At 47.0% G+C, this 285,505-nt stretch overlaps 9 protein-coding genes, 1 long non-coding RNA gene, 1 other non-coding gene and 2 pseudogenes across 24 annotated transcripts; 8 read left to right on the top strand and 5 right to left on the bottom strand.

Moving 5' to 3' along the window:
* The first annotated feature begins 19,825 nt into the window (after positions 1-19,825).
* Positions 19,826-66,121, top strand: LOC103301043 (adhesion G protein-coupled receptor E2). The gene is made up of 20 exons (XM_054718329.1): positions 19,826-19,833; positions 24,521-24,594; positions 27,672-27,725; positions 28,049-28,179; positions 31,857-31,998; positions 33,946-34,002; positions 34,365-34,499; positions 36,624-36,673; positions 36,799-36,876; positions 37,281-37,458; positions 53,918-54,025; positions 54,213-54,433; positions 54,617-54,796; positions 57,302-57,499; positions 57,773-58,008; positions 60,710-60,776; positions 61,182-61,273; positions 62,037-62,205; positions 62,291-62,401; positions 66,082-66,121. Exons 1-20 carry the CDS (start codon positions 19,826-19,828, stop codon positions 66,100-66,102), a joined length of 2,310 nt encoding a protein of 769 aa, XP_054574304.1. The 3' UTR covers positions 66,103-66,121.
* A 9,439-nt stretch (positions 66,122-75,560) lies between these two features.
* On the bottom strand, positions 75,561-94,195 carry ZNF333 (zinc finger protein 333). The gene is made up of 10 exons (XM_054717386.1): positions 94,184-94,195; positions 92,754-92,815; positions 88,145-88,227; positions 85,624-85,740; positions 82,759-82,846; positions 79,425-79,513; positions 78,669-78,795; positions 77,944-78,042; positions 77,321-77,397; positions 75,561-76,810 (listed from the first exon to the last, which is right to left on the bottom strand). The coding sequence occupies exons 2-10, from the start codon at positions 92,761-92,763 to the stop codon at positions 75,710-75,712; spliced, it is 1,791 nt and encodes a 596-aa protein (XP_054573361.1). The 5' UTR covers positions 92,764-92,815; positions 94,184-94,195; the 3' UTR covers positions 75,561-75,709.
* A 444-nt stretch (positions 94,196-94,639) lies between these two features.
* On the top strand, positions 94,640-154,607 carry ADGRE3 (adhesion G protein-coupled receptor E3). 5 transcript variants are annotated; one of them, XM_054717383.1, is made up of 16 exons: positions 94,640-94,662; positions 103,014-103,064; positions 108,386-108,508; positions 113,996-114,151; positions 118,456-118,493; positions 127,653-127,836; positions 130,664-130,783; positions 136,993-137,177; positions 140,942-141,109; positions 145,652-145,849; positions 146,111-146,346; positions 146,828-146,894; positions 147,264-147,355; positions 150,230-150,398; positions 153,664-153,759; positions 154,401-154,607. In XM_054717383.1, exons 2-16 carry the CDS (start codon positions 103,046-103,048, stop codon positions 154,407-154,409), a joined length of 1,860 nt encoding a protein of 619 aa, XP_054573358.1. In that variant the 5' UTR covers positions 94,640-94,662; positions 103,014-103,045; the 3' UTR covers positions 154,410-154,607. The 5 variants fall into 5 exon arrangements, with proteins under 5 accessions (XP_054573358.1, XP_027990416.2, XP_054573357.1 ...); XM_028134615.2 differs by lacking the exon at positions 94,640-94,662 and adding an exon at positions 99,795-99,918; XM_054717382.1 differs by lacking the exons at positions 94,640-94,662; positions 103,014-103,064 and adding an exon at positions 99,795-99,918.
* An 8,629-nt stretch (positions 154,608-163,236) lies between these two features.
* Positions 163,237-174,367, bottom strand: CLEC17A (C-type lectin domain containing 17A). The gene is made up of 12 exons (XM_008157895.3): positions 174,325-174,367; positions 174,102-174,182; positions 171,914-171,946; positions 171,782-171,832; positions 171,661-171,699; positions 171,451-171,492; positions 170,674-170,883; positions 170,526-170,588; positions 168,708-168,803; positions 168,452-168,603; positions 166,204-166,313; positions 163,237-163,629 (listed from the first exon to the last, which is right to left on the bottom strand). The coding sequence occupies exons 1-12, from the start codon at positions 174,365-174,367 to the stop codon at positions 163,497-163,499; spliced, it is 1,053 nt and encodes a 350-aa protein (XP_008156117.1). The 3' UTR covers positions 163,237-163,496.
* Positions 174,368-187,661: 13,294 nt separating this feature from the next.
* Positions 187,662-187,840, top strand: LOC129149606 (U1 spliceosomal RNA; annotated as a pseudogene).
* A 248-nt stretch (positions 187,841-188,088) lies between these two features.
* On the top strand, positions 188,089-193,090 carry NDUFB7 (NADH:ubiquinone oxidoreductase subunit B7). The gene is made up of 3 exons (XM_008157967.3): positions 188,089-188,286; positions 192,345-192,513; positions 192,921-193,090. Exons 1-3 carry the CDS (start codon positions 188,175-188,177, stop codon positions 193,027-193,029), a joined length of 390 nt encoding a protein of 129 aa, XP_008156189.1. The 5' UTR covers positions 188,089-188,174; the 3' UTR covers positions 193,030-193,090.
* Positions 193,091-193,153: 63 nt separating this feature from the next.
* On the bottom strand, positions 193,154-217,335 carry TECR (trans-2,3-enoyl-CoA reductase). The gene is made up of 13 exons (XM_028134601.2): positions 217,192-217,335; positions 196,171-196,221; positions 195,498-195,549; positions 195,116-195,160; positions 194,918-195,021; positions 194,725-194,840; positions 194,537-194,642; positions 194,308-194,380; positions 194,175-194,218; positions 194,038-194,095; positions 193,872-193,960; positions 193,507-193,552; positions 193,154-193,424 (listed from the first exon to the last, which is right to left on the bottom strand). The coding sequence occupies exons 1-13, from the start codon at positions 217,204-217,206 to the stop codon at positions 193,297-193,299; spliced, it is 927 nt and encodes a 308-aa protein (XP_027990402.1). The 5' UTR covers positions 217,207-217,335; the 3' UTR covers positions 193,154-193,296.
* On the top strand, positions 200,572-201,117 carry LOC114228472 (U1 small nuclear ribonucleoprotein C-like; annotated as a pseudogene).
* Positions 217,336-218,691: 1,356 nt separating the features above from the next.
* DNAJB1 (DnaJ heat shock protein family (Hsp40) member B1) lies at positions 218,692-227,878 on the top strand. Of its 3 annotated transcripts, none has more exons than XM_054717380.1 (3): positions 218,692-218,761; positions 226,591-227,171; positions 227,485-227,878. In XM_054717380.1, exons 2-3 carry the CDS (start codon positions 226,680-226,682, stop codon positions 227,713-227,715), a joined length of 723 nt encoding a protein of 240 aa, XP_054573355.1. In that variant the 5' UTR covers positions 218,692-218,761; positions 226,591-226,679; the 3' UTR covers positions 227,716-227,878. The 3 variants fall into 3 exon arrangements, with proteins under 3 accessions (XP_054573355.1, XP_054573356.1, XP_008156119.1); XM_054717381.1 differs by having other exon boundaries at positions 218,692-218,778; XM_008157897.3 differs by lacking the exon at positions 218,692-218,761 and adding an exon at positions 224,750-225,029.
* A 6,648-nt stretch (positions 227,879-234,526) lies between these two features.
* LOC129149403 (uncharacterized) lies at positions 234,527-242,008 on the bottom strand. Its single transcript, XR_008556303.1, has 3 exons — positions 241,945-242,008; positions 240,264-240,438; positions 234,527-234,766 (listed from the first exon to the last, which is right to left on the bottom strand). It is a non-coding gene; the product is annotated as an uncharacterized LOC129149403 (long non-coding RNA).
* On the top strand, positions 240,867-257,577 carry LOC103300984 (PDZ domain-containing protein GIPC1). Of its 6 annotated transcripts, none has more exons than XM_054717375.1 (10): positions 240,867-241,002; positions 243,758-243,894; positions 246,076-246,163; positions 248,927-249,247; positions 249,919-250,104; positions 250,189-250,369; positions 251,142-251,254; positions 251,589-251,670; positions 251,783-251,919; positions 257,228-257,568. In XM_054717375.1, the coding sequence occupies exons 4-10, from the start codon at positions 248,960-248,962 to the stop codon at positions 257,489-257,491; spliced, it is 1,251 nt and encodes a 416-aa protein (XP_054573350.1). In that variant the 5' UTR covers positions 240,867-241,002; positions 243,758-243,894; positions 246,076-246,163; positions 248,927-248,959; the 3' UTR covers positions 257,492-257,568. The 6 variants fall into 6 exon arrangements, with proteins under 6 accessions (XP_054573350.1, XP_054573348.1, XP_054573349.1 ...); XM_054717373.1 differs by lacking the exon at positions 240,867-241,002 and adding an exon at positions 241,436-241,507 and having other exon boundaries at positions 243,758-243,809; XM_054717374.1 differs by lacking the exon at positions 240,867-241,002 and adding an exon at positions 241,436-241,507.
* A 519-nt stretch (positions 257,578-258,096) lies between these two features.
* Positions 258,097-283,828, bottom strand: PKN1 (protein kinase N1). Of its 3 annotated transcripts, XM_054717371.1 has the most exons (23): positions 283,617-283,828; positions 282,532-282,711; positions 278,925-279,228; positions 277,206-277,357; positions 275,247-275,382; positions 272,126-272,271; positions 271,628-271,841; positions 270,713-270,907; positions 268,187-268,296; positions 267,955-268,098; positions 266,105-266,180; positions 265,884-266,025; positions 265,700-265,793; positions 262,283-262,362; positions 262,131-262,206; positions 261,945-262,036; positions 260,016-260,192; positions 259,761-259,823; positions 259,569-259,645; positions 259,261-259,403; positions 258,877-258,984; positions 258,714-258,794; positions 258,097-258,377 (listed from the first exon to the last, which is right to left on the bottom strand). In XM_054717371.1, exons 1-23 carry the CDS (start codon positions 283,635-283,637, stop codon positions 258,174-258,176), a joined length of 3,015 nt encoding a protein of 1,004 aa, XP_054573346.1. In that variant the 5' UTR covers positions 283,638-283,828; the 3' UTR covers positions 258,097-258,173. The 3 variants fall into 3 exon arrangements, with proteins under 3 accessions (XP_054573346.1, XP_054573347.1, XP_008156122.2); XM_054717372.1 differs by lacking the exon at positions 282,532-282,711; XM_008157900.3 differs by lacking the exons at positions 282,532-282,711; positions 283,617-283,828 and adding an exon at positions 280,084-280,141.
* On the top strand, positions 275,928-276,031 carry LOC114228477 (U6 spliceosomal RNA). Its single transcript, XR_003614618.1, has one exon. It is a non-coding gene; the product is annotated as a U6 spliceosomal RNA (small nuclear RNA).
* Positions 283,829-285,505: the final 1,677 nt, after the last annotated feature.

Genomic DNA, 285,505 nt, shown 5'->3' with positions numbered 1-285,505 from the left:
AACATCTGTAATCATCTGAACAATAAAGATTTAAAAAATAAAGAAAAAATAAAATATTAATAGATTTAGATTATTTAATGACCTTTTAATGCATTAATCATTTCATACTATCCATTTTTATCATTTATATAGTTGTTTGAATAATGTTTTAAAGTATTTGAAATAACTTAGAGACAAGGGTATTTAGTATTTACAAAGAGAAAAATAAAATATTAAATATTTCAACATTAAGAAGTGTGTTAACAATATATTTTCTTTGAAATGCAGGTTCACTTTTTTAAGATTTATCTATTTATTTAAATTTATTGGGGTGACATTGGTTAATAAGATATAGGTTTCAAGTGTACAATTCTATGCTGCTTCCTCTGTATATACGCATCAATCTTATTGAGAGCATTACGCTGTTGATAAGCTATTCACCATCCCTAGAGGAGAGAAACCTCTGGTCTTCAATTAAGGGAGACTCCTCTCACTTCCCTGTCTAAGTTACAGACAGAAGAAGCTACAGTAAATATGGTCCAAGCTCCACTCTGCTGGTCTCTACCTTACCAAAGAGGATCACATTTCTCTACTAATTGGAAAAAGAGAGGAATATAAGTTTGTAGCTAAATACATTTGAATACACCCACACTTACTCAACATTGTAACCACAATGACATAGTTTCCTCATTTCTCTGAGAAGAATAAACTTCCCCTAAGTCAGTGATGGGCAACCTTTTGAGCTTGGTGTGTCAAACTTCGCCAAAAAACTGAGCATAGCTTGGGTAGTGTGTCACTTTGAGGAAAAAACATTATTTTGCGATATTTATAGTTTAAATAACATAAATGTGTAATTGTTAATATATAACTAGTAGCCCGTTTGCACGAAGATTCGTGCAATAGACCTTCATTCACCTGGCTGCCTGCACCAGTTTTCTGTTGGCACCGGGGACCCAGGCCTTGGCTGTGGCCACCACCTTCTGTCTTCTCTCAGGGTCCGGGCTTGGCCCAGGGCGGTGGCCTTGGGCTTGGCCGCACCCAACATCCCTGCTAAGCATCGCAGGAGCCGACCCCCAGTGGTTTCCTGCGATCCGTGCAGGCTCCCTGCTGGGGCCCAAGGCCGGGAAAGCCTCCGCCCCGCCCGAGGCTTTCCCGGCCTTGGGCTCTGCCACACCCCAATGTCCCTGCAACGGTTTCCTGATGGGCGTGGTTGGTGGGCGTGGCTTGGTTGGTGGGCGTGGCTTGGGTGTGGCAAAGGTGCGGTCAATTTGCATATTTGTCTATTATAAGGTAAGATTGTATTTAATAAACCAAAAACTAAATATTTAACTTACCTGCTTAGTGACTTCTTTGTTCATCCGTCAGTCGGTTTCTTTTGTTGGTCTTGATGTTATTTAGCTTGTGTGGGGTGCCATGAACTAAGATAAGTGAGCGGGAGGGGGAATTCTTTAACTAACCTGCCTATTAGTGACTTTTTTTGTTGCTGAATTTCATTGGCTAAATCTTCAATTGAAGGTTGGTATTTTGTACACTTCAGGCCCAAGCAAGCGCTACTAACTTCATCTGTCAATCTGTTTCTTTTGATATTATTTAATGCTGAGAATAAGGCCTCACAAAAGTATGTAGAGGGAAAAATTGTGAGTAAAGCCATTGCTATATTTTTCAGGGTGCTAAAAGTGTCTGGTAGTCGGTTCCAGGCACTCCAAATTTCCTGTTCGTAATGGCACTCCTCTTGATTCTCCAAGCGGCACCTTTCCAGATTCTCAAGCTTTGACCTCAAGTCGACAAACACCTGAGCCCAGATACTGTCTTGAAATTCTGCAAGTTGCATCTCCAAATCATCAATTTGCATCCATTGGAAACCATTTAATTCCAAACTACTGTAGACTACTACATCAGGATACTTAATTATTTTCGTGGTCTGTTCTAGACTTCTAAATTGACTAAATCTATCACTAAACTGGTCAAGTAATGAGTCTAAAACATGCTAGTACTTCATATGCAAGAGTTCCATTTCATTTTGTACAGCTGCACTGGCCTTCTCAAAATACTTTGTTACTCGAGGAAAATACTTATAAGTTTTAGTTTCTACATCTCGCTTGAAAATTTTAACTTTACTTTCAAAAGCTTTTATGTATCCAAACATAACGTCAATACTTTTGCCAAAACCTTGTAACTTTAAGTTCAGTTCATTAATATGAACAGAGAGATCTGTAAAAATCATCAGGGTGTTGACCCACTTATCATCATTAAGCTGAGGAAAGTTTCCCAGATCCTTATCGTCAAGAAATACCTTAATTTCTTCAAAGCACTCCACAAAGCGCTCACGAACTTTGCCTCGGCTCAGCCATCTTACATTATTGTACATCAGCAGTCCACTGTAGGTAGAATCAACCTCCAGTAAAAGTGCTGAAAATTCTCACTTGTGAAGGGGGCGAGCAGCTATTAAATTAACTATTTTTGTAACAACTGACATTAAGTCGTTTAAGTCAGTGAATCCTGCCTTGGCACACAAAGCCTCCTGATGGATAATACAATGAAAAGGCACAATCAGATGTCCAATAGCTTCTGTAAACAATTTGACAAATACGACTTTTTTCCCCACCATATTTGGTGCCCCATCTGTCGTCACTGACACAACTTTAGAGATATCAATGCTTAAGTCACAAAATGTTTGTATAACAACCTTACATATTTCACTTCCTGATTTACTTGTTGACACTGATACTAACTTTATCAACTCTTCTCTCATTGTGAGACCATCAGAATATCGACCAATAATGGCCAACTGAGCATGTGATGTGACATCAGTAGTTTCATCAAGAGAGATCAAAAAATATTTACACTTCCTTATGTCTCTCTTTAATTGATGTTGTACGTTGGTGTTCAGTCTCATTATTCGGTCTTTTATGATATTTCTACTGAGTGGTAACTCAGATATTCTCTTAATAATTGCATCTTTATTCTGCATATCGTGAAATAGAACTGGTGCACATCTTAGGAGAGTTTCTTTAATAAATTCTCCCTCACTGAGCACTTTTCCATGCTGAGCTATAGAGTGAGCAATGATAAAACTTGCAGATGTTAGATTTGTAGAGCCTTTCATAAATTTAAGTATGGAATTAGATTGGCTCTTATAAAGGTATAGCTGCCTGGAAATGTATTCCTTCCTTTCATCCTCACTTTTTTCCAAGAGCTGGGAATGATTAGTTTCAAAATGTCTATTTATATTCCACGTTCTGCTTACTACCATTTCAGTACATAGAATGCAAAACGATCTGCCATTTTTTTCTATAAAGCCATACATCTCGGTCCATGTCTCTTGAAAGGGTCGGCCACTGCTACTACCACTTCCTTTACTTAATCTTAGTTTTTTTATTTTTTGGGTTCTCCATCAGGGGGACAGTGACAGAAGATAGAATTATAGATAGCTTGTTAGGCCTGTAGGCAATTAGGGGTTAACTAGCCTAACTAACCACAAAATGGTGCATATAACTGTCTTTTAGGAAAGGGCAGGGTTAATAAGCAGAAATAGGGGTTAATAAGGATACACAACAGTAATAGTGGTGAAATGGAATCTGCACTATGGAACAAGATGGTGTTCCTTATGTGAATTAAAATGGCTGCCGCTATTTCTAATGGTGGGAAACAGCACCCATAGCACGCCACAAACCCTCGCCTCTCCCAGCCTCCCCCTCACTTATCTCAGTAATGATGGATTAGAAATCCATGACACCCCAGAACAGTAGATAATGGTTGTTGTGGTTAACTGTTATTTGGTTACTGGTAATGGCAGGGCCCCCAGAGATGTGTCCCCGGCTGCGTTCTGCTGCTCCCTGCTCTGCCAGCGAAAGTGAGGGCAAAGATCCCGGCTTAACCAGAAGTCCCAGAACTAGACGCTCTGTGCTGGAGTTCTGTTGTTTTGGCCTACAGACCTCCAGCACAGAGTGTCTAATAGGGGAGGATGAAACATTTGCAACCAGAGTCTTGCTAACTCCAAGACTCTAGTAGCAAATGTTTCATCCTCAGGAGCAGCAAATGTTTCATCCTTGGCATGCGGCCGCCTCAGCGGCCGCATGTCATCAGAAATGGCTACGCATGTCAGTGCTGACACGCGTGTCATAGGTTCGCCATCACTGGCCTAGCAGAAGAGTAGGTGGCAGTTATAAATAATATATACCTCAGTGTCTACTGTTCTACACACATTGTCCAGCATTCAACCAAAAATTATAAAAGCAAAAGCAATCCATGAAGAAATCAACAGAACCAGCTTAAAAATAAACTAACAGACACTGAATCTTAAATAACTATAATTAATATGTAAAAAACTCTAGAGCAGTTCTCACGTAGGGGACAATATTGTCCCAAGGAACACTTGGCAATTTATGGAGACATCTTTGGTTATACAGATGGATGGGTTCCAACTGGCATGTAGTGAATGAAGGCAAGGAATTCTGCTCAATATTCCACAGTGCACAGAATAGCCCAGCCAAAGAATTTATACAGCCTACAAATGTTAATAATGCTGAGCTTAAAAAAATAAAAGATAAAAAATAAAAAAATAATAATGCTGAGCTTGAGAAACTCTATGCTAAATTCCCTTACATTATGCAGGTGCTAAAAATAGGTGTCTTCCTTTTTACTATTCGAAACAGGAAAGTTTCTATAGCAACATATAAGACATAAATAAAAAATAAATTTTAACTGGAAATTCATGTTCTCTTCTGTTACCCTCAAGGTTAAGAAAACCCTGTTTTACTGGGAAAAATGGACAATATTATGAACATATGGGAAATTTCAAAACAAATAGAAGCCACAGTTTAAAATTTCACTAACAACATTCTTTTAATCAAAATCCAAAGACACAAGGAAAAAAACTTACAAGATTAACTACTTAAATAAAAGTATCTAGATGATAAGACACCATTTTTAAAAGTCGGAAGTGATAGAAGATTATTTGACTTTGACTTTGGGAGGTAAGCACACAATGCAAAATACAGATCACATATCATTGAAATTTAGCTCCAAACCTATATAATCTTATTCAACAATGTCACCTCAATACATTTAATTTTTAAAAATTTTGTCTGAAAACAAGATAAAATATTTGCTTGTTAATAAGAGATTCATATCTGCATCACACAAAGAAATTGTAAAATTCAATGATAAGGCTAACAAAATATTAGAATACTTAAAATAGTCTTCCCATTCTTCAACTCTCCAATTCCTTTCCAAGCTCTACATTCTTCCAACTTCTTACGAGTACATCTACCACTCATGGAACTTCTATTTTCCAAGTTCTCATTATCCCAAATGACTAAGTCTTGAATTTACTAATCCTGTTCCTTGATTCCTGGACACCAGATACCACAATTTCAATTTCTCTGAGTATAGATCCTCTATTTGGGATTTCAAGATACAGGAAGCCTATGACTGGTTCCCATACTTCTCAGTCATAAACTTCTGGTTTCCAGATTCAGAGGACACCAGCATCCAAGAATCAGTAGCAAGGGGGTGAATTCCATATAAGGTCTCTTTTATCTACTAGACCACAAAAAATTGTCTCTGCTCTTAAAAGCCTCTAAAGTAGGATGCTCAAATTGAAGACTGACCTCAGTATGTTCACTGCAACATTGAAACAGGGAAAAACACAAACCACTCAAATGAACTATTAGTAACACATGGCAAAATAAATAGTTATTTCAAATTTAAGGAATGCTGGCTCACAGACACAAAGACTGAATGAATTCTATGTTGACACAAAAAAATCTCCATGTACAATATAAAGTGAGGTAAACTTGGGTGCTTTTAGTGCAATACTATTTAACTCTAAAAGTATAAATTTTTTAACATTTGAATGTTTCCTAGGATATATTCTTATTTAACTTGTATAATGAAAACATAGATTCTATGTCTATCAGAGAAAATGATAATTTGTGATGGTAGAAAATACCTATTTAAGGGAGATTGTATTAACATAATAAGGTATCTCTTGTGTTTGCAGTATTTTTTACAAGAATGTATTCATGTTTTACTTCTTATATAAAACAAATTTTTAAAAATTATTTTAATAATGTGCCCTATTCATACGAAGGCAAGAAGATAGTTGCTGAAAAGAAGTCTAAGGCATAGTGTATTCCAATGCTAATTCTTAACTTGTGCTGTCATGCCCACAATGCTTCTTGAAATTTCTTCTGCATACAAAACATCTGGTGTTTTTGTTAAGTTACAGATTCTCATTCAGTAGCCATTGGGCCTTTACCTTTGGCTATGAAGCAGGACTTAACTTTGGGGCAACCTTATGGTTCACATGTTCAATATTCATTTCAGCCCAGACAATGTGGCTCAGTGGTTGAGCGTCGACCCAGGAACCAGGAGATCACAGTTTGATTCCCAGTCAGGGTACATGCCTGGGTTGCAGCCTAAGTCCCCAATATGGGGCATGTAGGAGGCAGCTAATCAATGATTCTCTCTCATCATTGATGTTTCTATCTCTTTCTCCCTCTCCTTTCCTCTCTGAACTCAATAAAACTGTATTTTTTTAAATATACGTTTATTTCAAAAAACTCTCAAATTGATACCTGAATTCACTCACAATTCATTATTCCACCTCCCATAACAACCCAATGCAATGAAAAGAAAGAAAAAGAGGTACAAGTACTTGAAAGAAAGGCACAAAGCAGTTATTATTTGTAAAAGGCATCATTGTCTACCAAGAGAACTTAAGAGTTCTCCAAAAAATATTGAGAGGTCTGTAACATGCCTATATAAAGATCAACATCCAAATGCAAAAGTTTTTAAACAAAAACAAATGCATGGTTTCAGACAACAGATTGGTGGTTACCAGAGATGAAGGGAGGGGGAAGGACAAAATGTGTAAGGGGAGTCAACTGTATGGTGATGAATGAAAACTAGAATTTTGGTGGTGAGCACGCTATAGTGTGTACAGATATTAAATTTTGATGTTGTATACCAAAAATTATATAATGTTATTAATCAGTGTTGTACTCAATAAAAATTTTTACTTAAAAAAATTATAAAACAATGCACTGGTTTTTTATCAATAGAAATCATGTTAAAATACAAGGGGACCAACTATAACTTATTTTCATTTTGTTGCGTATGGCTTTCTAATTCTCCCAGCACCATTTATTGAAGAAGCTTTCTTTTCTTTATTGTGTGTTTTTGACTCCGTCAAAAACTATTTGCCCATATACCTGTGGTTTTATTTCTGGGCTCTCAATTCTGTTCCATTGGTCTGTGTGTCTGTTCTTGTGCCAATGCCCATGCTGTTTTGATTATAGTAGCTCTGGAATATATTTTGAAATCAGGTAGTTTGAAACCTCCTACTTCATTCTTTTTTCTCAGGATTACTTTGGCTGTTTGGGGTCTTTGTTATTATATAAAAATCTGATTTTTTTTAGTTTTTTTTTTTTTTAATTACATTGGGATTTTGATGGAGATTGCATTAACAATTCCTTTCCGGATGTCCACCTGAAAAACTCAAAAATATTTATTCACAAAGATATCTGCACCTCTATGTCCATTGCAACTTTATTCACAGTGGTCAAGACATGGAGACAACCAAGTGTCCTTCAATAGAGGATTAGATAAAGAATATATGGTACATATATACTATGGAATACTACACAGCCATAAGAAAAGATTAAATACTGCCATTTTTGACAACATGAGAACATTATGCTAAGTGAAATAATTCAGTCAGGAAGCTAAGAACCCTATGCTTTTACTCATATGTAGGATATAAAACTGTGACTCAGAGACATAGACAGACAACAGTATGGTGGTTACCAGAGGGAAGGGTGTCAGGGGATAGTAAAAGTTTTAAAGGGAACTAAATATACGGTGACAGAAGATGATTTAACTTTGGGTGGTGGGCACACAATGCAATATACAGATCATGTATCATAAAAAATAAACACTTGAAATCTATTAACCAATATCACCCCCAATAAATTTAATTTAAAAAATACAATAGGAAACCCATTTAAATTTTTAAAACAAAACTTCAACAATAACTGGAAACATTCATACAAGAAATACAAAAAGTTCTCAGGGATAGTACTATAAAGTATAACTAAAAAATCATGACCTACATAAAGGTAGAATTACTAGTATACTGACGAGGTGAGAAAATGTTAATGTTATAAGAAAGCTATTTAATCCAAATTAATCTACACAGTAAATGCAATCACAATGAAAGTCCCAAGACATTTTTTACAGAACTTAATAAAATTGTAAGTTTACACAGAAGAAAAATGTGAAAGAAGAGACAGGCAGCTTGTAAACAATAATAAGTAACCAACTGTTCACATTGCCCATTTTTTACCCTCTGTTGTGTCTTGACCATATTTAAATCAGGTTTCTCCTCAGCTTCACATGCCCAACTCAAATTGGGACCCAGGTAACAGAGACTTGGCCGACAGCAGACGCCCTCTCACCGCAACAAGACTTGATGGAGATGTCTTGCACCCATGATCCGGGGAACTGGGGTCTAGGATATCTAAATCCAGCCTAGCACCAGGAATGCTCAGGGCCTACGCAAGAAGGCAAATAATCCTCTCCACTAATAATTACAGGGTAAAACAAGATGGTTGTTAGAATATTAAATTTGACAGTAAAATAGTAGTCAAGTTTTCAGATTAATTTAAATTGGCCAATCAAAATAAGCAAATACTCTAGAAAAATCAATTGTACTGGACAAAAAAGCTGTTACTAAAGTGTTAACTAAAATTTTTATTGGTAGTTCATCTCATGGTAAAATTGCATAACATATAATGAACCTAAAGCAGTCACATTTTAGTGCAAAAAAGTAAAATTTAAATGCTATCAAGATTACAGCATAAAATTTCCAAAAGCCTCCCAATATTTAAACCAAAAAAAGGGGGATAGTAGAAGAATATCATGTAAGGAAAAATATCCTGCAAATAAATTACATCTAGAAAATTTTTACTTTAGAAAATTAACTTTCATTTGTAATGCTAACAGCAAGTCACCCAGGTGAAACATACATGGTGTCAAAACAAGCCAAAGGAAAATCATTTGGGCAAAAAAATGAAAAAGGATCACAAATCAAATCTATAGAAAATATTCCTTTATTAACTTTTGGTCGAGAATATGTTTGTATATTTTCAGAAAACAACTCCGAGACATGTGGATTACTGCAACAGAGAAGAATTGACAGGACTGCTCCAGCCATGAAGACAGAAGAGAAACAGTCCAGAGATGGAAGACGCTGACGATGCCTTGCCATACTAGCAGTCAGCAGATATGCGTCACTGCAGATTGCCCAGGACCAAACAAGAGAGGGTCAGACCTGCAATACCACCATTTGTCCACCATCCAGAACTGAAATATCATTGCTGTTATGAACACATTAACAACTGTTGGACATAGAAACCGGGACTCAAAAGAACTGTTGGCCCAGAAAGAAACTCACTACAGACTGATTCATTTGCCTCTCAGCATAACCATTATTGCTTGTCTCATTTTCAGTTCCTATAAGTGTATTCCTAGTATCACATGAGCTCACTCATCTAGGAGAAAAGATGAACAACATAGACTGAAGAACAAGAACAGCATCCATCAGACTGTCAGACCTCAGAGGGAAAGTAGGGGAGGGTGGGGACAAGGAAGATAGATCAACCAAAGGACTTGTGTGCTTGCATATGAGCCTAACCAATGATCACGGACAACAGGGGGAGGGGGGCTTGTGTGTGGGGGGGATTGGGAAGGGAATGGGGGGAGGGGGTTGATGACAAATATGTGATACCGTAATCAATAAAGTAATTAAAAAAAAATAAATCAGGTTTCTCTTTTCATACAGGCCAGGCCCCTGAATTCTGCTTGCCCACAAGCCTGAACAACCACACACAACGAAAGTACAATATTCTGCTCTCAGCAGTTTCGCTTGGGAACTAGCTGACTCATAGAAAACCCATTTCCTGTCCAAATCTTTGATGATTTCCCCTTATTGTTCAAGCTTCCCCTCCAAAAATTCTGCTAATTTTTTGCCGATTTTCTTCTTTACCCTATAAAAGACAAATCTTCTTCTACATGATTTTGAAACACAGATTTCTGAGGACCAGAGAATTCTCTCTATTAGAATAGTATTTCTAATTAAAGTCTCCCCTTATCCAAGTTCACATTTGGATTTATTTTATATAAAACAGAGATTTGCCTCAAAACAAAACAAAACAAAAAAAACAACAACACAGAACTATGGCATTTTTTAAAGTGTGGTATTATTCCAGGAATATAGAAATGAACCAATGAAACAAAATAAAAAATACATCCTATGTAGCAATATAATAATTGAAATGGCATTTCAAGCCAATGTGTGAAAATGACATGTAAAGTAAGGGAAATAACAATATTCTCTCCAATAAATGGAATCGGGACAATAGTCTGTTCATTTAGGAAATATTATTTACTGAACAATTTTCTGTTATATTAAAATCTACCAAAATTATTTTTTTCCTGTTTGTAATTTATTATTGTTGCCAATGGGAATGGGATACTTTCATAAAGTCATCAGAAAAGCATGTTGGGGGACTTAAGCACTGGAGAATGAGGTTTAGTGGTAAGATTTATTGGGGTTGTGAGAAACCAAGATGGCAGCATAGGAAAACACCTAAACTGCTGACTCACACAACAATTTCAAAACTACAACTAAAAGACAAAACGTCTATCACCCAGAACCACGGGAAAGCTGGCTGAGTGGAAGTTCTACAACTAGAAGGAAAGAGAAAAGAGCATTGAGACGTGCACAAGTGCTGAAAAGCTGAGGTATGGAGGCAAGCAAATCGGGCTGGTGGCAGGCGATTGGATATACTGCTTTTTTTCAACCTGAAGGGAGACAAGCTCCTGATTACTCTGAAATCCAGCTTCTGGGGAGACGTGGGGGACCCAAACTCCTATAGGGAGAAGCTGGACTGTTGGCCATCGGGTCAGAAAGTGAGGGTGACTTTCTTGCAGAGGTGTGCCCAGCAATCATTGTTTACTGCACTGGAGCACAGGATGCGGAGACTTGGAAATGCAGAAACACAGAGAAGGCTGACTGGCAGCCATCGCTGTTTACCATGCCATAGCCTAGTGACTCCCTGAGGCCCCGCCCCACACAATCTACAAACATACCCAAGCTCCATGCAGCAGCTTTTGCATATAAATGGCCTGCCCTATTGCAGCTTAACCAAACAAACTATAGCTCTAGTCAGACAGCTCCAAAACCTCCAAACCCCAAGCAAAGAGAAGAAAACTGTAGTTCTTGCTGTAGCTCCCTTGAGGACATAAAAAAGGACCAACTAGAAATTAAACATACACTGACTGAAATAAAAAATATTATACAGAGACCCAACAGCAGACTAGAGGAACGCAGGAATCAAGTCAAAGATTTGAAATACAAAGAAGCAAAAAACACTCAACTGGAAAAGCAAAAAGAATAAAGAATCCAAAAAGTTGAAGATAGTGTAAGAAGCCTCTGGGACAACTTCAAGTGCACCAACATCAGAATTATGGGGGTGCCAGAAGAAGAGAGAGAGCAAGATACTGAAAACCTATTTGAAGAAATAATGACTGAAAACTTCCCCCACCTGGTGAAAGAAATAGACTTACAAGTCCAGGAAGCGCACAGAACCCAAATCAAAAGGAATCCAAAGAGGACCACACCAAGACACATCATAATTAAAATGCCAAGAGCAAAAGACAAAGAGAGAGTATTAAAAGCAGCAAGAGAAAAACAGTTAGTTACCTGCAAGGGAGTACCCATACGATTGTCAGCTGATTTCTCAACAGAAACTATGTAGGCCAGACAGGAGTGGCAAGAAATATACAAAGTGATGAATAGCAAGAACCTAAAAACCAAGATTACTCTACCCAGCAAAGTTATCATTCAGAATTGAAGGGCAGATAAAGAGCTTCACAGATAAGAAAAAGCTGAAGGAGTTCATCACCACCAAACCAGTATTATATGAAATGCTGAAAGGTATTCTTTAAGAAGAGGAAGAAGAAGAAAAAAGTAAAGATAAAAATTATGAACAACAAATACATATCTATCAATAAGTGAATCTAAAAATCAAGTGAATTAAAAATCTGAGGAACAGAATAAACTGGTGAATATAATAGAATCAGGGGCATAGAATGGGAGTGGATTGATAATTCTCAGGGGGAAAAGGGTGTGGGGGATACAGGAAGAGACTGGACAAAAATTGTATACCTATGGATGAGGACAGTTGCGGGGGAGGTAAGGGCAGAGGGTGGAGTGGCAACTGGGTGGAGGGGAGCTATGGGGGGAAAAAAGGAGAAACAATTGTAATAATCTGAACAATAAAGATTTATTAAATTTTTAAAAAAAGATTTATTGGGGTTGAAATAAATGGGTGTGGCCAAGTTCCCAATGTCTCATTTCTGTCTGTCCCACTGTAGAAAAAGTCCAGCCTTGTCTTCATCAAGCCCAGAGAAAGGCCAGAGTCCAAAAATTCTGCATGAAAAAAAAAAAAGAAATTCTGCATGATTGGTTCAGTCCAGTTCTGGTCCCTATCCCCATCTGGCTAGTTTAGTTTCTGTTCCCAGTTGCATTCTGGCTGACACTGTGTTGTATCCAGGCCTGCACTTGGAGCCCACACAGACTACCACATGTCCCAGGTGGCTGCTGGGACTTTGTGGCTGCTAGGGGAAGACAACGCACAAATTAACGGGGAAAGCACATGTTACCAAGGGAGAGGGAGAGCTTTGTTAAGTTTGGGTTATATTATCTCAGGCTTGGGAAGGACTGGGCACCCTTTCAAAATCAACTTCCCAATCTTTTGTGGGTTGGCTTTGGATCCTCCCCTAGTCAATCCATTTCCTAGATCCTCCAGGGTTCTGTTTCCCTTATCCAATCCCATCCTTTTCCCAGGCTCTGCCCCTAATGTTTGCCATCTTAGTTCCTACTGTGCGTGCCTCAAAGAGGAAGGGCCTCCCCTTGTGCCATCTTCACTTTTACACAAGTATTTACCTACCCCTGTGACATTTTGACTTCTACTGGGCATGCACCCAGCAGAGAAATTTTCCCTTTTTTGTTTATCCATCTCCCCTTTCCCCCAGTCATCTGAGCAAATGGACTGGTTGTATCCTGGGGAGATTGGAAAGCCTCTCTTTCCTCCCTACTTGGAGGAGAGAGGGGTGTTCATTCCCTTGGTGGTGAAATGCTGCGATTCCCCTGGTATGCCTATGAATGCTGCAACTTCCTAGCGAAGCAGACTTATTATCTGTTCAGCTCCCTAATTTATTATGCTCAGTGATGTCTGAGTCCCACCCAGCTAGAGTGGTTCAATGGCTGAGTATTGTCCTGTGCACCAAAAGGTTGCCAGTTCAATTCCTGGTCAGAGGACATACCTGGGTAGTGGGTTTGGTCCCCAGTTGTGGCACAAATGGAAGGCAACTGATCTCTCTCTCTCTCTCTCTCTCTCTCTCTCTCTCTCTCTCTCCCCCTTTACTCTCTCTAAGCACGTCTTCAGGTGAGGATTAAAAACATTAATAATAATAATAATAATGTCTGATTCTCTTTGCTCCTTTCCTTTATTAATATCTAGCTACCTATGGTAACACTATTGCTTCTCATCTCTTTTTTCTCTTATTTTATTTGTCATTTACAGTTTACATTCAATGATAGTCTATATTTGTTAAAACTTTAGGAAAATGAAGGATAATATCCTAGGCGAGACTAAAGCAAAACTCATACAATAAATAATTGAAAAACTGGACCAAAATAAAAATTTATGGTGACAGTATTCTCAATTTTTTTTTATTACAGTTGTAATGGGGAGGATATTTGCTCGGTTTACTATTAATGTTAGCACATACATAAGACATCATCGGAACCAAGATGGCGCCATAGGTTAAACACCTAACCTGCAGCCGGGCACAACAATTTCAAAAATACAACTAGAGGTCAGAACGGACATCGTCCAGAACCACAGGAAAGTTGGTGGACTGAAATGCCCACAGCTGGGGGGAAGGAGAAGGCCACGGGGACAGTCGGGGAAGCCGTAAAAGCCTAAGGTATGGAGAAACAGGCGGAGACACGAGCACACGCGCCTGCGGGGAGGATGGAACCGGAGAGGAAGGGGCGGCTGATGACCTGGCCGGCGTTCACTGGCAGGAAGGAGATAAAGGCTCCGGAGTGCGCTGAGCGCCGGCTCCGATTGCACTGAACCCCATTCCGGGCGAAACCCTGGGAAACTCACTCACTTTCGCAACTCCGCCGCCCCCGCAGGCTGCCCGGCCCGGGACGCTGGGGACGCCGCCGCAGCGGCGGCGCCCAGAGCCCGGCGGCCTCCCAGCACCCGTCCCCGCCGCGCAGCCCCCGCGCGCCTGGTGCCGCAGGCCGCGCGCCCCGCACACCGGACGGAGGCCCGGGCGCCCTCTCCGTGCACCTCCCGGCGGCGCTAGACTTCAGTAGAGTTGACTGAAATGAAGGGATTAAGAAGTACAAATTGGGAAGTTTGAAAAAGATGGCGGCGGAGGTTAAAGGCTGTTCTGTTGCCTCGCACCCAGCGAAATCGGAGGGGATGAGGTGTGGAGGCGCGTGGGTCTAGCTGGTGGCGGGGGGAAAAGGGCTTTTGTTCCAAACCTAGGGGAGATTAGCTCTCCATCACCCTGAAATCCATCTTCTGGCGAACCGAGGGAGACCCAGATGCCTGCGGGGAGAGGCGGGACTCTTACGGAGGTGCGCCCAGCAATCAGTGTTTGCTGCGCTGGAGTGCGGAACGAGGGGACTTAGATACGTGGAAGGCAGAAGGACCAGACTCACAGCCATCGCGGCTCGCCGCACCATGGCCTGTTGGCGCCCTGAGACCCCGCCCTGCCCTGGGACCCACCCCGCACGTTTTGAAGACCTGCCCCGCAAGTCTTGCAGGCACACCTGCGCCCCAAGCAACGGCTTATGCATGTGGGTGGCCTGCTCTCTGGCAGCGGACCAGATGAACTGCTGTTCTAGTCGGACTGCTCCAGGGCCACTCAGACAGGAGGAAGAAACTACAGTTTTTGCTGTAATCCTTGCTGAGTGCCTAAGGCAGTAGCTGATCTACACCCCATTGGAGACCTAGAAACGAGGGCATCTAGTGGTCTGTGGGAGATGACACCAGATTTCAACCACGTGCATAAGGGACACATTCAACAGGAATATTCAGTGAGCGCCAAAGCTTTGCTGCACCAAGACCCGGCCCATAAACGTGTCTCCTGCACAGCAACTCTTCCTTTATAGACAAAGAGAGCCCCCCCAGTGACACCAACAACAATCAAGACTTAACTATACAAAGGAGGACCAAGATGGAGGCATAGGGCGGAAGCCTGATTGTTGCCTACCATAACAACTTTGAGACTACGACAAGAGAGCAGAGCAGACACCATCCAAGACCACCATAGGGCTGGCTGAATAGATGCTCTACAACTAGAATAAAAGAGGGGTATGTGGGATGATGCTGATGCCGGTGACCCAAAGACCACACTTTAAGAACTACGGCTCAGGCGACACAAAAGAACTATGGCTCAGGCGATACAACAGCGGCCTGGAACGTGCTCGGCGCAGTTCCCCCAGCGGTCTCCGGCTGAGGGGACGGCTCCACTGGCAGCCAAGCACGGACAGACGAGCCCCTATGAGACATGGGGTGGGAGACTCCGCGCTTGCTGACCTCCGAGTCCGTCAAGAATCTCAATGCCCCGGAAGCGGCCAGGTGCGCATGCTCGGTGACCGGCCACCGATGCAGACCCAAGGGCCGACGCAGCGATGCCAGACCGGCCCACCGCCATGCACCGGGTGCACCGGAGCTTCGCCGAGCCGCCGCCCGACGAGTTCTGCAGAAGCCATACTGGAGCTCTGGAAGGATGGCCAGGGGAATTGCTGAGGGGGGATTGACCGGCAGGAATTGGGATCGGGAAGACGGGGCCCCGCTGAGACCCGGGTGCGGGCGGGGTTGCGCGCCTATGGGCTAGGGTGTGGTCACACGCCTCTGGGTATAAGTGAGGCCTCACGTCCCTGGGTCTAGGTGAGGCCACATGCCCCTGGGTCCAGGTGAGGCCGGACTCCAGGTCCGGGTGAGGCCATGTGCCCCTGGACCCGGAAGACGCTGGATCCCGTGCCCGGGCGAGGCCAAGCGCCCCTGGGTCTGGGAGAGCCCACACACCCCTGGGTCCAGCGAGACCATGAGTCCCTGGATCCGGGTGAGACCTCGTGCACCTAGGCCTGGGTGAGGTCACGTGCCCCGGGGTCTGAGAGGCCAAGCGTCCCTGGGTCCGGGTGAGACCATGTGTCCCTGGATCCGGGTGAGGCTGCGTGCACCTAGGCCCGGGTGAGCCCAAGTGGCCCTGGGTCTGGGAGAGGCCAAGCGTCCCTGGGTCCAGGTGCGACCATGTGTCCCTGGAGCCGGATGAGGCCTCGTGCACCTAGGCCCGGGTGAGGCCACGTGCCCCTGGGTCTGGGAGAGGCCAAGCGTCCCTGGGTCCGGGTGAGACCATGTGTCCCTGGATCCGGGTGAGGCCTCGTGCACCTAGGCCCGGGTGAGGCCACGTGCCCCTGGGTCTGGGAGAGGCCAAGCGTCCCTGGGTCCGGGTGAGACCATGTGTCCCTGGATCTGGGTGAGGCCTCGTGCACCTAGGCCCGGGTGAGGCCACGTGCCCCTGGGTCTGGGAGAGGCCAAGCGTCCCTGGGTCCGGGTGAGACCATGTGTCCCTGGATCCGGGTGAGGCCTCGTGCACCTAGGCCCGGGTAAGCCCAAGTGGCCCTGGGTCTGGGAGAGGCCAAGCGTCCCTGGGTCCGGGTGAGACCATGTGTCCCAGGATCCGGGTGAGGCCTCGTGCACCTAGGCCCGGTGAGCCCAAGTGTCCCTGGGTCTGGGAGAGGCCAAGCATCCCTGGGTCCGGGTGAGACCATGTGTCCCTGGATCCGTGTGAGGCCTCGTGCACCTAGGCCCGGGTGAGCCCAAGTGGCCCTGGGTCTGGGAGAGGCCAAGCGTCCCTGGGTCCGGGTGAGACCATGTGTCCCTGGATCCGGGTGAGGCCTCGTGCACCTAGGCCCGGGTGAGCCCAAGTGGCCCTGGGTCTGGGAGAGGCCAAGCGTCCCTGGGTCCGGGTGAGACCATGTGTCCCTGGATCCGGGTGAGGCCTCGTGCACCTAGGCCCGGTTGAGCCCAAGTGGCCCTGGGTCTGGGAGAGGCCAAGCGTCCCTGGGTCCGGGTGAGACCATGTGTCCCTGGATCCGGGTGAGGCCTCGTGCACCTAGGCCCGGGTGAGGCCACGTGCCCCTGGGTCTGGGAGAGGCCAAGCGTCCCTGGGTCCGGGTGAGACCATGTGTCCCTGGATCCGGGTGAGGCCTCGTGCACCTAGGCCCGGGTGAGGCCACGTGCCCCTGGGTCTGGGAGAGGCCAAGCGTCCCTGGGTCTGGGTGAGACCATGTGTCCCTGGATCCGGGTGAGGCCTCGTGCACCTAGGCCCGGGTGAGGCCAAGTGGCCCTGGGTCTGGGAGAGGCCAAGCGTCCCTGGGTCCGGGTGCGACCATGTGTCCCTGGATCCGGATGAGGCCTCGTGCACCTAGGCCCGGGTGAGGCCACGTGACCCTGGGTCTGGAAGAGGCCAAGCGTCCCTGGGTCCGGGTGAGACCATGTGTCCCTGGATACGGGTGAGGCCTCGTGCACCTAGGCCCGGGTGAGCCCAAGTGGCCCTGGGTCTGGGAGAGGCCAAACGTTCCTGGGTCTGGGTGAGACCATGTGTCCCTGGACCCGGGTGAGGCCTCGTGCACCTAGGCCCGGGTGAGGCCACGTGCCCCTGGGTCTGGGAGAGGCCAAGCGTCCCTGGGTCCGGGTGAGACCATGCGTCCCTGGATCCGGATGAGGCCTCGTGCACCTAGGCCCGGGTGAGCCCAAGTGGCCCTGGGTCTGGGAGAGGCCAAGCGTCCCTGGGTCCGGGAGAGACCATGTGTCCCTGGATCCAGGTGAGGCCTTGTGCAACTAAGCTCGGGTGAGGCCACGTGCCCCTGGGTCTGGGAGAGGCCAAGCGTCCCTGGGTACGGGTGAAGCCAGATCCTGGGTCCGGGTGAGGCCATGCGCCCCTGGATCTATCCGGGTGAGGCTGGGTCCCAGGCCCGGGTGAGACCACGCGCCCCTTGGGTATGGGTGAGGCCACGTGCCCCTTAATCCGGGTGACGCCGTGCCCCTGGGTTCGGCCGAGACCAAACCAGAGGGAGTCGGACCTCCATTACCACCATTTGTCCACCATCCAGAGCTGAGGGGTTAGTGCTGACATGTACACATAAGGAACTACTGGACATTGAAATTGGGTCTCAAAAGAACTGTTGGTCCAGGGGGAAGCTCGCTACAGATTGATTCATTTGCCTGTCAGCATAACTATTATTGCTCGTCTCACATTCAGTTCTTATTAGTATATATCTAGTGACATATGATCTCGCTCATCTAGGGGAAATGATGAACAACATAGACTGAGGAACAAGAACAGAACCAGAAGCAAGGAGGCATCGATCGGACTATCGGGCCTCAGAGGGAGGATAGGGGAGGGTAGGGGGAGGGTGGGGGGAGGGGGAGAGTTCAACCAAAGGACCTGTATGCATGCATATAAGCCTATCCAACGGTTAAGTTCAACAGGGGATTGGGGTATGCGTGGGGAGAGGGGTGGGATGGGAATGGGGGGATGAGGACAAATATGTGACACCTTAATCAATAAAGAAATTTAAAAAAAAAAAAAAAGAAGACATCATCAAGTGAGACTGGTATCCAAAGATACTCCTGTCCATGGTGACCTAAAGCTCTGCCGTGAACAGGTTGTACCAGTTATCCTGGACCTAGTGCACAGTATTCAACTCTTTGACTGCTGGCATCTTCAGTGTCTGTCCTCCCTGGCAACATAGTTATGGGTTCTTTTCCATGGGACAGCTCTGAGCTAGGCCAGTCCATTAGTAATCAGATTTCAGTTTGGAAGGGGCAGCTAGATTTTATCTTCTTTCCTAGCCAAAAAAGAAAGTAGAAGCTTAGCAAAATATAAAATAGTATTTCAACAGCAACTGCCCTACTGCAACCAAACACCACAGAGAAAAACTGGCCAAACCCTTACCCTCATCAGCAAAGGTCAAGTGGGAAGTCCAGAGCTCTACCCTAACCCACTTGTAATGAAACACCCCTTCTCACCCCAATGGGCTTGTAGCAGAGAAGCAGCTGGGACTTTCAGCACACCCAGTAATAAGGAGTTCCTCTCAGTCATGTCAGTAGAAGCCATGTGAGGAACATTTTACAAGGCCTCGTATAACCCCAAGAAATGGTAGTGTCAGCAAGATTGTGAGGGAGGGCTTCCAACTCCACCCAGCAGTAACAAGGTATCCCTCCCCCACTGGAGTGTCAGTGGACCCAGGTGGGGAATCTGGATTTTCACCCTTAGTTCCAGCAACAAGAAGACAGCCCTTTTCCCCCTTGGCATGATGTCAGAGTAGCCTTCCAGAACAAGATTTTATTAAAATCCAAGGATTTAAAACATAATACCCTAAATATCCAGTATACAAAAAAAAAATCATTATAATATCAAGAACCAGGGACAGCTCAACTTTAAAAGAGCTCAAATTAGAATTATTTGACAAGTATTTTAAAGCAGCCATCATAAAAAAAATGTTTCAATGAGAAAGAGCAAGCAAACTTTTTGAAACAAATGAAAAAATAGAAAATCTCAGCAAAAAAAAAATAGAAAACCTTGACAAAGAAACAGGTGATATAATGAAGACCAAAATGGAAATTTTAGACCTGAAAAACACAATTACTTAAGTGAAAGCTCTACTGGGCTTCCAGTCAAGATGGCAGTGTAAGTAAATGTGGTACTTGAATTCCTCCCACAACTACATCAAAAGTACAATTAAACTACCAAACAATCATAATTCAGAACTTTCTGAACTTGGGCTGAATGGAAGTCCTGCATCTAAGGATTTAAAGAAGCCACACTGAGACTGGTAGGAGTGGCAGAGACATAGAATGGGCTGGTCCCACACCCACACGTGGTGGTTTAAAAATGGGAGGTATATCTTGGCTGTAGAGGCCGTGGCTGAAGACCAAGGGGTCTCAGCCCCACACCAGATCCTCCCAGACCAGGGTTCCAGAGCCATGAATAGAAGTCCTCATAACTTCTGGCTATAAAAACTAGTAGGGATTTGGGCTGAATGAGGCAAAAGTTCCAGGAGTTTCAGGCATTCTTCCCAAAGAGCCCATGCACAGCCTTACTTGGATTCACTCCCTCTGAGCTACAGTTCTGGGACAGCAGCTTGAAAGAAACCAGGGAGATACAGGGAGGAACTGAATTTCCTGGCATCAGGGTAAGAGCTGCAGGGACAGCTTTGTCCCAAAGAGAAGTGCTGGCATTAGCCATTGTTCCTTTTCTGAGACACCCACACAGAGCAGGCCGGCCAGCACCATATCTGAGTCTCAATCAATCTGGTTCACACTTTTCGCCTGCCCTGGTGATTCCCTGAGACCCTGCCCCATCCTGTTTCCCAGCCAATCCAAGCCATTTCCAGTAGCTTTTCCATACAACTGGCCTTTCTTGCCTCATGCTTCAACTTTCCTAAAATCTCTCAAACCAAAATAAAAAATTACTCAGCAAAGCTATCATTTAGAATTGAAGGAGAGATAAAGAGCTTCCCAGACAAGAAAAAACTAAAGGAGTTTATCACCACCAAACCAGTATTACACGAAATGTTAAATGGTTCACTTTAAGAAGGGGAGGATCTAAAATATAAAAAATAAAATGGTAATAAATAGATATCTATCAACAACTGAATCTAAAAATTAAAATAAAAAACAACAAGTGGAACAGAAACCAACTCATAGATACAGAGAACATTTTAATGGTCTCCAGATGGGAAAGGAGTTAGGGGATTGGTGAAAAAGGTGAAGGGGTTTAGAAGTGCAAATTGGTAGTTACAGAATATCCATAGGGATGCAAAAAACAGCATATGGAATATAGTCAAAAATATATTGATAACTATGTATGGTGTCATATGGGTGTGAGATTTATTGAGATGATTATTTAGTAAGTTACATAATGTGTAATCACTGGGGTGTACACCTGAAAATAATGTAATATTGTATGTCAACTGTAATTGAACAATCAAAAAATATTTTAAAAAGGAAATTCTAATGGATGAGCTTACTAGCAAAATGAAGATAAAAGGGGGTTAATCAATGAACTTAAAGACAGAACCATATAATTTATCCAATATGAACAAGAGACAAAAAATATACTACAAAAAAAAGGAAGAGAGATTTTGGGACCTGTGGTACTATAACAAAATTTAATATTTCTGTTACTGAATTCTACAGGGAGATAGAGAACATAGAACTGAAAAATCATTCAGAGAAAAAATGGATAAAAATTTCTCAATTTTGACAAAAACATATACATTCAAAAAGCTGAGGAAACTCCACACAGCATAAACTCGAAGAAATCTAGGCCAAGGTACAACAAAATCAAACTTCTGAAAACTAAAAACAAAACAAAAAACTCAAAAGCAGCAAGGGATTAAATAAATAATGATATTCATCCATAAGGAGAAAACAATTCAAATATCAGCTAATTTCTCATCATAAATTATGGCTACCAGTAGCACAACATGATTCAAGTTTTGAAAGAAAAGTGTTAACAACCCAGGATTCTATATCCAGAAAAAAATATTCTCTGGAATTAAGTGGAAATCAACAATTTTTTATTAAAATTTACCCTTTCCTTAATTTTTGTCAATGTTAAATAGCATATGGCATTTTAGAATGAACTGTGCCACATAAAATTTATATGTTGAAACCCTAACTCTCTGTAACCATATATGGAGATATGGTCTTTTAGGAGTAAAGGTAAATGAGGTCCTAATCCCATAGAATTGATGTTCTTAAAGGAGAAAAAAGAGACACCAGAGATCCTGCCATCACCTACATCTTGTACATTTAGCCTCCAGAGCTGTGAGAAAATAAATATCTGTTGTTTACACTATCTAGTCTGTTTTATTTTGTTATAGCAGCTCTGGACAACTAATAGACATAGAAAAAAGAAAGTGTAAAAAGTATAAACAGGGAAAATTAATATAATACCATCACACAGACTACAGGAAATGTGTGCAGGGTATGTTTTTCTTATTTATAAAACATATCAGAAATATTTTCTTATATCAGTAAGTATGAATCTAAGACTGTTTTGAGTATTGTTGAAGAATGAAAAAACACCTTAGTTTTAGACCAACTAGGGTTTAGGCATGTTGGGGTAACATGGAGGAGATCTTTGTAGTGATTGAATATGTATCTTGATTGTAGTGGCAGTTACAGGAATCTACACATGTGATAAAATGTTACAGAACTATACACACACATTTTACCAATCCCAGTTTCTTGGTTTAAGTATATGGCTATCATTACATAAAAATGTCATCTTTCCAAGAACCTGGGTGAAGGGTACACAGGACCTCTTAGCATTGTTTCTGCAACTTCCTGTGAACATATATGTATTTTAAAATAGCAATAAGACATTAACTTTTGAAAGTCCCTGAAAAAGTTACAATAAAATTATTATATGATCCAACAATTTAATTTCTGGGTATCTTTCTGAAGAAAATACTAACTCAAAAACAGATATATATCCTAATGTTAATTGCAACATTATTTACAACAGCCAAGATATGGAAACAATCTAAGTGCCTATTCATGAATGAGAATATTATTTAGCCATTAAAAAATATAATGAAGTGTTGCTATTGATGACAACATGGATGGAGCTGGGGGTCATTATGCCTAGAAAAGTAAATCAGACAGAGAAAGTCAAATATCATATGATTTCACTTATATGTGAAATAAAAATTTTTTAAAAATTGTTCATAGATACAGAGCACATATTGGTTACTGCCAGAGTTGGGGGGTGAAGAGGGGGAATGGTTAAATGGGGTGAAAAGATACAAACTTCCAGTCATAAAATAAATAAGCCATGGCATGTAATGTACAGCATGGTGACTATAGTCAATAATAAAGTATTGCATACTTAAAAGTTGCTAACAAAGTAGAACTTAAAAGTTCTCATCACAAAAAAATTATAATTATATATGGTGATGATTGTTAACTAGACATTATGGTGATCATTTTCCAGTGTATACAGTTATTGAATTATGATGGTGTACATCTGGAAGTATATAATGTAGGGCAATTATACCTCAATAAAATATCTATTAATAGATAATAAAAAAGGGGGGATAGTAGAACAATATCATGTAAGGAAAAATATCCTGTAAGTAAATTACATCTAGAAAATTTGTACTTTAGAAAATTAATTGTAATGCTAAAAGCAAGACACCCATGAAAAACACACATGGTGTCAAAACAAGCCAGAGGAAAATCATTTGGGCAAAAAATGAAAAAGGATCCCAAGTCAAATTTATAGAAAATATTCCTTTATTAACTTTTGGTCGAGAATATGTTTGTATATTTTCAGAAAACAACTCTGAGACCATATGGATTCCGGCAACAGAGAGGAATCGACAGGACTACTCCGGCCATGAAGACAGAAGAGAAGCAGTCCAGAGATGGAAGATGCTGACGTCGCCTTGCCGTACTAGCAGTCAGCAGCTGTGCACCACTGCCAGTTGCCCAGGACCAAACCAGAGAGGGTCGGACCTGCATTACCACCATTTGTCCACCATCCAGAACTGAAATGTCAGTGCTGACATGTGCACATAAGGAACTGTTTGACATTGAAATTGGGTCTCAAAAGAACTGTTGGCCCAGAAAGAAACTCACTATAGACTGATTCATTTGCCTTTCAGCATAACCATTATTGCTTGTCTCATTTTCGGCTCTTATAAGTGTATTTCTAGTAGCACATGATCTCACTCATCTAGGGGAAATGATGAACAGCATAGACTGATGAACAAGAACAGACCCAGAAACAAGGAGGCATGGATCAGACTGTCAGGCCTCAGAGGGAGGGTAGGGGAGGGTGGGGATACAGGGGAGAGATCAACCAAAGGACTTGTGTGCATGCATATGAGCCTAACCAGTGGTTAAGGACAACAGGGGGGTAGGGTCATGCGTGGGAAGGGGTGTGGGATGGGAATGGGGGGATGAGGACAAATATGTGATACCTTAATCAATGAAGATATTTAAAAAAAATAAATAAATAAATAAAACTAAAAAAAAAAGATAATAAATAGATAATTCTGTTCACTCTGACCTAAGGTCCTATAGGGGCAAAAAGACCAGTAGAGTGATTCTTCATTTGGGGAGGTCTTTGAATGCACAGTATCACATTTTCCTATGTAAAAACATAAAAATCACCCTCAAAGAGGCTTCCTGTACAGACTTAAAATACTATGTAAATCCTTAAAAAGAAGAACTGGGGTCCCTGAGAAGTTAATTATTGGGCAGATTGTGGGAAAGAAAGAATCCAGATCAACAATTTCTTAAGTTACTTCCTCTAGAACACAATATATACTCCAAACAGAAAGTGTTTTTAACACACACAGACTGAGATCAGACATCCTCAGTGGCTGGACTTGCATCTGCACCATGAGAGACAGATGTCTAAGAGTGCTGCCAGGTAGGTAAAATTATAACAATGGTCACAGACAATTAAAGCTATCTGGGAACTCTCTACCCAGTTTGAAAATATTATCTGTTTTTGCTTGATACCTGACTTGTTTTTCCCAGTATCTCTATAAGGTACAAATGGAAGAAAATTTAAGGATATTAGCTCATTTATAATAAATCTCAAAGGAGAAAATTAGTGAAATTTATTCCTAGGGCATACTCAAGGACTTAACAGACACTTCCCATTTAACCACTAGTTTTAGTCCAGTTTCTTCAGAGAAGCAGAATCAATAGGAGGGAGGGAGGGAAGCAGAGAGGGGGAAAAGGAGGGAGAGAGGGGAAGAGAGGAGGAGAGAAGGCGGGAGGGAGAGAACGAGGGAGAGGGAAAGAGAAAGGCAGAAGCAGGGGGGGGGGGAGAGAAATGCATTATTATAAGGAATGAGCTCATGAGATTGGTGGAGGCTAAAAAGTTCAAATCCACAGGGCAGTCCAGTAGGCTGAAAACCCAGGGAAGAACTGATGTTGCATCTGAAGTCCAAGTCTAAAGGCAGCTAGGACATTAGCCAGTTTGGCTCAGTGGATAGAGCGTCAGCCTTCAGACCAAAGGGTCTCCCGGTTTGATTTCGGTCAAGGGCACGCACCTTGGTTGCAGGCTCCTCCTTGGCCTGGGCCCTGGTCAGGGAGCATACAGGAGGCAACCAATCAATGTGTTTCTCTCTGTCTTTCCCTCTCTCTTCCACTCTCTCTAAAAATAAAACTTTAAAAAGGCAGTTTGGAAGCAGAATTCCCTCTTCCACAGAAGAGGAAGTCAGTCTTTTTTCTCTTACGGTCTTTAACTGAATGGATGTGGCCCACCCAGATTATGGAGGACAATCTGATTTAGTCAAAGTCTACTGATTTAAATGTTAATCTAATCTAAAATAGACCCAAAGTCATAGAAGCACAGAACAGACTGTCAAACCTAAGAGGGAAGGCAAGGGAGTGCGGGTGAGTGAGAAGAGATCAACTAATGATCTTATATGCATATATGCATAACCCAGGAACACAGACAATAGGGTGGTAAAGGCTTGGGGTGGGGGTAGGGGTAGGCTGGGAGAGGTCAATGGGGGGAAAGAGGGACATATGTAATACTTTCAACAATAAAGATTTTTTTTAAAACATGCATTCACAGCAATATATATATATGCATATATAGTATCTATATATATATAGATGTTGCTGTGAATGCATATATAGATGTTGCTGTGAATGCATGTTTTTATATCTATATATAAGAGCCTTAGCGACCGGAATGACCAGTCACTATGATGCGCACTGGCCACGAGGGGGCAGATGCTCAATGCAGGAACTGCCCCATGGTGGTCAGTGTGCTCCCACAGCCAACCTCCCATGGCAGGCCAACCTCCTGCAGTCCCTACCCCCCGGCCGGCAGGCCCCGATCACCTGATTGGGGCCGGCCCCCAGGCTGGGACAGGGAACCGGGAGTGGGTGGTGGCAGACATAGCCCCTTTCTTAGGGAGGCCGAGGGCCGGCTCCCTCCTTGGGGCTGGTGGCCAACCTCCCGTGCCCTGTCCCTCCCCCAAGCTAGCAGGCCCCGATCAGCCCACCACCCACTCGCTGCAGTGGCAGGGCGCCGACGATGGCCGCATTGGCATCCGGTGTCTTTCCTTCCTTGCCCAATCTGGTAACCGTTGCCTCCTCTCTGGCCCAGCCCTGATCAGTCTGGCCCAATCCGCCCTGATTGCTGGCCAGGCCTAGGGACCCCACCTGTGCACAAATTTTATGCCCCGGGCCTCTAGTAAACTAATGTTTGACTAGATGTCTGGGTACTGTAGTCTAGCCAAATTGATACATAAGATTAACTATCATATATCTTTTTTTTTTAAGGGTAGATAATCAAGCTATCTGAAAACTCTATTATGCTAAGAAATACATCATCATTGTGTGTGTATCATGGCATGATTTAAAGGATAGGGAATTAGTAAAAATCAATATTAACGAGGTCAGCCAAAGGCTGGTTAGTCTTTATTTCCTTCAATGCTTAAGATAATAACTGTTACCTAGCAAATTCGGTGTTTCTATTAGGTTGTCCCCATGGGTTATAATTTGCTTCCTGGTTTTTATGAAACATAGCCACATTTATCATTATCTGATTTGTAGTACATGATGTTTTTTAAAAATGGACATATTTTAGAAACTTCTTGTAAAGGCACACAGAGATGGATTTTCATAGGGTTCGCTGGCTCGTATGGATGAAAGGATGGACTCTAAATATGTGATCCAATTATTGCCTGTAGGGTAGGTTTCATTCCTCCGCACCTGTAGTGGTTTTCAACCACAAAGCCTGTTCAGTGACTCATTCCTTAGGGCTGAACTCGAAGAAAAAGGGCAAAGGCTGTGCCCTCAGTGCTCTGTGTGAGGGCCAGGAGCTCATGTGGAAGGAACCAAAGAAGCCATGGGTGCTATACCTGGAGAGGCCACTTAACCAGGAGATAGTGACTCTACCTGCAGCTGCCTTCATTCTCACGCCTCACCTCTCATTAGCCCCCATCTCTCCATTCCACTCCATTCCAGGGTTCTTATCCCTGCTGGCACAGTGAGCTAGGGCTCACACTTTGGGAGTCTAATTCTAATACCCAGCTCCTTTTATATACCCAGAAAATGTACATTTAACAGGGGAAATGATCCTGGAAGAGAAATCCTCCGATTTCTACCATTGCCAGAGAACATGAAACGGGATCTGGGCAAAGGGATCTTTAAGATCTACCCCCTCCATTGGCACAGGTTGGGGTTTCTAAGATTTGTCCCTATCAGCACCCGTCATGTATGTTCTGTCCCCTGACCTGTGTCACCTGAGGATCCATGAGGACTGTACCTGTTGGTGACTGGTTTCTCAGGTCGATCTGGGAGGTGGAGGGGGAAGATTGAGTCCTCAATTCCCAGTAAAACACATGAAGAACCTGCTGGAAGGCCATGGGCTGCAGGGCAAGAACCACCTCCAAACGAAGCAATGGCCATGCAGCCAGGTTTTGAAATTGGAGATTGACTCTCTTTTCTTTGTCTTCTCTTTGTGTTTTTCTGTCCCAGATCTGTCAGTGCTGCTGTTGTTGCCATTGGTTGCTGCAGCACAGAAGGATGGGGGTAAGTCTGCCCAAACAGATGCCCATTAGTGATACTAATCTGGGGGGGAAGGGGAGGTGCAGGCTGCGGTCTGGGTCCTCTCACCAGTTGGGAGGGAAGGAGGCTAATTCTGCAAGTGAGGCTTGGAGATGATCTTCTGGAAATAAGAAAAGCTGTTTTACCTCCCTAAATGCCCAGATTTTTTTTTTCTCTATTCCTCTTCCAATAGCAGCCACCCCTCCCTTCTCTCCCCTCCTCTAGTCTTGAACCCACAGTTGTCCATGGCTTTATCCATTCCTTGAGCCTTCTGACCATGGTCTCCACCTCACTGTTCCACCCCACAGCCTGTATTCGATGGTGCCCTCCGAACCCTCCATGTGTCAATGCCCACGCCTGTCACTGCGCACCAGGATTCAGTGCTGCATCGAGCAGCGTCTTCACCAGCGGCCACTTGAAGAGTTGCAATGGTACAGAGGTTTCAGGGAGAGAGGTGGAGGGACATAAAAAGATTATGGGGTATATTGTGGAGCGTCCAGAGCAGCACAAGCATTTTGTCAAGGATTAGAGAGAGGAGACAGGGCAGGGTAGTATGAGGAAGTGGGCAGTTAGGTTTTTGTGAATAGTAAGAAGGGTGGTTAGAGCTTCCACAATGGATCTGGGCTGTGTGGGTTCAAACTCTAGCTTTGCCACTACTGTTAAGTGGCTCTCTGACCTTTAGGAAATTATTTATCCTCTCCCTCAGTTTCCTTGTCTGTATATTGGGGATAATTATTGTACCTACCCCACATGGATGGTGTAAGACTTCATAGTTACCTGCATGAAAAAAAAATTTAAGATGAGTGCAGAGAAATTGTCAACAAATATGAGCTATTACCATTGTTACTGCTGTTACTGCCAATTATTATTTTCATAGCACAAAGAAAGAAAAGAAATAGTGGAAGCAACAGGAGGAAAGAAATACCCAGAGCCTGGAGTCTCAGGCTCTCCTATTAGCTCGAGCTCACCAGGAATCCTGCCCTGGTTTTCCACCTCATCCTCACAGCAGAGCCAGGATGCAGGCAGAGCTAGGGTTTTTCCCCCACCTTCACCCATTTGCCCCACTTCTGGCAATCACCAATCTGTTTCTGTATCTATGTGCTTGTGTGGGGGGTTTTAATTTCACATTTAAGTCAGATTATTATATTTGTATTTTTCTGTCTGACATTTCACTTAGCTATAATGTCACATAGGACATGATTTCCTTCTTTTTATGGCTGAATAATATTCCACTGTAAACATATACAACTTTTTAAGTATCCATTTATCCACCAGTGGTCTCAGGTTGTTTTTGTATCTTGGCTATTGTAAATAATGCTGTAAGGAACATGGAGGTGCAGACATCTTTTCAAGATTTAATATTATTTCTTTCTGAGAAATACCCAAAAGTTCAGGTGAATCATGAATCTTTAAATATTTGAGGATTTTTTTTATAGGGGCTGCCCCAATTTAAATTCCCACCAATAGTACCCAACGTCCCTTTTCTCCACATCTTCTCCAACATTTGTTATATCTTGTGTGTTTTTTTAATAATAGCCATTCTAACAGGTGTGAAGTAGTATCTCATTGTGATTTTTATTTGCATTTCTCTGATGACTAGTGATGTTGAACACCTTTTCATGTACTAGTATCTATTGGCTATTTGGATTTCTTCTGTTTGGGGGGGGGATTTTGGGGGTTATGTCTTTTTTGAAAAACACTTATTCAAATCTTCTACCCAGTTTTTAATCGGATTGTTTGGGTTTCCTGCTATTAAGTTGTATGAGTTTTTATACATTTTAGATGTTAACCCTTATCAGAAACAGGATTTGCAAATATTTTCTCACAATTGCAGGTTGCTTTTTCATTGCAGTGATGGTTGTCTTTGCTGTACAAGAGCTTTTTAGTTTGATGTAGCCCCCCTTGTCTATTGTTGCTTTGTTGCCTTGTTTATGTCAAATACAAAAATTCATTGCCAAGACAGATGTCAAGGAGCTAACCTCCTATGTTTTCTTCTATGAATTTTATGGTTTCCAGGCAGCATCATTTTTTGAATTACCAAATTTGGGCTCAAAAAGATTTAGTGAGTTGCCAAAGTTTGGCAACTAATAAGGTGGCAATACTAAGGTCTAAAGCTAAGGGGGTTTTATTCTTCAAGAAAATTGGATCATAAAATAAAATCACAATACTAAAAATGGTTTAAGTGGAAATTTTATTTATGCACATTTAACCACCATAAATATGAGGGGAGGAGATAAAATTTTATACCAAGAAATACTCTTCATCTACTCAAAATACTCTTAATGCATATTAATTTGTTGTAAATGGAAATATTCTTAATATATTTGAAGAGATGAGAAAAATATACCCCTAAATTTTTTCAGTAGTCTGTATAGAGGACTTATGGGTGATTATTTTACTTGATCATTATTTGATTTTCTTTGTTTTCTCAGTACCCAATGTTATTTAATATTTTTGGAAAAGTAACTTTTATCAGGAAAAGAAAAAGATGTTGTTGTCACTAGTACCCAGCCCATCCATGACACTAGTGGTATTCCTAAAGGTTTCTTTGTGCATTTACATGTGTGTGTCTCATGGGAAATTGTAGACTGGGTAGACATGGAGAGAAGATGCTACTAAGGTACCTGGATCCCAGCTCCCTTCTTGAGGGCACTTGTCAGATTGAGGAATTTCCCGCTGTTGCGTCCTTCCATTCCACACCTTATTTCCACTTTTCCTCAACTCTACTACACCCCATGACATTAAACTTAATGGCAGGTCTCCAGCCATCACTATCATCTGAAAAGAAGAGAAAAGACCTATTGCTCAGGTGGGGGCTAAACATGAATGCCACAGATGTGAATCACTCCCAGTTCCTCTCATGTCCTGGTCTGACTGCATAGCCTCAGCCTTAAAAGGGAAATTCATGAATTTAGAAAAGAAACTCTGACCTGGGGGAGACTAATTGACTCCTTACAGAGAGGACGGGAGAGGGATAGAGCGTTAGAAACATCGATGAGAGAGAAATATTGATTAGTTGCCTCCTGCACATACTGGGGATGTGCCCGAAACCAAGGTACATGCCCTTGACCAGAATCAAACCTTGGACCCTTTAGTCCGTAGGCCTACGCTCTATCCACTGAGCCAAACCAGTAAGGCAGGCCCTAAAGTCTTTGGTCCCCTGTTTGTAATGTACAGGGTCAAACTTTCTGTCCCTACATTTTTTATTCATTTGGTTCTTATTAAGTTGCTGTTGTTACCCAGTGGTGTTTAGCCACTGCTCGATGGACCCCTGAACTACTCAAATGAAACCTGGCTCATGGGCACCTTTCTCTCAGGTTTAGAGAACATGGAGAGATAAGATGCCAGAAAACACCCCCATGAAAAAAAAAAAGAAAGGAAGAAAAAAGAAAACACCCCCATGACTTAGCTGTGAGGACCTTCATGCTGGTTCTTCATTTCACATCCCCTACTGCCTCTGATGACAGGGGATCTTACCCAGGGTGGAGATAGGAAGACTCTCCCAGAGATATCTTGGGCATCTGTAAAAGGCGGCCATTAGGAGCTGGGGAACTGCTAGATGGGGAATTGACAAGGAGGGTGGGGTGTACTTGGGCCACTGTGATTAATGTGAAGTGGAAGCTGTCAATGGGCAGGGGCTGACACCTGGCTCTATCTCCAGGTGTGTGATGAGTGCCACGTCACCCGGTACAGCCCCCACCCATGACTCCCTCCACAACCTCAGCATTGAGGGTGGACATCAAATCCACTGTCACCCTAACTGGAGGCCACCTCCAAGTTGCCAATGATGCAAATAGCATCACAAATGAGGATTTGGAGTCCTAATCAGTGTCTCCATCTACCCCTCAAAGCCTGAAGTGAGGGATTGCAGACCTCCTTTCAACCCCATCATGACACAGCAGAGTGTCTGAATGTAGGTGCCTCAGAAAGTAAAGATGGGACAAGGGGTCAGTAGGAGCAGCTGATTCTGCCCAGCCCCATCCTAGGAGTGCAACCCTGGACCTGTGTTCTGTCCAGCCCCCATGACAGGGTCATGCTGGAGGGCAGGGTCTCTGTCCAGTAGGAACTTTTGCCTTTGAGAGGTGACATTTTGCCTATTGTGTTCCAGACATCAAGGACTGTGGACCAAACTCAAACTGGTCCTGTAGATTATATTTAGACTGCCAAGACTTCATGGAGTCCTTCTGCAGATGCAACCGAGGCAACGTGCCTGTTTCTGAGGAAATGTTCCACATTGATCCTGACGACCCGTGTGATGGTGAGAAGGATCCCATGTCTTTCACCTTCTCATTCATTAGGTTTGGGATTCTCAACCCTTTCTCCAGGTCATCAAAGAGGTAGCCTGGGCACTTACGAGGTCACCCACCCTCTCTAAACCCCAAGGCTCTGAATGCCCCCACCAAGTGCCACTTATACAATTTTAGGACATCCTCTTGCTACTTGGCATCTTAATTTCATAAAACAAAGAAAGGGGTATCATTCAAGATACTTCAAGAGCTCACAGAGTACTGCATTCCAGCGCAATATCCATCCTTTTCTTCTTCATCAGAAATTTCCAGGATGAGACCTTCCCCCACTAGAGTCCACATGGGCTTGGCCACCCCAGGACCACTCTGAGACCCCTCAGGCCTTGATGAACCCTGTTCAGAAATGTGGGAGTGGGAAGAGTCAAGCGTCAGCCCATGTGGCCCAGCTGGCCCTTCCCTGGCCAACAACTACACCTGATGAAACCCCTACTTGCACCCTGACCCCACTTCTCAGCCACTCAGCCACATCTATTTTCCCAAGCAAGGCTCCACGCTGATCCAATCCAATAAGCTCAGTTCATGGGCCTGTAGGCAACTCAGATAAATAGGACCCAGGAGGATATTGTGTTAGAGGTGGGCAGGGTGAAATAAACCACCCCACACATACTCAGAAAGTTAGGTAAATGAAAGAGGCTCCTATCTGAATGAGATTGAAAACAAGAATGTAATTGGACATCATTGCCTCAGGCCACAGGGGGACCAAAACTGAGCCCCTGTCAGCAGGACCTACAAGTTAGTATCCCTGATGGAGATAAAAAATCCAGATGACAGAAACAGCTGCCACCCCTCGCCCATCAGCATCTGCTCCCCTCTTCAGCCACCCAGCCCTTACCTACTGCTGGCCTTGCTCAGAAGTGGATTCTCACCACTTCCTGCCAGTCCAGGGAATGCCTTTGTGGGAATCATAAGAGGCACCTTCACCACCCCAAGCCTGCATGGCTGGACATCAACCCTCATTGTCTACCATGGCCTGGCATCCACTGTCTGGGTGGCTCTTGCTTATCTGGCATCATCTTCATTCTCCTCACCCCTTCCTCCAAGCCCCTTGAGGAGTCAGGTTCATGGGTGGGTCAGCTTGAGTCTCAGAGTTAGCATGGAAGGGAGAACTCTGTCCTGCCAGCATCACCCGGTTCCAAGGAGAATTAAGGCAGAGAGCAGTTGTCCTGAAGGAGGCAGGACAAAGGCCATCACTGGGTATTGCTCAGGGAGCCAAGCTGGGTATTGCTCAGGGAACACATTTCTACTGCATTTGGCTCCTAGGAAAGCCCACCCTGGCCTCTGTCCAAATCCTCAGGCTGAGACACAGGTAAACATGATGTCCCCACCCCACCTGGGAGCTGCCAGGTAAGCGAGTGCACAGGGTAAAACATAGGGAGAACTCAGGACACTTCCATCCACATCTAGACAACAGAGCCTTGAACCACAACATTCATCCATAGGATGCCTCCATGTGAATAAGAACTGGCACCTACTCACTAGGAAGAGAGAGTGGGGCCTTTTCAAAGCAGATTTATGCCATTGCCAAAGAACAAAGAATGTGGACATGAGAAAAGGCAAACCAACCTAAGGACTTTCTCCTTCAAGATATATCCTCTCCATTGGAAAAGGTTGGAGTTTCTAAGATGTGTCCCTGTCATCAACTGTGTGTATGTTCTGTCCCCTTACCTGTAGCACCTGAGGTTCCCTGACTATCAGTGACTGACTCTTTGGGGAGTCCCAAGAAATGGAAGGAAAAGACAGAGTCCTTGATTCCAAGCATAGAAACCTCAGAGAAGTTGCCAGAAAGCTGTGGGCTGCAGGGCCAGAGCCACCTCCCAGGTGGAGTGGCCAGGTGAACAGTGGTTGAAATTGGAGCTCCACTTTCCTATCTTGATTATCTCTCTGTATTTCTGCCCCAGGACTCATTTTGCATCATCTCTTTTTGACATTGGATGCTGCAGAGGAAACCGTTAAAGGTGAGTCTCCCAGCCAGGGCAATTAGTGACATAAGCTGGGTAGTGCTTGTTGGGATCTAGGTCCTCTCACTAACAAGGGGAGAAGGAGGCTTACTCTGAAAATGAGGCCAGCCAGGGTCTTCTGAAAATAAGAGAAGCTATTTCTTCCTCCCTAAATGTCCAGAATTTTCTGAGCTCTTCTAAGTCCAGTGGCAGCCATAACTCCCTCTCTCCCCACACTGGCATCCACTGTCTGCGTGGCTCTTGCTTGTCTGGCATCATCTTCATTCTCCTCACCCCTTCCTACAAGCCCTTGGATCCCCAGCTGGTAGCTGACTTCTTCCATTTCATGGGCCTTCTAACCATGGTCTTCATACCCACAGCCTCTACCCCAGAAGACTGTGCTTGGTGGTGTCCTCTGAACTCCAAATGTGTCAATGCCACTGCTTGTCGCTGTGCTCAGGGATTCAATTCTTCATCTGGAGAGATCCTCACTAGACTCGTCGAGAGATGTAATGGTAAGGGGCTTGGAGTGGGCATGCAGAGATTGTTGGGGGAGGTTATAGGACATCCAGAACCCTCACCACTGAGAGCAGCACAGAAGCACTTTGTCAAGGATTAGAGAGAGGAGACAGGGCAGGGTGCTATGAGGGAGGTGGGCAATCACGTTTTTGTGATTAGTCTATCAGATCCACTACCCATTTTTAAATTGGATGGTGTAGTTTTGTGTGTTTTGTCTGTTGAGTTAAAAGAGTTCTTTATATAGTATTTTGGATGTTAACTATTTGTAAGATATATGATTTGCAAACATTGTCTCCCAAATTGTAGTTTGCCTTTTACTTTTTTTATAATTATAAAGACAGTGTTTATTAAAACACATTTCATTTTTAAAATGTAATTGAGTCTACAGACATTGTATATGTATACATATACAGATATTTATATTTATATTTATTATATCTCTTCTTGTCCATGATATTTGAGGTCATTTGGCTCACTTTCTCAGGCATAAAAAACAACCACAAAAACATTAAAAAGCTGTCCTGGACACCCACCCTCTCCAAACCTCAAGGCTGAGAACCCTCCTCAGAATGTCACTTCTGGATGTTTGGAACCCTCACCCCCCACCCACCTGATATCTTATTTTCGAGAGAGTGATGACAATTAAGTTACTTCAGGAGCTCACAGTGTTTTGTGTTCCAATGCAATATCTGTCTTCTTTGTCATCACCAGTGACTTCCAGTACGAGAACTTCTCCCACCAGAGCCCCTGTGATCTCAAGCATTCCAGGTAGACTCCCAGTCAATGATGGATTCAGGGATCCTGTCCAGAAACATGGGGGTGAGGAGATTCAAGGGTGGGTCCACCTCCCCTAGCCAGCCCTGTCCCTGGCCAACAACCCTGGCACCCTGGCCCCAATTCTCATCTACTCAGTTTTCATCAATGTTCCTACACAAGGGACCTCCCTAATCCTCCCCAAAAATGTCAGTTCATGATCTGAGGACAACACAGAATATCAGGACCCAGAAGAATGTTGTTTCAGGTCTTAGCAGCATGACAAGGACCCCACCACACAAACACACTCTTGAAAATTCAACTAAAAGGCTCCCATCTGAACCAGGCAACAAAGAAAAGCATCATCAGGGACCACAGAGTCCCTCAGGGAAGAACAAAGGTCTGTGTCCCAGGTGGGATGTTAAGGGGTCAGAGGATAGAAACATCTGCTGCCCCTCGTCCATCAGACCCTGCTCCCTCTCCAGCCAGCCAGCCCTCACCTTCACTGGTCTTCCTCAGATAAGGATTCTCAACACTTCCTGCCAGTCCAGGGAATGCCTTTTGGGAGTCAAGAAAAGTACCCAGGGATGAGTGACTGCAGGTCAGCTCCCAGTGTCCAACCTGGACTTGGTGTCACTGTCTGGATGACCCCATCCTGTCCAGCATCTTCTTCATTCTCCCTGCCCCTTGCCCTATAGCCTCATCCTTGAGAGCGGGAGTGGGGAGTGAGGGAGGTTGGGGGGAGGGATGTCTGTCACGAGGGCAGTCCATCTCTATCAAGATGTCTTAGTGTTAGTGTGGAGGGGACAGCACTGCTTTGACAGCGTTGATGGGATTCCAAGGAGAACTCAGTCAGTGAGGAGCTGCTCTGGGGAAATGAGAACTAAGGCTATCACTGGGAGGCAAGTCAGGTCGTGACCAGGAAATGCCGCATTTCCCGTGTCCTGGATTCTCAAGAAGGCATACTCTGTCCTCTGTCTAAATGTTCAGGCTGGGACACAGGCAGCTGTGATGTTCCCCTACGGTAGCTGGGAACTTCCCAGGAAATTTAGGGAACTGGGGGTAGCAGATACGTAGGACTCAGGCTGATTCCATCCACATTTGGACAAAAGAGCATCGAAGCCACCACATTATTATGCTACGAGGCTTCCATGTGACTAGGAAAAAGTGCCCACTAAGGGAAGGGGGGACAGTGGAACCTCCCAGGTGCTTCTATTCCCAAACCAGGGTCCGTAAATTACCAAATGACCATCTGGGAAGGAACCTGGCCTGGGCCCCAAGCCCTAGCCCCAACACACACACACACACACACACACACACACACACACTCACATACACCTAATGAATTGCCCTTCTGTCTGCACCAGGGACCTCCTCCCGCCCCAGGATTCCACACCCTAGAATCAACAACAACAAGGTGAGTGACTCCCGCAGGGACAAAGAGGCAGGAAATACCTCCGTGCCACCTGCAGCACCCACCTATTTTCCCCAACTTTCCCCATCTACCTGTGTGGCTCTCTATCACATCTCCCTTCTCCCCAGAGGTTCTCCGGCTTATTACAAAAATTTGATGATTTGGACAGAGACATCACGTCAGCCTCGGATCCGGACAACATCCAGGTAAGGACAGGACCTGGGGGAGGCACGTGGAACTTCCCCAGAAGAGTTCCATAGAGAACTGGGAAAACCTTGGTTTGGGAAGAGACACAATGGTGCCCTGCTCTGAGTCCCCACTTCTCCTAGGGCGGATGGGGAAAGCAGACATGCAGGTACTTGTAACTCACTGTTAGATCCTCATACACCGACTAATACCTTTCTTGCTGTTCCTGCCCATTCAGTTTACATCACCCTTGGCATTCATGAACAGAACTGACCTCTAAACGGCTGGATTGCAGGGGCAATCCGTTACCACCTTTATCCCCAAATACACAGTATCTAGAATCTGTTTGCTGGAGCTGAGTGGGCAAAGTCTTCCTGTAGCCCCTCCAGTGCATGGGCCAATGGCTCTGTGTCCATACCCTCAGAACCTCATACAGGAGGTGGATGACCTGCTGGAGAGCCCCGGGGACCTGGAGAACTTGACCCACTCAGAACAGAACTATGTGGCCACTAACCTGCTTCTCAACTTGGAACATGTCGTCAGAAAGCTGAGCAAGGCCCCACCCAATGAATCGCTGACCTTTAAAGCAACTGGAGGCACAGGTAAGTGCCTGGGTCTGCCCCCAGGCTCAGCTCTGTCCATCCTGCACTTCATTCTTCTTCCAACCTCACTGGGGCTGAGTGACCACTCATAAACAAATTAAAGTAAAAGCTTAAAAAGAAATGAATAAATTTTGCTAATGAAATAAGTCAGACAGACAAACAAATACTGAATGCTATCACTTATATGTGGAATCTAAAAAACAAACTCATAGATACAAAGAATAAATTGGTAGTTTCCAGAGGCAGGAGGTGAAGGGCTGTTGAAATGGGTGAATGAAGTCAAAAGGTAAAAACTTCTACTTATAATATAAACTAGAGGCCCAGTGTATGAAATTTGTGCATGGGGGAGGGGTGTCCCTCAGCCCAGCCTGCACCCTCTCCAATCTGGAACCCCCTGAGGGATGTCCGACCGGTTGGACATCCCTCTCACAATCCAGGACTGCTGGCTCCCAACTGCCCTCCCCTGCAGGACTGGTCCCTCCAACTTCCCTCCCATGCTGGCCTGGTCCCCCCCCAACTGCCCTCCCCTGCAGGCCTGGTCCTTCCCAACTGCCCTCCCCTGCAGGCCTGGTCCCCCACAACTGCCCTCCACTGCAGGCCTGGGTTCCTCCCAACTGCCCTCCTGTGATGGCCTGGTCACCCCTAACTTCCTAAAACTGCCCTCCCCTGCAGGCCATCTTGTGGTGGCCATCTTGTGGTGGCCATCTTGTGTCCACATGGGGGCAGCCATCTTTGACCACATGGGGGCAGCCATCTTGTGTCTTGGTGTGATGGTCAATTTGCATATTACTCTTTATTAGATAGGATAAGTCATGGGGATATATATGTACAGCATGACAACTATAGTTGGTAATACTGTATTATATATTTGAAAGTGTCTGTGCAAGTAAACCTTAAAGGTCCTTATCAAGAATTTAAAAATTTAGTAACTATGTATAATGACAGATGTTAAATAAATTTATTGTGGTGATCATTTTGCAATATATATAAATATTGAGCCATCTGTTGTACATTTGAAACTAATGTTATGTCAATTATACTGCAATAAAAAAGAATGAATAAAATGACAATTAATATACATTTTCATTATAAAATTAATTATGAGCAGTGAAATAAAGGTAACAAAAATTTTAAGACAAAATACAAAAGGCTTTAAAAGAGAACAATTTACTTAATTTTAAAGAATATAGATTTAGCCCCGGCCAGTTTGGTTCAGTGGTTGGAGCATTGGCCCACGCACCAAAGGGTGTGGGTTTGATTCCTTGTAAAGGGCTCATACCTGAGTTGCAGATTCAATCACAGGCCCTAGTCAGGAAGGTTGCGGGAAGCAATCAATCAATGTGTCTCTCTCACATCAATGTTTTTCTCTCTCCCCCTCCCACTCCTTCCATCCTTCCACTCTCTCTAAAAATCAATGGAAAAAATATCCTCAGGTGAGAATTAACAGCCAAAAAATAATATCCTATCTAATGAAAAGGGAATATGCTAATTGGCCATCACACCCTCACAAAGATGGCAGTGCCCACAGCCAATAAGGAGGGAATATGCTAATTGACTACCAAGCCCTCAAAGATGGCAGTGCCCACAGCCACAAGATGGCATTTCCCAGTCCCCTCAGCCCCCCAGTCAACAAGGGCCAGCCCAAGGCACAGGCAAGCCTCAGATGGCAGCTGCCCAGCCACCAAGGGCCACCCGAAGCCTGTCAGCAGTGGCAGCAGCAGAGGTGTGATGGGGGCATCGTCTTCCCCTGATCGCTGGTTGCCTCACACCCCTGAGGGCTCCCAGACTGTCAGAGGGGGAAGGTCGGGCTGAGGGACCGCTCCCCTCCAGTGCATGAATTTTCATGAACCAGGCCTCTAATATATTTAATATTACTTGAGCCCTAGCTGGTTTGGCTCAGTGGATAGATCATCAGCCTGTGAACTGAAGGGTCCTGGGTTTGATTCTGGTCAAGGGCACATGCCCAGGTTTCGGGCTCAATCCCCAGTAGGGGGCGTGCAGGAGGCAGCTGATCAATGATTCTCTCTCATCATTGGTGTTTCTCTCTCTCCCTCTCCCTTCCTCTCTGAAATCAATATATATATATTTTTTTAAATACTACTTGAGATTTAAAATAATTTGTCTTATTGAGGTAAAATTCACATAACATAGAGTTGACCATTTTAACCAAAGTGTACAATTCAATGACATTCAGTACATTCAGAGTTGTGATCATCACTTCTAAAATATTTCTAAAATATTTCATCACCCCAAAAGTAAACACTGTGCCAACTAAACAGTTGCTCCTCATCCCTCCCACCTCCAGGCCTTGGCAACCATTTATCTGTTTTCTGTCTCTATAGATTTGCTTATTCTGAATATTCCATAGAATTGGATCATTAAATTTGTTACCCTATAATTTAGCTTCTTTCACCTAATGATATTTTCAAGATTCATCCATGTTGTAGCATGCATTGTCAACTGGTGGTCCTTGGGGCCAACAGGAATCCCCAGTTTGGGGTGTGGTGAAGAAGGAAACTTTATTCACTACAAAATATTTCAATTGTGATACAGCACAGCTGTGAAAGTAGCAAGGCTGTGGAAGAGCCCAATTTTGATATAGCATAACTGTGAAAGCACAGCCATAGAACAGACCTGGGGCCAGGCCCCTCTTGGCTAGACAGCTCTGTTTTGCTCCTCAATGGTCTGCTCTGCTTGGTGAGACAGCAAGACATCTTTCCTGCTTCAGCTCAGCCAGGGAGACACAGTCTTCATTCTAGAAAGGAAAGTAGCTGGCTTGTATGGACAGAAGTCCCCATCCTGGTTTCTGATTGGTCCATTCTTATGCAAATGAGGATGCCAAATCCTCCCGATTTGATTGCTCCAAAAGGCACTGTCCTGACTGGTCAAAATATAGCTGCTCTGGTTGGTCGACACTGTGCAGCTCTGATTGGATGGGGAAGCCTTAGTCCTATTGGTTGAAGTAGGAGTCCATGATACCTTCATAGGGGTTGGCTGAGATGGCAGGCAATTTAGGACAGAGGCAAGCAGTTCAGCGCAGAGATTTCTCAGTGAAGTGCAGTTTGTATGAGTCGTGGCTATGAAGAAACAGCTGCTGGGCCTCTGCTTTATTTTTTTATTTGAGCCCAGTAAGCCACCAGGAACCCTTCTTAGTAGGTGTGTCTTGTTCTCAGGGTTCACAGTATCACACTTCTTTCCTTTTTATGCTTGACTAATATTCCATTGGATATGGATATATCTCCTTTTGTTTACACATTCATTCATTGATGGACATGTGGGTTGTTGCCTCCTTTTGACTATTGTGAATAATGCTACTATGCATATTGATGTACTTGTTTTGTATGAATAACTTTTTCAGCTCTTTGGGGTATATAACTTAGGGTGAAATTTCTGACATGGTAATTCTATATTCAACTTTTGTGGGAGCCACAAAACTATTTTTCCAAAATGGCTACTTTTCCATTTACAGTCCCAGCAGCTATATAATAGAGTTCCATTTTCCACATCCTCAGAAACACTTTTTACTTCCATTTTGTTTTGGTTTTATTATAGCCTTTCTAGTATATGTCAGGTGACATCTCATTATGGTTTGAATTTGCATTTCCCTAATGACTAATGGTGTTTAATATTTTTACCTGTCACTTTTGAATATTTGTGCATGTTTTTTGGGTAAATGTCTATTCGAGTTGTTTGCTTATTTTTAAATTTAAGTGTTAGGCTTTTGGTTGTTGGGCTATAAGTGTTCTTGATATATTCTAATGGAATGCCCTATCCTATATAATAAAAGGGTAATATGCAAATCAACCGAACAGTGGAACTTCCAGTCGCTATGACACTCACTGACCACCAGGGGGGCAGTCACTCAACACAGGAGCTGCCCCCTGGTGGTCAATGAGCTCCCACAGGGGGAGCGCCACTCAGCCGCAAGCAGGGCTGATGGCTGGCAAAGGACAGCAGCGGTGGCAGGAACCTCTCTGCCTCCGTGGCAGCGCTAAGGATGTCCACTGCAGCTTCAGTTGGACATCCCCTGAGGGTTCCCAGACTGTGAAAGGGCGCAGGCCGGGCTGAGGGACCCCACCACCCCTCAGTGCATGAATGTCGGGTCCTGGGTTTCTAGTGATATACATAATTTGCAACTATGTTGTCCCATTGCATAAATGGTCTTTTCACTTTCTTTGTAGACTTTTTACCTAATGAATAGATACTTTGGGTATGATGAAGTCCATTTTATCTATTTTTTTTCTTTTGTTCCTTGTGCATGTGGTGTCATATCTAAGAATCCATTTCCAAATTCAACATTATGAAGATTTGCCCTTATGTGTCCTTCTAATTGTTCTAGTTTTAGCTCTTAAATATAGGTCTTCAACTCATTCGAGTTAATTTTTGTTTATTGTATGAGGTAGAGTACCAACTTCTGTGTGTGTGTGTGTGTGTGTGTGTGTGTGTGTGTGTGTAGCCAGATGTCCAAGCACTATTTGTAGAAGAGACCACTCATTCTACCTTGAAGGATTTGGGCACCTCCTGGTGAAAATCAACTGACTATAGATGAATGGATTTATTTCTAAACTCTCATTTCCATTTTAATGGTCTAAATGTCTATCTTTATGCCAGTAGCATACTGGTTCTTTCTTTTAAGTGTAGACATAAATTTTATTCATTTTTTTACTACTTTTTTAACTTTTCAATTACAGTTGACATTTAATATTTTTTATTAGTTTCATAGTGGTTAGATACATATAATTTATGAAGTGATCCCCTGATAAGTCTAGTACACACCTGGAACCATATATAATTATTAAAATATTATTGACTATATTTTCTATGCTGTACTTTACATTCCCATGGCTATTTTGTATCTATAAATTTATACTTCTGTATATATATAAAGTATATTGATTGATTTCAGAAGGAAAGGAGAGGAAGAGAGAGATAGAAACATCAATGGTGAGAGAGAATCATTGCTCAGCTGCCTCCTGCACACCCCACACTGCCGCAACCCAGGTATATGCCCTGACCAGAAATCGAACCGTGAACTCCTGGTTCATAGGTCTATGTTCAACCACGGAGCCACCGCAGCTGGACCCTTATTCCTTTTTTATCCTGGAATCTATTTTGTTGGATATAAGCTCTGGCTACACCTGCTTTTCTATGGATGCCATTTGCTTAGAGAATCATTTTCCATCCTTTCACTTTGAGTTTATATTTGTCTTTGCAAATTAGATGTGTCTCCTGAAGGCAGCATATGATTGGATTTTTTTAAATATACTTTTATTGATTTCAGAGAGGAAAGGAGGGGGAGAGAGAGATAGAAACATCAATGATGAGAGAGAATCATTGATTGGCTGCCTCCTGCACACCCCCTACTGGGGATCGAGCGGGCAACACAGGCATGTGCCCTTGACCAGAATTGAATCTGAGACCTTTCAGTCCTCAGGCTGATGCTCTATCCACTGAGCCAAACCAGCTGGGGCTATGGTTGGATTTTTTAAAATATTATTTTATTTTTTCCATCATCATTTATCCCCTCTATGCTCTCTTCCACTTCTACCCACCCCACCCCCACAGTCATCACACTGTCAGCCAGGTTCATGAGTTCTCTCTTTTTTTTTCTTTTTTTGCTCAATCTCTCCAACCCTCCTAACACCTCCACCCTCAGAGCTATCTGCCTGCCCTCTCTCTATTAGTCTCTGTTTTGCTTAATAGTTCAGTTTATTAAATTCTACATATGAGTGAAATCATATGGTAATGTTTTTCCTCTGACTGGTTTATTTCACTTAGCATAATGTTCTCCAGGTCTATTCATGCTGTAGCGAAGGGTACATTTTTCTTCCTTTTTATGACAGACTAGTATTTCGTTCTGTAAATGTACCACAACTTTTTCCCCCAGTCATCTACTGATGGAACTGCTTCCAAATCTTGGCTATTGTAAATAATGCTGCAATGAATATAGGGGTGCATATATGCTTTCAAATTATCATTTCAGTTTCTTCAGATAAATTTCCAGAAGTGGAATCACTGGGCCATAAAGCAGTTCCACTTTTAATTTTTTGAGGTAACTCGGGTTTTGTTTTTGATCCAATCTGCTACTCTGTGCCTTTTTATTGGTGAATTCACTTCATGTACATTTAGGGTGATTCTTGGTGTATGAGGATTTCCTATAGCCATTTTATCTTTTGTTTTCTGGTATCTCTGTGCCTCCACTGTTTGCTTGTTTTTCCTTGTGTTCCTGTCTGTTGTTTTTGTTTGGTGGTATTTCATAATTTTTCCCTCTGTTTCCTCTTTCTTCTAAGTTATGTGTCTCAGTTTTGGGTTTTTATGTGTAGTTGCCATTAAGTTTACATAAAAGAATTTTCATATATACAGCAGTCTTTTCTCTTTTTTTAATGCATCTAATCTCCATGTCATTAATTTTTGACAGTTTTAATACAATGTGCTTTGGAAAAGGCCTTTTTGAATTGAGATCAGTAGGTGTTCTGTTTACTTAATTCTTTCCATCGTTTTCCAGTAGGTGGTGCTGAATCACAAGTTTTTTCGTTCTCCTGAATTGCTCTGGTTTTTTTTTCAGATCTCTGAGGGGTGTCGGGAAATGGCCTGTGCTCCCTGGGAGGGTTGGAGAAGCCTTCCTAGTTTAGATACCTCAGTCTTAGGGGAACAACCCCACCCGGGGGAAGGTGGTAAACGATGGGATGAAATCCCAGTGCTGCCCCCTGTACCCAGACACTGCCAGCAGTGCACTGTGATGTGTGGGGGTGGGATGAGCTGGGGGAAGTTGGTCGCTTCCTTTGTTGCTTTGATCTCCCAGTCATGCTGACTGGCAGACCTCTGCGGCATCCACTCTGTGTCTCCACTCGACCCTGGGATTAGTTGAAGAGGGTGCGTGACGCTCAGGTAGAAAGTGTTTCTGTAGTACCGATTCTTGGGTTTGCAAATAATGTGCTTTGCAACCCAACACCCATTGCTACAGCTTTTTCTGGGGCCTGCTGGGAGAATGAAAGGAGAGCTCTGGTGAGTGGAGGCAGCCAGGCCCTGTGGCTTCGCTGTCTAGAATGCCATTTGCCAGACAACCGTGGCCGTGCCTCTGTGCTTCTTCCCTGCCCTGGTCACTGAGATCAGCTGCAGCTCATCCTGCCCACTCCTGCAGGATTCTCACGGAACCTGCCTGCTCCTCCCAGCTGAAGGGAGTGCCCGCAGCCACCTGATTCCTCCCCTCTCTGAGCTGAGCTTCGCAGAGAGCTCCAGGCAGCAAGTTCCAGGCTTCTTCTCTGGCCCATCTCAGCTCTTCTCCTTTCCACCTTCCCACTTTCCTCCCACTCGCCCATCTTCAGATGTTTCAATGTACAGATCTCTCAGACAGGTTTGTGCGTTGGGCTGGGAATCCTTTGTTGAAATATAGCTATTCAAATATTTGAAACTTCAAGGAGAGAGACCAAGGAAATCTCTCATGCTGCCATTCCTCTGATGTCACGTCCAACATTGGTATTTTGATATGGAATACATTAAATCTATACATTGCTTTGGGTAGTATGGAACTTTAATGATGTTAGTTTTTTCCATCCATACGCATGGTATATGTTTTTATATATTTCTATCTTCCTCCATTTCTTTCTACAATGTCTCATAATTTTCTGAATACAAGTGTTTTACCTCCTTAGTTAAATTTATTCCTAGGCATATTTTTATGCAATTTAAATGGGATTGTTTTCTTAGTTTCCCTTCCTGGCAGTTCATTACTGGTGTGTAAAAAATGTAACTGACTTCTGAATATTAATTTTGTATCCTGCCATTTTACTGAATTTATTTATCAGTTCTAGTAGGGTTTTGGTGGAATTTTTAGGGTTCTTTCTACATAGTATAATGCCATCTGCAAAAAATAACAGTTTTACTTTTTTGCAGTTTGAATGCTTTTTATTTTTTATTCTCTGATTGCTGTGGCTAAGACTTCTAATATCATGTTAGGTAAAATGTGGTGAAAGTGTACTAGTATATCCTTGTCCTATTCCTGATCCTAAGGAAAGTGCTTTTAGCCTTTTCCCATTGAGTATAATGATAACTGTGAGTTTGTCATATATGGCCTTTATTAAGTAAAGTTATGTTCCCTCTATTCCCACTTGGCTGAGAATTTTAATCACATATGGATGCTGGATTTTGTCAAATGCTTTTTTCTAAATCTATGGATATGACCATATGATTTTTATCCTTCATTTTGTTTGTGGTGTGTCACATTAATTGATTTGCAGATATTGAACCAACCTTGCATACCAGGATTAAACCCCAGTTGATCATGGTGTATAATCTTTTTAATGCATTGCTGAATTCAGTTTGCTCATATTTTGTTGAAGATGTTTGCATCTATGTTCATCAGGAATATTAGCCTGTAATTATTTTTGTAGTGTCTTTGTAATCAGGGTAATGGTGACCTCATAAAATAAGTCTGAGAGATTTCCCTCCTATTGAATTTTCTAGAATAGTTTGACAATGATAGGTTTTAATTCTTATTTGACTGTAACAAAATTAACTTGTAAAGCCATCCAGTCCAGGACTTTTGTTTGTTGTAAGTTTTTTTTATTACTGCTTCAATTTCATTAGTAGTAATCAGTTTGTTCAGATTTTCTGTTTATTTTTTTTAATAAATCTTTATTGTTCAGATTATTACAGTTATTCCTCTTTTTTCCACCCATATCTCCCCTCCACCCAGTTCCCACCCCAACCCCTGTCGTTACCCCCCTCCCACTGTCCTCATCCATAGGTGTATAATTTTTGTCCAGTCTCTTCCCACATCCCCCACACCTTCTTCCCCCTGAGAATTGTCAGTCCACTCCCTTTCTATGCCCCTGATTCTATTATATTCACCAGTTTATTCTGTTTGTCATATTTTTTATTCATTTGATTTTTAGTTTCACTTGTTGATAGATATATATTTGTTGTCACTTTGTTGATCATAATTTTTATCTTTACCTTTTTCTTCTTCCTCTTCTTAAAGAATATCCTTCAGCATTTCATATAATACTGATGAACTCCTTTAGCTTTTTCTTATCTGTGAAGCTCTTTATCTGACCTTCAATTCTAAATGATAGCTTTGCTGGGTAGAGTAATCTTGGTAGTAGGTTCTTGCTATTCATCACTTTGAATATTTCTTGCCCCTCCATCTGGCCTGCATAGTTTCTGTTGAGAAATCAGCTGACAGTCATATGGGTGCTCCCTGGTAGGTAACTAACTGTCTTTCTCTTGCTGCTTTTAATATGCTCTCTTTGTCTTTTGCCCTTGGCATTTTAATTATGATGTGTCTTGGTGTGGTCCTCTTTGGATTCCTTTTTTGGGGGTTCTCTGTGCTTCCTGGACTTGTAAGTCTATTTCTTTCACCAGGTGGGGAAAGTTTTCTGTCATTATTTCTTCGAATAAGTTTTCACTATCTTGCTCTCTCTCTTCTTCTGGCACCCCTATAATTCTGATGTTGGTACGCTTGAAGTTGTCCCAGAGGCTCCTTGCACTATCTTCATATTTTTTTTATTCTTTTTTCTTTTCTGGTTTTTTTTTTTTTTTTTTTTTTTTTTTTTTTTTTTGCTTCTTCATATTTCAAATTTTTTACTTGATTCTTGGGATCCTCTAGTCTGCTGTTGGATCTCTGTATTATTCTTTATTTCAGTCAGTGTATGCTTAATTTCTAATTGGTCCTTTTTCATATCCTTGAGGGTCTCACCATATTTCTCATTCTAGAAGATTCTTGAGTAACCTTATAACTGTGGTTTTGAACTCTATATCCAGTAGTTTGCTTTCCTCCATTTTTTTTATTTGTGACATATTTCTTTGTCTCTGCATTTTGGTTGCTTCCCTGTGTTGATAGAGTGGCTTTGTGTGCTAGGTGTTCTATAGGATCCAGTGGCTCAGCCTCCCTAATTACCTGAGGTGGACACTCTTGGTGTACCCCTTTGTAGGCTATGTGCAGTCTTTTTTTAAAAAAAAAAACTTCTTTTTTTTTCTTTAATTTCTTTATTGATTAAGGTGTCACATATTTGTCCTCATCCCCCCCATTCCCATCCCCCCCCCACGCATGCCCCAACCCCCTGTTGAACTTAACCGTTGGATAGGCTCATATGCATGCACACAAGTCCTTTGGTTGAACTCTCCCCCTCCCCCCACCCTCCCCTATCCTCCCTCTGAGGCCCGATAGTCCGATCGATGCCTCCTTGCTTCTGGTTCTGTTCTTGTTCCTCAGTCTATGTTGTTCATCATTTCCCCTAGATGAGCAAGATCATATGTCACTAGATATATACTTATGAGAACTGAATGTGAGACGAGCAATAATAGTTATGCTGACAGGCAGATGGATCAGTCTGTAGTGAGTTTCTTTCTGGACCAACAGTTCTTTTGAGACCCAATTTCAATGTCCACCAGTTCCTTATGTGTACATGTCAGCACTGACCCCTCAGCTCTGGATGGTGGACAAATGGTGGTAACAGAGATCCGACTCCCTCTGGTTTGGTCTCGGCGAACCCAGGGGCATGGCTTCACCCGGGTTAAGGGGCACGTGGCCTCACCCGGATCTAGGGACACATGGTCTCACCCGGACCCAGGGACGCTTGGGCTCTCCCAGACCCAGGGGCACGTGGCCTCACCCGGGCCTAGGTGCACGAGGCCTCACCCGGATCCAGGGACAGATGGTCTCACCCGGACCCAGGGACGCTTGGCCTCTCCCAGACCCAGGGGCACGTGGCCTCACCCGGACCTAGGTGCACGAGGCCTAACCCGGATCCAGGGACACATGGTCTCACCCGGAACCAGGGGCACTTGGCCTCTCCCAGACCCAGGGGCACGTGGCCTCACCCGGGCCTAGGTGCACGAGGCCTAACCCGGATCCAGGGACATATGGTCTCACCCGGACCCAGGGGCGCTTGGCCTCTCCCAGACCAGGGGCACGTGGTCTCACCCGGGCCTAGGTGTATGAGGCCTCACCCGGATCCAGGGACACATGGTCTCGCCCGGACCCAGGGGTGCGTGGCCTCTCTCAGACCCAGGGGCACGTGGCCTCACCTGGACCTAGGTGCACGAGGCCTCACCCGGATCCAGGGACACATGGTCTCACCCGGACCCAGGCGCGCTTGGCCTCCCCCAGTCCCAGGGGCACGTGTCCTCACCCGGGCCTAGGTGCATGAGGCCTCACCCGGATCCAGGGACATATGGTCTCACCCGGACCCAGGGACGCTTGGCCTCCCCCAGCCCCAGGGGCACGTGGCCTCACCCGGGCCTAGGTGCACGAGGCCTCACCCGGATCCAGGGACACATGGTCTCACCCGGACCCAATGTGCAGTCTTATAGTTAAGCCTTGATTGCTGTTGGTATCACTGGAAGGATTGACCTCCAGGCCAATTGGCTGTGAGGACCAGTTGTGTCTACAATGGGAGAACTTCTGTTCTGGAGACACCCTTATGGGGCAGGACTTGCTTCAGTGGGGCTTTGGCGCTCACTGAGTCTGCCCCCTGAGTGTGTCTCTTATGGATGTGAAGAGTTGTAATCTGGATGGTCTCACTTTGACCACTGGATACACTAGCTCTTGGATCTCCAAGGAGAAGCAAATTCAGCCACTTCCTGAAGCTACCTAGCAGGAGCTACAGAGAGATATGCAGATTCTTCCTCTTTCTTTGGGGTTTGGATGTGCCCAGCTGAGACCCAGCTGTGAAACAATGCAAGCTGCTATGGAGCCTTGGGCCTTCTTTTGGCAGCTCTGGGGTTCTCTGACCCAGCTGCAGTTTTTTAGGTTTAGATTGAAAGGGCCAGTCCATTCATATGCAAAAGCCTCTGTGCACAGCTTGGGTGGGGTTGTAAATTGGGTGGGGCATGGTCTCAGGGAATCACCAGGACGGAGCAAACAGCAATGGCTGCCCATCAGCCCTGCCCCAAAGAGACCCCCAGGTCTCTGTGTCCCAGGGCACTGTGCAGGAACAATGATCGCTGCAAGCACCTCTGAGAGAAAGCCGCCCTCGTGTTCCAGCCCAATGCCAGACAATCCAGTTTCTCCCTATATGAGTCTGGGTCCCAAGAGTCATCCCAGAACTGGAGTTCAGAGCAATCAGGAGCTTGTGCCTCCCTCCCGATTGAAAAAGACAACAGGGTATTCAGTTGCCAGCCCCTTTCGCACACGCCTCCATACCTCCGCACTTCACTTCCACACCTCCTACTGGACTCAATGCGCTTTTCTCTTTCCTTCTAGTTGTAGAATTTCCACTCAGCCAGCCTTCCTGTGGTTCTGGATGATATTCGGTTTGTCTTTTAGTTGTAGTTTTGATATGGTTGTGCTCAGCAGCAAGTTTAGGTGTTTACCTATGCTGCCACCTTGGTTGTTCTCTCCAGATTTTCTGTTTATTCTTGATTCAGTATTGGAAAATTGTATGTTTCTAGGAATTTGTCCATTCTTCCAGATTGTCCAATTTGTTGGCATGTAATTCTTTATACTATTTTCTTATAATGTTTTCTATTTCTGTGGTGTCAGTTATTACTTCTCCCCTTTTGTTTCTGATTTTATTTATTTGGGTTCTCTCTCTTTTTTTCTTGATGAGTCTGGTTAAAGTTTTTCAATTTTGTTTCTCTTTGTAAAAAAAAACAGCTCTTGGCTTCATTGACCTTTGTATTAGGTTTTTTTGGGTGGTTTGTGTGTTTTTTAGACTCTATTGCATTTTTTTTTCTACTCTAATTTTTATTATTTTCTTCCTTCTATTTACTTTGGGCTTTGTTCAATTTTTTTACTAGTTCCTTTAGGTGTAAGATTAGATTGTATATTTTAGATTTTTCTTGTTTCTTAGCATAGACTTCCCTTGCTATGAATTTTTTCTTTTAGGCCTGCTTTCACTGGGTACCATAAATTTTGTGTCATTATGTATTGTTGTTGTTTGGAGGGAGGGGTTGTTGTTGTTTTTGTTAATCCTCACCCAAGGATATTTTTCCCATTGCTTTTTAGAGAGAGTGGAAGAGGAGGAAGGGAGGGAGGGAGAGGAAGAAAGAGAGAAAGAAACATACATGTGAGAGAGACACATCGATTGGTTGCCTCCCAAACATACCCTGACCAGAGCGGGAATGAACCTGCAACCCAGGTACATTCCCTTAACCAAGAATCAAACCCACCCACCCTTCAGTGCACAGGCCAACACTAACCACTGAGCCACCAGCCAGGGCATCATTGTGTTTTTTGTGTGTGTTTTATTAAAAATTTTTAATGTTTCAAGGTATCTCTTTACTTCTTCCTTGATCTCATTGTTAAGCCATTTATTGTTCAGTAGCATATTTTTTAGCTTCCATGTGCTTGTGTGGTTTTCAGTTTTTTTCTTTTAATTGCTTTCTAGTTTTATACCATCTAGTATAAAACTAGATGCTTGATATTATTTCAATCTTTTTAAATTTACTGAAACACACTTTGAAACCTAATATATGGTCTATCCTGGAAAATGTTCCATTTATGCTTTAAAAATGTATATTTTGCTGCTTTGTGGTGAAATGCTCTAAAAATATCAATTAAATCCATCTGGTCTAATGTGCCATTTAAAGTAGCTGTTTTCTTATTGAATTTTTCTCTGGAAAATTTATTCATTGATGTCAATGCAGTGTTGTTGTTTTTTAATTTCTTTATTGATTAAGGTGTCACATATTTCTCCTCATCCCCCCATTCCCATCCCACACCCCTCCCCATGGATACCCCCACCCCCCTGTTGTTCTTAACCATTGGTTAGGCTTGTATGCATGCACACAAGTCCTTTGGTTGATCTCTCCCCCCTCCCCCCACCCTCCCCTATCCTCTCTCTGAGGCCCGATAATCCGATCGATGCCTCCTTGTTTCTGGTTCTGTTCTTGTTCATCAGTCTATGTTGTTCATCATTTCCCCTAGATGAGCGAGATCATGTGTCACTAGAGATATACTTATAAGAACTGAATGTGAGACGAGCAATAATAGTAATGCTGACAGGCAAATGAATCAGTCTGTAGTGAGTTTCTTTCTGGACCAACAGTTCTTTTGAGACCCAATATCAATGTCCACCAGTTCCTTATGTGTACATGTCGGCACTGACCCCTCAGCTCTGGATGGTGGACAAATGGTAGTAATGCAGGTCCAACTCCCTCTGGTTTGGTCTCGGCCAGACCCAGGGGCACGGCTTCACCCAGACTCAGGGGCACGTGGCCTCACCCGGACCCAGGGGGCGCGTGGCCTCACCTGGACCCAGGTGCGCGCGGACCCACCCGGACCCGGGACCCAGCCTCACCCAGATCCAGGTGCACGCGGCCTCACCCGGACCTAGGACCCAGCCTCACCCAGATCCAGGGGCACACGGCCTCACCTGGACCTGGGATCCAGCTTCACCCGGACCCAGGGGCGCGAGGCCTCACCCGGACCCAGGGGCGTGTGGCCTCACCCGGACCCAGGGGCGCGTGGCCTCTCCCAGACCCAGGGTGGCGTGGCCTCACCTGGGTCCAGGGGCGCACGGCCCCACCGGGACCCAGGATCCAGCCTCACCCGGACCTAGGGGCGCATAGCCTCACCCGGACCCAGGGGCGTGCGGCCTTACCCAGATCCAGGGGCATGTGGCCTCGCCTGGACCCGGGACCCAGCCTCACCCTGACCCAGTTCCCAGCCTCACCCGGACCCAGGGGCACACGGCCTCACCCGGACCTGGGACCCAGCGGGGTTTCGTCTTCTTGATCCCAATTCCTGTTGGTCAATTCCCTCTCAGCAATTCCTTCGGCCATTTTCTCAGAGCTCCAGGGCGACTGTCGCAGAACTCGTTGGGCGGTGGGCTCAGCAAAGCTCCAGTGTGCCCGGTGCGCAGTGGCAGGCTGGTCCGGGGTCGCTGCGTCAGCCCTTGGGTCTGCAGTGGTGGCCGGTCGCCAAGCGTGTGCACCTGGCCGCTTCCGGGGCATTGAGATTCTTGAAGGACTCGGAGGTCAGCAAGCATGGAGTCTCCCACATCCATGTCTCCCAAGGGCTTGTCTGTCCGTGCTCGGCAGCGAGTGGAGCCGTCTCCTTAGCCGGAGATTGCCGGGAGAACTGCGCCGAGCACGTTCCAGGCCGCCATTGTGTCGCCTGAGCCGTAGTTCTTAAAGTGTGATCTTTGGGTCACTGGCATCAGCATCATCCCGCGTACCCCTCTCTTTTATCCTAGTTGTAGAGTATCTGCTCAGCCAGCCCTCCGGTGGTTCTAGATGGTGTCTGCTCTGCTCTCCCATCGTAGTCTCAAAATTGTTGTGGTAGGCAACAATCAGGCTTCCGCCCTATGCCTCCATCTTGGTCCTCCTTTGTGTAGTTAAGTCTTGATTGTTGTTGGAGTCACTGGGAGGAATTGTCCTCCAGGCCAATCGGCCGTGAGGACCCTCTGTGTCTATAAAGGAAGAGTTGCTGTGCAGGAGACACGTTTATGGGCCGGGTCTTGCAGCAAGGCTTTGGCACTCACTGAGTCTGCCTCTTGAATGTGTCCCTTATGCAAGGGGTTGAAATCTGGTGTCATCTCACACCGACCACTAGATGCCCTTGTTTCTGGGTCTCCAATGGAGTGTAGGTCAGCTACTGTCTGAGGCCACTCAGCAGGAATTATAGCAAAAACTGCAGTTTCCTCCTCCTGTCTGAGCGGCCCTGGAGCAGTCCCACTAGAACCGCAGTTCATCTGGTCAAGCTGCCACAGGGCAGTCCACCCACATGCAAAAGCCGCTGCTTGGAGCCCAGGTGGGCCTGCAAAACGTGCGTGGTGGGTCTGCAAAATGTGCGGGGCGGGTCCCAGGGTCTAGAGACATACAAACTACTCTATTTGAGTAGTTTGTATGTCTCTAGGAATTTCTTTATTTCATCCAGGTTATCTAACTTGTTGAATAATTGTTCATGATATTCTCTTATAATCCTTTGTAAATCCACATGATATATATGCCATTATTATATACACCAAATATTATATGTTTTACTATTATCATGTTTACTAAATATATATATATAGTCTGGTGCATGGATTCGTGCACCGGTGCGGTCCCTCAGCCTGGCCTGCAGTGATTGGTCCGAAACCAGCAGTCAAAGGCCGCCTGCTGCTCCTGCCTGCGGCTCCCACTCATCCCAGCCCCACTGCACCTGCTGCGGGCTCGCGCCCAGTCAGTCGCAATCAGGAGAGGCTCATGCTGCCACAGTGGTGAACCCTGCATCTGGTGCCTGTAGGTCAGCTGAGCTGCCACTCCCATTGTGGGAGCGCACTGACCTGCATTGAGCGTCTGTACCCTGATGGTCAGTGTGCGTCATAGTGACCGGTCAACCAGTCATTCAGTCATCTGGTTGTCCAGTAGCTTAGGCTCTTATATATATAGATAATATATATTACGTAATATATAAATATATAATACATTTATATAATATATTGATTATATATAACATGGTATTATAGCAACCATTGCAGGTTCAATTACTAATCTAACAACCTCACAATGTAACTCCCACAATTCATAGAACTGTCTCTGAAGATAAAGAAGCAAGGAGACAGGCAGGTCACCTTGAGTGCTAATCAGGCAAAGATGGTGCTGGACTGGGATGCAGTACAGGAATCTGGTGATTCAGGTAAGGCTGAGATGGGGAGAAGTTCACTGAGGTTTCACAGTGGGACAAGATACCCAAGGGTGGAATAAATGGAGAATTAAAGTTTAAAGGAGAGTGTGGGCTATGGTGGGGTCCACAAGAAAAGAGTCTACCTGAAGAAGGGGTCCTGTGAGCCCCTCAAGATGTCAACCATGGTCTTTTCCTATAGGTCCGTCTATGGTGGGCCTTTTGTCCACACCAGGAATGGGCAAGTTGATGGCTGAAGCCCCCCTGGTTCTAGAAGCTGAGGAGCAGTCAGTTCTGCATGAGACACACACGGGCCTGTTGGAGGAAGTTTCCCCCGTCCTGCTCTCAGATGTCATCTCCGTCGTTGTGAGCAATAATAACACCCAGAACCTAAGCTCCCCAGTCACCTTCATCTTCAAGCATGTGAGTCTTGGTGGGATGGGGCTATAGCTATAAAATGAGCCTGATTGCTGGGAATAGACTTGAGGTTCTGGGGGCTCCCCCATGGGTGCATCTTCTCCCCAGGAAAGCCCATCACCAGCAGGATTTGGGTCAGCATTTCTGAGCACCAGAACCACCAGCTCACACCTTGCCCTGTTCCTACAGGCAGTGACCCCAAGGCCATGGCAAAAGGTGTTCTGCGTCTTCTGGGAGCCTAGCCAGAATGGAAGTGGTCATTGGTCCACCAAAGGCTGCTGGAGGGTGGGCACCGGAGACTCCAGCACCACCTGCCAATGCAGCCACCTCAGCAGCTTTACCGTCCTCATGGCCCACTATGATGTGCAGGTGAGAGCCCTAAAAGGGGTTGAATTCAATGTCTATTGCTGTGTAGTAAATTCCCACAAATGTAGTGTCTTTAAAAAGACACACACAGGGATTCGTTAACCTGCAGAATCCTGAGGTCAGCAATCTGGCACGGCAGACCTGGGCTGTCTGCTCAGGGTCTCACAAGACTAGAATGATTGTGTGAGCCAAGCCTGTAATCTCATCTGAGTTGTGCAGTTCTCCAAGCTCCCTGGTTGCTGGCAGAATTCAGTTCCTTGCAGTTGTAGGACTGATTTCTCACTTGCTTGCCAGCTGGCAGTAGAGGAGCACACTCAGCTCCTAGGTGCTCCCTGCATTCTTTCTCATGTACCCCTCCCAAGGCTGCTCACAGGGTATCAGTATTGCTGACTGGGAGCCAGCAGGAGAATTGCCCTCACATTAAAACACCCTCAAACTTTGAATCAGTTAAGGGCTCATTTGATTAGGTCTGACCCACACAAGATAAATCCCTCTCTTCAAGTTAGTTGACTGTGAACCTGCAAAATGCCTTCCCAGGAGCACCTAGATGGCATTTGGCTGAAATCCTGGAGGCATTTATATGTACACATGCCGGTGTGGTTATGATTGCCAAACTGGAATTCTGCCTACCATGGGGGGGGGGGGTTCAGGACAGGGGCTATCAGGGACTTCAGAAAGGAAGATTTGGTGATGACAAAGCTCAGAGGTACCAGGGGATCCAGTGAGTACAGCTGAGTCAGTAGCTGTGTGTGCCTCCTCTCCTGTCCAGTTGATCTGGTTACTTCTCTGGTCCCCCAAAACCAGAAACTGGCTCAGGTAACTTCAGGCAATGGGGCATTTACTGAAATAAATGTGGCACCCACATGAAAATGATAATAGCCAAGTGGCCAGAACTCATAGAAGCCTCCAGAAGTGTGAACAACACTCCAAGACCATGTTTCCTCCGGCCCCGTCGCTAGGTAACACATATTCATGCTTTTATTTACATACTGTTTTACATTTATTGAAGACTTAAAATATTTACATTTCAAATTCAAACAGAATGAGAGAGAAACCAGACACTTAGTTCCTCTGGCCTCAACCGGTCAAAGCTGTTAGTTTCTCCTGCATTTTTCTTTGGATATTTTATACATATAGGGTTGGGCAAAAGTAGGCCTACAGTTGTTTGTATGGAAAATAATACAATAATTAACAAATAATAAACTCTGTTTTTCACATACTCACAACTGTAAACCTATTTTTGCCTCACCCTGTATAAAAATAATGCATGTGTTGGTTCCTTGGTTTTTCTGTTCTCAAAGACTTGGTGGAGTGTGTGTGTGTTTTTTCACTGTTGTGCAAATTGTGTTTTATTTATTGCACCTAGGAGAATTTTCTATTCCAGCCTACAAAGAGACACTTCATTATTTTTATTACCGCACAGCATTTCATTTTGTGAATGCTCCATAAATTACACATCAAGACCTCTTATAGTGGGGTTTTGTTTTGATCATTTGCTAATACATAATGTTGCAATTGTTTACACACACTTCTTTCTTCTCACGTGACAACCTGTAAGCTTAGCCATGCTCAAAAGCCTAAAGAAAAATAAACCCTATGCCTGGCCCATGTGGCTCAGTTGGTTGGATGTTGTCTAGTGCACCAAAAGGTTGCTGGTTCGATTCCCAATCAGGGCACATGCCTGGGATGCAGGCTCTATCCCATAGGGGTTGTGCAGGAGGCAACTGATCAATGTTTCTCTCTTTATCACCCTCTCCCTTCATCTCTCTCTAAAATTCAATAAAAATATTTTGTTTTTATTGATTTCAGAGAGGAAAGGAAAGGAAGATAGAAACATCAGTGATGAGAGAGAATCATCAATCACCTGCCTCCTGTACACCTCCCTATAGTGGGGATCGAGCCCACAACCCGGACATGTGCCCTGACCAGGAATCAAACCGTGATCTCCTCGTTCATGAGTCAACACTCAACCACTGAGCCATACCAGCTAGGAAATTTTTCTTTCTTTTTTGTTGTTGTTAATTCTCACCTGAAGCTATTTTTCCATTTTTAGAGAGAGTGGAAGGGAGAGAGTGAGAGAGAGATAAAGAAACATTGATGTGAGAGAGACACATTGACTGGCTGCCTTTGCACACCCAACCAGGGGTAGGGATCAAGCCTGCAACTGAGGTACGTGCCCTTGACTAGAATCGAACCTGGAACCCTTCAATCCACAGGCCAACGCTCTTTCCACTGAGCCAAACTGACTAGGGCAAAAATATTTTAAAATAAACCCTTAGAGTTCCAGGACTTGATCTTAAGGTCTCTTCTACCCCTCAATTCTTCCAGGATCTGAATTAATCCATTTAGGACCCATAAAACTCTAAGATTACCCACAAACATCACAAATTTAGGTGGCTCCTGCATTCCTGATTTTGTTACATCGAAAAATAAAATTAAATATGGTGGGAGAGTCATTAACCCAGCCCAGAAAAGTATAAGTGATATCTCCTCTCTGTTGGATTCCAGGAGGAGGATCCCGCCCTGGCTGTGATCACCTACCTGGGGCTGAGCCTCTCTCTGCTGTGCCTCCTCCTGGCGGCCCTCACCTTCCTGCTGTGCAAAGCCATCCAGAACACCAGCACCTCACTCCACCTGCATCTCTCACTCTGCCTCTTCCTGGCCCACCTGCTCTTCCTCACAGCCATCGACAGAACTGAGAACAAGGTACTGACATTGTCCCAAAGGACATCTGTCCTCCCTGTGGGATGTGTTCATGGCGCCATGCTGCACTGAACATCTTAAAATAATGACCTTGTGTTTTAGGAATGTTAAAGGGGTGAGTAGCCAATTTCACAATGACTGACACAACTAGAAGACACCCCCTTTTTTGAAATTTCATTCATATACATCAGAGTTCCCCCAAAAAAAGTATAGGAGAGGTCTTGGGTCCACACTTCACCTGACAATCCCACCTGGTGACTCTCACTCCTCCCCCAGGTGCTGTGCGCCATCATCGCGGGTGCCTTACACTATCTCTACCTGGCCTCCTTCACCTGGATGCTGCTGGAGGGCCTGCACCTCTTCCTCACTGCTCGCAACCTGACGGTGGTCAACTACTCCAACGTGAGCAGGTTCATAAAGAAGTTCATGCTCCCTGTGGGCTACGGAGTCCCAGCTGTTATTGTGGTCATTTCCACAGCTTCCAGGCCTCACCTTTATGGAACACCTGCCCGGTAAATTAAAGTTCCCACTGTCCTCATCTTCTCCACATGACCATGGTCAGCAGAGAACCAATGTAGCACTTTAATTTCACTAGAATATGATAGGTATAAAAAAACAGTAATAACCACCCAAAGACATCTTCCTGGTTTCATGATTGTATTCCTTGAAGTGATTGTTTTTAAGAATTTAAAATTTCATCGTTTCAAATGTTAATTATATAGTATGTTAACAATTATATGTTTATATAATATTAATTGTGCATTACATTCATTACCTATACTTTTATAATAATGAAACATTAACAATCATAAATTAATACATGGTTAAAATAAATAAGCTGATTTTTCTCTTTTAGATTTAATTATTTTAAATATTAATTATAATTATACTAGAGGCATGGTGCACAAAATTCGTGCATGGTGCGGGGGGGTCCCTCAGCCCTGCCTGCACCCTCTTCAATCTGGGATCCCTCTCACAATCCAGAACCACTGGATCCTAACTACTCACCTGCCTGCCTGCCTAATGCCCTAACTGCTCCCCTGCCTGTCTGATCATCCCTAACCACCTCTGCCTGCCGACCTGGTCGCCCCCAACATACATATGGCTAGGATCCCTCAGCCTGGCCTGTGCCCTCTCGCAGTCTGGGAGCCCTTGGAGGATGTCCTCGGGAGAAGGGGGGCGTGAGCCTAAGCCAGCAGTCAGACATCCTTAGCTCTGCCACCGCTGCTGCACTTACCAGCTGTGAGCCGAGCTCAGGGCTTCTGGCTGAGAGGCACTCCCCCTGTGGGAGCGCACTGACCACTAGGGAGAAGCTCCTGCATTGAGTGTCTGCCCCTGGTGACCAGTGTGCGTCATAGCACTGGTTGCTCCACCTTTTGGTTGATTTGCATATTAGCCTTTTATTATATAGGATTAAAGACTATGTTACATTAAAAAGTATTGTACATAATTTTAATCCTATCTTTTTAATCCTATCTTATATATCAGTAAATGTATATTAATATAATACTCATTGCACTAATTGAGGGGACTGCTTTAAATATTCTAGGAAGCAAAATGGGAATGAAGGGATGGTATTGGTTGGTGTAACCTACTTCTCTCAATTAAAAAAAGGGGGGAGTGTTATTTAGATGATTAAATTGTGATGACCAGAGCTAAGATTTAGAAATCACTTTGGACATGCAATTTATATTCCCAGTATTTTTCATGTATCAGCTCAAGTCATTCTCCCAACAACCCACTTAGGTAGAACTTGTATTATATGAGTTTTACAGGTGAGGAAATTGAGGTACAGAGATTACTGACATGGTCCAAATCACACAGATGGTTGCTGGCAGAACTGGGATCAAATACAGACAATCCGGCATTTACAACATACTCCTGTGTTGATATAATTAATGTTCACCACCATCGGAGTAGCCCTGGTCAGATGGCCTTCCTATATAGCTTGCATAAAAGTCAGCAAACTGTTAAGGGCTGCAACTTTGCAGACCATGTACTCTCTGTTGCAACTACTCACCTCTGTCTTTGTAGCACAAGAGCTGCCATAAGCGATATGCAAGAAAATGAGTATAATTGTGTACCTGTAAAGCACATTTACAAAATCAGGGAGCGACCCCATTTGACCCACAGGGTGCGGTTTACCAGCATTGTCTTAGTAGGGTTGGCTTTGAGTCTTCTGGGGGGGGGGTCTAGCTAATTTCATGGTACTCACACCTCCCAATTCATACACAAGTATCTCACATGGGATCATTTGCAGTTCTATCATTTCTATCAGTGTGGCCTTGATTTACTATGTTTCCTTAAGCATTAGATACCAACCTGTGATCACTTGAGTCTCAATGTTGTCATGAGGAATAAATTATGTAATACACGTGAGCCCTACCTTAGTACTGTTATCAGGTTACTGTCATCATCTTTTTTTACTATCATCTTGCATGTTCCCAATTTTTTCACCTTCTATATAACTGCCCATCCTTTCATATCTCAGAATAAATACAATCAGTTCTCTCAGGGAACCCTTCCCAACTACCTGAACCTCCTATACCACAGACGAGGCAAGCTGTCTAGCTATGTGTTCTCGCAGCTCCTCACACTTGACCATAAAACTCATCATCTTGATTGTTTCTATTGTCTAATTAGTGACTTCCCTGAGGACTGAGACCAGACTATCTCAATTGCAATTGGGTCTTCAGGTCAAGCAGAGGTCCTGATACAGAGGAGACGCGATATTTTTCCAATAAACCGTAACTTAATTTACTTATTGATATTTATCTTTTCATGTAAAAATGTATATTTCCTTCTGCCAGCATGCCTGACAGACATTTTTAAAATAAATTTATCTTTTTAAAAACCACATTATTATGGCATGATTGGTTTATACAATGCTATACCTAGTTAAGGTCTGTCACCTGATGAGTTTGAACTTAACTATACAACCAGGACCAGCATCACCATCAAGGGCATACACAAAGTTTCAGTTATGAAAGAGTAATAAGAAGATCTATTAGAGTATGTGGCCTAATTAACAATATTGTATTGTATACTTAAAACTTAGTAAGAGGATAGATCTTACCTTAAAGGTTCTTATCAAGAAGAAACAATATTAGCAATAAGAGGAAGAAGAAACTATGGGTGGTGAAGGATATGTCCACCAAGTCTTTATCCACAAAGGCAAATAGATTCTTCAGTCTCTTTCCATATCTCTTTTAGATGCTGGCTCAGCACACAAAAGGGATTTATATGGACCTTCCTTGGCCCCGTCTGCACCATCTTCTCTGTGAGTAAAGGATGACATGAGAGCATGCTTCCTGCCCAGCTGAGGGTCCATCAAAGAGCAGGTGTATAAGGAGGGTTACAGGCAGGATGAGAAATCCTTAAAGTTTGCCCAGGACTGAGGAGGCATACAGGAGGAAAATTTCTGTTTTAAAACCAGGATAAAGGGATTTCCTGAGATATATCACTTTCAGTGCTAAAATGTGGAGATTGCCATAAAAACTGGGACAAGTTAATCACCCCAGTTACAGGACAAGCATAAGCCTGAGTTACTGGATGTTTGGTCCCTTTTTCTATGACTGCTACGGAATATGAAAGCGTCTTACTTGCTGAGTTAGGTATTGGATGAGCCAGGAGGAAGGAATACAGATGTGGAATATATTCAATATGCCTTGTGGGGTTTCTGCAGATTAACTTGGCTTTCTTTCTGATGACCATCTGGATTCTGAAAACCAAGCTCTCCTCACTCAACAGGGATGTGTCCACCCTCCAGAACACGAGGTGAGAGGGATCAGAGGGGCACACCACCCCGTACAAAGCATGGTCCAGGAGCAATACCCTATGGTTCCAAGCTCCTGGTGTCCTTTCATGGGGATTCTGAGAGGTCAGGAGAGAGGTGCAGCCACCCTCTCTGGAAACCAGCTCAGGTACTGTGGTTTGCTGCTGAAACCCAAGTCAAAAGCATTGTTTCTCCATAACTCTGGCATGAAATTACGTCAGCCACCGAGAAAATTGACTTTGTTCTGTTAAACATGAATTACTTCTATGGTCCTATGAAGAAGGTGTCAGAACACTTTTATCTTTATAGAACACTTAGGAAATTACATAACTGTTTCCAAAACCCAGCATGCACATTCATGCCCATACCTTCATAGATGCTCTTCCCTCTGCCGTCTCCACTCCTACACCTGAGAAAATCAGGTTCTTTATCCACCTATCACATCTTGTGAAAGGCTAGTACAGAATGAATGGCCTCTATTCTAGGAAAACCATGCTCACACTCAGTTCATGGACCAAGTTAACCAAGACATTTTTTTTTTTTTCATTAACAACCTGGTTGAGAACCAAATTGTTCGAGATGGGAGATGTTCAGTCGAAGTCAAAATGACATGATAAACTCTGATAGCATTTCTGTTCAGAGGATCATTGAGAGTAGTTATCAAAATTGATCACAACTCAGTCATGCATCCTTGGGGTAGAGATGAGGATAACCTTAATTCTGTTGTTCTGGGTGCATCACGGACCTCTCTTTTCCTCCCACCAGGATGTTGACATTTAAAGCGATGGCTCAGCTCTTTATCTTGGGCTGCACATGGTGTCTGGGAATCTTGCAGGTGGGTCCAGCTGCTCATGCCATGGCCTATCTCTTCACCATCATCAACAGCCTGCAGGGCGTCTTCATCTTCCTGGTGTACTGTCTCCTCAGCCAGCAGGTACCATTGTCCACCTCCTGCTCAAGATTCTTTCCACTCTCACTCCTCTCAGTGAGCTAACTCAGAGCATGCTTTGCTTCTGTAGGTCCAGGAGCAATACAGGATATGGTTGAAAGCGGTCAAGGAAACTAAAGTCGACTCTGAGAAGTACACACTCTCCAGCAGGGCTATGTCTGAAGTCTCCAAACACAATGTGGTAAGATCACATATTGCTCCCAGAGTACTTCACTAGAGGATCCACTTGAATAGCTCATGCCCATCACACTGGACAACCTGAAATATAACTGGTGATGCCATAGGATGGCTCCCACTGAGTTTCCTTGTGGACCCACCCCAAGGCATTTCCATGTGAACAATGGAGGTCTTCCTATACTTCCACTCACTGTGTTGATGTACTCACCTTGACCCTTGCCCATGATTCTCTTCTCCTGTCTGTAGAGCACTCACTTTGTGAGACATGGTGCATGTGGTTTTTTATTTTACTTAGTGAAAAGATACAAAACATTTCCTAATAAGCATAGAGAGAAGCTATGGTTGATCAGCTCAACAAGCAGGAACTAATTATCTGAAGCTGTGATGCTCAAACTGCACAGTCCCAGCACCATCCTTTATCCCAATTCATTCCATGCTATCCTCTATATAAAGAATAAATACATGGCATATACAGTTATAAAAGCTGGTAAAAATAAGTGTAAGGTTTGATTTGAGATTTTCCTTAAGAATCTACAATTGGTCCTGGAATTTTCAACACATACAAATAATGCAAAGCCAGGAAGGAGATTCACAAAAAGCTGAGGAGGGATCCCAGCAATAGCAATGAACATATGTATATTCTGGTTTATAAAACCTTGTCTTATGATTTTTGTTCACATGTTCTTCACATCAGCTCTTGAAGATAAGTATTATTATGTTCCCATTGGTAGGTAAAGAAAATGACACTCATAAGTTCTATATGGATTGTGCAAGGTTTTCAGACAATTCACTTTTTCTCCCAACTTCCATGGACCCACCATGCTGCCTGCCAAGCCTTATGCATATTTATCATCCACTTGTTTGTCCAATCCTCTACAACTAATGCTTCCAAATTCTCCATTCATCAAGAATCTCATTATTCTAATTCTTTCCTTTCCTGCAGATGTTTCTACCAGTTTCTTCCATAGCAAATCAAGTAAGCAGGATGAAACAAAGTCAACTTTGTGCTCTCAAAAACACAAGGCATTGGACATCTGGTTCATTCTCTCTTCATTCCATCTTATTGCCACAGACAAAAATGTGCTTCTGACTTTTTTAAGGCTAGTCCTTCTCTTGCATTTTGGTTCTCAACACTCCTGACTGTTCCATAACTTTACATAACTCTGAACCTTGCACAGTCTCACCTCCTCAACAGTATCATTGCATCCACCTTCATTGCAACATGCTAAATCTCTGTCTTTTAAAAATTATTAAAGTTATACATTTGATCCCTCCCTCTTCTTCCTCAAACACTCAAAACTGGCATGTGCCTCCATCATTGCACCAAACAGCTCTCTCTTAAGCCTCCAATGACCTTCATATCACTGGATGAAATAAATATTTTTTGGTCCTCTTAGTACTATTGGGTGTTGTGGTTACTGCCTCCATCATGAAACTTCTCTTTTGTTCCTGATTCCTAGATCTCAACATCCCTGGAATTCTTCCTAACTTTCTGGCTGAACTGTCTTCATCTTCTTTAGACGTCATTTACTCTATCCAGCTTTGTCCTAGAAACACTCCCATTATCTATATATATAAAAGGCTAATATGCAAAGTGTCCCCTCGGGAGTTCGACCAGGAGACCGGGAGTTTGATCACTCGCTATGACGTATGCTGACCACCAAGGGGTGGCACAAAACAAAGGAAAGCCCTGGCCGGCAGCCAGAAGGCCCCAAATGGCCCTGATCGCCACCCAGGCCTAGGGACCCTACCTGTGCACAAATTCCATGCACCGGGCCTCTAGTCATACTATACTCTCCTTATAGACAATCCTGTCTACAGGGACTCAATGAATTATGCAGAAGGAAATAATAGCCAAACAGTTTCTCTAGTCCTGAATTACCTTTGAGCCCCAGATGATAATTTTCAATTACTTACTTAGTACCTCTACTTAAATATGTCAGAAACAATCCAACATGGCCATAAAAGAATTTATCATTTTTTCAATAGCTTAATCCTCCTCAGGGTTTCTCATCTCTTTCAATGGCATCTCCATTCATCTCATTGCACTAGTCAGGACCTGAATATTCATTAATATTATCCTCTTTCCTTCCCTGTTCCACCCCAAAACAGTCCATTGCTAAATCATATTAATATTTCCTCCTCAGTACTCATAGATCTGTTCTGTTAACACTGTCTCCAACACCTCCTCCCTAAATCCAGCTGTCATCTTTCCTTAGCTGTATTGCAGAATCATCCTAACCGGTTTTCCTCATCTATTCTCTCCTGCAACAATTGTTCACATAAAACTCGGAATTATCTTCTCAAAACAAAAATTTTATATTCCACCACCTTGCATAAAAATCCCCAAAATGGTTCCCCAATTCCACGAGGAACAAGACCAAAATATATAAGGGTTCCAATTTCCTCCACATCCTCACAAAAACTTGTGGTTTAGTTTTTTGCTTTTGCTTTTTTTAATCCTCATCCTGGAATAAATTTTAGAGAGAGGGAAAGAGAGAAAAACATCAATGTGAGAGAAAAACACCGAGCTATTGTCCACCATATGTGCCCTGACTAGGGATGAAACCTGCAACCTGGGTATGAACCCTGACTGGGAATCAAACTCAAGACGCTTCAGTGCACAGGACGATGATCCAACCAACTGAACCACACTGGCCAGGGCTAGTTTTTTATACCTTACTTTGTATACAGTGCATTAGGCTTTTGGTTTGTATTTCCCTAATGTCTAATGATGTTGAACATCTTTTCACATGGTTATTAGCCTTTTGCATATCTTCTTTGAAGAAATAGCTATTCAAATCCTCTTGCCATTTTTAATTCAATCATTTATCTTTTATTGATAAATTGTAAAAATTCCACGTATGTTCTGGACACAAGTCTCTTGGGAGACATATGATTTTCAATTTTTTTATCCCATTTTTTGATTGGTTTTTCACACTCTTGATCCAATTGATGCATAATTTTTTTTTTACCTTGTGGGAGTGAAATTTATCTATTTTTTTGTTTACTTGTGCTTTAGGTATCATATTTAAAAAAGAATTGACTAACGCCCATAAGATTTATAGATGTATTCTTTCAAAACATTTATAGTTTTAGTTATTACACTTAGGTATATGATTTATTTAGAATTAATTTTTAATGGTTTGAGGTTTTTACAGTGTGATGTACACATTCTTTTACATGTGGCTATCCAGTTTTCCCAACATCATTTATTGAAAAGACTGTTCTTTCCATCGGTGAATCGTCCTGACATCCTTGTCAAAAGCAATTCACAATAAATATAAGGTTTTATTTTTGTACACTTAGCTCTCTTCCATCATCTATCTTGATTACTATAGTTTGTAGCAAGTTTGAAATTTGGGGAATTGACTCCACAAATTTGTTCTTTTTTATCAAGATTGTTTCAGCTGTTCTGGACCCTTTTAAGTCCCATATAAATTTTAAGATGTGCTTGTCAATTTCTGAGAAAAATTTAACTGAGATATTGATAAGCATTGTGTTGAATCTATAGATCAATGCAGAGGTTCTACAATCTTAACTAGTAAGTCTTCTGATCCATGAATATGCAATATTTTTCCATTTCTTTAGGTTGTTTGGCTTCTTTTGACAATCTTTTATAGTTTTCAGAATATACGTCCTACACTTTTTAATACAGTATCATTTTTATCCCTTCCATCTTAGGAGAACGAAATTAACAACTAAACCAGATGATCCTGTTTCCTGGAAAACACTGAACTGTCATCCTTTGGGCAAAGAATATAGAAAATACTTTTTGTGTCTGTTACAAGTAACTCTTCATGGCACCATTGTGGGAGAAAAGTATACAGGAAATGTTTGACATTCAGTTGCTAGAGAATTGGGGCCTTCTGGCCCACACAGCATGCTCAGCTCAATCCCAGCACAGTCAAGGAGCTATGACCCAATTCCTCAGTTGTCTTGGGTTAAACCCTCCACTTCAACCTGTTTTTCTACAAAAATGTTCCTTAAGTTAAATATATATAACAAGGAAAACCATCATCAAAGGTCTATCTTATAATGACATAAAAGAGTAAAGTAATGTTCAGTCAAATACCTATATTTGGCCTCACAACCTACATGCCTTGACTTCTTCACTCTTCATTTCTAAAGACTTACTAATTTTTCATTTAAAAATATTTCCCTTACTCACCATGTGCTGTACACAGATCAAGACAGATTCAGTTCCTGATTTCACAAAGCTCATATGTAAAGAAAATGTTAGAGTAAAATCAATAGAGTTTCTACATCCTTGCATTTTATAAATTTGAGTTGTGTGCAAGGTGTATATTGCTACAGTATATTATGTACTTGTATTTATATATATTATTTCATCTGGGCAAAACCCAATCCAGAGCAATTTCACCTGGAAGAAATTCCCTATGGGTTTTCACGGACCACATTTGTATAATTTGAACTTATGGGAAATGCCTATAAATGGGCATAACATTAAAAACATCCATGAGTCCATAGTGATACCTAAAAATATCAGCTAATAATTGTAAAAGATGAGATAAAATTAGAAAATCATGATTTTGCAATACCAAGTAAATGGCCACTAAAACAAAATGTAAAAGGCTGTTGGAGGTCAGGCTAGTCCCACACTGCCAAAAATACCACCTCATATATTATTGATTAATTACAAGGGCCAAAGTGCACATTTACAATAGGGAGATCTGACAGTCACCATAAAACCTTAATGATCAGCTTAACTTTATCGATAGTGGGCAACCTAACATTATCTCCTGATAAGACGTGACTTTATAACATCCTGTGTGTGTAAATAAAGAATTATTGACAAATCAGTCTAACCAAAATCTAATCCAGGGTTTCAATCAAGTGTTGGGAAACTATAACATGCAGGTTAAATCCAGGCATCTGCCTGCTTTTATAAATAAACTTTTACCGGAACACATCCACAGTCATGTGTTGATGGATTTTGTCTATGCCTCCTTTCATACTACAATGTCAGAGTTAAGTTGTTGTGAAAGACACTGCAAAATCCCAAAGCCAAAATATTTACTCACTGGTCCATGAGAGAAAAAGCTTGCTGAGACCTGTTCTTTCAGACTTGAGTATTAGTATTCATAAAATACATGGAACAGAATAACAAGTTAAATAATATCTGAGGAAACAATCAGGCAAATCAAGAACATAGTGCATTCAACAAGCCATGTGATCTGGACTCTTCTAAAGTCAGTATCCTTTAAAAAGAAAGTCAATTATCAGTTTAAGACTAAGGCTATTCTAGAAAACAGATAAAAGCAACATAACAATCAAATCCAATGTCAATCTAAGTGGTATTCTGATTCAAATACACAGCTATAAAAATATTTTGGAAGCAATTGAAATAATTTGAATATGTATCCATTATTAAAGTTATTAATAAATATCTAATCACTACATTGCAATATTTTATGTCAACTATAATTTAAAATAAAAATTTTAAAACTTAGTAAATTACTAATATTCTTTGGTGTTTGTAATAATAGTATTCTAGTTATGTGGAGAATATTCTTTAGATTCTTCAATATTTGATAAATATCAAGGTTTTAGCAAGAAAATGTATGTGCATGTAATGTGACACTATATAATTGTTGACTCTAAAGGGTATATGAGTGTTTCTTATACCATTCCAAATTCAATTTAAGAATTGTAAAGGTATCATAAAAGTAAATATATTAGTTATTAATGTATTAATATAAATTCTTAGGTGTGCAGAAAATGTCTTTTCCTCTGCACAAAAGTAATTTTGTAAATAAGTATCTTATAAAACTATAAATTTGCATGGTTATATGATAATGGATTTAAAATCCAAAAATGATAAAACAATATTATTAAAATATTAGGAGAAATTTGAGAGAATCTGAACTTCTCTGCCTAGCAAACAAAAAATGGAAATGAGTATTGCTCCCAACCTAACAATAAAAAATCCATGTAAACTACAAAATCATTCATTTTCTTGAACCCATAAGACAATTGATGTAAAGTGCAACAAAATAACCTAAAATCTAAAGAAAGACAGGGTCGTCCAAGGAGAGACCACCAGGAGAACTGGTTCATTTATGGCAGAGCACAAAGGAAGTTATTTGGATGCAAAATGAATAGTTAAAAATAATTCATCTAAATATATAATGAATTGCTAAGGGCCAAGTGTGAGTAATCATGATAGTATAGAATCTCTGAGGAAGTGGCAGGAATGTGGAGACCCTCTGAGATGCAGCTTCACAGGGAACGTCTACAGCTGACAATGAAGCAAATGATGAAAACCCTCTGTCAAAACAGCCCCACCATAAGCACAAGATAACAAGGTAGCACTAGAATATAATGAAACCTGGATGCAATGACTACCACTAGATAGCTCTCTCAAAAATATTCTAGTAAAAATATAGGTGTGCCTACTGCCAATAATTAATAATATAAACCTTAGTGTCCACTGTTCTACACACATTTTCCAGCATTCAACCAAAAATTATGAAATACATCAGCAAAAACAGTCCATGAAAAGCTCAACACAATCACACTGAGGGCTAAACTAACAGACACAGAACTTTAATAATTATGAATAATATGTTAAAGGCTCTAAAGTAGTAGTTATCACCTGGGGGATATTTTGTCCTAGGGAACATTTGGCAATTTCTGGAGACATCTTTAGTTTCACAGCTGGAGGGGTATCTACTGTAGTAAGTTCAGGCAAGAGATTCTGCTCAGCATTCTATAATGTACAGGACAGCCCAGCCACAAAAAGTATCCAGCCCCCCAAATGTCAATCAATAATGCTGAGGTTGAGAAACTCTGTTCTAAACTCCCTTATATTATACAGACGCTAAAAACAGATGTCTACCTTTTCACTATTAAAAACTAGAAAATGTCTACAAAAACATACAAGGTGTAAAGAGAATAACTTTTAATAGGAAAGTTCATGTTCTCTTCTGTTACCCCAAAGTTGAGAAACCCCATTCTCCTGGAAAAAGGGCAATATGTATGAACATATGGGAAATTTCAAAAGAAAACAGAGGCTACAATTTAAAATTTCATTAACAACATACCTTTAATCAAAATCCAAAGGCATAGAAAAAACTAACAAGCTTTACTACTTAGTTTCTGGATGATAAAGAACACCATTAATGAAGCCTGAAGACTACATAAAATATTTTAATGTTAATAAGAGATTAATCGATAATTTTTAAATTTCGATGATAAGAATATATTAGAAAGAGAAAATTATAGGTCATTAACAGAAAAAGAAAAATGCTAAGACATAGTAATCAAGAATACGGAAATTAATACAAGAAGCTAATATTGCAGGAATTAGAAAAATATAGAGTTGGATAATATTCAACATTCATTAGACCAGAGTGAAATGGATATTCTCATTAAGTACTAGGATAAATTAATATACACACTTACTTTAATCAGCAATTTGTTACTAGCTAGGAAAGTTTAAGATGCACATATCCTAGGGCCCACAAATCCCACTTCTTTGAGTCTACCTTAGAGAAATACTCTCGTATTCATAGGAAGATATTTATTAGAAGGTGTTTCATGTAAATTTTACAAGAATGATCAATTGAAAAGTATGCAAGCAATAGAATGTACAACACCAAGAGTGAACCCTAATGCAAACTATGGACTTTTGGTGATTATGAAGCATTGATGTAGGCTCATCAATTTTAACAAATGCACCATACCAGTGAGTGATGTTGATAATGAGGGAGGCTATACATGTGTGGGGGCAAGGGTAGACAGGAAAATTGGTAAAACTTCCTCTTAACAATTGCTGTAAACCTAAAACTTCTCTTAAAAAATTAGTTATTAAAAAAGAGGGGTTAATTTCCAAAATATATAAAGTACTCATGCAACTCAACAAAAGGATAATAAGTAATCTAATTAAAAAATGGGCAGAGGACCTGAATAGATACTTCTTCAAAGAGGACATACAAATGGCCAAGTGACATATAAAAAAATGTTCAATGTCACTAATCATCAGAGAGATGCAGATTAAAATGATAATGAGATACCACCTCACACCTTCCAGAATGGCTACCATCAATAAATCAGCAAACAGCCGAAACCGGTTTGGCTCAGTGGATAGAGCGTCAGCCTGCGGACTGAAGGGTCCCAGGTTCGATTCCGGTCAAGGGCATGTACCTTGGTTGCGGGCACATCCCCAGTAGGGGCTGTGCAAGAGGCAGCTGATCGATGTTTCTCTCTCATCGATGTTTCTAGCTCTCTATCCCTCTCTCTTCCTCTCTGTAAAAAAAAAAAAACAAAAAAAAAAACAATAAATCAACAAACAATTGCTGGAGAGGGTGTGGAGAAAAGGGAACGCTAGTACACTGCTGGTGGCTATGCAGACTGGTACAACCACTATGGAAAATAGTGTGGCGTTTCCTCAAAATGGAACTGCCATATGGCCTAGTGATCCCACTTCTAGGAACACAGTTAAACCTCGTTTCTTGAAAATCTCCCATCTCAAACAATTCAGTTCTTGACCAAGTTGTTCACAGAAAAAATGTCTCAGTCATCACCCTAACCAGTTTGGCTCAGTGGATAGAGTGTTGGCCTGCAGACTAAAAGGTCCCAGGTTTGGTTCTGGTCAAGGCAGCTGATCGATGTTTCGAACTCTTTCCCTCTCCCTTCCTCTCTGTAAAAAATCAATAAAATATATATATTTTTAAAAAGTCTCAGTCATCCACCAAAACTTCAGTTTTCCACCTGACAACTCTTTCATGCTAATACCTCAGCATAACAAAAGTGTCTCTCAGGCAACAAACAAAGAAGAGAATGTATTTGTTGCTGGCGAAATGAAGGATTGGCACTTTAAAAATCTAAAGAGGCCATCAAGAGTGCTGTTAAAAAAAGAGAGAGAGTGTTAATGTTGCTAAGGGTGTGAAAGTACTGACAAAACAACAATCACAGGCCATTGAATAGGTAGAAAAACTGTTGTTTACTGGATATAGGAAAAGTAACTAGCCAGAGATAGATTTCGGAAGCAGTGATAGATGAAAAATTCCTTTGAGGCTAGTAGGGTGTGGTTTGATAAATTTAAGAAAAGAAGTGTTTATTTATAGATTAAACAGTACATTAGACATGTACTATATATAAGAAAGTTTAAAACAGGGAATCATTTGGGAGTCTGGAACATATTAATTCAATTTACATTATTTTTTTTTAATTTCTTTATTGATTAAGATATCACATATTTGTCCTCAATTTACATTGTTTCTAATGGGAAAAAATGATTCAGTTTTCAAACAAATCACTTCTCAAACCGCCTTAGGTTTGAGAACCAAGTTTCCACTGGATATCCTAAGAAACACGAAACACTAATCAGAAAGAATGTATGCACCCCTATGTTCATAGCAGCACAATTTATAATAGCTAAAATCTGGAAACAGCCCAAGTGCCCATCAGTAGACGAGTGGACTAAAAAGCTGTAGTACCTTTACAACATGGAATACTATGCAGCATGGAGTAACCTGGAGAGTATTATGCTAAGTGAAATAAGCCAGTCAGAGAAAGACAAGTATCTCATGATCTCACTCATATGTGTAATCTAATTAACAAAATAAACTGACAAATAAAATAGATCCAGAGACATAGAAGCATGGAACAGACTGTTGAATCTCAGAGGGAAGGCAGGGATGGGTAGGTGGAAAGAGATCAACCAAAGAACTTGTATGCATATATGCATAACCCATGGATGCAGACAATAGGATGGTGAAGGCCTGGGGGGGGGGGGGGGAAGGGCTAGAAGGGGTCAATGGGGGGAAAGAGAGGACATACCATATTTCCCCGTGTATAAGACGCTGTTTTTCCAAAATCATTAGACTGAAAATAAGGGGTGTCTTATATACAGAAGTCAGCCGAGGAGGGAGCCGTGCAGTGTGTAGTTGCCTATACCTTGTTAAACAGGCTTCCTCCAATCACAAGCTTTATTGTTACTGACGTCAACTGATGCTGTAATTAGAGGAGGTGGAGAGTGCGCAGATGCAATGGGGACCAGAGTGTTCTGAGCCCATAAAAATGTCAAAAAATAAAAAGATAAATACCAGTAAGCGATTGTCTTACTTTGCAAAATTCAAACTGAATGTAATCAGCTATGCAAAAGAGCCTGGAAACAGAGCTGCAGAGAGACAATTTGGACCTCCTCCCACTGAGTGTATGATCAGACAATGGAGAAAACAGGAAGAACAACTCCTTAAGATGCCAAAAAAGAAGGCCTTAATAGGAAAACCAGCAAAATGTTTAAAATATTGATTTCTTAATTTGGGGTTGGAAAAGTGGGGGGCGTCTTATACATGGGGGCATCTCATACATGGAAAAATACAGTATGTAATATTTCCAATAACAATTTTTTTAAATTAAAAAAATGAAACACTTTGCAGATACCAGAAAAAAAATCATCAAAAAAGTTTATTTAATTGCTTCAAAATGTATAAATTAAAAAATGATAGAATTATAAGATTTATTCAGCAATCCACAATCATGGCGGGAGGGTTAAATGTATCTCTTTTAGTAAATGATAGATCAGAAACTGCTATGGACCAAATGTTTGTGTCTACCAACACTCATATGTTAATGCCTTCCCCAGTGCGACGGTAGCTGGAGATGGGGCCTTTGGAGGGTGATTAGATTATGGGAGTAGACCCCTCTTGGATGGGATTAGTGCCCTTATAAAAGGGACACCAGAAGCTCCCTCAATCCTTCTGTCATGTGAATACAGAGAGAGAAGCTGGCCATCAGTGAACAAGGAAGCAGACGTTGAATTTGCCAGTGCCTTGATCTTAGACTTCCAGGCTCCAGAACTGTGAGAAATAAATTTATGTTGTTTATACTAGTAAGCCACCCAGCCTATAGTATTTTTGTTATAGCTGCCTGAACTGATTAAGACAGAGACCAATCCTATATAATCCTATATAATAAAGAGTTAACCATCATTCCAACACACAAGATGGCTGCCCCCATGTGGACACAAGATGGCCAGCAGGGGAGGGCAGTTGTGGGTGATCAAGCCAGCAGGGGAGGGCAGTTGGGAGGGAACAGGCCTGAAAGGGAGGACAGTTGGGGGCAATCAGGCCTGCAGGGGAGGGCAGGTAGGGGTGTCTGGGCTGGCAAAGGAGGGCAGTTGGGGGCAACCAGGCCTGCAGGGGAGGACAGTTGGGGGGGGAGGGAGTGGACTCAGGCCTGCAGGGGAGGGTAGGTGGGAAGAACCAGCCCTGCAGAGGAGGGCAGTTGGGGGGAACCAGGCCTGCAGGGGAGGGCAGTTGGAGGCAACCAGGCCTGCAGGGGAAGGCAGTTGGGAGCGATCAGGCCTGCAGGGGAGAGCATTTAGGGGTGACCAGGCTGGCAGGGGAGGGCAGTTAGGGGTGACTGGGCTGGCAGGGGAGGGCAGTTAGGGGTGACCAAGCCTGCAGGGGAAGGCAGTTGGGAGGGACAAGGCCTGCAGGGGAGGGCAGTTGGGGGGACCAGGCCTGCAGGGGAGGGCAATTAGGGGGAATCAGGCTGGCAGTTAGGGGCAACCAGGCTGGCAAGGGAGGGCAGTTAGGGGTGACTGGACCAGCAAGGGAGGGCAGTTAGGGGCAATTGGGCCAGCAAGGGAGCAATTAGGCATCAATCAGGCTGGCAGGGGAGTGGTTATGGGGTGATTAGGCTGGCAGGCAGAATCGGTTATGGGAAATCAGGCAGGCAGGCAGGTGAGCAGTTGGGAGCCAGCAGTTCTGGATTATGAGTCAGGATGCCAGGATCGGGCCTAAACGGGCAGTTGGACATCCCTCGAGGGGTCCCAAATTGGAGAGGGTGCAGGCTGGGCTAAGGGACACACACCCCCTGTGCACAAATTTCATGCACCAGGCCTCTAGTATCTACACTAATAAAAGAGAAATATGCAAATTGACTGTACCTTCACGACACCCACCAGCCAATCAGGAGTATGCAAATTAACCCAACAAAGATGGCTGGTTAATTTGCATACACAGGCACCAAGCAGTGGGGGGCGGGACTCTTGCGTCTTCACCATGGTGACGACGCAGGCGTTCCACACCACCCCAGCCACTCAGGGCCTCTGGGCAGCGTGGGAAGGTGGAAAGGTGGCTCCGGGCTGGAGCAAAGGCAGAAAAGGCGGCTCCGGGCCGGAGCAAAGGCAATGCCAGCAGCCAGGGGAAGGAAGGCCCATTCTTGCATGAATCTTCGTGCATCAGGCCTCTAGTTTATTATAAATGTGCAGATTTTGAAACACAAATAATAGGCTTGATTTAGTAGACTTATGTAGAATACATTGATTTCAACCACCCATGAAAGCACTTATAAAAACTGACCATATATTAAGTGCATCTGTTAGAAATTGTATTCAACTGTAATAAGCCCATCTCTGCCTTCCCCTCTCCACCTCCCTCCTCAAAAAGCCAATGCCACATACTAGCAAGAAATGCATCTAACAAGATATTCAGAAATAAATAGTTCAGGGCTGGTGCAGACACATAAAGATACCAACTGCAGAACCAGAATGTTTGTAACTTCTGGCCACACTCTCTTTAGCCTGTAGCTTTTATCCTCATGGTCACAGATGGCTCCTCTAGCACTGGACACCACGTTCACTTGTGCAAAAGGCAAGTAGAGGGACCTGGCTAAATGAAACCACTCCTTTCCAACCTCTTTCCCAGGAGTCACACCCAGTGACTTCTCTAACTGACCAGAACTGGGCGATGTGGGCTTCTCTAACTGCTAGAAGGACTGGGGGATGGAGGTTTTATAATAGTGCACATTACCAATGTGAACAAAAAACTTAGGTTCTGTTGTAAAGAAGAAAGGGCAGTTTTGGGAGACAACTAGTAGGATGTGCCATACTAGACCAAAAAGAAATCTCAACAAATACCTAAGATTCAGTAACCCAAAGACCACACAGTCTGCTCAATGTAATTAAATTAGAAACCAACAACAAAAAGACAAGTAAGAAACACCCAGATATATGCAGGAACTTTCCAGAATGATAGACATGCTCTGTATCTTGAATAGGGTGTTGGTTACATGTATATATACACCTGTCCAACTCATCTAACTCGTAAGATTTATGCATTCCACTATAAATAATTATACAAAAACATAACCATGCATAGTTATTTAAAAATCTAATTACAAGTAAGTAATGTGTCAAAGATTTAATAATGGAAACTAATACAACATTTAGAATTAAACAAAAATTAAATTAGACATCAAAACATGTTATGCAGCTAAACAAGTACTGTAAGAGATTATTATAGGCCCAAATGTTTATATTTTTACAAATTGGAAGTTAATTAGCAAGGGGCCTACCAAATGAATGAGACACTGATAAAGGCAGGCTGCCATTCCTAACGTTGTCTCTCCTGGTATGAATCCTTTTATGCACAGTAAGTGAAGAGCTATGCCGAAACGCTTTCTCACACTGATTACATTCATAGGGTTTTCCTGTAGTGTGTGTTCTCACGTGTACAATAAGGTGTGAAGACTGACCAAAGGCTCGCCCACATTCCTGACAGACATAGGGCTTCTTGCCGGTATGGGTCCTTGCATGTTTCCTGAGGGATGAGGGCTCACTAAAGGCTCGCCCACACTCCTGGCATGCGTAGGGCTTCTCTCCAGTGTGGGTTCGCATGTGACTCTTGAGGGTTGAGAGACGACTCAACACCTGACCACAAGTAGTACACTCATAAAGTTTCTCCCCCGTGTGGATCCTCTTGTGAACATTCAGATGGGTACTTGTCCGGAAGGGCTTTCCACACTGGTTACACTCATATGGTTTCTCTCTGGTGTGAGTACGCAAATGAGTCTTCAGTGACGAATGTTCTCTGAAAGCTTTCCCACACTGACTGCATTCAAAGGGCTTCTCTCCAGTGTGAGTTCTCATATGGCTCCTCAGAGAAGATGGCTGATTAAAAGCTTTCCCACAATCCTTACATTCATAGGGCTTTTCACCCGTGTGGTTTCTCTGGTGCAAAATCAGGTTAAAGTTCCTTGTGAAGGTTTTTCCACACTGACTACATTCAAAAGGTTTCTCTCCTGTGTGTGTCCTCATGTGGCGTCGCAGGTTCGAGGAGTACTTGAAGGCATGCCTACATTCTTGACATTCAAAGTACTTCTCTGAGGTATGAGTCTTCTCGTGCCTGATAAGGTCAGAGCTGTATCTGAAGGATTTTTCACATTTGTTACATGCATAGGTTTTATCTCCACTATGTCCACTCTGGGTCTTCTCATGCACTATTAGGTGAGTGGTCTGGAAGAAGGATTTCCCACTCTCTGGGCATTCATAGGGGTGGCCTCCAGCATAAATTCTCTCACACTGAAAAAGTTGTTTGATACTGTTAAAGGGTTCCCCAAGTTCATTATAGAGTTTTTCTCCATGCAGAGGTTGCTCCTGTCAATTGAGGAAAATGTGAAGACTAAATATTTCATTATAATCATCGACATTCTCCCTCAAGTAAATTGTGTGTAGAGTCAAGACATTTCTATAGCTGAAGCTTTTACGATTTTCGTGTGTCTGTACTATTTCTTACCCTAAGTTCTATCAAGTGGATGCAATGCCACAAAGAGCTATCATTTTCATTACTTTCATGGGGCTTCTTAGATGTAGACTTTTTCTGAATTGTTTAAGACTACACTAAGTTTTAAATGCACCATGTCTGTGTCCCATTTAGGAACATGGTTAGTTGTGGGTATTCTATGAAGATGCATCTTAATTTACATTTCAAGTTTTCCCCCACTTCATCATGACATTCACAGACTCTCTATCAAGAAACTGCTTTCTCCTGGGTGAGCACCCCTTGCCTTCAATCTCTCTCTAGCCTCATGTGCTGTTTTTCTAACCAGCAGCAACTCCAGACTTCTTATTATAGAAGACCAAGAGTAACTTGTGTACCTTACTTACCCTTTCTATACCAATGGATGCAATCTTCGCAAAAGTATCTTGGTTAAGAATTGACTCTTGGGGTTGAGGTTGAGGTTCTGAAATGAATTAAAGGGAAGAGGGAGGAATTAAATGTTCAGAGAAGGAAACTAGGATCAAGATGACCAAAAAAGTAAGCTAAGACAAGCAGATTATTTTTTAAATACTGATCTTAAATATGGGAAGGAAGGGTGAAAAGGAGAAATGTACCAGAGAGCAAAGGAAAATTTTAAGGCATTTGGCTATGTGAGGAGTCATGAAATCACAGAGAAAAAGGATAGAAATGGTAGATAATTTACTAAGGAAGTATTCTGTGATGTTGAGAGTAAGTATTAACAATCTACAGTAGGGAGGAACTGGATGAAATACACACGTGGAAATGCTAACTGTGAAGGGATGGAGGGATAAATCATTCTATGAAACCAGAGTAATGTATTTGAGATAAAAAGAGAAAGGAAAAAAGGTGAAAACTCACTAAGAGAGCTCAACCAATAGCCTTCTCTGTCAAAGGCGTTGAAAGTATGGACCCTATGACACTTTCCAAATTGAGCATTCATCTTACCAATCAGAGCTAGTGCTCCCCTGAGAGCTAGCCTGGCACTCACCTGTTCGGACTCCTGGGAACATCCCTCTATCAGTGATCCACAGCTCTTCTCTTTGCTCCAAATAGGAAAAGGTACTGAGTTTGCATAGTTGATCTCCTGCTTGTGGGGAAAGACACATAGTGTGGGCAGACTACGCCTGCCATGAAACCGGGGCTGATAATCTGAAGTCATTAGGGACGCTGGAGACAGAAGCAGTGAAATGAGCATGCCTAAATGTTGATGGGCACAGCAGAGCTCTTTCACAAGCTCCTTCACTAGGTTCCCAAGGACACTGGGACATTCCAGTCCCCAAAACCTAGGGCCTAGCTCAGGGATGTACGTATTTGAAAAGCCCAGAAACAGAAGATAGATCTACATTTCCATGGGGATGCCCCTAGACTATCTATATATATAAAAGCCTAAGCAACCGTCTGACTGCCCAGTAGCTATGACGCGCACTGACCACCAGAAGGCAGATGCTCAACACAGGAGTGGAAACTACATGCATGAAAACATGGAACAGACTGATAAGTCTCAGCGGGAAGGAGGGAGAGGGGAGGGCGGGAAGAGATTAACCAATGGTCTTAAATGCATATTAGAAGCCCAAAGCAAGGATTCCTGCACCGGTGGGGTCCCTCAGCCTGGCCTTGTCTGTCTTTTCATCTCTCAGTTTCCTAGCCAGCATAGTTCCAGGAACCCATTCTTGCTGCATGAGTGTATGGATGAAGTAATACGACCAGCCTTACCCACAGAGGTCAGGTTCTTGTAGTTCTCTAGCATCACGTCTCTATACAGGCTTCTCTGGGCAGAGTCTAGAAACATCCATTCTTCTGGGGTGAAGAGCACAGTCACATCTGCAAAGGTGACTGGTTCCTAAAATGCACACCCATTCAGGCTCAGTCAGGGGCCACTTCTGCCAACACTTAAGAGGATGGTGGGGAGTTGGCAAGCCTGGGAACAGAGACACTGTGTGGAGGATTTTCAGATGGGGCTCTGAGGTACCTCAGAATCTGCCCTTTGGTTTAGGCCTCAAAATTAGAATTCTCTCTCTACTCTTCCCCCCTGAGGGATAGCACCCAGAGGCACAGTGCCGAAGGACCTCAACTTCATGACAGGACTTAGCTATTGACAATTAGCTAGGAAGCCCTTGCAGTTTTATTTCCCTTCAGTACCAGGGTCCAGCAGACCTAAGCATGTGGCAGGCAAGAAAAAGGCAAGAGAGAAATATTTGCTCCAGGAGACCATGATGGTTAGGAGACAAGGACAGCTCACATCCTTGCTTTATTTTCCCTCCTGATGCTCAGCAGAACATGGCACTTACAACCTGGGGAAGGTCTGACTGAGGGGGTGTGTTCGTTGCCAGGGCCATCCTCCACCCACTGAGAGAAGCCCCATGCCTAGATGCCTGGAAGTCAGCCCTGTGGGGTCAAAAAGCTCCAGGTAATGAAAAGGAAACAAGGGGGCAAAGCAAGAAAGAAGAGCAAGGTGCACTTCTTACTTACCTGTACACAGGTAGACAGCACGCCAGGAACCACAGCTTCTTCCTCTATGCTTTTCTCCTGCAGCCACACAGGGTCCTGAGCAAGCAGAGCTAGAGGAGAAGGGGAGGGCTGTGAGGCCCAGTGAGCATACTCACAGAAGCAGGGGCTGCCCACCCTGATTGTTAGTGACCACATGTGTACACACACCCATGCACACACTCATAAGGACATGCACAGTGCCCACACTCCCAGCCTCCTTCCCAGTTTTTTGTATAAGTTCCTCCTCCATCTTGCCTCTGGCTAGCATCCCCATGTTGCAGACCTTCCTCTTCTCATCTCCCTCAGTACTCTCTGCCTCAGCTGGCACCCTGTCCCTCTACTTGGCCAACTCTACTTGACAATGCTGACTCAGATCTGAATTCCAGACCAGACACCCAACCATCGGCTCCAATCTCTCCACTTACCTATCTGGGGGAACAAGAATGGAATATCCAGAATAAGCTAGAAAGCAGGGCTGTTGCCCCAGCAGGCAGCTCTAAGAAACAAGGATTATTCTCAGGCCTTGATCTTCCCCTGCTGGGTTGTGAACTTGCCTGGGACACGTGACCCCTTTTTTCTCTCCCGTTGGGAATGGAAATGACTGTCCTAAGCAGGCCTCACCATTGTATTCTGGAAGCAGGTGTCTCCTTTCTGGTTTCACAGGTTCACAGATGGAGAGAAGTTTGCCCCAGCTGGATCACACCCTAAATCTCACCCATATCTGATTTGGATGATTTACATGATAAAATTTGGGCCTTTTTTCAGTTGATGAGATTTAGATGAAATTTTAGACTGCTGGAATGGGTAAAAATTGGAGACATCAATTTGTGGGAGCCAGAGGGCAGACGGTTATGGGTTGGATTGTGTTCCCAAATAAAAGAGGAAGTTCTAACTCCCAGTAGCTCAGAATGTGACCTTATTTGAAAATAGAGTTTTTGCAGATGTAATTAGTTAAATGAAGTTACAGTGGAGCAGAGTGGGCCGTTAATCCAATGACTGGTGTCCTACTGAGAGGAAAAGAGACACAGAAACAGGGACACATGAGGGGAGAAGACCATGTGACAATGCAGGCAGAGATTGGATTGATGCATCTACAAGCCAGGGAACACCAAGGATGCCAACAACCAGCAGAAGCTAGGAGAGAGGCAAAGAAGAACCCTCCCCTCCAAATTTCATAGGAAGTATCACCCTGTGGACATCTTGATTTCTGTGCCTTTAGACCTATGAGATATAAATTTCTGTTGTTTCATCTCCCCCCCGCCACACACACACACACACACACACACACACACACACACACACACAAAAAAAAAAATGCACTCACCACCTTCTTCTCAAAGGCTATTCCTCTTCCAGTGTTCCCAATCTCAGGAAGTGACATCCCTGACTCAGATGTGAAATCTCTCCCCTGTCTGACACTCTACAGACCCCAAAAATTAATCCCCCCCAAAATAAATCAGTAGTGACATCTCTACTTGAAGCACCCACCTCTCCCCAACTCCACCCACCCACTTCCTTTCCTCCTAACCCTGTCCTCACTGTGGCTAATGCCACATCATACCTTTCTCCCTCCTGGGTCCACTTAAATGTCACTCCCTCATGACTTAGATGCCACAACCCTGTCCCCCGCACAGCATTTGGCACATAAATGCTCTGGATCATCTGGTAAATGAATGTACATACTACTCATCAAATTGTCTCAACTTGACCTCCTATGTGTCTTAGAATGAATGTTCCATGCTTACCTACTGTGCAGATAAAAGTTAACACAGCAGGCTTGACGGTGCTTCTTAGCAAGGCCTGATGGCAAGGTTGGACCTTGGCTGTGGTCTGGGAACTTGGATTTTAAGAGGGTTCCCACCACACTAACTGGTAAGAGGAGTTAACTCTGCTTAAACAGTTTGTACAGTATAGTTTGTGCTGAATGCCTGCTTCCCTTCTAGGAGTCTGGAATGTAGGTATGTTCTGGGCAGAGGGTGCCTACATGCCCAGCCACTAGTGAAAACTCTGGGTGCTGAGTCTCTAATGAGCCTCCCTGGCAGACAACACTTCGCACGTGTTGTCCCAGCTCATTGTGGGGAATTAAGTGCTTCCCATATAATTCTGCTGGGAGAGGGGTCTGGAAGCTTGTGCCTGGTTCCCTCCAGACTTCACCCCATGCACCTTATCCCTGGGCTGATTTTGCTTTGTATCCTTTCCCTGTGATAAACCATAGCCACGCATACAACTATATGCTGTGCTCTATGAGACCTTCTAGTAAGTCACCAAACCTGGGAGTGGTCTTAGGGACACTCGCCCTAACTCTACGTCGCCACCATTCCATTCCTAACTGCCTGCATACACCACTCACATCTTCCCTGAAGCTCATCATCCTCCCAGGTGCTGTGAGTTCTGTTAGAGCCACAGGTGCACAGTACCACTCACCTAAATGTCCCCCTACTCTCAGTATAGAACATGAGCCAGGGTTCTGTTCCCACGCTTCCAGGCCCTGAATGATCTGGAGACCATTCACTCTCGTCAGCTCATACCACTCTCTCCACTTCCCTCTGCCCCTTCCACAGCCTTCCATGGGTCCCTGGGCATACCAGGCTCTGAGGGGTTTTATAGAAACTGTTCCTAGGTCTGAAATCCTCTCTCCAAACTCTCTCCAAACAGCAAAATATCTGGCCAAACTACTTGATACAGTAATTATGATGTAATCCAGTGTTTGCAATTAAAGTTAAGATGCTTTCTGTCCTCCAGAATTTTTTCCCCTACTTCTCAGGAAATGTGCCTTTTACATAATTGTGTAGTAAAGAATGTAATCTCTCCTAAAGAGACATCTGGCCTTTTGCCACAGGTGAGTGGGGCCTGCTCTTTTTTTAATATATCAATTTTTTAATATCAATTATCTTAATCCTCACCTGAGGATATATTTGAGAGGGGGGCTGAGGGGGCAGAAACATCAATTGGTTGCCTCCCATAGATAACCACACTGGGGATTGAACCTGCAACCTTTTGACATACAGGACAATGCTCCAACCAACTGAGCCACCTGGCCAGGGCTTTATCAATTGTTTTATTTCAATAGCTCCTTTGGTTAAAGAGCATTTTTGTTGTTGTTGACACTAGGGCCTGCTCTTTCAAAACAGAAAATATCTGAAACCCAAAAAACAAAAACCTGGGAACTGTGAAATGTCTTTCCCCTTGAACACACAGATAATGAGAGAGGCCCTTAAGTATTCTGCCTGCCATCAGAGGAAATGAAGGCTGGAGATGCAAGCTCCCACAGGACAGCCAGGCCCTCTTGACTGTGATTCCACCAGGACTCACTCACCAGAACCCTTGGCCGCCCAGGGGTCAGGAACATCCAGTTCAGGCTCCAGCGTGGCCACCCCCTGAACCTGCACAGCCGCTTTCAGTCCCTGGACAGAGTGACAGGCACAGATTAGAACCACATGGTGATGGAAGGGATCCACTCACACCTGTTCACTGACTGAATTCTCATGACTGGTCCTGATTTGGAGAATGCTATGATGCTAGAGGCCTGGTGCACAAAATTCGTGCGAGGTGGGGGGGGGGGGTCCCTCAGCCTGACCTGCACCCTCTCCAATCCGGGGGCCCTCTGGCAATCCGGGACTTCTGGCTCCTAACCGCTCACCTGCCTGCCTGCCCTAACCACTCTACCTGCCTGCCTGATCCCCCTAACTGCCCTCCCCTGCCAGCCTGGTCGCCCCTAGTAACTTTTTTTTTAATCTTATCCCCTTACACACAATTGTATTTGACTTCCTTATTGGCTTCTCCTTCTCATACAATTTTTCCCTCTCTTTATATAACACTTTTTCCTACTTACTCATCATTTACAAACTTTCTTTCCTCATTTCCTACTTCTCTTCCATCATCCTTCTTCCCATCTTTCTCCTACCCTCCCTCCCTCCCTCCCCACATTCCTTCTTTCCTTTACCTTTACCCCGTCCTCCCTCTCCTTTTCCTTCCTTCCCACCTTAATTTTTTTCTTCGCTTCCTCCCTCGAACCTGCTTTGCTCCCTCCCCCATTTCTTCCTTCTTCCCATTCCCCTTTTAAACTCTACTGCCTCCCCTTTAAAACTTTTCTTCCCTCCCTCTTTTTCTCTCATCCTACCTTTCCCATACATTCTCCTCTACTTACTTCCACTGTTTTAATATCTATCTACCTGCCTAATTATTCACTATCATTTATCTTTTTTCTTTTCTCACTCCTACTTTTAAAATCTGTCCCCAGTACACAACTATACTTGATTTTCATTATAACTCCTACAGTTCACTCATACATCCTCTTTCCTTCTTTAACTTTGCTCTCAACTGACCCCTTTATAAAGTTATTCTCTCCCTCCCTCCCTTCTTAAAGCTTCCGTTCGGGGGGGGGGGGGGTAGGAGGGGCGTTAACCCCCAGCCCAGGGCTCAGCCCCAGCCAGGTGTTCACCGCCCCCCGCTTCCCCGGCCTCCCCGCCGCTGTCCTGCTCCCATCCCCTGCCCAGGACGCCCAGCCCAGTGAGGGAGGCTGAGGCCCGTGCAGCCCAGGTACTGCTGCTGCTGCCACGAAGCAGGAGCACCTCCGTCCAGAAGGCCTCGAACTGTCCACCACTCCGTCCCGGACCCGTGGGTGCCTCCCCACCAATGGCCTGTGCCAGGGGCCACCGCCCTCCTCCCACATCTGGCACACCTGCTCCAGGGGCCACCGCCCTCCTCCCTTGCCGGGCGCACCTGCTCCCCCACCCCCACGGTCGCCACCCCCTCCCGCGTGCAGCCCCGCATTTCCTTCCCTTTTCCATTCCTGTGTCTTTTTCTTGTTCCCTTTCTGTATTTGTTTCTCCTCTCCGTGTGTCTGCATACAGGCCTGACTTCATCTCTCACTCCTTTCTTATCCCCTTCCTATCATATCCTAACCTACCCCAGGCCTTGCAGCTGCCTGAGCAGAGGGCGGAGACGCAGCCTGCTGATCTGGTCATGATGTGACGCTATAATGGATAATTTGCATATTTCTCTATTATTAGTATAGATGAGGACATGCCCTGATTACCTGCCCAGATTTACCCAATTCTTCAAGACAAGGCTAATCACTGTGTTAGAACTACAACTCCAAGAAAGATAAAGAGAAGGGGCCCCAGTGGAGGAGGCCTCCTCTGAGCAGCCTCCAGCTGTGGGGGAAACGCTGGAGCAAAGCTAGCAGTGGGTGCCTGCAGGTTGAGGGGTAGAGGGAAGGTGTGGCATGAACCCATGAAAATGAGGGGAGTTAGGAATGAAGCCCTGTTGGGAGAAAGGATTTGAATGGTCCTCTACTGGTGGCTGCTCACTCTGGAAAGGTATCTAACCTGACCTGCACTTCTAAGGGATGCTGCTGGCCTCTATGCCCAGAGTGGGATCAGTGGAAGCAGGAGTCTGTTAGAAGCAGTTTCTAGTGACTCCAGAAAGGGTGGTAGCAGGGGGGACAGGAGGAGCAGTCAAAAGTAGGTTATAGCGCTGAAACCGGTTTGGCTCAGTGGATAGAGCGTCGGCCTGTGGACTCAAGGGTCCCAGGTTTGATTCCGGTCAAGGGCATGTACCTTGGTTGCGGGCACATCCCCAGTAGGGGGTGTGCAAGAGGCAGCTGATCGATGTTTCTCTCTCATCGATGTTTCTAATTCTCTATCCCTCTCTCTTCCTCTCTGTAAAAAATCAATAAAATATATTTGAAAAAAAAAAAGTAGGTTATAGCTTGGCGGAAAAGCTCGCAGGACTTGGTGGTGGATGGGAAGCAAATGCACAGATCTCTGAGGGCAGGTGATGGGCAGGGCAGGGGGGAGGCCCCTTCTCCTCAGGGAAATGTCCCTTTCTGATACTCTCAGTCATCAGCCTGGACACTCCTAATCCACCCCTTAGATCACAGGACCCGCTCATTCCTATAGGTTTCCTGGTGTTTGTGAGGGTGGAAAGATTGGGAGGAAAAAAGGCTGGACCAAAAAAGGCAAGGTAAGAGCGTTAATCCCTGCCACCTGCCACCTTCGAGGTCTGCTTTCCATGCAGAAATGCTGGGGCCTGTTCAGTTCTTACTAGGAGCTAAGCCAGGGCCTCCAGTTTGTGTTTCCAACAGCGGGCCCCAGGTGCCTTCTTCCCCTCTGGCCTCCTCACTGAACCCTGGCCTTACTGGCTGAGGCCCCCACAGCAAACCCCCTCCCAAGCTTACCGTGTATCCAGAAGGCCAAGGCGACTCCCAGAGAGCTGGCCGGTCCTCTGGAGGTGAAAGTATCCCCCTCTCTCCCATCATGGGCCGGATCTGCATCCTCAAATCAAGCCCTGGCCCCTCAGAAAAGAAGCGGAGAATGCTGATCAGGACAGAGGTAGCTGAGGCTTTCCTTGGCCTCAGAGACCCTTGGTTGAGGAATAGTGAAGTCAGAAATTGGGGCACGTGGGTCTGGCAGTTTCGGACCTGATGACTCTTTTACTCCACTGAAGGCACAGCCACCACCAAGGGTCTCCAAGGGCAGATCACGACAGACCTGACCCCTTCTGGTTTTGGGGGAGGGGGCCTGTCTGGAGGTGAGGCCACAAGCCCTCAGAGGCACTACAGGAGGTTTGACCACAGAAAGGTTGAAAGCCCTTGGTTCTGAGTATGAACCATGGTCTGTGTTTCCTTAGATTCTGTGTTTGTATATTTGGCATCCACCAATCATAGGGCCAAATTACCAGCCCGTTGTTATGCCACCCAGAACCACCTACCTAGCCACTTCTTATAAAACCAATACTCCCCGTCCTAAATCACCCAGACCAGGTACCAGACAACCAGGTCCCCCAGAATTATTCAAACTCACCAATCCTGTTATCCTGCCCTGTGGAAGCCCCAATAAAGGCTCTGACCTACACTCTTCCCTCTCTCCCTTCTGCCTCTTGAGATGGTGGTCTAAGGAGTTAGGCCCGGATTCAACTCCCAGCTCCAAATCCAACTCGACCACTTGTGGCTGATGTGTTTTAGAGATGAACTGCTCAACTTCTCTACATGTGTCTGGAAGTGGATCTCCTCTGCCCACTCAGAACATTCTGTGACTGCCTATTTCCTGGGGCTCAGATGCAGCAGGAGACCCCTCCTCACCCACACTCGGTGCTCACTACTGAGCCAGACTGGAGTTCTGCGGAAGGTACTGGAGCCCCATGCTGAGAGGAAAGAGCCACAGAAACCAGAGAGGACCTGTCCATCGTGGCATCCTTCCTTCTCCCACAGTCCATCTGCCAGTCAAAGCATGGAGATGGTGAGGGCCTGGAGATGCCTTCAGCAGCACCTCTCTGTTCATTCCTACATTCAGCACACATCGAGAGCTCTGTGACACACAGAATGCTCTGTAAGGGGTTACTGCACCGATCACGGCAGATGAGGCCCCTGCAATCCAGCAGTTCCAGTAACACATTTGCAGATCTTAAGTTCTCAAAAAGCACATGCCCTTGTCCAAGCAGCTACTGGAAGACTATCCAGCTATCCTCTACCTAAACAAGAATGTCAGACAAGGGCATCGCGGACCTGAGGAGGAGGGCGTCTCAGCTGCCCTGGGGTCTGTTGCAAGCTGTGCAGGGTAAGGGTTTTGGCTGCCCCGCAGCCCATACCAGGCTATGCAGAGTGAGGCTCCCCATGCTTCAGGCACAGGAACAGGACAGAGGTCTCTACAACCCAGACCACGCCACCCTATCCCTGGGCCAGCATCTATGATGCACAGAGGTCAACACCATCCATGACAGAGGGAAAGGTGTGCAGACTGAGGGAACCCAGAGGTCTCATTGACTCTGGGACAAGTAGGCCCAGTGCAGGGTTGAAGCTGGGCTTTGTGTGTCCCTCTGCCTACACCCTAACCTTCAAAATTCCCAACAATGGGAACCCAAATTTCGGAAGCTCCTGCAGTTTGAGAAAGCAGGAACTCAGAGCCAAAGTGGGGATGGAGGGGCTCCATGTGTATCTTCTCATACACTGTAATGTACACGCTGGTTCTGAAGGTTCTTCTCCACTTTGAAAAGGGCTCCTTTGCAGTCTGGGGTCTCAACTTGTCTCCTAAGCAGGGAGGGATCCCTGACAACTTTCCCACGCTCCTTATAATCAGTGTGGCCCTCTCTCCTGGGGGGTCTCTTGTTCATGTCCAGGTATGGTTCCTCCAGAAGCCTTTCCCACCACAGTTAAATCCTCAGGTGTCTTCTCTCCAGGCAAAGTTTGCTCCTGACAAGGGGTGAATGACAATGAAAAGCTCCCCGGCATCTGAGCCGCACCCAGGGATGCTCCCAACAGAAACGCGTTTTCAGCATTTGAAGAGGTGCACCTTGTTTACACGGGTTGAGTTCTCGAAGACCCTGCAGGCTCCACCACCAGGCTCTCCCACATTCAAAACTGTCCTGGGGCCGCCCTAACAGACAGCCTGTCTCTCAGGACTGTTGCAGATAAATCACATTTCACACAATCGCTGTCTGACTCACACTGATGGGAATGTTTACTTGGAGGAACTGTCTATGAAGAAAGAGTCTTGAGCAACAGGTAGAGTTCACCCACGTTCAAGAGTCACTGACTGTGTGAACAGTCATAGCCACAGTGTCCTCTCCAGCGCTGCGGGGGATGCTCCTGAGGAAGTGCCCTGGCTCAAATGTCTCCCTGGCCCTGGGGTGCATTTCCAACCCACATATCCATCAACTTCTCCAATGAGAGGGAATAAAGGATCACCTGCCATGAATCTTACCATTTGCAAATCATGAGATGAATTTTCCTCCAAAATATCCTGCATAGGAATAGACTCTTTGGCTTTAGGTTGAGATTCCCAATCTAAAATGAATTGTAACAAAACAAAACAAAAAAAGACACTTTGTTCAGAAAGAAATAGTGGTACGAAATTTACACAGAAAAAAATATGTGTTGCTGTTGTTTTTTAATATTTACCCTAAACTTGGGGAGGTACTAAAAGGAAAGAAGGCATCAGTGAGCAAAGTGAGTAGAGCTTTGTATGGAATTTGGAAGCTACAGGAACAAGGAGGAAATGAGAGGCTATTTTTCCGAGCAAAAGAGTCCACGGAGAATGAGACTGACGTTGCCAGAAAGAATGTTATCGGACAAACAAGAAGCAATTAGACAACACACATAGAAATGTTTAACTTAAAGAGGAACTGGATAATCAATGTGGGTAAAGATGTAGAGAAATCAAAACCTTCATCCACCGCTAGTGGGAACGTAGAGTGGTGCACCTGTTCTTAGACAACAGTTTGATGGCTCCTCAAAAAGTTAAACACAGGGTTACCATGTGACCCAGCAACTTCATTCCCAAGTATATACTCAAGAAAACTGAAAACATGTCCACATGAAATCTTGTACATGAATGTTCACAACAACATATTCACATTGCCAAAAAGTATAAACAACCCATCAATACCTGATGTTTGTTACCCATAAACAAAATGGGGACCATCCATACAATGTAAAGAATGATACATGCTACAACATGGATGAATCTCAAAAATGTTATACTGAGTGAAAGATGACATACCAAAGGTCACATGTTATATGATTATTTATATGAAATGTCCAGAATAGGCAAGTCCATATAATTAGAAAGCAGATCAATGGTTGCCAAGGGCTGGAGGGAGGGGACATGGGGAGTGACTGATAACAGGCATAGGGTTTCATTTCGAGATGATGGGAATGTTCTGGAGTACAGTAGTGGTGATAACACAATTTTGTAAATACACTAAAAAAAAACACTGAATTGCGCAGTTTAAAAGGTTGCATCTTGTGGTTTGTGAATATCCCAAATTTTCTCCAAAAAAAAAAAAAATGGAACATATCTTTTTCTGAAACCAAAGAGCTAAAATGTGAAAACAGAAAAAACCTCAAGCAACTCACCTGAGAAACCTCATACCAAATAGCCTATTTCCCCTAAAAATAGAGGGCCTTTAAAATGCCATAAGACTGATACTTTCCAGGCACCAACCCCATAATAGGGTTGGTCACAAGATCTCCGCGTCCCCTGGTACTGACCCACACCCACAGCACAAAGAATGCCTCGGTCTGCTGCCCTCAGCTCTTCCCTTGGCCCCACCTGGGAGGCAAGCCTGGGTTTGCATGGTGGAGCCCCTGCTCCTGCAGAAAGACACACATGCTGACGGAGGGCTTGCAGAGGAAAACAAATGCTTCCCAACCAGCCTCCCAGCTTCCACGTGGACTTCAGCTCAAGACAATGAATGAGTACAAAGGTAGCAAAATGATCACTGAACCCAGGGCCCAAACCACAAACACACTCCTCTCTGGGGCTGAGGTTCTCTAAGCCCTGAAGCCCTAGGCCAAAGTCAATGAGACCCGCACAAGTCCTAACCACGGAAAAATTAAGTCAATGCAACAGATGCAGCTGTTATCCTGTGGAACCTAGTGAACAGTAAAGACCACGAAGTCCATACCACATCTTTGTGGTCATGTGGCAGGCACTTATGCATTTGGTGCCAGCCTTACCCCTAGGGGCCAGTGTCCTACAGTTGTCCAGTATTCCAAATCTGCACAGGTTCCTCCGTGCAGCGCCCAGCAACGCCCACTCCCAGATGACACCCACTGCCACATCCTGGAAGATGACTGATTCGTAAGACAGCACATATATTCTGGCTCAGCAAGGACCACCCTCACCATTCTGCAGGACAACTGATTATCACTGGGGAAGGGAACATTCGGACAGGGAGCTCTCTCCATTCCAGCGTTCAGCAAAGCCCACCTGCAACTTGTTTTTGTAAGTAAAGTTTTATTGGCACACAGCCATGCCATGCATCTACCTATCTCCATGGCTATTTTTTGCTACAAAGGCAGAATTGAGCAATTGCTGCAACAGAGATCACATGGCCCACCAAGCTAAAAATATTTACTTTCTTTTAACATTTTGACAAATCCAAAAGTATACATTTTGGCTCTCTTTGTCACTTCACTGACCAGTGATGGCAGAGCCTGTACTTCTGAGCTTAGAGAGTTTTTCCTAAACTCCTTATTTAGGGCATCAGAAGTTTGGGTTTGACTGCTTCAGTCCCTAGGTCCCCTCCCAAGACTTACATACCCATTTAGTAATCTTTTATGCCCATTAAAATAGGACTTCCGTTGCAGCTGAAAAGTTTTATAGCCTGTAAGTTCAGCATTCTCTGGGGCAGCACTGTCTAGTAGAGCTCTCCGGGATGATGGGAATGTCCAATGTCTGCACCTGCCAAAAGGGCAGCTACAGGCCCAAGTGGCTACCGAGTGCTTGTGAAATGTGGCTCCGGCGACTAAGAAACTGACTTTTTAAATTTTATTGGATTTTCATTCATTTAAACTTAAATTACTTACAGCCATGTGTTTATGGTAGGTCTCACAAGAGAGAGCAAGGATGGCCCTAGAGGAGCTCAGCGGCCAGCTCTAAATGAGCCCCACTCTGCAGTCAGACTCCAGAATTAGGCAGAGCCCCTCCTCCAAAGCCACTTCCCACCAGAGGTCATGAACTGAAAGAGGTCACTAGGTCTCCTGGAGCAGGGCAGAAGATGCTCCACACTTCCCCTGCCTTTTCTTCCTTAGCTGGTGGTGAGAAGAGAGGGGACAGAGCTCAGGCTACCTAATTATCTACCCCCACCAACCCGAATCCCAACCCCTCACCGTGACACCAGCGCCAGGGTTTAATGTCTCAGTGGGCATCCTCCCTGCAATTCAAGGAGACCGAGCATAAGAAGAGGTGAGGGTGGAAGTAGAACACCAAACAGGGGTTTGACTCAGGTAACCCCATTTTTGTGGGCCACCATCGGGGTGACCAAGTGAAAAACCCAATAAGCAACATATTGAGCCCCCATGCCACCTTTCAGACCATGGCAGATGACCATTTCTACTATTGCCTCTCCCCTACAAAAAGGATAATTCTTTCTCTTATATTCCCTCACAATACCTCTAACAACCTCCACTTTTCCTCCATTGCCCTTATCCAGTTGTGATTTTATATTTATTTGTTTAGGTGATATTGACTCCCTCTCCCCAACTATGACATAAACTAAATAGAGGGCTCTGTCCACTCTTTCAGGACCCCAAATCCCACCACCAGCACAGCACTTGATGCATACTGAGTACTTTATATACTAGGGGTTGGCAAACTTTTTCTTTGCTGTAAAAGGCCAGACAGTAAATACCTTAGGACTTTTGGGCAATATGGTCTCTATAGCAACTATTTAACTGCAGTTGCAGCACAAAAAGAGCCATAAAAAACACATTTTTAAAAATGCATTCCTATAAAACTATTTATAGGAACCAGCATTGGGTCAGATTTGGCCCACAGGCCAAAGTTTGCCAACACCTGCTTTATATCAGCAAACTCAATTCTACCTCTCACATGTGTTTCAAACACGGCATCTTCCCCAATTCCACAAGCATCCTCAAGACCCAACTACCATCATCGAAGTCCTGAACTTATCCAAGTTCCTATATACTGACTCCACCTAAACCAAACTCCATGCTCAATCCAGCAACTGCTGTTTTGTCTAAACCACAAATAAAATCATGTCACTCCCCTGCTTAAAATTCTGATTCAGGGGCTTCCCAATCAGTGGCCTTAGAACAAGATCCAAAGTTTATAATGGCCTTCAGGGCCATGCCTTCCCCTCCAACCTGGCTCATCCATTCCACGTTTTGTTTTCTCTACTTTGGCTTTCCCATTCTTTTCTGGATCCTGGAAACCCACTAGGCTTTGTACTGCCTGAGGGACTGTGCATCTGGAAATGCTCTCTCAAATCTCCTCCCCATTCCTACTTCACAGTCCGATCCCTTGTCTAACTACATACAACTCATCTTTGAGGTTCAAACATTTGTCCCTTTTAAAATGCTTTTCCTGACCTCCTCCCCAAGTTCTCCTGTTACATGTTTCCATACTGCCCTAGTCATGATTAATTTAAAATCTGTCTTCCCAACTAGAATAAAACCTCCACAGAGACAAACACTATATCTATTTTGGTGGCATTGTTTTCCCCTGTTCAGAGCCCAGTCCATCCAGGGCACTCCCAACAAAATGTGCCAAACCATCATCACTCCCCAAGGACAATTCAGCATAGCTGGCCTAAGGCGGCACATGCCTGCACACACAGGCACACACAAAAATATACCACCACAAAAATGGCTTATAATGCCTGTTCAGGCAACAAATATATATCAACAATTGAACCTAAATATAAAATAAATAAATAAACGAACAAGACATCTAATGAACAAAATAAACTGGAGAATAAAATAGAATCAGAGGCATGGAAGCATGGAACAGACTAACGAACCTCAGTGGGAGGGGGGTGCTGGAAGAGATTAACCAAAGATCTTACCTATGGACATAGACAGCACAGTGGTGAAGGCCTGGGGTGGGGTGGAAACCAGGTGGAGGGGACTGTAGGGGAAGAAAGGGAGACATCTGTAATATTCTCAACAAGATTTTTTTTTAATGCCTGCTCATATAATACAATCCACAAGAGACTTCAGATGTCTTTAAGGAATGTTGATTCTTTCTAAAAAGGCAAGGTGAGACATGCATTCTTTCTGAAAACAAACACCTCACTCATAAAATTGAAATCTGATGTTTAGTTTTCCTCCAGAATTACTTTTTTCCTCATTTCTCAGTAGAGTGAACTTTAACCCTATTATTTAAAATAAAAATTTAAAAGAAGACATCCCCTTTTATGGCCAACTCAATTTTAATTCCCATTACTAACAAAACTATGTCATCTTTTTCCTGGAGTCCCATGTGTTTTGAAGCTTTGTGGTACTTACAGGTTTGGGGTAACTGAGCTGAAGTAAAGAGAAATGAATCGTTTACTTTTCCTTGATAAGATTTGTGACATAACTGAGAAATAGCTTTTCTTAAGACACCCTCACCTCACAGAAAAAAAAAAAAAAAAACACAAAAAAAAACTGATACAGTATTCACAAAGTCACAAATTAAAAGCCCAGCCCGGGTGGCTCATTGGTTGAGCATCGACCCATGAACCAGGAGGTAAGGGTTCGATTCCCAGTCAGGGCACATGCCCAGGTTTCAGGCTCCATCCCAAGTGTGGGATATGCAGGAGTCAGCCGATAGATGACTCTCTCATCATTGATGTTTCTATCTCTCTCTCCCCCTCTCCCTTCCTCTGAAATCAATAAAAATATATTTAAAAATTAAAAAAGGAAAGGAAGAGATATGAAAGGGGAAGGCAACAAAAGCTAAGTTAACAGGTCCTAAATTTAGGAACTGTAAATCGTCACACACACACAAAAAAAATCGTCATCTAGCTCATCCCGTGATAAAGGATGCATTCCATTTTTAAAAATTTACTCGACAAGTCATTCAAACCAATTTGCACATGTAGACTTAGACCGAACTTTCCCATTGCCGAGCTAGGTAATATGAAATGTCACATTAAATAAAATGGGAATTGCTTATGCACAGTGATCGCATAAGGGCGGTAGGGTAAGGCCCTATAAACCCGGGAGCCCGGTGAACTGGGGCTGGCCGGTGTCACCATTCCTGGGCTGCAGGACCTGGGCTGCTTCGTGATTTTCCTTTTGGTAGATGAGTGAGTCCCGGCTGCCGGAAGGGGGTTACCTGAGGACGAGGTACCCGGACGGAGAAGTTGGGGACGCGGCTGCGAGTCCGAACGGTACTCAAACCATCCCGGCCCCGAGGCAACCACGGGAGGAAGCACCTCAGCCAGGGCAGCTGCCCCAGGCCGCCCGGCCCCTCGGGGCCCTCCCCGCCCTTCAGAGGGCCTGACCGCACCAGCAAAAACCGGAAGAGACGCTCCAACCACAGCACGCGCTGGGGCCCTGGAGAGCAGCTAGACGCCGCCGCCGCCGCCGCTGCCCCAGCGCACTTCCGCTTCCGGTCTTGGGGCCCCGGGAGCGGAAGTAGCCGGGATTTTAGTTCTCAGGGCCAGGGGAGATTCAAACAGTGGCTGGGAGGTTGGCTCCTTATGTGTCCAACCTCGGAGGGAAGGACAAATTCTAGTTTAATTGCCTGAGGGAGTGAGGTGAGGCTATGGGGTTCGGTCAGAGGGAACGGAGAGTGGAGTTGGGGGAAGGGACAGGGCTGGGGGCAGGGTTTACGTCCAATGGGCGGGGGGTTGGGCGGGACCTGGGCTTGGTGGGCGGGGCCTCGCTGGCATGGTGAATGCTCAATGTTTAACTTTCCTCTCACCTTCTCTGGCCTCTACCTTACTCCTTTGGCTTAATCCAACTCCCTACAAAAATATATCCTAGGTAAGATTTACTTTTCAGTCTTAATAATTTATCTTAAAAAAAGCATCAAATATAGTCATGAGCTGCATAAAGATATTTCAGTCAACTAATGACTTAATATACCATGGTGGTTCCTTAAGATTTTAATGGAGCTGAAAAATTCCTATCCCTTGTGACTTACTAGCTGGCTTCATGTTTTAACGCAATGCATTACTCAAATACTTAACTATTTGTGCAAGAGTAGGCCTTCCTTCCCCCTGCTGCCAGCACCGGCTTTCTTCTGGCACCCAGGAGCCAGGCTTTGCTCCAACTCTGGCTTCATCCAGAAGGACATCCGGAATGATGCTTGCAGGATGACTGGTCTAATTAGCATATTACCCTTTTATTATTATAGACTACCTACAATATTCAGTACGGTAACATGCTGTGCAGTTTTGTAGCTGTAGGGGAACAGAATTTGTAATACAAAAATAATGTCTTTGAAAACCAAGTAGAAGTTACTCATTGTAAGAGACATTTACACTAGTAAGGGAAACCTTCATTTGTAAGGGTGTCTCCCTCCTTATCTCAAGAAACTCTTATCAATGCAGAAGACAAAGATTTTTTTTAATTTCTTTATTGATTAAGGTATCACATATTTGTCCTCATCCCCCCATCCCCATCCCACACCCCTCCCCACACATGCCCCCACCCCCCTGTTGTCCTTAACCGCTGGTTAGGCTCATATGTTTGCACACAAGTCCTTTGGTTGATCTCTCCCCTTTACCCCCACCGTCCCCTACCCTCCCTCTGAGGCCCGACAGTCTGATCCATGCCTCCTTGTTTCTGGGTCTATTCTTGTTCATCAGTCTATGTTGTTCATCATTTCCCCTAGATGAGTGAAATCATGTGCTATTAGAAATACACTTATAAGAACCGAAAATGAGACAAGCAATAATGGTTATGGTGACAGGCAAATGAATCAGTCTGTAGTGAGTTTCTTTCTGGGCCAACAGTTCTTTTGAGATCCAATTTCAATGAGAAGACAAAGATTTAAAATCTGCATAACAACCTTACTTTTCTCTATTATGTTTTTCCTGGTAACCTCCCATAACTGACTCCTCCCACCCCCAATATCTTGTTTTGTCTTTAGTTAAGGGTGGTATTTAAGGTGGTGGCTTTAGCCCTTTTGGTGAGTTATTCAGTTTTACAGTCTCTCCCATGTATATAGGAGGTATACATGTTATTAAACTTTTGTTTCTTTTTCTCCTGTTAATCTTCTAATACAGAGATGTCTTGTCAAGAACCCAGCAGGGTAGAGAGGAAATTATGTTTTATCCTTTACAGAGCAATAGGCTACATCATATAGCCTAGGTGTGCAGTAGGCTATACCATGTAGGTTGTTAAAGTGCACTCTATGATGCCACCTCTGATGTATTTCTCAGAATGCATCCCCATTATTAAGAGGCTCATCACTGTATCTTATTTCTTCTACAACTTGCCTTTCTCTCTAAAATAAGATATGAAAATCTGTTCAAGACAATAGATAGGAAATCTGACTCTTCTTTCTTAAAATTATGTATTCGTTAAGGAGAAGGAATTATAAGAAGTGCAAATTGGTAATTACAAAATAGTCATGGGGATGTGAAGTATGGCAATATTGTCAATAATATTGTAATAACTATGTAGTCAGATGGGTATTTTTTGGGGTGATCACTTCATAAGTTATATAAATGTCTAATCACTATGTTGTACATCTGAAACTAATATAATGTATGTCAACTAATTGAAAAAATATATTTTATAAAAATACGTATTTACAAAATTGTTATTCTCCAGAGCATTTGAGATCTTGCTCCCTGGCATATTTTGTTAGTTTGGCTCAAATAAACTCATTAAATTTTAGAAAAAATGAATAAATATATTGCATTTGTTATGTAGTTTAGATAATGATATAGTAGGCAGCTAGGAAAATTCCAGGAGAAGTGGAATAGGGACACTAAGACAGACAGTTAAACAGCAGTTTGCAGCCACCTAGTAAATCCTATCTTCCCTAAACTAAGGATACTTAAGAGTAAATGGTTTCGACTTCTCCCCAACCAGAGCATTGGTAGATTAAATCACCCTATTCGTGGAAACAAATAATAGAAATCCAGTTAAGTGCCATTTGCCAACCACACCCAATGACAGACAAGTTAAGAAAATAAAGCTCATTTTGGTATATCAGCATAAAACTGATGAATATTCTATTGATCCACCCCTAAGAACTCCCTTAAACACCCATCCTTTGAAACCCCTGAAAATGAAAGTCCCAGTGCATTCTCCCTCCAGGGAGCAAGACTGTGCCATTCCCTTCCCCCTGCTCCTCTTCTTCCCCCACAGGCATGTATCCCCTAACCTCTGAAGGACCTCATGAGTCTTACAACCAAGGGAGCAATGGGCGACAGCATCTTGTCCCAGGCTAACCTCCTTGACTTGTCTCCAAGGCCCCTTTTCTTTGACTTCCCAGTGAGCCAAAGCAGCCCAGCCTCAATTCTCCTGTTGCTTCTTCTATGGCCTTCCTTATTTCACGGTCCTAAGAATGTTTTTGCTGCAGTCAATAAATCCTTGCTTGATTTTCTACACTTCATCTCTTGATTGAAATATTTCCCTCAAGAACACAAGAACCGAGGTCCATTTGACCCAGCAATCCCACTTCTGGGAATATATCCTAAGAAACCCAAAACACTAATTCAACAGAATATATGCACTCTTATGTTCATTGCAGCATTATTTACAGTAACCAAGATCTAGAAACACCCCAAGTACCCATCAGTAGATGAGTGGATAAAAAAGCAGTGGTACATTTACACAATGGAATACTACTTGGCCATAAAAAAAGATGGAAATCTTACTTTTTGCCACAGCATGGATGGGCCTGGAGAACATTAAGCTAAGTGAAGTAAGTCAGCCAGAGAAAGACAAATACCATAATCTCACTTATATGTGGAATCTAATAAACAAAATAAATTAATGAACAAAATAGAAACAGAGGCATGAATACATGGAACAGACTGACAGCTGTTAGATGGCAGGGTGGGCGTACTGGATGAAAGAATGTGAAGGAATTAAGCAAGAAAAACATATATACATAACACAAAGACACAAACAACAATATGGTGATAGCCAGAAGAAAATGGGGATGGAGGTGAGAGATGGGTGGAAGTGGACAAAAGGGAGAAAATTAGTATAGAGAGCAGCTTTGCTTGGAGCAATGGGTGCAAGAGACACTGTGCAGATGATGTTTTATTGAATTGTACACTTGAAATCTATGGTTTTGTGAACCAATGTCACTCAATAAATACAATTTTTAAAAAAGAAAACAAGTGCAGAAAGACATAGAAAATAAACAAATGAAAAGCAGAGCCATGTGCCCTGGCTGGGTGGCTCGGTTGGTTGGAGCATTGTCCCATACATCAAAAGGCTACGGGTTAGATTCCCAGACAGGGCACATACCTAGGTTGTGTGTTTGATCCCTGGTCGGGGTGTGTATGGGAAGCAACCAATCAATGTTTCTCACATCAATGTTTCTCCCTTTCTCCCTCCCCCTTGATCTCTCTCTAGAATCAATAAAAACATATCCTTGGATGGGAATCCTATCTAATAAAAAGGGAATATGCTAATTGACCACCACACCCTCACAAAGATGGTGGTGCCCACAGCCCATAAAGAGGGAATATGCTAATTGACTGTCACACCCTCAAATATGGCGGCATCCACAGTCACAAGATAGCGGTGCCCAGTCCCCTCAGCCCCACTGTTGCAGCACGCACGTGGCACCGCCAGGCCCCTTCTTCCCCCCACCCCCCGCGGGTCTGGCCACTCTGCATGCCTGCCTCTGGAGTCCCCCAGTCCCCTCAGCCCCCAGCAGCCCAGGGCCAGCCCGAGACACAGGCAAGCCTCAGATGGCAGCTTCCCAGCCACCCAGGGCTGGCCCGGGGTGCAGGCAAGCCTTGGATGTCAGCTGCCCAGCCTCCCAGGGCCAGCCCAAGGGACGACCAAACGACTGAACAAGCAGGCTGCATGTGGCAACCAGGCCAGCAGGGGGCCATGAGGGGCAGCCAGGCTGGCAGGGGGGGGCAGTTGTGGGTATCAGGGGTCATGAGGGGCAGCCAGGTCAGCAGGGGAGGGGGGCTTTAGGGGCAACCAGACCAGCAGGAGGGTTAGTGAGAGACGACCAAATGACTGAACAGCAGGCTGCATGTGGCAACCAGGCAAGCAGGGGGCCATGAGGGGCAGCCAGGCGAGGGGAAGCCAGGCCAGCAGGGGGAGCAGTTGGGGACAACCAGGCTGGCAGGGGGGGCAGTAAGAGGCAACCAGGCCGGCGGGGGGTGGGGGGTAGTTGGGGGTGATAAGGCTGGAAGGGGGCAATGAGGGGTGACTAGGCTGGCAGGGGGCAGTTGGAGGCGATAAGGCTGGAAGGGTGGCAATGAGGGGTGACTAGGTTGGCAGGGGGGGCAGTTGGAGGCAACCTGGCTGGCGGGGGGGGGCAGTTAGGGGTGACCAGTCCGGCAGAGGGGGGTAGTTGGGGGTGACCAGGCTGGCGGGGGGAGGGTGCAGTTGGGGGCAACAAGGCTGGTAGGGGAGGCAGTTGGGGGCAATTAGGCTGGCAGGGGGGGCAGTGAGGGGTGACTAGGCTGGCAGGGGTGCAGTTATGGGCAACCAGGCCAGCAGGGGGGGGGCAGGTAGGGGCAATCAGGCTGGCACGTAGAGGCAGTGAGGAGTGATCAGGCCGGCAAGGGGGTGGGCAGTTCGGGACAACCAGGCAGGCAGGCAAGTGAGCAATTAGGAGCCAGGGGTCCAGGATTGTGAGAGGGATGTCTGACTGCTGGTCTAGACTGGCAGTCAGACATCTCCCGAGGGGTTCCAGGTTGGAGAGGGTGCAGGCTGGGCTGAGGGGATCCTCCACCCACGAGCACGAATTTTGTGCACTGGGCCTCTAGTTTAAAAAATAAAAACAGAACTGTGGGGCTGATGGTGAAAAAAGAGAAGTTCACTTTTCTGAGAACAATTTCCTAAGTCAGTGCATAGAAAATAAACAAATAAAAAACAGAACCATGTTCTGATGGCGAAAAATGAGAAGTTCATTTTTCTGAGAACAATTTCCTAAGTCAGTTGACCTAAGGTACTTAAGTCAATTCTCGAGAGATCACTTTAACACAGAAAAAGTGGTTGGCTTAAAGCACAGTACAGAGCTTTCAGAGTTGGCTGCTAAGGATTACCTGCATGCAGGAATGAGAGGGCCATCACTTCTTCAAGGTATGTGTAACCTTGACCATGACTGTATCTTAACCTATCCCCTTTCAGGAGCTACTCAGTTTAACAATTAACTGTCTTTTCCTTCTTCTCTTTTCTCTGTTTTTCTTTGAACACTCTCCTTTTCTCTTAAATTATGGTTTCCTACTTCACCACCCTATTTAAACAATCCTCCCAATTATCCCTAAATTTTTTCTTATGGTCTAATCCAGTGAGTTGTTCATCTTATTCTATACAGGTTTTGGTTTTTAATTGATATCCTGTCTTTCCTGACAACTTCTTTGACCTAGCACTGCCCTAACTCATTCTTTGCCTCTCTTGCTATTCTTTCTCCCCTAACCCTTTTCCTTTTCCTGTACCAAGAATGTTATTAATAACAACCAATATTTTTTAACACTAACCTGCACCTTATATGTATGAACCCATTTAATCCTCTCAATAGGCCCAAAAATTGAGAAGTGAGGCAGATACTATTATTATCCCCATCATACAGATGAGAAAATGGGTACAAAAGGGTTATGTTGCTTGTCAAAAGTCACACACTTTATAAATGGCAGAGACAGGATTCTACCGAAGCCACCTGGTTCCAGATATTTGCTATAATAGTCTTTCCACAGGATTCTTCTTGGGGTCTTCATCTCTTTGGCTATTCCCTCTCCCTGAAGGAATCCCATAATCCTGTGGCTTCAACCACAACTTCTTTGTAAATAGTTCCCCAACTCTGAAATCCAGTCCATCCTTCTGGCTCCAGGTCAAAGAACTGTCAACAGCCACAAAATCAATAATAGTTTACATTTATCAAGCACCTGCTTTAGCCTGGCATCAAGATAAAATTATTTTCCACTCATTATGACACAGCATCTTCACGTTACAGATGTGAAGTGGCATTATGGAAAGATTATAGACTTAAAGCCTCACGGTTATTTATTTGCAGAAGGAGAGACACATCATAAATTCTATCAAAATAATATAGACTACTTGAAAGCAAATGCCATGTTCCCTCTCATGACATCTATAATAATAAAAGCATAACATGCTAATTAGACTGGGCGTCCTTCTGGAAGACCTTCTGTACAAAGTTGGGGCTGTGAGGGAAGCCCGGGTCCCAGGTGCCAGAGGGAAGCTGGTGCTGGCATCCAGGGAAAGGAAGGCCCAGTATATATATACTCTTGCACAAATTTCATGCATTGGCCCTCCTTCACTGTTGGCAGGAATTCAGACTGGTGCAGCCATTGTGGAAAACAGTATGGCGTTTCCTCAAAAATTTAAAAATGTAACTGACATTTGACCCAGTAATACCACTTCTAGGAATATATCCTAAGAAAACAGAAACACCAATCAGAAAGGATATATGCACCCCTATGTTCATAGCAGCACAATTCACCATAGCTAAGATTTGGAAACAGCCTAAATGCCCATCAGCAGATGAGTGGGTTAGAAAACTATGGTACATCTACACAATGGAATACTATGCTGCTATAAAAAAGAAGGAATTCTTACCATTTGCAACAGCATGGATGGTCCTGGAGAGCATTATGCTAAGTGAAATAGGCCAGTCAGTGAAAGAAAAATATTACATGATCTCACTCATTTATGGATAATAAAGAACATTATAACCTGATGAATAAAAAGATATATACAGAGGCAGTGAAGCATCAAACAGATGTCAAATTACAGTGGGAAGGCTGGGGAGGGTTGGGGGAAGGAGGTAAGAGATCAACCGAAAGACTTATATGCATGCATATAAGCATAACCAATGGACACAAGACACTGGGTGGTTGGGGTGAGGGCATGTGCTGGGGGGTAGGGGAGGCCAGGGGGAAGGTCAATGGGGCAGGGGAAAGGAGACATATGTACTATTTGTAATACTTTAAACAAAAAGAAAAAGAAAACTTAGTATATTCATACAATTAAATAACATTCAACCTTTTTTTAAAAAAAAAAAAAAGGAAGTCCTGCCATTTGTGAAAATATGAATGAATCTCGAGGACATTACGCTAAGTGAAATAAGCCAGACACAGAAGAAAAAATACTGCATGCTCCTACTTATAGGAAGTATCTAAAGTAGTCAAAATCATAGAAGCAGAAAATAAAATGGTTGTTTCCAGATGCTAGAGGGAGGGCTTAAATTATGAGTTGTTTTTCCATGGTTATAAAGTTTTTGTTATATAAGATTAATAAGGTATAAAAATCCACTGTAAAACATAGTACCTAGAGTTAATGATGCAGTATTGTGCACTTCAGAATATGTTAAAAGGGTAGATTTCATGGTGAGTGTTCTTACCAAAGAAAGAAGAAAAACACGAAAGAACACAAGGAAGTTTTTGGAGATGATGGATATGTTTTAGTACCTTGACTGTAGTGATGGTATCATGGATATATGGTGATGAAGACATTAAATGTGTGTGATTTTTGTATACTAATTATACCTTGATAAAGGTTTTAAAAAGTGGTTCCCAGTAATTGAAGGGTTTGGGGGTGATGGATGTAGATGAGGGTGGACTAGTTTGGTGGACATGAGATAAACTTTGATTCCTATGCAGCCTGACCAAGGTTGTCATGTTAGGATTAAGCCTAAACTACCTCAGGCCCTGAGACCACAAGAAGGGACAGTAATGCCCAAATAGTTTCCAGCCACTGTGTAACTGCAACAATATAAGAAACCCTGCCCTAACCAGTTTGGCTCAGTGGATAGAGTGTTGGCCTGTGAACTCAAGGGTCCCAGGTTCGATTCTGGTCAAGGGCATGTACCTTGGTTGTGGGCACATACCCAGTGGGGAGTGTGCAGGAGGCAGCTGATCGATGTTTCTCTCTCATTGATGTTTCTAACTCTCTATCCCTCTCCCTTCCTCTCTGTAAAAAAAGTCAATAAAATATTTTTAAAAAAAGAAAGAAACCCTGAGTCAGAATCATCCAGTTAGGCTCTTCCCAAATCTCTGGCCCACAGGAATCATAATAAAATGAAGGTTGCTATTTTTAAGCTGCTACATTTTGTGACGGTTTATTTTACAGTAGTAGATAACTGATACATAGTCCTTGGAGAGCTTCCTGAAATCTTTTCTCAATAGTTTCATGTCTCTCCCTTTTGCCTGTTCCAGGACTCTTCATTCTGCTGAGTTTGTCAGGAGTCATGATTCAGAAGGCCAACTGTGAGTGCAAAAAGCCCGCCTCTTCCATCATCAGAGACCAGGGAGGGGGTAGACTAAGGATGAACCTGGGGACACCCACATCCTCCAACAATCTAGAAAAAAGAGGCTTATTTGGGGAACAGAGTTTGAGCAGGCTTGATCCTGTTCTGTTTCTTTCTTAATTGATCATTTAATCAAATTTGTATATATTTTAATTTATCTTTTTATGTTACTTTTATTAGTCTATTTGTTTGCTTCTAGTACCCACAATGTATCCAATGTGGAGATAGAACAATGAATAAAACAAAGTCTCTTGAAGTAAACACTCAAGTGGGGAGAAACAGCATGATGGTCAGCATTTCATTCTGATTATAAGCACATCAACACAAAATGAACAAGATCATTCCAGGTTAGTTTTAAATCCTTGGAGAACTCACTAGATTGTGGTTCAGAAGGTATAGGGTGGGGCCTGAGATTCTGCATTTTTATCCAAAGGATGCATTCTGAGTAGCCAAGCTCTACATAGTGGGACCCCATCGTGTTCCCAGGACGATGTATTAATTTACTCCTCACAATAACCCATTTTACAGATGAGGAAATTGAGGCACAGAGAGTTTAAGATACTTGTGCAAAAACACACAGGTATTAAGTAGTGAAACCAGAATTGAACCCAGGGTCCCAAGTCTTAATTAACTCATTCTCCTTTTATAAATCCTGCAATGATTTTGAGAATGACACAGTTATTATTAATTGAAATTTTTCTGTTAGCATTAATTTGTTTAATGCCAACCCCAGTCCTCCATCATACACAGTCTCTACAACTTGGGTTCGGTGTTTCTAATATTTTTTAGATTTTTTTAAATTTATTTTTTAGGTATAGTTGACATACACTATATTAGTTCCAGGTGTACAACTTAATGATTAGACATTTATGAAATCTTGCCATTTGCGATAACCTGGATAGATCTAGAGGGTATTATGCTAAGTGAAATAATTCAGATGGAGAAAGGCAAATGTCATATGATCTCACTTATATGTGGAATCTATAAAACAAAATAAATGAACAAACAAAACAGAAACAAATTCTTAAAGACAAAGAACAAACTGATGGTTGCCTCATAGAAGAGGGCTGGGGAGTGGAGAGGAATAGGTGAAAAAGGAAAAGAGATTAAGAAGTACAAATTGCCAGTTATAAAAAGTCACAGGGAGTGCGACTCTGGAGCCAGGGTGGCTACTTGATATTCCACTGCCTCTGCTCATACTGAAAACATGGAAATGTGGAAGCCCCAAACTCAGCCATGGCTCCAAAGGCAAAGGTCAGTACCGACAGCACTCAGGACCCAACGATGTGACTGACCCAAGGGCATTTCTCTTGGGTTTGGCCACAAACTTATAGATCTTCTGCTCTGTATACAGGAATAGCCCCCAAACTCCATGAAGACAAACACTGCTCTGTTCAGGATGTTGCCCTATGTCTCTTCATCTGGCAGTCACACTGTACAACAGCTCACTTGACATGTTCAGGGTTAAGCCTCACGGTCAGCCAGCCTGAGAGAAAATCCCATCCATGAACAGAACAAAAGCAATCAAGACCCAATCACAACAGGAGAGCCCAAATAACCCACAAAAAGGACACTCCTAGAGCATCCAGCTCAGGAGTTCAAGGTGACCACACCACTGGGTCCCACAGGACATTTACAACCAAAGGTCACTTCGTGAAAGCTGAGAGTCATAGCAGTTCTATCTAATACCTAGAAACAAACACAATGAGACAACTAAAATGGGGAGACAAAGAAATAAACCCCAATGAAAAAAGGGGATGAATCTTCAGAGCAAGAGATAAATGAAATGGAGGTAAGCAAATTATCAGACACAGAGTTCAGAGTAGTGCTTATAAGGATGCTCAAGGAACTTCAAAGAACTTAATGGGAATTACAATGAACTTAGTGGAAACTACATTAGCATGTAAAGGGCATGGAAACCATGAATAAGAACCAGTCTGAAATGAAGAATACTATATCTGACATCAAAAATACACTGGAAAGAATTAAAAGTAGGCTGGATGAAGCAGAGGATCGAATCAGTGATTTGTAAAACAACGTAGAAAAAAACACTCAATTAGAGCAACTAAAGGCAAAAACACTTAAAAAGAATGAGGATAGTTTAAGGGGACTTTGAGACAACATGAATCAGAACAACATCTGAATTATAGGGGTATCAAAGGGAGAAGAAAGTGAGCAAGGGATAGAGAACCCATTTAAAGAAATAATGACAGAAAACTTCCCTAACCTGGTGAAGAAAAAAGTCACACAAGTTCAGGAAGTACAGAGAGTCACAATCAAGATGAACCCAAAGAGCCCTGGACAGTTTCGTTAAGTGATTAGAAAGTTGTAGGCTCGAACCTGGGCCCACATTGGGGTACGTGCAGGAGGAAACCAATCAATGTGTCTCTTACATCAATGTCCCTCTCTCTGTCTCTCCCCCTCTCTTCCACTCTTTCTAAAAATTAGTGGAAAAATATTCTTGGGTGAGGATTAACAACAACAAAAAAAGAGACCCAAGACACATTATAATTAAAATGGCAAATGTTCCTAGAAGAAACCATAGGCAACAAAATCTCAGACATCTCTTGTAGTAATATGTTTGCAGATACATCTCCTAGGGCAAAGGAAACTAAGGAGAAAATAAACAAATGGGACAATATCAAAATAAAAAGCTTCTTCACAGCAAAAGAAACCATCAACAAAATGAAAAGGGAGCCCAGTGTATGGGAGAACATATTTGGTAATGATACATCTAATAAAGGGTTAATATCCAAAATATATAAGGAACTCATACAACCTAACAAAAGGAAAACAAATAATCCAATATAAAAAATTGGCACAGGACCTAAATAGACAATTCTCCAAAGTAGACATACAGATAGCCAAAAGACATATGAAAAAATGCTCAAAGTCACCAATCATCAGAGAGATACAAATTAATACAACAATGAGGTATCACCTCACACCTATCAGAATGACTACCATCAACAAATTACAAGTGCTGGTGAGGATGTGGAGAAAAAGGAACCCTAGTACACTGCTGGTAGGAATGCTGACTGATGCAGCCACTATGGAAAACAGTGAGGAGTTTCCTCAAAAAATTAAAAATGAAACTGCCATTTGACCCAGTAATTCCACTTCTAAGAACACTAAAGGCCTGGTGCACAAAATTTGTGCATGGGGGGGGGGTCCCTCAGCCCGGCCTGTGCCCTCTCACAATCCAGGACCCCTCGGGTAGGGTTCCTAGGCCTGGCCAGCGATTAGGGGGGCCTATCGGGGCTTTCCTTCCCCTGGCTGCTGGCAGCTGACCCTGCCTTCACCATTGCCACTGCTTGACATCTGTGTGGCGCTGGTCCTCTCTCCCCCACCACACCACCAGTTGCCTCCCTCTGCAGGCAACAGGCAACAGCCATGGGGTGCAGTCGCTTGGCTGGCCTGGGCCTCCCTCTGCAGGGCAATCGCTGGCTGGCCCTGCACACCCGCCCCAGTGTCACTAGCCGGTGGCCTGGGCCTCCCTCTGTGGGGCAATCAGTTGCAGGGCCCCCAGAGAGGGAGGTACCACCTACCCACCACAGTGCTGCCATCCGGTGGCCTGAGCCTCCCTCTGCTGGGTGATTGATTGATCATGGAGCCCTGCAATCAATTGCCCAGCAGAGGGAGGCCCCGCCCACCCGGCCAGGGCTCCGAGATCAATCACTGCACAGAGGGAGGCCCTGCCCACCCACCACAGCACCCCTGATCAGGTAGCCTGGGCCTCCCTCTTTGGGGCAATCGACCATGGGGCTCCACAATCAATCACTGTACAGAGGGTGGCCTGGGCTTCCCTCTGTGGGGCGATCGTGGGGTAATGGTGGGGCCCTCCCTGACCAATTGCATCACACCCGCCTTGGCTGGTCTGGTGCCAGTGCGTGTCATAGCATGGTCATCCAGACAGTCATTCTGCTGTTCAGTCGATTTCGATATTACACTTTTATTATTATAGATATCCTAAGAATCCAGAAACACCAACCATGTTCATAGCAGCATTATTTACAATAGCTAAGATCTGGAAACAGCCTAAGTGCCCATCAATAGATGGATGGATAAAAAAAGCTGTGGCACATTTACATAACAGAATACTATGCAGCTGTAAAAAAGAAGGATCTCTTACCCTTTGCAATAGCATTGATAGACCTGGATATGATTATACTAAGTGAAATAAATTAGTCAGAGAAAGAAAAATATCACATGGTCTCACTTATATGTGGAATGTAATGAAAAAAAATAAACCAACAAACATGAACTGACATGGATGCATGGAACACACTGACAGATCTCAGAGGGAAGCGGGGAGGGAATGGGAAGAGATTCATCAAAGAACTTAAGAATTTATATGCATACTAGAGGCTTGGTGCATGAAATTCATGCATGGGGGGGTCCCCTCAGCCCAGCCTGCACCCTCTCCAATCCGGGACCCCTCAGGGTATGTCTGACTGCCAGTTTAGGATTGGGCCTAAACTGGCAGTCAGACATCCCTCTCACAATCTGGGACTGCTGGCTCCTAACTGCTCACCTGCCTGCCTTCCTGATCACCCTAACTGCCCCCCCCCGCCATCCTGATCACCCCTAACCACCTCTGCCTGCCTGCCTGATTGACCCCAACTACCCCCATGCCAGCCTGGTCCTCCAACTGCCCCTCCTGCTAGCCTGGTAGCCCCTAACTAACCCCCTGCTGGCCTGGTCACCCCACGCAACCTGCTGTTCAGTCGTTTGGTCATCCCTCACTAACCCCCCTGCTGGCCTTGTCACCCCATGCAGCCTGCTGTTCGATCATCCATCTGGTTGTTTCAGTTGTGACAGCCCCTGACTTTTTATATATTAGGGTATGCATAGCCCATGGACACAGACAATAGTTCAGTGAAGGCCTGGCATGGGGTGGGGGCTGGGTGGAAGTGTGGGGGTTGGAAATGGGGGACATCTGTAATACTATCAACAATACAAAATAAATTTAAAAACAATAATTTTTTAAATAAAAAATAGTCTCAGGGATGTAAAGTACAGCATAGGGAATATAGTCAACAATATTTTAGGAACTATGTATGGTGTCAGGTGGGTACTAGACTTATCAGAGTGATCACGTTGTAAGGTATATAAATAGTATCTCTAAGTTTGTTTGTTTTTTACTGTACTGAGATGAAACAAAAGGGAAAATGTACAAATTCCCTCAGTCTTGAGAGGCCCTGTTCAGAGGCAAAGCCAAATCATAACTCAAGAGTTTTTGACCCAGGTGAATCTGACCTGCCTCTCTTCTCCCTGCAGGTACCTGTCCTCGGTGCCCCCTAAATGCTATTTGTGTCAATGACACAGACTGTACCTGCAACCCTGGATACACCTCCCAATCTGGGGAGGAATTCTTCACATTCCCCTTGGAGATATGTCAAGGTAAAGGGGTAATTTTCAAATTACCCAGAGTTGGAACTGGAAGGTAGGCAGCATAAGGGCTGTGGGGAGGTAACAGTAATGTACAATGCTGAAAACTACCACTCAACCTTCACCAAGAAACACTTCCACGAAGTCCGCAAAGGGGGAGCTCTTCCAGAACCTAGCTAGGCCTCAGTATTCTCCTCTATAACATGGGAGTGATAATGCTGACTTTATGAGGATGGGAGGGGATTGAATAATGAACCTGACAGTACTTCGTGGATTATAAAACATCATATAAATGGTGTTTTTTAAGTTCAAAAAAGAGAATATGCATGGAAGTGTATCCATAGCCTGGAAAGCAATAGGGACATTGAGTTGGAGACATAGTTGGGGACCAGTCTTATAAAGCCACCATCATCTTTTCATTGGAATTTAATTCATATGCCATAAAATCCATACTTTCAAAATATATAATTTAGTTGGTTTTAATATATTCCAAAATCGTGTACCATTACTACTAATTCCAGAACATTTCACCACCTAAAAAAAAACAAAAACAAAAAATACCTTATTAGCAGTGACTCTTCATTTACCCCTCCACCCAGCCCTTGGAAAACACTAATCTGCTTTTGTGTCCATGGATTTGCCTATTCTGGGCATTTTATATAAATGGAACCACATAATATGTGGTCATTTGTGTCTGGCTTCTTTCACTCAGCATAATGTTTTCCAAATTCACCCTTGTTGCAGTATATATCAGTAATTCATTCCTTTTTATGTCTGAATAATAGCCATTATATAAGTATATCACATTTTATTTATCTGTTATCAATTGATAGACATTGTGTTGTTTCCAGTTTGGGACTCTTATAAATAGAGTGAACATCATGTACAAGTATTTGAACATCTGTTTTCCATTCTTTAGGGGTATATACTTAGGAGTGGAATCAGTGAGTCATATGATAACTGTGCTTCACTTTTTGAGAACTTGTGAACTGTTTTCCAAAGTGGTTGTGCCATTTTACATTTCCACCAGCAACGTCTGAGAGTTCCAATTTCCCCACATCCTTCCCAACACTTATGGTCTGTCTTTTTTATTATAGTCAACATCGTGGGTATGAAGTGATATCACATTGTAGTTTTGATTTGCATTTACCTAGTGACTAATGATGTACAGCATCTTTTCATATGCTTTCTATCTTCTTTGAAGAAATGTCTATCATCCCTGACCAATGTGGCTCAGTTGGTTGAGTGTCTTCCCATATACCAAATGGTTCGATCCCCAGTTGGGGACATGCAGGAGGCAGCCAATCAGATAAATGTTTTGCTCTTACGTTGATTTTTCTCTCTCTCCCTCTCCCTTTTCTCTCTCTCTCTCTCTAAAAATCAATTAAAAAAAAAAAACTTCCATCTTTAAAAAAAGAAATGTCTATCAAGTTATTTACCCATTTTGAATTGGGTTGTTTGTATTCTTTTCTTGTTGCTGAGTTGTGGTTCTTTATATATTCCAAATGCTAGTCCCTTACCAGATATCTGATTGGCAAATTTCCTCCCATCTATGGGTTTTCTTTTCACTTTCTTGATAGGGCCCTTTGAAGCACAAAAGTTTTTTTATGAAGCCCAACGTATCCATTTTCTCTTTTGTAGCTTGCGCTTTTGATGTCATATCTAAGAAACAATTGTTTCTCACAATCATTCATTTTTGTAGAATATGTTCCTCATTGTATTATAAAATGAAGGAATCACTTTTAATTTTTAAAAATTTATTAGGGAAGGTGGGGGAGTTATGAAATCAAACGAAGGACTTGTATGCATGCATATAAGCATAAACAATGGACGCAAAACTCTGGGGGGGGAGGGCATGTGTGGGTGTGGGGTGGGGGGTAATAGTAAGATATGTACACATATAATACCTCAATAAAAATAAAAAAATAAAAAAAAAATTTATTAGGGATTTTAAACTAATGGCTAAGATTTTCTACTTTTTAATTTTTTATTAGAAGTTTCTTTGCTTGAGCATATGATTGAGTTTATTAAAATGTATATTTTCTGTTCAAGGAATGTGAGATTCTCCCAGTGCATAGGTCTCTGTCTCTTTCAGTTTTTCTCTATTTCTGTCTCTTTCTACCTGTGTGTGTGTGTGTGTATGTGTGTGTGTGTGTGTCTTTGTCTCTCTGACTGTGTGTGTGTTTATTAATTTTATTTATTCATCAGTTTCTCCATATCCTTATTTATTTTTTATCTACTAGTTCTGAGAGAACTGAATTGAATATACCAGTGCAATTGTATTTTGATTTGTTCTTGCTTCTTGCATTTCCACTTTGTTTTTGCTTTTTGTATTGATCTGCTATGTGGTTTAGTGGGTACATAATTATGACTGAAATAAAATTTTCTGATAAGCATCAATACACAGTGTCCCACTTTACCTTATTTAGAGCTTCAAACCTTAAATTCCACTGAATCTGGTATTAATATTACATGTTCTGTTTTAATTTTCCTAGCATCTCTTTGTATACCTCTTTATTATTTTTTTTTAGTATATATTTTATTGATCTTTTACAGAGAGGAAGGGAGAGGGATAGAGAGTTAGAAACACCGATGAGAGAAACATCGATTCAGCTGCCTCCTGCACACCCCCTACTGGGGATGTGCCCACAACCAAGGTACATGCCCTTGGCCGGAATTGAACCCGGGGCCCTTGAGTCTGCAGGCCGACGCTCTATCTACTGAGCCAAACTGGTTAGGGCTATACGTCTTTATTATTAACATTCTTTTTAAAATATATTTTTATTGATTTCAGAGAGGAAGGAAAAGAGAGAGCAAGATAGAAACATCAATGATGAGAGAGAATCATTGGTTGGCTGCCTCCTGCACGCCCCCTATTGGGGATTGAGCCCACAACCTGGGCATGTGCCTTTGACTGGAATCAAACCCAGGACCCTTCAGTCCACAGGCCAATGCTCTAGCCACTGAGCCAAACCAGCTAGGATTTAACATTCTTTATCAGTCTTCTGAAAACAGCAAGGTTCATTGCTCACCCTTGCTTCCTCTTCCCTTCATCTTCCCCCAGGTGAAGGTTTCTGAACTTACTAATTTCACACTTGTTAATTTGTTATTTGCTTAGAGCACATTCTTGAATTTTTTCTTCAAATTGGGTACGTGGGTAATAACTCTCTCAAGTATTGCATAATCTCATTTTCTTTCACTCTAATAAGTAGATTCTATCTGTTCTTGGTAGAGAATTTTTTAGTCAGTCCTCTTATCCCAGTTATTCATTGGTGCATATCCCAGTAATCACAGAAACTGTCTTCAAGCTTTTAGGGTTGCAGATAGGAATTCTAATACCAACTTGAGTCTCATTCCTTTGTAGTAACTTGTAACTTGTCTCACACTTTGTAAGGTTTTTCCCAGAAGTCCCCAGAAGACCATTCTTACTTTTCATTGGATAGAAGTGTGTCACATGACCACCCTTGGTGAAAGGGATGCTGAGAAAGAGAGTACCTAAGAAATGGGAACAAGACTGCCATGTCTGGCCTGAGAAATGATATTTTGTGCTGGTCTCAGTCTATGGATAGTAATGCTGTATGCTGAAAATGCCTGTGGAGGGTGGGGGAGGGGGTTCTCACCTGGACCCAGATGAGACATTTCCCCTTTCTAAATTAATGTTACAACTGGACTGACCTTTTGGTTCTTATTATGATTGCAAGATGTCCTTTAGCAATAACCATTAGAAAGTTGTGAAAAGATACAGGTTTATACAGTCCTGTGACTGGTGGTATGCTTATTGGAAATCCACTTTGGAGTGGAAGCCTCTTTGAAATGGATGCCTCGGCAATCAAAGCTTAAGTTAGGTTTTTGCATTACAAAAAAAAAAAAAAGTCAGGGTTTACACCACAAATAGCAACAATATTGCCATGTCTGGGCTCCCGAGCAAAGAATTACTATTGAGTGGGCACTATGTCACACTCTGAAACCCCAAATTTCAAGTTTTCTGAACCAGACAGGAAAATTACATTCTCTACATTTTTCACTACCCACTTGACAATTTTAAAAAGCTGCACTAACAAAATACCACAGGCTGGGTGGCTTAAATAACAGAAATTTATTTTCTCACAGTTTTGGAGGTTGAGAAGTCCATGATGAAGGTTCTGGCAGATTCAATTCCTGGTTAGGCTTATCTTCCTGACTTATAAATGTCTGCCTTCTTTATTTTTTTTTTAATATATTTTACTGATTTTTTACAGAGAGGAAGGGAGGAGAATAGAGAGTTAGAAACATCGATGAGAGAGACATCGATCAGCTGCCTCCTACTGGGGATGTGCCCACAACCAAGGTACATGCCCGTGACCAGAATCGAACCTGGGACCTTTCAGTCTGCAGGCAGATGCTCTATCCATTGAGCCAAACCGGTTAGGGCAAATGTCTGCCTTCTTGTTATAGCTTCATAAGAAATTTCCTTGATTATTGCAAGTGGTAGAATGGGGGAAGGCAGCTTTCGTCTCTTATTATAAGGACACTAATCCTATCACATCAGGAACCCATTCTTTTTTTTTTTCTGTCGCCTTTTATCCCTTCTATGCCCTCTTCCACCTCCACGCATCCCCTTTCACCCCTGCAATCACCACACTGCTGTCCATGTCCATGAGTTCTCTCTTTTTTTGTTGTTGATGTTCAATCCCTTCACCTTCCCACCCTGACTCCAGGTGTCTGCCTGCTCTTTATCTGAGTCTGTCTGTATTTTGCTCCGTAGTTATTTGTTCATTAAATTCCACATAGGAGTGAAATCAGGCCCCCATTCTTATGACCACATTTAATTTCAGTTACCTCCTTGGAAACCCCATCTACAGCCACACTGGGGATTAGAGCTTCAACATATGAACAGAGGGCATACAAACACTCAGTCCATGACAGCAGACATAGTCAATGTCCCATTAGATGCCCTGGGCATTTGCCATTCCTTTGCACACCAAGTCTGAGACTTTCTCTAGCTACTGAAGACTACTCAGCCCATGTTCGGGACAGGTGGAAAGGGGGCTTAACACTCCCTGGGAACATTCCCCCATGGATAAATGATGAGATTTGTTAGATAAATAGCCTATCGCTCTCACTCTTTGCCTGGGGTTACTATGAAGTGTGTGCTCTACACTGCCTCCCAGAGGTACCTAGAGGAATTGGGACCCTGCTATCCACAGTGGAAACTTGCTTGGTATTCTTCTTTTTATTTTCTGCCATCCCTGTCTCATTTCACCACTTCCCCTCCAGTATTTTCTGGGATCACCTCCCAAATAAAGTACTTGCACTTGGGTCTGTGTCTCAATGTCTGCTTCTTGGAGAACTCAACCAAAGTCAATGAGGAAAGGCAAGAGCCAGGGCAGCCATTACCTTAACTGATTGTCTTGGAAAGTCAGGACAGACTCTGGTGGAGAGAGCATAGCCTCTGGCACATGTTAGATGCACAATAAATCTTTGTCGAATGAATGACCAAATTTCTCCTTTGTGTTCCAGATACTGATGAATGTAAGCCACCCATTAGTATATATTGTGGACTAAATGCTGAATGCCAGAATGTTCCAGGAAGTTTCTACTGTCACTGTAACCCTGGATATAAACTCCTCTCTGGGAATACACAGTTCAAGAATTCCAATGAGAACACTTGTCAGAGTAAGAAAATTTTTATCTTCTTGTCCTCCTTCCACATTTTTCATTGAGTCTAACACCAGAAAATATATTTTTTGTGGTGAGGACAGGGCATGTTTCTATTTCCTGGGAGAAAATGGATAATGAAAAGAAGAGAAAAAAAGGAAAGAAGGAAGTTAGAGGAATAATGCGGTTCAGAAGGCAAGTAGACTTTGGAGATGTAGATGAAAAGGTGGTAGATGTAGATGAAAGGTGGTAGATGTAGATGAAAAGATGTAGATGAAATGAGGCAAGATTCCTTGAATTGCAAAGAAGAGAAACTCACTCGGGTTAACTTAAACAGAAAAGATGAGTTTATGATAAGGATGGATATATCTTGGAACTCAAGAACAGGAAAAAAGCTGGGCTTCTGAAATGAAATGAAACTGGAGGCTCAACACTCTCAGGGTACCCCGGTCTCTGATTCTCTTTGGGACAGGTCCTGTCCTCTCTTTCCTTGCCAATTGGATTTCTCTGCTTCCTTGTCCACAGGACAGGAACTACAGCCAACAGCTGCAAATCTTACAAGTGTATTGCTCTAACCACCCAAAGAGAGATCAATTAACTCTTTCTCTTGGACCTAATTGCAAAGTCTTTGGAGATACACAAATTGGCCCAGTTTGAGTGATATTCCCACCCTCAGATCTGTGTCCAGGAGGAGGTATCATGTTGTATTGTTATATTGTAAGTCAGCGATATAAGCACGATCATCCTCATGGAAACTATATAGATGGGGAAAGTCTATATCCAAGAAATATGGGACTTGGCAGACTATGAGGTTTGGCAACAGTTGCAATGATCAGAGGAAGAATCTTTAAAGATAAATTCTAAGAGGCTGATTAGTAGAGAAATAATAATATTAATACCTAAATATATATTTCATTTATACTATGTACCAGGTATTACATTCAGTGTTTTCCATACATTATTTCATTTAAAATAATCATAATAGGCACCGTTATTACACATAAAGAAACTGAGGCATCCAAAAGTTAAGTTACTTGTCCGAGGTCAGGCAGCAAAGAAATGGGTTTTCAGCTTGGATTTGCACCACAACATGGGCCTCAGAGAAACCATAAAAGCGACAAATGCACTCTTTTTCTGGTGCAAAATAATAATAATAATAATAATAATAATAATAATAATAATAATGTTATCTCTCTTTATCAGTTAAGATCCAGCCTGGAAAACAGAAACCTCACTAGGTCTTTCAAACATAAAGAATTTTACAGAGAGAATTGATACTGGTGAAGGACGAGATAAGAGAAGTCAAAGGGAGGTTGAGGAGGCAACCCAGAGATTAACAATAGCAGAAATATGCATCCATCCTAGACCTAGAGGGACAGAGGAGGAAGTGGTATTACCAGGGCTCAAGAGTTGAGTCCATCTAATGAGAGGTGGAAACTTGGGAGAGATGATGTAACCAATGTTGGAGCTACCACAAGAAGCAGCGAGAAAGGGGGAAAAATACCCCTGCTTCTCCCTTTCTCTCCTCTCCAATATTCTACCAGTATTTCCCATTGGCTGAACCCATCAGGAAGCCACAGGGCAAGAAATCCTGGCAAATGGAGCTCTTTATGAAACAGAACAGAGAAGGGAATAGTGGGATCTGAGGGAAAATTGGCATGACTGCAGACAATTCCTTAACCATGCCACCCTGTGCCTCTGTTTTATCTGCTTACATGATATAACAACAGAACCTGACTCATAGGGTTGTTACAATGATTAATGAGATAACCCATGTGAGGTGGCATTCAACAAGTGGTAACTGATGATTTTTGTGCATGGAGCATTCTTCTGTCGGCTGCATCCACATCTTCAAGAGACAACAGAGAAGAGTGGTTAAGAACACTTTGTAAGGTGTCTAGAGCCAATTTCCAACAGAATTCCCTTGGGTACATACTAACTTTTCTCCACCCTATGTGTAAAATGGGGCCAACGATCTGCATCCTCACAGGGGCTATGCCTCACCAAATGAGATAGTACCAAAGAAATCACTTAGAAGTGTTTGCTAATATTGCTAGCATTTCGTCTGATTCTTTAAAAAAAAAAAAAAGGTTTAAACACCTGCTCTGGCTAGAAAGGTCATGGAAAAGTTCAAGTAGCTCTTTAATATCACGGGTATCTTTTCTACCAATGAGAGGCACTCCTACAAGATTCAAGCCCAGATTCCCATATTTCCCCAGGACCCAAGCTGGAGTCCACACCAGGGTCTTGGAGCTGCATGAGCTCCAAAAGTGAGACTGGGGTCCAAGTCGGGAAGGTGAGAGGAAAGAACACGGGATGGATAGGAAAGAAATGCTGTGCCCTAAATCCACTGCTAGCTCAGACGATCAATAAATATTTGTTGAATGAATGAATGAATGAATGAATGAGCAGGACTGCACCAAAAGTGAATGAATCCAAGCAGACTGAGATTCTCCCTGGGTTCTGATGTTAATCTGTTAAACTTGCCTTATTTTACAAGGAAGAGAAATGCCTCCGGTTATTTTCATAATTCTAAGAGCTCTTCACAGTTCTTTTATAATTACTTATTTATTTATTTATTTAGCCTGTTGGGGAAGAAGAGGGGGAGGGAAAGATGAGGGCATGCTCCTGGGAGGGACAGTGCCTTCACAGTCCTTTTATATGGACCGAGTCCACCTGGGGTTAGTTATCATGAAGGTTGGTAGGTCCAAGAAGGCACCCATGAAAAAGTATGCAAGTTTCAGAAAAAAGCACTTTTTTACAATGAATATAGTTTCCAATAATAGACACATTCTGAACTCAGGGTTGTAAGAGTTCTTGTACTCTTTTTTAAATTTATTTTTTAATTACAGTTGACATACCATATTATATTAGTTTCAGGTGTACAACATAGTGGTTAGACGTCTATATAACTTATGAAGTGGTTTCCCCAGTAAGTTTAGTATCCATCTGACACCATACATAGTTATTACATTATTGACGATATTCCCTATGCTGTACATCCCCGTGACTATTTTGGAACTGCCAATTTGTATTTCTTAATGCCTTCACCTTTTTCACCCTACCCTCCAACCTCCCATTTGGCAAGCATCAGTTTGTTCTCCATATCTATGAATTTGTTTGTTTTGTCTGTTCATTTATTTTGTTGATTTATTTTTTTAGATTCCACATATAAGTGAAATCATATGGTATTTGTCTTTTTGTTTGACTTATTTCATCAGTATAATATCTTCTAGGTCCATCCATGTTATTGCAAATGGCAAGATTTTATTCTTTTATATGACTGAGTGATATTCCAAGGTCTTGCACTCCTAAGTCAAAACCTTCAATGTTACAAGAAAGCTCTTTGCCCTTTTTAACAAATAGACTCAGCTGAAAACCAAGATATAGACTAGGTATAGATTTAACCTCAGTTTGATGGTAACAGGTATGTAAACATTTGCTAGCCTTTCCTCGTCTTTCTAAACAGATATGGTGTCTTCCCAATGCACAATTAACCACACAAAAGGTCCCATTAACAGCTGATAACCAAAAATGGACACTCCTGTTTTATTCTAATTCCCAGCCATGCTGAATTTTAACCTTTTGCACTCGGATGTCGAGTGTGACTCGACGTGGTTAGCATTAGAATAAAGGAATCAAGAAAAAAGCAAGTGAGTGCAAAGGGTTAAAACCATCCATATAAGCAGAACCCATGGACACAGAGAGTAGGGGGGTGAGGGCATGTGCTGGGGTTGGGGTGTGAACAGCCAGGGAGAAGTCAATGGGGAGGAAAGGAGACACGTGTAATACTTTAAATAATACTAGTAAAGAATTTTTTTTAAAACCTGAGGTATTTAATTTTCTGTTTCCTCAGCCATTTCAGTTATAATGTCCAGCCAAGACTGACTTACAGAGTTTGGAGTTTACTTTTTCTGCTTCCTCTATGCCAGTGTATCTCTATTACAGCAACTTTGGCATTTAAGATCCAATACTTTTTTTGTGGTCTGGAGCTGTCCTGTGCATTGTAGGGTGTTGAGCAGCATCCCAGGCCTCCAATCATCAGATTCTAGTAGCAGCCCTGTTCCAAACTGTACCCACCAAAAATGTCTCCAGCCATTGTCAGTGTCCCCTGAGGGCAAAATCACCCCAGTGGAAAAACACTGCTCTACACTGTAACAAGAAACTTGGACTCTGATCCCCCAAACAGCAAAGAAGCTTGTCAATGAACATCGTTAGTTTGACTTCAGACATTCTACATTCAAGTTACTCACCTTATCTGCCCACCTCTCCATCCTTTCACTCTCAGTTCCCACAGTAACTGCCCATGATGTCTTTTGCAGATATCACCTCCTCAAGCACAACCAAAGGCAATAAAGAGGTGAGTGGAAGCTGAGTCCTGGAACCTAGCCTGGTAACAAATATTTACAAAGCCAAAAATCAGCAAATGGCGATGGGTACTAGATATTATATGTGTACTACATATTATAGATCATATATTGATGCATCATATGCAATATATAATACCAGAAGCCCATTGCACGAAGTTTCGTGCAATAGACTTTCCTTCACCTGGCTGCCAGCACCAGTTTTCCGCCAAAACCAGTTTTCGTCTGGCCACCCACCGATCAGAGCGCCTCTCGCCAGCACCAGTTTTCCTCTGGCCACCCACCCACTTCTTTTTTTTTTTTTTTTTTTACTTTTATTGAGGTATTATATGTGTACATATCTTACTATTACCCCCCCCACCCCACACCCACACATGCCCTCCCCCCCCCAGAGTTTTGCGTCCATTGTTTATGCTTATATGCATGCATACAAGTCCTTCATTTGATTTCATAACTCCCCCACCTTTCCCAAACTTTCCCCCTGTACTTTGAAAGTCTGTTTGATGCTTTACTGTCTCTGTATCTATCTTTTTGTTCACCACTTTATAATGTTCTTTACTATCCCTAAATGAGTGAGATCATGTGGTATTTTTCTTTCATTGACTGGCTTATTTCACTTAGCATAATGTTCTCCAATTCCATCCAGGTTGCTGCAAATGATGAGAATTCCTTCTTTTTTATGGCAGCATAGTATTCCATTGTGTAGATGTACCACAGTTTTCCGATCCAGTCATCTGCTGACGGGCACCTAGGCTGTTTCCAAATCTTAGCTATTGTAAATTGTGCTGCTATGAACATGGTGGTGCATATATCCTTTCTGATTGGTGTACCCACTTCCGAAGGCTGAGGGCAGGACTCGGGAAGCACTCCGATCTGGGGGGTGGCCAGAGGAAAACTGGTGCCGGCAGCCACGCAATCGGCCACCCCAAATTCCACCACCGGCTTCTTCCGCCGGCCCCATGGGTCCTCCAGCAGCGCCGGCCATTTAGGCCGGCGGGAGGAGGGGGATGGGGGCAGGGACTCGCAAGTCCCCGCCCCCCAGCTCCTACTGCCAGCCAATCGGCCACCCTGAGTCCCGCCCCCCGCGCCTCCAGCTGGCCCAATTGTGGGTGTAGCGGAGTGATGCAATTTGCATATTACCTTTTTATTATGTAGGATATTTTAATATATAATGTATGTTAATTGTAATATAATGTAAGTTCATTATAATACAGTATTGCTAGACAATTTCTATTATGTATAACTATGATATATACATATATTATAGTTGACCATTGAATATGGATACTGACCGCCCCCACGCAGTCAAAAATTCCCAAAAACTTAGCTACTAATAGCCTACTGTTGACCAGAAGTCTTACTGATAACATAAATAGTTGATTAACACATATTTTGTTTGTTACATGTATCGTACACTATATTCTTATAATAAAGTAAACTAGAAAAAAGAAAATGTTATTAAGAAAATCGTAAGAAAGAGAAAATACATTTAAGGTATTTATTGAAAAAAAATTCACATATAAGTAGGCCCATTCAGTTCAAACCATGTTGTTTGAGGGTCAACTATATACCACCATGTTTATCACTATACGTATGTCACTATGTATCTCACTATAGCGATAGATAGATTGTGTGTGTGTGTGTGTGTACTGCCCCCTAAAGATAGGACCTATCCCAGATCAAGAAAAACAGACTAAATAAGACTGTATTAGGGTATGGTGAGCTGCGGCAACAGAGGCCCGATTATTCAATGGCTTTTAAAAGATAGATTTTTATTACTTTCTGAGTTAACAATCCAGAGGTGAACAGTCTAGGCTGGTGAAGGGATTCTGCTCTGTGAGGCCATTAAGGGTGCCCACATTCTTTCCATCCCCTGGCATCTTGTCCTCAACCGCATGGTCAAAGATGAGTTGCTGCAGTGTTGCATTCATAGGGAGAGGAGAGAGGGAGTCTAGGGCACATTGTCTGGAGGGCAGAGTGAAGGGAGAGAGTAGAAGGAGGGATGCATCTATAAGATCACCCTATGATATGCTAATAAGGGTGTGATCGTATCTTAGAGACATGTCTTTCTCTAATGTTTCAATAACTGTTGACATACAATATTATATAAGTTTCAGGTATACAACATAGTGATTAGACATTTATGTAACTTATGAAGTAATCATCCTGATAAGTCTAGTACCTATCCGACATCATACACAGTTATCACAACATTATTGACCATATTCTCTCTGCTGTACATTACATCCTTGTGACTATTTCTATAACTGGCAATTTGCACATCTTTTTTTAATTTAATAAATCTTTATTGTTCAGATTATTACAATAGTTTCTCCTTTTTCCCCCCACAGCTCCCCTCCACCTGGTTGCCACCCCACCCTCTGCCCTTACCTCCCCCGCACTGTCCTCATCCATAGGTGTACAATTTTGTCCAGTCTCTTCCTGCACCCCCCATATCCCTTTCCCCCTGAGAATTGTCAGTCCACTCCCTTTCTATGCCCCTGATTCTATTATATTCACCAGTTTATTCTGTTCCTCAGATTTTTAATTCACTTGATTTTTGGGTTCACTTGTTGATAGATATATATTTGTTGTTCATAATTTTTATCTTTACTTTTTTCTTTTTCTTCCTCTTCTTAAAGAATACCTTTCAGCATTTCATATAATACTGGTTTGGTGGTGATGAACTCCTTTAGCTTTTTCTTATCTGTGAAGCTCTTTATCTGACCTTCAATTCTGAATGATAACTTTGCTGGGTAGAGTAATCTTGGTTGTAGGTTCTTGCTATTCATCACTTTGAATATTTCTTGCCACTCCCATCTGGCCTGCATAGTTTCTGTTGAGAAATCAGCTGACAATTGTATGGGTGCTCCCTTGCAGGTAACTAACTGTTTTTCTCTTGCTGCTTTTAATACTCTCTCTTTGTCTTTTGCTCTTGGCATTTTAATTATGATGTGTCTTGGTGTGGTCCTCTTTAGATTCCTTTTGTTTGGGGTTCTGTGAGCTTCCTGGACTTGTAAGTCTATTTCTTTCACCAGGTGGGGGAAGTTTTCAGTCATTATTTCTTTAAATAGGTTTTCAATATCTTGCTCTCTCTCTTCTTCTGGCACCCCCATAATTCTGATGTTGGTATGCTTGAAGTTGTCCCAGAGGCTTCTTACACTATCTTCAACTTTTTGGATTCTTTTTTCTTTTTGCTTTTCCGGAGGAGTGTTTTTTGCTTCATTGTATTTCAAATCTTTGACTTGATTCTTGCATTCCTCTAGTCTGCTGTTGGGTCTCTGTATAATATTTTTTATTTCAGTCAGTGTATGTTTAATTTCTAGTTGGTCCTTTTTCATATCCTCGAGGGTCTGGCTAAATGTATTGGCCTTTTCTAGGAAATTCTTGATAAACCTTATAACAGTGGTTTTGAATTCTATATCCAGTCATTTATTTTCCTCCATTTCTTTCGTTTGTGATCTGTTACTTTGTCTCCACATTTTCGCTGCTTCCCTGAGTTGGTAGGGTAGCTTTGTGTGCTAGGTTTCCTATATGATCCAGTGGGTAGGCTTCCCCAGTTACCTGAGGTGGACACTCTTGGTGCACCCCTTTGTGGTCTGTGTGTACAGCCTTGTTGTAGTTAAGTCTTGATTGTCGTTGGTATCACTGGGAGGAATTGACCTCCAGGCCAATTGGCTATGTGTATCAGCTGTGTCTACGCCGGGAGACATGTGCTGAAGACAGCCTTATAGGACCAGACTTGCAAAATTGAAAAGCCTCTGTGCTCAGCTTGGATGGGGTGGAGTCTCAGGGCGGAGCAAACAGTCTTGGCTTCCCGTCAGCCCTGCCCTTGCATGTGCACCTCCAGACCTCTACATTCCATGGCTCCCCTGAGTTTCCACCTGACAGTCCAGATTCCCCCAGGCTCGCCTGGAACTGGGGTTCAGTGCAGTCAGGAGCTTCTGACTCCCTTCCGCTAGGAAGAGCTAGCGGCAACCTCAGCAGTCAGTCTTCCCTGCACATGCGCGCGTGTGCGCGCACACGTCACCAGACCCCTGCCCGCCGCGGCTTCCCCGAGTCTCCGTGTGCCTTTCTCTCTACCTGACAGTCCAGACTCCCTCGTATGAGCCTGGGTCCATGGCATTTCGCCTGGAACTGGGGTTCAGTGCAGTCGGAACTGGGGTTCAGTGCAGTAGGGGCTTCCTTCCCTCTCCCCCAGAGAATGCCAGAAGGCACTCAGCCGCCCTTCCTCTCTGTGTGCGTGTCTCCATACCTCAGTCCTTTGCAGCTCCTCTGATTCTCCGTGTGCTTTCCTCTTTCCTTCTAGTTGTAGAATTTCCACTCAGCCAGCTTTCCTATGGTTCTGGGTGATGTCCGTTCTGTCTTTTAGTTGTAGTTTTGAAATTGTTGTGCAAGGCAGCAGTTTAGGTGTTTACCTATGCCGCCATCTTGGTTTCTCCCAATTTGCACATCTTAATCCCTTCCCCTTTTTCGCCCATTCCCCAATCTCCCTCCCATCTGTCAACCATCAAAATGTTCTCTATATCTATGAGTTTATTTCTGTTTTGTTTGTTTATTTATTTTATTTTTTATTAAACTTTTAAATGATTTGAGAGAGAGAGAGAGATTTGTTGTTCCACTTATTTATGCATTCATTGGTTGATTCTTGTATGTGCCCTGACCAGGGATCAAACCTGCAACCTTAGCGTACTGGGACAACGCTCTAACCAACTGAGCTACCTGGCCAGGGCTATTTTGTTCCTTACATTCCACGTATAAGTGAAATAATATGGTGTTTGTCTTTCTCTGCCTAGCTTATTTCACTTATAGTAATACCTTGTAGGTTCATCCATGCTGTCACAAATCAGAAGATTCCGTTCTTTACATGGCTGAGTTATATTCCATTGTATATAAGTACTACATCTCCTTTACCTAATCATCTATTGATGGGCATTTGTGTTGCTTTCACATCTTGGCTATTGAAAATAATGCTGTAATGTGCTGTAATGAATATAAGGGTACATATGTCTTTTAAAATTAGTGTTTGGGATTTTATCAGATAAATACCCAAAAGTAGAATTGCTGGGTCATATGGTAGTTCTATTTTTAGTTTTTTTATAAATCTCCATACTATAGTCCATAGTGGCTGCACCAATTTACAATCCTACCAACAGTGCATTAGGGTTCCCTTTTTTAGAGACATGTCTTTTTTTTCCTTCATTGATTTTAGGGAGAGAGAGAGAAACATCAATGTGCAAGAGAAACATCCATTGGCTGCCTCCCATATGCAACCCAGTCAGGAATCAAACCCACAATTTGGGCATATGCCCTGACCGGGAAACAAACCCACTACCTTTCGGTGTATGAGACGACACTCCAACTGAGTTACACCGGCCAGGGCTTAGAGACATGTCTTAAAGTGACAACCCAGAAATTGCACATATGCCCAAACCTAACTGCAAGGGAAGTTGGAACAATATGGCCTGTAGTCGGGCAGCATGACCCAGGTGAAATTTGAGGGATTCATTCAGTTAACAAAAAGAAGAAGGGGAAATGGATATTGTAAGACAGCTAAAAGAGAGAGAAACCAAGAAAGTACCTATTAGATAGTAATCATTTAGTGTCTGTAAATCAACTCTAAATTTTAATATTTTGGTTAAATGATTCATGTCTCTGAGAAGGTCTAGTTGAGTAGAATGGACTCATTCCTTCTTCTGCTCTCACCCTGCCCTACTGCAGAAGGAGTGTTCATGCCTTGCCCTCCCAATCTCCAGGCCTCCAGGTACATGCTATCCTCTCTACCTGAAATTCCTTTCCCCAGTTCATAACCTGGCTGGCTTCCTGTCACTCTTCTTTGCCCGAAACTCCACTCAGGTATCACATACTTCTGGAGGGCCTCCTTAAACAGTCTCCATCTGAGTTAATATCCCCTTCCCCATGTGCTTATGGTGGGAGGCTGTGGAGCTAGAAGTGTAGACAGGGGTTCAAATCCTAGCACCACAGTGGCAAAAGACACAACTTCTCTGTGTTAGGGACACAGAAGCAATAGGAGACATAGATATAGATAAAGAGATTTATTACAAGGAGTTGGCTCATGTGATTATGGGAGCTGACAGGTCCCAAGATCTGCAGTTGGCAAACTGGAGACCCAGAAGAGCTGGTGGGAGAGTTCCAGGGACTTGAGAACCAGGAGAGCAGAGGCCTGAAGGCTTGAAACATAGGAAGAGCTGATGTTTCAGTTCAAGTCTGAAGATGAAAACTAATGTCCTAGCTCAAGGCCATTGTGTAGTCAGGCAGAAGGAAATCCCCCGTTACCTAAAATATTTTTTCTATGCAGGCCCCCAACTGACTGGATGAGGCCCACCCACATGAGGGAGGGTAATCCACTTTGCTCTGTCTACCCATTCAAATGTTAACTTCATCCAGAAACACCTAGAATGATGCTTGACCAAATATCTGTGTTCCCCATGACCTCATCAAATTGACACATAAAACTAATCATCACACTCTCCAAGAATTGATTTACGCATCTATAAAATGAGGGTAATAATGGCACCCACCTCCTTGGATAGATGGGAAGTTTAGATGAAATTATATACGTCAAGTATTTAGCACAGTGACTCATCCAGAGTACATGTTCCATCCATGTTATCCATGTGATCTCCAGATGACTGCCATTTACATGATATGCTGTCACCCCATAGACCGTGAGCTTCTTGAGGACAGGAATACCACCAAGCACTCATTGAGAGTTCAACAAATGTTCATTGAAGTAATAAATAAGCATGTAATTAAAAGGAGCATTTCATTATAAATTTTATTGCCAGGTTCCTCAAAAAGTTAAATCAAATTACCACATGCCCCAGTAGTTCCATTTCTATGATACACCCAATAGAATTGAAAGCAGGAACTCAAATAGGTATTTGCACATCCATGTTCACAGCAGCACTGTTTTTTGGTGTTTGTGTTTGTTTTTGTGTTTGTTTGTTTTGTTGTTGTTTTTGCTACTGCCCCTGTCATATATTCATGATCTATAGCAATAATTGATCAAAGCATTCTTTTCTGCTGAATCTGAATATGGCCTCAGAATCTTTCTCAACAGTGTTCCAGGTGGCCACTACTAATTGATTGGTGTTGGCATTAAAGATGACACCTACTTTCAACCCCTATTTAAAGCTCTCTTGCTGATGACTCACAGCAGCACTATTCACAATGGCCAAAAGGTGGAAACAATCCAAATGTTCATCAACAAATGAATGGATAAGCAAAATATCATCCATCCATACAGTGGAATGTTATTCAGCCATAAAAAGGAATGAAGTTCTAATACATGTTACAATGTGGATGAGCCTTGAAAACATGCTGAGTGAAAGAAACCAAACACAAAAGGTTATACAATGTATGATTCCATTTTTTAAAAATATTTGTATTGATTCCTTTTAGAGAGGAAGGGAGAGGGAGAGAGAGGAACATTGATGTGAGAGTGTAACTTTGATTGGTTGCCTCCTGCACGCCTTCTACAAGAAGAGGGAGATCCAGCCCCAACCAGAAATTGAACTGCAACCCTTTGGTGCATAGGACAACGCCCAACCAACTGAGCCACACCAGCCAGGGCTGATTCTGTTTATATAAAATGTCCAGAATAGGAAAATTCATAGAATTAGAATGTTTCCATTTTTAAACCTTCACCTTAGCCCCATTCTTCTCCATCCATTGGTGCATCTCTTTGCTATCCTTCATAGACAAATGTCTTGATTTTAAAAGGCAAATTAGGGGGATGAAGGAGGTAGTCAAGGGTAGAGGAGGTCGAGTATATCATGACGGAGGAGACTTGACTTTGGGTGGTGGGAACACAATGCAATATACAGATGATGTATCATAGAATTGTACACTTGAAACACATAATTATTAATCAATGTCACCCCCAATAAACTTAATTTTAAAAAATAAAAATTAAAAGGCCAATTAGAGTGCCTTCTGAGCTATGTCTGAGAAACTCGGAGTTTCTCTTTGTATAACATTATAATGTTATAATATTCGAGACTGGGTCATTCTTTGTTGTTGGGGTTGTCCTATGCATTAAAGGATGTGGAGCAGTATCTCTGGCCTCCACCCGCTGGATATCAGGAGCATGCCTCAGTGGTGACATTCATAAATATCTCCAGATTTTACCATCCCCAGGGCAAGCATGTCAAACTCAAAGGCTAACATGAGCCAAATGAACAAGGTTTAAGTTTATGTGGGCTGCAGAAAAACAAAAGCTTCAATTTTCATAGAAATGTAGGTTTCTTTCGATAGAGACATGCTGAATACAAAGGGCTGAAATAAATGAGTCATTGCTAACATAAAATAATAGAACATTTTAATGAAAATTAATATTTCTTCTTGAACATTAACTTATCAGACACTGAATAACTGCACAAATTAATAAGCGGAACGCAAATAAACCTATTTTTCTTGTTCTCCAAAAGCGAAACATTTCCTGTTGTGCACATCAAACAAGTCAGTATAAGACTAATGACGTGGCAATCGGATGCTAAAATATTCGCTGCTGGTATTAGTGGAAAGAAAGGGTGCGCCTGTGTGTAGGTGCATAAGGAAAATGAATGCAACAGGATTGTAGTAATTGGTCATTAGCATTGTAGTTCGTTATTAATAATTATGTATAATAGGATATTGTAAAAATTAAGTTATGAAATTTTTATTAAACCATTTCTTACAAACCGTTATATTGGCTGGGCCACAAAAATATTCATTGTGGGTCACAAGTTTGACGTGCTAGCCCCAGGGGGTTAAAATTGCCCAGGTTGAGAACCTGGTCTATTTTGAGCAAACACACCACTTCCTTATTGGTAAAAGAGGTTGGTAATAATTAACCCTTGTCCTGTATTTACCAGGCACAGACATGTAGCATCTTCTAACTCATTTAATTTTTCCAAAAACTCTATAGGGTCCTATTACTGTCTCCATCCTAAACTGGGGAAACGAAGGCACAGAGCAATCCAGTGTCTTTCCCAAGGTCACAAAGCCAGTGAATGGTGGAGTCAGGATTTGAACTGGGTCCTCTGGCTCCAAAACTTGCTTTCTTATGCTTTCTACTGTGCCTTGGGGTTGTGGGGAACTATCAGAGTGGACTATTATTATTGTTGTTGTTATTTATATATTTAAAGCTACAACGAGTTGTTGAGAATTTTGAGTCACTTCTCACCAACAAGACTCTGTGGGGAACAGGAGAGCAGACAAAAGTTGCATCCAAGGCCACATCTATTCTCCAGACTATGGAATCCAATGTTCTAGAAACTGCCTTGAACGCCCCAGACCAAGAAATCCAGAAACTTCAAAACAGTACTGTGGGTAAGGAGACATTAAGACCTGATGCTCATGGAGTGAGGTGGGGGGTTTCTGGTTACCAACTGAGGTCTGTATTAAGCAGTTAGAAAATAAATAAATACATTGCATGAGCCAATTTATATAAAATGCTGGAAATTTGCAAACTAATCTATAGTGATGTTACAGAAAACGGGAGAAACATGGGTCCAGAGGAAAATGTCTCTCAAATTCTGAGCCCCAACATGGAGGAACTTTCCCTATTTATATGTTTTTACCTTCTTTGTCTCCCAAATATGGGATATTTCCAGCCCTCTTTGCAAGTTCTTAAAGAGCCCCTATGTGCTGGGGCCTTGAGACCTCAACCAAAGGCCTGGCCTGGTGCCAGCGCTGATAATTTCATCCGGAGAAGGTTTAATGGCCTCTCTGAAGTGGGAGTAGTCTTATTTTCCTTATTATTTAAGCAAGCAAGCATTTACAGAAGCCAAATAGCAGGGTTAAAATTTCAAACAGTGGTTTTTATATAAGATGGATGCTTCAGTGACAGGGAGGGGAGAGTGGAGGGATGGAAAGGAGGCATGAGAAAATTTGGGGAAACTTGGGGGTCATGGAAATGATCACTACCTTGATTGTGGTGGTGGTTTAACAGGTGTATATACCAATAAAACTAATCAAATTGTACACTCTAATGTACAACCAATTACACCTCCATAGAACTGCTAAAAAAAAAAAAAAGATTCTCAGTGGTTTCCCATCCTGGTTCTGGGATTTGGGCTTAAAAAGTAATTTTTAAATCTTGTGCCTACATAATCTAATAACACATGTAGAAGGAACATCTTATGATATATTTTTAAATGAAAATCCTTTTATTGCACTTGTCATACATATTACACAACCACGTGACATGTCGTATTAATTAGCCTGACTATGGTTGTCATTTCACTAGGGATATATGTGTAAAATCATCATATTGTAAACCTAAATATATACATTTTTTTCTTTTTAAAAATAAAATACCACAGCAAAACCAAGTATTAGTTTTTTAATTAGGAAAATACATAAACAAAACTAATTTAGACAAACTAAATCTGCCCATATCCCAATCTTCCAATCCTATACCTAGTTAGGTACATGTGTGATGAGGAGAACACATATTTGTTGTGTATGTTATCTTTTACATACAGTTCCACAAAGCCTGTTTTTTTCAGTCATTGTCTCACTAACATCTTTCCATGAAAACTGCAGACAGCATCATTACCTACGTTATTGCCTTCAATGACTTATAGAGTTGCATTGTATGAGTGTGCCATAATTTATTTTCCTATTCTGGAAATAAGGGTTTTTTTCTAAACAATCCTGTGATAAAGACTGCTAAAAATTTATCTGTTTGTATTTGTTTGATATTTTCTTAGAATGAATTCATAAAGGAGGAGTTGTTAGGTCAAGGGGAAAAAACATTTTTAGACTTTTGATATAAATCACTATATTGGCCTCCAGAAATATTTGTTTTGTTTTATTCAGCTCAGGGGTATCAGAGAATTGGTGTATGCCTAACGAACCTTTTTTTTTTTTTTTTACCAACTTAGCTGATAAAATACTTGATGCTCTATAAAACTAATAATAATGAAAATAAATGTAAATGGTAAAAGAAAATCTAGTACCTAACCATCTTGGGAAACTGGAATCTGGACACTTTCATTATAAATTGAACCATTTTCCAAATCACAAATAATTCTCATCTTTCCAGGTTCTAATTGTTTAATCAGGTAACCAGTGCCCTCACCTCAGTAAGCTTCAGTTGCTTCATCTATAAAATGGGATTATAATAGTGCATATAATGCTGAAACCAGATGCTGCTTATTTGAGAGATTTTAGGAAACTCTAAAGCATAAACCAAAACAGGCCATTTGTATGGAAAAGCCACTGGAAACAGCTTGGGTGTGCCCACAAATGGTGAGGCAGGGTCTCAGGGAATCACCAGGGCAGGGTGAACAGTGATAGCCAGGTTTATGAAGACTCAGATATGGTGCCTGCCTGCTGGCTCTGTGAGGAAAGGGCTCAGAAAAGGAACCATGGCCTCTGCCAACACTTCTCTCTGGGAGAAATCTGCCCCTCCAGCTCTCACCTGGATACCAGACACTTCAGTTCCTCTCTGTATGTCCCTGGTGTCTTTCAAGCTGCTGTCCCAGTTCTGGAGCTGAGAACGAGTGAGTCTGAGTAAGTCCATGCACAGGTCCTTTAAGAGGAACTGCCTGGGACTCCAGAAGCCCTCTGTCTCAGCCACAATCCCTGCTGGGTTTTACAACCAAAAGTTATGGAAACTTCTCTTCACAGCACTGAATCCCTGAAATGAGGAGCCTGTTTTGGGGTCCTCAGGGGTAACCTCTGCAACCGAGATACCCCTCCTGATTTTTATCCACCACACGTGGGTGTGGGACCAGCCCATTCCACATCTCTACCCCTCCTACCAGTCTCAATGTGGCTTATTCCTTAAATCCTTAGTTGTAGGAGTTCTGTTTGGCTACATTTCAGGTGATTCTGAATGATGATTGTTAGTAGTTTAGTAGTACTTTTGATGTGATCGTGGGAGGATTCGAGTACCTCATTTACCTACACCCCCATCATAACCTTAAGCCTTGGAGAGGACCCCTAATTTCTGAACCTCAGTTTCCTCATTTGAATAATGGTCCTTCATGGGGATATATGATGCTGTCATAAGATGAAAATGTATACGGCTCTTAGCTCAGCGCCTGGCATCTCCTACACATTCCGTAAATGTGGCCTGTTTTTGTTGCTGTACACGTTTTTTAAAACTTATAATAACAGTAAGCTTGCTTGGCCCTTTTCTTACCAGCTGTTGAAACTCGAGTTGTTACAAACAATTGCTCCAAGGAAAGAAAGATCTTCACCTTGAACGTCCAAATGAACTCACTGGACATCCATTGCAATGACATCATCCAGGAAAACCTACAAGGTACATTGTGGTGGCTGCATTCAGAAACCCTAAGACACACACAGCAGTATCACTGTGTCAGTCATAAGGAAACATCCCCCAATAAGTTCCTACTTGATGGGTTTGTTACCCTAAGATTGTGTCAGTTGAGTCTTATCCTTAAAAAAAAAAAAAAATCTTCCCAAAGTGGAAGGTTTTTTTCTTCAGCATGGAAGAGACTTGTTTGTAATTTGGGGGCTGCTCCATCCACGTCTCAGTTTGGGTTCACCCAGAAGCAGTCTCTAGAAGAACTGTAAGGGGTTTCAGTGTAGTTTATTTAGGAGGTGATTCAAGGAAGCAGCAGTAAGTGTGTTAGTCAGAGTTCTCCAGAGAAACCAATAGAATGTGTGTGAAGAGAGACAAAGACAGATTCCAAGGAATTGGCTCCTATTATTGTGAAGGCTGGCAAGTCTAAAATATAGCCAGGGAAGAGCTGATGTTGTATCCCAAGTCCAAAGACAGTCTGGAGACAGAATTCCCTCTTCCTCAGGGGAGGCCAGTCTTTTCCTTAAGACCTTCAACTGATTGGATGAGGCCCACCCATGTGATGGAGGATAATCTGCTTTACTCAAGCCTAACTATTTAAGCATTAATCTCAAGATCCATTCATGCTGTCACAAATAGCAGTATTTCAACTCTTCTTATGGCTGAGTAGTATTCCATTGTACACATGTATCACATCTTCTTTATCCATGGATTGACCTTAAGAATATTATGCTAAGCAAAACAAGTCAGTCAGAAAAAGGAAAGAGCCATATGATTTCACTCATATGTGGGATATAAAACTGAAACTCATAGACACAGACAACAGTACCGTGGTTACCAGAGGAAAAGGGAGTGAGGGGACAGTAAAAGGTAAAGGGGGCCAAATATATGGTGACAGAAGGTGATTTGACTTTGGGTGGTGGACACACAATGCAATATACCATACAGATCATGTATCATAGAAATGTACACTTGAAACCTATATAATCTTATTAACCAATGTCACTCCAATAAATATAATTTTAAAGATAAAATAAATAACTATTACTATAAGAATTCAAACAAAAATAAAAAATTTTAAAGGAGATAGATAGATAGATAGATAGATAGATAGATAGATAGATAGATGATAGATAGGTAGATATTAATCTCATCTAAAAAAATACCTTCACAGCAACATCCAGACTGGTGTTTGACCAAATATCTGTGTACTATGGACTTACCATGTTAACATAAAATTAACTACCCAAGTTGTGGAGAGAGGAAGTGAGGGGAGAAAAGGCAGCCAATACAGGGATTGTTATGTTAGTGAACAGGTTACTGCTGGTGGTAACTGGGGCTCAATCCCACTGAGTTATCCCGCTAAAGGAGAAGGAGCTGAGCCATTTATCCACCTGTGCTGATTCATCACTGGTTGAGGACTCACCTGGGGAGTTCATTTCCAGACCCTTCACTCTGCCTGAGTGCAAACCAAACATTCTCTCACGGAAAGCTCCCAGGCAGAGTCTCAGCTGCTTGGGTAAAATCCATCAGCATATAAAGAAATCAAGAGTGCCAAGGGAATAAAATCAAGGTGCCTACAGCATCTGCTTCAGCCTGCATACAAAGGAGTAAATTGTTACTATTAATTGTCCCAGTGTTACCACACTCTGACTTTTTTTTTGGGGGGGTGGGGGCAGTTAGAAATGAATTCACATTATCTAGTCACTTTTTTTTCAATTACAGTTAACATTCAGGATTATATTAGTTTCAGGTATACAGCATAGTGGTTAGACATTTATATAACTTACAAAGTGATCCCCCTGACAAGTCTAATATTCCCCTGACCATACTAGTTATTATAATATTATTGACTACATTCCCTATGCTGGACTTTACATCCCTGTGACTATTTTTTAACTGTCAAGACTCTGATTTTTTTTTTTTTCAAAAGAAACCAAAAACTGAGTTGTTTGCAATTGAGTTGTATACATTATAATAAGAACCCATTGATGAATGTGTGACAAATTCATAGAGGGACATTTCTCTGTCCTCAGGTTCCATCCGGATCCCCAGCCTCTGCAGTATTGACATATGGGGCCAGGTTATTCTCTGGGATGGGACCCTATAGTGTTCTGAGCCCTATATCCTTGGCCTTGGCCCACTAGATGCCAATAGCAACCCCCCAGTTGTGACAACCAAACATGCCTCCAAACATTGCCCTGTGTTCCCTGGGGGGGGGGCAGAATCACCCTCAATTGAGAACTGCTGGTCTACAGTAATCTTGTAATTTATCTTCAAACAGAGACAATTTTAAAATTGGAAGGGGGTACTATTAATTACACCAGGACACCAGGAGTGAACTGGGACTTTGTAAGTAATTGTAGATGTAACACACCCTTCCTCCCGTAAAACATATCACTGAATAAACCCACAAGGCCATGGAGACCGACTTTGGAAACCTCTACAGCCACTCTTCTCTTTCCTGCTTGTGATTTGCTCTTATGCCAGAATATTTCAGCAATTTCTAAGCATAAAAACAGGCGAGTATATCACCTGCCTGTTTCCAACCACCTACCAGTGTTTCATTCTGACAACAGAAAGTGACTTTAACTTAGAGAAACAAGTGGCTCTCCTACTCTGATCCCTGGAGTGAGGCCAGAGAAATCTGGTTAGAGACACTGCACAGCTAGTAACTGGCAAAACTTGGATTTGATTGCAGAAACCCAGTTCTTGCCCCTAAACTCTTAAATACTCGCTATATGCGGACTCTTTGCCACACGGACTTCTCAGCAGCACAGAGAATGAGTACTTATTGACATAAAAATATGTTTATAACATATTATCAACTACATATACATGCAGATGGATAAATGATGGATATAGATGATGATAGACAGATGGGTGGATGGATAGATAGGTAGGTAGATAGATAGATAGATAGATAGATAGATAGATAGATAGGAGATAATCTGTGTTAGTTTGCTGGGGCTGCCTTAACAAAATACCAGACTGAGTGACCTAAACAAGAGAAATTTATTGTCTCACAGTTCTAGAGGCAGGAAGTTCAAGATCAAGGTGTCAGCAGAGTTGGTTCTGAGGCCTCTCTCCTTGGCTTGCAAATGGCTGCCTTCTCGCTGAGTCTTCATGTGGTCTTTTCCCTATGCACACACATCCCTGGTGTTTCTGTGTGTCCTGATTTCCTCCTCTTATAAGAACACCAGTCAGATTGGGTGATGACCCACCCTAACAGCCTCATTTTAAAGGCACTATCTTAAATACAGTCACATTCAGAAGTACTGGGATTTAGGACTTCAACATATGATTTTAGGAGGGTGAGAGGGGGACAAAATTCACCCCTTAACAATATTCTATAGATAGATATGTGCCTCTCCTTATAATATATAATAAAATTATTAATATGTTATATATTGCATACTATATGTAAACATATAATATCTATGTAATAAAAGCCTAAGTGACCATTATGGCAGAACAACCAGAATGACCGGTAGCTATGATGCACACTGAGCAGGTAGGCAAGTGAGTGGTTAGGGGCAGTCGGGCAGGCAGGCAGGCACAGCAGTTAGGGGTGATCAGGCAGGCAGGCAGGCGAGTGGTTAGGAGCCAGCAGTCCCAGTTTGTGAGAGGGCACAGGCCAGGCTGAGCCTTCCCTCCCCCACCACCAGTGCACGAATTTTGTGCACCGGGCCTCTAGTAAATATATATTAGCCTATTAAAGAATGCCAAATTATGGCAATCCCTTACTTAAACCCTTCAATGGCTTTCCACTGACTTAAAATAAAAACAGAAGTCCACCCCACCAAAGTCCATAGGCCCTGCAGGATCTACCTGTCACCTCTTTTCCCTCTTCAGATTCCTGAATAAGCCAAGCACATTCGTGGCTCCAAGATTTTCCCCTGTTATTTCCTCTGCTTGAAGCAACTTCCCTCACATATCCACATGGCCCTCCCATCCTTCACTCTGTTGTCCAAAAACTGTCTAAATGCCATCACCTATCTCTCTGGCCACTTACCCCACTTAATTTTCTTCATAGAACTGATGATTCTGATATATACCTTTATTTATTTGTTTGTGGTTTTTGTCTGTCTCCTGCACCAGAATTTAAGAGTCATAAGAGCAGAAACTCAGTTTACTTTGCTCCCCACTGTCCCTGGAATAGTGTCTGGAATGTAGGAGGCATTCCATTAAAAGAAAAGGTCAAGCCCTAGTTTGGCTCAGTGGATAGAGCGTCAACCTGCAGACCAAAGAGTCCCAGGTTCGATTCTGGTCAAGGGCATGTGGTCAAGAGCCTCAGTTGCAGGCTCCTCCCCTGACCCCTGGTCAGTGTGAGTGCAGGAGGCAACCAATCGATGTGTTTCTCTCACATTAATATTCCTCTCTGTCTTTCCCTCTCTCTTCCACTCTCTCTAAAAATCAATGGAAAAATACCCTTGAGTGAGAATTTTTTTTAAAAAAAGGTCAAATAAATAGGTGGCTAGATAGATGATAGATAGATAGATAGATAGATAGATAGATAGATAGATAGATAGACACATACATACATACATACATAGATACATAGATAGATAGATACATACATACATACATAGATACATAGATAATTATAATTTCCATATATGTTATTTATTTCTAGCTCTGTTTTACATATATATAATATGTAGAAAGGAAATGACTGATACATACGTGCATAGAGATAGAGATACATGTAACCCAACTATAAATGGATTTCCTTGAGTCCACTGTCAACATTATATTTCATCCAAATCTAAAAGCCTTTAAAAATAAGTCCATCTTTGCTGAAGTCTCTTCAAGAGGCTGCAGAGGAAGTGGAATGACATCACACAGACTTAGTCAACTTCCAAAAAGTCCTCTTACATGCCCCCTACCGGGGATTGAACCCAAAACCAAGGCATGTGCCCTGACCCAGAATTAAACTGGCAATCATTCGGTACACATGCCCAACCAATGGAGTCACACTGGCCAGGGTGAGGTTATATTTTCCATAGGGCAGAAAGCAACTGCATACCTACCAGACAAAATGCACACGTGTCTATGGAAAAAACTACTTGTGCTACTATCGATTTTTCTACCTATTATCTTCTATGCCTTTAGAGCTGTGAAATTATTTGGCAATAGAAAATCAATATAAAGGTGCAACACTCCCATAGAATCAGATAATTCCCAATACTCAGCTCTCTACTGGCTATCTTGGACATGCACATATATTTATATATATATATATATATATATATATATATATAGATATATAGAGATATATATATATAGAAAAAATCCAGAACTCCAACAGTGATTATCTCAAAGTGATGGAATATTATATGGATATTATTTCTTTTTTTCTCTCTTTTTTCATCAAAGTTTTATCACTTATTCTTACAACAAATAAATTGTAGTGTATCGAATAACATGACACTATACAGTAACTGAAATAAATAAACCAACTGTGCATGTATTGGTATGACTAAATCTTGAAACTGTTAACTGGTGTGACAAAAGAAAGTTGCAAAAGGATATCACCATTTATGTGAGTTTTTAAACTCAGAAAACAAGATTATATATTGTTATGGAAACATACATATGTAGTAAAATGACAAAAGTATTTATGGAAAGACTACACGTCCACTTCAAGTCCATAGTTATTTCTGGAGAAGGAAAAGAAATAGTGGGGGCTTTACCCATATCTAAAACATTTTACCTCCTTAAAAACACTTCTGAAGCCAATATGGCAAAATATTAATACATGTTAAATCTGGGAGTAGATGTCACATACTTTCTGAATGTTTGAAATACAAGTTTAACTTTTTGGGGGAAATAAAGGTGTTTGGCACTGTGCTGGGAGTCCTGTGGTTTCCAAATGAAGTCACTCAAGAGATGCAGTGCCTGTTGGAAAAAGAGTTCATTCCATATGAAATAATTAGTGGACAATTGAATTCTCATTGGCATGGCAGGGACTGCATCTGAAATACAAGTTCAGAGAAAGAAGCATCATGACCCTTCCTGAGCCGGAGGCTTGGATTGAGCTGACTTTTGAGAATGGCTTGCATTTGGGGAGGAGGAGCGTGGGAGGAAGAGTGAACTTACCAGGCACACCCAAGCACAGGTGTGACCATCGTGGGAGCATACGTGTGGGGCAGGAAAGGGGGCAGAAGGATTGACGGTGGCACTTTATTTTTCTGTTTCCTCAGGTCCCAGTGCAGTTATCTTTATTTCATACTCTTCTCTTGGAAATATCATAAATGCAACTTTTTTTGACGAGGTAAATGTGGAAGATCGCGTTTACCTGAACTCCCAGGTAGTCAGCGCTGCTATTGGACCCAAAAGGAACACATCTCTCTCCAGGCCTGTGATTCTGAGTTTTCAGCACGTGAAGGTGGGTCAAACCTGCTACTTGGGCTTGCTTGGGTTTCACGAACATAGATGGAACAAATGCATAGCCTCCCGGTCAGTGATTCTGGACCTGCGCTGCCCCGTATCGTAGCCAGGAGCTACCTGTAGCTATTAAGCATTTAAAATGTGGTGGGTTTCACTATATTGGGTGATCCTTGAAGACGGAAATTTTGTTGTTGGAATTTATCATCTAGACCAGTGGTTCTCAACCTTTCTAATGCCGCGACCCTTTAATACAGTTCCTCATGTTGTGGTGACCCCCCAACCATAAAATTATTTTCGTTGCTACTTCATAACTGTTATTTTGCTACTGTTAATGAATCATAATGTAAATATCTGTGTTTTCCGATGGTCTTAGGCGACCCTGCTAGCGGTTCTCAACCTGTGGATTGGGACCCACAGGTTGAGAGCCGCTGCTGTAGAGCCTAAGACCATTGGAAAACACAGATATTTACATTACGATTCATTAACAGTAGCAAAATTACAATTATGAAGTAGCAACGAAAATAATTGTATGGCCCTAGCCGATTTGGCTCAGTGGATAGAGTGTCGGCCTGCGGACTGAAGGGTCCCAGGTTCAATTCCAGTCAGGGGCATGTACCTTGGTTGCGGGTACATTCCCAGTAGGGGGTGTGCAGGAGGCAGCTGATCGATGTTTCTCTCTCATGTTTCCAACTCTCTATCCCTCTCCCTTCCTCTCTATAAAAAAGTCAATAAAATATATTTTAAAAAATAAAATAATTTTATGGTTGGGGGTCACCACATGAGGAACTGTATAAAAGGGTCACAGCATTAGGAAGGTTGAGAACCACTGATCTAGACTATCCTAAACTTTGGTTCCCCAGTCTCTCACCACACCTCACTAATGAATAATTAGTTTATAGAAGAAACTGCCTCTATTTATCAGAGTCTAGATGGAGGAAAGAGTGATAAAGGAGTAGCAGGTGAAAGGGGAAGGAATGGTGAGAATTCAGTCACCTTCTTTCACTTTCCATTCATTTGCCTCTACGACTTGTCAATAATCTAGTCCCAAGTGGTACAGATTATCCTATGAAAGGAAGATAAAAGAAATGGATCATGCCGAAACCGGTTTGGCTCAGTGGATAGAGCGTCGGCCTTCGGACTCAAGGGTCCCAGGTTCGATTCCGGTCAAGGGCATGTACCTTGGTTGCGGGCACATCCCCAGTAGCGGGTGTGCAGGAGGCAGCTGATCGATGTTTCTCTCTCATCGATGTTTCTAACTCTCTATACCTCTCCCTTCCTCTCTGTAAGAAATGGATCATGATGGTTGAATACAAAAACAAAAAAGTAAGGAGAAAGGATAAGAGAGGGATGGTGAGTGCCACGTGGTCATAAGGTATCATAGCTTGCTAACTCCTGATCAGTATATACAGTAGAGTTGTCAAGAGCAAGAAAAATTGTTCTATAAAAAAAAAGAAATGGTGGATGGGCGATGGAGAAGTAGAGTTGAGAGAGCGTAGTAGAGAAGAGATTAGGATAGAGTGGAAAATTAAGAGGAATTTTAGGGAAATAATAGAGACCTTAGAAGAGATTTTTTTTTCCACCAAAGGAAACCCAGCTGGCGTGGCTCAGTGGTTGAGCATCAACCTATGAACCAGGAGGTCACAGTTCGATTCCTGGTCAGGGCACATGGTTTGTGGGCTCAATCCTCAGTGGTGAGCATGCAGGAGGCAGCTGATCAGTGATTCCCTCTCATCATTGATGTTTCTATAACTCTTTCCCTCACCCTTCCTCTCTGAAATCAATAAAAATATTTTTTTAAAACATAAAATAAATAAAAGCCAAAGGAAAATAATAGTTTGCAATTTTCTTTGCAATGTTAACCATTTGCCCCACAGTCCACAAAAATATTTAATTAGTTAATTAATTAAAATAAAATGTGGTGGGTCTGGATTGAGATTTCAAAGACTTAGTATTCTGAAAACTTAATATCTCTAGATTTCAAACACTTAGAAAGAAAAAAACATGCAAACTATCTTCTTAATAATTTTGATGTTGATTACACATGTTGACTTATATTGACACTAGAGGCCAGATGCACAAAATTATTAGACTCAGTGGGGGGAGGGGAAGAGTCCATCAGCCTGGATTGCGAAAGGGTGCAGGCTAGGCCAAGGGACCCCACCAGTGCATGATCGGGGCTGGGGTGGGACTCAAGAGGTTAGCCAGCTGGGGAGGGACCATGGGAAGGCTCCAGAGTATGTCCAGCCTGTCTCGCTCAGTCCTGATCAGCGGGACCCCAGCAGCAAGCTAACTTACCAGTTAGAGCATCTGCCCCCTGATGGTCAGTATACATCATAGTGAGTGGTTGAGCAGCCTTAGCATATCATTAGCATATTATGCTTTGGTTGGTTGAACAGATGACCAGACAACCGGACATTTAGCATATTAGGCTTTTATTATATAGGATACTAAGAGGAAGGGACCTGGAACAGCATCCTACAGAATCATGTCTTAACCAGAGGCTCTGTAGGGATACAACACATTAAATAAGCACCCCAATAAATATTTACAATATTTTACCCTATATTTTAATTAAAATGTAAGTCTATTATGTAATAGATTAAATCTATAAAATAAAAAATGACTATTTTGAATATAGTGAGTTAAATGAAATATATTATTAAAATTAATTTGACTTGGTTTTTTTTCACCTTGCTCTGGGCCTTTGGGCAGTGTGGGAAGGCAGAAAGGCGGCTCCAGCACGAGCAAAGGCGGTGCTGGCAGCCAGGGGAAGAAAGGCCCATTCTTGCATGAATCTTCGTGCATTGGGCCTCTAGTATTGTATATTTGAAAGTTACTAAGAGAGTCGGGTATTAAAGTTCTCACCAAAAAATAAAAGTTGTAACTGTGAGAGGTGATGGGTGTTAATTAAACTTGTTGTGGTAATCATTACATTTTACACCTTAAACTTATACAATGTCATATGTCAATTGTCTCTCCATAAAGCTGGAAAATTAATCTAATTTTAAAATAAAAATTTAAGAAAGTAAGAGTTGAAGGAGAAAGATGGGGAAATGTATGTTTTCTCTATCTGATGCATTAAATCCAGGCATAAAATTTTTTATGAACGGCATGGGGAAGAGGAAGTGGAGCAAGAAATCTGGGAATGGGCCAGTGGATTACCAAATGAGATAAAGGCCCCAAAGAGAAGAGCATCTGGCTCGTCTCCTTGCCCCCATGAACTGTTGCTCTAGAAGCCCTTGAGACAGAGAGAAGAGGCTGCTGGCTAACTTTATCCTCTATCTCCTGGTGATGTTCTTTTCCTATGCTACCCCTCTCATTGCATAAGCAGGCTTTGTGTTGTCAGGAAAGGAACTGGTGTCAAGGGACCAGAGAAATGTTTTTGTTATTGTTTTGGGGGAGTTGGAGGGGTTGGGGGAGACCAGGAAAATTTGACTTGGAGAGTATTTGGGAGAAAACTTTGGGTGAGCCTTACACTCTCTTTTTATCTGATTCCCCTGGTAGGGGACAAAGTCATAAAACCAATGACATCTTGTAAAATTCAGGCTGCCACAGAGAGAGATGACCTTGTTTTATGTTTTGTGAAATCCCAATAGAGGTGGGACTATGGGGGCTGTTGTCCTGGTGGCCATTCTCTTCGATTAAAATAGAAATCACCTGAGTCACTCTCAGCCACGTTCTCATTCTCCACCCCAGCGCCGACCGACACTCTAAGAGTTCCTCCTCCTGAGCAAGAACACAGTGAGCCCATTCTATTTTCAGATGAAGCCCCTGAGCAAGAAGGTCTTCTGTGTGTTCTGGAAGAGCACCGGGGAGGATGGCCACTGGTCCAGGGCCGGCTGCTTCCTGGTACAGGTGAACAAAAGTCATACCACATGCAGATGCACTCACTTGTCCAGTTTCGCTGTCCTCATGGCCTTCACCAACCAGGTATGATGTAAGCGTTTAATTCCTCTACCTAATCCCTGTTGAGTCCCTACTAGGTAGCAATGAGTGCAATAAAGAAAATGAAAATGAGCGAGGGACCGGAGTGACTGGAGTAGCGTGCCATTTTAGATAGAATGGTCAGAGGATTAAATATGAGAGCTGAAATCTGATTATTAAGAGTCAGTAGTACTGTGATGTGGATAAATCTTGAAAACATGATGCCGAGTGAGAGAAGCCAGACACAAAGGACCACATACTGTAGGATTCCACATATATGAAATGTCCAGAATAGGCAAATCCATAGTGACAGAAAACAGATTTGTAGTTGCCCGGGGCTGTGGGGAGGAATGAATGAGAGTAACTGTTTATGGACATGGGGTTTTATTTGGGAGGTGATGAAAATATTTTGGAACTACATAGAGGTAGTGGTTGCACAACACGGAACGTGCTAAATGGTACTGAACTGCACCCTGTAAAATGGTGATTTTTTTTTCAATTTTCATGGGTTCTTTTTCTTTATTTTTTATTGATTTTTTTTTTACAGAGAGGGAGAGTCAGAAACATCAATGAGAGAGAAACATCAATCAGCTGCCTCCTGCACACCCCCTACTGGGGATGTGCCCGCAACCAAGGTACATGCCCTTGACCAGAACCAAACCTGGGACCCTTGAATCCGCAGGCCGACGCTCTATCCACTGAGCCAAACTGGTTTGGCTAAAATGGTGATTTTTATATTATTTGGATTTTATCTAAATTTTTTAAAAAGCCTATAGGAAAGGGTCTCAGGAAGAGCATCTAAAGAAGAGATACAAGTATGGTCAAGACTCTGAAGAGAGAACAAATTTGGTGTGTTCCAGAGAGAAGTGTGGCTGGAGCAGAGTGAATGAGAGGAGTTGGAAAGGGGCAAAGTTGGAGAGATGGAAGCAGGAGAAATGTACCATATCTTGAATGCCAAATTTAGTTTTTTTCCAAATTGCAATGGGAAGTCAATGGAGGTTTTCCATCATGGATGTTACATATTTATGTCATTAGAAGATCCCTCTGACTTTCAGGTCAAGAATGAGCAGTGGTCAAGAGCAGACTCGAAAAGAGATGATGGTGGCTGGGGTTCAGGTGGTAGAGGTGGTGAGAGAAGGTCAGACTGGACACATATCCTAGAGGTGGTGTTGGAGAACTTACTGATAACATAGGATAGGTGATAGCATACAGGAAGTCCTGCATCTCTCTCTTCTTCTCAGGCTTGGAGGTGATACCCCAGAACAACACTTAGTGGAAATCTCTGACCTCCCCTATTACACAGGGCATTGGGGAAGCTAACATCTTATCCTATATAATAAAGAGGTAATATGCAAATTGACTGTCACTCCAACACAAGATTGCTGCCCCCATGTGGTCAAAGATGGTTGCTCCCATGAGGACACAAGATGGCTGCCACAAGATGGCCAGCAGGGAAAGGCAGTTGAGGGGAACCAAGCCGGCAAGGGAGGGCAGTTGGGGGCAACCAGGTCTGCAGGGAAGGACAATTGAAGGGGGGGAACCCAGGCCTGCAGAGGAGGGCAGTTGGTGGGGGGACCAGGCCTGCAGGGGAGGGCAGTTGGGGGTGACCAGGCCTGCAGGGAAGGGCAGTTAGGGATGACCGGGCCAGCAGGGGAGGGCAGTTAGGGGCAATCAGGTCGGCAGGGGAGTAGTTAGGCATCAATCAGCCTGGCAGGGGAGTGGTTATGGGGTGATCAGGCTGGCAGGCAGAAGCGGTTAGGGGCAATCAGGCAGGGAGGCAAGCAAGCGTTTGGGAGCCAGCAGTCATATATTGTGAGAGGGCAGTTGGACATCCCTTGACCCTTGAGGGGTCCCAGATTGGAGAGGGTGCAGGCTGCACTGTGGGACACCCTCCCGCCCCCCGCCGTGCACGAATTGCATGCACCGGGTCTCTAGTCCTATAAAATAAAAAGAAACGACTGGTCCCTATGATGTGCACTGACCACCAGGGGGCAGACACTCAATACAGGAGCTGCCCCCTCGTTGTCAATGCGCTCCCACAGAAGGAGCTCTGCTCAGCCACAAGCCAGGCTGATGGCTGGAGAGCATAGCAACCTGCCTCCACCACAGTGCTAAGGATGTCCAACATCCATTAGCCGGACATCACCCAAGGGATGGCTCCTGGACTGTGAGGAAAGGGCGCAGGCCGGGCTGAGGGACTACACCGCCCCCTGCCCCCGAGTGCATGAATGTCATGCTCAGGGCCTCTAGTATGTTTATAAACATGAAAATACTTCTTTCATTCATTGTTACATTTATGAAGTTTATCTATGAGTTGAGCATAGCCTTATTTTATTCATTTTCATTGCATGACTATACTACAATGTACTTATTCATTCTACAGTTAATGAGTATCGAGGTTGTTTCCTGTCAGGAGCTTTTAAAAGCAGTGCTACCTTTCTAGGATGAAGCACAGACAGTTCAATGTGGGACCCTCCAGGGTGATGAGGGTGCAACACACTCCAGATGATGGAGCCTCTGTTATCATGAGTTTCTGAGTGACTCTGTGGAGCAGAGTATTGTTCCATCTATATAAAGTTGAAAAACAGATACAACTAAATTATATTCTCAGGAGTTGGATACTTAGGTGGTAAAATTTACCATAAAAGGATCATGGCTACCTCTAGGGGGCAAGGTGGTTTGCAATTAGGAAGAGCTTCTCGGGTAATGTCAACAGGCTAGTTCATGATCAGTATTTATTTAATAATTATTCATCATATGATAGATTGACTTTTGTGCTTTTTGCTTTTTAAAAAATGTGTCTTTATTATTGAAAGTATTATAGATGTCCCCTTTTTTTCCCCATTGACTTTTTAAAAAACAAAGGATTGAAACGTTCTATAAAGTGACATTGAAAAAAGCAAAAATCCCTTTACTTATAGGTATAACTATAAGGGATGATGAGTATCATTTCCCAGAAGTGAGTCTATATGGCTGATGAGATCCCTGGCCCCTGTCTTCAGTGAGATGAGTCCCCAAGCACGTAATTAGATAGCCTTCGTTTGAGGCCTCCCACTAGCAGGTCCTAAGAAAAGAATTTAAGGGAAAGTAGTTTCTCTGGGAGATGAAACATCAATAGGTGTGTAGGGAAGTGAGACAGAGAAGAGAAGGCAGCCAGGAAAAGGATGCATCCAAGAAAAGTTACCCCCATGGACAAGTGGGGCTCAGTCCTATTGGGTACTTCTGAGAGATACCATAGGAAATGCACTTCAGAACCTTCCCACAAAAGGTGAGGGCAGCTTCCAGGGGCATTAACACCCTTGCACTTGTGAGTTGCTCTGGTGTGTCCAAGCATGCCACTTGTAGCAGGGGACATGCCATCAGGCAAAGTCACTGGGGTTCATAGAAAGCAGACAAAGGGCAGGTATAGGTGAGTATGAAGAGGTTAGTAGCCTCTGCTACACAGGACTTTCTGTGTCTCTTTGGGTGCAAACTGTGTCTGGCATAGCCATTCACTAGCTTCAGTGTGAATTCTGCTGTACATCATGGAGCCTATAGTTAACAGTAGAGGGATGTGCACCTAATCACTTGGTAAGAGGATAGATCTCTTGTGTTTTTACCACAAATTTAAAAAAGCAAGGGGGCACAAGAAATCTTTTTGAAGGTGATGGATATATTTATTTCCTTAACCATGGGGATGATAGCATGATATATGCCTATGTTCAAACTCATCAAAAGGTATGTACTCAATATATGCACTATTTTGTATATTAGATATACTTCAATAAAGCTGGGGAAGGGGGAGACAGTCTTAGAGACACCTCTCACACAATCTGTCATTAGCTTTGTGCCTGTGTTTATTTTACTTTATTTTATAATTTTTTTCTTTATTGATTAAGGTATTGCATATGTGTCCTTATCCCTCCATTGCCCCCCCATTCATGCCTTCACCCCCCCTGGTGTCTGTGTCCATTGGTTAGGCTTATGTGTATGCATACAAGTCCTTTGGTTGATCTCTCCCCCTTACCTCCACCCTCCCCTACCTTCCCTCTGAGGTTTGATGGTCTGATTGATGCTTCTCTGTCTCTGTTTTTGTTCATCAGTTTATGTTGTTCATTATGTTCAACAAATGAGTGAGATCATGTGATATTTGTCTTTCTCTGACTGACTTATTTTGCTTAGAATAATGCTCTCCAGCTCCATCCATGCTTTTGCAAATGCTAAGAGTTTCTTCTTTTTTACAGCAGCGTAGTATTCCATTGTGTAGATGTACCACCGTTTTTTAATCCACTCATCTGCTGATGGGCACTTAGGCTCTTTCCAAATCTTGCCTATGGTAAATTGTGCTGCTATGAACATAGGGGTACATATATCCTTTCTGATTGGTGTTTCTAGCTTCTTGGGATATATTCCTAGAAGTGGTATTACTGTGTCAGATGGGCGTTCCTTTTTTAGTTTTTTGAGAAAACTCATAATATGCCTGTGTTTAGACTGCCCTGTTCCAACCGGGGAGGCCATAATCCCAGAGCAGGAGAGTGTGACAACTCTCTCCTCTTTGCTGGGTCCCAGGAGGAGGATCCCGCCCTGGCTGTGATCACCTACGTGGGGCTGAGCCTCTCTCTGCTGTGCCTCCTCCTGGCGGCCCTCACCTTCCTGCTGTGCAAAGCCATCCAGAACACCAGCACCTCACTCCACCTGCAGCTCTCGCTCTGCCTCTTCCTGGCCCACCTGCTCTTCCTCGCGGCCATCGACAGAACAGAGAACAAGGTACTGACACTGTCCCAAAGGACCCCTGACCTCCCCAGGGGATGCTGCTTGGGCACCTTAATAAAATCGCTTTGGTTTCTGGGAGAGGTTGGAGGGGTGGTGCCAAGGTGGGCAGCGCTGACATTGATTACCAAGCACCTTTACTCTTGGTGGCCTTGGTCTAATGTCAGGTGCTCTGAACTAACGCCAGTATAAAAGGGAGGCCCTCAGTTCACACACCACCCTAAGTATCCCACCTGGTGACTCTCACTCCTCCCCCAGGTGCTGTGCGCCATCATCGCGGGTGCCTTACACTATCTCTACCTGGCCTCCTTCACCTGGATGCTGCTGGAGGGCCTGCACCTCTTCCTCACCGCACGCAACCTGACGGTGGTCAACTACTCCGGCGTGAGCAGGTTCATGAAGTGGCTCATGTTCCCGGTCGGCTATGGAGTCCCAGCTGTAATCGTGGGCATTTCCGCAGCGTCCAGGCCTCACCTTTATGGAACACCTGAACGGTGAGCTTGACTCACACCCTGGGCCACGGACAGTTTGGGGGGCAGCATTAATGATGGTGGTTGAGATGTCCATAGCAAATGGATATCTTTTCCCTTGAGTGTAAGAGCTCTGGCCTTTCTCCAGTGAAGCAGGGAAAGATGGCAGTAGGAGCTTGGAAGGTTCTGAAAGGAGGGAGTTTCGTGGTTAGGTACCAGCTTTATCCCTCCCATAATTTGGAGCTTTCAAGTCTCAGATTCCTCTTTAGCATTATCCCCATTTTCCCACCGTCATGACCTTGGTATGAACATTCAACGGAACTGTGCTTATAAAATGTGTAAGGTAGCATTAACACACAGTAGGTAACAATCAAAGCCTTCGTTGCCATCAGCTGACATTGTCAGAAGACATTGGAAAAGTTCTCTGTTAGGAAAAGTGTCACTTTGTGTTCATTTGATGTGCTTTCTCTAATCTCTCTGTGTCCCTTTTCCCCTTTATTCCCAGCTGCTGGCTCCACCTGAAACAAGGATTCATCTGGGGTTTCCTTGGCCCCGTCTGTGTCATTATCTGCGTGAGTATGTGGCTCCAGGGGTCATGACTGAGGCAGCACCAGAAGTACTGGGTGCAAGACAGTACACGGGGAATGCATTTTCTCTATTGTATGGTTTCACTTTTCCACCTGCTACCAATTCAGGCCTATGTGCAAGGAAAGGAGGAGTTGTGTGCAATTTATTAAGGACGCAGTGCATTATTTTATTTTTTTAGTAAATCTTTATTGTTCAGATTATTACAATTGTTCCTCTTTTTTCCCCCCATAGCTCCCCTCCGCCCGGTTCCCACCCCACCCTCTGCCCTTACCTCCCCACCAGTCCTCATCCATAGGTGTACGATTGCAGTGCATTATTTTAACTTGCATTCCTGGTCTGTGTCATTCCTGCAGGTGAATTTAGTACTTTTTCTCTTGGTCCTTTGGATTTTGAAAAAGAAATTCTCCTCCCTCAACAGTGAAGTGTCAACCATCCAGAATACAAGGTAAGATGGAGCACATGGTACTTCTGATGCTCTCTTCTTCTCCTTACCCTCTTCTTGTCCCTCCTACACATCTACACAGACATACACCCCACAACCAGGCTCCAGGGACTAACAAGGCTTCTGTCATCTCCCAATATCCATATTAGATAGAGTACAGGCTAAGCTACTGAGACAAAAAGACACCCCCCCCCTATCAAAAAGAGTGAAATAGAAGTTTACATTACTCTCATGTCATAGTCCAGAGATGAGCAGTCCAGGGCTGGTGGGGACGCTCTGCTCCACAAAGTGATGCAGAGACTCAGGTCCTTCCTATTTTGTTTCTCCACCATTCCTTTGTCAGTTTCCCATCCATTGGAAGTTGCATGGCCCACATTTGCTCATATTTTATTGACTAGACCTTAGTCACACGGTGACAACTAGCTTCAAGGGAGGCTAGGAATATATAGTCTCTAGCTTGGTAGTCATGTGTCCTTGAAAAAACTCAAAGAGGGGAGGATTCTAACCCTAAAATGAAGAGGAGGAGAATGAACAAAAACAGCAGTTTCTGCCACACAACACAAGATGCACACAGAAGTACTCTTTTTATAAAAAACAACCAACTTAAGTTTGTGAATCCATCAGTTACTGAAGGCTTGGATTCTATAGAAACTCTAAGAGTTGCACTTCTGAAGGATGCCCCAGAAAAACTGGGTTCACCCCACTGATAGAGACCGATTTGGCTAATTATAACAAAATTAAATATATATCTAAAGAGTTTTGTGTAATGGGTTTGGAAAGAATTTAGATTAAAATATCCTATCTAATAAAATAATAATATGCAAACTAACCATCACTCCGCTACATCCACAAGCCACACCCACCTGTCACACCCACCAGCCCATCAGGAGTGATTATGCAAATTAACCCCAACCAAGATGGCTGCGGCCACTGAGAGAGCAGGAAGGAGGTTTGGGTTTCCCCGGTAATGGAGGAAGCCAAGCTTTCCACACAACCTGGCCAGCCAAGGCCTCCACTCCAGGCTACAAAGTTTCAATTATAGAAGATAAATCCCAACAGAAACGGAACTGGAGAGAGCAGGAGTCTAGGGTTGCCCCTGGCGATTGAGGAAGCCAAGGTTTCCGCACACCCTGGCCAGTCAAGGCCTCCACTCCAGGCTACAAAGTTTCAATTATAGAAGATAAATAAATACCAACAGAAATGGCTGCTGCCACGGAGCAAGCAGGAGGCTTGGCTTTGCTCTAGGCTACAAAGTTTCAATTGTAGAAGATAAATAAGTCCCAGATACCAAGGCCTCCACTTGGATCGCCGGGGGGCATGGCCAGCCTGCAAATCACCACAGGCCCCTCGCCCAGGCCACCCCACACCCCAAGGGAACCCCACCTTAATATGGGACACCCTTCAGGGCAAACCAGCTGGCCCCCACTCATGCACCAGGCCTCTATCCTATCTAATAAAAGAGTAATGTGCAGATTGACCATCACTCCAACACACAAGATGGCTGCCCCCATGTGGTCAAAGATCCTGCCCCCATGTGGACACAAGATGGCCACCACAAGATGGCCAGCAGGGGAGAGCAGTTGGGAGGGACCAGGCCTGCAAGGGAGGGCAGTTGGGGGTGATCCAGCCTGTAGGGGAGGGCAGTTAGGGGTGACCAGGCTGGCAGAGGAGGAAAGTTGGGGGTGACTGGGCCTGCAGGGAAGGGCAGTTGGGGGAGACCCAGGCCTGCAGGGGAGAGCAGTTAGGGGCAAACAGGATGGCAGGGGAGTGGTTAGGCATCAATCGGGCTGGCAGGGGAGTGGTTAGGGGTGATCAGGCTGGCAGGCAGAAGCGATTAGGGCAATCAGGAAGGCAGGCAGGCAAGCAGTTGGGAGCCAACAATCCTGGATTGTGAGAGGGATGTCCGACTGCCCTTTTAGGCCCGATCCCAGTAATGGGGATTGGACATCCCTCAAGGGGTCCCAGATTGGAGAGGGTGCAGGCTGGGCTAAGGGACACCCCCACCCCCACCCCGTGCACGAATTTCGTGCACCAGGCCTCTAGTTTTTTGTATAATACTATTTCAAAAAATCGGTGGCTATGAGCTTTTTTAATTTGCAGCATCCATTTTACTTGGAACACATAATTTATTTTCGTTTTAATCACAAAAATAACATGATATATATTTTTTTTCTCAAAACATATAAAGTGAAAATGGTTAACTCCCTCTTTTTCTACTACTTCCACTTCCCAAAAAAGCTGGAATTAACAAATTTTATGATAGATATGCTATAATATATGTGATATTTTCCCCAGACCTTTTTCTGTGGATTTCTATAAAACAGACAGGCACACATACAATAGCCAACACTACACAAATTGTTCCTCAACCAGCTTTTCTCACATAAAACATTATGGTTTAAATTATGAATAAATATGTATATATGTAGGTATATAGTGACCTTACATCTCAGTTTGCCTGGGACAGTCCTAGTTTATGCCATTGTAATTATTAATAGTACCTTTTTTAATCTCAAAAGTCTCCCTGTTAGAATAACAAATTATATGGCCCTTCATCTATAAAAGAGAAAGAAATATAAGCCCCTAGTTTTAGAATGCTTTATGTATATGTGGTACTGAATTTGTTCTATATATTATCCTAAATACATATGTTAAAGTCTCATTTAATCTTTACAGCAGCCCTGTGAAACAGGACTATTATAAAGATGGGAACCCACGTTATAGAAAGGTAGAGTAATTTTCCCAATGTCACACAGTGCTGCCTTGGGTTTAAACCAAAGCAGTCTAGCTCCAGAGTCCTCACCATTAACAACTACTCTATAAGGGTGTCCATGTCCATTACCAGCTTGTGTACATGTTCGTTTTTACTCCCCTCAGGATGCTGACACTGAAAGCAGCAGCCCTGGTCCTCATCCTTGGCTGCACGTGGTGTCTGGGCATCCTGCAGGTGGGCCCAGCTGGACGGGTCATGAGCTACCTCTTCACCATCATCAATAGCCTTCAGGGTGTCTTCATTTTCCTGGTCTACTGCCTCCTCAGCCAGCAGGTAAACATTTACCCCTTTCTTTATTGTTTTAAAGTTAAGAAAAATTTGCAGGTATGTAATTTAGTGAACATTTAGATACACATTCTCTAAATTTTCATATGAATTTGTGAGCAGTGTGTAAATACTACCTATATTTTCTCTACTTTGAGATGCTATTGATTGTGAGATATGTCCATTTATTAATGGCTTTACAAAGTAAATAATTACTATATCAAGGAAATATCATGTTTGTTTTCAGCTTTTCCATTTGTAATTGTGACCTATTTCTGTGTTAACAAACAACCTCAAAAATCTCAGTGGCTTAAACGTGAATATGTACTATTCTCATTCTCAGTCTGCAGGTTGGTGAGAGTTCAGATGATCTTGGCTGGGCTTAGCTTGGCTTGGCTATAAAATGCAGATATATATTTTATATTCAGTATGACTACTAAATACAAGCCAAAGAAACAGGGGTGTATATCCAACACTCAGGAAATACTGGCTGCTTTGGGCTTGTTGAGATAAGCCTCTAAGGTGTTACCTAACTAAGAGGCACTCAGAGATAATTTGGACTGCCTGTTGTCTCTAGAATTGAACCCCAGACATGGTGAAACCCTACTATACACTATCAAACTATGCTGAGATACTTCTACCTAGATTTAGTTAAATTATACTACATCTATAGAACAGGATACTACACAAGCATGAAATATAATGTAGAAGAGTGAAACCCCAATGAAGCTGGGTTCCACATAGTTCAGGTCAGGAGGTACAATGGCCAAATAAACATAGTCCAGTGATGAGAAGAAATACAGAATCACTCAAGGTCTTTATTTGTACTTCTCAAATACCTTAAAGAAGACATATAGTCCAAGTATCCCTCAGATTTTGAGATTGTTTGTTACTGTAGCAAAATATATCCTGACTGACACAATTTCCTTCTGGTTACTAGTTCTATCCTCCTCCTCCTCCTCTTCTCCCTCTCCTCCTCTTTCTCTTCTTCTCCTTCTCCTCCTCCTCATCATCTTCTTCTTCTTCTTCTTCCTTCTTCTTCCTCTTCTTCTTCTTTTCTTCTTCTCCTTCTTCTTTCTCTCTCTCTCTCTCTCTCTCTCTCTCTCTCTCTCTCTCTCTCTCTCTCTCTCTCTCTCTTCTCCCTCTTTCTCCTCTTCTCTCCATCCATCTTTCTTTCCCTCCCTCCTTTCCTACCTCTCTCTCTTCCTCCTTTCTTTCCTCAGTCTGCATTCAGGTGCCCAAAAAATCAAACTAGGAAAGGAAGAACATCTCCTCAGTGGATGAAGGAGAGGGAGAAACTGAGCTGACCAAGCCAACACTTGCTGGAGAGCAAAGGACCAGCATAGGCTTGAAACATTCAAATGTTCATTTTTGTCTGGGCACAAAAGTATTTTAGGGCTGGAAGAATATTCAAAATATATTAGAGAGGGGGGAAAAGCAAATTTCAAAACATTGCTCCAGAAAGGTTGCATTTTGTTTGTATAATGTATATAAGCACTTGTTGTTTATGTTGTTATGCATTTGTTTATGTGTGGGTATGGGTGTGCATGGCAAAGTACAATGGTTCTCAAACAACCCCCCAGGGGGGATATTTAGCAATATCTAGGGACATCTTTGATTGTCACACCCGAGGGGGGGGAAGGGGAGGTGCTACTGGCATCTATTGGGTAGAGGCCAAAGATGTTGTTAAACATCCTACAGTGCATAGGATGACCCCCACCACAAAGGATGATCCAACCCAAGATGTCAATAGTGCCAAGGCTGGAAGCCTTGGTGTAGCAGATACTGTTCATGGCCCCCTCATATCCCTTTGCCATTCATCGCTATGTGCCTCAGGTTGCTTATTAAAAACATCTGTGACTCTATGCCTATGAGCTTCTTACTGCCCACAGGACATGCCTGGCCTGTGCACAGGACAAGCTGGTGGATAAATGGCCCAGATCCCTTGTCCCTGAGGTGGGATGACTCTGAAGTGTTTCCTATGCTAACTCTCAGAGCTCCCCAATGGGACTGAACCCCAATTGCCCACAGTGGAAAGGATTGGGTACTTTCTTTTTTAATATATTTTTATTTATTTCAGAGAGGAAGGGAGAGATAGAAACATAAATGATGATAAGGAATCATTGATTGGTTGCCTCCTGCACATTGGACCAAGCCCAAAACCCAGACATGTGCCCTTGACCAGAATCAAACCTGAGACCCTTCAGTTCACAGGCCGACACTCTATCCACTGAGCCAAACCAAGTAGGGTAGGATTGGGTACTTTTTACTGACTGCCTTCCCAGCCCGATCTCACTTCCTCACTGATTTACTAGTGTTTTCCTGAGAATACCCCTCAAATGAACTCTTTACACTTGAACCTTGCCTTGGGGTCTCCTTCAAGGGACCCCAAACCAAGATACATGGAAGAATATCACCAAAACATCAGTTGTCTTTCACTACATTAAGGAATTATGTGTGACTTCTATTGTTTTCCTCTGTATAGCATATTTTGTAAGTCTCCACAACAAAGTTGTATCCCGTAATGAAAAATATTATTATGGTAAAACATATATAACATAGCCCTAACCGGTTTGGCTCCTTGGATAGAGCATCATCCTGCGGACTCAAGGGTCCCAGGTTCGATTCCGGTCAAGGGCATGTACCTTGGTTGCAGGCATATCCCCAGTAGGGGGTGTGCAGGAGGCAGCTGATTGATGTTTCTCTCTCATCGATGTTTCTAACTCTCTCTCCCTCTCCCTTCCTCTCTGTAAAAAAATCAATAAAATATATTTAAAAAAAACATATATAACATAAAATTTATCATTTTAACCATGTTTAAGTGTACAGGTCAGTAACATTAAGTACATTCACATTGTGTGCAATCATCACCACCCATTCCTCTCTAGAACTTTTTTATCATCCCAAAATGAAACCCCATAACCATTAACAACAACACCTCATTCTCCCCTGCCAAGCCCCTGGCAACCACCATTCTACTTTCTGTCTCAGTTAATTTGACTATTATAAGGATCTCATATATGTGGAATCATAGTGTATTGGTCCTTTTGTGATTGGCTTATTTTACTCAGCTTAGTGTCTTCAGGGTTCATCCACATTGTAGCATGTATCCAAATTTTATTCATTTTTAAGGCTGCGTAACATTTTATTGTGTGTATATACCACATTTTGTAGGAAAAGCTTTTCTTTTTCATAATGTCACTTTCCTCTTCCTGACTCTGCCTTTTCTCTTCTCCAATATTAACAAAAGCCATCCTGGTATTTCTTGTTCCAGGTTCGAAAGTGGTTTGGAAACATCATGAAACCTAAATCTGAGTCTGAAATTTATACACTTTCCAGCAGGCTTGGCCCTGACTCAAAACACAATGTGGTAAGAAGACTTGTGACTTATTCTAATGTTTCACCCCTTGACACTCCAAACTCCTCTCCTTGTTTTAATATGAGCTCCCCTTCCTGGAAGGTATGGGGAAGAGGTACATTTTCTGATGATCTGATTAGCATTCCTCATTCTCACTATATTGTTTCTAGTGACCCAGCTCACTAACAGTGCTTAAGCTGGTTTTGGTATTTATTCTTTTTTTAATATATTTGTATTGATTTCAGAGAGAAAGGGGGAGACAGAGAGAGAGAGATAGAAACATCAATGATGAGAGAGAATCATAGATTGGCTGCTTCCTGTACGCCCCACACTAGGGATGGCGCCTGAAACCTGAGCATGTGCCTTGATCTGGAATCGAACCAGTGGCCTCCTGGTTCATAGATTGATGCTCAACCACTGAGCAACACTGGCTGGGCTCATCTTAGGTTTTTTAGAAATCTTCCAACTATAAACTAAGGCTGCATCTGTCCAAGGATTCTAAAATACTAGGAGATCATGCCATCCTTGCCTCCTGGATGGAACTCTCTGGCTTTAACCCACTCCTACTCTTCCTTTCTGCTTTCTTGTTGTTTGTTTGTCTGTTTTGTTTTGTTTTATCCTTACCTCTACCTTTAATCTAAATATCTTTTCAGGACAAGTGAAGAGAAAATATTAAAACTAGAACTTTCAACTTCACATGGAAAGTCATATCCATGGATCTGGTTGGCATCATGAAGAATGAAGCTGAGGACAAAAGGAATCATTATACACAACATCCCTGGAGAAGAATTGTTTAACCTGTACTTCTCGGAGTGTTTGTTCTGCATAATTGGCTCTCAATAAATGAGTGTTGAATTGGATTTCTCTTATTCAACCAATGCTTGTCCCTGGTTACCCAAATCATGACTGTTGCAAATACTTTTTGTAAATGAGAAGGTCCCTTTCATGGTCTTGTTTCAAGTTCTTTCTCTCACTCATCCTAAACTTGTTCTTTAAACTCATCCACTCCATCAGCTTTGCCTTCTTTCTTATCCAGGCTACATCTCATGATCAACCAGATCAAATGGTTCTCTCTCATACTTTCAGCACCTTTGCCTTCTCATTCCACACCTACCGGGGAAGACCCCAATCCAGGAGTGATCCAAAGATGGCAGGCATTGTGAATTGTCTATTCAGCAGCCATCACCACGTCATATGTTCCTTATTAACAGAAACTTGACTGTTTTAAGATTTGAGACACCAATGTGCCTGAGCACAGGGAATCAGTTGGGATTGGTTTAAACTGAATGATACTCAGCTAAAGGGAGATTACTTCCCTTCCTTAATGGACATTTGTCAATGTCTGAAAAACATTTTTTGTTTTCATCACTGGGGCAAAGTGGTGGAGGCCAGAAGTACTGCTAAACACCCTACAGACAGACCACACACACAGAGCAAAGAATCATTCCTCTCCAAATGTCACTAGGGCTGAGATGAAGGAGCCCTGGTCCTAACTAACCATAGTGATGGTATTCCTATTTGCTAAAGGTTGGGTTCAGGATGTGCGTTTGTACCAATTGTGGCCAATGAGATATAAAAAAAAAAAAACACCTCCCTGGAGCCCTAGCTGGTTGGCTCAGTGGATAGAGCGTTGGCCTGTGAACTAAAGGGTCCTTGATTCCAGTCAAGGGCACATGCCTGGGTTGCAGTCTCCATCCCCAGTAGGAGGCGTGCAGGAGGCAGCCAATCAATAATTTTCTCTCATCATTGATGTTTCTATCTCTCTCTCTCTCCCTTACTCTCTGAAATCAATAAAAATACATTTTTTAAAAAGCAAAGATAAAAACAAACAAAACAAAAAAACACCTACTGGAAAATACTTTTACTCCTTGATAAAATAAGACAAATTTAAGGAAAGCCTGACCATGACCCCCTATTTTTAGCTACTTTAATAATATGATGCTTGCAGAAAACAGTGGAAAGATGGGAATAATCTGGGCTCTGACATTGTTGAGTTGCTGAGCCAACCCTTTTCCTATATAAGACAAAATCCTTTTGTTAAGCCACTTTGGGCCAGAGAATCTGTGACTTGCAGCCCAAATCAGCCTTCTTTATGAACCAACCATGTTTCTTCTCCACTCTCCAACAAAGCAGTGAGATCCCAGGACCACTCAGCTTGGAGCCATTACAAATGTGCGCTTTCTGATCTAAACAAGACCCTCCATGCTACCTGACACTTGCCTTTCCTATCCCTAGTCATCTTTCCCACACAGGGAGTTTCTGTTTTCACTTCCTTTCTCAATTCACATCACTTTTTCTCTTTCCATAAGGTATAAAGCAGGGGTCCTCAAACTTTTTAAACAGGGGGCCAGTTCACTGTCCCTCAGACCGTTGGAGGGCCGGACTATAGCTTAAAAAAAAACTATGAACAAATTCCTATGCACACTGCACATATCTTATTTTGAAGTAAAAAAACAAAACAGCAAAAACACCCACATGTGGCCCGCGGGCCGTAGTTTGAGGACGCCTGGTATAAAGCCTTGCCTTCCACTTAACAGAGATAATAAACATCAGCTGATGGAAAGTCCCTCAGTGTTCTGGCATCTCTTACAAATATACCCACATCCATACCCGTCCTTGCCTCATCGATGCCCATTGTTTCCCCTTCCATTCTTCCACAACAGCAAAGAGATCCCTCATCTTATTTAAAGCTAACCCTTCCCTCTGTGCTTTAGAGCTCAGCCCCTCCCGTCTCTTGAGCAGACCTTTCTCCATTGATTCTCTCCTCTCTCTCCTGAGTCTTCCACCTCTCCCACATTCTTTTTCTTAGTTCTTCTCCAGTGGCATTTAAAAATGCTAAAGCTTACACAGCAAACTTTCCTCGTAAAGAGCCAGATAATAAATATTTTAGACTTTGGGGGCCATATATAGTGATAGAGATGATGATGATAGACAGATAAATAGACAGACATAGATGGATATAAATCAATAGATACACACATAATATATAGGGTGTTCCAAAAATGTATACACACACTTTAAAATTATCAGGGCAGTGTTTATTAAAATATATTTCATTTTCAAAATTGAGCTATCAGCTGTTAAAGTGTGTATACATTTTTTGGGATATCTTGTATATGGTATATGTGTAAAGGGACATACATGTATATCCCTTTAGAAATACAAAAACTCAAAAAAAAAATACAAAAACTCACTGGCCATACAAAAAAAGACTGCAAGCAGAATTTGCCATCCCACCTCACCACCACCACCAAGCTATAGTTTTCTGTCCCTGTGCTAAAGAAAGAGAAATATAAGACTCTAGGAAAATTCCCTCCAATCTGTTCCCTAATGTATCTGCTCATTTGAACCAAAAGTTTGCTGGGGCCCTGGCAGGTGGGTAGAAATCCCCAAAGAAAAATCTGGGGTTGAAAGGTCTCCCCCTGCACCAGATGCAGAATCGCAAAAGAAGCTGAAGAGTGCTCTAAGGTAAAGATCGGACACAGCTCATCCTAGGAAGACTCTGGCCCAGGGGTCATAGGCCTCCTGAGATAAGGTCAGCATCACTCCCATGAGTGTGTGTCTGATCCCTCTGGCCCCCAAGAACTCCAAGTAGGAAGCAAGGAGAGCGGGGAACAGAAAGGCACCTGCCTGGTGCACACAAGGCCCCCCTGGGGTAGAGAATCAGTCTCCTTCCATCACTTGGGAAGCTGGCACTGCTTAAAGTTCTCAACCTCTAGATCTGAGCACCAAAGGCAAATGAGAATCACGAGGGGCCCCAGAGTTCCTGAAAAGAGGATAGTCTAACATAATGGACACCCAGCAAAATAGAGCTTCTGGAATAGACAGATCACTTCAAACAAGCATAATAAAAATACGAATATAAAAAGATTAAAGTACAGCACTAAACAGATCTAAATAAAATGGGAATAAATAAAAAGAGGAGTTTTGCTGGATGAATTAAAGAAGAGGATGATCACTGTCAAGGGCCAAATTAGTGGCTTGGAAGACCATGTGGAAGAAATATCTCAGAGCACAGAGCAAAATGCCAAAAGATGAAAATCATGAAGGAAAATAATCAGTCTGGGAGACCCAAGAGATCTAATGTGGACTACCAGGGGGTTTGTAAAAGTAAGGAAAGCATGCTCAGATCCCTTCTATCCCCCAAAATTCTCCCTGTTGCAATACACTATCCTTCTCTTTCTCTTCACAGCCAAAATTCTAGAAAAGTTTGCATTCTGCTGTCCTGACTCCCTCCCATCCCATCACTGCTCAACTTGCTGCAGTCTGACTTCTGCCCAACATGCCCAAGAGTCGGTCAATGTCCCAAATGCTTCCTCAGTGCTAAGTGCACTCAGTCTCTTCTAACTTGACCAAACTTGATGTTGTCGGTCCCGTTTTCTTCTTCTTTTTTTTTTTTTTTAGCTTTATCTAGTGTTTTTGGTGTGTTTTGTTTGTTTGGTTTTTAATATATTTTATTGATTTTTTACAGAGAGGAAGGGAGAGAGATAGAGAGTTAGAAACATCGATGAGAGAGAAACATCGATCAGCTGCCTCCTGCACGCCCCCCACTGGGGATGTGCCCGCAACCAAGGTACATGCCCTTGACCGGAATCAAACCTGGGACCCTTCAGTCTGCAAGGCGATGCTCTATCCACTGAGCCAAACCGGTTTCGGTGAGTGTTTTTGGTTTTGTCTAGCTTTATTGAGGTACTAGAGGCCCAGTGCACAAAATTCGTGCACGGGGAGGGAGGGGTTGTCCCTCAGCCCAGACTGCACCTTCTCTAATCTGAGACCCCTCGAAGGATGTCCAACTGCCTGTTTAGGCCCCATCCCAGTGGGATCGGGCCTAAATGGGCAATTGGACATCCCTCTCACAATCCAAGACTGCTGGCTCCCAACCACTTGCCAGCCTGCCTGCCTGATTGTCCCTAACCGCTTCTGCCTGCCAGCCTGATCACCCCCTAACCACTCCCCTGCCATTCTGATTTCTCCTAACTGCCCTTCCCTGCCTGCCTGGTCACCCCTAAATGCCTTCCCCTGCAGGCCTTGTCCCTCCCAACTGCCCTCCCCTGCAGGCCTGGTCTCCCCCAACTTCCCTCCCCTGCAGGCTTGGTCTCTCCCAACTGCCCTCCCCTGCAGGCCTGGTCACCCCCAACTGCCCTTCCCTGCAGGCCTGGGGCCCCCCTCCAACTGTCCTCCTCTCCAGGCCTGATCACCCCTAACTGCCCTCCCTTGCAGGCCTGGTCCCTCCCAACTGCCCTCCCCTGCTGACCTGATCGCCCACAACTGCCCTCCCCTGATGGCCATCTTGTGGTGGCCATCTTGTGTCCACATGGGGTGGCCATCTTTGACCACATGGGGGCAGCCATATTGTGTGTTGGAATGATGGTCAATTTGCATATTACCTCTTTATTATATAGGATAATTAACAACTAAAAATTGTGTCTATTTAAAATGTACAACATGATGATTTATCTACATCTACTTTTCTTTTTAAGGTTTCCACTTTTTTTTTTTTTTTTTTTTTTTTTTACTTCCCTGATACCACACTCTTTTCCTATAAGAGTGGCAGCTCATCCTAGTCTTTCCAGGACTTTCCCAGCTTTGACACTGAGAGTCCCGCACTCCAGGAACCCCTCCATCCCAGGCAAACCAGAACCATGTCACAAGCTCATCTTCCCCTGTCCTGTGATGTCTCAGTTTGGGTTCCCCAAAGAGCAAACTCTGAGACAAGGATTTCAGTGCAAGTAGTTTAGTTCAGAGGTGATCCCAGGAAACACCAGAAGGTGTGTAAAGAAGTGTCAGAAAGGAAAGGGCGTCCAGTACAAGATGCATCCAAAGATGTGTTATTGAACGGGCTATTGCTGTAGGAAATGGGAGCTTAATACCAGCAGGGACCGCTGGGCAGTCCGTGAGATGCTTATCTCAGAGACATCTCACCTGAGGGGTGAGGGAGCTGGGGTATATGCCCACTAAGTCCAGGCCTTGGTAAGGTCTGTTCTGGTAAGTATTTTCCACCTGGCTCTTCTCACCTGCCATGTGCCAAACCAGGTAGACTCTGGTGGCAGCTGCTGGCCATTAGAAGTCACTGAAAGCGTAAGAATCAAGGCTATAAGTGGGGTATGACAGCATCTGCTCCACACAAGATTTCATCCTTTTTTTTTCTTTTTAAAAATATATTTTATGAACTTCAGAGAGGAAGAGAGAGGGAGAGAGGGATAGAAACATCAATGATAAGAGAGAATTATTGATCGCCTGACTCCTGCACACCCCCTACTGGGGATCAAGCCTGCAACCCTGGCCTATGCCCTGACCAAGAATCAAACCCTGACTTCCTGGTTCTTGGGTCGATGCTCAACCACTGAACCACACCCATTGGGCAAGATTTCTTTCTTGACCAAAGAGAAGCTCTAAGAATTTCAGCAAGAGTTCATGAATCATCTAAATTTCAATGTGTTGTGTTCATAAGCTTTTTTTCCTTCTCCATCTCTAAGTAATGATAACTCCATCTTTTCTATTGTGTAAGCTGAAAACCTGAGGGTCATCCTTTTCTCTTTCTCTCACACCCCATATTCAATCAATCAAACAAATTAGCTGTGGCTTCAAAATAGAACCAGAATCCTTCCTACCTTCAAAATTAGCTCTTTGGTCCCCATCATCTATCACCTGCATTATGATAATAGCCCCAGGAGAGCCCCAGATTATTGTCATCAGACCTAGAAGTCAAATCTTGGTCTCTTATCTTAGCCCAGGATGTCTGTTCCTCCAAACCATGCTGTTCCTTTCCCATAATTACCTGAAACAAGAGCTACAAGGTCAGGGTCCTCAGAAATAACTCAAGTTTACAGACAGTCCCTCAGAAAGTAGCAGAGGTGCTACAGAAAGAGATCAACCAGTAGAGGCACAGACTGAGTCCAAATACCAGTTCTGCCACTTACCCACTAAACATCAATGGACAAGCCATGACACCCTTCTGTGCTCAGTATTTCTAGCTATAAAATGGGGGTTGGTCATTATTGCAACCTCACAGAATCATCATAAAGATTAATTAAATAAAGCTCTGCATCTATCTAGCAAACAATACATGCTTGATAACCCATGTAGTAAATGGAATTTCTTTCAGATTCATCTCTGTATCGAAATTAGACAATCATGAGAGATGGGGAAGTGAAATAGACTTGGGCCAACTCCATCTTGAGCCCCCTAGCATGACTTGGAGACATGACCACAGAGCCCTGCTTCTCCATTTCTCAACCCACATATTGGAGGAAACTGAAGTTTCCTCTTCTGAGATGCAAGTATTTCCTCTGACCCCAGATGAACAGTTGATTGTACCAATGGTCCCCTCAGTGAAGGGCTTGGAACAGGATGTTCCACTCTGCAATCTATGGGCTATATGGAGGCTGGTTTCAGTACTGGTGAGGTGGGGACAGGTGTAAAAGTGGGGAAGGGAGACAAGTACAGAAGGAACAGAAAATGAAGTGAATGCCAACCTCCCCCACTGCCCACCCACCCTGCTCAGAGCCTCCTTTCCGAAATCACCTGATCTCAGTCAAAATAGGAAAAATTCTATTAGTCATAGGCATTTGTTAATCAATAAATTAATTGACTTGGAGAATATCTATTCACCCCTGGATACAATTCAGGGATTGTCCAAATGAATTGCCATGTTGAGTTTTGCTCAGTTGGGGATAGTATCAGCTTTCTAGGGGATGTTTTTGATTGTCACAGTGACTGGGGGAGGTACCCCTGGCATTCAGTGTTAAAGGCTTAATTCTGCACCAAAAAAAAAGTTCGTATGTTGAAGTCCTAACCCCCAGTACCTCAGAATGTCACTGTGTTTGGAGATAAGGTCTTTAAAGAGGTGATTCAGGGAAAATAAAGTCATTAGGGTGGGCCCTAATCCCATCTGACTGGTATCCTTATTAGAAAAGATTAGGACAGCCAAAACCGGTTTGGCTCAGTGGATGGAGTGTCGGCCTGCGGACTGAAAGGTCCCAGGTTCAATTCCGGTCAAGGGCATGTACCTCGGTTGCGGGCACATCCCCAGTAGGGGGTGTGCAGGAGGTAGCTGATTGATGATTCTCTCTCATCGATGTTTCTAACTCTCTATCCCTCTCTCTTCCGCTCTGTAAAAATCAATAAAATATATTTTTTTAAAAATTAAAATAAAAAAATAAAATAAAATAAAAAAAAAGAAAAGAAAAGATTAGGACACAGATGTACACAAAGGGAAGACTATGTGAACACACAGAGAGAAGACAGCCATCTGTAAGCCAAGGAAACAAGTCTTACAGAAAACCAACCACGCCAACACCTTGATTTTGCACTTCCATTCTCCAGAACTATGAGACAATATATTTTTGTTGTTTAAACCTGTGGTACTTTATTGTGGCAGCCCCAGAAATTTAGCACAGGAGACAAGGAACACACAATGAACTGGCATTTTGAGAAGCTCTAACATTGCAAGAGCTAATAGCCCCAGAATGTCCACTTGGCAGTAAAGTGAAATAGTTCATCAAAGACCTTTACAAACTACAAATAGTTCAAAGGCACATGTGGATAGGTATCTCCATTGCTGTCCTGAGGATCTGACCACGTCATGGCCTGGCTTGGCCACACTGAGTGGAGAGTCTTGCCTTTCAGCTAGCCAGCAGTTCCATGGGCCAAATCTGAGTCCACCACCTAGCTTGGTCAAACCTCACCTGGGACATTGAGAAAATTGCTTGTCAAGAAGAATCTTGCCCCATCTGCTTGCCAGTAGCTTATCCACATCTGGTAGGCAGTAAGGGAGTCCAGCCCCAGTGCATCATGGTTCAGAGGACCGAAAGTATTTTCAGCTCTAGTCAATCAATGTCAGTCCCAGAGCCCCAAGGGCAAGCATCGCTTCCTAAGTTCTGTGATCAAGGACTTGGTGAGTTTCCTCCAGATCCCAGAACTGGGAGACCATCACTCCAACTCATCATCAGCTGTGAACTGAATGTGTGTGACCCCAAAATATCACATGTTAAAATCCAATCCCCAATTTGATGGCATTCAGAGTTGGGCCTTTGGGAGGTGATTAGGTCATGAGGGTAGAGTCCTCCTGAATGTGATTAATGCTCTTATAAAAGAAACTCCAGAGAATTCCCTTGTCCATTCTACGGCAAGAAGGTAGCATCGCCCTAACCGGTTTGGCTCAGTGGATAGAGCGTCGGCCTGGGGACTGAAAGGTCCCAGGTTTGATTCCGGTCAAGAGCATGTACCTTGGTTGCGGGCACATCCACAGTAGGAGGTGTGCAGGAGGCAGCTGATCGATGTTTCTCTCTCATCGATGTTTCTAACTCTCTATCCCTCTCCCTTCCGCTCTGTAAAAAATCAATAAAATATATTATTAAAAAAAGAAAGAAGAAGAAGGTGGCATCTATGAACCAGGAAATAGGCCTTCCTACACCAAACACTGAATCTCCCTGCACCTTGATCTTGGGCTTCCAAGCTTGCAGCATTTTGAAAAATAAATTTCTGTTGTTTATAAGCCATCCAGTCTGTGGTATTCTGTTATAGTAGTCTGAACACACTCAGACTCCATCCAATTGATCAAGCCCCTGAGTCCTCACCCTAGAAATTGTCTGTCTTACACCCCAGGGAACTTGCTACATCCAAGCTGCTGGTTCGCCTTGGGTGCATCCAAATCAGTTCCTAGAGAGGCAGGAAGGGCAGGAACTTCTCATCTCCAAGAGTCAAGGGGCGCTCAGATGTGGACCCCCACCCAGTCTCATCCCTGGGGTTCAACAGGAGCATTTCCGCTCACAAATCCAATACGTAGCTTTGTTGCAGGAGAGGTCATTCCAGCTGCCATGTTTGTTCATGCTGACACAGTCCTCATTATTCATGTTGTTAGGTTCCTCTGGTTCCCAGAAGCTGGAGAGAAGAAAAAGTGGGTGTGGGAGGGGTGAATAGGTGGAGCACAGGGTATTTTTCAGGACAGTGGCAATACTAGTCTACATGACATTGAGATTATGCATTTGTCAAAACCCATACAACACTTGAAGTGAACCCAAACGTAAAGTATGGATTTTAGTTAATAATAATGTGTCCATATTGGTTCATCAGTTTCAACAAAAGTACAACTCTAATGCAAGATGTTAATAATAGTAGAAGCTGTGCGTGGGAGAGTATATAGAGAGAGAGAAAAATTGGGCTAAACAGCCCAATTTTTCTATAAATTCAAAAATAATTAAGTTTTTCTCAATGGTTAGAGTGTCAGCCCTCAGACCAAAGGGTCCCGGGTTCAATTCACAGGCAAGGGCACATACGTCTGTTGAAGCTTCCCCAGCCCCAGTAAGGGCATGTGTGGGAGACAATCAATTGATGTGTCTCTCTCACTTCAATGTTTCTCTCTCTCTCTCCCCCTCCTCCCTCCTTTCCACTCTCTCTCTAGAAATAAATGGGAGGGGGGGGAAATATCCTCGGTGAGCATTTTTTTATATATATTTTATTGATTTTTTACCGAGAGGAAGGGAGAAGGATAGAGAGTTAGAAACATCATTGAGAGAGAAACATTGATCAGCTGCCTCCTGCCCACCTCCTACTGGGGATGTGCCCACAACCAAGGTACATGCCCTTGACAGGAATCAAACCTGGGACCCTTCAGTCCGCAGGCCAACGCTCTATCCACTAAGCCAAACTGGTCAGGGCTTTAAAAGAAAAAATAATTAAATCTATTGGTTTTTTAAAATATATTCGGGAGAAAGGCCTTCGTGGTGCAAGGCTCTTTATTCTATCTGAATCACTTCTTCAGCCTCTCAGAATTACCTGAAGATGCTGCATCATCCCCTTCGCCCCAACTTGCCTGTCCTAGCTCAGCCCCACCTCCCTGTTCACCAGGCCAATCTCTTCCCTCTTGAATCTGTTCCCTGCATCTGGTCAGTATCTGCCTCCTTTTCCAAAGAACACTGCCTTTCCACCCTAATTCTCCCAACCTCCCAGGTATTGTAATGTCTTAGGTCACAGCAGATCTTTATTTGGTGATTCAGGTGCACATGACTTATTAAAGGACACCCAGGAGAGAGGGAGTGAGAGAAGCAGGATGGGGTAGGTGGTAGAAGTGAGCAAGGATGTGAATTCAGCTGAATCTAGCCTCGCCTTATCCCACAGGGAGCTCTGGAGAGTGAATAGCATCACAGAGTTACCCCAAGTTGAGACAAGGTGTCCAGCCTTCTCTTAGCCAGTCATTGGCTGTGGACTGACTCCAGTCGGAATAGGTGAGCAGGCTTCCATTCAGCTGAGGACAACTATCTGGAGAAAGCATAACTGTGACCGTGTAGCTACCAATGCCCCCTGATGGCATACAGGGATCTGAGCTGGGCACCCACATTGCCATGTCATGCCATGCCATCTCTATTTAGAGAGCTGTGCCTCCTTCCAAGAATCTTTAATAAAAAATGAGACCCCCAGCCCAGCCGGCGTAGCTCAGTGATTGAGCGTCGACCATGCACCAAGAGGTCAGGGTACAAGCCCACGCTTCAGGCTCAGTCCCCAGTAGGGGGCATGCAGGAGGCAGCCGATTGATGTTTCTATCTCCCTCTCCCTTCCTCTCTCTCTCAAAATCAATAAAAACTTATTTTAAAAAATGAAATCCCCAGGAAAAACACTAATATATATATAATATATAAAGAGCTCCTAGAAATCAATAGGAAAATGACCAAAATCCCAACATTAAAAAAACACACAAAAGATATAAATAGATCATTCACAGAAATGTTAATACTTATGGCTATTAAACATATGTGTTGTGTCATTATAAGAGAAATGCAAACTAATACTACATTGGGATTCCATATTTCATCTGTAATCAAACCAACAAAATTTCAAAAGTTTGATGAACATGTGGGTCAAAAACACTATAGTCAAACTGCTGAGAGAATAAATTGGTATAATCGGTATGGGGAACAATTTGTTAATATTTATTTAAAATACAAATACATACACTCCTTTAGAAAGTAAAGTCTAGTGGCTAAGAGTATGGGCTTTGGAGCCAGGTTGGTTGGCACTGCCACCTGCCCGCTGTCTAACCTTGGGCAGGTTGCTTAACCTTTCTGTGCCTCAGTTTCCTCATCTCTAAAATGAAGATGATAATACGACTTTCCTTACAAAGATTAAATAAATGGGTTAGTATCTGTAGAGTGTAAAAAGAATGAGATCCTGCTAATCCTCTTCCTCTTGTCCTATAGCCACTCCATCTTTCTTCCCCCCGCCCCCGCCACCCCCCAACCATCAGCCTGGGGACTGGATATATTTGAGCAGTTGTGTTAAAAGGTGGAGATTATTGCAATGGAGGAAAATTAAAGAGGTACAAGGACCAGAACCCCTATCACAATAAAAGCACCCTTTGCCTCTCCTGTCTAGTCCAGCCTGGGATTCTAGAGAATCTGCTGGCTTGGACTGAACAAGGGCCCACAACGAGCAGAGAGCCCAAGAACTCTAGATACTTGCCTCAAAGTGACAGGCGACCCATCCAGCCACTTCCAGTCCCCTTCGTGTTCCCTGTCGCTCAGCCCCAGCCAGTGCACCCGTGGAGAGCGGTGAGCCTTGACCACAAAGTTCTGCGAGTACAAACTCCATTCAGCCATCAATTCTTCTACACAACCCTCAGGATAAGGGTCTTCCCTCCCTCCTTTAGGGCTTTTAAATGCCACCCCCAAAGTCCCTCCCACACCCTGTGGCATCCAGAGCAAGATCAACAGCTTCCTCCTCCTTGAGCATGCGGGGTGGGAATAAGTATGCTACTTTCTCACACGACCAGTGAACTGCTCTGAGTCTGTTTCCTCATCTGTAAAATGGAATAATAGTAACTACTGCCTCCGAGGGTTGTGGGAATTAAATGTGTTAATAGCATAAAGTGCTCAAAACCGTGTCTGACACACAGTCAGTACTGTGACATCTTCGCATTTAGTATTGTAACATACTAGAGGCTCGGTGCACAAAATTCGTGCAAGAATAGGCCTTCCTTCTCCCGGCTGCTGGCACCAGCTTCCCTCTGTCACCCGGGACCCAGACTCCCCTCGCAGCCCCGGCTTTCGTCCGGAAGGTGGTCCGGAAGAATGTCTAATTAGCATATTATGCTTTTATTATTATAGATAAGGGCCACTTTAATAATAACCGATGTCTTGGCTTCCCTGGTGCTTTCACCCCACCCTGCAGTCCTGATCTGCATTCGGGCAGAAAAGGAACTCATTGCTTCAGAAAAAGAACGCGAGGGGGGAGGAAAGGAGAGGAATGGGGCTTCCTGCCTTCTTGTATTTCAAAAGCCCAAGCCTTTGGGAGAAAAGAAAGGACTTGGGCCAAAGACAAAAGATTAGGAAGAAAATATCATGATCAAAAACAACTCCTCTCACCCTAGCCAGTTTGGCTCTGTGGATAGAGCGTTGGCCCATGGACTGAAGGGTCCTGGGTTCGATTCCGGTCTAGGGCATGTACCTTGGTTGCAGGCTCAATTAGGGTACATGCTTGAGGCAACCGATCATTGTTCACATAGATGTTTCTCTCTCTCTCTCTCTCTCTCTCTCTCTCTCTCTCTCTCTCTCTCTCTCAAAATCAATGGAAAAATATCCTCAGGTGATGATTAAAAAAAAAAAAAAACACCTCCTCTCATGGCAAACTGATCTATAATGAGAGAAAACAGATCACCAGATCAGTGGTTGCCTGGTGGGAGCGGGGAGATGAGTGGGAAAGGACCATGAGGAAACTCACTGAGGCAGTGAAAATGTTCTAAGTCCTGACTGGGTGGACAGGCACATGGGTGTATGCATATGTCAAAACAGAAAGTACATTTAGGATCTGTGTGTTTTGCTATAGGCAAACCATACTCACTCACCCAATCTTATTACAGTACTAAGGTTCCCTAAAAGTTGGAGAGGAGAGAATACAAAAGGAAAAATAGTTGTAAATACATAGATATGATGGGTGCCAGAGAGAGGGGCTCTACATTCATCCCCAGTGAGTCTGCAGGGATGGCCAAAACTTGGGTTTGGAGACTCTAAAAAGTGGAGGGCACCTGGACCCTTGTCCCTAGGTAAAGCCCCAGAGAGGTGTCAGGAAACCAGAAAGACAAAAGTGTTGCTTGGCCTATCAAAATAGAACAGTGCCGCCCTGGCCAGTCTGGCTCAGTTGGTTGAGCATCGTCCCAAGCACAGAGAGGTCACTTGTTTGATTGCTGGTCAGGGCACAAGCCCAGATTGTGGGCTTGATTCCCAAGAGGGGCCGTGCAGGAGGCAGCAAGCAGTGTTTCTCTCTCTCCCTCTCTCTCTTACTCTTTCTCTAAAAATCAATTTTAAAATCTTTTTTAAAATAAAATAAGATGTTGACCTTCACCATGGATTTCTCTTTTGGCATCAGTTTTGTTTGGGATACCATCTGGAGAATAGGACGTGTTGTTGCCTAAGGTTAGGAAACTGAGACCTTCGAGAATAAGTAAACACAGCCAGGATTTGAACTCAGGCAGAGCGTACCCTCTTAACCCCTGCATGATATCATGTCAGAAAAGCTTGCTATTAAAAGTTTCAAAAGGGGGACATATGCGATACGTTCAACAATAAGGATTCTTTTTAATACATAAATAAAAGTTTCGGTGGCTCAAAAGCAATTCCAATTTCTTCCCATCCAGGCCAGGGAAGGAGGTGTAAGTCTGGGAGAGGAGCAGGCTGGCCCTGCTGATTCCCGGGGGCTTGCAGGGGCAGCTCACCTGCTCATCGATGCTACTGATGATGACCAAGTGGGAGTAATTCTCTTGGCAGAACTTTCGGGCTTCATCCCATGGCTTGGTGTTTGGGGAGAAGTAGTAACACTTGCCCTCGAAAGGGAGCCAGCCCTCAGGGCAGGTGACCCTGGCACAGCCTGGAAACAGGATAGACTGCAATGAGAATCCTTCCCATGGATTGGTGCAATACACCGGCTCTGCCATGCCCCCATCTCAGGACAGTTCCCCAAGCCCCACTCACCTAATAAGCCCCGAAGTTCCATCAGAGACTGGTTGGTGTCACCTCTTACTCGGTCAATGTCCTTCTTCAGGCCAGCAAGCCCGGACATGCCCGTCACTGTCAGCAGGGAGGGACTGGAAGGTTAGAGACTCAAACCCCCATCTACCCACTCACCCACCACTGACTGCAGACACGGCAGAGAGCACACAAGCTGTGCTCCCCACTGCACCCACATTCTTGTCGGTGGTAGTACAATTCAAAACCAACATGCTCAGTGCCTAGGAGGAGTCCTAGAGTGGCTCAGAGGAGGGGTTAATTCTCTGGAGTTTGGGGAAGATGGGGATGGTGGGTTTCCTGGAAAAGGTGAGTTTTGAAGGAAGACACTAATTCAGTGAAGGGGTGGGCACAGCAGGCACCTTGGAAGCAAAGACAGAGAGGCAAGTATGTCGGGGAAAGCAGGTGCAGTAGAACTCAAGGGAACCTCAAAGGAGCTTGAGCTCAAAGTAGGATGAGGGCCAATGTCCTGTCTGTTGAATGTCAGTCAAGGATTTCATATTGGATTCTGGGCAGTAAGAAGCCATTGATGGTTCTTGAGGGGTAGAGTGGCTTGCTCTGAGGTTTGGGGTGAGGGAGTGTGGAATGCAGCAATTTGAAGACTTCAGCAATCATGAAGACCATGCCAGCCCAGAAAATTCTTCTACAACTAGTGTGTGTATTTCCACTGCTCCCACACAAACTTGCCCTCTTCCAACACTCTCCAGGGTCATCAGTAGATGGTCCTTTAGTTAGACAAGCCAGAAATATAAGATATGTAGATATAGAAAGATAAAGAGATAGAGATAGGGATAAAGATATATGACACATGTTATCCTTGACACCCTTCCCTCTCTCTCATTATCATTCCAAATCAATCCATCCCCAGATCTGGTGAATTTTATCTCCGAAATCTTTCTACTTCACACAGTTCTCTCCATCCCCACAGCCACAACCCTCATCCAAGTTATTATCAACTCTCACCTTCCAAATACACCATCCTCCTCCCTTGTATTTAAATAGTGTTGCCTCCTACCACAGTCTTTGCACATGCCTAAGACTCTCAACCCCTCACCTGGTTAATTCCCTCTCTTCCTTCACACAGCGCCAATACCATTCCCTAGGGAAACCCTGTATGATCCTCCCAAAGATAAGGTCAAGACCCCTTGTTAGACTTTTTCATAGAATCAACTTCCTCTTCCTTTAGACTATTCATCAAAGTTTGAAATTTTATACTCATGTAGGTGATAATTTGGTAAATGGCTGTTTATGCCTGTACTATACAACAGAAACAAAATGTGAGCCACATGGGTAATTTTAAATTTTCTAGGAGCCACGTTTTTAAAGTCAAAAGAAACAGATAAAATTACTTTGAATGCTACTCTTATTTATCCCAACCTATCCAAAATATTATCATTTCAATGTGTAATCAATATTAAAGATTATTATTATTAAGATATTTTACTTTTTTGTAACAAGGCTTTGAAATCAGTGTGCATTGTAGACTTACAGCACATCTCAGTTCAGAATGAGCACATTTCAAGTGCTCAGCAGCCACAGTGACTCATGACCACCATATTGGTCAGTAGAAGTATAAATACACACACACACACACACACACACACACACTCCACAGGGACAGGAACTATGTCTAATGAGTTCACCATCCTACCCACCCAACCCCTACCCTGGTACCTGGGGAAGTCCGTGGCAAAGATGGGGCTGGGGATTGGTCGTGGAGCTGGGTTTGAGGATCATGTTGATGTTCAATATGCATGGCATGAAGGGATGATTGAAAACACTCACCATTTGCTTGCCACGCCATCTGCTGAAAGGTTAACATCTTCAGTTCTTCCACCACCGCCTGGTCTATAAGAAGAAGTCCAGCTTGAGCCCAAGTTGCCCTGTACCCCATCCCCAATCTCTCCACATGCCCCATCCTCACCCTACTCACACTTAATCAGGGTTACAGCCAGACCAGTGCAGCCCAGGAACAGTGACACCACCACCAGAAGACACAGGAAAACCAGCCACCTCTCCTCCTGGTAGCACCCAGGACCCCCAGATTTCTGACTGACCCAGGGCACTGGAGTTGCTGAGGGTGAGAATGAGGACAGAGAGTCCAATACTGGTGCTTGAGAGTGTGGGGAAAGGATCCTTGAACCTTTTTCAAAAAGCAAGGGGACAGAGATCTATGGTTATGACTATATCACCAGATGGGGCCAGCAAGAGAGTGTTAGGGAGAACAAACCCTGAAGAAACCCAGAGCATTTATGGAACACTTATTGTGTGCCAAGCATCCTGTTGCAGCCTTATTATCTTACTGGATCCTCACCCATATGACAGATATATTATTCTCATTTTGCACATAGTAGACTGAGAGGTCATGCATGACTTGGACCCCGCTCTGCCCTTAACCCCTATGATGTATTGTCTTCTGCTCTCTAGCAGCACCTTCCCAAGCTGCTCTCCATTCAGGGAAGCCTGTGGACACTTGCATCTGGAGCAGAGAATGTTTCCTGTACCTTATATGCAAGCAGGAGCTGGACCCCAAAGAGTACCCAGCAGACACCCTGAGCCCCTGGGGATCTAGTATAGACTCAGGGAGAAGTATCTTTTGAGAGGAAATATTTCTGTGCCCTATAGTCTCACTCCAGAACTATAGGTCTGACTCAAATACTTTGGCCACTGTGAGAGGAAAAATAGGAGAACATATGGAAAACTGACTTACTGGCTTGGGATGGCTGGAGTGGAGGAAGCTCGAGAGAAATTCCTGGGGAAAGGGGGAAGAGAGTTTTATTCAGAAGTTGCTGATTCTGTCTTCCAAGATCAATAAGCCTTTACCCCCTGTGATTTGCTTTCTGGTCAGAATTGGAGGACTGGAGGAAGGACTTCCACATGTCCCCTCTCAGACTTCTTGAAGGGCATTCCCATGGCTCACCCAGTTGAGATGTGCTGGTGACAGGGGTGAGGTCCAGGCCTGGAGGGGATCAGAAAGATAATAATCACATAGAGCAGATCGTCAGCCAGGTGAACACAAAGGTGCAGCCCTAGATTCTCACCTGTGGTTGTCAGGGGCTTGCTGGAAAGTGGGTGAGTTTCTGCTTTTATTCCTGAGGAGGAAGGAGAGGTTGCTCAAGACCAGAGCAGTGTAAAGCCAGCACTGGGTCTCCCGTACCCCGAGCCCAGCTCACCTGCCTTTGGAGGCCTTGGTGGAACCACTGAACCTGAAAAAGAGAAGCTCAGAGTTAGAGTTGACCTGTGGATAAAAATGAGATCACAGAAAAAGTGGTGAAAACAAGATTGAGATTGTAATGGATGGGATTGGGCTTGAGAATAAAATTGGGGTTAGAGATAGGAACAGGATTAAGATCAATGACCAACCATCCTGGATTACCCAGGATTTTCCAAGTTTTAAAACTGAAAGTCCGCCCCAACCGGTTTGGCTCAGTGATAAAGCGTCAACCTGCGGACTCAAGGGTCCCAGGTTCGATTCCAGTAAAGGGCATGTACCTTGGTTGCGGGCACATACTCAGTAGGAAGTGTGCAGGAGGCAGCTGATGGATGTTTCTCTCTCATCGATGTTACTAACTCTCTATCCCTCTCCCTTCCTCTCTGTAAAAAATCAATAAAATATATTTTTTAAAAAAAACTGAAAGTCCCACATCCCAGGAAATCTTTCATCCCTGGGCAAACTGGGACAGTTGGTCACCCTAAGTTAAAGACACAGTTAAGTTTAGGGGTGGGGATGAAGTTAAGGTTAGGGTTGGCATGAGGATTTGGATTGAGATGAGGATTGGGTTGAAGATGGGTCAGGGATACTGATGGGCATTGGAGTAGGGCTGTGATTCAGGAAATGGTTGAGATGAAGAATGGGGTCGTAGTTGTGTTGGAGGATGGGGAAGAAGTTGAACTGAGATGAACATGGGTTTGGAAAAAGGGAAGAAGTTGAGGTTGGGTTGTAGTTGTGTTGGAGCATGGTGATGGCATTGTATTTAGAAATGGAGATGGAGATGGAGATATAGCTGCACTTGGAGATGGGGAGGGGGCTAAATTGGGGGAAAGGATGACCCTGAAGACTGGGTTTGAGAATCATGTTAGGACCAGGTTGGAGTTGAAGATAAGCAGTCAAACAGCAAAGTCAAGTCTGGCTGGTGTGACTCAGTTGGTTGGGCATTGTCCTGTGCACCAAAAGTTTGCTGGTTTGATTCCTGGTCAGGGCATGTGCCCAGGTTATGGGCTCGATCCCTGGTGGGGGCATACAGGAGGCAGCCAGTTGATGTTTCCCTCTCACATTGATGTTTCTCTCTCCCTCTCCTTTCTGCTCTCCTAAAGATCAATAAAAAATATTTTTAAAAATATTCTATCAATGGCAAATATGTTAAAAACAAAACAGCAGAGTTCAGTTTACCTCCCACCTCACCCCGAGCCCCACAGAGCCCTGAGGCCTCTCAAGTTGGCCCCAGTCTGGACACAGAAGTGGAGAATATGGAGCCTCATCCCACATGGAATTACTCCTGTCCAAGGACACCAAGGCAGCACAGTCAGCCCTCAGGGGCCCTGGTGGGAGCTGACTCAGGGAAACTTCCAAAACCTCCACTTTTATACCCACTTATCAGACTCTTATTTTTTTTAATATATTTTATTGATTTTTTACAGAGAGGAAGAGAGAGGGATAGAGAGTTAGAAACATCAATGAGAGAGGACCATCGATCAGCTGCCTCTTGCACACCCCCTACTGGGGATGTGCCCACAACCAAGGTACATGCCCTTGACCGGAATCGAACCTGGGACCCTTGAGTCCACAGGCCGACGCTCTATCCACTGAGCCAAACCGGTTTCGGCTATCAGACTCTTATTGATTCCCAAGCCAGGTGTGGACCACCCAAGTCTGAAGGCAAATCTGACCCTAGGTGTGAATGCTAGGAGGTTGGGGAGCCAACAGTCCACTCTCAGTTTCTCAAACACTGGCTTTCATATCTTGGGGTCTTTGCATCCACCAGTTCTCTTCTAGACTTCTCTTCGTAACAAACTCCTACTCATCCGTAAGTCCTACTCCAACATCCTCTCTTCTGACCCCCAATCTTCCTACCATTGCAGGCTGAGCCCTCCATTTCTCTCCTGATTTCCCCAATCTCTGGTTTATCCCCGTTCATATCTGCTAACCTGAGATTGTTCCCAGAACTGATTTCCCCACCAGCCTGAGATATCATCAAGGGCAGTGCAGAGGCATGAGTACTCCCACCATCAGAGTGCCCGGCATGGGCCGAATACACAGGAAGCTGACCATGTGTCTACAAAGCCCAGCTAGTGTCCCCTGGATACCTAGCTCCCCGTCCAGCCCACACATCTCTTCACCTAGCTTCTGATAAATCCTCTTACCTGGCTTGGGAGGAAGGTCCTTGTAGGATGGCGCCATGTTCTCATAGTCATCAGCATCATCATCGTCATCCTCTCTGGTCCCTTCCAGAGGAAAGGTAAGTGAGCACCCAGCCAATTTCCACCTCTGTCCCTCAGGCCCAAGTTTTCAGCCCCAGTATGGAATGGCTGTAACCTGGGTCCTGACCACCCCTGGCCTCCAACCCAAGTCTGATCAGGGCTGTACCTGGAAGGTCCCGGCACCCAGAGTTAGGATACAGGATATGCATGGCTATAGCTAACACAAGAGACTGAGAAGGTGCATCCAGAGCCTTCAAGCTCTGCCCCCTGTCCTTCCTTCTCAGGTTTCTCAGTTCCCTTTTTTAAGAGAAGTACATGCAAATCCATCTTGAGGGGAACTACCCCAGACCACACACACATACACACACCTTTCTCCCCAGTATCAATTCATGCATAGAAGTGACAGAAACAACAGCCCTCTCACTTGAGTTCCTTCAGAGTGCCAAGTCCTGGGTGGAAAAGATCGACAAGCTCCTTCCTCCATGGAACTTTCCATCAAGACAGGAGAGACAATAAACCAGTAAAGAAATATAGAAATAAATGCTATAGTTTTTATTTTATTTCCCATTGTGACTAAACATTTTTTTAATAAAACATAGTAATGCGATAGGATGGGGGCTAATGTAGAGAGGTATCAGGGAAGGTCTCCTGGAGGTTGTAACATCTGTAACAAGATGTGAAAGTGACAGGTGCTAAGTACTCCCACATTCCCAAGTGAAGTGCTAGGACACTGGATCAATTAGCTATGACTGCATTAAAAAATTACCCCAAAACTTAGTGACTTAAAACAACAATAGCACTTTTCTCATATGTCCTGTGGTTCAGGAACGCAAGAGCAGCTTAGCTGGGTGGTTCTTGCTTGGGATCGCTCACTTGTTTGCAGTCAATTTGTTGGTCAGGGCTGCAATCATCTGAAGGTTCAACTGGGGCTAAACGAGCCTCTTCCAAGATGGAGCCTTCACATGACTTCACTGTTCCTCACCATGGGAGCCTCCACAAAGGGTGATTGGTTGTCCTCTCAACATAGTGGAGGCTAAGGTGGAAACCACAGTGCCTTTTATGGTCTAAATCTACAATCCCAAATTATGATCTCCACTATCTTTATTTGTCAAATGGACCACCTGTGAGTCATTGTGGAAGGAGACTGCACAAGGGTGTGAATACCAAGATGTAAGCATCATTAGGACCATCTTTAAACCGGGCTACTATAATCATATACACAGAACTTGCAAAGGAAGTTTTCACACTTAGTTTAACCTTGGTGGGTATTTAAAAAGGAAAAGTTGAAGAGAGAAAGAGGTCTATCTACCCCATGGGAAAGCCAAAAGATGAGGTCTTGACTCACACCCAACACAGCATGAAGTGAAAAGATAGACAGAAAAAAAAAGGCTGCAGTAGGAGTGGTTGCCTCTTTTGATACAGCAAGGATATGGTAGTTTCCTGTGATCAAACTGAAATAACCAGCCTGAAGCTATTTGGAGAACTCTGCTCAAGAGGGCAGCCAACTTGTATTTCTCAAAAGGACTGCCATTGGTCTTTGGGCCCAACAGCCTTAGAATTGTCTATGGCTCCTCCCTTCTCTCTCATTCCATGGCTATGGCAAAGGGAATTTTCAAAAGCATATCTCATGTCCTGCATGGTCTTATGAAATGTGACTTTGGTGCTACTTAAGGAATAGAGTCTAATTCTCTTCCCACTAAATCTGGACTGGCCTTAGTCTCTTATAACCAATAGAATGCTATGGAAGTAACATCTGCCATGCAGCTTCCACCTGGATCTGTCAGAACACGTGCTCCCAGAGCCATGTCATGAGAAAGCCTAAGCCACATGGAGGTCACAGGGAGGGCCTCCACTCAAAAGTCTCAGCTCAACCCAGGTGCCAAAGGTTCTAGCCCCCAAGACATTAGTCACTTTCAGCCCTATGAGTCTTCCTCTCTTCTGGTCAAATGTTAGTAAGTCTAGTTGGCTCTGCCTTCACAATATATCCAGCATCTGGGCCCTTCTCACCTCCTGGTATGAGCCACCATCATCTTTCACCTGAATTACGGTCATAACCTCCACCTTGGTCGACCTGCTTCCCCCTTGGTCCTCAAGATAGTCAAACTAATAAAAGCAGAGAGGTGGTTGCCAGGGGCCAAAGGGAGAGGAAAATGGGGAGATGTTTATCAAGGGTTACAAAGCTTCAGGTATACACGATGAATAAGTGCTGGAGAGCTGTGGTGTAAGTAATGTGACTAGTTGACAATATTGTATTGTGTACTTGAAATTTGCTAAGAGGGTAGATCTTGAGTGTTCTCACTACAAAAAAAAGGAAAATGGTAACTGTGATGTGATGAATATGTTAGTTGGCTTGGTTGTGGTGAATATTTTACAATGTATATGTACATTGGGTCATCAGATTATGCACCTTAAATATATACAATTTTTGAACCTCAAAAAAGCTGGAAGAAAAGCAAACAACAGCTTGTCTTGATTTAAACTTTTGCTATTTTGTTCATCATGGATTTTTTCCTTTTTTATTTTTTAAATATTTTATTTGTATATCATCTATCTAGAGGGAGGAGACGTCTAAAATAAAGGTGTCAGCAGGGTCATGCTCTCTCTGAAGGCTCTGGGCAGGGAACCTTCCTGACTTTCAGCTTCTGGGGGCTCCTGGCATCCCTTGGCTTGTGGCCACATCACTCCAATCTTTGCCTCTGTCTTAACATGGCCTTCTCTCTGTGTGTCTCTGTGTCTCAATCTCCCTCCCTCCCTTTTTTTTTATCCTCACCTGAGGAAATTCTTTCCATCAATTTTTAGAGAATGAAAGGAATGGGGCGGGGAACAGAAACAGAGAGAGAGACAAAGACAGAGACAGAGACAGAGAGAAACATCAACATGAGAGAGACACATCAACTAGTTGTCTCCTGCACGCACCCCAACCCTCTGGTTTGTGGGCCGACACTGTCACCCATGAGCCACACCAGTCAGGGCTCCCTCTCCTTTCTCCAAAGCTATATGCCATACTGGTGGCCTTAAAGACACAGGAAGAGGCCATGAGACCAGGAAGGCAGCTCTCCCTAGCAAGGGAGACTCTCAGGAAGGCAAGAAAATAGACTCTTCCACAAGACTCTCTGAGGAAAGGCCTGCTGATAACTTGGTTCAAGCCAAATGAAATAATTTGAACTTCTAACCTCCAGAGCTATAAAAGAATTAAGTTCTGTTGTCTTGAGTCACTAAATTTGTGATATTTTGATATAATAACCATAGGAAACTATTACATACCCCAAAGGACAATACCCCAATCCGCTTTGTAGGGGCTTTCCACTACCATTAAAAGGAAACACAACTCAGGTTGGCTTCAACAACAAGGAAATCCCATCCAGCCCACGTTCAGGTTAGAGTAGCAGGCTGAGGTGCCGTGACAGAGATTCGGAACAAGAGTGGCTTCCACAAAGCAGAATTTATATCTCAACTCACAGTCTCAATATTGGCAATCAGCAGTCTTGACAAGTGGAAAACTGTCCCCAACACAGAGGGAGGTGGGTGGCCCCAGGCCTAGCTGAGCGGGTAGGGGCAGCAGACCAGCCTCCCTTTCCAGAGAAAGCTAACCGGGGGCCAGGCTGTCCCCTGTTACAATAAATGATAGGGATGGTCTCCTTCTGACGTTGGGGAAGTCTGAGAAGGAAGGAAGAAAGAGCTGTTCACCCAGCAAACACCCGTGGAGCACACAGGGGGAACATATGTGTGGTTTTGGGGGGTCATGGAAGAGAGAGGACAGAGATAGAAGTGGGATACACCAGCCAAGAGGATCAATAGCATCTCTGCCTATCAAGGGCGTCTTTTGAGGGGAGTGGCCCTGGAGCAAGGTAAGTGCAGTGGATGGACTCGCTGTGTGGGAGTGATGGCCACATGGCCCCTAGGCCATCCCTCAGGGCCTGGCTCACAGCAGGCAGGGAGGCTCTGGCAGTGGAATCCAGTCCCATCCACTGGGTATAACATAAGACCATGGGCCCAGGCTGACCCCGGCTCTGCCCCATTCTTCTGTGTGACCTCAGGGGGAAAACAACATCTCTGAGCAACTATCTCCTGATACATCCAAAGGGATGAGGGGTTCAGTCATTTGTTCATCCACTCAACAGTTATGTATTGACCACCTACTATGTGTTAGGCCCTGTGCTAGGTTCTAGGAATCCACCGGTGAAAAAAAAATCCCTTGCAATAAAAAGGAAGATCACAAAATGGAAATCATACACAGCATGTTCTCAGACCAGAACCAAATTAAACTATAAATCATAGACTGATATCTGGAAAATCTGCAAATATTCAGAAATCAAGTCACATCCACGCATCAAAGAGGAAGTCAAAAATTACAAGTATTTTTAACTGAATGAAAGTGAAAGTGTGACCTATCAAACCATGTGGGGTGCAGGTAAAACAGTGCTAAGAGGGAAAGTTGGGACATTAAATGCTTATGTTTAAGAAGATGATCAGGTATATTTGAAAGATGCTAAGAGAATAAATTATTTTGTTATTTTTTTTAGATAATACTCTTAGAAATATATTTTTATTTATTGATTTGAGAGAGAGAGAAAGAGACATTGATTTGTTGTTCCATTTAATCATGCATTCATTGGTTGATTTTTGTATGTGCCCTGACCAGGAATCAAACCCACAACTTTGGTGTATCAGAACGATGCTCTTAACTGAGCTACCAGACTAGAGCTAGAAATATCTTTTTCACATGTGCTTCTAGACTTTTCTACATGCATCACAGAATTGTCTATATCTCTGAACACTGTTCAGAACTACATGAACAAAGAACACTCATAAAAACATGACTTTCACATGTGTCCTTTTTTTTAATATATATTTTTATTGATTTCAGAGAGGAAGGGAGAGGGAGAGAGAGACAGAAACATCAATGACGAGAGAGAATCATTGATTGGCTGCCTCCTGTACGCCCCACACTGGGGATCGAGCCTGCAACCCAGGCATGTGCCCTGACCGGGAATGGGGCCGGGAATGGAACCTGGAATTCCTGGTTCATAAGTTGATGCTCCACCACTGAGCCACACCGGCCGGGCCAGAGAGTAAGCAGATCTTAAAAGTTCTCATCACAAGAAAAAAATTGTAACGATGTGTGGTGACAGTTGTGACCTAGACATATTGTGGTGATCATTTTGCAAGATATACAAATATTGAATCATTATGTTGTACACCTGAAACTAATATAATGTTATATGTCAATTATACCTCAATTTTAAAGGAAGAAGAAGGTGATTAGGAAAAGGCCTGACAATTGAAATAGACCAAAGGAGGTGGGGGAAGGCCTGGATTTCTGGAGGAAGAGCATTTCAGGCTGTGCCAAGGCCCTGAGGACAACAAGCTCCCGATGCGTCTGAGAAACAGGAAGTCTTGAATCCAATGGCCCCTTCTCTGTGAGACTTTCTAAAATGACCCTGTGTAAATTCCCAAGCCAGCCCTTCTCGTACGTTCCACCATTATGTTTCTCCCTAAAAGTTATCCCCACCTGACATTCCATATATCTCACTTCTTTCTCTTGCCACTGCCTGTCTTCCCCACCATTGGAAGCTCAGCTCCATGGCCTGGCACACAGTCGGTGTCCAACGAATGTTTGTTGAATGAATGAGTAACATCCTACCCACCAAGCACTGACTAAGGCCACTGCCCGGCCAGGCCTCTCCAGGCTCACGCGTCCTCAGCACCAGCCAGCCAGCCACCCTCCACGCAGGCAGAGCGTCTGGACCAGCTTAGAGGCAAGCGTCCTGTTTGCGCCCCGGGCAGGGAGGAGGCCCCCACACACACACTCCCCGGGGTTTTCTGGCCAGGCCTCACTAACCTTGTTTTTCCTCCTCCCCCGGAACTGAATTACCCAGAGGTTCCGATCTCCCAGCCAGCAGACCATGCCGAGACACAGACGCTGCCCAAAGTTTCCTTCTCCACCCCCGGTCCACTTGGGGCCTCTGAGGCTGTTCTGCTCACAAAATGCCAGAGCAGCCCTGCCTGGGGCAGGCCAGGAGAGCGAGGGAGGGAGGAAGGAGGTGCAGAGAAGCTGTGGGCAGCGAACCAGGGCACCTGGGGGGGCACAGGAAGGTCTCCTTGTCAGCTGGTTGGTAGAGAGAAAACAGGAAGGTTCTGGGCACAGATAACTAAGGCCCAGCCCCTCCCTCATTATCCTTGCACAGGCTGCCTAATACCACCCTCACCCTAACATCATCTCCCCCAGGTCCCCAACTCTGAGCATGGACAGGACAGACTGAAGCATCTAAGTCCAAGGACCTCAGGACAGAATGGGCCCCATTCCACCCCCCACCCAGAGTCATCCCTGGCTTGGCCCCCTTCAGCCTCCAGTGACATGACTGGACCCAGGAGGGAGTGCCTTCTGGTTGACCGCTTGGTTAGAGAGCATGTATTGGGTGCTGACTAGGTGCCAGGCAGTGAGCGCTTTTCATGCACCCAACCATCTAACTGACTCCTCCAAACCACCCCTTGCATCTATTCATTTGTGGACTTGACAAGTATTGGCTAAGCACCCATGGTGGGCCAGCTCCATTCTACGTGCGGGGAATATAGCAATGAACAAGACAGACAATATTCCCTGCTCCACCAAGCTGCCGTTTGAGAAGAGAAGAGACGGAAAACAAGATAAATAGGTCAAATGGATCTCAGGCTAGATGGCACGAGGTATCACTGATGAGTAAACTGAGTATCCCTGAAAGAGGCTGTCACTTCCCTCGGTCATCCAGGGGGTCTGGGACCTTAAATTGCCTCCGTGAGTACAGAAAAAGGGAGGGGGAGGAGAGACGCCCAGGGCCGGGCAGGGCGGGGCTGCCTGGTACAGCTGTACAGGTTGTACACTGCACAGCTCCAGGAGTGCCCTTCACAAAGACCACATGTGAGTGCTGCTCCAGAGTCAGGAAGGGCACAAATGCAGGCCGTGGCCTGGGGAAGGGAAGTCTCCATCACCACCGGTCTATTCTCCAAAGCTGCCTTTTCCACTTAGTATAGAGTGGCCACTCCCCCATTTCCACACATGAAAGTCTAGCTCGGCAGTCCTCCCAGGGTGCTCCCCAGACCAATAACATCACCATCACCTGGGAACATGTGATAAATACAGAGCCTGGGGCCCTACACCCCAGATGCCAGGAACCAATTCCAGTATGTAATAATTACAAGAGTTTCATCAAAAGGTTGCTACTGGAGGAACCAAGATGGCGGCATAGTTAAACAACTAATCTGCTGCCTCACACAACAATTTCAAAAACACAACTAAAAGACAAAAACGTCTACCACCCAGAACCACGGGAAAGCTGGCTGAGTGGAAGACTGACAGCTAAGAACAGAAAGGAGCACAATCGCTGAAAAGCTGAGGTACGGAGGCACGCGAATCGGGCCGGCAGTGGGCGGCTGGGTGCGCGGCTTTTCTTCAACCCGCAGGGAGACAAGCTCCTGATCACTCTGAAATCCAGTTTCTGGGGACACTCGGGGGACCCAGACACCTACGGGGAGAAGCTGGACTCTCGGCCATTGGGTCGGAAAGTGAGAGTGACTTTTTTGCGGTGGTGCGCCCAGCAATCATTGTTTACTGCGCTGGAGCGCGGGGCGCAGGGACTTGGAAACGGGAAAGGCAGAGACGGCTGACGGCAGCCATCGCTGTTGGCCACGCCCCAGCCTAGTGACGCCCTGAGACCTCACCCAGCCCTGAGGCCCCACCCTGAGGCCCCGCCCCGCACATTCTACAAACCCGCCCAGGCTCCACACAGCGGCTTTTACATATAAATGGCCTGTTCTGTGGCAGCTTAACCAACTGCAGCTCCAGTCAGATTGCTCCAAAACTGCCCAAGCAAAGGAGGAGAAAACTAGCCCTTACTGTAGCTCCTGCTGGGGAACACACAGTACACAAGGGTACACCAAGAGTGTCCACCTCAAGTAACTGGGAGGCTGACCCGTTGAACCAATAGGACACCTAGTACACAAAACTACCCTACCAACTCAGAGAAGCAGAGAATATGAGAAGGCAAGGAAACAGATCACAAATCAAAGAAATGGAGGAAAACAAGCGATTGGACATAGAGTTCAAAACCACGGTTATAAGGTTTTTCAAGAATTTCATGGAAAAGGCTGATAAATTCCATGAGGACCAACTAGAAATTAAACATACACTGACTGAGATAAAAAATATTATACAGAGACCCAAAAGCAGACTAGAGGATTGCAAGAATCAACTCAAAAATTTGGAATACAAAGAGGCCAAGGACACTCCTCCAGAGAAGCATGAAGAGAAGAGAATTCAGAAAGTTGAAGATAGTGTAAGAAGCCTCTGGGACAACTTCAAGCGAACCAACATCAGAATTATGGGGGTACCAGAAGAAGAGAGAGAGCAAGATGCTGAAAACCTATTTGAAGAAATAATGAACGAAAACTTCCCCCACCTGATGAAAGAAATAGACTTACAAGTCCAGGAAGCGCACAGAACTCCAAACAAAAGGAATCCAAAGAGGACTACACCAAGACACATCATAATTAAAATGCCAAGAGCAAAAGACAAAGAGAGAATCTTACAAGCAGCAAGAGAAAAACAGTTAGTTACCTACAAGGGAGCTCCCATACGATTATCAGCTAATTTCTCAACAGAAACCATGCAGGCCAGACGGGAGTGGCAAGAAATATTCAAAGTGATGAATAGCAGGAACCTACAACCAAGACTATTCTACCCAGCAAAGTTATCATTCAGAATTGAAGGGCAGATAAAGACCTTCACAGATAAGAAAAAGCTAAAGGAGTTCATCACCACCAAATCAGCATTATATGAAATGCTGAAAGGTATTCCTTAAAAAGAGGAAAAAGAAGAAGAAAGATAAAAATTATGAACAACAAATACATATCCATCAACAAGTGAATCTAAAAGTCAAGTGAATTAAAAATCTGAGGAACAGAATAAACTGGTGAATATAATAGAATCAGAGGCATAGAATGGGAGTGGATTGATAATTCTCAGGGGGAAAGGGGTGTCTGTGTAGGGAGTATGGGAAGAGACTGGACAAAAATCATACACCTATGGATAAGGACAGCGGGGGGGGGGAGGTAAGGGCAGAGGGGGGGTGGGAACTGGGTGGTGGGGAGATAAGTGGGGAAAAAGGAGAAACAATTGTAATCTGAACAATAAAGATTCATTAAAAAAATAAATAAATAAAATAAAATAAAAAATAAAAAAAAAGAAAATATTAAAAAAAAAAAAGAGTTTCATCAAAAGGTTGGTGAAGCTTGGGTGGCTCAACAAGGGCTGAGCCACATATGTAGTTTACCTGTTGGAATGGCTAAACGGCACTTCCCCCAAACCTGAATAGGATTGCTTGCTGCCAGACAGCTCAGGGCATTTTATTGCCTCCTGTTGGCCAAACACCTGAACAGCTGTAGGCTATTCCCCAAACTGACAATGCTTCTGTATCCTACCCTTTGAAACCTTACCCTTTGAAGTGTATGTCTCCACCTTGCCTTAGGACAAATTGTGTTAATAAATAGCACGGAGTCCTTAGACAAGGGGTAGTCTTTCAGTTCCTTTAGCTGAAGCTCCTCTGACCCCCAACGCCTTTCAAAATTATCTATCGTCTCCGTACTCTTTAATAATCTATGTGCAGCTCCTTTCTCCAGATTGCTGAACCCTTTGTAAGGCTGGGACAAGAACCCCGGCACCCAGACCTCCCACTTCCAGGCTGGGTCCAGCTTTTACTCCACATGAAATGGGGGGGTGGGGGGGACTAAAAGAGGGTTTGAGCAGAGAAATGGCATGATCTGATTTCTCTTTTTTTTAAGTCTTTATTGTTGAAAGTATTAAATATGTCCCCTTTACCCACCCCCCCCATTGGCCCCTTCTAGCCCACCCACACCCACACCCCACCCCAGGCCTTCACCACGCTATTGTCTGTATCCATGGGTGATGCATATATACATACTAGAGGCCCGGTGCACAAAATTCGTGCACAGGTAGGGTCCCTAGGCCTGGCTGGTGATCAGGGCCGATCGGGGCCTTCTGGCTGTGGGCCAGGGCCTTCCTTCATTCCGCGCCACCCCCTGGTGGTCAGCGCACATCATAGCGAGTGATCAAACTCCTGGTCTCCAGTCAAACTCCCAAGGGGTCACTTTGCATTTTATATATATAGATAAGTTCTTTGGTTGATTCTTTCCCACCCACCCTCCCCACCCCACCTTCCCTCTGATTTCCCTTTTGACAGGTGCACCCTGAGAGTTGGAAATAGAAAAACAAACTGGAGATAGAAAACCAGTCTGACTCTGTTACGGAGCACGTTGGCCATTTCTCCGTGGATCGGACAGATGCGAAATACCTTTCCTTTCGTAAAGTTATTCTGAGAGTTGTGGTCCGAAGACGAATTTGTTTTTTGTTTTTTTTTTTTGTTTTTGGTTTTGGTTTTTTTTTTTTTTTTTTTCATTTATTTCAGAGAGGAAGGGAGGGGAAGAGAGGGATAGAAACATCAATGATGAAAGAGACTCATTAATCAGCTGCCTCACCCCCAACTGGGGATGGAGCCAGCAACCCAGGCATGTGCCCTTGACCAGAATTGAACCTGGGACCCTTCAGTCTGAGGCCGATGCTCTATCCACTGAGCCAAGCCAGCTAGGGCCCAAAGAAGAATTTGGAGGAGTTACCACTGGTGGAAACCATTCATCCTAGTTACCACCACCGCCTCCAGCTGTCCCAGACCCTTACTCTTCCTTCAAGATTCATAGCTTAATTACACTTGCAAAGGCACTTTTTCCAAATAAGGTCACATTCACAGGTTCTGAGGATAAGGGCATGGATATATCTTGGAGAGGGACCACTGTTTGACGCCCTACAGGTTATATTAAAGTCCCTCATGGGACTGTCAGTGGAGAGAGATTCCCTCCACCCCGCCCCTTCTCTTCTTGGTCACCTCTATGTCCTCAAAGTTCTGAAACGGCCATTCATTAAAGAAGTATGGCCCTAGCTGGTTTGGCTCAGTGGATAGAGCGTCAGCCTGCAGACTGACGGGTCCCAGGTTCAATTCCGGTCAAGGTCACGTACCTTGGTTGCAGGTTCCCCAGCCCTGGTCAGAGTGTGTGCGGGAGGCAACCAATTGATGTGTCTCTCTCACATCGAGGTTTCTCTCTGTCTCTCCCTCTCCCTTCCACTCTCTCTAAAAAGCAATGGGGAAATATCCTCAGGTGAGGATTAACAAAAAAGACCCCCAAAAAAGCATGAAGTAGTAATAATAAGTAATACTTATCTAACACTGTGTGCCAAACACTTCTCTAAGCACCTCATATCATTACAACATTTCCATTTTACAGAGAGCTCAAGGCCCTTGTCCAGGCCATACTACTAGGATTCTGACCCAGGACACCTGTTCTCTCACATGGCAGGAATCCCCAGCTGGCCCAAGTGGAGGGACCTTACCTATTACAAACACAAAATAAATTTTCTGAAGAACCCAGGTCATTGCTGTCCCAGGAGATAGAGCTGGCATAGAACAACCATAACTAAACGTCCTGATATTGAAGCCATTCAGGCCCCAGGGGAGTGCTTCCCAGCCTCTCTGGCTGATGTCCTACTGTGTCTGAATCCTGAGGTTCTGGTTCTGCCGATGATGGAAGCAGATGCTGCTTTGGAGTATGAGGAAGACAAGCTTATGTAGGAGAAAAGACAAATATCTTGTGTATTCGTTTCCTAAGGTTGCCATAACAAAGTTCCACAAAGTAGGTGGCTTAAAACAGCAAGAATTTAGTCTCAGGGTTCTGGAGGCTGAAAGTGCAGAATATGGCGTGGGGCAGGGCCGCGCTCGCTATGAAGGCTCCGGAAGAGGAGCCTTCCTGACGGGATCCATTGCATCCCTTGGCTTGCAGAAGCAGCACTCCGATGGCTGCCTTCATCTCACATGATGCTCTCTGTGTGTGCATAGCTGGACACCAGTCATTGGATTAGGACCCATCTGAATCCAGAATGATCTCATCTTCATTTCACCTACTAAGACTATTTTCAAATAAGGACACATTCACAGGTCCCAGGGGTTAGGAGCTCAACACATTTTTTAAATATGTTTTATTGATTTTTAGAGAGGGAGGGAGGGAAAGGGAGAGAGAAACATCGATGAGAGAGAGACATCAACATTGATTGGCTGCCCCTGGCCAGCCCCTGCTGGGGATGGAGCCTGCAACACAAGCATGTGCCCTGACCAGGAATCAAACTGGTGACCTCCTGGTGCATAGGTCAATGCTCAACCACTGAGCCACACCATCTGGGCTTCACTTCAACCTATATTTTGTGGTGAGGGGACACACTTCAACCCATAACCCCTTGTCTAATGAAATCTATTCTTACATAACCAAGTATCATTTCCCAACACTGTCAAGCTCCCAATGAATGGCTGCTCTTTGTATTCCAATGACGGGTTCCAGAGAGAGTAACAAATCAGCACATTTGTTGCAGTTGCACATTGAGGCCAAGAAATATTTAGCAGTATTAAATAATGTACTCTTAAATTTGCATATAGGTAAGCCCTAATGTAATAGGTGTGAAATGTAATACCAATTCTTTTTTTATATATATGCTTCTATTTATTTCAGAGAGGGAGAGGGACAGAGAGACAGAATATCAGTGATGAGAGAGAATCATTGATCTGTTGCCTCCTGCATGCCCTCCCCCTGCCCCACTGGGTATTAAGTCCACAACCAGAGCATGTGTCCTGACTGGGAATCAAACTGTGACCTCCTGGTTCATAGGTAGATGCTCACTCAACCACTGAGTCACGTAGTCGGGCTGTAATACCACTTCTTTACAGTGGCCACTAGAGGGATACTAGAATTGCAACTTGTTTCATTTTCACAAAAGTATTCAATAGGATTTATTTAATATTTTGGCTCTCAATGGTTTTAGTTATAAACTAGTGGCCCAGTGCATGGGTTCGTGCACATTGAAAGGAAATTAATTAGAAGGTGGCTGGCGGGGTGGGACTGGGCAAGACGGGGCCGGACACGCCCTGGAGCCAACCTCCCTCAGTCCCTCCCTGGCCAGCCGCACCTGGGACGACTCGAAGGATGTCTATGGTCACTGCAGCTTGTCAGTAAGCCAAATTCTTGGCCGACAGTGCCCCAGCAACAACATAACCCACGGCCGAAGGTGGAATCGTGTGGCCCCACGAGGAATCGGGCTCCCTCCTCTCTGGTTCCCGTCTGTCACCTGAGAACAGCTGCTGCCAAGTCACCGCAGCTCGGCAGCTCCTACATTGAGCGTCTGCCCCCTGGTGGTCAGTGCACATCATAAGCACTGGCAGTTGCTTAGCCTTTTATATGTTAGATAACTTTATTTGCATATTTAAATTAAATCCACTAAAAGATTTTTTTGGAATAATTTTATTTAAACTTTTGATATTCACTAAATATATCACTGATACTATGCAAGGCTTTTTAAAACAAATTCGAATGTTTTTTGTGAAAAACCATGTTTTTAAAAAATATGATTATAATATACTTACCTGGCAGGGGAGATACCATGATCACGAAGGTGGTTTTCCCAGGGCGAGGCTTATCCATTGCACTCCGGATGTGCTGACCCCTGCGATTTCCCCAAAAAAAAAAAATATGATTATAATATGAAAAAATGTCTCCATTTGTGCTGTAGCCTGGGGAGATCAGGGGCGCCCAGTGAGGGTAGGGGAAGGCCCCGGACCCACGTCGTCCTTCCTCCCTTCGGTTCCCCACCCAAGTGGATTTCTATCCAGAGGCAAAAAAAGAAAACAACCTACACACCCCCGCATTCATTGGCAGTCACAGGATGCTGAAAGGGGCGCACCGCGCCTGTAATGTCTCCAAATAGCCACCAGGTGACGCCAGAAATACCGGAAGTCCTCCGGACTCATTCGTCTCTATGATCCCCGTGATGGCCAGCGCAACCCGGAAGCTGAGACTAGCGAGGGGGCAGTGCTTCCGGATAGGAACGAGGTGACCTGACTGCCACAGGAATCTGTGGCGACAGCAGCCATGGGAGCGCACCTGGCCAGGCGCTACCTGGGCGATTCCTCAGGGGAGCCAGACCCCCTGCGGATGCCCACCTTTCCGCCCGACTACGGCTTCCCCGGGCGCAAGGAGCGCGGTGAGATCCAATGCGCAGGCGCGGCCAACGAGCGTGGGGTGCGGACGCCTTAACCCCGGGGTCCGCCGGGCTGGGCCCAGCACTGACCTGGCCGCGGGGAGTAGGGAGGGCAAGCGTGACCCTGCCTGAGTGTGGAGGCATTCAGGGCAGAGGGCACGGCTTGAGGGAAAACCCGGGGGAAGAGTGGCGATAGGGGGCTAACCAGGCGCTGGGAGCTGGGCTTGGTCCTGGAGCCGGCGGGGACCCAGGGGAGGGCTCATTGCGAAGGGACGTGTTCATTGTCCCGATGTCACTCCTGTTCTTAAATGCAAGAAAATGCAAAGGGACTCACGCCATACATACTGTCGTGCACGTTGCTTTCTTTTTTTAAGTATGTTTTTATTGATTTTAGAGAGAGAAGCATAGATGGGCTGCCTCCTGCACACACCGGAGATGAAGCCCGCAACCTGGGCATGTGCCCCGACCGGCGACCTCTAGGTGCATGGGACGACGCTCAACCAACTGAGCGGCACCGGCCAGGGCTGCACGTTGCTTTTAAATGTAGTAAAAATACCACAAGCACATCAAACGCCAGTCCTGGGCCAGGGTCCCAAGTTGGGCACCATGGATACAGCAGGCACCGGTTAAAGCAAACTCGCGGCCCTGGGGGTGAGACAGCGGCCCCAGGCAGATCTGGGGGTCTACACCTTGGAGTAGTATGGAGGCAGGCTTCCAGGAGGCAATAGCTGGAAGCCGGACCTCAGGGTAATGAGTAGGAGTTGACCACGCGGAGACCCGGGAGAGGGGAGAGCCAGCGTTTGTAAGCCGAGGAGACTCGATCTGATTTGCTTTGGCAAAAGGTTGTGCTGGCTACCGGGTGGGCGAGGACTTGGGAGACGGATGTGCAGAGAGGTCTGGATTTGAGAGAACGTTGGGAAGTGGACTCCTCCAATGGCCCGGTTCCTGGTACTTGTTCAGCCCTGCATGAGCTTGCAGTCCATTGATCCACCTACCTTCTTACACGTTAATCCTTCCCCCTGCTTCTCTCACCCCACTTTGCTGTTTTGCAAACACCCACAGCCTCCTGCTCGGCTAAATACAACCCTGGTTAAGCCCAGCTCTCCTTGGCTTCTGTCCCTATCCAGCTGAACATCATGGGAGAAAAACAGCCTCTACAACTGTTCTCCCCATCAACCCTCTGGTTGATCCTTCCTGCTGCTGGCTTTGCTGATACATTTCCTGGCCCTTCCTTCACCCCCTCCCTCCTAGATGAGTGTCCCATCCTTCTCTCTGACTCTAGTACCTCCTTTCAGCTAGTCACTTTGAATTCTCTTATTCAGAAAATAGAAGCTGTTTCCCTATTTGGCTCAGTGGTTAGAGCGTTGGCCCACGCACTGAAGGGTCTCGGGTTCGATTCCAGTCAAGTTGCAGGTTCGATCCCAGGTCCTAGTCAGGCACGTGCGGGAGGCAACAAATCAATGTGTCTCTCACATCCTTGTTTTTCTCTCTCTCCCCCTCCCTTCCACTCTAAAAATCAGTGGAGTCCAGCAGTGTGGCTCAGTGGTTGAATGTCCACCTGTGAACCAGGAGGTCACAGTTTGATTCCTGGTTGGGGCACCTGCCTGGGTTGCAGGCACCATCTCCAGTAGGCACCAATCAATGATTCTCATTGATGTTTCTATCTCTCCCTTCCTCTCTCTGAAAAAATCAATAAAAACATATTTTTGAAATAAAAAAAAAAAATAGAAACTGTCAAAAGAGCTCTCATGGCTCCCTGGCACTCCTCCTGTGCTGTTACTTCAGATGATCTGGCCCTGCTCCAGAAAACCCCTTGTGACCTCCATCCCATCCTCTCACCTGTCCAAGGGCACCCCTATCATTCTCCCTTTCTCTTGCAACATTGTTTTTCCCATCGACATGCAAATACAATAGTTGCTTTTACTGTTTTAAATCCTCTCCTGGACCCCCTCCCCCTCCAGCTCTCTCCACTTCACTGCAAGAGCTCTGATCCAGTTTGTCGCACACACTATTGCTATACCCCGTGTCAATTCCCAGTTCTAACCGGCCCCACTGCAGCAGTGCCAGGCATAGCTGATCGCTGCCTCTTCGTGAAAGCCCCTTCCTCACCTGGCTGCCAGGATCCCCCCTCCTGCCCACCTCAGTGTGGGCTCCTTCACTGATTCTCCCTCCACTCCCCGTATCGTAAATATTGGGGAGGCCCAGGGTCTCCACTCACTCCCTAGGGTTCTCTGCTAGTTCCCTAGCTTCAGATGCCTTCTGTGTCCCAGTGCTCCCAAGTTTTTACTTCCAGCTGGGCCTTGACCCTGAACCTGACTCATGGACCTCGCTGCCTACTTGGCGTCTCTCCACAGTGTTAAGGAGCATCTTGCACTCAGCAAGCCCACTCAGACCACATGCTCAACCCAGATCCCTGGGGCGTCCCAAGGCCTGTCCCCTCACCTTCAGGCCTTTGCACCTGTTGCTCCCCTACTGGAATGCTCTTCCCCCAGGTGTCTTCATGTCTCATCCCTCACTTTCAGATGCCACTTTCTAAAGGACCCCTTCATCTAAAATTGTGACCCACCCCAACACTGCCTCTCTCCCTTGCTTTATTTTCCGGTACTTAGCATTGTGGACATTCTGTGACATTGGCTCCACCTGTTTGTAGTGTGTCCCTCCAAGAGCAAGATCCCTAACACCTAGGTACTCCATAAATCCTAACCGCTGACTGATTGTGCCAGGTGCAGGTAGCAGTCACATTGCCATGGAAACCAGCAGGGGGGCTACAGGTGGATTATGGGCCTGGCACTCAGACAAGGTGAGGGTGGGGGTACCGAGTTGGGGCTTAATGGTCTATGGCAGTGGTTCTCAACCTTCCTAATGCCAAGACCCTTTAATACAGTTCCTCATGTTGTGGTGAGCCCCAACCATAAAATTATTTTCGTTGCTACTTCATAACTGTAATTTTGCTACTGTTATGAATCGTAATGTAAATATGTTTTCCGATGGTCTTAGGCGACCCCTGTGAAAGGGTCATTCGACCCCCAAAGGGGTCACGACCCACAGGTTGAGAACCGCTGGTCTATGGGGTGTTGATGGAAGCCATGGATTAAAAGGAGCAAAGGCTCTCAGCAAGAACCTCAGGAAGCCAAAGCCACAGAGATGGGAGGAAACCTGGGGAGGGGAAGAGAATGTTCAAGAAAGAAGCTAAGGAAGAGCAGTGTCCTGGGGTCTCAGTTGCCCTTGTGAGAGCCTTGTGTGGGCAGAGTGTGGAAGCCAGAGGGGTTCTGTGCAGGGACAGGAGATGAGGACCAGGGCCTGAAGGCGACAAAGACACGGGGTTCAGAAGCAGAGGGAAGAGAAGCCAGTGGGGGGAGATTGCAGGGGAGTTGGGAGATTGCCAGCATGGAGTGTGCACCCAGACTTCTAAGGGCCCCAATCAGCCTCCTGAAGGGTGACTTGGTCCCAGGTCAGGTTTGCCAGGTGGATGGGGGGCAAGCCCAGTGGCTAGTTCAGCTCTCATTGAGGTGGCCACTGAGCACTTACATTCATTCCTTCATGCTCGCTCAGTTGACTTTGGAGTGGGGACTGTTAGTCCACTCCTAAGGGGAAGAAACTGGGTTTCCAAGAGGCCACACTCTGGTGAGAGGGCAGAGCCGGGATCCAGGTCACCCCAGCAGCCCAGCCCCCACACTGGGTTATGCCCAGCAGAGGGGAGCGCTGGGAGAAAGTGGGTTCTGCAGGGTGGGACTGTTGGCAAAGTGATCCCAGAGCGAGGAGAGGGGAGCTGAGGATCCAGTGTGGATGCTGAGGTGCCTGGGGTGATGGGGAGACAGGGACTCTCCCCTTGTCTGGGCCTCAGTGTCCAGGATTGCCTTTGAACAAATGAGAAAAGGACACTCCATCTGGCAGAGGATGGCAGTCACCTGCTGCCACACAGTTGACCTGTGGGGGGCGGGCCTGAGCTGTGACTCTTGGTTGCATGTGTCTCCCTGGACTCAGGGCATCATGGGGAACCTCCAGCAGTTAAGCCCCCAAAAGCCCACCCTGGCTGAGTCCCACCCACTCCCTTCCCACAGAGATGGTGGCCACGCAGCAGCAGATGAATGATGCACAGCTGGTGCTCCAGCAGCGAGACTACTGCGCTCACTACCTTATCCGGCTGCTGAAATGCAAGCGAGACAGCTTCCCCAACTTCCTGGCCTGCAAACACGAGCAGCACGACTGGGACTACTGCGAGCACCTAGAGTGAGCCCCAGACCCACCCCTTATCCCTCACTCCCCCCACCCCCCCACCCCCCCTCAGCCCAAGGATCTTGAGGCAAAGGACAGTGAACTAACCCGAGTTTCTAGCCAGGCCCCCAGCTTAGTTGAAAAAAGACTCAGGAGGTGTGTTGGGTGGAGGCAGGTGGGGCAGGCATCTTTGAGGCCACCTGGAGGATTAGCCATGCCAGGGTTCCAGGTAGGAGGGCTCACCAGTGTCCACCAGAGGCAGAGTGGGGGCAGACCCCAGACTTAAACCAGGGGCACAGGTCTCCAAGGCCTCCCAGAGTGCTCTGGGGTGCAGTTCCAGCCCACTGTTGGCTTCCCAGGGCTAAGGGAGGGCCAAATCAGGCCAAGGAGCTATAACGCCCTTTCTCACGCTCTGCCCACAGCTACGTGATGCGAATGAAGGAGTTTGAGCGCGAACGGCGGCTGCTCCAGCGAAAGAAGCGGCGGGAGCAGAGGGAGGCAGATCTGGCCAGAAGCCAGGTGGCCGTGTAGTGGGGCCCACCCACCACCCTTGGACAAGGGGAGAAATAAAAGCTTCAGGCCCTCAGCCCAAGCCCTGCCTATTCCTGTGGTATACTGGTTCCCAAACCCCCCAAAGAAACACACACAGCCTGAGTCTGGATCCAGCTGGGCAGGCAGATTTTATTCCAGGTGCTGGACAGCAGTGTACCCCCGTTCCTCCCCCAGGAGGACACAGGGTGGGGTACAAGAGCCCGGCTCCCAAGAGCCTGACTGTAGGAGCTGGTGGGGGTGGGCGACTCAGAGCAGGAAGGGGATGATGGGCATGCGCAGGGGCGGGTAGTCTCGGAACTCCTTCAGGTAGCTGCGGTGCTTGCCCTTGGCCCAAATGGTCATTTGGATGAAGCCCACCAGAGAGAAGAGGGCCACTGCAGAGGAGAGCAGGGGGTCAGGGAGGGTGCATGGCCCGGAGGGGGGCAGAGCCAGGCTGAGGGGGGGAAGTGGGCTCACCTGGGAGACACTGTGTCATGATGGCAAAGCCTATCCAGGACCCCACCTGTGGGCACAGGGCAGAGATGAGGGCAGGCCAGCTATTGGCAGTGGGGGGCAGGGGCCTACATGCCCCTCAGCCCTCAACAGCCACAAGCCCAGCCTTACACAACTCCCAACCCCCCGAGGCCACAGTCAGCATCACCAGATGCTCTCAAGTTCAAACTGCAAAAGCAACTGCTGAGCCAGGCAACCTGATTCTTCCCCACTCCCCGCCTCGTAAATGTTGGAGATCCCCAGGGTTGAGACCTCTATCTCCAGAGACTGACCCCTCCACATGGAACCTGAAGCCCTATGGGGGAGAGGGGAGCAGGGCAGGCCCTCACCTCATAGGTGTAGTTGGGGCAGGACACCAGTAGGAAGAGCCACGTGAAGGGGTTCTTAGTGGGGTATGGGATCTTCCTGGTCTTGGATCCTGACAGGCAGGATGGGAAGGGTGAGTGAGACCCCTGGCCCAGCCTGCCCACCCCCTGCCCAGAGGAGACCACTCACCAGCCGGCCGCAGGTCCCGCAGGGCCATGTGGATGGAGAAGTTGCCCAGCTGGCAGATCTGTCAGAGGAGCAGGGTCAGCCCAGAGGCCCCCCCGACTCCCTCCACCCCATCAACACATACCAGCTTGCCTGCTTACCACAAAGATGGCCAGTGCCAGTTTAACCTGCTGAGCTCCATAGGCTGAAAGGAAAGCCAGAGGGGAGGCCTATGAGGGGAGCCTGGTGGGAGATGGGGGCTCACAGGAGGAGCAGGGTCCCGAAGCCACTTACTGGGGGGCGTGTAGAGAGGGTGGTTGATGTAATAGGCCATCCACGCAGCGAAGCCCCAGTAGTAGGTGCAGTTCTGAAAGGGAGCAGGGCCGGGATGGGGCCTGGCCCAGTGGAGGGCAGGGTCGGGGGTTGGAGGGGTCCACCCTAAGGGGTGTGGGCAGAGAGAGCTGGGTCCTGCGAGGGCGGGGCTGAGGTGGGTGGGCCTGGGACACTAGGCCAGGGGCCTTACCTTGAAGATGTTGCGCAAGGGCATGGTGCCATGGGAGAAGCGGTGTACGAAGAGCGTCTCCAGCAGGCGCTTGACATAGTGGAATGAGTGGCAGATGCAGGCGAGGCTGGGAGGAGAGCTGGCTCAGAGGGGCCGACCCACAGGCCTTTCCCCCACCCCCGGCACCCCCTCCGGCCTGGCCCACTCACTGCACCACCGTGTGCCGGCTGGACGTGAAGTCATATTTGTGGCCATAGATGAAGGGCACCCGGAAATAGAAGAGCAGGTAGATGAAAAGGGGTCCCGCGTACTCTGTCAGGAAGACCTGGGAAGACGGGCAGGTGAGTCACCCCAAAGTGGCTGATGGGAGAGGAGGCTGTAGGTAGTAGGGTCAGGACTCACCGTCACCCAGCTGATCTGCGCCCCCAGGTCCCGGAAGTACAGTGTGGCTGTGGTGCCCACAGGCAGCTTCTGCAGAACGTCCTCATCCTTCAGGGACTTGCCCTCTGCAGAGAGGCAGGCCACAGCTCAGGAGCTACCCAGGCCTTCGCCCACTGCCACCGGGGTGCCCAGGGGTGGTCAAGCAACAGCTGTACTCACTGGGGTCCAGGCGGAGGGACTGGCGGGCAGGGTACCACTGCGGATCTGCGGGGAGAGCAGGGCGTCACAGCACACAGCCTGGTGGGGCCCAAGGCCCCCACAGCTCTTCCAACCGAGAACAAGGCCTCTGTGGCTGTGTGGCTCCAGGACACAGCCCGGAAGAGCACTGGCAGAGCTGGATGTTGTCCTTCCGAAAACCAAGCAAGGGCATTCCTACCAGTGGCCACATGGGGGCGCTGCAACAGGCAAGCCCAGAAAGTCCTGGGCTCCACTATGGGCATCTCTGCCGGCCCTAGGGGGGGAGGCTGCCAGGAGGGGTCCCACCCAGAGGCCCCTGCCCAGAGGGGCTGCAGGAGGCAGTATGGCTGGGCCCTGGACTTACGGCTCTTAGTGAAAAGGTTCTTGATCTCTGCGATGGTGGCATGGGGCTCCACCTGAGGGAAGCACGGGCCGGAGGGAAGTCAGCCCTGGGGGGAGCCAGGACCCCTGGTCCAGGATCCCTCCTGCTGAGGTGGGGATGGATGGGGGCCTGGGTAGCTGCTATGGGAGTGGGGAAGGTTGGGGTCCAAGCCCCATACCCACATGGAGCAGCAAGGGCCTGTCAGAGTGGGGACGGCAGTGGGCCTGAGGGCCCAGGTTTACCAGGCAGCCAGGATGCCCCCCAGCCAAGCTGGGAGACAATTTGAGCAGGAGAAGCTGGACCTCTCCTCTCCACCCCTACCCACATCTCCCCCCAGAGTAAAGACCCACAGTCCAGGCCAGACGTCCCCTGGCCTGGTCTCAGGAGGGGCAGGTTACAATTCTACCCCCTCGCAGCCCAAGCCCTGAGGCCCCACTGAGGCTGCTTCACCTCCTCTTGCACTGTGAGGCCAAGTCCCGGCCACACCCAGGGGCCAGGGCTGCCCACTCTACCCCGAGCTGGCAGGGACAGGCCCAGGCCCAAAGACAGGACCCCTCATGCGCACCCCCCAAGCAGTTTGGAGGAGCACTCCCATCTCCCTTGGGGTCAGGAGCCCCCAGAAGGAAGTCATGGGCAGCCGGCACCGCGGTCCTACCTTGTCCAAGAAACACAGCTTCTCCCGAGTCTTTGCATCCAGAATCTCCACCTCAAAGAAGAGAACGCCCTTTTTAGGTTTCTTGGCCACTTTGGGGGGTGCAGGCCGGGGCAGGCCATTGAGGCCGAAGCCAGGGCTGGGGCCGGGGCCCTGGCCCTGGCTGGCCTCCCGAGCCACCAAGCTCACACTCAGGTCCATGCCACCCTGCTCTGCCCACGAGGCCAGTGGCCCAAGCTGCCGGCCGTCAGGCCCCACCACCGACCGCCCCACGCACAGCGCTCTGGGCCAGGCCACGCGATCAGATTCTGCCGCGGCGCTGGAAGGGAGCCCACGCTTGCCCTGGCACTGCCACCTTCTGTGCAGCTGTAACCCGAGTGGCCCTACAGCCATGCCCAGCTAAATATAAAACTTCCCAGACTGAGCCCCCGGAGAGCCATGGCACAGATCGGGGACAGCCCCCAGGGGCTGGGTCACCCTGAAAGTGAGGCTTTCAAGCGGACATAGCCCCCAAAGAGCACTGGAGGGTAGGGAGGTCTCCAGAGGAAGGCATGGAGGGGTCTCCTGGCCCCCATACCCAAGTGCAGGGTGGGGACCAGTCTTGGGGAGGAGGGTGAGAGGCCAGCCCACACCCCGGCACCCTGCTCAGACCGGCAGAGTTCACTGGGCTTGGAGAAATCCCAGCTATTTTGAGAATCCGAGAGATAGATCATCCATTTCCCCTTCTGAGCTGTGAGAGACACTCGGATTATTTCCCTTGTGCATTCGTGTTCCCAGAGAGGTGACAGATTCCAGAGTTATTGGTGCAGAGTCTCTGTGTGGAAAGGGTAAAGAAACCGGCAAGTTTGCAGAAAGCACCCCAGCTTGGGCTGATGAGGCCTTGGCCCCACCTCCCTGACCTCCCTGACCTCCCTCTCCACATTTTCACTAGATCCACCCAGACCATGTTCAAGGTCACCTTCAGGGCAGTCTTCCCATCATGTAAGCCCAGCATAGCTGCCTTGCCCAGGCCCTGAGATCCCCAAAGCCCAGAGCACACCGCCCACTTCACACACGATCTCCCTGAACCCCAGAGAGTGGCAGAGCAGAGGGGTGTTGATGGGAGGGAAGAAGAGCTCCAGGAGGGAGCGGAGGTCTGACCCACCACTCCACGCAGGTCAAAGCAGACCCCACGGACATGGAAGAGCAGCAGTGAGGCCGGTGGGCAGGCCTGCCCGGAAAGGCCTGAGTGCAGAGCTCAAACGAGCAGTGGCAGGTAGGGCTGGGTCTGTCCCAAGTCGGCCACTGGGCAACAGGTGCTGAGGACCCTTCCCACTCCTGGTGGCCCTCAGTCAGCGGCAGCGTGGGGAAGAGGCGCAGGGCTCGAATGCCCATGCAGGGCCCACGCGAGGCTTTCTGAGGGCATGCTGCTCACCCAAGGCCCTTGAAAGAAGGGGTTGCCCTCACACACCCCCCAACGACAGTGAGAGAGGCAGGGGATGTGGTGGACAGTACATGGGACTGAATCGGGCCCTCCTGGGCCTCAGCCTGGGGAGCAGATAGCAGGGCTGGGAGGGTCCCATGAGACAACACGCGAGAAGTGCAGCGTGGTAGCTGACAGACGCGCAGTGTCCCAAAGCCTGTGGAGCTGCCACGAAGGGAAGGACATGCCTGGGGTGAGATCCCAGCCCCCTGCTGGCCAGCTGGTGGCTACAGCACCCACCCCCATGGACCTGCGGGTAGGAGAGGGCCCAGCACCCAAGAAGTCTTGGCCAACCTGCCTATTGTTAACACCCTAGAGAGCTCTGTCAGGCTGTGTGGCCTTGGGCACAGGTTACTGAACCCCTCTGAGCCACAGGGCCAGACAGAGGGGCCAGAAACAGAAAACTGGTCTTATCACCTGGAGTACCAGTCCCACCAAGGGGACTCATGGGAGACGGGCGGGGCACACATGAATGTCCGGAAAGGGCTAGAACGGCAGGGCCCTGGGCAGGCACAGGGCCTGCCCCGTGGCTGCAGGTATATTAATAGTTGCTGGGTCCCAGGCGGGCAGTGCCCACATGCCTTCCGAGCCGGTGTGGTCCACAGGAAGGCAACACCGTGCCTCCGGGGAAAGCGGCCTCCGAGTTCCTGCTGAACCACTCAACAGCTTAAAATACAACCAGCCCTCTCCCTGCCTGCCAGCTGCTGGGGAAGGGCTAGTTCTACCCTCCCCCCAGCCGGGCATGAGACCAGGCCCAGGAGGAGAGGACAGCCGTCGGGGGCCCAGCTGGCTGCTGGGAGAGGAAGCTGGGCAGCAGGAGAGGGCGGCCAGGAGAGGGGCTATGCTCCAGCAGCCGCCACACCGCGCCCAGGCCAGCCCAGGACCGAAGGACAGGAGAGACGGCGCCCTCACAGAGGTAAGCTCAGCCCAGGAGCAGCACCAGGGCCCGACCCACCAGGGGTGGGGGCTGCCCCAGCTCAGGCAACCCGATAGGATCAGTCCTCATTTCCCATTTCCTGGACCCAAATCCTGGGACCCAGAGGCCATCTTTACCCCAAGAGAGGTCTGAAAGGCCCTGGGGGTGGGGGGGGGGGTGGGGGGACCAAGGACCTCTCTGTACTATTTTTGCATCTCCTTGTGTCTCTGTAATTTTTTCAAAATAAAGTTATGCTAGTTGGGAAAAAAGTTTTGCCAAGTGAAAGAAGCCAGACACAAAGGGGTCACTTATGTGTATGAAATGTCCAGAACAGTTAAATCCCATAGACAAAACGCAGAATGGTAGTTGCCAGGGGCTGGGGGAGTGAGAAAGGGGAGTATCAGCTAATGGGGACCTGGTCTCCTTTCGAGGTGATGGAAAGTTGTGGGACTAGATCGAGGTCGGTGGTTGTACAACACTGTGAATGTACGAAATGCCGCTAAACTTTTCACTTTTAAATGGCTATTGTGTTATGGGTATTGAATTTCATCTCAATAAAGTTTTCAGGGGGGAAGGCTAACAACCAAGTCCCATTTACCCATCAAAGCAAAGGTCTCTGGGCAGGGAGCAGCAGAGGTTTCTCTCCCCACCCCCACCCACCCCACCCACACTGAGGGCCTAAATGTGGGGGCCCTGTCATGTGCTTCCCAGTCCTCAGTCCCTGGGCTCACCCCCCCCAACTGCAACCCTCCCCACCCCAGCGCCACCCCTGCCCCCTGCTCTGTGCCCAAGCAGACTTCCCATGCCCTTTGCTTGAGAGACAAACAAATGTACCACATGCCTTCCCAGCCCTGAGGCCAGAGTGGGATAGGGGCCCAGGGTAGGACCCAGGACTGAGGTCAGAGGGCACAGGCAACTCATGAGCACAGGAAAGACAGCAGGCCCAAGCCCCAGCCCTGGGGAGAAGGCGACTGAGTGGTGGGAAGGAGTGGTGGGCTCTACTGAGAAACACAGGGCAGCCCTTCCTGCCCCCCCAGAGGGAAGGGGCTGGGAAAGGGCAACATGTTCTACTCTATGGATGAATGAAGTGAGGCCTGTGAAGAGGTCACTGGCTCAAGATCCATCAATGGCTGCAGGCAGGGTGTGTGGCCCCATGGCCTGCAACGGACAGAGGACAAGGGCAGGGCAGGCACCCTGGCCTGGGGTGCATGCGATGACATTCCACTAGCCTGGGAGGAATTCTCACCCAGAGGCCTGAGATTCTGGGGCCCAGCCAACAGCAACTTGTGGCAGCACGAGGTGGCAGAGGGGGTTGGAGGGTGGCGAGGACAAGGGGCAAGGCCACAGCCCACCTCACAGGAGGGGACGAGCAGAAGCCACCCTGTGGTCATCCCCAACCCGGAGAGGAGCACCCAGAGCCACTGTCGAGCAGCAGGGCCCCTGGCCCTCACTGTCTTCATGTTCCTGATCAAGGTAGCAGTAGTAGAAAGAGGGGAACCGCTTCTGAGCACCTGCTCCAAGCGAGCGCCAGTGCCCAGAGCTGCCAGGGAGGCAAGGCTCCAGGGATGGGCCCTGTCTGGCGATGACAAAACAAGAGCATAGTTATGCAACTGTAGGAGAGACTCAGGACTTTGCACATGCTGTTCCAGCTGCTTAGAACACTCTCCCTCAGACCCCACAGGGCTCCTCCCTTATCTCCTCAGGCCTTCAGACGACTTTGCAGTGAGCCCTTCCTGGCCATCACTTAAAATATCAACCCCCAGACATTTAGCATCTACCTCCCACGGGGCTGTCAGTTGTTTCCCAGCATGGAGCTGTGCTCTGGAAACACCTGTGAACGGCTCCTAGGCCAAGACTCACCTACCTCCTGGCTGTGAGGCCCTGGAATTACCCGTTTCCTCATCTACAAAGTAGGCTGCCCCCACCTGCCATCTCACAGGGTCACTGTAAGATTTACAGAGATAGGTCATTTCCGGCGGCGCGGTCGTGGAGTGGCCAACAGAGTGCCAATGGCCTGCAGAACAACATGCCAAAGTCTTATTGTGACTACTGCGATACATACCTCACCCATGACTCTCTGCAGCAATTCAGCAAGGAAAAATACCTCCTACTCCATTCTTAGCTCCACCTCCTGCAGGGGTGATGATCCCACCTCCCCCGTCTTCTGGGTCCACCTCGCCCCAGTATGATGCCAGCACCCCATATGGAGGGGCCCTCCCATGATGCCAATGATGGGTCCTCCTCCTTCTGGGATGATGCCAGTGGGACCTGCTCCTGGAATGAGGCCGCCTATGGGAGGGCACATGCCAAGATGCCTGGGCCCCCAATGATGAGACCTCCGGCCCGGCCCATGATGGTGCCCACCCGGCCCGGAAGGACTCGACCAGACAGATGAGGAGAAAGGGGAGCCCCTTTCTATCAGGCTTCTGTTACTTGTTCTACTTCACAGGAGATCGAGGTGCTGTGACCTGGGTGTTTTCTAACAGCAGACAAGGAAGACTCACTCCCTCTTCCTATCTAAGAGAGAATAGTGTTTGAGGGGAGTAGTGGGACAAAAAAAAAGCAATTTTCATTTGTACAGTGAAATGTGAAAATAAAATTGTCAACTCTTTTCGTTAAAAAAAAAAAAATTACAGAGATAATAACAACCAAAAAAAGTACATAAATGTATCCAGCCTAGAACGAGTCTCATAAAGGATAAATATAATGCAGACCAATACTAGTGAAATAGCACTGCCAGATGCCCAGGGAGCCAGGCCTCTTGTCCCCAAATCCTGACTATGGGCATCAAGAGGCCCATCCACAGGACATCAAGGTCGGGGGGTTGGTGCAATGATGCTTCATCCAGCTGCTGACAGTGAGCAGAACCCTAACAATAGTAAGACACGTGTGGGCACGAGAGGTGGGGCCTCTGCGCAGTCCCTAATATAATCTTACTACAGTTCACAGCGCTGGAGGCTGCCACATCTCTGCTGCCCCCTTGTGGCAGCAGCTCCATCCCACAGTCCCACATCCTGGAAGGGTGCTCGCAGCAGCTTTGCTCCAGTCCCCCAGTCCCAACTCCACGTCCCAATTCCAGTACAGGATGGGACCAGGTTGGGACCAAGAGAGTGAGCCCTAACCCCAGCTCCACCACTTACCAGCAAAGAGGTTCATTCATTCATTCCTGCACCCCTTCTTCCCATGACTGGGAACTGCAGTGAATAAACCAAGCCCCTGCCTCTAGGGACCTGCATTACAGCCTGTGTGCTGGGGGGTGGCAAGCAGAGGATAGGGGCAGACAACAGTGGCATGATTTGTGTCACCCAGGGTTGCGAAGTAAAACAGAGAATGGGAAGGGTGGGGCATCAGGAGTGGGGAGGGTGGCCATTTTAGGCAGAATGATCAGGGAAGGCCTCCCTCAGGGTGGGCATCTGAGCAAAGGCCAGGAGGAAGTGAGGGAACAAACCATGCACACATCGGGGGGAAAGTATTCCAGGCAGAGGGAACGGCAAGTGCAATGACCCTGAGGCTGAACGGTGCCTAGCGTGTTTGTGGAGCAGGAAGAAGGCTACGTGGCCTGAACGGAGTGAGTGAGGGGGAGAGTGGGGGGACATGAAGACGTGACTAAAAAGGGCAGTAAAAAGGGCAGCTCATACAGAGCCTTGTGAGCCACAGAGAGGATGCTGGCTTTTACTCTGAGTGAGGCAGGCGCCATGGAGGGTTCATGAGTAGAAGAGGAGCATAACCTGACTCAGGTGTTCACAGGTACCACCTGGGAATTGGGAGAGCAGGATGGAGGGGAGGATGAGGGTGAGAGTGGGAATTCTGGACAGACTACAAAGGTGGAGGCAACAGGATCTGCTGATCGTTTGTTGGCATGTGGAGATGGAGGAGAGAGAAATCTGAGGTTCCTATCTGAGCCCCATAAGGCAGGAAGAGCAAGGAGGAGGCCAGTGGGAGGGGCAGGTAGCACTTGAGCCCAAGTTGGAAGAGCTGAGTTTGTAACCGCGGCTCCACTCTGCATGAGCCACCAGGCAAACACAACACACCGGGCCCAGGTGCCAGGGCCCAGGTCACCGGAGCCAGGAGCCTGTGTTTCGCCATCTTTACAAACACAGCCAGCCTGGTGCTTCCCAGGCTCCTCCCACCAGTAAACCAGACTCAGTGGCCTCAAGGGCCTTGGACGAGGGACTGGAAGAGGCCAGAGAGTCAGCATGGATGTAACACCTCCCACTTTTATACCAGGAACTGCTGTGTCCTAAGAAGGGACCTGCCCGGTGGCTATGGATGAGGACAATTGGCCCGGAATTGCAAGTTTCCTAGCCCCCTCTCCTCATCCTCCCTCGCCCCTACGGTGGCCAAGGGAGCAGGAGCCACGAGGAAGCCAAGTTCCAAAGGGTGCAGAGTGCACCCAAGTCATGCAAATGCCTGAGCCCAGACCAGCCACCGCACAGTCTTGTGTGGCTGCACCTCCAGCCAGGACATGCTCACAGTGGCCCACTCACAGAGGTGGCACCGGGCAGCACGCCCTGCCTCCAGCAGGCTCTCTGGGATGCCACAGGGGATTGCCTGCCAGGAAAAGGCCCTTAAACTGGGCTGTGGCATGCTGGGCCGCCTAGCAGCACCCAGCCAGTGCCTACAGAGGACTGTGCGCTCTGGTGGGCAACTTCTCCCAAAGCTGGGGCACGAGAGGCCTGCTGTGGTGCAAACCCTGCTCAGAGCAACCTAGGACTCCAGGCAAAAATAAAAATGGCCCAGCAGGTCCTTCAGCCAGCCCCCACAGCCACCACACGGGGCACAGCGGGATGGAGGCCTGGCCCATCTCGGCTAGCTAACCAACTTCACAAACGCAGAGGCCTGAGCGCACTTGCCACACTCAGCAGCTCAACTCTAGGCTCGCTTTCCCTTACACTTTCCAAAATATCGAAGTCACACTGCTCCTGCCAGGGCAGCTGAAAAGACCTTGGGCTCAGCTGCCAGGATGCCAGCACAGGCCACACCTGCTCAGCCAGAAATACCTCCTTCCCCAGTGGCCTCGCCTCGTGACCCCATTTCTCCGAGGAGCCCAGGGCAGCCGTGGTGGGGGCGGAATGTCATCATCCCAGACTGGGAAGGACAGAGAGAGACTGATCACTCATTCCCAGGCACCCAGCCAGCCAGCTCCCAGGCCCTGCGCGCACTAGCCAGATGAGGGGTCACAAAGTCTGGATGCCAATGTCCCTAGGCTGTGGGACCCAGGGCCAGGAGAAGCTGGCAGCGTATCTGGTAGTAACTAGCCTCAGAGGATGTTTTTCAGGTGCTCAGGGGTCCCCATGTTGGTCACTGAGACCACAGAAGGCCCAAGATGAAAGGGACCCTGGACTAACAGCGGGGGACTCTGGGTCTCAGGCCTGGATCTGACCAGCTGCTCACCAGCACCCACAGCCCACGCACCTCTCAGGGTGATTGAGGCTGTACCTGCTCCATTTGGAAATGCCACCACGAGTAACATGTATCAGATGCTGACCTCGTTCCTAGGACTCTGCTAAGACCTTCATCTGCATAACTCACCTAGCCTCACCTGGGCCTGTGACCCCTGCTGACCTGTCTCTCCGTATCTCTGGGCAGGAAGGCACTGTTGGGTCAGAAGGCTGGAAGAGGCCGGAGATGCTGACCCCTGTGGACACAGGCTGACCAGAGCGGCAGGAGGAGCTCATCCAGGCCGGCCCCCGACCTGTGCACCCAGCCCTCGCAGCCCCAGTGCAGCAAGCAGGTTAGTCCACCCCGGGGAGCTCAGCTTGCAGAACAGCCGGTCTGGGGTCCACACTGCCAGCCTTACACAGGCAGCAGCTGGTGCTCCCTGCACACGTACAGTGTGCCAGACACGGAGACACGTCCTCCACGTGAATTACCTCCTTTGCTATTAATCCCCTTTTGCAGATGAGGAGACAATCTTATTCATTTCCTGCATAAATACCTATTCCAAGCCAGGCACTGTTAAGGGCTCTAGGGATTCAGGGGTGGAAGGAGACAGAAAACCTTGCCCATGCAGAGCTGACATTTTAGTCTGGGAACAGAGACAGTTACACATAACATATTAGAGGACTAGAGGCCCAGTGCACGAAATTTGTACACGGTAGGGACCCTTGCCTCTCCGGCTACTGGCTACTGGCTACTGGCTGGGGCCTTCCTTCGTTTTGTGCTGCCCCCTGGTGGTCAGCACACGTCATAGCCAGCGATCGAACTCCCAGTAGATTGAAATCCCAAAGGAACCCTTTGTATATTAGGCTTTTATATATATATATATAGAAGATGACATGTGCCATAGGAAAAGGGGACAGGAGTGGCAGTAAAGGGGGTTCAGTTTTACATATAGTTAAGAAAGGCTTCCCTGAAGGGACATTGAGCCAAGCAGTGAAGGAAAGAGCAGTTCAGAGATCTGCATGGAGGCAGAGGAATGGCCTGTGCGGCATGCTTGGTGCATTCAAGCAACAGAGCAGAGACCCTGTGGCTGGAGGGAGGGAGCGAGGGTGGGACTGGAAGAGGTGAGGGCAGGGTGCTGGCCAGGGTGTGCAGGGTCTCACAGGCTGGGGAGGACTTTGGCTTCTACTCCGAGTGAGGTGGGGCCATAGAGAGTTCTGGGCAGAGCAGGAACATGACCTGACTTGGGTTCTTAAAGGAGCTTTCTGAACGGTAAAGAAACAAGGTGGCAGTAGGCTATAGGAATAATTCTATCACCAATGAAGGATGGCTTAGACCCGTGGTCGGCAAACTGCGGCTCGCAAGCCACATGCGGCTCTTAGGCCCCTTGAGTGTGGCTCTTACACAAAATACCACGGCCTGGGCGAGTCTATTTTGAAGAAGTGGCGTTAGAAGAAGTTTAAGTTTAAAAAATTTGGCTCTCAAAAGAAATTTCAATCGTTGTACTGTTGATATTTGGCTCTGTTGACTAATGAGTTTGCCGACCACTGCCTTAGACCAAGGGGTCAGCAAACCATGCCCACAGCCAATTCCGGTCCACTATCTGCCTCTTTGTGTTCAAGCTAAGAATGGTTGGAAAAATCAAAGGAAACCTATTTCAAGAAATTCAGATGTCAGTATCCACAGTTGTATTGGCCATGCTCACTGGTTGACGTATCGTCTAGGGCTGCTTTTGTTACAACGACTAACCCATTAGGCAGGCACCCCTCCCCTATTTTTCTGAAAGTAAACACTTGGGACCCAGTCCTAGGACTGGCAATAGGACCTGGTCCCCAGGGACTGGCCTCCCTCACTTTCTCACCCCCATGTAGGTCCCCAAGAGGCAAGTGGCATGGCAGGCGTTCCCAGGTTAGGGTGGGAGATCCGGGCCCCATCTGCTATCTGGCCGCAGCTCCCTTGGCTGCCCATCTCCTGGGACCCTACCTGGCCCAGGGGAGCTCCAACCTAGGCCATGAAATCTCAGTATGTAAGAGCGAGCCACTGGGCTCTGCCCGAGGGTGGCTGGTGCTTGTGGCTGCCTCCTATGTAGCAATCCTGTTCCCTGTGCTCCTCAGGAGCAGCTGGCCCAGGCCAGGGAACCCCACCCTGCTAGAAGCCATGGCCCACGCCCACACAGAGCAAGGGTATGCTTGCTGCACAGAACCTGCAAAGGGCTCAACAGTGTGCAGAGGGCATCTGGAACCTCTACAAGCCTTTTCTGCTGGCAGAGAAGTCCCTGTTCTTCACCCCCTCGGCAAACACTTGCTGAGCCCATCCATGTGCCAACCCGTGCTAGGTGCTGGGCTCCAGGATGAATAGAAAGACCTATTTGTGACAGCAGGGTGCTGGGCAGTGTTCCAGGTGATAGGGTAGAACAGTGAGCACAGCCAAGAGAGGCCATGCCCCCCACGGGACCTACTTACGCTCAAGGGAACACTGGCAAAGCATCCATCATGTGACACAAGGTCAGGCTGTACCAGGCGCCAAAAATAAAACAAAGGGCAGGAGATCAGTGCGCCACAGGAGTGGTCAGAGAAGGCCTTTCTAAGGAAGTGTGATTTGAACCAAACCATGAGGCTTCCCTGGGGGAGGTGCAAAGGCCCTGTGGCAGCACAGAGCTTTGCAGGGCTCAAGAACATCAAAAGGCTGGAGCAGAGTGGACTTGGGAGCAATCAACAGAGGAGGAGGCTGGGAGGGCGGTCAAGATAAGCACTTTGGAAAGTTGCTGGAGTGCCACAACTGGTCTGGTTTTTAGAAGGATCCCTCTCCCTGCTTGGGGGTGGGGAGGTGGAGGTGGAGGCGGCGGCAGCGGGGGAGCAGCAAGCAGGCAGAGACAGCAGTGACAGTCTCGGAAACAACCCAAGCCAGAGACTCTGTGGCTTAGACTGGGGCATAGAGGTGGCAAGTGGTGAAAGAGACACCCTAGTTCCTGGATCCTGAGTTGTCACGGATTCAAAACAAGCCGCCGACTTTTAAGAGAAAAAATAAACTTCCTATGTCAAGATACACACACACACACACACACACACACACACACACATATATGTATGTCAGTCATAACATAAGGAACTTCTGAAAATGCTGAGGGAAAAATGTACACCTTGGGATGAAGACAGAGTAGTAACAAGTACAAGAGGGTTCAACAGACGGGTGCCGGGTTTCTGGAATGTTTACCAGGCCCAGCCACATCTACCAGGGAAAGGTAAACTGAAAATGCCTGCCCCACCTTCTGAGAGAGGTTCAGGAAGACGCCCACGCTGTCTTCCCACCCGCAAGCCCCCCAAGTGCCTGCTGGCTCCGCTCTGCCCCTCTGGTTGGAAGTGAAATGAAGCAAGAGGAAAGGAATCTAAGAGTCTTGACATGGACATCCTCCCCCATACTTTCTCCCTGGATGGTGCATGTTCCCAGACCCCGCCGGAGACTGGAAATGGTGTCTGTCCACTGAGGCCCCAGGCGAGCTGGACTGTGGTGGGCAGTGCAGTTCCTGAGCTGGCCTAGAAGTCTGGCAGGAAATATTTCTGAGGACTGGTCATGGCTTTAGCACTTCCCACAGGATCCCCATCTTCTCCTTACAGGACAACTCAAGAGTTCAGGTAACTCTGGGTCAAAAAGGGGGAAAAAGAGAATGGTCAAGCTCCAAAATAGCTAAAGATGTGCAGAGACCAGCTTCACGACAGAAGGGGGCCGACGCTAACACAGGGAAGCCACACGCGCTCCAAGCCAGAAACTCCAGGCCTTGAAACAGACAAGCACCCTGCAAGCAGGCAAGGGTCGTTCCCCTGGAGTTGCAGTGCCTTCTGGGGGGAAGAGACATGGCCGACTGCCTGGGCCTACCCTGCACCTTGCTCTACAGGACAGAGTCTCTAGCAGACATACAAAATCCCTCGCTCCACATGTCTCCCGAGCCCCACCAGGAGCCGGGGTTAAAGAGGAGAGTGAGGGACTCACACTAACATGCTCCCAGGAGGTGCTACGTCTGTGTGAAGAACTAAAACAGGAGAGGTGACAGGGTGACAGGTGGCCTGGCTGGGTCAGGGGAGCCTCTCAGAGGGGTGGCATTCGAGCTGAAACCTGAATGACAGGATTTCCAGACAAGATGAGAATAGCAGCCTCTCCCCAAAACGTCCCAGCACTGGAGTTACCCATCTGAACTCCAGCCCTGTCCTCTGCGGATCCGCACCCCCAGCCCGGAGATTTTGTTCGACTTGATTCTCTGGAGCAGTGGTCGGCAAACTGCGGCTCGCGAGCCACATGCGGCTCTTTGGCCCCTTGAGTTTTTAGCAAAGGCCAGCTTAGGAGTACCCTAATTAAGTTAATAACAATGTACCTACCTATATAGTTTAAGTTTAAAAAATTTGGCTCTCAAAAGAAATTTCAATCATTGTACTGTTGATATTTGGCTCTGTTGACTAATGAGTTTGCCGACCACTGCTCTGGAGCAAATCGTATTCAGTAATATACTGTTTCAGACTATAGATCTCCCCAAGAATTCTGATATTACCCTCACCCACCCTCAAGAGCAGGGGTCCTCAAACTTTTTAAACAGGAGGCCAGTTCACTGTCCCTCAGGCCGGACTATAGTTTAAAAAAAAACTATGAACAAATTCCTATGCACACTGCACATATCTTATTTTGAAGTAAAAAAACAAAACGACAAAAACACCCACATGTGGCCCGCGGGCCGTAGTTTGAAGACGCCTGCTCAAGAGATATGCTTTCCCAACCCCAGCTCTTGAGGAGCCTTGATGCAGCAACCCCCTGCTGAGTTAGACTCCTAAGGTGCCTGGGAGACAGCGTCTCCCCATAAGACTGGAGGCTCCATTTGTGACCCCCTCAAATTTCAACCTGCTTCCTAATGCTTCGTGAAGCCTCAGTGCCAATGTTAAACCACCCTCCCCCAAACTTGACCAACCCACACCCACCCTGAAGACAAGCACTGTTCCCATGGGCCCACCACACAGCTGGCATGGCCCTAGCCAATGCTCCCTTTAAACAGGAAAATAATAATAATAATAATTCAGAAGGGCCCAGGGTACGACACATACCCTGCAGTCTCCTGGGCTGACTGAATGGCCTGGGGACTCTGCTTACATAAGAGCCTGGTTCAAGCAGGGACAGGGACAGGGCTGTGCCAGCCTGCCAGTCACTCACTGCAAGCTAATGAAGAGACCCTTTATCCCTCCAAGGGCTGGGGAGCGCTGTGGCCCATCTTAACTAACCATTTGTCAATAAGGAACTACCCTGAGCATTTATGTAACCAACACCATAACAAGAGAGCCCCCCAAGGACTTAAACCACCCCCTGGAAGTTAACCTTTTAGATAAAATCAACAGGCAAAAGGGACCTCCATCACCCTGGGGTTAAAGTCCACCGGCATCCGGGCGGCCACGAAGCCCTGCCTGGCCGGCCTCATTTCCTGACGTGGGGCACCCAAGGAAGTCCGGCCTCCAAGCCTCCGCACAGGCCGTTCCCCTCCCCTCCTCAGGCCTCACTTAGGTGCACGACCTTGAGGGCAGAGGCTGAGGTTCATTCATTCCAGTATTCCTGGCATTTGAGGGGTAAAGAAAAAGAAAATATGTTGGAGCCGTAACTGGTTTGGCTCAGTGGATAGAGCATCGGCCTGCGGACTGAAGGGTCCCAGGTTCGATTCCGGTCAAGGGCATGTACCTTGGTTGCGGGCACATCCCCAGTAGGGGGTGTGCAGGAGGCAGCTGATCGATGTTTCTCTCTCATCGATGTTTCTAACTCTCTATCCCTCTCCCTTCCTCTCTGTAAAAAATCAATAAAATATATTTTTTAAAAATACGTTGGAACTAGCGGACTAATGAAGTGGTAGATTGGAACAGGTAAGCGAAGCCCCACAGAACACCCAGAGCAGCAGATCCTGCCAGCCACCTGTGTGGGGGGGGTGGGCCCACGTGCAGGGTGACAGCTCTCACTGAAGGGGTGGGTGATGGGGAATAGTCCTGCTGAGGTTGGGTAAACCCAGAGCAAGTGGTCAGAAACCATAAGAAACTAACTGCCTTCCCAACGTCAGGACCCCTAACGAGGCCCCTCAGCCCACCGTGTGGGAAACCAGACTCATCCAGGTCCCTGCAAGAGGCCCCACTCTCACCCTTCTGCTCCCTGTCAGCCTGACTGCAAGAAGATGCATTCATTCATCCAATCATTCATTCAACAAAGAAGCACTGACCGAATGCTGAGGCGACTGCAGGAACAAGACAGAGTCCCTGCCCTCACAGAGCTCACAGCCTGACCAGGGTAGAAAGACCATCAAGTCACCAAATGAGAACACCACAGCCAGAAACAGCCCATGAAAGGGACTACAGGGGGCTGGGGAGTGGGGTAGAGGGTAGCACTCCAGATAGGATGGTCCAGGAAGGCCTCTCAGCATGACACTGAAGCTGAGCTCTCAAAGGCAAGGGACCAGGCAAGGGAAGAACAGAGGGAAGGCATTCCTGACTGAGGGATGAGCATGTGCTCCTAGAGCAGGGACATGGCGGTGGGTGTTTGAAGAGAAGAACGCGTGCAGTGTTGAGTGAGGAAAGCAGGGGACAGAGAATGACAAGAAGCCTCAAAAGGTGTGAGCCAGCCAGAGTGCTAAGGCCCTCCCACTGACATGCCTCTGGGTGAGCAGGCGGTGACACAGCACCACCACCTGGGATGGCTCGTCACAATAGTTAAAAAGTGGGTTCTGCGTGCACTTTGACCTCCCTGAGGGTCTTCCCCCCAAAGCAGGAGAGAGTGGGTCATCCCAAAATGTAACTCTGACATTGTATCAAAACGGATCACTGGCATCTGGGCTGCTTCTTCCCCCTTCTGGGATGTATTAGCACGAAGCCATCTCCAGAAGCCCCACTGGCTCGTTCACCGACAAGTTTTCAGGCGTTCAGGAGACCACGTGCAGCAAGCACTTCAGGGGCCTGACTAATGCAGATCTGTCATGATCTGCCAGCGATCGGTTCTGATCCACCTAATGCTTTGTACAGTGACTGGAGGCCAGGAATGTGCTGGGCACTTCCCACTCCCCGTGGCCCTGAGACAGGTGTCCTCATCCTGACTTCACGGGTGAGAAAGCTGAAACACCTGGGTGGGGTAACTGTCCGAAGACAAGGCCACCCCTGCATCCCTTCCTCAGGGCCTGACCACCTGCGCCCACACACAGCACAGCCCACTTTGGGTCTCGTAGAACTGGGCTCTGCCACTCACTGTGTGACCGTGGGCACGTCCCTTTGCTTTTCTGTGCCTCAGTCTCCCCATCTGTCAAACAGGGATAAGAACAGTATCTCTTTCATAGATTAATTATAAGGGTTAAACAAGTTACTAGATAAAAAGCACTTAGAGTGAGCACGACATTGGCAGCAGCTTGATGGTGATGAAGATGATGATGCTCTGGCTGTTCCTGTATTCAAACATTCTCAGCCGCCACTGTCAATGTCTGCAAGAGGGTATTGAGACCTAGCCCGAACCTGACCCACCAGCAGGTCTCTGGCCTTTCTCACCAGCCAAGCCTGTCAGTGAACGTGCAGAGATTCCCAACCAAACAACCGTGTCACACCAGGTGCAAGTCCTTTCCAAGCACCTTCCCCATCAGTTGTCAACCCTCCAACTCCTCTCCCCTCAGGAACCAATTATTCAAGGGGCTCTGCTAAGCACAGGATCACTCCCAGTCCCAGCCAGTGCGGCTCAGTTGCCCCACCTGGAGCCCACCCTCACCCACCTCCTACCTGCCTCCTCCGCCTAGACCCCCCTCTTCTCCACCTCAGCCCACCCCACCTGCCTCCTCCAACTCAGCACCAAGGCCCTGAAGGCAAGTAGATCAACAGACCTTGCTAAATGTTAGCTGCTGTCCTGTGCTTTGCCTGGCCCTGAGCTGAGTGCCTTCCACGCATCTGCTCATCTAATGTTCGCCAGAGCAATAACCCCTTGAAGCCATAACCCAGTGAGGTTAGGGACCATTAAGCCCAGCAGGATAATGGTCAGTGTGCAACAAGGAGCTCTGAGGGGGGAGGGGCCGGCTAGGGCACACCCTTGACCCCCACTGTATGAACGAGAAAACTGGCTTGTGAGGTTGCAGAACCTGTCCGTGGGGGCAGTTAAGGACCTGAATCCAACTCTGATCCAAAGCCTTCAGGCTTTGCTGTCTTCCCAGGAAGGACACTGCCAAACCCAACGAGGGACTGGCCGTGTGGCCCTGGGAAAGGCCCTCCTCTCTGGGCCTCAGATCCCTTTCCTGTAGAGTACAGAAGACAAACCAGAGAGTTCTAGAGCTCATTCAGGCTCGGAGTTCTCAGATTCGGCCCGCAGTAAGGGAGTGGCTAAGTGTAGAGCTACCAAGGGACAGAAGAGGGGACACACCAGGAGAATCTGAAACAGTGAGTCACTGCCTGCTCAGAGCAAGAAACCTGCAGGGTGTCAAAAGCCTAAGACCCACTCACAGGCTCTTAGCCTGAGGCACGCCAACACAAGAAAGGCCTTTAAAGCTCACCAAGCTTTCATGGCTGCAGAACTCCACAGTCCACCCGATTTTAGGGCAGCGGTAGACCCTCTGCCAGCAGTCCGCACTGGCCCACAGCGCCTCTCCCCCCCTCTAGCCACGGATGTGTCCTCAGACACATGCACGGCCATCAGCTGCCTGGAGCAGCATCAGTAGAGGATCGACCACAGGGACAGAAACAGGAGACAGGCACACTGCTTCCTAGGTCTATGACCTTGAGCAACTTAATTACTTCTCTGAGCCTGTGAAGTAGAAATAATACTCTTGCCCACCTGATCAGATGCTCATAGCACTCAATAAACAATGGCGCTGTCAGCAGCACCATCATCACACTATTCTATCAATGAGGAATCAGACAGACCTAGGTCTGGATCCTGTCTCCATCATGATGTGACTGACTGTCCTAATCTACAAAATGGGGGACAAATGGTACCCACCTCTCAGGGTTTTCGGAAGGACACCGTAAATGTCAAATGTCCGTGCTTTTATCATTATCTAGCCACAAAAAGATAGTTTGGGATGAGGGGGTCACAACGAGGGTCCATCCTGTCAGCAAATGCAAAATCAACCCCAAAAGCATTTTCTGAAGACCTGTTCAATGCAATGTAGAAGGGTGTGAGAGCCCGGCCGGTGTGGCTCAGTGTTGACCCATGAACCAAGAGGTCCCCAATTTGATTCCTGGTCAGGGCACATGCCCCGGTTGCGGGTTCGATCCCCAGTAGGGGGTGTACAGGAGGCGGCTGATCCATGTCTCTCTCTCATCTATGTTTGTATCTCTCTACCCTCTCCCTTCTTCTCTCTGAAATCAATTTTAAAAAAAAAAAAAAAACATGTAAAAAAAAAGTGTGAGAATAAAGAGATCAAGCAGTCCCCATCTTAGAACATACCACCTTCCTGCAAACAGGCACCAAATTTAACCTGCAAGGATCAGAGAACCACATGTTAAAACAGGGCTTGATGGCCAAAAACCCCCTACTTATTCCTCACCTTCTATTTCAAAAGGACACAAGAATTCAGAAGAAAAAATTACAGGAAACACCTAGAATCCCACCTCTGAAGTAAAATTTTCATTTTATTCTAGTTATATCAGATTCCCTTTTTCTTTTTTTAATAAAACAGACATAGCTAAAGCCTCCCCATAACTTTTCTTCCCCATCTTTTTCTCCCAAAGCAATGGTTCTTCAACTACTGTGTAATTCCCACACATTTCTCACCTTGTATTACAACTTATCCTTAGATTAGGTATATACCCATAAACAACAGTACATGTAAGTCTCACTTGGTACATTTTTTTTTTTCCAATTTACAGAATCTTTTGCAACTTGCTTTATTCCACTCAACAGGATATTTGGAGATTTATCAAACTGATTTCTTTTCATATAATGGAATTGTGCAAAACATTTTTAAAAATGACCCAGATCTGCATGTAGCACCACCCCGTTTATGTATACCCCTTGCTAATATATTTCCAGCAACTTCATAATGTTCTTTAAAACTTTAAAACGTTCCTTCACTCCAAGGAGCAGCCAGAGACAGGTTCACAGAGGTTAAGTAAGCGGCCCTGGGTCACGCCATTATTTAGAGTGGCAGAGCCAGGACTCAGCCCAGGCTTAGGCAAAGCCCACACACCTATGACACCATTAAACATGACTTGTACTTTCTCCTTAATTTTCACCTCCCTACTCAGTTCTCTGGCTCTAAACTGTCCCATGACCTGTACTCTAGTTACAGAACTTTCACATACTTACACCTGTAGAGGCAGCTGAAGCAAGAATTTGCCTGAGGCAAGGCATAATATTGGCCTAGAATTATCTGCAAAATGGGCACCAACAGAGCTACCCTTTGAGGTGAAGTGATGGAAGATCCTAAATGAGGGCAGTGAGGACCCCGAGAGGGTGAAGCTTCCACTTCCTCACCTCGGGGTACCCAGCTGCAGGAAATGAGCAGGGACTTGGGTTCAGGAAGGCTGAAGGTACCGATTCTACTCATTTACAAGATGCAATAAGCTGTTTTTCCAGTTGCTACTAGAATCAATGTTTTGACCTCTGATCGGCAATGGCAAAAACTGCAATTTAAGAAAAAAACAACCTATAGCTTGAGATAAGTAGTTCTCTTATTTTAACTTGCTCTGACCCCAAGACAATCCCAAGGCCAGCTCTGAACTTCCAAAAGCCAGCTTCAGCCAAGGCCAGAGGGAGACCTGCTCTACAGGCTTGTCCCAGGCCATTGAAGGGATACTTTTTCATTTCAGATCACAGAGGGAAATAGGCAGTGATAGCAAACCACAACAAACCTTCCCCTTTCGCTGAAATTCTAACTGCCATAACATCAGATGTCAATCCTGGTCAGCTTGCTGTTGACACTGCATGAGTCCTGCACCTTTCTGAATAATACTTCAATCACTTGTATATTGCACTTTATCGAGGGCAGTGGTCGGCAAACTCATTAGTCAACAGAGTCAAATATCAACAGTACAACGATTGAAATTTCTTTTGAGAGCGAAAACCTACTTCTGCAAATGGGCCACGAAGTTTCAATCGCACTGTACGTGCGCGCCCACACGTGGTATTTTGTGGAATACAAATACAATGTGGACAGTAATTGAAACCTTTTCTCAATCTTTGCTAAATGTGAGTGAAAGCATCCTTGCCATTTGTATTGATCTGTAAAAACACACACCCCTGGAGTAAAACTAATCTGCTTGCTGTGCAAACCGGGCAGGGAGGTGACTGCTCCTCCCATAGAGAAACTCTGTAGCACCTCAGTGAATACTTGGCAAAGGTTAGCAGAGAATGAGAACAGAGAACACAGCAAAATAACTATTTTTTTCATTTTATTTTTTCATTTTGAACAGTGGGTGTGACGCTCCCATTTTGAACAGTGGGTGTGACGCTTCCTTTTGGGAGGGAAAAGGTTTGAGTAAGGTAAAACATGTTCTCCAGTCCAACCATGGGTTCCAGTCTGTGCCCACCCTGTGGGTTCTCAGAGGCCTACTTGATCTGACTAGTAAAATTAAGAGATTTTACTTTGAGTGGTAAACACACAATGCAATATACAGATGATGTATTATAGGACTGTGCACTTGCAACCTACATAATTTTATTAATCAATGTCACCCCTGATAAATTTAATGGGGAGGAGTTAAAACTCCACTTTAAAAATGCCACACAGACCTTCCATTCACATCTTTCAAACTGAATGTGGCTTTTTCTCCAGGGTTACACAGAAGGTTTGAAAGGGAAAATTATATTAGAAGAACTTTATTTTATGATCTCAAAGTTGAATGGGGCATGAGAGATTACTGAACCCTACCTCCTTATTCTTAATACCATGTCAAAATTGACTGAGGACTTATGGGATAAAAGTTTCAAAAGATTCTGGGTGAACTTACCAATAATAATAACAATAATAAAGGGGGCGGGCAGAGGTGGTGGTATTCAACTTATGAATAAAAACAATTAATCCTTCCTTCCATTTATATGAGGTACCTAACCATAGTCCAACTCACAGAGACAGAAGTAGAATGGCAGTTGCTAGGGGCAAAGCAGAGGGGAGGAATAGGAAGTCAGTCTTTTATGGGTACAGAATTTCGGTTTTGCAAGATGAAAAGAATAGAGTTCTGGAAATGGATAGTGGTGATGGTTGCATAACAATGTGAACGTACTTAATGCCACTGGCCTGTACACTTAAAAAGAATAAAGATGGTAAATTTCATACATATTTTACCAAAAAGAAATTTTAATTGGGGGTTGCGGGGGAGAATATTCTCAACCTGCTAATTTTCATTTGGGGACCAGCATGGCAGAGTGGCTAATAACTAGGAACTCTGGAGTTCTGAGTTTCTCTCTGTGTTCTGCATTTACTAGCTGGGAACCTTTGAACAAGTCACATGATATCTCTGAGACTGTTTTTTTGGTTATTATTTTTGAAATAATAACAATAAAAGTCTCCTACCCCATGAGCTATGAGGAAAGAGAAGAAGGTAACTGAATTTCATTAGCACAAGAGTGAGCACTTGCTAAAATGAGTTACTAAAAAGTCAGCAATAATTAAATGATAAAATTACTAATATTATCAGAGAACTCTCTAAGAGCTGAAAAAACTTCTAAGCCCAGCTTAGAAGTCAGAAGATGGGCTTCAAGAGTGGCTGTGGGCGTGAGACTTCTGTGACACACAAGGGGTGACAAGATGATCTCGTAGATTACCAGGAAGCCAGATCAGCTTTGTTGCTTGGCGGGAGCCAGCCCTGGCAGCACCGTCCTCACCTCCTAAGCTTCTCGGGAACGTCCCGGGCGAGGGAAGGGGTCCAAAGGTCGTGCCAGAGAGGGCTGATAGCAAAGCCCCTTCCTAAGCCCGAGGTGGCGACATGGTGCAAGGTTGTGCAAGACACCTACGCATTGGGAGCAAGGGTCCCGCACCCTCGTTCCGCCCCTGCCAAAGCCTGCATCTCTGCCCGCTGGGAGAGCTGCAGGGAACTGCAAACTCCTCAGGTGCAGCAGAGACCCCCAAGAAAAGGCATCCCCAAAACAGCCTGGGTTGCAGAATTATAAATACCTCCTCTGCACATGCGCACTGAAATTTGCGAGCGTCCCGGGGCACAACCGCGCCCACTGCGCCTGCGCCGTCTAGCAGTCCTTAAATGAGGACAGGAAAGGGGGATCTCGTGGTCCCACGAAAAAAAGAGTGGGTTTGCGGTGGCCGCTCGATCCCCGTATCCTCATTTCTTACCTCGTAATGCTTCATGATTTCCTCACAGGCGGCTGCTGCTCCTGCTGCTCCTGCTGCTGCTGCCTCCCAGCACGCAACGCAGCACAGGTCCCTCACGCGCTCACAACTGCTGCGCGAGACTAGCCACGGCTCCGCGTCCGCCCCGCCCCTCCCTGCAGCGCGTGCCCTTCCAGCCAATCAGCGTGTAGGGCGCCCACCTTCGTCCCCTCCCCACGGGGCTGGTCTGAGCGTAGACTAACCGCTCTCACCATAATGCTGGCCAACCAGCTTGCGGAATCCATCGAGGGGGCGGAACGCGGGCACAAAGTGGGCGAGAAAGAAGGGGCGTGGCCCTCCACCAATCAAAATGGGTCTCGAGGCCGCGCGCCCCTTTCCCTGCCTCTGGATGGCGTCGCTGTGGAAACGAAAGGAAGCGACGGTTACTGCAAGGCGGGGGCGGGATCAAGAAGTTGAGTGACAGGGAGGGCAGCATCCACAAGGCGGGCGGCGAAGCTAGGTGAATTCCGAGATGGGCGGCCCCTGGGGGACTGGGGAGCAACGGAAGAGGGCTAGGGGTTGGGGCGTGGGCTGAAGCTCTTGTATGGAGTGGCCTCTCTGGCGAGGAGACCCCTGTCTGCCATGAATGGGAGGGAAGGAAAGGGGAAATGGGTGGGGGAAAGCACCCTGAGACCCTCCCAATCTGTAACCAGGGGGTGTCTTCACTGCCCTTTTTAATGCAAGCCCCCGTCCCCCTACGGCAGGGGACTCACATTTGTTTCCGCCTGCGCTGTCCGGTATGGTCACCACATGAAGCTGGTGAGCCCTTGAAATACGGTTGTTCCAATTTGAGATGTGTTGTATAAATGTCAGATACATCCATTTCAATGACAGTATGAAAAGGAAATTTTTTTAAATCTCATCATAACCTTTTATGTTTATTACACCTTGAAATGATAATATTTCGGGTATATTGGATTAAGATATATTTCTAAAATTAAGTTCCCCTGTTTCATTTTACTTTTTTTTTTAACAAAGTACTTTTTTTTGGTGATATATTTTTATTAATTTCAAGAGGAAAGTAGAGGGCGAGAGAAATAGAAACATCAACGATAGGAGAAAATCATTGATTGGCTGCTTCCAACAAGTCCCCAACTGGGGATCGAGCCCGAAACCCCAGGATGTGCCCTGACCCAGAATCCAACCATGACCTCCTGGTTCATAGGTACACGCTCAGCCACTGAGCCACTCATTTTACTTTTGGCCAGGCTCATTTTACTTTCTTAATGTACCTATTGGAACATTGAAAATCACAGACACGACTCCCAGTTATGGCTGGCAGTTGTGCCTCTCACACTAGCTGGTCTAAGGTCATGCCATCTTTTGTCATGAACCAGCTGGGGAGGTTGGATGCTAACACGTGTGCGCACACCACACACATACAGACTCATGCACACAAGATTTCTGGACAGTCTGAGTGGGCAGCACCTGGCACACTCCCTCACCTTCTCTTCTTTCTCCCAGTTCCAGGCCTGCCCTGAGCCACCATCAACTTACATCATTGGAAACCCAGAGATCTGATATCAGGGACATGGTGAGAAGTCCTCAAAGGTAGACCTCTGAGTCATAGGGTGGGGCAAGGGTGAGTCATTGCTGAGCCCTAAATCATCCAGGTTGGTTCTAAACACTCTGCAGCTACAATTTTGGGGGATTTCTAAGTAACAGCAAAGGCTGTGGTCTTCAGAAACTATCTTTTTCACTTGGCCTATCTGGACAAAACAGATGAAAACACAAAGGTATTTTATAACTACACTTTCAAAAGCATCGATCTTATTCTGTTGGTAATTGGGGGGGCTCACAGTATCTTGAAACCATTGTGTCCCAACCAGCCTCATTTGCTGCCCTCATTGAGGGGAACAATGGGAGTACTCACTCCGAGACCACAACTTAAAATCCTACCAAGTTGAATTACTTGAGATGTCTAATTGTGAGGTACTAAGGGGACAGAGTTGAAACCCTAAAATCTAGCCATGTTTTGCTACTTCGCCAGTTCCGTCAAATTCTAGCTTCTTCAGTGCCGTCTGAGTTGGTGCCTCTTCCCTATCACTGGGTTCCAGCTAGGTAAGGCTTGTGGTGTCCTGACCAAATAGATGGCATTCTTGGGTGAATTCTGTACACATTCCTAGGGGGTTGGAACATTCTGGAGTTCCCCTTTTGAGATTGCTTTCCTGAGCCCTGCACTCACTCAACAGGAACCAACTCATTTTGTGAACCTACTATGCTCTGTGCCATATTGGGCATACAAATAATTTCCACCCTGCTCACCCACAAGAAGTTCATAGAAAGGCAAGAGCAAACCTCCAGAGGAGAATTCCTCTTTATTTTTTACAAGTATTGCAGGAGTAAGGACCTCTTGTTGGCTTCATCTGGCTTCCAGAAACCAGGCTGTCAGCAAAAATCAAATCCACCCTTGGAATGAACATTGGCCACTTTGTACAGCCATTCATGACACTGTACTGTGGCTCTGGCTGTGCCTGTCATTAGCTCCTCAGTGGCTAATAACAGTGACAAGTAGACACATTTGGTGTTTGCTGAGCTGACTGTAACAAGCCCCTAGAAGCAATTTCCAAAGAGGAAATTCCTGTGAGGACAGGACAGATCTTGCATTTAGCAGCGCTGAAAGATAAGTGGGGCCTCTTGGGATCTTGGATCTGGGGGAACCCACAATAATTTGGACACCAAAGATCTGGTGTGTTCAGTTGTATCCAGCTCACAGGTTCTGTTTGCAACCCACACATGAATTAGGTAGGATCTTGATTGTCCAGAACCTGGCTTGGCTGGTTTGGGAGTGCATGATAGAGCTGGTTCAGAGAATGTGAGGGAAGGTGAAGCAGAGAACAGACAAGCTAGGGCTGGTTAGCAACTTTCTGCTGTGTCAGGAGCCCCAGAGTGAGGTTTCCCAAGCCCTGCCCTGATTTGCATTTTTTATTGTGAAGGCCCTGGGATTTTTTCTTTTTCTTTTTCTTTTTTTATTGAGGTATAATATACATACAGTAAAGTTCACCTTTTTCAGTTTATAGTTCTGAATACAGACAGTGGTATAACCACCACCACAGTCAAGATATAGAGTATTTTCAGCATCCCCAAAATCTCTCCTGTACCTCTCTGTAGCAGATCCCAGCCTCCAACAACCACTTTCTGCCCCAATACTTTTGCCTTTTCCAGAAGGTGCTATTAAATGGCATTACACAGTAAATAGACTTTTGAGTCTGCCTTCCTTCACTAACCATGTATTTAAAGTGCATCTATCTGCATTAGTTCCTGTATCAGCAGCTTCTTTTTATGGCTGAATAATATTCCATCGTGTTGCTAGGTCAGTTTGTTTATCCATTCACCCACTGAAGGACATTTAGGTTTTAATGGCTGTCAGTAATTATGAGTAAAACCTTGATAATTATTGGTTCATGGGTTTTATGTGAACATAGGTTTTTATGTCACACAGGTGTTCTACCAAGGGTGGGATTGCTGGCTCATATGGCAGTTGTGCTTTTGAAGGCCTTTTTGATGAAGAGAATTGAAAAGAGTGGTGATGCACTTTTTTATAATTAAGGCTTTATCATCATCTGAATCATATCTTACACAAGCTGAGTGCTGATCAGAAAGCACACAGTGTGCTAAACACGCTAGAATAATCATGAGGGTGTAAAGTATGGCATAGAAAATATAGTCAATAATTCAGCTTCTTATTCCCTGGGTGACCTCAGGCAAGTCACATGACCTCTCAGAGCCTCAACTGTAAAATGAAGGTTAACACTAGGCCAACTTCCTAGGATTATTGTGAGGATTCAATGAGTTAATACACACTGAGCACTTGAAAATGGCTTGGCACATAGTTAACTGTTATTATAATGTTCATTTCCTGGCTCCTCTTAATTCCTTCCACATAGTAACCCTGGGTGGTAAGAGCTACTCTTATCCTCATTTTATAGAGGACACACCTAACACTCTGAGAGATCAAGCAAGTTGTATAAGATCGCACAGGTAGTAAATGAGTAAATTGTGGGTCTGGGATTTCAGCTGAGGCTGTCTAACCCCAGACTCACCTTCTTAGTTCCTATATCAGTCAGGGGTCTACCAAAGAACCAGAACCAGTAGGCTATATGTGTTTGTGAGTGTGTGAGTGTATTAAGAGATTTATTTTAAGGCATTGGCTTGCATGATTATGGGGATTGGCAAGGCAAGTCTGAAATTTGTAGGGTAGACCAGAAGGCTGGAAACTCTTGGCCAAAAGCTGATACTTCTTCCTCAGGGAAACTTCAGTATTTTCATTTATAGTTAATTTTTGTTTTGTTTTTTAATTCTTTTCAATTACAATTTACATTTAATATTATTTTGTATTAGTTTGAGATGTACAGCAGTGGATAGACAATCATATACTTTACAAATGTTCCCCCTGATATTGCCAGCACCAAACTGTCACCATACTTACTTATTACAATACTAGAGGCCCAGTGCAAAATTCATGCACTGGAAGGGGGGAATCCCTAGCCCGGCCTGCCCCCTCTCACAGTCTGGGAGCCCTCAGGGGCAGGAGTGGACCAGGCAATCAGGGGAAGACGACACCCCATCACACCTCTGCTGCTGCCACTGCCAGCAGCACAAGCCTCAGCCAGCCCTGGTTACCTAAGCCTCGGGCGGCCCTGGGCAGCTGGGCAGACACCATCTGAGGCTTGCCTGCACCTCAGGCCAGCCCTGGGCAGCTGGGGGGCTGAGGGGACTGGGGGACTCGGGAGGCAGGTGTGTGGAGAGGCTGGGCCTGCCTGGGGGCCCAGCCTTGCCACACACCTGCCGCCCCAGTGGGGCTAAGGGGACTGGTCACCGCCATCTTGTGGCTATGGGCGATGCCATCTTTGAGGGTGTCACAGTCAATTAGCATATTCCCTCTTTATTGGCTGTGGGCACCAGCATCTTTGCAATGGTGTGCGGGTCAATTAGCATATTTCCTCTTTATTAGATAGGATTATTGACTATATTTCCTATGCCATACTTTACACCCTCATGATTATTCTGGAACTACCAAGCTGTACTTCTCAATCCCTCAGCCTTTTTCACCTAGTCCCCAAAAACCCTTCCCCTCTGAAAACCTGATGGTCTGTTCTCTGTATCTGAGTCCTTTTCTGTTTTGTTTATATTGTTCTTTAGATTCCACATATAAGTGGAGTCATATGGTATTTGCCTTTCTTTAACTGACTTATTTCACTTAGCACAATACCCTTTTGGTCCATCCACACTATCACAAATAGTAAGATTCATTCTTTCTTCACGACTGAGTAATATTCCATTGTATATATGTAGCACAGCTTTTTTAATCCAGTCATCCATTTTTAATTTAGTTTTGTTAATCCTCACCCAAGGATATTTTTTCCATTGATTTTTAGAGAAGAGTAGAAGGGAGAGAGAGAGGGAGGATTGGTTGCCTCCCGCACGTGCCCTAACCAGGGCCGGGGATTGAACCTGCAACCCAGGTACGTGCCCTTGACCAGAAATTGAACCTGAGACTTTCAGTGTGCAGGCTGACACTCTAACCACTGAGAACACTGGCCAGGACATATCCAATCATCTATTGATGGGCATTTGGGTTACTTCCACAGCTTGGCTATTGTAAATAATGCTGCAGTGGTCCATAGAGGTGCATCAGTATTTGTTTTTAAGGCCTTTCAGTGTTTGCTTTTAAAGCCTTGCAACTGATTGATGAGGCCCACCCACATTATCCAGAGTCATCCCCTGCACTTAAAGTCAGCTGATTGGTGATATTAACCACATCTACAAAATACCTTCATAGCAACACTTTGATTAGTGTTTAATTGAACAACAGGGTAGGAACTTTGGAAGCTGTCACTATTTTAACTCTAAACTAAATTTATCCTATAAAATAAATACTAGCTTGTAAGTATGAATAAGTCCCGAAACTCTGGGTTTTTTCCCATAATGTGACTCTTCTGCTATTTATGTAACTTTTTAAAAATCAAACTCTTTCTCCCATGATTGGCTCATGCCCCCTGCCATGCTGTGCCAGTGGACACCAACCCATACACAGCCTCCCGGGCTGGCGGTGTGTGTCCTAGCCCCCGGGGTCCGTGAGTGGCCATGGAGGGCCGGAATCCCCCTACTAGACCATAGGGAAGACCATGGTCATCTTTTCAGGAGTCCCAGGTTGCATACGGATAGCAGTCATTGAACTTTTTGTTGTGGTGTTACCAGGAAGCTGGTGGTTCAGCAGCCCCTCACTCAACAAGAGGGTGTGTTACCCTTCTGAGAGCACTTCCTCTGTGCCAGGCCTGTCCCAGGCGCTTTACAAATGTTGACCCATGTCAACTTCAGAGCTCTATGAGGCAGGTACAACCACCATCCCCGCTGTACAGATTAGGAAGCTGAGGCCCAGAATAGTTCGCTGGGTAAGTAGCCCAAGGTCATGCAGCCAGAAGTGCTGGAACCAGAAATGAAACCCAGCTGTCTGGCTCTAGAGCCAATGTCACACCTCCCTGACCTCCCAAGCAGTACTTCCGGGAACCGGCCCCCTCGGTGGCCCCCACTGCCTGCCCCCTCTTCCCTATTCCCTTCCCAGGCTATATCCCTTTCTGAACCTCCTTTTCCCATCAGCCCTGTCCTGGACCGCAGGCACCCCCGACTCCCAGAGCCAAAGGAATCATGTCACCTGCAAAAAAGGAAACAGGCCCTGAGAGGTGACGGACACACTATGTTCCCCAAATCAAAAGGTAGTGGAGAGAGAAAAAGAGGAGGTGCATTAAAAAGAGCCAAAAATATTTATGAAGTATCCGCTGCGACTGAGTGCCAGACACTGTTCAAGGTACTGGAGTCCCAGCACTGACAGGTCCCAGGGCCTGCCCTGGTGGGGGTCGCAGGCTGAGACGCAGGTGACATTGGTCGTGAAAACCAACAAGATCATTTCAGATTTCAGTGGCACGTGTTCTGGGGAAAACGGTCAAGTGAAAGGCCCGGGCGCAGCGGGACTGGGAAGACCTCTCGGGGAGGTGAGCTTTCCCAGGTCCGCACCTCGCTCTGTAGGGCCTTGTCTGAGAGGGCAGCGACAGTCCTGGAGCGCCACACTGCACTCTCCTCGCTGCCGGGAAAAGAGGGAGGATGAGACGGAAAGAGGTTTAGCAATTTGCCCAGGGTCTCCTGTCTGGACCCGACCGGGAGTGGTGGGCCGGCACGTTTACCTTCTTCTTGGAAGGGGCGGGGCCTCCCCCAGCCCCGCCCCGCCCCGCAGCCCTGGGTGGGACCCTAGCACCCAGGCAGGGGCGGGCCGCTGTCATCCAGAAAAGGGAAACAAGGTCGCGAGGCCTCCACGGCCCGGTGCGCGCGGTCCGGGGAGGCGTTGCCGAAGGCGGAGGGAAGGGGGTGTGGCCACGTGCGGGCGGCCGTTGGCGGCACGGCCCCGCCCCGGATGTCGCGCGTCTCGGGCTGGGCGACGGGGATTGGCCGACGCGTCGCGGGGGGCGGGACGGAAGGTTCTGGAGGGGGCTGGCGGGATCTGGAAGCTTCCGCCGGACGGGTATATAGAGTCCGGGACGGGGCGGCGGAGCGGGGGGGACACCGACAGCTGGGCGGCAGGCCGCAGGCGGGGGCCATGGGAAAAGACTATTACCAGACGCTGGGCCTGGCCCGCGGCGCGTCGGACGAGGAGATCAAGCGGGCCTACCGCCGCCAGGCGCTGCGCTACCACCCGGACAAGAACAAGGAGCCCGGCGCCGAGGAGAAGTTCAAGGAGATTGCCGAGGCCTACGACGTGCTCAGCGACCCGCGCAAGCGCGAGATCTTCGACCGCTACGGAGAGGAAGGTGCGTGCGCGCGCGGCCGGGGGCGCGCCCCCGCCGTTTGACAGCCTGGGAAACCGAGGCACAGCAGCTGGGCTGCGGCATCGGGCGGGGGGGTGGCTGCCAGGGCCGGCGGCGGGCAGCCCCCGCCCTCTGGCCGCGCGGGCCTACGCCCTCGGATTGGCAGCCGCCGGAAGGGAGGAGGAACGCTGGCTGCGTCGCTCGCCCAGAAGCTTCTAACACATCTGGGGCTGCCCCTCCCTGGGCGCCTCCGCCCGCGGCCCCGGGTGCGGGTGCGGACGTAGAGGGGAACGGAGGTTTCTTGGGCCGGTGACGCTGCGGGCCCACAGGCCCCGGCTGACCTGGGACTGGTGGAGGCCGTGCTGTCCAGGGGTGCGGGGCAGGGCCTCTGGCCGAGCGCACCACCTGAGTGCGGTGTGAGCCTGCAGAGGGGAGCGCCAGTTCTCCCCACCTCACTCCCGGGCCCGGGGAGGGCGGAGTGAGCTGATCTCCGGAAAGTGCTTACCCAGCCCAGAGCCAGGCATAGAGATGGCAGCTTGCGCCACTGCGGCCGGCAAGGGGTAGAGAACGGGACCCGCCTCTGCCCAGCCTCCCTGGGTAGCCCTCCTCCGGGAAGGAGAAAGCAGCTTTCTTGTTTGTCCAGTTGCTCATGGTTGACTCAGACTGGCTTCTGGATTGGGTGTTAAGAAATTAACTGGCTTTTTATATGGTGGCAGTTAGTGCCAGGGTGTGAGAATTTGAAAACCTACCGAGTATTGTTTTACCAACATTTTTATTCCCCCCACACATGGCTCCCTCCCTAAAGCATTTGAGAGTAAGCACTTCCTGAAAGCTGATCCTGGGTCAGGTTTTTTTCATCTGATCTCTTTCTCTTTTTTAATTGATTTTATAGGAAGGAAGAGAGAGAGAGAGAGAGAGAGAGAAACGTCAATGATGAGAGAGAATCATTGATCCCGGGGGTGTGCCCTGACCTGAAATTGAACCATGACCTCCTGGTTCATAGGTCCATGCTCAATCACTGAGCCAAGTCCCCTGAGCATTTATCTGATCTCTTAGTGAACTCTTTTAAGTCCTTATATCATTTTGGGAGGATAGGTTAGTGAAGAAGTGACAGGAACTGGGTAGCTCCTAGAGAGGACCATTTCAGAGCTTGAGCTGCCTTGCCCCATCATGCCACACTGAAGGTCCTTGATGGGAGGTAAAAACTCAGGTTCTTGCCCTGTCAGGTGGCTAAGTGGTTAGAGTATGGGCCCCTGAACTGAAGGGTTGCAGGTTCAATCCCCCTCCTTGGTTGGTCGGGTTATGTGCCAGAGTCAACCAATCCATGTGTCTGTCACATTGATCTCTCTCTTCTCCCTTCCTTCCACTCACTTTAAGAAAGAAAAAAAAATCAATGGGAAAAAATATCCTAGGGTGAGGATTAACAACAACAAAAAAATGGAGGTTCTTCCTTGTTCTTCTCTGACAGGCTAAATAAAATTCCTCTCCTAGTGGCTCCCAAGGTTTTTTCCCTTAAGGAAAGCCCCTGGCCAGCCATCTGACTTCTTTTCATTCTGCCTTTCAGGCCTAAAGGGCGGTGGCCCCAGTGGTGGAAGCAGCGGAGGTGCTAACGGTACCTCCTTTAGCTATACATTCCATGGAGACCCTCATGCCATGTTTGCTGAGTTCTTCGGTGGCCGAAATCCCTTTGACACCTTTTTTGGACAGCGGAACGGGGAGGAAGGCATGGACATTGATGACCCTTTCTCTGGCTTCCCCATGGGCATGGGTGGCTTCACCAACATGAACTTTGTCCGCTCCCGCCCTGCCCAAGAGCCCACCCGAAAGAAGCAAGATCCCCCTGTCACCCATGACCTTAGAGTCTCCCTTGAAGAGATCTACAGCGGCTGTACCAAGAAGATGAAGATCTCCCATAAAAGGCTGAACCCCGATGGGAAGAGCATTCGCAACGAAGACAAAATCTTGACCATTGAAGTGAAACGGGGGTGGAAAGAAGGGACCAAAATCACCTTCCCCAAGGAGGGAGACCAGACCTCTAACAACATTCCAGCCGACATCGTCTTTGTTTTAAAGGACAAGCCACACAATATCTTTAAGAGAGATGGCTCTGATGTCATTTACCCAGCCAGGATCTCCCTTCGGGAGGTAAGGCACTAGGCAGAGTGGTGTCTGGAGAGAGGGCTGCTTTTTGACAGATACTTGTCTTGTTTGACAGATAGTTCTGAGCTCTTGGTGCCTGCTAGGTTTGGAGAAGGTGGGGGGTGGGGGAGAAGCAGGTACACAGCTTATCAAAACTCCATTTTTCTGGAGCTTCCATGATGCTGACCTGGGTAGACCTGGGGCAGAGTCTTAGCTGCAGAGGCCCGATGGCTCTTACCCTACCCCAAACAGCCTCTAGGCTGGAGTGGGACTTCCTAGTTATACCCTTTACCTAATGCTGTCACTTTGCTTTTCTAAGGCTCTCTGTGGCTGTACTGTGAATGTCCCCACTCTGGACGGCAGGACCATACCCATCGTGTTCAAAGATGTCATCAGGCCTGGCATGCGGCGAAAAGTTCCTGGAGAAGGCCTCCCTCTCCCCAAAACACCCGAGAAACGCGGGGACCTCATTATTGAGTTTGAAGTGATCTTCCCCGAAAGGATTCCCCAGACGTCAAGAACCATACTTGAGCAGGTTCTTCCAAAATAGCTACCTGTGTTCCCCAAGGACTAACCAGGGACCTTTCCAGAGCTCAAGGATTTCTGGACCGTTCCACCAGTTGTGGACCCGTGAGAGGGCGGGAGGGCCCAGGGAGGGCTTTCATACTGCTGAATGTTTTCCAGAGAATATATTACAATCTTTCAAAGTCGTGCACTAGACTTCAGTGGTTTTTTGAGCCGATAGGGCAGCAGGTGGTGGTGACAGCAAGAGAAGGCATTCCAGTTTGCCCCACTGGGTTCTGCAGCCCTCCTGGGATGGGCCCACCCCTCCTCCTCCAGGCCCTGCCCAGGGCCGAGAGGCAGCCCTGCAGCTGGACTTGAGCCCTCTGTCATCCCTTTGCTTGCGGCCATTAGGTGATGGCAACCTGCCGTCCTGGTCACCACACCTTCCCTGTATGCTCTTCAATTGGTTGTGTGACCAATTTGTGTTTCATTCTGTATTTGTCTCCCATGTCTTGCTCTTCCTCTGAAGAATCCCATCTTTTGCCATCTCAAATTGAGAACCTAGACTATTTTTGCAGAAAGGCCTGGCCTGCACCCACAAGCAATACCTCTCATTCCAGCAGGACCAAGGGAGCCCGCCTCAGAGTGACTTGCACAGCCACCTCTCCCTTGAGAGTCGGGAGCCCTTTCAACCTCAGGCTCCGAGGCCAAGTGTGCTCACTGAAGGGTCTTTTCCTTTAAGACAGTCTTTGGCACACCGGGCCTTCCCAGTGGCCCAGGACATGTTTTGTTTAATGGACTCTGGACTCTTTCAAAAGGATCTGATCCTTTTGAATTTTGCACAGCCCTAGATATAATCCCTTTTGATAAAAGGGTCTTTGCTCCTGATTATAGGAGCACTGTGGGATGTCTGTAAATATGTTTTTATAATTCCATGTAAAGTTGGTGTACTTTCAAATGAAACCAGTCCACGGCAGCTGCTGCTCTCTGTACAGGCCCATAATGGGAAGGAATGGGGAGGGGGGGATGAGTGTCTGTTCCCTATAGGCCAGTCTGGTGCTCACACCTTGAGACTCATTGTAAGTTGCCACTGCCAATACAAGACCAAAGTGTGTGACTTGTCAATGTGCAACGTTAAAGACAGCATTAAAGTCTGATGCTAAACCTCAGGAGAGCAGTCCTGCGACTCTGTTTGAGGGCTCTGCTGACTGGGGCGGGGGCTGGGTATCCCGCCAGCCAGGGCAGGAGGGAGGAGTTGTGGGAGAGGCAGGAGTCCTCTGGGAGAGATAACTGTTCCCTCCTGGGCTCCATGTCGGGTGGCGAGTATCAACCCACCCAGACTTTGCATCTAGACATCCAAGACCCCACTGGATTCAGAGCTTGCTTTTTTGTGAAGGTTGGGGCCAAAGTTAGGCATTTCCCCTTTCTGGCTTTTGGGACCCAGGGCGGCAGTGCATGTTCTGTCCTCTTAATCCTCTTCCACTCCTTTCTTGCTGGAACAGGCTGGGTTGTCAGGCAGGTCCTGGCCAAGCCTGACTAGGACTCCAGGCCGGTGCTGGCTGCCTGTCCTGGAGAAGACAACTTCCTGCTCGCCCTTACTTTGCACACCACTGAGGCTGCTTTTACTCTGTAACTTTTTTTTTAAGGGACTGGTTTTACTATAAGGTAAGTAATTATACAGGCTGGAAACAATGTATTGCTACTTAGCTACAAAAAGTCGGTAAAAATAACACCATATTATAGTCAACCTAGGAGTGGCTTTCCTTTCCCACTACAGCAATTTAACCACTGAGAACAGTCTGGGAGCAGCACTGTCCAAGAGAACTTTGTAATGAAGGGAATGTTCTGTGTTTAAATGGAAATTAAATTCAATAAAATTAAAAATTCAATTTCTCGCCCTAACCGGTTTGGCTCAGTGGATAGAGCCGATGCCTGCGGACTGAAGGGTTCCATGTTCGATTCTGGTCATCCCCTTTGGGGGGTGTGCAAGAGGCAGCTGATCAATGTTTCTAGCTCTCTGTCCCTCTCCCTTCCTCTCTGTAAAAAAAAAAAATCAATTAAAAAAAAATTCAATTTCTCAGTCTCTCCAGCCACATTTTAAGTCCTCAGCAGCCACACGTGTTTAGTGGCAACTATTGGAAAGCACAGAACTAGAATTGAGAGCTTTTCACCCAAATCTAGGACAGGTCTCTTCTTAGAAGAGCAGCCACATTGAGCCATCCTAGTTGGAAAGTGACCCCAGATAGCAGAGCCAGAAAGGACCTCATCACGAGATGTTTACTGAACTGCCCCAAGCACCAAGAAGACATTAATGCAGAACGGAACTTGGCTGCAGACAGGGTCACCATCCCCAGTGCTGCCACCCCCAGCCCCCAGTCTCCATTATGTAGCAGGTCCCTGTGAACTTAATATCCAAAAGTGCACAAAGCCCGAATGTGCACACAGTAATGGGAACTTCCAGAAACAACCTACCGAGGGTGTGGGTGAGGTAGTGATTCTTCAGAGCAGTGATCATGGTGAAAAAAAAAAAAGACTCAAGTGGAAAGAAAACCTGCTTTTCAGGTGTGCACAGTTTTGCGCATGCTGGACCCGAATGTGTGTGTCCAGAGATGTTTGGCGGGTCCATTAGCAGACCACTTCTTGGGCTGCCCTTTAGGGATTCATTTTCCTGTTCCCATGCTGCCTCTCGGCACGTTTTGGAGTTCCTGGCCTGTCAGGACATGCAGAGCTTGCCCTCTGACCCACCTCATCTTAATCCATTGTACCAGTAGTGTCACATTTTTGTATGATTTAAACAGTACAAAACTCAAAATGTTTATCCAGCCTGAGGTGAGAAGTCGAGTCCCTTCCCCGCTCTGGGCCTGCAGCTCCATTTCCTTCCATGCCGGTATGGACAAGCCATGGCATCAGAGATTTTTCCCATTACAATTAGCATCCTCAGAGTGTGCTTGTATAGCCATAATTTCTAAATTTGGGGTTCAGTTGTTGGCTGTGTAATTGAAATACCAAACTTGCAAGGGCACAGAGTGAGAATCCTCCCACCCTGCTATTTGAGTCCACCCCAGCGAATATTCCCAGTGAGTGTATGCCTTTCCAGAGATGGTGTGTAAATGCATTTTTCTGTTTTACACAAATGGTGCATACTGTACACTCTGAATTTTTTCCCCTTACATAGTGTATGGTGGAAATAAAGTTTCCTCATTCCTTTATTCTGCTATGCCTACCTACATGGCAGTGAAGATACAGGTCAGTGTTTGGTGGCCCCTTACTCTCCTCTAGCCATTGTTCCTGCTTCCAGGTTTCAGTCCCAGCTCAACCACTTTCTACTGTGTGACCTTGGGCAAGTGACAACCTCTCTGTGCCTCAGTTTCTTCAATCTGTGGTTTCGCTTTCCACGGTTTCAGTTAACACCAGTCAACTGCAGTCCAAAATATTAAATGGAAAATTCCAGAAATAATTCGTAAGTTTTAAATGGCATGTCATTCTGAGTAGTTCAAGGAAGTCTTGTGCCAGCACGCTCCAGCCAGCGCAGAGCTGAATCATCCCTTTGTCCGGCACATCCACACTATATATGCTCCTCCCCTCCCCAACCATTAGTCACTTAGTAGCCATCTTGATTATCAGATCAACTGTCATGGTATCTCAGTGCTTGTGTTCAAATAGCAATATTTTACTTAATAATGGCCCCAAAGTACAAGGGTAGCAATGCTGGCAATTTGGATATGCCAAAGAGAAGCCATAAAGTGCTTCCTTTAAATGAAAAGGTGAAAGTTTTCAATAACAGAGACCACATTAACATAACTCTTTTTACAGTATAGTGTTAAAATTGTGCCTAACTTATAAGTTAAACTTTACCATAGGTAAGTATGTATAGAAAAAAAAGGACATAAGTGTTTAGTACTATCTGTGGTTTCAGGCATCCACTGGGGTCTTGGACTATATTTCCTGTGGATGAGGGGGGACTACTGTAGTGCCTCTTCTAGGGCTGTAAAGTAGTTCTAGATACAGATACACCCCAGGGCCTGGCATAGAGCCAGCACTGTGCATCAGTTATCAGCATAACTACATCCTTATGTGAAGCTCTCTTAGCCCACAGCCTGGGGTGTGTCCCAGGTCTTTTAGGTCAAGTGCTCTTAGCTTGAGCTTCTTTTAAAAAATGTTTTTATCCCGTTTGTCTCAGTGGATAAAGCATTGGCCTTCGGACCAAAGGGTCCCGGGTTCGATTCCGGCAAGGGCACATACCTCAGTTGCAGGCTCCTCCTTGGCCCAGGCCCTGGTCAGGGCGCGTGCAGGAGGCAATCAATTGATGTGTTTCTCTCAGATCAATGTTTCTGTCTTTCCCTCTCTTCCACCTCTAAAAATCAATAGAAAAAATATCCTCGGGTGAGGATTAAAAATAAATAAATAATAAAAATAGCTCTTTAAAATATATTTTTATTTCAGAGAGGAAGGGAGAAGGAGAGAGAGATAGAAACATCAATGATAAGAGAGAATCACTGATTGGCTGCCTCCTGCACACCTCCTACTGGGGATCGAGCCTGCAACCCAGGCATGTGCCCTTGACTAGAATCAAACCCAGGACCCTTCAGTCCATAGGACAACACTCTATCCACTGAGCCAAACCAGCTAGGGCAAAAAATGTTTTTATTGATTTTAGAGAGAGGAAGGGAGGAGAGAGGAACATCTATTGGCTGCCTCCTGCACACCCCCTACTGGGGATCAGGCCTGAAACCCCAGCATGTGCCCAGGCTGGGAATGGAACTGGCGCATAGGAGGACATTCAACCAGTTGAGACACACCAGCCAGGGCTTGGCTGAGCTTTAAAAACCAAATTCCCAGGAAATTGCTGAGACTCTTAGCTCGAGCCCTGGCCCCTCACCCAGCCCAAGAACACTGTATCTAAGTAGGCTCACTCTCCTGCTATCTTATTTTTATTTTTTATTGGGGGAGGGGGGGTTAATCTGGTTTTTTTGTTCATCCTCATCCGAGGATATCTTTCCATTGATTTCTAGAGAGAGTGGAAGGGAGGGGGAGCAACACAGAGAGAAACATGGACGTGAGAGACACATTGATTGGTTGCCTCCCGCACCTACCCCGACCGGGGCCTGGGATCGAGCCTAAAACTGAGGTGCCATTGACTGGAATTGAACCTGGGACCCGTTAGTCTGGGGGCCAAACTAGTTAGGGCTCCCCTGCTACCTTGTGACAACCATGCTCACTCTACTCCTAGGCTGAGCCATCCTGGCTCTGCCACTCCGCTGCTTGTGTGTCCTTGGGCAAGTACCTTTACTTCTCTGCGTCTCAGTGGCCTCCTCTGACAATCAGGGGCAGTGAAGGTACAGCCTTAACAGGGGTGTTGTGAAACTGGATGAGACACTACATCAGGGGGCAAAAAAACAGGGCTAAGAACTTGGTTTCTAGAGGTTGGCTGTGCTGAGTTCAAGTTCTGCATTCCCCAAGAAAAACGACAAAACCTCTCAGAGCCTTGGTTTTCTCCCGTGTGAAACAGGACTAATCATAGAAGTCACCCCTTCTCACTTCCCAGAGCAAGAACTCAGCTAGCCACAAGCCTGACCCAGAGCAAGTGGGTAATTAACATGGACCGTCTTTCTAAGCACTCAGCAGAAAGCCTGCCCCAGGTCTCCTTGAATAGTTACTAATTATTAAAGCACACAGCATAGTGCCTGCCTGACACATTATACGTACTCATTCATTCAATATGCATTCATTGAGCACCTACTGTGTGCCCAGCCCTGTTCTTGATGCTAGGGACGCAGCAGTGAACAAAACTGGACAAAATTCCTGTGTCTGCAAAGCTAACAGTCGAGGAGGGGGGATAATTGAGAGTAAACAAAGCATTAAATATGCTAGATAGTGCTGAGAGTGATGAAGAAAATTAAACCAAGTGGGTAGAGTGTTGGGCACAATTTTAAGTAACAAAGTCAGCAAATGCCTCACTGAGAAGGTGACATTTGAGCAAAGACTTGAAGGAGGAGGTAAGGAGGAAGCCAAGAGAGAGCAGCCTGTGCAAAGGTCCTGAGGTAGGAGCATGGCTGAGTTGTTTAAGGAACAGCCAGGAGTCCAGTGAGGCCGCAGCAGAGTGAGTGAGGAGAGAGTGGGAGGAGGGGGGATGAGAAGAGGAGGGAGGACACTGGGGGTGATGGGGCAAATGGTGTAGAGCAGGGGTTGGTGGGGGGGGGGGGGCGCTGCAGGGAGAAGTTTAGCTTTTCCTTTGAGCGTGAAGGTTTTGCGCTTTCAAAGTTTTTGGTTTTTATTTTGTCTTAATTTTCCTTTGCTGGGAGTGAGGAGGCGGAGTGTCATTCCATTTGTAAGAGAGCTTCAAGTCCCTGAAATATGTCATCATCAGTCTCTTGAAATTTCAATGTACCAACCTTTCATCTTAAAATAGCACGACACAAACAATAAGCATCTATTAAAACCTAGTCCTTAAAGTACAGGTACCTGTTCCCTCCCACAGACTTGACAACACTTTCATCGTCTGCTGGTTCCACGCTTGTCCAAGACGAGGTGGGGAAGGGAGGCTGGGACGCTGGGACTATTCGGGCAGACACCTTCCCTCTCTGTCACGACGGGGAGAGAGACAATCTGGGTCCCCTCCCAAAGCACCACGTTTCCTTGAGGTCACCACCGTCTTTGCATCCCCGGTGCCCAGAGTGACACCTGGCCCAGCAGTGACCCTCTGAGTGTTTGCTGAATGCGTCACTGAGTGACAAAGTGACTCAGACCAGAGGCCCTGCAACATTTGTTCCATGACCACTCACATCAGGGAGTGTGCGGCGGAAGGGCAGCCCCCGCTGGGGGTCTGCTGGGGCTCCCCAGGAAGGGCCCTCCTCCAGCTCCCTCAGCTCCGGCCCATCTGAGAGGAGTGGATGTTCTCTCTGGCTCCAGGAAAAGACCCTCTTTCCCGGGCCTGCTCCTACTTCATGACTCATGTGTCCGTCCTTGGGCGCAGCACCTCCCTGAGGGCCAGCTCAACACGAGGCCAGGGGAGCCAGGGAGCGACAGCAACAAGCACAGCAGTCTTGTGAGGCTCACAGTCTTCTGGGGAATACAGGCCGTGGGAAGCTCACGGCGTTCTGGGAAACACACAGGGGTTTTAGTGTCCTGGGCTGCCACACACAGCACCACCAAGAGGAGTTGATCCTCTCACAGTTCTGAGCTTGTTAGGGCTCAGGGGTGGGCCATTGGAGCCCCAAGGAGGAGGCCCCGAGGCACAAGGCGGGGGGTGGGGGAGGTGTGGATCCAGTTAGCCTGGGCGTGGGAGGCCCTGAGGCCTGGTGTGGTCTGAAGTGAGAAAGCAGGAGAGAGCAGGGTGGGGCGTGCCCAGGTTTAAAACAGGCAAGGTGTCTGGGCCCTGCAGAGACAGGCCTGGGTGCCCCGGGCAGAGAAGCCGGTTGAAAGAGTTTGAGTCAGGAGGCACGCAGAGTGAGTTCCTTTTGCCAGGAAGCTGGCACTGGGACTTGGGTTGTTTGTCTCACTGGGGGCCCAACTTTCTTTGGGATGATTATGCCAGACATCAACATGGCCAGGCCTGACTCCAGATGAAATACTTCAGTGAAGAGTGTTTTGAGGGCACATGGCCTCATGGTGGGGGTGATTTGCAGAGAAGGGAGGGGGGCGGAATCTGACTCGGGTGCTCACAGGTGCCCTCTGGCTGCTGTGGAGGAAACAGACTTGGGGGTACAGCTAGGAAAGAGCTTGGAAACCAGAGAGAAGTCAACTGCTGGAGATGATGAGGCTGGACTAGTTGGGGACAGAGTGGTAGGAGATGTATTTTGAAAAGAGATCTGCCCATTCAGAACATGGCACTGCTGCTAGGTTTTATCCTGACATCCTAAAACCCAGTAGCCAAAGGCAGGTAGCCACGCTGGGGCTGAGACCTCAGGCCACAAGACCTAGCCTAGTCAGGACCACCTCTTCTTCCTCCCCTCCAGGCCTGTCCCGCTCAGTCCAGTCTTGCCAGGCTATAAGGGGAGTCCAACCTACCGGCCACTAATAGCCAGGCAATCAAACTCTTGAGATCAGTCAGCCAGGGCAATGTGCCTTAGCACCATCATTCCTCAGTCTGCTCTGTCCCCACATCTCAGAGCCAGGCTCAAAGGAGGCAGATGAAACTCACACCCCCAGAGGGATGTCCCGTGTGCTGGGGTTGGAGCTGAAGCGCCACACTATGAGTCGCTGTGCAACTTTGAGCCAGTGGCTCCCCCTCTCTGAGCCTCAGTCTTCTCCTCTGTAGAATGAGGATAGTGTCCAGTGGGATTACTCCTAAAAAGCAGTCAGCATGGGGCCTGGCACACAGTAAGAGCTTAATAAATGTTTCTGCTTCTATCATGTTTCTATTATGACATACAGTGTATTCATTTCTGTACCCTCAATGCAGTTTAATAATTGCAGTGGGCTGAGCACTTACTACCTGCCAGGAGCCACTGTAGGCATTTGACACAGAATAGTTCATTTCATCCTAATATTAACTGTAACAACGTTAGAATTATTATACCCAGGTACTGTGATGATGATCCTCATTTTACAGATGAGGAGATTGAGGCACATGGGAGAAGAGGCTCGCCCAGGGTCACATAGCTGGTGAGCAGTGCAGGTTATGAAGAAGTATGACTGTATCCTACCCCTCAGCCCAAGGGGGATTAGAGATGGAATAAAAACACAGGGAAAGTAAAACCAGAGAATGAATAGAAGAAAATGAAGTAGGATACCTTTGTGCCCGGCTGGCGTGGCTCAGTAGTTGAGCATTGACCCATGAACCAGGAGGTCACTGTTCAATTCCCAATCAGGGTACATGCCGGGGTTTTGGGCTCTATCCACAGTGTGGGGCGTGCAGGAGGCAGCTGATCAATGATTCTTTTTCATCATTGATGTTTCTCTCTCTCTCTCTTTCCCTATCCCTTCCTCTCTGAAATCAATAAAAATATATTTTTTTAAAAAGAATATCTTGCCTTAGCCGGCTTGGCTCAGTAGATAGAGCGTCAGCCTGCGGACTGAAGGGTCCCAGGTTTGATTCTGGCCAAGGGCACATGCCTGGGTTGTACCTCGATCCCCAGTGGGGAGTCAGGGAGGTGCAGGAGGCAGCCGATCAATGATTCTCTCTCATCATTGATGTTTCTATCTCTCTCCTTCTCCCTCTCTGAAATCAATAAATAAATATATTTTAAAAAACCCAAATAAATAAAAAGAATATCTTTGTGATTTAAGAGTAGAAAGGGCCTCCTGGATTAAATTTTATAGGCACAAACCACAAAATGGATAAGTTCTATTACATTGAAATTAAGAATTTCCTTCTAATGAAGAATATCAAGAATATAAGCAAAACATCAAATGATGGAATGGGAGGATATATTTGGGAGCTTGTTTGGAGGTTCTAGCAGGGGAGCGCAGCTACTCGTATACCCTTGACCGAAGACCGGTCCTCTCCTCTGGGGGGAAGGTGGTCCTCTTCGACTGAGCGCGCAGCTTCGGGAGGGACGCACATGGATCGGTGAGGGAGGAGGGGACACCCGCCTAACCAGCCAGATCAGCCGAATCAACCCTGGCGATCAATGGGGTGACAGATGTCGCAGCCAGATCGCCCTCACATCCTGGAGGATATATTTGAAAAGCTGAACACTGTAGCTAGCTCACAGGGCCATTCAGAGAGTTAAATGATTTAATAAATATAAAATTCTTAGAACAGTGCCCGACTCTATCTAAACATTATCTGTAATTGTTGAAACTGACAAGGCTCTCTAACCCACTTCTATTCAGTAGAACTATGCAAGCACATATGTAATTATAATGTTTTTATTTTTTTAATTATTTTTTATTGATTTCAGAGAGGAAGGGAGAGGGAATCATTGATTGGCTGCTTCCTGCACGCTCCCTGCTGGGGATCAAGCCCACAACCCAGGCATGTGCCCTTGACCGAAATGGAACCTGGGACCCTTCAGTCTGCAGGCCGATGCTCCATCCACTGAGCCAAACCAGGTAGGGCAATTATAAATGTTTTAATATTCACATTAAAATAGTAAAAAATAAAGTCAACAGTGAAATTAACTTGAGTAATACATTTAGTTTAGCCCAACACATCCATATTATTATGATATGTAGTCAGTATTAAAAAAACAGTTAATGAGATATGATATTTTACATCCTCTTTTCTTTCCATTAAGTCATAGAAATCAGGTGTGTATTTCACACTAACAGCACATCTCGGTTTATACCAGCCACATTTCAAGTCCTCATGTTTGACAGCTCAGACTGGACAATGCAGATTTAAACTGTGTGAGGAACTCATGCAAAGGAACAAGAAAAGATAGCAAGGTCAAGTGCGAACAGGGCAAAAGCTATGAGCAGGTAATTTACAGAAGAGGAGAACCAGAAGGCCATCATGCAAATGAGGACATGCTCAAAATGATTAGAAATTAGAGAATATAAAATAAAGCAATGGTGATAGCATTTTACAGTGAGTCAGAGTGGCAAAATTTAGCGAGCTGGATAATGCCAACAGCTGGTGGAAATGTGGGGACATGGGACCTTCCCATACTGCCAGTGGGTATGATGGGGGCAGCTAGTCTGAGGGGCCACAGCAATTGAGTGTGCCTGCTGACCCAGCATCTCTGCATCCAGGTCTCTCTCCTAGGGAGATTTTTACCAGGTCCCTAAAGGGGTATGTGTCCATGGCTATCCCTGTGGTGTGGGGAGCTGGAGGTTGCCTGGTGACCAATCTTGGGGGACACATGAGTAAGATATAAAGGATGCATGCCCAGCCAGGGTGCTCAGTTGGTTGAGCATTGTCTCATGCACCAAGAGGGCACCGATTAATTCCCAGTCAGCGCACATGCCCAGTAGGGGGTGTATAGGAGGTAGCTGATCAACAATTCTCTCTCATCATTGATGTTTCTATCTTGCCCTCTGTCTTCCTCTCTCTGAAATCAATAAAAAATATTTTAAAAGTACTAATGTATACCATATTATGATACTGTATATAAAATACTATGTACATATTTTTTCTGAACCATTTGACAAGTTGCAGCCATCACAAATTGACCACTAAATAAATCAGCATGTATCACCTAGAAAGAAGACCAGTCTCTTATGTAACCACAGTACAATGCTTAATGTCAGGAGATTCAACATGGATATGATATTATCTAACATCTCCTCAACATTCAAAAAGCCCCAGTTATCCTAAGAATATCCTTCATAGCTGTTTTATATTTTTTTGAAAATTTTTATGGAGGATTTAATCAAGGATCATATGATTTTGATAGTCATCTCTCTTTCGCCTCCTCCAATCTAGAACTGTTCCCCAGACTTTTATTCATTCATTTGACTAAGGGATTGATTATGCCTTTCATGACATAGATCTGTTTGAAGAACCCAGGTCAATTTTTTCTCCTTTCTTTTCCTTTCCTTTCCTCCCCTTTCCTTTCCTTTCCTTTTCTTTCTCTTCCCTTTCCATTCCTCCCCCTCCCTTCCTTCCATCCATCCTTTCTTCCTTTCAGACACACCTCAGTCGGGGTGTGTCTGATTGTCTCCTCAAGATTAGATTCAGGTTAAACACTTTTGGCAGGACGAAGTATTTTGTAGGTGATGTGGTGTCCTGCTCAGCACATCACAGCAGGGGGCATGTGAGCATGGCCTGTCCCATCACTGGTGATGCTAACTTTGATCACTTGGTTAAGGTGGTGCTTTTCAGGTTCCCTTCCCCCCGCCCCAGTACCTTTTCCCCATTACAATTAACCAGCAATCTGCAGGCTGGCCCTTTGAAACGGAATGCCCACTTCCTCATGGATGAGCCTTGCCTGAATCATTTATTCATCTATTGGCTGAAAAATGGTGATTTTCTACTTCAACCTTTCCTTCTGCATGTAATAGTTGGTCCAGATTTTTACTTTTCCCAAAGGGGATGAAGCAACCCTCAAATCTGAGCTCCTCACCAGCTGGGTCTCCCCCACCCCCCTCAGTTTCCAAGCATGCCTCTCGAACTCTAAAGGAGGGTAAGAGGTGCCAGGCACTGCTCTATACCCTTAGGCAATTTCCTTACCCCCTCCCTGGGGACTTCCTCATCAGTCAGCAGATGGATTCAGGTGGATTCTGGCTAGGGACACTACTGTCCCTTTGGCCCTACATCCTGCCCTAGGGAGAATCTCGGACGCCAGGTGCAATCAGGACGGTGGGCACAGTCCCCCAGAAGCCACTGGGCCAGCTAAGGCAGCCGATTGCTCAGTGGGAGGGGCAGAGGTCAGCAGAACAGGAAGAGGAGGACAATAGCTGAACCTGTTGCCATGGAGATTTTGGTGTTTGCCAGCTGGGTGGGGCCGCCCCAGCAGCCCTCAGCAGCTAAGCCCAGGGCCCACTCTCCCCTTTCACTTTGTCCCTCTGCTGGGTCCTCGTGTGGCTGGGATGCACAGTAGCTCACACTGGGGACTGCAAAGACCCAGACATTTAATCAGGCTTGAGCATAGCCGTAGCAGTTAGAGGCCTCCAAGAACGACAGTTTCCAGACCACACAGCGAGCTCCTGCTCTAGCCCCAGCTGCCCAAGTGGCCCGCTTTGAAGTAGAACAAGGAAATCTCTTACCTGTCCTGAGAACTGAGCGTCCTGGCTTTTGCGAGATGCGTTTGTGTCTTTGTTTCTCGGATCTGCTCGCGCCTGAGCAATCCCGGTTACAAGCCAAACCTGGAGATGGTGAGATTACCTGGTCCTCTCATACACACACGCGTGCTCTGTACGGGGTGGGGTGGCGGGTAGTTCACTGAGATGGAGGAGACTGAATCATTGAAAGGTCAGCTCCCTGAGGGCAGAGGCTTGGGTTGCCTGGGTGCCCTTGGTAATCTAGCCCCTAGTATGTGCTCTCTAAATGTTTGCTGGTCTAACCAACAAGCGAACAGGACATCTTGCCCTTGTCTTCCATTCCGTGGCATCCATTCACACTGCTTTGCTAGCTCCTATCCTAAAGGACTTTATCTCTCCGTCCAGCCTCCAGGCCTTTGCACGCAGTTTCCCTCTCCCTGGAGCACATTCAGTTTACTAGTCGGTGTGTCCGCAGAGATAGGACAGAGCCTGGCACCAGCCAGGGGCACATTAAATATTTAATGAGTGAATGAATGAATGAATGAATGTCCTTGTCCTTTGTACACCCCAGGAAGCAGGGACACTCAGGACCCTCCCTATTCATTTCAGTCCCCCGCCCGCCACCCTGGAATGAATGCGTCTTTTTATCCGCTCGGAGGATGGCCGGGCTGGGGCAGAGGCAGGCCAGGCCAGGCGGAGAACTGGATTGGGGGCTGCCCTCGGCCCTTTCCCAGGCCTTCTAAAGGTACGCTTTTCGGGACGCTGAGAGTTTGCATTCTCTCCCCCAAACTCAGGCTCGGTCACCGGGCTCCCACGGCCAGTCCCCCGCTGGTTACACCCGGTACCCCCGAGACACTCAACCCACAGCACGTGGCCCAGCGCCCCAGCTTCCCATTGGTAACTCGTCTCCTCCCTTCCCCTCGATTCGCCGGGGCCCAGCCTCAGCTCTCCCCTCCGGCGCCCTGCGGTGGTATAGCCCGCCGCGGCTTAGGCGGGGCGGGAAGGTCCATTGCGCCGCGGGGCAGGGGAGTCGGGAAGAGCCGGACGAGGCGGGATCCCTCTGGAATGTTTCGGTCGGCTCCACCCGACTCGTTGAAGCGCGGCGGGGATTGGCCGAGAACTACAGGAGGCCACTCCTGATTGGTCGGGCGCGGTCGCCGGCCCCGCCCCCCGTCCGAGGCTGCGGGAGAGGCCCCGGCCGGAGTTTGTGGAGGGCAGAGCAGGGCGCGCGCAGGGAGGCGGCGGCGCAGGTGAGTGGTCCCCGCTCGCGGGTCACGGCGCTGCCGCTCCGGGGACCCTGTCGTGAACTCGCGGGGATCCGGCCGATCGTACGGGGTGGGGCCGGCCCGATGGACGCGGCGGCCGGAGTCCGCTGGACTGGCAGGGGGATGCCTGAGGCCCCTTCCCAGCCGGGCGCCTCCCTTCCCATTTAGGGCAGGGGGCCTACGCTTCCCGCCGCTGGAATGGGTCTCCAGCCGCACCCTGCCCCTGCACCCCTCTGGACAGCCCCCGTCCCGACGGGAACAGACGTGGGGTCGGTATTTCTGAGCCCTGCCCAGGCACCTCCCCGGAGCTGGCCGCGTCCCAATCCTCCAGGGGCCCGGGAGGGGCTTGGGAAGGACCGAGGTCCCGATAATAACAATGAAAAAAAAAAATCACCCCGACTAGCATTTAAGTGAACACTTACGTGTCAGGTATTTACCATGCCGATCACTGAATTTAAACACATCATGAGAGGTCCTGTTACTTCTTCTTTTAGGAGTCAAGTAGCAGACCCAGAGAGGTGGAGTGACTTGCCCAAGGTCGCACAGCTAGTTAGTGGCAGATCTGGGACTCAACCCTATACCTCAGAGGCCAGAACTGGAGACTCAAACGCTAGACTACGTGTCCAGTAGCTTCATGGCTCAAATGTTCCTGAGCAGCTCCTCCACCTGCTGCTGCCTGCCTCCCCGCACCCTCCCCACCCCCCCACACACACACATACACAAACACCGTACATACTATCTGGGCCACACCTGCTGGTCTTTGCTTTTTTGCTTTTCCCACACCTACCCCCCAGAGTTCAGCAGACAGCAGCCTCTTAAGCAATAAGCTGTCCCCATGTTTCTTCTTCCCTCAGTAGGAAAGCAAGGCTGGAGTATCTGGGTCCTGAGAACAGAGTGACATCTTCAGGGGAGAAAGGCAGGGGGCCAGGATGCTGGAGTCCCATGCCGGCTGGGTCCCCTTGGGAAGCCTGGGCCCATGCCAGGGCAGTAGGCGTTCTCCCCGGAAACACCCAGGAGCAGGTTTTTCAAGACTGAATCAGAGGTCTCCCGCCCTCCTCTCCAAAGCAATACCCAACTGGACAGGGGAACCTGGGCGTGGTACCCAGCCCCCCCCCTCCAGCTGAGCTTGTGTGAGCTCCCTTCCCTGCTTCCTGCTCCCCCCCCCCCCATTATAATTCTGTGTGGCTGTAGGGTTGCTAAGTTTCAGGCCTTTCACAGGGAAGAGAGGATGGGGATGCTGGAATTCCAGCTAACCCACTCAGTGCTGGGGCTGAAATTCTTCTTCTCCGGCCCTGTGTTCAGGTTTGAAGGGAGCCTGAGAACCAGGGGAGAGGGTGGCAGGTACCACCTCCACGGCGTACATGTTCTGAGGATTGGGGCCTCAGATAGCACTCAGAATGAAGATACAAAATATATTCATTCATTCATTCTGCAAATATTTATTGAGCACCTACTATGTGCCAGGCACTGTTCTTGGCACAGAGAATTCAATAGTAAACAAGACAAAAATCTTAGGTTGCTGTCATTCTAGCAGGGGAATCAGACAACAAACGAGCTAACAAGTAAAGAAGACACCTACAAAGGATGATAAGTGCTATGAATAAAATATGAGGGGGTGGCATGATAGAAACTCTGGACAAAGGGGGCTCTCAGAGGAGGTGACTTTAGAGCTGAGGCCTGAATGACAAAAAAGGAACCAGCCCTGCAAAGACCAGGCAGAGGGCACAGCCCAGGCAAAGGCTCTGAAGCTGGACCAAGCTTGGAATAGGGTGGCTGAGGCAGGAGATGCAGCCAAGGTGGCGATTCTGTGAGTCAAGGGTCACATTAAGAAAACTGTTGTAAGATTTGAGGCAGGGGAGTAACACGATCTGGTTTACATTTTAAAATAGAGACATGGAGTTAAATAACAGCCTAAGACTGGAAGACAACAGTTCTGCCAGGGCAACATGTAATTAAGTTCATGGGCCTGAGCCGTCTGGACCCCAGGGGCAATTCTAAGATGGTGGGGCAAGCTTGGGAGGCTGCCTGGAGGAGGTGGCCTAGAGTAGGCCCTGGCAGGCAGAGAGGACTGGAATGTTCCTGGGCAGGGCAAGGGAGGAGGCAATATAATAACGACAATAATAATAACAGCTTCCTTAAGTTGAATGTCAGAGAAAGTGCTAAGCAGGTTACATGCATAATCTCTCTGAATCCCCACAAGCACTCTGAGAGACAGGAATTCCATTCATTTTTCAGATGAAACTGAGGCCCCTTCAAGTGAAGTGACTTGCCTACGGCTACACAGCTGGTAAGTGGCAAAGGTGGGATTTGAACCCAGGCCACCCTGCCTCTTCTGCCTTGGAAAGCAAATTCAATAACCACCCACCTCACAGGTGAGGACACGCAGCCATCCCAAACCAGGGTAGTGAGTGTGGGCAAAAAGAATAAGGAGGTTGGGAATAATCACCAGCATTTATATTGTGTGCCAGGAGCTGTTCCTGGCACATGTAGGGTTTCCTTAGAACTCAGAGAGCTTGAGATACTTGCCCCAGGCCACACAGCTATTAAGTGGGGAGGCCAGATTTCAGACTCAAGTCCTTAGCATTCTGCCTCGCAGTGTATGAAGGAATCAGAGGAGGTGATGATAAGTACTTGTATTTTTATTTTTTAAAAATATATTTTATTGATTTTTTTACAGAGAGGAAGGGAGAGGGATAGAGTTAGAAACATTGATGACAGAGAAACATCAATGAGCTGCCTCCTGCACACCCCCTAACTGGGGATGTGCCCGCAACCAAGGTACATGCCCTTGACCGGAATCAAACCTGGGACCCTTCAGTCCATAGGCCGACACTCTATCCACTGAGCCAAACCAGTTAGGGCAGTACTTTTATTTTTAATCATTGAGTGTAATGAAATAACTTGAGACAGTAATGATTTATCCATTCAGAACTTATTTTTGTCAAATATTCAGTTAGTGCATACTGTGTGCTAGATTCAATGATGGGTACTATCAATGAAGTAACCAATAAAAGACTAGTATTAAGGATATATAGTATTAGTATCCAGAATATATAAAGAGTTCCCACAGCCGAAACTGGTTTGGCTCAGTGGATAGAGCGTCGGCCTGCGGACTGAAGGGTCCCAGGTTCGAGTCCGGTCAAGGGCACGTACATTGGTTGCGGGCACATCCCCAGTGGGAGGTGTGCAGGAGGCAGCTGATCGATGTTTCTCTCTCATCGATGTTTCTAGCTCTCTATCCTTCTCCCTTCCTCTCTGTAAAAAAATCAATAAAATATATTAAAAAAAAAAAGTTCCCACAGATCAATAAGAAAAAAAGACAAGCTGTGTAATAATATTTATTTATTTATTTATTTATTTTAATGCTTCATGGAGAAAGTTTTATTTATTTGTTTACTTTTTAAAATATGTTTTTATTTATTTTTTATTTATTTATTTTATTTTTAAAATATATTGTTATTGATTTCAGAGAGGAAGGGAGAGGAAAAGAGAGATAGAAACATCAATGATGAGAGAAAATCATTGACCTGCTGCCGCCTGCATGCCCCCCACTGGGAATCGAGCCCACAACCCATGCATGTGCCCTGACTGGGAATTGAACCAATGACTTGTTGGTGCATAGGATGATGCTCAATCCACTGAGCCACACCAGCCGGGCTGTGTAATTATTTTTAAATGGGCAAAGACTGCCCTAACCAGTTTTGCTCAATGGATAGAACGTCAGCCTACTGACTGAAGGGTCTCAGGTTCGATTCCAGTCAAGGGCATGTACCTTGGTTGAGGGCACATCCCCAGTAGGAAGTGTGCAGGAGGCAAGTAACAAAAGGCAAATCCTAGTGGTTAATAAATGTATTCAAAGGTATTCAGCATCAATTATGAGGAGAGTGGAAAAAACACACACACACACACAAAAAGGTGGAGATACAATACCTGTCTCCATGGATAGAGGAAGCACCTGCCCTGTGCCCAGGTGGGTACTGACAAGCAAGGGATAGGGGACCATAGAGGTGGGGCCTGTGTTTTTGCTGGGGAGACAAGACCCTCTTGAGGGCAGAGACTACAGCCTGTGCCTCTTTGTCTCCCCAGAGCTAGGCATAGAATCCGGTGGGCTGGTGAATATTAGGATAAATCATTCAACAAATATATATTGAGCACCTGCTATGTGCCAGGCACTGTTCTCTGCACTGAGAATGTAGGTACGAATAAGACAGAATTCCCTGACCTTTTAGAACACAGATAATGAACAAGCTAAATGGATGAAATATATTTTCCACCTGAAAGATGTGAGAGTGATTTGCGTGGATACCAGGGAGCACAGCCAGTGCAAAGGCCCTGAGGCAGGACTTTGCCTAATGTGTTGAGACGAGGCCTATATGACTGGAGGGAGGGAGCGAGGGGGAGATTAGGAGGAGGTGAGGGAAGGGGGTTAACAGGACGGGGGGGGGCAGATGTTTGGGGGCTCGTGGGCTGAGAACATTGACTTTTATTCTGAGTTAGGCGCCCTGGGAGGGTTCAGTGCAGAGGACAGATAGGATATGGCTTATGTTTTACAGGATCACTCTGGCTACTGTGTTGACAAGAGACTGTGGGGGGCAAGGGTAGAAACTGGAAAACCCGGAGGAGGCAACTGCACTAGTCTAGGTGAGTGATGATGGGGCTGGACCAGGTGATACTGGAGGAGGTGTTGGAGAATAGATGAATGAATGAACGAACGAGTGAATGGATGCATGAGGATGGGTGCAGCCCACTGGGCTCCACTGAATCTAGGACAGCTCCCAGAATAGGCGGTCTGAAGGGAGGGAAGGAAGTCTTCTGTGTGGGATCCCTTGTCACGTCCCTCGTGTTTCAGAGATCCCGTTCGGGTCCGGTTTCTGGAGAAGGCCGCAATCAAAATGAAGAGAAGCTAGAAAAGAATCAATTTGGGAAAATGTGGGGCCAGGCGGGAGCCACCTCTAGTGGGAGGACTCCACCGCTTTGACCTTTGCTGTCCCTTTTTATTAGAGATTTGAGATACACCCATTGCCCTTAGGCAGGTAATTCCAGTAACAGACAGGTTATTTTATCAACAAGGATTTACAAGATTATTTGGTGGGGAAGTTGCCTCAATTACCATCATCTCAATTAGATAGGGAGTGGTTGGCTCTGACCTTTAGCTTCAAGGTTGACCAGCCTTCCTAAGTTCCATTTTCACATAACTACCAAGTGACAATGTTCGGTTTCCGGCATCCTTTTACACAGAAAAATATAATTTGGTTTCATTTGATCCTCACCACAACCTGGCCAGGGATAAAATGTCCCCATCTGCAGGCCAAGCATCTGAGGCCCAGGAAAATAGCGCCGCTTAGGGGACAGCTTTGTGGTTATTAACTTGTGCCTGGGAGTCAGACCTGAGGATGCAGCCAGCCTCCGTGACTTTGGACATGTGACTGAAAAATGAAATCTGAATTCTTTCCCAGTCTATAAGGCCCTGCACAGTCAGCTAATGTCACCTCTTTTACTTTCCCTCTTCATACCCTCCCATTGCTTACTCCGCTCCATCTCCACTGGTCTCTGGCTGGTCTGTGAGCCTGAATCTGTGAGTCTGCTCAGAGCCCTCCGTGGCTGCTACCCTCACCCAGAGCAAAAGCCCAAGTCCTTCCTGCAGCCCACAAGGCCCTGCTATGTATGCCTGTCACCTCCTCACCCTCACCGCCTCCTGTTCTCCCCCTTACTCACTCTGTTCCAACTACACAGAGCCGGGCATAGAATCCGGTGGGCTGGTGAATATTAGGATAAATCATTCAACAAATATATATTGAGCACCTGTTATGTGCCAGGCACTGTTCTCTGCACTGAGAATATAGGTCTGAATAAGACAGAATTCCCTGACCTTATTGTTACTCAAACATGCCAAGCGCTCCAGGGGCTCTGTATGGGCTGTTCCCTCTGCCTGGAACGTGCTGGCCTCACATCCTCGTGTGGATGCTTCCTCCCATCAGTCAAGTCTCAGATTCAGCTTCACCTGCTCAGAGAGGCCCTCCCTGACCTTGTTTATAGAACTGTTCTGGTTTTATTGTCTTCGTGGGACGATTAGAAGTTATATTCGATATACCTCTCTGAATGAACGCTTCTGGGCAGCACAGCAGGGCCCCGTTTAGCCAGTATAGCACCTTCCTCCTAGCACACCTCACCACACCAGGGCCTGGTGCTTTGCACCGTGAATGACTGTGTAACTAACTGCACATGGTGGCCCGAGCCAGGGACCTTGCTTATTGAAGGAAGTATCTAAAATGGTGCGTGGATTATTGTAAATACCCCAAAAATATTGTTTGACGGGAGGGAGAGGGGAGTAAGAGAGACAGGGGAGGGGAGAGAAGAAAGAATGATGTTGTATCAATCCTGACAGGAACAAACAACTTAGTGGCTGAACAAAAACCTTAGTGGTCAAACTCAACGAAGGTTTAATTTTCATTCCTGTTCCATGTGTCCATTGCAGCTTGTCGGGAAGTTCCATTCACTGTAGTCACGTAGGGCATGGCCTGATGGAGCCACCACCATGTCAATTGTGGCTGGTCACCCTGCCAGGGAGAAACAGATCTCCGGAGGCTCTCGCTCTAGTAATGAAATGCTTTAGTTCAGAAATGTCATGTGTTACTTCCTCTCACAACTCATTGTCCAGAACTAGTGACATGTCTGCCCAATCATAAGGAGGTCTGTAAGTGCCATCTGCCTATGTGCTTTGAAGGGAGGGCCGGAAATTTTTTGTACAGTACTAATGACTGCGACTGATAGAAAAATAAAGAGGAATTTAACCACTCTGGGCCTCCATTTTCTCATCCGTTAAATGGGAGAAATCATCTATAATAATAAAAGTGTAATATGCTAATTAAATCAGACAGCCGAATGTCCCTCCGGACGAAGCCGCAGCGGCAGGGGCCGAGGCAGAGGCAGTTAGGGGCAATCAGGCAGGCAGACAGGCAGGCAGGCAGGCAGGCAGTTAGGGGCTATCAGGAAGGCAGGCAGAGTGATGAGGGGCGATCAGATAGGCAGGTGAGCAGTTAGGGGCAATCAGGCAGGCAGGCAGCCAGCGGTCCCAGATTGTGAGAGGGATCCCGGATTGCAAGAGGGTGCAGGCCGGGCTGAGGGGATCCCCCCCCTGCACGAATTTTGTGCACCAGGCCTCTAGTAACATAATATGATCCCTACATCACGATGTAGTGTAACAATTAAGTAAGGTCATGGAGCAGTTAGCATGGGGTTGTAATATTAGCTGCTAATATTATGTATGAGTATAAAAGTGCTGGGGCCAGGGATTTGAACTGAGGCCACTCTGTTCTCTGTCATAGGGCCTGTAGGGCGCTAATGGTGGGGAAAGATGTCCTGGGGCCACTGCACAGGCCCTAAACCCACTTTCTCACCCTGCAGATCTCCTGGGCGTGCTCCCTCTTCCCGCTGCTCATGCCACTGGGACTGGGGCGGCGGAAAAAGGCGCCACCTCTGGTGGAAAATGAAGAAGCTGAGCCAGGCCGTGGTGGGCTGGGTGTGGAGGAGCCGGGGCCCCTGGGTGGAGGTGGGGTAAGGGGGCCCCAAATGGGCTTGCCTCCCCCTCCCCCGGCCCTGCGGCCCCGCCTTGTGTTCCACACCCAGCTGGCCCACGGCAGCCCAACTGGTCGCATTGAGGGCTTTACCAACGTCAAGGAGCTGTATGGCAAGATCGCGGAGGCCTTCCGGCTGCCAGCTGCGGAGGTACACATCAGGGAGTCCCGGGGTTCTGACGGTGGGCTGGAGGCCTGGACATCCATTCTGGTCCTGAACTGTGGCTCAGTGCCAAAGCTGCAGATGTGGAGGCCTATGCCACACTGAATTATGGGGAACTGGAGGCCAGGGCTGGAGGCTGAGTTTCCATCAGGTATTGGGACACCTACGTCCGAGTGGATTATGGGAACTGATGTCCAGGACTGGATGCTGCATTCCCATCACGCATTGAGAGGCTTGCACCCCGGTGGATTGTGGGGGTTGGAGGTCCGGTGCAAGATTCACTTCTCCAGGATGCATAGAGAGGCCTGACCCCAAGGACTTTGGGCACAAGGAAAGAGAGGACAGGAGGGATTGAGCAAGAAGTAGCCACAGGGGTCTCAGTAGGCTGGGTGGGTGTCTGTGCCCTTCGTTCATTCCACAAGCATGCACTAAGCACCCACAGTGGGCCAGGCTCTGTGCCCTGGAGCCGGCAGGGAGATTTTTGCTAGGACAGGAATTTCAGCCCTGGCTGAGCTGACATCCCAGTGGGGGCCCTGCCCTGGCTCCTGGAGTGGTCAGGCACTGGGTTGGGGACCCCCAGGCCTTTCCAGGCTCTCTTTCCTTCTTCCTCAAAGGACGAGGGAGGGAAGGTGAGAGTTAAGTGTCTCCTACCTCTGCAGGTGATGTTCTGCACCCTCAACACCCACAAAGTGGACATGGACAAGCTCCTGGGGGGCCAGATTGGGCTGGAGGACTTCATCTTTGCCCACATCAAGGGGCAGCGTAAGGAGGTGGAGGTGTTCAAGTCGGAGGAGGCGCTAGGGCTCACTATCACCGACAACGGGGCCGGCTACGCCTTCATCAAGGTGCCTGAGGGTGGGCAGGGGGAGAGGGGGGACGGCATAGGTCTGGGGGCAGAGCCACAGGGCTGACAGCTCCTCTCTCCTCAGCGCATCAAGGAGGGCAGCGTCATTGACCACATCCAGCTCATTAGCGTGGGCGACATGATCGAGGCCATCAACGGGCAGAGCCTGCTGGGCTGTCGGCACTACGAGGTGGCCCGGCTGCTCAAGGAGCTGCCCCGAGGACGCACCTTCACCCTGAAGCTCACAGAGCCCCGCAAAGCTTTTGGTGAGGGGCTGCTGCTTGGACCACCCAATATATTTGGGTCCTGCCTGCAGTGCCATGAGCCACCAGAAGGTGGCGCCCCAAGCCCAGCAGGCCGAATTGGAAAAAGGGACAGCTCCGCCTTGCCTTGGGGAGGGGGGTGCTGGCCTTCCGCCCAGCCTGGGAGGAGGGTGGGGACGAGGAGGAAGTTGCCCCCACATCCAGCTTCCAGGAGCCATTAGCCCAGCCAAGCGCCCCCAACCCTGGCCAGCCCCCCAACCCCCCAGCCCTGATAAGCCAGGCTTGGCTGCCCTGTGCCAGCCCCCCCACACTTTCCAGTCTGGCTTCACTAACTCTCAGGAATGGGCTCCAGGCCCCTAAGGTGGGGGTGGGGGACTCTGAAACACTTCCCCAAGCAGCTAGGGCTGGTCCATGGCCCAGCAGCTATTATTTCTTCCCTCCTACCCCCATCCCCACCCCCCTGACCCTGGGGACAGCAGCTAGAGATCAAGGCCCCATCCCCTTCCTGTCCCTTGGGCCCTGGGAGAGATGTGGCCCCCTTTAATGTCCCTTTTAGCCTTTTCCACTCCCAGCCCCTGGCTGCCCCTCTCCCATCCATGCCAAGTCTGTCAGGAATCCTGCCCTCCTGGGATCACCTCAGCCCCCAACTGCCCCTGGAGCCTGCAGCAGCTTGGAGAAGGTAGAGGGGAGTGTCAAAGGCCAGGATGTCTTGGTTCCTGTCCAGAACATGCTGGAATTGGGCTTCCCACTCTCACACCTCCCCTGCCTCCCACAGACATGATCAGCATGCGTTCAGGGGGTGGCCGTCCTGGCTCCGGCCCCCAGCTGGGCACTGGCAGAGGGACTCTCCGGCTCCGATCCCGGGGCCCTGCCACTGTAGAGGACCTGGTGAGTGTTCCAGCTGGGCCCCAGCCCCCCTTCCCTGCACACTCATAGGGTGCAGTACCACCTGTTAGCTGAGGGGCTCCAGGCACTGGATTCAAACCCACCTCCGCCTCCTCCCAGCTCTAGGACCCTTCTTGTTGGCCTTATTAGTTTCCTTGTCTGTAAAATGGCGGGGGGGGGGGGGGGGGAGTAATACTGATAATGTCGGGGTTGCCCTGAGAATGAACTGAGGGTTAATATAGATAAAGTGGCAAAAAGAGACCTGGCACTTAGTAAATACAATTAGTTATGTTCACATTATGATGTGCCACTGTCCCTCCTCCCACCCCACCTCCAGCCCTCGGCCTTTGAGGAGAAGGCAATTGAGAAAGTAGATGACCTGCTGGAGAGCTACATGGGCATCAGGGACACAGAGTTGGGTGAGTGCTTGGCATTTGAATCTGGGAGGGGCGGGAGTCTGGGGGAGGAGGCTTCCAGACCCTGTGGACTGGGTCTGCCCTGACCACCTCCCTTCTGCTCCCCCACCCCCAGCGGCCACCATGGTAGAGCTTGGGAAGGACAAGAGGAATCCAGACGAGCTGGCCGAGGCCCTGGATGAGCGGCTGGGTGACTTTGCCTTTCCTGATGAGTTCGTCTTTGACGTCTGGGGTGCCATTGGGGACGCCAAGGTCGGCCGATACTAGGCCTCCCACTGGACCTTGCGATGACCTGAGCCGGGCCTGGTGGGAGCCCCTGGGGTGGGGACACCACCGCCCAGGCTCCGGCATCCGGCTCAGCCTGGCCCTGGCCCTGGCCCAGCAGTCCCAGGATGTGGCGTGGAGGTGGGGCTGAGCCTCTGCCCCACTCCAACCGGTACCACTCCTCCCTAATTCCCAGCCTGGCTGGGGTCCCCAGCTACCCCCCTACTCCCACCCTGTTCCCCACCTACCTCAGCCAGATCAGGCTCTGGGAGGGACCAGCCAGATTGGGCAGCCAGACCCCGCCCGCAACACTTTCCACATCAGCGGCCAAACTGGTCCCTCTGTCTCCCTGAGGCCTCGGGTTCTGTTCGGGGGTCCTGACCTCCCTGGTTTCCTGACAGGGAACTCAAAAGGGGGAGCGTCCCCCCTCAGCAAATGCAATAATCCCCACCTTCCGCCATTCGTCCAGAGGAGCTCCCTACCTCTGCATTTGAAACACGTCTGCTGTGAACTCCCCCCTCCCCACCCCACTCCCGTGTCTCCCTCAGCCCAGCCCTGGACAAACGGCATGAGGAATGATGGCGGTGGGCTTTCGTATCTGAATTTGCTGTCGAACATAAAGACTCTGCTGTTGGACCTGTCTGGTGGCCTTGGAGTGCGAGTGTGGGATGGGCCCCGGCTGGGAAAAATGTAGCAGCTGAAATCCATCCTCTGGCTCCAAATTGAATTAGGAGCTGGCCCTGGCTGCCCGCCCCCTCCCACCCGTTCCGCCTGATGAGGCTTCTGGCTGTGGGCCACCAGGCTTCCAGGCAAGGCCTGAGCTTTTTGGCCTACCGAGGGTTCAAGTCTTGCTCCCTTTTGAACGGTGCCACCCCAGCCTGATGTGAACGGTGGGCCCAGGGCTGCTGGCTACAGCCCAGGGTCGTGGGAAGCACCAGGGCCGGGAGGTGTGGGAGCCTGGCTTGGGAAAAGACAGCTGGCGGGGAGGGGGCTCAACCAGCCTCAGGCCCGCTGGGGGCTGGGGCAAGTGCTGTGGGGAGGAGCCATCCCTGAAGCTCGGGGAGCAGCCATGATGCCGCCACACAGCACCCGACTGGACGTGCAGGGTCTGCGGTGTCCACGGCAGGCCGTGCTGTGCACTGGACACAAACCCAGCCTGCTTGTTTTGACAACCCGCTTCACCCTCGAGGATTTAAGGGGGATCTGGGAAGGGGGGTGGGGCGGGACCCTGGCCAGGCCAGGAGGGAAGAGCCAAAATTGAAGGAAGGGAGCCAGCTAGGCTGGAGGTCCCTGCAGGAATGTTGGGGGTGGGGGTTGAGCCGAGGGGGGAAATGTGAGCCCAGTCCCACTCCCCATTTCCACTGGGTGGGCAGTTGGCCTCCAAGGTGGGGGAAGTGGGAGTGCCGCTGAGCTGGGGGTGCATGGCTATATTCTCTGGTGGGGCAGGGGTAGCAGTTGTCGGGGTTACTCCGTGCATTCCTGGGCACCTGGAGGTGTCTCATGTGTCCGTACCAGTAGGAGCCTTCTACTGAAAGGGCGTGTCTCAGTGTTGAGAGTAGGACTGTGTATCAGTGTTGATGATTTGTGACTGTATTGAGGTGTCTGTGGGCATAAATGGCAGTGTCTACATAGAGGGTGGGTATGTGACTGTAGAACTGTGTGTCTGGATGTTCCTATTTCTAGGGTAGGGCGTGACCAGCAAGATCTCGGGGAGTCCAGGGCGTTGCAACTCCTTGTGTTTCCGGTGTGGAGTGTGACCATGAAACTTGCCTTGGGCTGTTAGGGGGTATCTCTGAGTGATACGGATATGGCTGGGGGGCTGTATCAGTGAAGGATCTCACGGGCTGTATTTCAGGGTGTTGAGAAAAGTGGCCAGTGTTAGAGTCAGTAACTATGGGGCTGTCTCTGGTGCTGGGGGTGCAAATGCCTTAGTGAGTTCAGGGATGTGATGATGGCTGACTCCAAGGCTCTGAGGAATGTGGCTGGCGGGGGGGGGGCGGGGGGGGTAAGGGGGGACAGGCTGAGATGGTGGCTGGTCTCAGGGTGTTAGGGGATGTGATAGTGAGTCTTCAGGTGTGAGACCGTCCCTCCTTCTCAGGGCAGGAGGTGAGGCTGCAGCTGTGTGTCCACGGGTGTGTCCCAGGTGTCCCTCACCACATCCTGAAGCAGGATCTAGGAGCGCCCCCTGGTCACTGGGCCTGGTCCTCCTCCCCTCCAGGGATGTGACTCCCTGCTGCCCTGGCCTGGGCTTTAAGCCCCTGTGTAAATAGTGGGCGGATCTCCTGGCCCGGCTGGGCCTGACCCAAGCTAGTCCACCCAAGGCACTGCCCACCACCACCCACCCAACATCCATGAAGACTCTGGCAGGCAAAGGAGTGCTGCTGCCCCCACAAGGGCTAGCCCCCCAATCTTGCAGCCCCCATGGGCGTAGCGGCACCCCCTGCAGCCGCCCCAGCCGGCCCCTGGTGACGCTCACATTTTCCAGTGTTTAGATTTTATCCGCTTTATTAATGAGGCAGGCGAGAGGCCCAAGCCTGGGGGGAAGGGGGGTGCTCCTGCCCTACCAAGGGGAGGGGTCACGGGGGGGCCAGGACAGCTCCATGGGAGCCCCCCTTCCTCATAGGGGGAGTTGGGGCCCAGAGTGGCCCATACCCATTGCCAGGAGTGCAGAGAGGGGGGTCTCTGCCCCCCCAGGCCCCTCAACGGGCTGGTGCTGGGTGGAGCAGCCCCTGGAGGCCTGAGTGGGCAGCCAGAGGAGGCAGGGAGCCGAGTGAGGAGCCGCCCCTGTAGGAAGGGAGGGAGGGAGCGGCCTGCCGAGAGCTGGAGCGCAGCGGGCAGCTGGACTGAGAAGCAGGCGATGGGGACCTGGTGTTCCAGGCACCACCAGGTAAGAAGACTGGGGTGCAAGGATCTCAGGTGGGGTTGGAGGGCACAGAAGGATGGGGCCATGGTTCCCTCTACCTGTCCATCCTGTGTTCTCAGCCCTCTGTCCCGGTTGCTCTTAACTATCTGTCCCTTCTCCTTTCTCTTCTGACCCAGGGGGCAGTAATGCCCTCTCAGCCCTCACCACTGGTATCAACGGAGGGGTGGTCCTGGGTCAGCCTGAGGCCTCTGGGGCAGGAACATGGAGCTGGCGGGAGTGGAACCCTGGGGCATCCTGGGTGAGGTAGCTGTGGTCGGATAGGGCCTGAGAGAGAGGGAGACAGCAATGGAGCTCAGAGATGGGAATGAGGGGGACAGAGATGGGGCCATGGCGACAGAGACAGTGCAATGGGGAGAGATGGGCCCACAGTGGCAGAGGTGGAGCTGTGGGCATCAAGGATGGGACTGGAGTAGAGATGACATGATGATGGCTGTCCGAGATGGGGCAGTGGGGTCATGTGGAGCCCTAGGATCAGAAACAGTCCGTGAGTATCAGATGGGGCAGGGGACCAGGAATTTGCTATGATGTAAATGGGAGGAGGGTCTGTGAGACCCAGAGGCTATCATAGACCAGGGGACTGGGGCCAGGGGAGCCACAGCGAACGAGAAGTAGGCAGTGAGGCAGAGTGGGGCTGGGAGCAAGAGCTGGGAGGGTAAGAGGCCGAGGAGAAGTCAGGAACTGGGCACCAGGGTCTTTGGCGTTGCCATGGGGTCACTTGGGCGCTAATGACCCAAAAAGGGACCATCAGCTGGTCCCAGGGGGCGCTGTGTCCTGGGCCAGCCTCAACTTGCCCTCCTCTTCTCCCCAGCCCCACCCCCGGCACCTGACATGAACCCCTACGGGCCCCTCAACCTGAGCCTGGTGGGCGAGGCGACCACGTGTATTGCACCTGTGGCCCCCAACGCATCCAGTGGGCCACCGCCGGGCATCGGGGGCGCATCACCAGCGCTGCCCATCTTCTCCATGACGCTGGGCGCGGTGTCCAATGTGCTGGCACTGGCGCTGCTGGCGCAGGCCTTGGGTCGCATGCGGCGCCGCCGCTCGGCTGCCACCTTCCTGCTGTTCGTCGCCAGCCTGCTGGCCACCGACCTGGCTGGCCATGTGATCCCGGGTGCACTGGTGCTGCGCCTGTACGCCGCGGGGCGCCCGCCAGCCGGAGGCGCCTGCCACTTCCTGGGTGGCTGCATGGTCTTCTTTGGCCTGTGCCCACTGCTGCTGGGCTGCGGCATGGCGGTGGAGCGCTGGGTGGGGGTGACGCGGCCCCTGCTGCACGCAGCGCACGTCTCGGTGGCCCGCGCTCGCCTAGTGCTGGCCGCGCTGGCCGCCGTGGCCTTGGCCGTGGCTCTGCTGCCCCTGGTGCGCGTGGGCCGCTACGAGCTGCAGTACCCCGGCACGTGGTGCTTCATCGGCCTGGGCCCGGCGGGCGGCTGGGGCCAGGCACTGCTCGCCGGCCTCTTCGCCGGCCTCGGCCTGGCCGCGCTGCTCGCCGCGCTCGTGTGCAACACGCTCAGCGGCCTGGCCCTGCTGCGCGCCCGCTGGCGACGCCGCTCGCGACCGCCACCCCCGACCTCAGGCCCCGACAGCCGCCGGCGATGGGGTGGGCGCGGACTCCGCTCGGCCTCCGCCTCCTCCGTCGCTTCGGCCTCCGCTGCCTCCAGCGGCATCCTGGGCCGTGGCTCAGCGCGTAGAGCCCGCGCCCACGACGTGGAGATGGTGGGCCAGCTCGTGGGCATCATGGTGGTGTCGTGCATCTGCTGGAGCCCGCTGCTGGTGAGGGGCGCACCGGCCCCTTCAGCCAAGCTTCTTCCTGCGCCCGCCTTGGCCCCTACTACCCTTTTCCAACCGAGGATATTCCTGTCCTCTCTCCCCCAGCCAGAGTCCCGCCCCCTCCAAGCCCCACCTGTCAAGAAAGCCCGCCCTTTGCCCGCCCCCTCTGACATCCACCCCTCCTCCAAGGCCCCTGATCTTACTCCTTCTTGGGGTCTTTGTAGTTCACCCCAACCCCACAAGCTTTCTCCCCAGCCCCACAACCTCTAGGCCCTGACACTTCATTCTCTGCACCCCGCCCCCCCCCCCCCCCCCCCCCCGTTTTTCTTCTTCCCTTCAGCCCTCTGCCCTTTGGAACACCTGGGACTTCTTTCTAGTCCGAGCCCCACTCAATGAAGGGCCTTTGCTTCTCCGCGGCCTTTAAGGCCCGGCTTCTTCGCCGATCTTTCCGTAGCTCCTTTTCACGAAGACACCCATTTTCCTCCGTGACGCTCACAACCCCCTTACCTTCCAGTCAAGCTCCCATCCATCCCAGCCCCACCCATCGCTGGGCCCCTTCTCCGACAACCACTCCGCCGCTCACACCCACACCGGCTTCTCCCGCAGGTGTTGGTGGTATTGGCCGTTGGGGGCTGGGGCTCCAGCTCCCTGCAGAGGCCGCTGTTTATGGCCGTGCGCCTCGCCTCGTGGAACCAGATCCTGGACCCCTGGGTGTATATCCTGCTGCGCCAAGCCGTGCTGCGCCAACTGCTTCGCCTCCTGCCCGGGAGGACGGGCGCCAAGGGCAGCCCCGCGCTGGGTCTAACCAGAAGCACCTGGGAGGCCAGCTCGCTGCGCAGCTCCCGGCACAGTGGCCTCAGCCATTTCTAGGCACACCCGGAGGCCCAGCAACTAAGCCGGACCACTCCATGCCGGGCAAGGTCCGCAGCGCGGAGCCTTCGAGGAATAAAGCCATTTTGCGGATCAGCCCAGGGTGGTGTGTCCCGTTGGTGCTACAGCAACGCGTGTGGCCGCTGGGGGGTGGCAGAGGCCCAGGGCGCTCCTCCGGAGGTGCAGTTCCGGGACTGGCCACGCGGGGGCCCAGGCCGCCTGACTCGGAGCCGGAGCCGCAGGAGCATGCGCAGAGTGCTGCGACCCCAGCCCCAAGCTCGAGTGGGTACAGTGAGGGTGGTGGAGCGCTTCTGGCCCCTGCCGCTGCCAGGACGGACTCCCGCAGCCATTCGCCCACGGGGGCTCTGAGCTCCCCCAACACAGCCTCAAGGCTGTACCCCCAAGCCATGCCCCATCACAGCCTTGAACCCCTCCCTCCAAGGCCTGTCCATGCTCCCTACCATAGTGACACCCCCAAGTTCCCATCCTCCCCTGACTCCCTTCAAATTACCCCCCAGCATAACCCACAGCATCTTCCCATCCCACTCTCCCCATCTCTCATTACGCCCCTCCATTCCCATTACTGTGAACAAAAGAGCCAGGGATGCATGGAGGGGGCAAACCCCAAAGGCATTTATAAAAACTAACAACAGCTGGGTGGGAGCAAGGGCAGGGGAGCAGGCTAAGAGCCCCCGGCCACGAAGTCGAAGTCCCGGAAGGCAGCCTGCTCCGTGGCAGTGAGGGGCCTCGAGTCTCGGGCCGGGCTCAGCGTGGGGGCCTCCCCTGTGAACTCCTCATCAAAGTTGCTGACATCTGTGCGGCCTGAGAGCGTGGGCACGAAGGGCGGCGGCAGGCGCCGGGCCAGCAGGGCGTCCCAGGCCAGGGTCTGTAGGGAGAGTGGGGGGAGGTCAGTGTGGAGGGCTGGGGCACAGAGGGCATGAGAGGCCAGCCCCTTGCGCCCCCTCCACCTCTGGGTGTGTGGAGGTCCATCTGAGCCACAAGATAGAGGGGCAGAGCAGGCAGGGCTGGGAGGTCCGAAAGGATCAGGGGAGCCTGGTCTCACACTAAGGCAGTGGTTCCCACCAGGCCAGCCTGGAGGAGGTATGGGTGCAGCAGGGTCAGCGAGGGTGCGGGAGGGAAGGCAGGGGTGACAATGTTGAAGGTGAAGCAACGGGGTCTTAGGGGGAAACGGCCTGGTCCTTGGAAGGATGAGGGTCCTCACCCTGAAGAAGGGCTGTTTCTTCACGTCCTCTGCATCCCTCTCGCTGGATCCCAGCCTCCGCTCCGGATTCCTCCGCAGAAGCTGGGGGTGGGGGCACCATATCAGTCTTCCCCTCTGGATCCCAGAGCCCTCCCCAGTACACCCCAGCTTGGAGGGTCCTCACCCTGCGCATGATGCCGATGGCTTCCGCTGACAGGAATCGGGGGTAGCGAACCTCATCGTTGACGATGCTGTCAAATACTTCTTCCTCGTCGTCCCCAGGAAAGGGGGACTGGGAACAGAGAGAAAGCAGGGAGAACAGAGTGAATGAGTTAGGCACCTCCTCTGGCCATGCCACACCCAGCCCCAACGCCCTCTGCTCTGGCTGCACCTGCACACAGAGGGTATGTACCCCATTTTACAATTTGGAAACTAATTCCAAATTAAGAAGCCACCTGCCCCATCACACAACACGTGTTGGAGGCAGATTCTGATTCCACCCCTGGGCACACGCAGGTTCCAGTGCCATCCCAGGGACAAGCAGGGTGGGGGCAGCCTGTGGCCTCACCTCACCAACCAGCATCTCATAGAGCAGCACGCCCAGCCCCCACCAGTCCACCGCCCGCGTGTACGACGTGTCTGTCAGCACCTCGGGGGCCAGGAACTCCGGGGTTCCACAGAACGTGCTGGTCCGGTCCCCATAGCCCATCCCTGGGGCAGCAGGGACATGTGAGATTATTGGGGGACAGAGGGGGTCCAGCCAGCCCTGTCCCAGGATCAAGGGTGGGGTTGTGAGATAACCTGGGTAGGGTTGGGGACTCCATTCCTTCCCCCCCATTCTGTCTAATACCCTCAGATCCCGGCCCCGCCCCTCACCCTCCTTGCAGAGGCCAAAGTCTGCGATCTTGACATAGCCCTCCGTGTCCAGGAGCAAATTGTCCAACTTCAGGTCCCTGTGAGGGGTTGGGGGGGTGTAAAGAGATATGAGTGGGAATGGGGGCCCTGCCTCAAGCCTGAGGGCCCCCCAGTGGGCACAGCATGCACGCACGAGCACGCACACGCACACACCTGTAGACAATCTTGTGTTCGTGGAGAAACTGCAGCCCCAGCACCACACAGGCTGAATAGAAGCTGCAGAGAGAGGCTGGTGTGAGGCAGCCAGGCCTCCCCACAGGAAGATCATCCAAACCTGGTTGCCACATTCTCAAAAGCCCCCCACCCCCCATTCAACCAGACTCCAAGGGCTTGGGGTGGGGGGAGGTGGGATCTTTAGTGGGAGGAGTGAGAAGGGGCTGAGGCATGGGGTGCAGGGGCCAGGCTCACATAGCTCGGGGTTCGGAGAAGACGTCACTGTGGATGTGCAGCATCAGGTCCCCACCAGCTGAGTATTCCATCACAAAGCACACGTGCTCCGGTGTCTGGAAGCAGCCAAACAGGTTCACCAGGAAGGGGTGTCCCGCGCTGGTCACCGCTGCCAAGATCCGCTTCTCACACATCAGGCTGGACAGGGTGGGGACAGGGGTCAGAGAGCATAGTAGCTCCCTACCCCCAACTCTCACACACCCTAGAGTCTTCAAACATCGGATATTTGTTGAAGGCCTCTATGGCTGTGCAACATTGGGCAAATTGCTTTATATCTCTGAACTTCGGCAGCCTTGTCTGCTAAACAGGCACCTAGAATCCATCTGTCATCCTAGTAACAGTCCCCCAACTTCTCTTTGGGGAGCTGGAAGGGGTGGGCTAATTGGAGCACCCCATCTCCCTGGCCAGGAATTTATTCGGGAATGAGGAAGCCAAGCCAATGGGGCTCAAACTCAGGATTTCTGTTGGAATTTTTAAAAAATATGTTTTTATTGCCCTAGCTGGTTTGGCTCAATGGACAGAGCATCAGCCTGCGGACTGAAGGGTCTCGGGTTCGATTCCGGTCAAGGGCACATTGAGCCTGGGTTGTGGGCTCAATCCCCAGTAGGGGGCGTGCAGGAGGCAGCTGATCAATGATTCTCTCGCATCATTATATTTCTATCTGTTTCCCTCTCCCTTCCTCTCTGAAATCAATAAAAATATATTTTTTAAAAATGTTTTTATTGATTTCAGAGAGGAAGAGAAAGAGAGAAACATCAATGGGCTGCCTCCAGCACGCCCCCTACTGGGGATGGAGCCCGCAACATAGGCTTGTGACTGGGATCTCCTGGAATTTTTAAGGAAGGGCTAAAGCAGGTGGATGAGCCTTAAACTGCTGGGTGGAGGGCATCTCTGCCGCCATGAGGGGACTGCAAATTCCATACCCAGGAAAGCAGAACTGAGAGACATCATCTGAGCACCTGGATACAGCCATGCCTGAAGGCAGACACCCCTGCACATTTCTGACCCAGAGCAATAAATTCTTCTATTTGCTTAAGCCTGCACGAATTGGGTTCCTGATTAACAAAAAGATGTCAAGAAGATTGGGGACAGTCTCAGTGTTTCTGAGAATTTACAGGAGGCCAGGCACTATGCAGAATACTCCAGATTCAGTCTCTCATTTAACCCACCTTGATTACCGTGCACGAAAGGCATCATTACTCCCCTTTTATAGAGGGGGAGGCCGAGGCTCAGAAGGGCCTCCCCAGGATCTTTAAGTATGTCTGTGGCAGAGATGGGATTTGAACTCAGGGCCCTGACCCCAAAGCTGAGGCAATGCAATGGCACCATTAAGAGCATAGGCTTCAGCCCAGCTGGTGTGGCTCAGTGGTTGAACACTGACCTATGAACCAGGAAGTCAAGGTTTGATTCCAGATCAGAGCACATGCCCGGGTTGTGGGCTCAATCCCCAGTAGGGGGTGTGCAGGAAGCAGCCGATCAATGATTCTCTCTCATCATTAATGTTCCTATCTTTCTCTTCCTTCCTCTCTGAAATCAATTAAAAAAAAAAAAAGCACAGGCTTCAGAGCCCGAGTCCCTAGGTTTGAATCCTGGACCTGCTGCTTACTGGCTATGTGACCTCAGGCAACTTGCTCAACTTCTCTGTGCCATCAGGAGAATGGGAACAATGACAGTATTTACTCCATAGGGCTGCTGTGGGGAACAAATGAGTCACTGAATATAAAGTGCAGAGTGGATGTTTCTAAGAGTTAGTATAAATAAGTAAATAAATGTCACAAAAAGAGTATTTTCTTAAGTTCTAGCTTAATAAGTGGGAGAAAGGACTACTCTGACTCCCATTTCCCAGAAGAGAAGACTGATGTTCTCAGATGGCCTGAGCAGGGTCCCCACCTCTCCACCTCATCTCGGGCCACAATGTCCCCTTTCTTCAGAGCCTTGATGGCGAACAGCTCCCCACTGGGCCGGAACTCAGAAAGCAGCACCTGTAACCACAGTGGGCGGGGGCGGCCTTAGCAACCAGGCCAGAGACCCAAGGGTGTGGGCTCCCAGCTCTTCAACTTCTTGCCACCGTCTCACCTTCCCAAAGTGACCCCGGCCCAACACCGCCAGGAACTTGAAGTCCTCAAGGGTCAGGGGTGACTTCCTGAGAGGGCTGTGGAGAGAGGACACTAGTGGGGACAGGGGCAGTGGGCAGCGGTGGCTGTTGGTGGACAGGGGAGGGGTGTCACCTGCAGAGGGTGGGGCCTGGGGTCTCCTGAGTCTCTGAAGGCAGCTCAGATGTGGTGGTTGTCTCCTGGACTGGCGAACTCTGTAGCAGAGAGAGGGGGTCAGAGTGAGGCACCCCATAACCACAATAGCCACCAAGGCTCCTGTCACCTCTCTGACCTCACCTCTGCTCCCACTTGCCCCTCGTTCACTTCCCTCTAACCACAAGTTCCTCTCACTGTGCCCTGAACAGACCAGGCCGTTTCCACCCTAGTATCTTTGCACGGAGTGTTCCCTCTGCCTAGAACCCTCTTTTCTGCACAGTTCCTTCCTCACCTCCTTCAGGCCTTTATTCAAATGTCACCTTTGTAGGTGGTCAGCAGACCACTCTATGGAATACGTAACAGAACCTGCAACACCAGCCCTCTCTATTCCCCCCTTTTCTGCTTTATTTTTCTCTCCAGTACATTTCATGCTGTAAACATATTTTACCATTTATCTACTTATTACCTTTATTGGTATTAGTCCTTTGGAACCACTTAATTCTTTTTTTTTTTTTTAACAAGACTTTTTAAAAAATATATTTTTTATTGATTTCAGAGACGAAGGGAGAGAAGAGAGAGATAGAAACATCAATGATGAGAGAGAATCATGGATCCCCTACTGGGGATCGAGCCCGCAATCTGGGCATGTGCCCTTGACCAAATCGAACCCAGGACCCTTCAGTCTGCAGGCCAATGCTCCATCCACTGAGCCAAACTGGCTAGGACGCCATTTAATTCTTTATACCACATCTATATGTAACTTTGAAAAGGATCAAATATAATATTTTTATGGGGAAAAATAACACAGTTCCAAAAATTCAATCAATACCAACAGGTTCAAAACAGTCCTTCCTGCCTCAGCTGCTCTCCCTAGAGCCAGCTGCTGTGAGTGGTTTCCTTGGTGTCTTTCTGTATTTTTTTTTCTTTCTTTCTGTATTTTATACCCACATGAACCAAAGTGCCAGGACAGGCTCCACTTTCCTTGCACAATATTCTATTGACAACATTCTAATCTTGCCTCTCCCACTGGACAATCTGTCTGGAAATCAGTCTACACCAGATTTGTGTCATTTTCACAGCTGCATACTATTCCACTGTCGTTTATTTAGCACTGGTTCCTATGGAGGGACCCTGAAGCTGTTTCCACTCTTTTGCCCTCACAAAGCTGCTGCAGTGAACATCCTGGGGGTGCATGTGTGAAGATCTAGGGGAGGTCCAGAGTGGATTTCTGGATCAAGACAGTACCCATTCTTTGTTTTTTGTTTGGTTAATCCTCACCCAAGGATATTTTTTCCATTGCTTTTCAGAAAGAATGGAAAGGAAGGAGTGGGGGAAAGAGAGAGAGAAACATCGATGTGAGAGAGACACATTGACTGATGGCCTCCTGCACGGGCCTCCTGGGCCGGGGATCGAACCTGCCACCCGGGTATGTGCCTTTGGCCGGAAATTGAACCCGAGACCCTTTGGTGCAGGAGCCGATGCTTTAATTGCTGAGTCCCTCTGGGCAGGGTGAGATAGTGTCCATTTTTAACTCAGCCAGCTAGGCCCTCCCACGTGATATAGCAACGGGCATGCCCATGGGCTGTCTGTTTTCCTACATCTTTCCCAGCCATCAGTGTCATTAATTTTGGGGAGGTTTGGGTTTGTTTCTTTTTTTGCCAAACTCTCCTCATCTCATATAATAAGATATCTCATTTAATTCAATGCCACGAAGCATGTATTATTTTATTTTTCTTTTATTCTTTAATCCTCACCCAGGATATGGGTGTGTTTTTTAAATTGATTTTTAGAAAGCAAGGAAGGGAGAAAGAGAAATATCGATGTGAGAGAGAAACAGATTAGCTGCCTCCCCAGGATTGAACCCAAAGCCTAGGTATGTGCCCTGACTCGGAATCAAACCTACAACCTTTTGGAGTTAAACAATGTTTCAACCAGCTGAGCCACCCGACCAAGGCTATTTTTATTTTTATTTTAAATGAAATAGCCCTAGGGTTTGCTCAGTAGTTAGAGTGCCGGCCCAAGGACTGATTCCAGACAAGGGCACGTACCTTGGTTGCAGGCTCAATCCCCAGTAGGGGGCATGCAGTCAATCAATGATTCTCTCTCCTCATTATTTTTGTTTGTTTGTTTTTTAAAATATATTTTATTGATTTTTTACAGAGAGGAAGGGAGAGGGATAGAGAGAAACATCGATGAGAGAGAAACATCGATCAGCTGCCTCCTGCACACCCCTTACTGGGGATCGAACCTGGGACCCTTCAGTCCGCAGGCCCACGCTCTATCCACTGAGCCAAACCAGTTAGGGCTCTCCTCATTTGTTTTTATTTCTTTCTCTCTCTCCCTTCCTCTCTGTAATCAATATATATTTTTAGATAATAATAATAATAAATGCACTCAGGGAGGTGGTGAAAAGATCAGCTATCATATACTAGAATATGTCCACCTGGGTCCACATGCCTAGACGAGGGGTGGGCAAATGCTGTTTTTCCTATGGTTTGTAAGCTATTATATTTTTAAAGGGATGGGAAAATATCGAAAGAATACTTCCTGATCTAGGAAAACGATGTATCATTGAAACTTAAGTGTCCATCAGTAAGGTTTTCCCAGAACACCGCCCACCCATTAGTGTATGTCAGCATTACCTGTGGCTGCTTTCTACAGGGGCAGTGTTGATAGTTAGGAGCAAGGCTATCTGGCCCACAAGGATGAAAATATTGATTATATCACCCTTTACAGAAAAAGTACGCTGACCTCTGACCTAGATCAAGATGTAGAAGACTCCTATCACTTGGCAGGCTCCCCTGTGTCACCCCCACCCCACCCAGAGAAAACCACTACCTTGACTTCCATCGTTGACATGAGTTTTTAACATGCCCATTTTCACAGGGCAGTGCTTGGCATGGGTCACACAGCCAGGAGGTAGCAGAGTCGGAATGGGGACCCAGGAGGCCTGGCTCCTGAGCTCATGTTTTTATCCAGGCTGAAGAACTGGACCCTGCCCTGGCAGGTGTTGCTAGGTAGTTAGAGCGTCGGTCCAAGAACTGAAGGGTCACGGGTTCAATTCCCTGTCAAGGAACTTGCACTGGGTTGCAGGTTCAATCCCTGCCCCAGTTGGGGCTCATGCAGGAGGCAAGCAATTGATGTGTCTCTCTCACATCGATGTTTCTCTCTCTCTCAATCTTTCTCCTCCTTCCTCCTTCCCTCCATTCTAACAAAAATCAATAGAAAAAATATCCGCAGGTGAGGATTAACAACAACAAAAAGAACTGGACCCGGGTTCTGCCAGAGGAGTGCTGTGTGACCCAGGGAAGTTCCTGGTGGTCTCTGGGCCTTGAGCTGGGAAGGAGGCCCCCTGATGCTGCCTAGCCAGGCTTAGGGGGGGAGCGAGATGCTTACCAGGCTTGATGGGCTGGAAGGAGAACACGGAGGGCTCTTCTGGGGGGAGCTGTCCAAATCAGCCCCGAGGTTAAGCTTCTCCACGGATATGTCGCTGTAGTACAAAAAAGGAGGGTGTATCTGGGACCCAGCACCCTGAGGGGCAACAGGGGCAGCGGGGACCCCCAGGGCCTGTCCTCCTTACCCTGTGGATCGGGTCTCAGGTGCGGGAGAAGACCCCGGGCTGAAGGTGCCCGTGGCTGTGGCACTGGGAATGAACCTTCGAAGCAGCCGCACCCAGGTGGCAACGTCGATGTTCATCTGCCTGGCACGCTGGAACGCCTTCCCTGGGGGGACGGGCAGTGTCACCCTCCGAGACGCTCCTGGGACCCCTGGCCTCTCCCCTGCCCCGACCCACCCATTCACCTTGCTGCTTGGAGAAGATTTTCTTCTGCCGTCGAAGCCGGGGTTTCCTCTCAATGACAGGGTTGCGGAAGGTGACCTGGGGAGAGGGGTCAACGTGTGAGGACCCTTGCCCACTTCCAGGCAGCGCAGTGGAGAAGCCCTTAGGAGCAGAGGTGTGCACATGCATGTTCTGGGGATTCCGATCACTGTGGCATTGCATCATATTAAGGGGTTACAAAACCAATCCACCGCTTGGCAGAGCCACCTCCTCGGCCCCAGGGGCGCATGCGGGAGGCAAGGAGAGAGCAAGGAAGGGAGAGAGAGAGTGCCATTTTGGAGACACGAGAAGCAGGCACCCAAGCCTTCCTCAAGGGGTGGGGCGGGAGTCTGACCCAACAAGATGCACATTCAACTCCAGCAAAAGGTCCTACGTCACTTAGTGCCCTGATTCCCGAGAGTGGTCCCAGACCTGCAAATCAGCATTGCCGGGGAAGGTGCTAGAAATGCAGATCCACGAGCCCCCCACCTGGACTCACTGATTCGGAAACACCCGGGGTGGGGCCCAGCGGTCTGTTTCAATAAGCCCTCCAGGTGATACTGGTGCCCACCCCGGCGGGGCCACCACTGGTCTAGATGAATTCTCCAAACTCCAACACATCTTCTAGAAAGTGCTAAAGTCACAGAACGGTGTCACTTTATATGTGTCCAATACAGTTGCCACTAGCCACACGTGGCTATGTAAGTGGAGCAAAATTTAAGGAACATTAATGTTTCAGTTCCCCAGTCACACTGGCCACACTTCAAGTGGCTACTAGGCTGGCGGCTGCTATACTGGATGACACGGACAGAAAACATTTCCTCCCACAGTAGAATGCAACTATTGTTGGCTCATCGACAACAGAACTATACAGAGTTCCACCGGATGGCATTCTGGGGAAGCATAAAACAAAATCAAATGCTAGAGAGAAACCCGAAGGCCTCAGCATTTGCCCCCGGGGCCACCCCCACCATTCTCGCTTGGTTTGGGACATTCCTCGCAGAAGAAACTGGCCTGCCACTGAAGTCAGCTCCTCTCTGGTTTCCTTCAGTTCCTGGATTATGAGATCACGTAAGAATTTTCACATGGGGATATGGATAGGGGGAGAGATGTATGTATATAGAAAACAGGGCACATGGGTATGTTAGAGGCAAATTAAAAACATTTTTGAGGATAATTTGGGCTAAATGAAGGGCCAGGGACTTTCCTTCTCTGGGCCTCAGTTTCCTCCACTGTCAGCTGTGCATTGGATTGTTGTGAGGATTAACAAGTGAACGTCGGCAAAGCACTTGGGACACAGGACAAGGGGTCAGCTAGGAATGTTACTCGGATCATGGCCTCTCCCCCAGGGCACATTTGACAATGTCTGGAGACTGTGGCTGTCACAACTGGGGGCTTGCAACTGGCATCCTGGGGTGGGAACCAGGGATGCTACTCAATGTACAGAACGGCCCCTGCAACTGGGAATGATCTGCCCCCATGTCTACAGTGCTGAGGGTGGGATCCCCTGACTTGAACCCTAACCCCACTGCAGAAGGAATCTCTCTACTCAACCGTGGCTCTGCTAGCACATGTTGCCACGGGCCGTGACATGTTGCCAAGTTTTGTTTTTCTTTTCTGGCTTGACAAAATTTTAATTCTGTGATTAAAAAACAATTTTTTTTTTTTAAATCTTGTCTCAAAACAAAACCAATCCAAGCTTAAGTCGTGTCACTGATGTAAGTAATGAGAGGTACTTTTCTGTCAAGGTTCTGAGCCCAATCGATACATATCTTCCAAATTTGGAGCTGGAGATGCAGGAAGTATTTCCTCAGGGTCAGGGGTCCGGCCGTACCTCAGCCACCAGGCAGCCCTGGGGTTCCATGTCCAGCTGGACCTCATGCCTCTCGTTGTCCAAGAAATCCTCCAACTTCAGGAATTTGAGGGCACACAGGCCCCGCTGGTCCCGCCAGAACACAGCCAATTCCAGTTCCCGTGCCTCAAGGGAAAGGAAGAGGGCCGTCATTTGGGGGTGCCCAAGGCCCAGAACCCTCCTCCAGGCCCCATTGTCCCCCAACCTAGCTCACCCTCTCCAGCTCCAGGGTGAAGCTCTGGTCCCAGGCGTTGGGGCCACATGGCTTCCAGGACGTCTGCCCCACCACTGTGTTATCCAGCTTGAGCACAGTACTAACTTCACCTGCAACCGGGGGGGGGGGGGGAGGAGGGGATGAGAGGGTCAGGAAATGCTGGGGCGGGGGTATAGTTCTTTATCTGATTAAATATTTTTATCACAATATCTCCTATCATAATATTCTGCTATGCTATCTTTTTAAAAAATATTCTTTTATTGATTTCAGAGAGAAAGAGAGAGGGAGAGATAGGAACATCAATGATGAGAATCACTGATTGGCTGCCTCCTGCGCGCCCCCCACTGGGGATCGAGCCCACAACCTGGGCATGTGCCCTTGACCAGAATTGAACCAGGGACCCTTCAGTTGGCAGGACAACGCTCTACCCACTGAGCCAAACTAGTTCGGTCTACCTTTCATATTAAGGCCTTTAATCCACCTCCAGTTGATTTTTGTGTATGATGTGAGGTAGGGATCCAAATTTACTTTTATTCTATATGCACATTCCAGCAATGTACTCCTAAATATTTACCCTAGAAAAATGCATGCAGATATGCATCAGGAGATGCATAATATAATGGCCCCAAACTGGGAGCATCTCCCTATCCATTAACAGGAGAATTAATGCATAGGGTGTCCCAAAGAAATGTATACACACTTTAATAGCTGATAGCTCAGTTTTGAAAATGAAATATATTTTAATAAACACTGCCTTTATAATTATTCAAAGTATGTATATAAATTTTTGAGGAACACCCTATATAAATGACAACATAGTCTTTTTAGCTAAATCATGAAAGTGCTGATATTCAACTATTTTTTACCTAAAAAAACAACACAAAAGAGACATACATGAGGCAGCAGATTGATGTTTCTCTCTTTCTCTCTCTCCCTTCCTCTCTCTCTAAAAAAAGAAAAAAAAATCAACTCGGCAAGTGTGGCACAGTAGTTGAGCTTTGACCCATGAACCAAGAGGTCACCAGTTTGATTCCTGGTCAGGGCACATGTCTAGGTTGTGGGCTCAATCCCCAGTGAGGGGAGTGCAGGAGGCAGCCAATTGATGTTTCACCCTCATTGATGTTTCTAGCTCTCTAATCCTCTCCCTTTCTAAAATCAATAAAAAGTATTTTTAAAAATCAAAAAATATATAAAGAGTTGTGTAGCCCTAACTGGTTTGGCTCAGTGGATAGAGCGTCGGCCTGTGGACTGAAAGGTCCCAGGTTTAATTCCGGTCAAGGGCATGTACCTGGGTTGCGAGCACATCCCCAGTAGGAGGTGTGCAGGAGGCAGCTGATTGATGATTCTCTCTCAATGATGTTTCTAACTCTCTATCCCTCTCCCTTCCTCTCTGTAAAAAAAATCAATAAAATATATTTTTAAAAAAAGAGTTGTGTAAAAAACAAACACAAAAAAAACTGAAAGACATCAATTTGATTTGGCTCAGTTTAAGACAATAGACTATTAAACAGGAGTAAAAATGAATGAATGAACTATAGTTCCACACAACAATATGGATCCATCTTCCAAACAATGTTGAATGAAAGAAGCCACTGATATGGAATACATTCTGTATGCTTCCACATATATGAAGTGCTAAAATTACAAAGGAAACCAAAAAAGGAAAAAAAAAAATAAGGTAACCATGAAGTCAGAAGAGTAGCTCCCTCTAGGACAGAGAAGGAAGGGGCTAGAATTGGGGAGGGAACCTGAGGCAACTTCCAGAGAGTTGCATTTCTTGACCTGGGTGGTGGATATATGAATGTTTGCCCTATTGTTATTTTTCGTTACACATACTTTATGTACTAGTATATGAGTGTGTTTTTTATTGTGGTAAATTCACATAAAAGTTACCATCATAAACATTTTTAGGTGTACAGCCACTTGATATTAAGTATATTCACATTGTTATGTGACCATCACCACCACCTATCTCCAGAACTCTTTCATATGCCCCAACTGAAACTCTGTCCTCATTAAGCATTAACTCCCCACTCTCCTCCCCCAGTCACTGGGAACCACCATTCCTCCCACCTCTATGATTGGACTACTCTAGACCACACGTAAGTGGAATCACAGCATTTGTCCTTTGTGACCGGCTTATTTCACTCAGCACGACGTGGTCCAATGGACATTTGGGTTGCTTCTACCTTCTGGCTATTGTTGAGTCATGCTGCTATGAACACAGGTGTGCAAATGTCTCTTCAAGAACCTGCTTTCAACTCTTTTGGGCATATACTCAGAGGCAGGACTGCTGGGTCAAATGGTAATTCCATGTTTAATTCCTGAGGATCTGTCATGCTGTTCAGTGGCTGCACCACTTTACATCCTCACCACTGTGCCCACGGGTTCCAATTGCTCCACACCCTCCCTAACATCTGTTGTTTTGTTTTCCAGTACCCATCTTATGAGTGTGATGTTAGAGTGTTATACATGTGGGGTACCCAAGGAGCCCTCACCCCACCTCATCCCTCCAGACCCACTCACTGGTGTTCTCGGCTTCTGCTTTGAGGCTGCTCCGGCCACTAAGGCTTCCACTTCGGCTGTAAAGGCCCCGAGCTGGCCGGCTCAGGAAGGGGGTGCGGCTGTCCGGGGGCCCAGGCCCTCCCGTTGAGGGTGAGGGGTTCCAGGGGATGGTCTCTGGAAGGTCCCTGCAGCCCACCACACGCACCTCCAGGGTCCCTGAGGGAGGGTCAGGCTCAGGAGGGAACTAACATTGGGGCAGGTCGAAGGGAGGGGGCCCCGCCCCAGGTGAAGTGGGTATACTATACAGCAACAGCCAGCACACAAGTGGGAGTTGGAGGACAATCAGAATGGGGCAGGGGATCTGATACAGGATGGCTGTGCCCAGAAATAAGAAATATGGGACCAGGGGGAGGGGAGAGGCTGCAGCAGACCAGGCTGGGGAGGGGCTCTGGATGCTGGGGTTTAGGACAGAAAAGCGTGTAGGCTGCAAGTCCAGGCAAGAAGCAGAGCAGAACTAGGCCATGATTCAGAGGGCCATCTGAGGTCTAGGGCAGGGGCTGAGGCCTCCAGCAGGGTTGGTCTGGTGAGGTAGCGGCTGAGGAGTCTAAGGAGGGTGGGGTTAGGGGCAGGTCAGAGGTTCAGGGCTGAGGGTTCTGAGAGTGAGTGGCTGGACTGAGGGACTGTGGCTGCAGGAAAAAGACAGAGCTGATGGGGAGGTGGGGAAAGTGAGACAGGAGGGCAAGGTGGGGCAGGAGTCCAGGGTACATGGGGCCCAGGCTGGAGGGTTGGGGTGAATGGAAAAGTGAGAGAACAGTGGGATGGGAGTCTGGATCTTTGGGTGGGAGGTGAGGGGTGGGCGTCGTGGGGCTGGGGACAATGAGGGATCAGGAGTCCAGAGCTGTAGGGTGGGTTCGGGTAGGGGAGGTCGGGACCCACCTGTGAGCGGTGCGGGCTTGCATAAGGTGCTATAGTGCATGGCAGGGAAGGGCCCGGCCAGGCGGGCACTGAAGGCTGCGGACGAGGCTGCAACGAGCTCCTCGCGCAGCAGCTGCCCCTTGGGGTGGTCCGTGGGCAGCTCCCCAAGTCGCCGCTCCAGCGCCTCCCGAAGAAGCCCCAGCTTCTGGTTGGACTCGGTCAGCTTCTCCTGGGCCTGCAGGAGGAGCAGGGCCGGCTGGGGACACAGCTGGGCTGGGCGTGCCCTCCAAGCGCAGACCCAGGCCCTTCCCTTCGACTAAGTCCTACCTAGGGCCCCTTTTCCCTTGAGGCCCCAAACCCAAACCTTCTGGGTCCTACCCCTGAAAAGCAGGTCTGAGCACACGGACTAAAGCCCCGACCCTCACCGCAGCTCTCTCATGCCAAGGCCCCGCCCCTTCACGGAGGCCCCGCCCCACACCACTAAATGCCCCGCCCCCACACGGAGGCCTCGCTGCTCACCTCACTGACTGCCTTGCGGTCCGGGGCCTTGGCGGCGCTGAGCAGGCGCAGCACATTCTTGGCGCCCTCCGCCACCGCGTGCTCAACTCGGAAGTGGTGGCGCAGCTCCTCAATGCGCAGCTCCACGGCCCCCAGGTCCGGACTCCCTGTGGGCACAGGGCACAGGGCAGTGAGCCGGGCCTGGGATCCAGGTCCAACCAACCCAGGTCTAACCAACCCAGCCCAGACACACAGCCTTCCGTAACAACTGGTACTGGCCACAGACATATCAGCACCAACACGCATGGAGTTGCACCCAAGGGGTGGTCAGGCTGTTTTATCCAAACACTGTCACTCCCAAGGGTGGTCTCAGGGACAGAGGCTGTCTCACTGGGCAGTCACACACACAGGCATGCTGTCAACACAGGCGGGGGGACAGAAACATGGTCAGGATCCCACTTCATCCCCAGGCACCGTCATATGGACAACTGGACAGCCACAAGAATACAGTCACACAAACACAAGGACATTTTTTTAAAAAGTAACTTTTATTCATTGCTGATGGGAATACAAGTTGCCTTTCAAAGGGAGGCAGTTTGGCCATGTCTGTCAAAATCACAAATGTATTTACTCTTTGATCCAGCAATCCCAGTTCAGGGACTACGTCCCATAGAAACACCTCTGCACTTGACACAGGTGCACTGTTATCCATGGCAGCCTTCTTTCTAAGAGCAAAAGACTGGGAACAACCCAATTTTGGCAAAGGGACACTGTCACAGAGGCAGATGGGCATGATCACAAGACCCTTAAGACACACGGTCACACCATGGAAGAACTCCCAGGACTCTAACTCCAGCCCGGGGAAAATCATAAGAATGGGATCACACGGCCACATAGATAAGGCATAGAGATAGGCAAAGAAATGCCATCACACGGGCAGTGTCGGCAGGGCAGTGTCACCAGTACCCACAGGCATGGGGACCCAATGTCGAGAAAGCTGGCTGTCACCCCCAGTGTGAAGTCACGGACGCAGGACGCAGCCATCACCCAAAGACACAGGAACAGGCACCAGGACATACTGTCACACAGGTGTATGAAACCTGTCACCCAGAGGCACAAGGCCATGGTCACACTTATCCATGGCTGTCTTGACATAGGTACACTATTCATGGCAGCCTTCTTTCTAAGAGCTAAAGACGGGAAACCACCCAACAGTCTCGCTGTCCTGTATACCAGACTCAGACCCTGGCACTCAGTCACAGAGTCATACCGTTACCCACAGGTGTATGGCACTCACCTGCACACCAATACACAGACAGAACCCTGATATTCACAGGCACGTCATCTTACAAACATAGTCACACTCTTGCTTCTGGACCTGCTGTCTCAAGGCACTCAGACAATCGCTGAGACTTTTACACTTACAGGACAAAGTCACACTGTCCCCAAGGTCATATCGCCGAGAGGCACACGGCCATCATCACCCCATCACACACCATCACTAAGAAACCCCACAAGGGTATTCACAATACAGAGAGACAATCACATGGACAGTCATACTGACCACCCCCCCAAAGACACACACATTGTCATCTGAGTTACAAGCCCTACTGCTAGTCGGAATGTATGTGTCTCCCCAAAATTTCTATGTTGAAACCCAGCAGTATTAGAAGGTGGGACCTTTGGGAGGTGATTAGATCATGAAGGTGGAGCCCTCATGAATGGGATTAGTGCCCTAATAAAAAAGACCCCAGGCCTGGCTGGCGTGCTCAGTGGTTGAGCATTGACCTATTAACCAGGAGGCCAAGGTTCGATTCCCGGTCAGGGCACATGCCCAGGTTGTGGGCTCAATCCCCAGTGGGGAGCGTGCAGGAGGCAGCCTGAATGATGATTCTCTCTCATCATCGATGTTTCTTTTTCTCTCTCTCTCTCTCTCTCTCTCTCTCTCTCTCTCTCTCTCCCCCTCTTCCTCTCTGAAATCAATAAAAATATTTTAAATAAATAAATAAGTAAGAGAGACCCCAGAGAGATCCCTCGCCCCTTTCCCCACATGAAGACAGCTTGAAGACACCATCTATGAACCAAGGAGTGGGCCTCACCAGACACTGGAACTGCGAGTACCTTCATCTTGGACTTCCAGCTTCCAGACTGTGAGCAATAAATTTCTGTTCATTAGCCACACAGTCTATGGTTCTGTGATAGCAGCCCAAACACCCTAACACCCACCAACAGCTGACCCTCCTCTATCTGTCATGGTGACACACAAACTAGCATAGTTACCAGGGCATACACTCAACCGTGGTCCCCACAGTCTGTGGCACATGAATGCTGACACACATCAGTAGCAGACACAGTCACACAATGCATCAAGACCCTGCCCTAGCCGGTTTGGCTCAGTGGATAGAGCGTCGGCCTGTGGACTGAAGGGTCCCAGGTTCGATTCCAGCCAAGGGCACATGCCTGGGTTTCGGACTCGATCCCCAGTAGGGGGCGAGCAGGAGGCAGCTGGTCAATGATTCTCATCATTGATGTTTCTATCTCTCTATCCCTCTCCCTTCCTCTCTAAAATCAATAAAAATATTTAAAAAAAAAAAAAAGACCCTGTCACAAGTTCAGGTGGACAATCAGGTTGAGACACCCCTCAGGCATTCATTGACAGAGACACACATGCTGTGGACACCCACAGATTTACACAACGGGAACCAACGTGACAAGGCAACCACTTAGTCCAGATGTCTGCAATTTTTCCTATAAAAATTGGGAGTTAATACTTTTGGCTTTGCAGACCACACAGGCTCTGTTGCCACTACACAGCTCTGCTGTCCCAGTGCAAAATTGGCCTTAGATGATAGTAAACGAATGGGCATCGCTGTGTGCCAATAAAAATTCACTTACAAAAGAAAGAAAGAAAAGCAATAGCAGATTTGGCCTGTGGGCTATAGTCTGCCAATATGTGGTCTAGGGTAAACTTCAAGTGGGACAAAATGGGAAACTGAGGACCAGTGAGGGTTGGGAATAGGCTCAGGTCACAGAGTGAGTCACAGCACCCACCTCTCTGCCACAGAAAGGGCTCCCTCTCAGGGCTGAGAGCTGAGCTGCAAGTCTAAATGCAGGCTAGATTGTCTCAAGGCGAGGGGCTCACCTTGGGCCTCCTCTGGGGCTGCCTGGCTCTCCAGCTGGCAGGCCTGCAGTGCCCGGCGGAGCTGCATGCGGATGATGTCAATTTTGGTCTTACTGTCCTGTAGCATCTGCTGGGCCGTCAACAGCAGCTTCCGGTCCTGGGGGCAGAGGTAGGTCGTGAGAGGATTGCTGAACAGCTGGGGTCCAACCACCGGCCCTACTGTCCACACAGTGCAGGCCTGGGTGACCGTGTGACAGAGTGTTTGTGTGTTCCTGGATGTAAAGGAGTGATGCAGCCCAGGGGGCCTGAATCCTGGCTCTGCCACAGCTGTGTGGCTTCAGGCAAGCCACTTAACCTCTCTGGGCTTGTTTCCTCAATCTGCAGGAATGGGATCAGTACTAAGAGCACTGATCCGAACTGGGCTGAGGATTAAAGGAGCTGATCTGTATGAAGAGCTCAGGGCTGTGCCTGGCACCAGCAGGTGCTGTATTCGCATCAGCTGTTAGCACGCATGCACGTCCCCATGGCAGGTGTAGCCCTGACTGTAGCCACGTGGGTGAGTCTGCAAGGGTGACTGGGTGGGTGTATGAGACAGTCTGCTATAATGGGGCTCCAGATGTTTGTGTGTGCAGTTCAAGGTATTGCAATGACTGGGCATAGCCCAGGACCCTCTGTGTGTACAAGTAGTAGAAACCGGTTGTCATGCTTGCTTCGGCAGCACATATACTAAAACTGGAACAATACAGAGATTAGCATGGCCCCTGTGCAAGGATGACACACAAATTCGTGAAGCAATCCATATTAAAAATAAAAATAAGAAACTGGTTGTGGATTTTCCCATCCACTTTGTGCTGTGTTTCAAAACCAGGCAAAGCTAACCTGTGGCGACAGAGGCCTGGGTATTGACTGAAGGGGGCAGGAGGGAACTTTCTGGGTGACTGGAAATGTTCTGGATTTTGATGGGGCGGTGTGAACACAGGTAAAATTTCATTGGGTTGTACACTTAAGCTTCCCATACGTCTGTATGTTACGGCTCAATAAAAGCTAGAAAAAGTAATCTGTGTAGTTTATTTCCTCACATGTAATATTTGTGTGTGTGTGTGTGTGTGTGTGTGTGTGCGCGCGCACACACGAGCATGGGTGAACAAGTGTCTCTAGCAGCATGTCTGACTGCTTGTCTGTGTGAGTGTCTCTGGGTGTTGGGACAGACAGACCTGTGACAGTGTCCCCTGTGTTGGTATGACTGGGCGGGGGGGAATATCTGTATGAAAACTCTGGTCTCTGGGTGTGAATTTAATGGTGTATCTGTGGGTCTAATCAATGATGGGCAACCTTTTGAGCTTGGTGTGTCAAACTTCACCAAAAAACTGAGCATAACTCGGGTAGTGTGTCACTTTGAGGGAAAAACTAACTCCAAGACTCTAGTCGCAAATGTTTCATCCTCAGGAGCAGCAAATGTTTCATCTCGGCATGCGGCTGCGTGTCATCAGAAATGGCTACGCGTGTCAGTGCTGACACGCGTGTCATAGGTTCACCATCACTGGTCTAAGTGGTGTCTCTACATGTTATGATGGTGTGTGTGTGTCTAGGGGTTGCTATGACTCTGTGACTCTAGATGTTATGACATGGGTATGCATCTGGATGTCTCTGGATGTTAGGATGATGACATGTGTACATCCAGGTGTTGACCTGTGTTGACATGTGTCAGAGAGATGCCACTAGCAGTGAGTGGCTGTGTGTGGGCCTGACCATGGCCAACCTCAAATCTCTAGGGGACAACTAAGTCTCTGTCATGTGTCTGTCTGACATCACACATAGTCACCCCCTTCCCCATATGCCCTTAGGGCCTGCTTGTACCCCAGTCCTGCCTCCCAGCCCCCCATCAGTCCCTGTCCTCCCTAGCCCCCAACCTCTCCCACCCGCTGCCCATGACCTATTCAAGAGCATGCATGCACATGGGGGTGCCTGCTTGTGCCCTACCTTGGTGCTGCCGTTGCTGTATGTCTGGATCATGTTTTCTGCCCCCTGCTTCACCTTCAGCTCGATGGCCAGCTGCTTCTCCAGACCAGCCACGCGGCTCAGGTTGGCGGCTGAGCAGGCCGTGCCACCCTCACCAGGGGACAGGGGGGCATCTGGAGAGAGGTGGGTGTGACAGAGTCACCAGGGCCCTCACCTCCATCTATCTGCCCAGGAGGTTTGGGCAGTCCCCGTCTCCCCAGCTGAAAGGATCTGCCCTCTGTCCAACCTGGATTCCATCCCGGGCCAGGGCCCTGAGGATCCAACCACCCCAGACCTCGCAGGGATCCCCCTCAGGGCCAGGGCGGAACCAGCATGGATGGGCGTGGGCAAGTGTCCAGGTGTGCTTGAGTCCTCAGTGTTGGTGGGACTATGAACAGAGGCCCCTACTTCTTTACACAGCTGTGTGGAGGCCATGGGTGTGGATGTGGTTACCTGTAACCCATAGGGTGTTGGCATGATGAAGCCAGTGTGCGTCTCCCTAGGCGCTTGTGTAACTATGGGAGACAGCAGGGTTGGAAGGACTGTGTGTGCACGGCTTGTGTGGCTCAGAGGTTAAGCGTCGACCCATGGACCAAGAGGCTGCTGGTTTTATTCCGGGTCAGGGCACATGCCCAGGTTGCAGGCTCTATCTCCAGTAGGGGCATGCAGGAGGCACCTGATCAATGATGTTTCTCTCTCATCAATATTTCTACTCTCTATCCCTTTCCCTCTCCCTCTCTCTATAAATCAAGAAAACATTCAAAAGAGAAAAAAAAAAAAAAAGGACTGTGTGAGAATCTGGGTGCTGGGGTGACCCTAGCATGTTTCTGACTGTTGGCACAACTGGATGTTCAGATCTCAGGTGATGGTATGACTGTGTCTGTCTGGGTGTGTACAGCCAGATACTCATGTCTCTGGAGCTGGCATGCCTCTGTGTGACTTTCTGGAGAGTAATGGGACTGTGGGAGTGACTCTAAGTGTAGATGTGACCATATGAGATTCTGGGTGTTGGCCTAACTCACTATCTCAGAGTACTGCCCTGACAGTGTGGGTCCCTAGCTAATGATATGCCTATTGTATGGAAAGGCTGGGTGTTGGTGAAAGTGGTGTTGGGTCTTCAGACCTTGTCCCATTATGCATACAAGTCTCTGGCTGTTGATAGGACAGTGTACGTCTGGAAGAGCTAAACAGCTGTGTTTATGTGAATCTGTGGGCGTTGGTGTGACCGTGTGTGAGTCTCTGGGTGTATGCTGCTTGTGTGTTGGTGTGACTGTGTGTGCATCTGTTTGGGTGCTGGGTGGTAGTATGGAAGTCTCTGGGTGCTGTGGTGACTTGAAGCCATCCTGGGATCCACATGATTGTGTCTAGGTCCTTGGCTGTTGTCTGGGTGTTGGTGTGACTGTGTGAGTCTAGATATTGGTGTGACACTGTGTGGGTCCTTTGGTGTTGTCCAGGTGTCGGTGTGACTGTGTGTGGTTTGGGGTACTTGTGTGGCACTGTAAGTCTCTGGATGTTGGTCCTTTGTCTGGGTGTTGGTTTTGATGTTTGCTCGAACTGTATTTGAGGGTGGAGGCTACTGTAACCGAGTGTGTCTCCCTGGGGGTCGGTGGAGATGGGGCTAGCCTCCCTCTGGGAACCCGCAGCTCAGCCCCTAGCAGTGGTGCCCCGGAGTCCCGCCTCCCCTGGGAAGGCCCTGCTCACCATGGGTGGCAGTCGCAGGGTCGGGCAGCACCACGTGGGCGTGCAGCTCCTGCAGCTGCTGGTGCAGCAGGTCGAGCCTGCGGGAGGAGCCGCGCAGCAGCAGCTCCACAGGCCCGAGGCTGCGACCCAGGTCGGTGGTGGCCCGGCGCAGGTTCTCGGCACCCTCCTTCAGCTTCAGCTCCTTGCGGATCTCTCGCCGCAGCCGCTCCCGCTCTAGTTCCAGCTGCTGTTGCACCCCGGGAGCCGCCAGGTCAGCACCTGCCAGGCCCAGCTGCTCCAGCAGGGACCAGCTGCGGGGCTCACTCTGCGGGGACAGAGCAGGATCAGTGGGGCCAGGAGGATGTGGGGTAAAGAACACTCAGCCAGCCAAGCCTGGCCTCCTCCCGGCCTGGGGCTCCCATGACAGGGCCTGCTCCACATCCTCTGACCCCCAAAACTGGGAGGTGAGACAATGCCCTGCCTCAGGGGCCCCATAGGTACAGTCCTGTCTCCCTTTATCTGTTTCTTACATGGTGAGATTCTGGAGGACAGGCCCCATTGCCCCACCACTGTGCTCCCCAAACTAGGGGGGGTCCCCTAGGACAGGCCCTATCTCCCTTACATTGTCCTCCCAGACTAGGGGGCCCCAAGGATAGGCCTTGTCTCCCTTTCGTTGCCCCCTCAAATGGTAAGGTCCTGTGGGCAGACCCCCTTCTCCTCTTTGCTGTCCCTCCAGACTAGGAGGCCCCATTTTCCCTCTGTTGCTTCCCAGTCAAGGAAGAATCAAGTACAGGCCTCCACTGCCTCCCAAAACTATGGGATTGGGGTCCTGAGAATAGGTTCTTTCTCCCCTTTCCTCTGCCTCAAACTAGCAAGTGCTAAGGCCGGCCTCATCTTCCCTCTGTTATACCCAAAAAAACTAGGAGGTCGCAATGACAGTCCCCGTCTCCCCCCTCTCAGCCCCTACAACCAGGACCTAAGAGCAGAGCCCTCTCTTTCTTCCTCTATCTCCCTGACGTGGGAGTCCCCAAGGGCCTCAGATAGTTCCATCTTCCAAACAGAAACTCCAAACTATCTCCTCTCTTCTGTCCAAAACTGAGGGGTACCAAGAGCAGGGCCTCTGGCCTGTGCTGCTTAGGGTCCTCTTCTGCCCTCCTCCCACAGGAACCCCAGTCCCCACCTCCAGCTCCTGGTCCAAAGTGGGATCAGCCTCCGCCATCCTGGGTCCCGGCTGAGGGCCCTGCCCTCTTCCTGAACCTCAGCCCTACCCGGGCCTCTCACTGGCCACTTCCTCTTTCCTGCTAGCTCCCAGCAACCCCTGCGCTGGGCCAGCTCCGGGGCTCTGTGCATCTAGGGAACCTTTCTCCTCAGCCCCCGTCTGAATGAACTTGAAGGCAGGCTCCCCCAAGTGTACACAGGCTCCTGGGGCTGGCTCAGAGGTATGCACACTCTCAGATACCTACAGGTATGTGCACAGAACACGAGTGTACACTGATATGCAAATGCACATGGTTGTTTACATGAGCCAGCCCCCTGCCTGCAGATGCAGGCAGTCACAACTTCCTGCTTCCTCTGGGTGCCCACTGCTGCTGACTACAGCCTGGAGGCCTAGGGGGCCTGGCCTGGCCAGGGGCACCTCCCTGAGATCTAAGAAAACAGTACTGGAGGGGTGGGGTGAGGGTACCCCAAACCAGTGGCTCTCTGAAGCTCAAGTATGACGTGAATAATCGTAATAGTAATAATAACAGTAGTTACTACAAGCTGCACCCAGGGCAATTAATGAAGTCCATGAGGCAGGTGCTATTATCACCCCATTTTCTTTTATAAATTTATCTTTATTGTTGAAAGTATTACAGATGTTATCACCCCATTTTCAAGATGAAGAAACTGAAGCCCAGAATGGTGACATAGCTTGTCCCAAGGTCTCACAGCCAGCACGAGGCAGAACCAGGACTTAAAGGAGTGCCCAGAATCCTAGTGCTGGCTCAGCTGTCAGGTGCTGTTACCCCCCCCCCCCCCCCCCCCCGGGGAGATCCCATTTCACAGATGAAGAAAGTCTTCCTTGGCTCCTGACCAGCCTCGAGGGCAGCTGCCCCCAGGGAGGGTTTATGGCAGGCCAAGAGCCACACCCCACAATCCCACCAATCACTCACATGGATCCTGAGCAGCTGCCTTCATTCTCCCCCACTTTACAGGTGAGGAAACTGAGGCTCAGAGAGATGACAGAGCAGTTCTCAATGAGGGTGGGGAATTTTGCACACCCCACCTCTGAGCGCTTTTGACATCACCCAGAAACATGTTTGGTTGTCACAACTGGGGGTGAGGAGGGGGTGCTACTGGCATCTAGTGGGTTGAGACTAGAGATGCTGCTCGATAACCTAGAGTGCACTGGACAGTCCCCACCTCAAAGGATGATCCAGCCCCGAATGTCAACAGTGCTGAGGCTGCCCTAGCCGGTTTGGCTCAGTGGATAGAGCATCGGCCTGCGGGCTAAAGGGTCCCGGGTTCGAATCCAGTAAAGGGCACATGCCTGGGTTGTGGGCTCGACCCCCCAGTAGGGGGCGTGCAGGAGGCAGCCAATCAACGATTCTCTCTCATCATTGATGTTTCTCCCTCTCTGAAATCGATAAAAATGTATTTAAAAAATAAAATAGTGCTGAAGCTGAGAAACCTGGGTTAAAGGACACAGACTGACACCCTGCGCTGCTGACTAGGACTGCCAGTAAGGATTTCCCAGCAGCCCCACCTGGCAGAGGGCTGGTCTACGTTTCCTCCCAACCATGAACACACCCTTAGTCCCATTTTCCTAACAGCAGAACGGAGGCTCAGAGAGACAAAGGCACCCGGCCCAGGACACACGGCAGGGAAGTGACATCGCTGGAATTTAAACTCAGGGTCATCTAATACTACCCACTCCCAACCAGGCCGTGCCCACTGCCCAGCCCCACCCAGCCCCCAGCAGGCAGAGCAGGGGTGCAGCCAGGAGCAGAACCATCTCAAATGGGGGTCCAGGCAGAGAGGAGCAGTTGACCTCCGGCAGGTGAGGCTTGAGAATATGCAGAGCAGGGAGGAAGGGAGGCCTGACCTCCTGGGTTCTCCCTAGAGTGACTCACTCCTACCCAGGAGGCAGGAGTCACCAGAGGGCCAGCAGGGTGAACCCATGAGTCAGGGGCCTGGCCCAGGCTTAGAGAATCCCTGCTCCACCACCTCTCACTGGAAAGCAGGAGACCTCAGGCCTACGTCCCAGAATCCTCCCCTCTTCCAAGAGCAACGGGACCTAGACCCCCACGTCCGGAGATTTCAATGCTTTGGGCGTTTCCGGAATCTGGACAGGACATCCGTTTGCCGGACACAGAACAGACAGGCACAAGTTGGGACAGACAGAGGGACAGGGTGGCAGGCCCAAGCAGCCACAAGAAAAGGATGAATAGGAGGGGGGTGAAAGCGGGCAAGAGATGGGAAGGGGAACCAGGGCACAGGTCCAGCCTCGTTCCAGGAATCACAGCCTCCATCCCGGTCATGTTTGGTACATACCAAGCACATGCATATAATGGGGATTCCTAAACAGCCCTCTCAGGGCCCTGGGGAGAGACAGGGACCCTGGCCCTCCCCAGCCCCAAGGTCTGACCTTGTGTGATCTGCAACACCATATACGCCCAGCTCCTCGGCAAGGCTGGCAGGCCATCAGCAGGACTGGGGTGGGGGACAGGGCGACATGGGGGAGACACAGAGGGGATGGAGGGCAGGTGCAGAAGGAGACGAGAACCTGGTTACACAGCACCACAGACGACGCTGAGATGGTGAGGCACTAAGGGGGCACAGGACATGTCTCAGATTTGGGTCATTGAACCAAAGATCAGACGTCACCCTGGCCCTGCTTGTCAGAGGTGGGGGAGGTGAGTTCAGGGCTGTCATGTCCACCAGGTGGCACGGGGAGTACAAGGCTGGGCGGCAAATTGGCATCAGTCACCTGTGCCTCTGTGTGTGTATATACGTGTGTGTGTGTGTGTTGGGGGGGGGTGACCCAGCCCTGCTCCCCATGCTCAGGTAGGATTCCCGGTATGAGAAAATCCCCAGCCTGTAGACCCGGGTATTCCCACCTGGGATGAGGTTCCACCTGGCAGCCCAGAGGGTGGCCCTGTGGACTCCCGGTCCCCCCACCTAATGAGGTGTCTCGGGCACTTCTGCCAACAGGTGCCAATCGGAGTAGCGTCGGGACCCTCGTAAACCTCAGTCCGGAGGCGGGGCCACTGGAGCTTTGTTGTGCGGGGGAAGGGCCGCGCCGGGCCGCGTGGCCTCCTCCCCTCCCGAGGCACCATGCCAAGCACCTGCCCCAGGTAAAGCGGCACCTGCCGAGAATCAAACCCTGAGGGGGAGGGGAGGCGAGTGACGGGGGCGACAAGCACTGGGACGCACAGCCAGCCTCAGACAACCCAAGTCGCACCGCCGCGGCGCCCCCTCAAATTATCGGGGAGGGGTGGAGCTTGGGGGTGCGGCGAGGGCTCCCGGACCTCCCCGCTCCCCCTGTTGCCTACCTCCACCTGCCGAGAGGGGGGCCGTGCTGGCTCCACCCGACGGGCCCAGGAAAGGGACGCCGGGCATTCGGGAGGCTCCTGCCCTGGCCGCCCCGGTCTCGGGGATCCCGGCAGCGCGCGGGCGGGGGTGCCCGGCGCCCGGCGGCCGCAGAGCAGCCGCGGAGGCAGGTGCGCCTACCTGCACGGCGTCGCTGGCCATGTCCTCGCGCCGCCCGCCAGGGGTCCCCGTGCGGAGGGAGGGGTAGCGGGGAAGGCGCGCGTGCGCCCCGCGCGGGGTGTGAAGGGCGGAAAGGGGGCGGGCACAGCGGGACCCAGGCCCGGGGCGCGGCCCGCTCGGCCTGCTCCGCTCCGGCCCCGCTTGACCAGGCCGCCGCGTCCGCGCGCCGCGCCCTCCGGCCCCAGCGGCTGCCGGGCCCGTCACGTGACCGCCGAGGTCGGCGCCCGGGGAGGGGGCGGGGCAGAGGGGCGGGGCTCCCGGCGGCCCCTGGGGCTGCGGGGCTCAGCCTGCCCGGCGCCCCCTCTCCGCGGCACTTCGTCTGCTCCCCACGCCCTTCTGGATCCGCTCCGCTCAGAGGTCCTCCATTTGGTGCGCGGAAACCCAAAAAGAGTGAGCGCGGTCAAAGCGGGGAGTGGCGGAGGCCTCTGGGTCTCCCGGGACCCCTCAAAAGACAAACAATTCATCTCCCCGTGTGTGCAAGCTCAGGCCTCCTGGAGCCATTCGGTTTACGGGAATTCAAGTTTAAGTGCACGGGAGTCCCCCCCCCCCCATTGCCTGCAGGCAAACTCTGGACAGATCTGGGTTCAAATCCCAGTGCCCCATGCCTGGGGGTAAGGCCGGGGGGGGGGGTCGGGAACGGAGCCCCAAACTCCTAAGAGCTCCTCATCTGTGAAATGGGATTTACCCACCCATCCCTCGGGTGTTGGTAAAATGAGATAGTGCGGGCCAAATGCTGAGAGCACGTAAGCGCTCCGTAAATGTTACCTGCTGTCATTTTTATTATTGCCGTTTTTATGAAAAGGGGTTTGAATCCCAGCTCCATCACTGCCTCTCTCTGGGCCGGGTGGATCCTGTGGCTGCTGAGCCAGTTTTCCGCGCTGTAAAATGGGGACCAGCCTCTCCTTCGAGGCTGCTGTATGCCGTTGGCGCTCCATAAATGCACACTTGTGCCCAAGCGGAGGCGGAGGGTGGAGGCTTCTGCAGAACTTCTCCAAGGTCTCCCAGAGCCTCTGGAGAGTGCAGCTTGGCTCACGGCCCACCCGCATTCTCTTCACAACCTGGTGACCCGGCCAAGCGGCGGTCCCCGGGGCGCGAGGCGGGGAGCGCTCCCTGGCGGCGGTGCCTGCACAGTGGCGCCCTCCCGGGATCCTGCCGAGTTGTGGGTACCGCGGTGACGCGCGGCTGTGCGTGGTTTGCGTCGTCCCAGAGACCAGGGCGCGATGTTGTCTCTTTTTCCTGTGCGAAACCCTTTGGGAAAGAAAGAGGAGGAGGAGAAATGATACCAATCTGCCCATTTCTTTCCCTTCCCAAGGTCCCCACCAGGTCTAGTCTCTTTCCATCTTCCCTCCCCGCCCAGAGCTGGCTCCTTTCAATTCTTTCCGCTCCGCCTACCACCTCATAGTCTGTTTTCCCCTTAACAGACCCAGGATGTCTCCGAACAACTGTGTCAGTTCACGTCCCTCTTCTGCTTAGATCCCGTTACTGCTCCCACCTTTCCGGAGTGAAAGCCCAAGTCCTAACCGCGGCCCACAAGGCCCTGGATACCCTGCCCCCCTCACCTTCTTCTCTCCTCTCCTCCCACCTTCCACTGTTCACTCCCTCCAGCCACACTGGCTTCCTGGCTGTTTTTCGGATATTTATGGATTCCATGAAAGAACCCTTTGAGCTAGTTCTTTTGCCCCAGATTTACAGACGAGGAAACAGACTCAGAACGAAGCCCCTCACCCAAATTATGTTTAGGGTCCTTGTCCTCGGGGACAGGGTATCTTCCTGCGGTCCTCGGGCCACCCATTTTGCAGATGGGGAGGATGTGGCAGAGGAAGGCTCTGAGCCAGCCCAGGGACTGGGCC

The sequence above is a fragment of the Eptesicus fuscus genome, chromosome 6, assembly GCF_027574615.1.
Source record: "Eptesicus fuscus isolate TK198812 chromosome 6, DD_ASM_mEF_20220401, whole genome shotgun sequence".
NCBI lineage: Eukaryota > Metazoa > Chordata > Mammalia > Chiroptera > Vespertilionidae > Eptesicus > Eptesicus fuscus.
Note: the sequence above shows the minus strand (reverse complement) of the source record. Positions and strands in the feature narration are given on the sequence as shown.

Coding starts and splice junctions, on each gene's coding strand:
- NDUFB7 (XM_008157967.3), top strand. CDS start 188,175: ATGGGAGCGCACCTGGCCAGGCGCTACCTGGGCGATTCCTCAGGGGAG. Junction 188,287..192,344: donor CCCCGGGCGCAAGGAGCGCG/GTGAGATCCAAT, acceptor CCCTTCCCACAG/AGATGGTGGCCACGCAGCAG. Junction 192,514..192,920: donor GACTACTGCGAGCACCTAGA/GTGAGCCCCAGA, acceptor CTCTGCCCACAG/CTACGTGATGCGAATGAAGG.
- LOC103300984 (XM_054717375.1), top strand. CDS start 248,960: ATGCCACTGGGACTGGGGCGGCGGAAAAAGGCGCCACCTCTGGTGGAA. Junction 250,105..250,188: donor CCGGCTACGCCTTCATCAAG/GTGCCTGAGGGT, acceptor CTCTCTCCTCAG/CGCATCAAGGAGGGCAGCGT. Junction 250,370..251,141: donor AGAGCCCCGCAAAGCTTTTG/GTGAGGGGCTGC, acceptor TGCCTCCCACAG/ACATGATCAGCATGCGTTCA.
- CLEC17A (XM_008157895.3), bottom strand. CDS start 174,367: ATGCATATCCTGTATCCTAACTCTGGGTGCCGGGACCTTCCAG. Junction 168,804..170,525: donor GATGGCGTGGCAAGCAAATG/GTGAGTGTTTTC, acceptor CCCTGCTGACAG/TGACGGGCATGTCCGGGCTT. Junction 166,314..168,451: donor TCAGTAGCATCGATGAGCAG/GTGAGCTGCCCC, acceptor TTGTACTCGCAG/AACTTTGTGGTCAAGGCTCA.
- ADGRE3 (XM_028134615.2), top strand. CDS start 99,894: ATGAGAGGGCCATCACTTCTTCAAG. Junction 127,837..130,663: donor ACTTCAAAACAGTACTGTGG/GTAAGGAGACAT, acceptor TTTTCTTACCAG/CTGTTGAAACTCGAGTTGTT. Junction 147,356..150,229: donor TCAACCATCCAGAATACAAG/GTAAGATGGAGC, acceptor TACTCCCCTCAG/GATGCTGACACTGAAAGCAG.
- LOC103301043 (XM_054718329.1), top strand. Junction 58,009..60,709: donor CTTTATGGAACACCTGCCCG/GTAAATTAAAGT, acceptor TATCTCTTTTAG/ATGCTGGCTCAGCACACAAA. Junction 62,206..62,290: donor ACTGTCTCCTCAGCCAGCAG/GTACCATTGTCC, acceptor TTGCTTCTGTAG/GTCCAGGAGCAATACAGGAT.
- PKN1 (XM_054717371.1), bottom strand. CDS start 283,637: ATGGCCAGCGACGCCGTGCAG. Junction 258,795..258,876: donor CCATCGGCATCATGCGCAGG/GTGAGGACCCTC, acceptor CCCCACCCCCAG/CTTCTGCGGAGGAATCCGGA. Junction 258,378..258,713: donor AGAAACAGCCCTTCTTCAGG/GTGAGGACCCTC, acceptor CTCTCCCTACAG/ACCCTGGCCTGGGACGCCCT.
- DNAJB1 (XM_008157897.3), top strand. CDS start 224,819: ATGGGAAAAGACTATTACCAGACGCTGGGCCTGGCCCGCGGCGCGTCG. Junction 225,030..226,590: donor CGACCGCTACGGAGAGGAAG/GTGCGTGCGCGC, acceptor TCTGCCTTTCAG/GCCTAAAGGGCGGTGGCCCC. Junction 227,172..227,484: donor CCAGGATCTCCCTTCGGGAG/GTAAGGCACTAG, acceptor TGCTTTTCTAAG/GCTCTCTGTGGCTGTACTGT.
- ZNF333 (XM_054717386.1), bottom strand. Junction 85,741..88,144: donor CATCTCATGATTTGCAAATG/GTAAGATTCATG, acceptor TTCTTTTCTGAG/GGGCCAGGGCTTGATTTGAG. Junction 78,043..78,668: donor CAAGAACCTGACCTCTGTGG/GTAAGGCTGGTC, acceptor TTTCCCCACAAG/CAGGAGATCAACTATGCAAA.
- TECR (XM_028134601.2), bottom strand. Junction 194,219..194,307: donor CCCTCTCTACACGCCCCCCA/GTAAGTGGCTTC, acceptor CTTTCCTTTCAG/CCTATGGAGCTCAGCAGGTT. Junction 194,096..194,174: donor TGGCACTGGCCATCTTTGTG/GTAAGCAGGCAA, acceptor CTCCTCTGACAG/ATCTGCCAGCTGGGCAACTT.